General features: G+C 32.6%; 27 protein-coding genes, 2 long non-coding RNA genes and 1 other non-coding gene across 36 annotated transcripts; 3 read left to right on the plus strand and 27 right to left on the minus strand.

Annotated features, from left to right (window-relative positions):
- Positions 1–292: 292 nt before the first annotated feature.
- Positions 293–3,467, minus strand: LOC123712185 (leucine--tRNA ligase, cytoplasmic-like). 3 transcript variants are annotated; one of them, XM_045665172.1, is made up of 4 exons: positions 3,260–3,467; positions 2,416–2,625; positions 1,265–1,466; positions 293–532 (listed from the first exon to the last, which is right to left on the minus strand). In XM_045665172.1, exons 2-4 carry the CDS (start codon positions 2,554–2,556, stop codon positions 324–326), a joined length of 552 nt encoding a protein of 183 aa, XP_045521128.1. In that variant the 5' UTR covers positions 2,557–2,625; positions 3,260–3,467; the 3' UTR covers positions 293–323. The 3 variants fall into 3 exon arrangements, with proteins under 3 accessions (XP_045521128.1, XP_045521129.1, XP_045521130.1); XM_045665173.1 differs by lacking the exon at positions 3,260–3,467 and adding an exon at positions 2,866–2,937; XM_045665174.1 differs by lacking the exon at positions 3,260–3,467 and adding an exon at positions 2,721–2,849.
- Positions 3,468–11,219: 7,752 nt separating this feature from the next.
- On the minus strand, positions 11,220–21,887 carry LOC123712179 (leucine--tRNA ligase, cytoplasmic-like). 3 transcript variants are annotated; one of them, XM_045665166.1, is made up of 6 exons: positions 21,735–21,887; positions 21,071–21,194; positions 14,238–14,347; positions 13,410–13,619; positions 12,195–12,429; positions 11,220–11,459 (listed from the first exon to the last, which is right to left on the minus strand). In XM_045665166.1, exons 1-6 carry the CDS (start codon positions 21,735–21,737, stop codon positions 11,434–11,436), a joined length of 708 nt encoding a protein of 235 aa, XP_045521122.1. In that variant the 5' UTR covers positions 21,738–21,887; the 3' UTR covers positions 11,220–11,433. The 3 variants fall into 3 exon arrangements, with proteins under 3 accessions (XP_045521122.1, XP_045521121.1, XP_045521120.1); XM_045665165.1 differs by having other exon boundaries at positions 14,238–14,321; positions 21,045–21,194; XM_045665164.1 differs by lacking the exons at positions 21,071–21,194; positions 21,735–21,887 and adding an exon at positions 15,012–15,314 and having other exon boundaries at positions 14,238–14,471.
- Positions 21,888–25,068: 3,181 nt separating this feature from the next.
- On the minus strand, positions 25,069–27,760 carry LOC123712178 (leucine--tRNA ligase, cytoplasmic-like). The gene is made up of 4 exons (XM_045665163.1): positions 27,564–27,760; positions 26,724–26,933; positions 25,610–25,811; positions 25,069–25,308 (listed from the first exon to the last, which is right to left on the minus strand). Exons 1-4 carry the CDS (start codon positions 27,738–27,740, stop codon positions 25,100–25,102), a joined length of 798 nt encoding a protein of 265 aa, XP_045521119.1. The 5' UTR covers positions 27,741–27,760; the 3' UTR covers positions 25,069–25,099.
- Positions 27,761–35,628: 7,868 nt separating this feature from the next.
- Positions 35,629–36,773, minus strand: LOC123712194. Its single transcript, XR_006754056.1, has 2 exons — positions 36,604–36,773; positions 35,629–35,868 (listed from the first exon to the last, which is right to left on the minus strand). It is a non-coding gene; the product is annotated as an uncharacterized LOC123712194 (long non-coding RNA).
- Positions 36,774–41,190: 4,417 nt separating this feature from the next.
- On the minus strand, positions 41,191–43,051 carry LOC123712214 (leucine--tRNA ligase, cytoplasmic-like). Its single transcript, XM_045665216.1, has 3 exons — positions 42,839–43,051; positions 42,065–42,298; positions 41,191–41,439 (listed from the first exon to the last, which is right to left on the minus strand). Exons 1-3 carry the CDS (start codon positions 42,839–42,841, stop codon positions 41,191–41,193), a joined length of 486 nt encoding a protein of 161 aa, XP_045521172.1. The 5' UTR covers positions 42,842–43,051.
- A 2,844-nt stretch (positions 43,052–45,895) lies between these two features.
- On the minus strand, positions 45,896–49,913 carry LOC123712169 (leucine--tRNA ligase, cytoplasmic-like). The gene is made up of 5 exons (XM_045665152.1): positions 49,701–49,913; positions 48,927–49,160; positions 48,099–48,308; positions 46,884–47,118; positions 45,896–46,135 (listed from the first exon to the last, which is right to left on the minus strand). Exons 1-5 carry the CDS (start codon positions 49,701–49,703, stop codon positions 45,927–45,929), a joined length of 891 nt encoding a protein of 296 aa, XP_045521108.1. The 5' UTR covers positions 49,704–49,913; the 3' UTR covers positions 45,896–45,926.
- A 2,959-nt stretch (positions 49,914–52,872) lies between these two features.
- On the minus strand, positions 52,873–54,115 carry LOC123712190 (leucine--tRNA ligase, cytoplasmic-like). Its single transcript, XM_045665181.1, has 2 exons — positions 53,862–54,115; positions 52,873–53,112 (listed from the first exon to the last, which is right to left on the minus strand). Exons 1-2 carry the CDS (start codon positions 53,956–53,958, stop codon positions 52,904–52,906), a joined length of 306 nt encoding a protein of 101 aa, XP_045521137.1. The 5' UTR covers positions 53,959–54,115; the 3' UTR covers positions 52,873–52,903.
- A 917-nt stretch (positions 54,116–55,032) lies between these two features.
- On the minus strand, positions 55,033–56,886 carry LOC123712215 (leucine--tRNA ligase, cytoplasmic-like). The gene is made up of 3 exons (XM_045665217.1): positions 56,674–56,886; positions 55,900–56,133; positions 55,033–55,281 (listed from the first exon to the last, which is right to left on the minus strand). Exons 1-3 carry the CDS (start codon positions 56,674–56,676, stop codon positions 55,033–55,035), a joined length of 486 nt encoding a protein of 161 aa, XP_045521173.1. The 5' UTR covers positions 56,677–56,886.
- A 2,972-nt stretch (positions 56,887–59,858) lies between these two features.
- Positions 59,859–61,101, minus strand: LOC123712189 (leucine--tRNA ligase, cytoplasmic-like). Its single transcript, XM_045665180.1, has 2 exons — positions 60,848–61,101; positions 59,859–60,098 (listed from the first exon to the last, which is right to left on the minus strand). Exons 1-2 carry the CDS (start codon positions 60,942–60,944, stop codon positions 59,890–59,892), a joined length of 306 nt encoding a protein of 101 aa, XP_045521136.1. The 5' UTR covers positions 60,945–61,101; the 3' UTR covers positions 59,859–59,889.
- Positions 61,102–62,019: 918 nt separating this feature from the next.
- LOC123712216 (leucine--tRNA ligase, cytoplasmic-like) lies at positions 62,020–63,697 on the minus strand. Its single transcript, XM_045665219.1, has 3 exons — positions 63,659–63,697; positions 62,885–63,118; positions 62,020–62,268 (listed from the first exon to the last, which is right to left on the minus strand). Exons 1-3 carry the CDS (start codon positions 63,659–63,661, stop codon positions 62,020–62,022), a joined length of 486 nt encoding a protein of 161 aa, XP_045521175.1. The 5' UTR covers positions 63,662–63,697.
- A 3,194-nt stretch (positions 63,698–66,891) lies between these two features.
- Positions 66,892–68,134, minus strand: LOC123712188 (leucine--tRNA ligase, cytoplasmic-like). The gene is made up of 2 exons (XM_045665179.1): positions 67,881–68,134; positions 66,892–67,131 (listed from the first exon to the last, which is right to left on the minus strand). The coding sequence occupies exons 1-2, from the start codon at positions 67,975–67,977 to the stop codon at positions 66,923–66,925; spliced, it is 306 nt and encodes a 101-aa protein (XP_045521135.1). The 5' UTR covers positions 67,978–68,134; the 3' UTR covers positions 66,892–66,922.
- Positions 68,135–69,052: 918 nt separating this feature from the next.
- LOC123712218 (leucine--tRNA ligase, cytoplasmic-like) lies at positions 69,053–70,733 on the minus strand. The gene is made up of 3 exons (XM_045665221.1): positions 70,695–70,733; positions 69,921–70,154; positions 69,053–69,301 (listed from the first exon to the last, which is right to left on the minus strand). Exons 1-3 carry the CDS (start codon positions 70,695–70,697, stop codon positions 69,053–69,055), a joined length of 486 nt encoding a protein of 161 aa, XP_045521177.1. The 5' UTR covers positions 70,698–70,733.
- A 2,999-nt stretch (positions 70,734–73,732) lies between these two features.
- LOC123712181 (leucine--tRNA ligase, cytoplasmic-like) lies at positions 73,733–100,227 on the minus strand. Its single transcript, XM_045665167.1, has 4 exons — positions 99,995–100,227; positions 99,058–99,267; positions 74,721–74,955; positions 73,733–73,972 (listed from the first exon to the last, which is right to left on the minus strand). Exons 1-4 carry the CDS (start codon positions 100,025–100,027, stop codon positions 73,764–73,766), a joined length of 687 nt encoding a protein of 228 aa, XP_045521123.1. The 5' UTR covers positions 100,028–100,227; the 3' UTR covers positions 73,733–73,763.
- Positions 73,733–107,374, minus strand: LOC123712174 (leucine--tRNA ligase, cytoplasmic-like). The gene is made up of 5 exons (XM_045665158.1): positions 107,158–107,374; positions 106,333–106,542; positions 105,119–105,353; positions 88,860–89,044; positions 73,733–73,787 (listed from the first exon to the last, which is right to left on the minus strand). The coding sequence occupies exons 1-5, from the start codon at positions 107,353–107,355 to the stop codon at positions 73,764–73,766; spliced, it is 852 nt and encodes a 283-aa protein (XP_045521114.1). The 5' UTR covers positions 107,356–107,374; the 3' UTR covers positions 73,733–73,763.
- Positions 107,375–108,489: 1,115 nt separating this feature from the next.
- On the minus strand, positions 108,490–120,077 carry LOC123712220 (leucine--tRNA ligase, cytoplasmic-like). The gene is made up of 5 exons (XM_045665223.1): positions 119,941–120,077; positions 111,408–111,641; positions 110,578–110,787; positions 109,447–109,648; positions 108,490–108,698 (listed from the first exon to the last, which is right to left on the minus strand). Exons 1-5 carry the CDS (start codon positions 119,941–119,943, stop codon positions 108,490–108,492), a joined length of 858 nt encoding a protein of 285 aa, XP_045521179.1. The 5' UTR covers positions 119,944–120,077.
- On the minus strand, positions 115,584–119,391 carry LOC123712221 (leucine--tRNA ligase, cytoplasmic-like). The gene is made up of 5 exons (XM_045665224.1): positions 119,194–119,391; positions 118,358–118,567; positions 117,178–117,379; positions 116,741–116,878; positions 115,584–115,792 (listed from the first exon to the last, which is right to left on the minus strand). The coding sequence occupies exons 1-5, from the start codon at positions 119,389–119,391 to the stop codon at positions 115,584–115,586; spliced, it is 957 nt and encodes a 318-aa protein (XP_045521180.1).
- Positions 120,078–138,475: 18,398 nt separating the features above from the next.
- Positions 138,476–139,078, minus strand: LOC123712193 (leucine--tRNA ligase, cytoplasmic-like). Its single transcript, XM_045665184.1, has 2 exons — positions 139,016–139,078; positions 138,476–138,715 (listed from the first exon to the last, which is right to left on the minus strand). The coding sequence occupies exons 1-2, from the start codon at positions 139,065–139,067 to the stop codon at positions 138,507–138,509; spliced, it is 261 nt and encodes an 86-aa protein (XP_045521140.1). The 5' UTR covers positions 139,068–139,078; the 3' UTR covers positions 138,476–138,506.
- Positions 139,079–139,134: 56 nt separating this feature from the next.
- On the minus strand, positions 139,135–141,078 carry LOC123712196. Its single transcript, XR_006754057.1, has 3 exons — positions 141,068–141,078; positions 140,224–140,433; positions 139,135–139,252 (listed from the first exon to the last, which is right to left on the minus strand). It is a non-coding gene; the product is annotated as an uncharacterized LOC123712196 (long non-coding RNA).
- A 4,123-nt stretch (positions 141,079–145,201) lies between these two features.
- On the minus strand, positions 145,202–147,993 carry LOC123712170 (leucine--tRNA ligase, cytoplasmic-like). Its single transcript, XM_045665153.1, has 4 exons — positions 147,779–147,993; positions 146,931–147,140; positions 145,741–145,978; positions 145,202–145,441 (listed from the first exon to the last, which is right to left on the minus strand). Exons 1-4 carry the CDS (start codon positions 147,974–147,976, stop codon positions 145,233–145,235), a joined length of 855 nt encoding a protein of 284 aa, XP_045521109.1. The 5' UTR covers positions 147,977–147,993; the 3' UTR covers positions 145,202–145,232.
- Positions 147,994–151,950: 3,957 nt separating this feature from the next.
- LOC123712173 (leucine--tRNA ligase, cytoplasmic-like) lies at positions 151,951–155,187 on the minus strand. The gene is made up of 4 exons (XM_045665156.1): positions 154,973–155,187; positions 154,123–154,332; positions 152,941–153,175; positions 151,951–152,190 (listed from the first exon to the last, which is right to left on the minus strand). The coding sequence occupies exons 1-4, from the start codon at positions 155,168–155,170 to the stop codon at positions 151,982–151,984; spliced, it is 852 nt and encodes a 283-aa protein (XP_045521112.1). The 5' UTR covers positions 155,171–155,187; the 3' UTR covers positions 151,951–151,981.
- A 14,136-nt stretch (positions 155,188–169,323) lies between these two features.
- On the minus strand, positions 169,324–170,434 carry LOC123712222 (leucine--tRNA ligase, cytoplasmic-like). The gene is made up of 2 exons (XM_045665225.1): positions 170,218–170,434; positions 169,324–169,572 (listed from the first exon to the last, which is right to left on the minus strand). Exons 1-2 carry the CDS (start codon positions 170,413–170,415, stop codon positions 169,324–169,326), a joined length of 447 nt encoding a protein of 148 aa, XP_045521181.1. The 5' UTR covers positions 170,416–170,434.
- Positions 170,435–174,285: 3,851 nt separating this feature from the next.
- On the minus strand, positions 174,286–176,528 carry LOC123712183 (leucine--tRNA ligase, cytoplasmic-like). 2 transcript variants are annotated; one of them, XM_045665169.1, is made up of 4 exons: positions 176,456–176,528; positions 176,014–176,223; positions 174,825–175,062; positions 174,286–174,525 (listed from the first exon to the last, which is right to left on the minus strand). In XM_045665169.1, the coding sequence occupies exons 2-4, from the start codon at positions 176,152–176,154 to the stop codon at positions 174,317–174,319; spliced, it is 588 nt and encodes a 195-aa protein (XP_045521125.1). In that variant the 5' UTR covers positions 176,155–176,223; positions 176,456–176,528; the 3' UTR covers positions 174,286–174,316. The 2 variants fall into 2 exon arrangements, with proteins under 2 accessions (XP_045521125.1, XP_045521126.1); XM_045665170.1 differs by lacking the exon at positions 176,456–176,528 and adding an exon at positions 176,311–176,451.
- A 4,431-nt stretch (positions 176,529–180,959) lies between these two features.
- Positions 180,960–190,750, minus strand: LOC123712165 (leucine--tRNA ligase, cytoplasmic). Its single transcript, XM_045665145.1, has 13 exons — positions 190,700–190,750; positions 190,224–190,430; positions 189,764–190,135; positions 189,282–189,526; positions 188,029–188,927; positions 187,188–187,446; positions 186,056–186,420; positions 184,535–184,679; positions 184,041–184,164; positions 183,536–183,790; positions 182,688–182,897; positions 181,499–181,736; positions 180,960–181,199 (listed from the first exon to the last, which is right to left on the minus strand). Exons 1-13 carry the CDS (start codon positions 190,700–190,702, stop codon positions 180,991–180,993), a joined length of 3,531 nt encoding a protein of 1,176 aa, XP_045521101.1. The 5' UTR covers positions 190,703–190,750; the 3' UTR covers positions 180,960–180,990.
- Positions 190,751–192,920: 2,170 nt separating this feature from the next.
- On the plus strand, positions 192,921–198,636 carry LOC123711580 (recombination repair protein 1-like). The gene is made up of 6 exons (XM_045664177.1): positions 192,921–193,074; positions 193,560–194,553; positions 194,866–195,027; positions 195,937–196,500; positions 197,123–197,303; positions 198,095–198,636. Exons 1-6 carry the CDS (start codon positions 193,048–193,050, stop codon positions 198,234–198,236), a joined length of 2,070 nt encoding a protein of 689 aa, XP_045520133.1. The 5' UTR covers positions 192,921–193,047; the 3' UTR covers positions 198,237–198,636.
- Positions 197,593–197,664, minus strand: Trnap-agg. The gene has a single exon. It is a non-coding gene; the product is annotated as a tRNA-Pro (tRNA).
- A 3-nt stretch (positions 198,637–198,639) lies between the features above and the next one.
- Positions 198,640–201,260, minus strand: LOC123711581 (histone PARylation factor 1). Of its 2 annotated transcripts, XM_045664180.1 has the most exons (6): positions 201,230–201,260; positions 200,459–201,091; positions 200,078–200,226; positions 199,707–199,936; positions 199,090–199,343; positions 198,640–198,793 (listed from the first exon to the last, which is right to left on the minus strand). In XM_045664180.1, exons 2-6 carry the CDS (start codon positions 201,014–201,016, stop codon positions 198,734–198,736), a joined length of 1,251 nt encoding a protein of 416 aa, XP_045520136.1. In that variant the 5' UTR covers positions 201,017–201,091; positions 201,230–201,260; the 3' UTR covers positions 198,640–198,733. The 2 variants fall into 2 exon arrangements, with proteins under 2 accessions (XP_045520136.1, XP_045520134.1); XM_045664178.1 differs by lacking the exon at positions 201,230–201,260 and having other exon boundaries at positions 200,459–201,166.
- Positions 201,261–201,536: 276 nt separating this feature from the next.
- LOC123711582 lies at positions 201,537–207,241 on the plus strand. The gene is made up of 2 exons (XM_045664181.1): positions 201,537–201,887; positions 204,802–207,241. The coding sequence occupies exon 2, from the start codon at positions 204,824–204,826 to the stop codon at positions 205,697–205,699; it is 876 nt and encodes a 291-aa protein (XP_045520137.1). The 5' UTR covers positions 201,537–201,887; positions 204,802–204,823; the 3' UTR covers positions 205,700–207,241.
- Positions 207,242–208,710: 1,469 nt separating this feature from the next.
- On the plus strand, positions 208,711–228,762 carry LOC123711783 (rab proteins geranylgeranyltransferase component A 1). The gene is made up of 9 exons (XM_045664574.1): positions 208,711–208,866; positions 209,294–209,492; positions 209,756–209,873; positions 213,750–213,993; positions 214,398–214,620; positions 217,264–217,613; positions 218,388–218,503; positions 220,083–220,205; positions 227,308–228,762. The coding sequence occupies exons 1-9, from the start codon at positions 208,818–208,820 to the stop codon at positions 227,458–227,460; spliced, it is 1,575 nt and encodes a 524-aa protein (XP_045520530.1). The 5' UTR covers positions 208,711–208,817; the 3' UTR covers positions 227,461–228,762.
- Positions 228,763–229,510: 748 nt separating this feature from the next.
- Positions 229,511–231,603, minus strand: LOC123712318 (inosine-5'-monophosphate dehydrogenase). Its single transcript, XM_045665340.1, has one exon. The coding sequence runs from the start codon at positions 231,310–231,312 to the stop codon at positions 229,777–229,779; it is 1,536 nt and encodes a 511-aa protein (XP_045521296.1). The 5' UTR covers positions 231,313–231,603; the 3' UTR covers positions 229,511–229,776.
- Positions 231,604–238,710: 7,107 nt separating this feature from the next.
- On the minus strand, positions 238,711–239,650 carry LOC123712414 (GATA zinc finger domain-containing protein 14-like). Its single transcript, XM_045665495.1, has one exon. It carries the CDS (start codon positions 239,585–239,587, stop codon positions 238,775–238,777), a length of 813 nt encoding a protein of 270 aa, XP_045521451.1. The 5' UTR covers positions 239,588–239,650; the 3' UTR covers positions 238,711–238,774.
- Between the last annotated feature and the right edge of the window lie 6,109 nt (positions 239,651–245,759).

Genomic DNA, 245,759 nt, shown 5'->3' on the forward strand with positions numbered 1-245,759 from the left:
TGGCAATATTATATTTCGTCATGAAATACTTTATGCAGATGCATATACATTCGCAAAATGCTTACTTACACATTGATGTGCCTAAAGGCATGTTGGAAATTCACAACTGTATTCAGTGCTTACAACAAATAAACTAACCAATAAATTTCTAAACTTAACCGTAAAAACAAAGATTATTTTTTTAATAAAATTGTACAAAGAATTTTAGAAACTTTTCTTACGTTTCTTACCACTTTTCGAAGTATTAAAATCTCGAAACAAATAAAGGACTAACAAAATAAAATACTTATTATAAAAATAAATAAATATATTTCTGAAAACAATCACTTATCATAAGTATACACAAACTGTAAGCCGACGTCAATATTCGTTCCGTTCTGAACGAGTCCTATACGCGACGCTTCCACGTGTACGCGTATACCATCGCCATTGACGAGTTCCGCGCATTTTGTCACGTGATCGCCTGCTACTGGAATCTTGCGAGGACCTAACGCCGGATCAAGATATCGCCACAGCTTTAGAGCATTTATGTCTGAAAGTTAATAAAAAATATTTTCAGGGTTTTCAATTTAATTATATAAATATAATAGTTATTTAACTAAATTAAAGATTTAAGCTTGCGCCTGGTAGATATACCACACACACTACAGCGAGGAAATGCTGCCACAGGGACCAAATTTGTTTTAATTTTCTATTTATTCGTTTTGAATTATTATTATTAATACTATGCATGTTAAAAATATTGTAAATACTGTATTTGTGTGTTTAAAATAAATTGTATTTTAAATTTACATAATAATAGTTATTTCTTACTATCGTAATCAAATAATTTGAAAGTAAACTAACGTATACATAATAATTAACACACAATACATAGCAAGACAATTAAAAAATTACAGCTGACTGCTTCATACTTCCCAGCAATAGATGGCCTATATATAACCTTTATATCAAATTTATTTGACAAGTTCATGTAGCAGTCGCTGAACGCGACTGCTGTGAAGAAACGTCGAGTTGTCTAAAAAATTGCGTTTATATTTTAATAAAACGAACTTTATCAAATTTTACTTTCATTATTTCATTACACAAAAATATTATATTATTTTAATACAAACAAACACAGAAATTCTCCCATTTGCTTTTAAGCCACAAACACTCTGTCAATCCAAGTGAATCCTTAGAGAATATTTCCTAGAATAGTTAAAACACTGGACCCACTGAAAATGACATAAGCTTGGATTTATTTTAACCATTTTTTACTAACCTTTAATAGCCTTAATCTCTTTAGCGATCTTGGCTTTAATCTTCTCAACCGTATCCCCATCTACCAGGGTCACAGAAATGGTAAACAATCCACTCATCGGTGTGGGCTTGGTGAAGGTCACTGTAAGTCCAGGCGCACAGTCTTCTATCGTTTTTTCTGGAGTATCAGGACTGTCTGTATGTTTGACTTCGATTGCGTCAAGCTGTTGATTCAGAAAATTATACAATAATCCAATTATTTAAACAAATCTCCGATGACGTATAAAGTCTTGTAACAAATTGTTTTTTTTAGACGATCTGTATACAATAAACTGTCCGTTTTGGTTAACGACAAGTTCAAACGTGTTTTGGGTAGAATTGTTTTACGTACGCAGTGAATATTATTGATTTATCTTCAATTATGTTATAATTACTAGAAATTTGTAATTTTCACGTAACAAGAGAACACGAGTTTTAACTAAATATTATCAAAGACTTTTAATCGAAAATAAAAATGCTGTGATTTGGCAAAGACCTACCAGAATCAACAACAGTCTTAACTGTTATAAAAGCAAAGAAAATAGGTCTTCAGGCGGCATTCGACGACGCCTACGATAAAATAACTTCGGTTTATGTTATTTTATTCATAGTAATGTAAATTGTTTTTTATATTTTAACGTATGTATGTCAATTTATATCCTGTTTGTCCTAATTATGTGGTTCAAATAAAATAAAAACATTTTTCTTCTTAATTCTTGTTTTCTTTAGGTCCCGATTACAAACATACTAAAAATTCAAAATGGAACCCCGACATAGCAGCCTATCGCTTAAGTCCGGTATATAACTGTATGCATTAATAAAATATTCAAAACTTTAAAAATGTTACTAATGCGTTAAATGATTATTTAAATTGTCAAAGAATTATTTTGGTCCTTCGAAACAGACTAAGCTATAAAAAATTAACTTCATAATAAATACTCGAAGTAATATGAACATTAATATCGCATCGTTAGTTTTATTAATTTACCTGCTTAAATAATATAAATACAATGTAATTGTAGATTATTTAAGCTAGCCAATCTTGATATCTTTTCATATAAACATATTATATTTTCTACTGATAATATAAATAATTTATACGAAGCAGTAAATATTAAGCCTACAAATACTTACATCCAAAGTATTCAGCAGATATTGTTTGTTATCTTCAAGCAGTTGGGCCTCATCAAAGGGCAAGGCAACAGAGAGTGCTTCGGGACCAATCTTTTGTAGATTATCTCTTGTGGCTTGAACGAATGGCATCACTCTTTTCATATATTTTTTAAGATCGTTTATAGCAGAAAGTTTTGTTGATAATACTTTGTTATCGGGGAGACCTGAAGGCTGCAATCATAATGATTTGATGTTGAATATATATATATATATATATATATATAAATATGGTATAAAATAAACAGTTTTTATATAATTTTTTATACCAATAAGCGTTACGAGGTTAGAACTAATAAGTTACTATTTAAATAATTTTCACAAATATAACTTTTCGTTATTATTGCCATTAAAAAACTTAGACGAAGACGTTAATGTGTTTTCTAACTTCCCGTCAAGCTTTCGTCAACTCACTTTAACTGGATATATTTTTATATTTCCTTTTAATTGTAATTTGAATAAATTAATTCCCAACTAATTTTTGTGTGTATATAAAGTTTGACATGTTTTTTTTAATCTCATTTTTGTTAATTCTTTACAATGTTTGACAATGCCAATGGCAGTATAAACTTTGAGGTCTTAGCCACAGATTTCTATCTCTTTCGTGACCGTATGTTTTTTCTAATAGACAAGTAGTCGATCAGACTTCGGCCGGTTTTCACAATGTACGTTCACCGTACGAGCGAGTGTTAAATACGCACATAGACAAAGGGATAATCGCACGCTAATCTTAAATTGCTTTGCACAATGTTTGAGGACACAATAAATAAATCAAGCGAAACTAATTACGTTATAACAGTATAGTTACCCCATTTAACTCCTTGAGCGTACTCAAAATGATATGTTGCCACTTCGGGTCCTCGGGTCCCACTCCTTAGCGACCCATATCACCGTCTTATTCGGCTTCCGCTCCGGTTTGGGCGCTTCGCCTTTTTTAGGCTTTCGGACTGCGCAGTGATTCTTGAGGTAGATACGGAAAGAATGGGCGGCCTCCATTAAATAGTTACTGGCTTTCATTGCCAATATATCAATGTCACCCGCTTTTTTTTCTAGCTGATCGGAAGAAATGTAGGCCAATTATTCAAGAAGGAAGTGTTCATACTAAATCTACCAGCGATGAATGTACCTAAAGAGAAACCGCGTAGCGCCGTCGAATCAGCCGAAGGGGCGGGGCTTGACAAACTATTCGCCAACGGGCCCACATAACGTACGACTACGTACGTTAATTTGCGGGTAATAACCGCGTTGTGATTTAAGTTAAAGCCGCACTCGAGTTTTTTCCGCGATTTAAACTAAATGCTAGACTAATACTTATATTGAAATTAGTATAAAATAATATCGCAGAAAAAAGCCGTAGTGCGGCTGTTACAGAATGAATTGAGCTTTTACATATGTATATGTCCCTGTTAATTATGAAATGATTAGAAAATTGCAACATTATATCGTATTTTTATGTCAACAAATAAGTTCCGAGACGATTTTTATGTTAATTGATTTATTTTAACCTAATTTTATCAGAATGTTTTCATTAAAAATTGCTTAGTTTAGCTATTGTTGTCGTTTAAAGGAAATAAATCTTACCTACCATGGATATTCTAGTATGTTTTAAATCTCAGTACATTCTGTAATCAATGTCAAAATCTCGTCTTATTCATAAACCTTTGGTAAAGGATTTTTGTCAGATATTTTATATAATGACATGGGTTTATGGATAAGGTCCATTCGACAATAGATAACTATTTGGCCGCAATTATGGCAACAATGGTGTCTAGTTAAATTTGGTTTATTTTTTAACTTGTGGAGTTTATTCTCGAATATTCTAATTGTATGGAATTATTAACACCTGCACTCTGAACTTACTAAAAAACTACTACTATATACTATAGGACCATTATAGACGCTTCTTAGTAGTTCTATAAAATTCAATACTCTATCGAAAAGCTTATTTGACAGATGACAGTGAAAAATAAAGTATTGTTAAGAGTAATCTATCTAAAACATGACTTTAAAAGGCGTTAAAGAGTAAAAGCACTGGTATAATAATAATTTATCTAAAAAAAACACAGTTAAAATATAGATTTTTATATGTCAGTTACGCGACACAGAACAGATTAGTCGAATCGACAATGACGTATGCATGTTAATAATATCTTGTTTAATATTAATACTATCATGAAGTTTTATTTGCTGGTTTTTTTATAGATTCATAATACGTATTTATGTGAGTAAAAATCTCAATAATTCCTCATGTGTTTACAAGTGAGTCATGCGACGCCATCTTGGCCAGAAAAAACATTTTGGCGCGTTTATGATAATAATAATTGAATTTGTATTTTAGTGAATATTACGCTGAAATGGTTTTTAAAATCTTGTCAAATATCTCGGTGTTATTTAGAAGCAGGTGAACTCGTGCCAGCAGTCTTAACAATACTTTGGTAGATTCAGGTGTTAAAAAGTCTAGGTAAAGCAAGCTAACCAATTAATTATGAGTATTCGAGGATTTACTTAATTTTAGAGGTAAATGCGAACGCGAATATGGAAAAGTATTAGGAACTATACGGCGACAGAGCGCATTAAAATTAAATATATAAATGTTTTATTTACTTAGAACATAGATTTTACATAGATCTTCAATTTTAACGATAAATTCGTACTTTTGAATTTTTTTTAATATGAAGGCGAAGCCAATCTTGGGATTTCATTCATTTATGTATATAAGTGTGATTTGATTGATATTTTTTTTAAACTGAATGTATGTTTTAGTTTTATATATCACATGAACGTTCCTATAAAAATAATACCGTTGATTATATTACTAGACACATGATGAGATTTCTATGTAAAATGTGTGAACACGTATGTATTTTAAAAGTTGTACGCCATAGATAAATAAATTCGCAAAAAATATTCAAATTAAGAATTCCATTAATTTTTTTTTATATATATAATAATTATTTAACAAAACAGGAATATAAAAGTTATTGCTTGATTCTAATCAGATATAGTTATGTCAGTAAAGAGGCCTGATTCTCGTGACTGGAAGGACTTTTCTAAATAACATAATCATTTTTTACTTTATTGCTTTAATGTTGCATGACCATGAATGCCAAGAGCGGAGTTTTCACAGCATTTCTATTATTTATGTTATAAGAAGTGTTTTATGGCAATAAAAAGTCTTTATAGTACGCAAACCTGCGTGAATGGATGAAGGGTTTGTCTAAGTCAATATTGGTGAAATTTTTTGTGGCCATTTCTTTTAGGTTGTAGCACGTGTTTTGTGTATGTTTTTTTTTGGTTCTATTTAGTGCCTTTTTCACAATAGACATATTTATGGTATCGTGAGAAACACAAAGACTGAGTTACGACCTAAATGCTACTTTATGATCCTTATTTACGACATTCCAAAATATATTTTCTTACTTATTAAGCAAGAATTTTATTCAAAGTCAAAGGCAGTTACAATTTTTCACTCATGTTTGTCGCCTCGAAATAGTAGATTAATTTTGCATTTTAAATAAATTTAGTAATACAATGGAATCTCTATAACTCGAATGTCAAGGGAAATGCTAACGAGATTTTCAACTTAACAAGAACTTAGATACATATGATTTGACTGCTGAAATTTCGACATACGAAGCCGCGATTTCTATGTGTATTTTTCCATTTGTAGAGTCGAATTTGAATCACAATTCAAATAAGTTTTGTTGTATATATTTTTACATATTAATGAAGTAAACTGTACACTAAACAAATCCGTTATTTTGATTTAAACTATGTACAATGACAATAACAATACTCCGAACCCCGAACATTCTTTTTAATTGTTATTATTTCGGGGAATGCCAAGTAAGACGTCAATATATTTTATTAACTCCGACTTGTCCGTTTTTAGAGAGTATAAATATGTATTATCAATATTTCGTAGGGAAATAACATTTTGTTCGAGTAGCAACGTCTAAATAATTCGAGATACCGTACACTTAAAAGGTTCAGCGGAAAGGAATGGCAATTTTTTTGCGACTCACTGAGGATGTCGATTTAACGAGGTGCGAGTTATACAGATTACACTGTATTTTGTTTAATCAAATTGTTTGTGGTAAATCAAGGATCAGCCCTAAATCACAGCTATGGAAATCGTTTTTTTTATATGTGTTTGTATTATATAAGTGTGTAAATATTGGATTATTTAGGTATTTCGCGTTCGCATAGCCTGCGACCGCCGGGGATCGCCGCCATATCGTTTTCGCGATGTTAAACATTTTTATGTGAATAAACGTTTATATTGTTACGAAGACGGGTCGACTACAATGTTTCTAGATTTTTCCACTAGTTAGAGAACTTTTCAGCAGGCTGAAATATGATTTCTGACCGTTTCAGGAGAGGCTCAATCACATATTAGTTAATTGTAATTTTCATAATGTTACCCTAGTTTTCAGGAAGCTGAAACCTTTTTTCAGTCGGTTTCAGAACATGTGTAGTCGAGTGGTGCAGTTTTCAGGAGACCCGTTTTCAGGCGTTTCCAGGCCTAGTTATACCCCTTTGATGAAGGAATATTCTAGACCGAACTTTCTAGGTGTGAGACAAGGACGAAATGATACGAGAGAGAGAGAGAGAGAAGATCAGAACTTTCTCGAAACTAGACGAGCACTCTAGAACGCCGTACGACAAGGACGGAGCAACGTGCGAAAGAGACAAAGAGTGCGAACGTTCTAGAATTGTGCAATCGCTACTCAGTAGCAAGCCCGCCTAGAAAGTTCTCGAATATTGTTTAGAATTATTCCCAGGGATATATAAGCGAGCCGAAACGCGACTAGTCACTTAGTTTTGAATGCGATAACAAGAGCGAAACACCGAAGCGATAAAGTGCGAATAAAGTGAATATAAGTGATAAATTACAGTGAAAAGTGTGCATAAGTGAAGTAATTAGTGATTGTTTTGTGTGTGTAATTAGTGCATCTCTGCGGTTAATTTGTGCCCATAAATTCCTCATTGATTTACCAAGAAATAAACCCTTGAATAAATCTACGGCATTTTCTATCCGATCCCCTAGCTCGTAACATTTTGGTGTCAGAAGTGGGATAGAAACATGCCAATTACTCCAAGGGAGAATCAAGAGGAGTCTGTGGCAGAGTCTTCAGCTGCGGAGGGAGTGCAGACAAGGGCGCAATCAGCACGCGACGCCGCCCGGCGACAAAGTTTCGATGCAAACCGCGGGATGGGTGAAAGTAACGATGGCAACATCCTCCTTGCTCTGCAGCAAATGATGGAAGCACAGGCACGCCGTCAAGAAGAACAGACACGACAAATGATGGAAGAACAGGCACGCCGTCAGGAAGAACAGACACGCCAAATGATTGAAGAACAGACACGCCGGCAAGAAGAACAGGCATGCCGTCAGGAAGAACAGGCACGCCGTCAAGAAGAACAGGCACGCCGTCAAGAAGAACAGGCACGCCGTCAGGAAGAACAGACAAAACAAATGATGGAAGAACAGGCACGCCGTCAAGAAGAACAGGCACGCTGTCAAGACGAACATACACGCCAAATGATGGAAGAACAGGCTCAGACACGTCGCATGATAGAGGAGCAGGCACGACGTCAAGAGGAGCAGGCTCGCCGTATAGGAGAAAAACTTTGTGACCTGAAAATACAGGTAGATGAAAAGATCGAGAATTTGGAATCCAAGCAGGATAAACGTATCCTTGGATTAGAAAATGAAATCCAATGCCTGAAGACCTCTGGTGTTGTCACGACTGTAGCACCACCTGGAAATGTGAAAGTGCCTCCCTTTGATGGTACATCTTCTTGGGGCGCGTACAAGCTTCAATTTGAGACTGTAGCACAGTCAAACGGGTGGACTGACGATCAAGCAGTTACCGCCCTTATTCTGGGATTGCGAGACGAAGCCCTCTCCATATTAGATACCAAGAAAGGTAAGGTGACGTTGAAGCAACTGCTAGATGCCCTGGAATCACGGTATGGAGACGCACATTTAGAACACGTTTACAGGGCTCAATTGAAAGATAGAATACAGCAGACAAATGAAAGTTTGCAAAAATGGGGACTTGAAATAGAGAAGCTGGTAAGGAAGGCCTACGCATCCTCACCAGATGTTGCAGACAAGATGCTGGTTCAAGCTTTTGTCGACGGTATTCGAGACCGTGAAATTCGAATGGCTGTGAACCTCGGTCACCATAAGGAACTTAAGGATGCTCTTGCCCATGCGTTGGAGGTGGAAGCATTTTGCAAGGATCATCGACCTAACCGCATTAGGGCTGTCACGGAAAAAGCTAAGTGTCAACGAGGGCCAACCTGTTACACCTGTGGGGAAGTAGGGCACATGAGGTTTTCATGCCCTAAGAAAGACTTCCGAGGTGATGTGAAGGTTAGACGTGGGAATACCTTAGTTATCGAAGGAGAAGTCAATGGAACTAAGTGTAACCTAACACTCGATACTGGAGCTTCACGAACAGTGATCAGATATCAGCTTTTGAAGACATTTTATAAAAGCCCTTCTAGAGGAATTGTACAGCTTGTGACGGCAACAGGTCAGCGCATAACCGATCGAGGAGAAGGTATCGCAACCTTCAAGATTGGTGGAAGTTTTTACAGACATAAAGTTGTTCTTGCTGACATAGTAGATGACTGTATAATCGGTTTGGACTTTATGAAGTTCTATAAGTGTAAGATAGATCTAGAAAAAGGAATGTTCAAGTGTGGAAAACAGGAAGTTTACTTTAAAGGTAACCGTTCAAAAAGTGGTTATGACGCCTGTAGAGTAATCAATGTGGACGGACAGGCTAATAATCAACAAGAGTGGAACACAGTTCAAACAGTTCCGGATAACTATACGGAAGCCCTGTCAATACTTCTATCAAAAGCAGAGGGGCAGTTAAAGAAATTTTCTGACATGTTATCAACCCATGAAAGAGAGCTAAGAAGGAGTTCAGATGTAGTGTCTCAAAGACCGTGCGATAAAGTTAACGAACAGGATGGAAGGGATAATGACCACGTGAGGTTACTAAGAACAGATACCATAAGTCCAGATTGGTGTGGGAAATTAATTCAGGAAGAGCAACATCAAGATTCTGACATTAAACCCATTCTGGACTGGATGAAATCTTCAGCTGTCAAGCCGCAATGGAGTAAAGTTGCATCTACAAGGAACACTACTAAGAGTTACTGGGCTCAATGGGATAGTTTAGTTCTACATAATGGAGTGTTATGTCGCAAATTGAAAAATGCTCAAGGCGATCATTTGCAGTTTGTTGTGCCAAGATTCAAGGTTCGCGACATATTAGAAATGTGTCATAGTGACTTGTCTAGTGGACATTTAGGAGTAAAACGGACTCTTATGAAGGTTAAGGAAATGTTTTATTGGATACATTATCGTGAAGATGTAGAAGACTGGATCAAGAAATGTAGAGCTTGTGCAGCTGTTAAGGATCCGCAGACTCGATGGGAAAAGATAATGGCCACCTATAAAGGGAGTAATGATGCTCGGGACGAGCATGTCTAAGGAGGGGGTAGTGTTACGAAGACGGGTCGACTACAATGTTTCTAGATTTTTCCACTAGTTAGAGAACTTTTCAGCAGGCTGAAATATGATTTCTGACCGTTTCAGGAGAGGCTCAATCACATATTAGTTAATTGTAATTTTCATAATGTTACCCTAGTTTTCAGGAAGCTGAAACCTTTTTTCAGTCGGTTTCAGAACATGTGTAGTCGAGTGGTGCAGTTTTCAGGAGACCCGTTTTCAGGCGTTTCCAGGCCTAGTTATACCCCTTTGATGAAGGAATATTCTAGACCGAACTTTCTAGGTGTGAGACAAGGACGAAATGATACGAGAGAGAGAGAGAGAAGATCAGAACTTTCTCGAAACTAGACGAGCACTCTAGAACGCCGTACGACAAGGACGGAGCAACGTGCGAAAGAGACAAAGAGTGCGAACGTTCTAGAATTGTGCAATCGCTACTCAGTAGCAAGCCCGCCTAGAAAGTTCTCGAATATTGTTTAGAATTATTCCCAGGGATATATAAGCGAGCCGAAACGCGACTAGTCACTTAGTTTTGAATGCGATAACAAGAGCGAAACACCGAAGCGATAAAGTGCGAATAAAGTGAATATAAGTGATAAATTACAGTGAAAAGTGTGCATAAGTGAAGTAATTAGTGATTGTTTTGTGTGTGTAATTAGTGCATCTCTGCGGTTAATTTGTGCCCATAAATTCCTCATTGATTTACCAAGAAATAAACCCTTGAATAAATCTACGGCATTTTCTATCCGATCCCCTAGCTCGTAACAATATGTTATTTAAATATAATATAAAATTGCAGCTCTTTTATTTTTTAACCCATTATAACTCCTTGCGACTATATAATCAAATTTTAATAAAACATTTAACATGAGATACACACACATACACATAATGCGATGAGACAGAAATGAACAAAACGTAAATCTATAGCTCTTCTGATGGCAATACTATATTTCGTCATTAAATACTTTATGCAGATGCATATACATTCGCAAAATGCTTACTTACACATTGATGTGCCTAAAGGCATGTTGGAAATTCACAACTGTATTCAGTGCTCACAACAAATAAACTAACCAATAAATTTCTAAACTTGACCGTAAAAACAAAGATTATTTTTTTAATAAAATTGTTCAAAGAGTTTTAGAAACTTTTCTTACGTTTCTTACCACTTTTCGAAGCATTAAAATCTCTAAACAAATAAAGGACTAACAAAATAAAACACTTATTATAAAAATAAATAAATATATTTCTGAAAACAATCACTTATCATAAGTATACACAAACTGTAAGCCGACGTCAATATTCGTTCCGTTCTGAACGAGTTCTATACGCGACGCTTCCACGTGTACGCGTATACCATCGCCATTGACGAGTTCCGCGCATTTTGTCACGTGATCGCCTGCTACTGGAATCTTGCGAGGACCTAACGCCGGATCAAGATATCACCACAGCTTTAGAGCATTTATGTCTGAAAGTTAATAAAAAATATTTTCAGGGTTTTCAATTTAACTATATAGATATAATAGTTATTTAACTAAATTAAAGATTTAAGCTTGCGCCTGGTAGATATACCACACACACTACAGCGAGGAAATGCTGCCACAGGGACCAAATTTGTTTTAATTTTCTATTTATTCATTTTGAATTATTAATATTAATACTATGCATGTTAAAAATATTGTAAATACTGTATTTGTGTGTTTAAAATAAATTGTATTTTAAATTTACATACAAATAGTTATTTCTTACTATCGTAATCAAATAATTTGACAGTAAACTAACGTATACATAATAATTAACACACAATACATAGTGAGACAATTAAAAAATTACAGCTGACTGCTTTATACTTCCCAGCAATAGATGGCCTATATCAAATTTATTTGACAAGTTCATGTAGCAGTCGCTGACCACGACTGCTGTGAAGAAACGTCGAGTTGTGTAAAAAATTGCGTTTATATTTCAATAGAACTAACTTTATCAAATTTTACTTGCATTATTTATTTACACACAAATATTATATTATTATAATACAAACAAACACAGAAATTCTCCCATTTGCTTTTAAGCCACAAACACTCTGTCAATCCAAGTGAATCCTTAGAGAATATTTCCTAGAATAGTTAAAACACTAATCCACTGAAAATGAGTATTACTGGTGACTATAACTTTGGATTTATTTTAACCAATTTTTTTTACTAACCTTTAATAGCCTTAATCTCTTTAGCGATCTTGGCTTTAATCTTCTCAACCGTATCCCCATCTACCAGGGTCACAGAAATGGTAAACAATCCACTCATCGGTGTGGGGTTGGTGAAGGTCACTGTAAGTCCAGGTACCGCAATAAAGTTGACATGTGGACTACCAGGCGCACAGTCTTCTATCGTTTTTTCTGGAGTATCAGGACTGTATGTATGTTTGACTTCGATTGCGTCAAGCTGTTGATTCAGAAAATTATACAATAATCCAATTATTTAAACAAATCTCCGATGACAGATAAAAAGTTTTGTAATAAATTGATTTTTTTTTTAGACTATCTGTATACAATAAAGTACAGGTTTTTCGTTTACCCATTCTACTGTCCGTTTTGGTTAACGACAAGTTCAAACGTGTTTTGGGTAGAATTGTTTTACGTACGCAGTGAATATTATTGATTTATCTTTAATTATGTTATAATTACTAGAAATTTGTAATTTTCACCTAACAAGAGAACACGAGTTTTAACTAAATATTATCAAAGACTTTTAATCGAAAATAAAAATGCTGTGATTTGGCAAAGACCTACCGGAATCAACAACAGTCTTAACTGTTATAAAAGCAAAGAAAATAGGTCTTCAGGCGGCATTCGACGACGCCTACGATAAAATAACTTCGGTTTATGTTATTTTATTCATAGTAATGTAAATTGTTTTTATATTTTAACGTATGTATGTCAATTTATATCATGTGTTTGTCCTAATTATGTGGTCCAAATAAAAAAAAACATTTTTCTTTTTAATTCTTGTTTTCTTTAGGTCCCGATTACAAACATACTAAAAATTCAAAATGGAACCCCGACATAGCAGCCTATCGTTTAAGTCCGGTGTATAACTGTATGCATTAAGAAATATTCAAAACTTTAAAAATGTTACTAATGCGTTAAATGATTATTTAAATTGTCAAAGAATTATTTTGGTCCTTCGAAACAGACTAAGCTATAAAAAATTAACTTCATAATAAATACTCGAAGTAATATGAACATTAATATCGCATCGTTACTTTTATTAATTTACATGCTTAAATAATATAAATACAATGTAATTGTAGATTATTTAAGCTAGCCCATCTTGACATCTTTTCATATAAACATATTATATTTTCTACTGATAATATAAATAATTTATACGAAGCAGTAAATATTAAGCCTACAAATACTTACACCCAAAGTATTCAGCAGATATTGTTTGTTATCTTCAAGCAGTTGGGCCTCATCAAAGGGCAAGGCAACAGAGAGGGCTTCGGGACCAATCTTTTGTAGATTATCTCTTGTGGCTTGAACGAATGGCATCACTCTTTTCATATATTTTTTAAGATCGTTTATAGCAGAAAGTTTTGTTGATAATACTTTGTTATCGGGGAGACCTGAAGGCTGCAATCATAATGATTTGATGATTATATACATATATATATATGGTATAAAATAAACAGTTTTTATATAATTTTTTATACCAATAAGCGTTACGAGGTTAGAACTAATAAGTTACTATTTAAATAATTTTCACAAATATAACTTTTCGTTATTATTGCCATTAAAAACTTAGACGAAGACGTTAATGTGTTTTCTAACTTCCCGTCAAGCTTTCGTAAACTCACTTTAACTGGATATATTTTTATATTTCCTTTTAATTGTAATTTGAATAAATTAATTCCCAACTAATTTTTGTGTGTATATAAAGTTTGACATGTTTTTTTTAATCTCATTTTTGTTAATTCTTTACAATGTTTGACAATGCCAATGGCAGTATAAACTTTGAGGTCTTAGCCACAGATTTCTATCTCTTTCGTGACCGTATGTTTTTTCTAATAGACAAGTAGTCGATCAGACTTCGGCCGGTTTTCACAATGTACGTTCACCGTACGAGCGAGTGTTAAATACGCACATAGACAAAGGGATAATCGCACGCTAATCTTAAATTGCTTTGCACAATGTTTGAGGACACAATAAATAAATCAAGCGAAACTAATTACGTTATAACAGTATAGTTACCCCATTTAACTCCTTGAGAGTACTCAAAATGATATGTTGCCACTTCGGGTACTCCTTAGCGACCCATATCACCGCCTTATTCGGCTTCCGCTCCGGTTTGGGCGCTTCGCCTTTTTTAGGCTTTCGGACTGCGCAGTGATTCTTGAGGTAGATACGGAAAGAATGGGCGGCCTCCATTAAATAGTTACTGGCTTTCATTGCCACTATATCAATGTCACCCGCTTTTTTTTCTAGCTGATCGGAAGAAATGTAGGCCTATTATTCAAGAAGGAAGTGTTCATACTTAATCTACCAGCGATGAATGTACCTAAAGAGAAACCGCGTAGCGCCGTCTAATCAGCCGAAGGGGCGGGGCTTGACAAACTATTCGCCAACGGGCCCACATAACGTACGAGTACGTACGTTAATTTGCGGGTATTAATACCATAACCGCGTTCTGATTTAAGTTAACGCCGCACTCGAGTTTTTTCCGCGATTTAAACTAAATGCTAGACTAATACTTATATTGAAATTAGTATAAAATAATATCGCAGAAAAAAGCCGTAGTGCGGCTGTTACAGAATGAATTGAGCTTTTACATATGTATATGTCCCTGTTAATTATGAAATGATTAGAAAATTGCAACATTATATCGTATTTTTATGTCAACAAATAAGTTCCGAGACGATTTTTATGTTAATTGATTTATTTTAACCTAATTTTATCAGAATGTTTTCATTAAAAATTGCTTAGTTTAGCTATTGTTGTCGTTTAAAGGAAATAAATCTTACCTACCATGGATATTCTAGTATGTTTTAAATCTCAGTACATTCTGTAATCAATGTCAAAATCTCGTCTTATTCATAAACCTTTGGTAAAGGATTTTTGTCACATATTTTATATAATGTCCATTCGACAATAGATAACTATTTGGCCGCAATTATGGCAACAATGGTGTCTAGTTAAATTTGGTTTATTTTTTAACTTGTGGAGTTTATTCTCGAATATTCTAATTGTATGGAATTATTAACACCTGCACTCTGAACTTACTAAAAAGCTACTACTATAGGACCATTATAGACGCTTCTTAGTAGTTCTATAAAATTCAATACTCTATCGAAAAGCCTATTTGACAGATGACAGTGAAAAATAAAGTATTGTTAAGAGTAATCTATCTAAAACATGACTTTAAAAGGCGTTAAAGAGTCAGTAACGCGACACAGAACAGATTAGTCGAATCGACAATGACGTATACATGTTGATAATATCTTGTTTAATATTAATACTATCATGGAGTTTTATTTGCTGGTTTTTTTATAGATTCATAATACGTATTTATATGAGTAAAAATATCAATAATTCTTCATGTGTTTACAAGTGAGTCATGCGACGCCATCTTGGCCAGAAAAAACATTTTGGCGCGTTTATGATAATAAGAATTGAATTTGTATTTTAGTGAATATTACGCTGAAATGGTTTTTAAAATCTTGTCAAATATCTCGGTGTTATTTAGAAGCAAGTGAACTCGTGCCAGCAGTCTTAACAATACTTTGGTAGATTCAGGTGTTAAAAAGTCTAGGTAAAGCAAGCTAACCAATTAATTATGAGTATTCGAGGATTTACTTAATTTTAGAGGTAAATGCGAACGCGAATATGGAAAAGTATTAGGAACTATACGGCGACAGAGCGCATTAAAATTAAACATATAAATGTTTTATTTACTTAGAACATAGATTTTACATAGATCTTCAATTTTAACGATAAATTCGTACTTTTGAATTATTTTTAAAATTTTAAGGCGATTTTCATTCATTTATGTATATAAGTGTGATTTGATTGAATTCTTTTTTTTAACTGAAAGTACGTTTTAGTTTTATATATCACATGAACGTTCCTATAAAAATAATACCGTTGATTATGTTATTAGACACATGATGAGATTTCTATGTAAAATGTGTGAACACGTATGTATTTTAAAAGTTGTACGCCATAGATAAATAAATTCGCAAAAAATATTCAAATTAAGAATTCCATTAAATTTTTATATATGTATAATAATTATTTAACAAAACAGGTATATAAAAGTTATTGCTTGATTCTCATCAGATATAGTTATGTCAGTAAAGAGGCCTGATTCTCGTGACTGGAAGGGTTCTAAATAACATAATCATTTTTTACTTTATTGCTTTAATGTTGCATGACCATGAATGCCAAGAGCGGAGTTTTCACAGCATTCAAATGCATTTATATTATAAGAAGTGTTTTATGGCAATAAAAAGTCTTTATAGTACGCAAACCTGCGTGGATGGATGAAGGGTTTGTTTGTTCGGTTTTTACTAGTAACTAAGTCAATATTGGTGAAATTTTTTGTGGCCATTTCTTTTAGTTTTTTGGTTCTATTTAGTGCCTTTTTCACAATAGACATGTTTATGGTATCGTGAGAAACACAAAGACTGAGTTACGACCTAAATGCTACTTTATGATCCTTATTTACGACATTCCAAAATATATTTTCTTACTTATTAAGCAAGAATTTTATTCAAAGTCAAAGGTAGTTACAATTTTTCACTCATGTCGCCTCGAAATAGTAGATTAATTTTTTTAACAAGAACTTAGATACATATGATTTGACTGCTGAAATTTCGACATACAAAGCCGCAATTTCTATGTGTATTTTTCCATTTGTAGAGTCGAATTTGAATCACAATTCAAATAAGTTTTGTTGTATATATTTTTACATATTAATGAAGTAAACTGTACACTAAACAAATCCGTTATTTTGATTTAAACTACGTACAATGACAATAACAATACTCCGAACCCCGAACATTATTTTTAATTGTTATTATTTCGGGGAATGCCAAGTAAGACGTCAATATATTTTATTAACTCCGACTTGTCCGTTTTTAGAGAGTATAAATATGTATTATCAATATTTCGTAGGGAAATAACATTTTGTTCGAGTAGCAACGTCTAAATAATTCGAGATACCGTACACTTAAAAGGTTCAGCGGAAAGGAATGGCAATTTTTTTGCGACTCACTGAGGATGTCGATTTAACGAGGTGCGAGTTATACAGATTACACTGTATTTTGTTTAATCAAATTGTTTGTGGTAAATCAAGGATCAGCCCTAAATCACAGCTATGGAAATCGTTTTTTTATATGTGTTTGTATTATATAAGTGTGTAAATATTGGATTATTTAGGTATTTCGCGTTCGCATAGCCTGCGACCGCCGGGGATCGCCGCCATATCGTTTTCGCGATGTTAAACATTTTTATGTGAATAAACGTTTATATGTTATTTAAATATAATATAAAATTGCAGCTCTTTTATTTTTTAACCCATTATAACTCCTTGCGACTATATAATCAAATTTTAATAAAACATTTAACATGAGATACACACACATACACATAATGCGATGAGACAGAAATGAACAAAACGTAAATCTATAGCTCTTCTGATGGCAATACTATATTTCGTCATTAAATACTTTATGCAGATGCATATACATTCGCAAAATGCTTACTTACACATTGATGTGCCTAAAGGCATGTTGGAAATTCACAACTGTATTCAGTGCTCACAACAAATAAACTAACCAATAAATTTCTAAACTTGACCGTAAAAACAAAGATTATTTTTTTAATAAAATTGTTCAAAGAGTTTTAGAAACTTTTCTTACGTTTCTTACCACTTTTCGAAGCATTAAAATCTCTAAACAAATAAAGGACTAACAAAATAAAACACTTATTATAAAAATAAATAAATATATTTCTGAAAACAATCACTTATCATAAGTATACACAAACTGTAAGCCGACGTCAATATTCGTTCCGTTCTGAACGAGTTCTATACGCGACGCTTCCACGTGTACGCGTATACCATCGCCATTGACGAGTTCCGCGCATTTTGTCACGTGATCGCCTGCTACTGGAATCTTGCGAGGACCTAACGCCGGATCAAGATATCACCACAGCTTTAGAGCATTTATGTCTGAAAGTTAATAAAAAATATTTTCAGGGTTTTCAATTTAACTATATAGATATAATAGTTATTTAACTAAATTAAAGATTTAAGCTTGCGCCTGGTAGATATACCACACACACTACAGCGAGGAAATGCTGCCACAGGGACCAAATTTGTTTTAATTTTCTATTTATTCATTTTGAATTATTAATATTAATACTATGCATGTTAAAAATATTGTAAATACTGTATTTGTGTGTTTAAAATAAATTGTATTTTAAATTTACATACTAATAGTTATTTCTTACTATCGTAATCATATAATTTGACAGTAAACTAACGTATACATAATAATTAACACACAATACATAGTGAGACAATTAAAAAATTACAGCTGACTGCTTTATACTTCCCAGCAATAGGTGGCCTATATATAACCTTTATATCAAATTTATTTGACAAGTTCATGTAGCAGTCGCTGACCACGACTGCTGTGAAGAAACGTCGAGTTGTGTAAAAAATTGCGTTTATATTTCAATAGAACTAACTTTATCAAATTTTACTTGCATTATTTATTTACACACAAATATTATATTATTATAATACAAACAAACACAGAAATTCTCCCATTTGCTTTTAAGCCACAAACACTCTGTCAATCCAAGTGAATCCTTAGAGAATATTTCCTAGAACAGTTAAAACACTAATCCACTGAAAATGAGTATTACTGGTATATATAACTTTGGATTTATTTTAACCAATTTTTTTTACTGACCTTTAATAGCCTTAATCTCTTTAGCGATCTTGGCTTTAATCTTCTCAACCGTATCCCCATCTACCAGGGTCACAGAAATGGTAAACAATCCACTCATCGGTGTGGGGTTGGTGAAGGTCACTGTAAGTCCAGGTACCGCAATAAAGTTGACATGTGGACTACCAGGCGCACAGTCTTCTATCGTTTTTTCTAGAGTATCAGGACTGTATGTATGTTTGACTTCGATTGCGTCAAGCTGTTGATTCAGAAAATTATACAATAATCCAATTATTTAAACAAATCTCCGATGACAGATAAAAAGTTTTGTAATAAATTGATTTTTTTTTTAGACTATCTGTATACAATAAAGTACAGGTTTTTCGTTTACCCATTCTACTGTCCGTTTTGGTTAACGACAAGTTCAAACGTGTTTTGGGTAGAATTGTTTTACGTACGCAGTGAATATTATTGATTTATCTTTAATTATGTTATAATTACTAGAAATTTGTAATTTTCACCTAACAAGAGAACACGAGTTTTAACTAAATATTATCAAAGACTTTTAATCGAAAATAAAAATTCTGTGATTTGGCAAAGACCTACCGGAATCAATAACAGTCTTAACTGTTATAAAAGCAAAGAAAATAGGTCTTCAGGCGGCATTCGACGACGCCTACGATAAAATAACTTCGGTTTATGTTATTTTATTCATAGTAATGTAAATTGTTTTTATATTTTAACGTATGTATGTCAATTTATATCATGTGTTTGTCCTAATTATGTGGTCCAAATAAAAAAAAACATTTTTCTTTTTAATTCTTGTTTTCTTTAGGTCCCGATTACAAACATACTAAAAATTCAAAATGGAACCCCGACATAGCAGCCTATCGTTTAAGTCCGGTGTATAACTGTATGCATTAAGAAATATTCAAAACTTTAAAAATGTTACTAATGCGTTAAATGATTATTTAAATTGTCAAAGAATTATTTTGGTCCTTCGAAACAGACTAAGCTATAAAAAATTAACTTCATAATAAATACTCGAAGTAATATGAACATTAATATCGCATCGTTACTTTTATTAATTTACATGCTTAAATAATATAAATACAATGTAATTGTAGATTATTTAAGCTAGCCCATCTTGACATCTTTTCATATAAACATATTATATTTTCTACTGATAATATAAATAATTTATACGAAGCAGTAAATATTAAGCCTACAAATACTTACACCCAAAGTATTCAGCAGATATTGTTTGTTATCTTCAAGCAGTTGGGCCTCATCAAAGGGCGAGGCAACAGAGAGGGCTTCGGGACCAATCTTTTGTAGATTATCTCTTGTGGCTTGAACGAATGGCATCACACTTTTCATATATTTTTTAAGATCGTTTATAGCAGAAAGTTTTGTTGATAATACTTTGTTATCGGGGAGACCTGAAGGCTGCAATCATAATGATTTGATGATTATATACATATATATATGGTATAAAATAAACAGTTTTTATATAATTTTTTATACCAATAAGCGTTACGAGGTTAGAACTAATAAGTTACTATTTAAATAATTTTCACAAATATAACTTTTCGTTATTATTGCCATTAAAAACTTAGACGAAGACGTTAATGTGTTTTCTAACTTCCCGTCAAGCTTTCGTAAACTCACTTTAACTGAATATATTTTTATATTTCCTTTTAATTGTAATTTGAATAAATTAATTCCCAACTAATTTTTGTGTGTATATAAAGTTTGACATGTTTTTTTTAATCTCATTTTTGTTAATTCTTTACAATGTTTGACAATGCCAATGGCAGTATAAACTTTGAGGTCTTAGCCACAGATTTCTATCTCTTTCGTGACCGTGTGTTTTTTCTAATAGACAAGTAGTCGATCAGACTTCGGCCGGTTTTCACAATGTACGTTCACCGTACGAGCGAGTGTTAAATGCGCACATAGACAAAGGGATAATCGCACGCTAATCTTAAATTGCTTTGCACAATGTTTGAGGACACAATAAATAAATCAAGCGAAACTAATTACGTTATAACAGTATAGTTACCCCATTTAACTCCTTAAGAGTACTCAAAATCATATGAATCTTCCGCTCCGGTTTGGGCGCTTCGCCTTTTTTAGGCTTTCGGACTGCGCAGTGATTCTTGAGGTAGATACGGAAAGAATGGGCGGCCTCCATTAAATAGTTACTGGCTTTCATTGCCACTATATCAATGTCACCCGCTTTTTTTTCTAGCTGATCGGAAGAAATGTAGGCCAATTATTCAAGAAGGAAGTGTTCATACTTAATCTACCAGCGATGAATGTACCTAAAGAGAAACCGCGTAGCGCCGTCTAATCAGCCGAAGGGGCGGGGCTTGACAAACTATTCGCCAACGGGCCCACATAACGTACGAGTACGTACGTTAATTTGCGGGTATTAATACCATAACCGCGTTCTGATTTAAGTTAACGCCGCACTCGAGTTTTTTCCGCGATTTAAACTAAATGCTAGACTAATACTTATATTGAAATTAGTATAAAATAATATCGCAGAAAAAAGCCGTAGTGCGGCTGTTACAGAATGAATTGAGCTTTTACATATGTATATGTCCCTGTTAATTATGAAATGATTAGAAAATTGCAACATTATATCGTATTTTTATGTCAACAAATAAGTTCCGAGACGATTTTTATGTTAATTGATTTATTTTAACCTAATTTTATCAGAATGTTTTCATTAAAAATTGCTTAGTTTAGCTATTGTTGTCGTTTAAAGGAAATAAATCTTACCTACCATGGATATTCTAGTATGTTTTAAATCTCAGTACATTCTGTAATCAATGTCAAAATCTCGTCTTATTCATAAACCTTTGGTAAAGGATTTTTGTCACATATTTTATATAATGTCCATTCGACAATAGATAACTATTTGGCCGCAATTATGGCAACAATGGTGTCTAGTTCAATTTGGTTTATTTTTTAACTTGTGGAGTTTATTCTCGAATATTCTAATTGTATGGAATTATTAACACCTGCACTCTGAACTTACTAAAAAGCTACTACTATAGGACCATTATAGACGCTTCTTAGTAGTTCTATAAAATTCAATACTCTATCGAAAAGCCTATTTGACAGATGACAGTGAAAAATAAAGTATTGTTAAGAGTAATCTATCTAAAACTAGACTTTAAAAGGCGTTAAACAGTAAAATCACTGGTATAATAATAATTTATCTAAAAAAAACACAGTTAAAATATAGATTTTTATATGTCAGTTACGCGACACAGAACAGATTAGTCGAATCGACAATGACGTATACATGTTAATAATATCTTGTTTAATATTAATACTATCATGGAGTTTTATTTGCTGGTTTTTTTTATAGATTCATAATACGTATTTATATGAGTAAAAATCTCAATAATTCCTCATGTGTTTACAGTGAGTCATGCGACGCCATCTTGGCCAGAAAAAACATTTTGGCGCGTTTATGATAGTAAGAATTGAATTTGTATTTTAGTGAATATTACGCTGAAATGGTTTTTAAAATCTTGTCGGTGTTATTTAGAAGCAGGTGAACTCGTGCCAGCAGTCTTAACAATACTTTGGTAGATTCAGGTGTTAAAAAGTCTAGGTAAAGCAAGCTAACCAATTAATTATGAGTATTCGAGGATTTACTTAATTTTAGAGGTAAATGCGAACGCGAATATGGAAAAGTATTAGGAACTATACGGCGACAGAGCGCATTAAAATTAAACATATAAATGTTTTATTTACTTAGAACATAGATTTTACATAGATCTTCAATTTTAACGATAAATTCGTACTTTTGAATTTTTTTTTAATATGAAATCTTGGGATTTCATTCATTTATGTATATAAGTGTGATTTGATTGAATTCTTTTTTAAACTGAACGTATGTTTTAGTTTTATATATCACATGAACGTTCCTATAAAAATAATACCGTTGATTATATTACTAGACAGATGATGAGATTTCTATGTAAAATGTGTGAACACGTATGTATTTTAAAAGTTGTACGCCATAGATAAATAAATTCGCAAAAAATATTCAAATTAAGAATTCCATTAATTTTTTTTATATATATAATAATTATTTAACAAAACAGGAATATAAAAGTTATTGCTTGATTCTCATCAGATATAGTTATGTCAGTAAAGAGGCCTGATTCTCGTGACTGGAAGGACTTTTCTAAATAACATAATCATTTTTTACTTTATTGCTTTAATGTTGCATGACCATGAATGCCAAGAGCGGAGTTTTCACAGCATTCAAATGCATTTATATTATTTATGTTATAAGAAGTGTTTTATGGCAATAAAAAGTCTTTATAGTACGCAAACCTGCGTGGATGGATGAAGGGTTTGTCTAAGTCAATATTGGTGAAATTTTTTGTGGCCATTTCTTTTAGTTTTTTGGTTCTATTTAGTGCCTTTTTCACAATAGACATATTTATGGTATCGTGAGAAACACAAAGACTGAGTTACGACCTAAATGCTACTTTATGATCCTTATTCACGACATTCCAAAATATATTTTCTTACTTATTAAGCAAGAATTTTATTCAAAGTCAAAGGCAGTTACAATTTTTCACTCATGTTTGTCGTCTCGAAATAGTAGATTGATTTTGCATTTTAAATAAATTTAGTAATACAATGGAATCTCTATAACTCGAATGTCAAGGGAAATGCTAACGAAATTTTCAACTTAACAAGAACTTAGATACATATGATTTGTCTGTTGAAATTTCGACATACGAAGCCGCGATTTCTATGTGTATTTTTCCATTTGTAGAGTCGAATTTGAATCACAATTCAAATAAGTTTTGTTGTATATATTTTTACATATTAATGAAGTAAACTGTACACTAAACAAATCCGTTATTTTGATTTAAACTACGTACAATGACAATAACAATACTCCGAACCCCGAACATTCTTTTTAATTGTTATTACTTCGGGGAATGCCAAGTAAGACGTCAATATATTTTATTGACTCCGACTTGTCCGTTTTTAGAGAGTATAAATATGTATTATCTATATTTCGTAGGGAAATAATATTTTGTTCGAGTAGCAACGTCTAAATAATTCGAGATACCGCACACTTAAAAGGTTCAGCGGAAAGGAATGGCAATTTTTTTGCGACTCACTGAGGATGTCGATTTAACGAGGTGCGAGTTATACAGATTACACTGTATTTTGTTTAATCAAATTGTTTGTGGTAAATCAAGGATCAGCCCTAAATCACAGCTATGGAAATCGTTTTTTTTATATGTGTTTGTATTATATAAGTGTGTAAATATTGGATTATTTAGGTATTTCGCATTCGCATAGCCTGCGACCGCCGGGGATCGCCGCCATATCGTTTTCGCGATGTTAAACATTTTTATGTGAATGAACGTTTATATGTTATTTAAATATAATATAAAATTGCAACTCTTTTATTTCTTAACCCATTATAACTCCTTGCGACTATATAATCAAATTTTAATAAAACATTTAACATGAGATACACGACCAAGTCTGTCCGACTGCTGTAAAGCACTCGTAATCGATTTTTACTTTAACCTTATTTTCTACCATTACAGTTACTAACGTAAAACTAATTCGATAGAAAGTAAAAAAATATCATCACAATGCGAATCTAGTGTTATACTCAATATGTCGGTGTTTTACGCAATATGTGTGTGTGTTTAAGTGTGCGCAATTACCATATATAAATTATTTAAAGCGATTTTTTTTGGTTTATTTGAATTCTTGATTACTAATGTGATGAGACAGAAATGAACAAAACGTAAATCTATAGCTCTTCTGATGGCAATACTATATTTCGTCATTAAATACTTTATGCAGATGCATATACATTCGCAAAATGCTTACTTACACATTGATGTTCCTAAAGGCATGTTGGAAATTCACAACTGTATTCAGTGCTCACAACAAATAAACAAACCAATAAATTTCTAAACTTAACCGTAAAAACAAAGATTATTTTTTTAATAAAATTGTACAAAGAATTTTAGAAACTTTTCTTACGTTTCTTACCACTTTTCGAAGCATTAAAATCTCTAAACAAATAAAGGACTAACAAAATAAAACACTTATTATAAAAATAAATAAATATATTTCTGAAAACAATCACTTATCATAAGTATACACAAACTGTAAGCCGACGTCAATATTCGTTCCGTTCTGAACGAGTTCTATACGCGACGCTTCCACGTGTACGCGTATACCATCGCCATTGACGAGTTCCGCGCATTTTGTCACGTGATCGCCTGCTACTGGAATCTTGCGAGGACCTAACGACGGATCAAGATATCGCCACAGCTTTAGAGCATTTATGTCTGAAAGTTAATAAAAAATATTTTCAAGAGGTGTGTAAAAAATTGCGTTTATATTTCAATAGAACTAACTTTATCAAATTTTACTTGCATTATTTATTTACAAATACACAAATATTATAATTATTATAATACAAACAAACACAGAAATTGTCCTATTTGCTTTTAAGCCACAAACACTCTGTCAATCCAAGTGAATCCTTAGAGAATATTTCCTAGAATAGTTAAAACACTAATCCACTGAAAATGAGTATTACTGGTGACTATAAGCTTGGATTTATTTTAACCAATTTTTTTTACTAACCTTTAATAGCCTTAATCTCTTTAGCGATCTTGGCTTTAATCTTCTCAACCGTATCCCCATCTACCAGGGTCACAGAAATGGTAAACAATCCACTCATCGGTGTGGGGTTGGTGAAGGTCACTGTAAGTCCAGGCGCACAGTCTTCTATCGTTTTTTCTGGAGTATCAGGACTGTCTGTATGTTTGACTTCGATTGCGTCAAGCTGTTGATTCAGAAAATTATACAATAATCCAATTATTTAAACAAATCTCCGATGACGTATAAAGTCTTGTAACAAAATGTTTTTTTTAGACGATCTGTATACAATAAACTGTCCATTTTGGTTAACGACAAGTTCAAACGTGTTTTGGGTAGAATTGTTTTACGTACGCAGTGAATATTATTGATTTATCTTCAATTATGTTATAATTACTAGAAATTTGTAATTTTCACGTAACAAGAGAACACGAGTTTTAACTAAATATTATCAAAGACTTTTAATCGAAAATAAAAATGCTGTGATTTGGCAAAGACCTACCAGAATCAACAACAGTCTTAACTGTTATAAAAGAAAAGAAAATAGGTCTTCAGGCGGCATTCGACGACGCCTACGATAAAATAACTTCGGTTTATGTTATTTTATTCATAGTAATGTAAATTGTTTTTATATTTTAACGTATGTATGTCAATTAATATCCTGTTTGTCCTAATTATGTGGTTCAAATAAAATAAAAACATTTTTCTTCTTAATTCTTGTTTTCTTTAGGTCCCGATTACAAACATACTACCGACATACCGGTATATAACTGTATGCATTAATAAAATATTCAAAACTTTAAAAATGTTACTAATGCGTTAAATGATTATTTAAATTGTCAAAGAATTATTTTGGTCCTTCGAAACAGACTAAGCTATAAAAAATTAACTTCATAATAAATACTCGAAGTAATATGAACATTAATATCGCATCGTTAGTTTTATTAATTTACCTGCTTAAATAATATAAATACAATGTAATTGTAGATTATTTAAGCTAGCCAATCTTGATATCTTTTCATATAAACATATTATATTTTCTACTGATAATATAAATAATTTATACGAAGCAGTAAATATTAAGCCTACAAATACTTACATCCAAAGTATTCAGCAGATATTGTTTGTTATCTTCAAGCAGTTGGGCCTCATCAAAGGGCAAGGCAACAGAGAGTGCTTCGGGACCAATCTTTTGTAGATTATCTCTTGTGGCTTGAACGAATGGCATCACTCTTTTCATATATTTTTTAAGATCGTTTATAGCAGAAAGTTTTGTTGATAATACTTTGTTATCGGGGAGACCTGAAGGCTTCAATCATAATGATTTGATGTTGAATATATACATATAAGTATGGTATAAAATAAACAGTTTTTATATAATTTTTTATACCAATAAGCGTTACGAGGTTAGAACTAATAAGTTACTATTTAAATAATTTTCACAAATATAACTTTTCGTTGTTATTGCCATTAAAAAACTTAGACGAAGACGTTAATGTGTTTTATAACTTCCCGTCAAGCTTTCGTCAACTCACTTTAACTGGATATATTTTTATATTTCCTTTTAATTGTAATTTGAATAAATTAATTCCCAACTAATTTTTGTGTGTATATAAAGTTTGACATGTTTTTTTTAATCTCATTTTTGTTAATTCTTTACAATGTTTGACAATGCCAATGGCAGTATAAACTTTGAGGTCTTAGCCACAGATTTCTATCTCTTTCGTGACCGTATGTTTTTTATAATAGACAAGTAGTCGATCAGACTTCGGCCGGTTTTCACAATGTAACGTACATACAGTAAACCGTACGAGCGAGTGTTAAATGCGCACATAGACAAAGGGATAATCGCACGCTAATCTTAAATTGCTTTGCACAATGTTTGAGGACACAATAAATAAATCAAGCGAAACTAATTACGTTATAACAGTATAGTTACCCCATTTAACTCCTTGAGAGTACTCAAAATCATATGTTGCCACTTCGGGTACTCCTTAGCGACCCATATCACCGCCTTATTCGGCTTCCGCTCCGGTTTGGGCGCTTCGCCTTTTTTAGGCTTTCGGACTGCGCAGTGATTCTTGAGGTAGATACGGAAAGAATGGGCGGCCTCCATTAAATAGTTACTGGCTTTCATTGCCAATATATCAATGTCACCCGCTTTTTTTTCTAGCTGATCGGAATAAATGTAGGCCAATTATTCAAGAAGGAAGTGTTCATACTTAATCTACCAGCGATGAATGTACCTAAAGAGAAACCGCGTAGCGCCGTCTAATCAGCCGAAGGGGCGGGGCTTGACAAACTATTCGCCAACGGGCCCACATAACGTACGAGTACGTACGTTAATTTGCGGGTATTAATACCATAACCGCGTTCTGATTTAAGTTAACGCCGCACTCGAGTTTTTTCCGCGATTTAAACTAAATGCTAGACTAATACTTATATTGAAATTAGTATAAAATAATATCGCAGAAAAAAGCCGTAGTGCGGCTGTTACAGAATGAATTGAGCTTTTACATATGTATATGTCCCTGTTAATTATGAAATGATTAGAAAATTGCAACATTGTATCGTATTTTTATGTCAACAAATAAGTTCCGAGACGATTTTTATGTTAATTGATTTATTTTAACCTAATTTTATCAGAATGTTTTCATTAAAAATTGCTTAGTTTAGCTATTGTTGTCGTTTAAAGGAAATAAATCTTACCTACCATGGATATTCTAGTATGTTTTAAATCTCAGTACATTCTGTAATCAATGTCAAAATCTCGTCTTATTCATAAACCTTTGGTAAAGGATTTTTGTCACATATTTTATATAATGTCCATTCGACAATAGATAACTATTTGGCCGCAATTATGGCAACAATGGTGTCTAGTTAAATTTGGTTTATTTTTTAACTTGTGGAGTTTATTCTCGAATATTCTAATTGTATGGAATTATTAACACCTGCACTCTGAACTTACTAAAAAGCTACTACTATAGGACCATTATAGACGCTTCTTAGTAGTTCTATAAAATTCAATACTCTATCGAAAAGCCTATTTGACAGATGACAGTGAAAAATAAAGTATTGTTAAGAGTAATCTATCTAAAACATGACTTTAAAAGGCGTTAAAGAGTCAGTAACGCGACACAGAACAGATTAGTCGAATCGACAATGACGTATACATGTTGATAATATCTTGTTTAATATTAATACTATCATGGAGTTTTATTTGCTGGTTTTTTTATAGATTCATAATACGTATTTATATGAGTAAAAATATCAATAATTCTTCATGTGTTTACAAGTGAGTCATGCGACGCCATCTTGGCCAGAAAAAAACATTTTGGCGCGTTTATGATAATAAGAATTGAATTTGTATTTTAGTGAATATTACGCTGAAATGGTTTTTAAAATCTTGTCAAATATCTCGGTGTTATTTAGAAGCAGGTGAACTCGTGCCAGCAGTCTTAACAATACTTTGGTAGATTCAGGTGTTAAAAAGTCTAGGTAAAGCAAGCTAACCAATTAATTATGAGTATTCGAGGATTTACTTAATTTTAGAGGTAAATGCGAACGCGAATATGGAAAAGTATTAGGAACTATACGGCGACAGAGCGCATTAAAATTAAACATATAAATGTTTTATTTACTTAGAACATAGATTTTACATAGATCTTCAATTTTAACGATAAATTCGTACTTTTGAATTATTTTTAAAATTTTAAGGCGAAGCCTCCCTCTTGGGATTTCATTCATTTATGTATATAAGTGTGATTTGATTGAATTCTTTTTTTTAACTGAAAGTATGTTTTAGTTTTATATATCACATGAACGTTCCTATAAAAATAATACCGTTGATTATGTTATTAGACACATGATGAGATTTCTATGTAAAATGTGTGAACACGTATGTATTTTAAATTTTTTTTTTTTTAATAATTTTATGGCCTGGTAACGAGACCTTTAAGCCAAGTCTTATTTACGGTCACTAATTCACATGTTATTCTATCGTTTCACTTGTTTTCTTAAATCTTCCCCACGGTATTTTTGATGTATTTATATAATGCACTATAACACTTTTTGTTTTTGAGCAAATCACACAACTGGCGGCGGGAGGGATCACTAATTTCCATTATTTCACTTGCCAATATTAGTCTATTAAAAATGAATATTTGGTTTTGGCATTTAAAAAAGATATGGTTGATATCTGCGATCTCGTTATTATTACAGAAAGAGCAAATATTGTTAGTTATAATATTAAGTTTAGCGAGGTGCGCGGGTGCAGTGTTATGCCCAAAGCGCAATCTGTTGATTGTGGTAACGAACTCACGACTCACGATACAGCTAGTATTCAACTCATCATACCAGGGTCTTATATGTAAATTTTCCTGTATACTACCATACCATTTTCCTTTCAATTTTTGATCTTCTTTCCATAATGCTGTCCATAAAAATTTTATCGAGTTATTGATATAATAATAATAATCAGTCATAGGAACCTGTACCACATTTCTGACATTAAGAGTGTTAATCCCTTCATATGCAGCTTTGTCTGCTTTTTCGTTACCAGTAATACCTTTATGTGAGGGTACCCACATAAAGGCAACAGTTATATCTTTTTTATGCAACCGTAAGACAGTATCTTTAATTAAATAAATAATATAATTAGTTTTAAAATTATTAATATTAGAATGCTTAAGGCTATTTAAAAGACTCAGAGTCTGTCAAAATTAGAAAATATTTACAATTATTTATAGAAATTATAGATTTTAAAGCGGCAAAAACTGCATATGCCTCTGCTGTAAATATGGAGCACTTTTTATCGAGAGCAAAGCTTTGAGCAACATCTTTTTGAGAATCATAGACCGCACTTCTCACAAAATCATTGCCTTTACTGCCATCAGTGTAGATTGTATAATACTTGTTATTTTCTTCTATAAAAGCCAGTAAATCTGAATTATTTTCGATTAAATTGGATAAAATCGTAATAGGATGAGTGATACAACTGTATGAATGAGTGTAACACGACCAGTGTGAAAGTTTTTTGATGTTCGAATAATGAGATTGTATTTCTAAGAAGATCTGGCACAGAGTTGGAGATGTACCTCTCAGGAGATCATTTGGTGAAGTGAGTGGACCATCTATATTGATTGGGTGAGGTATTATCCTATTTATAATTTGGATATTATTTGATGATAATAGTTTCAGGCAGTATCTTTCTGCAAGCATAAGTCGTCTCAATATCAATGGCATAATATTTGTTTCGACTTCCATGGCCCTTATGGGAGTCGAACACATTGCTCCTGATATGATCCTCAAAGCTCTGTTCTGCAATATATCCAATTTATGTACATGAGTGCTATTTAAATAAGCTAAAGAACTATAATCAAAATGACTTCTTACAATAGATTTATATAATAATGAAAGTATTTTGGGATCTGCACCCCATGTAACACCTGCTAGACATCTTAAAATGTTAACACCATTTAATGCATTTCTAGATACATATTTAATATGTTCTTCAAATGACAATTTCTGGTCAATGATAATACCTAAAAATTTGTGTGAGGTGACTCTTTGAATGACATCACCATTATAGACAACATCCACTACTGGTGTGTCCTTTCCAAATAGCATTAAATTACTTTTGCCAGCATTTATTTTCAATTTTAATGTGTGTTGATAATAATTATTTAACTGTCTTAAGGCAGTGTTAACATTTTCAATGGCTACTGTTAAATTTACATCTGAACTATACAACACTAAATCATCTGCAAATTGAAGTATATTTACATTTTTAGTATTAACATATTTACATATCTCACAAGTATACAAATTATACAACAAGGGTGATAATGTGGCACCTTGTATAGTACCTTTTGATGCAGTTCTAGGTCCATATAAGATATTGTTATGCCTAACATATAGTATTCTGTTATTGAGGAAATCATAAATCCATTTACATAATTGTCCAGGTATACCAGAATTACTGAGTACCTTCACCAGTATGCCAGGATCCACACTGTCAAATGCACCTTGCACATCTAGAAATACACAAACTGTGTGTAATTTATTGTTTTTTGCATTTTTCAGATCAGATATGAGAGAAATGAAGCTATCAACACAACTTCTTCCTCTGCGAAATCCATATTGAATGTGTGGAATGACATTATTGGATTCTGCATACCAGTCAAGTCGAGATTTCACCATATTTTCAAATATTTTTCCAATACATGATGATAACGAGATTGGACGATAAGAACTGATCTGTTCAGGTGACTTATCTGGTTTTAATATAGGTATTACACATTGAGTTTGCCATGAACTTGGTATGAGTTTTTTATGCCATAGATTATTAAGAACATTCAAAAATAGCTTTTGTACAGATTCAGATAGATGTTTTATTAATAAATATGGAAAATCATCTAAACCAGGACTAGTATTTCTTCTAGATTGTATACTCATTAAAAGTTCAGACCATGAAAAAGAATCCAATAAAAAATTAGATTGAGGATTTTCATTGTTAATATTAAAATAATTGTCTAATGAATTTGGGTCAAGTAAATTGTTACTATCTGATAACTTATCTAAAAGTGGCTCTACAAATTCATCCCTATATGATTTATTACCAATTCTGATACCCTTAAACTTTTTAATGAGATTCCAAATTTTACTGATGGGTGTAGTTCTATTGAAACTATTGCAAAAACCATTCCAACTGATTCTTTTTTGCTCCTTTATAGTGCGTTTTTTTAAAGCATCTAATCTTTTATAGTTGATGTAATTATATTCTGTTGAATCATTTCTATACAATTTCAAGGCTTTGTAAGATTGTATTACGGCTTGTTCACATATACTGTTCCACCAAGGGGCTGGTGGTCTACTCCTAAAGTTAGTCCTAGTGAATCTAGGAACTGCCATGAGTTTGAGTTTATTGAGCCGGTTACAAAACTCATCATAAGATTTTATTGGACTCTCTACGCTAACCATCATGTCATGGAAGACCAAACCAGACAATTCACTATACTTTGTCCAATCTGTTTTATCATATAAAAATCTGTCAACATGTTTATTAATTGTGTATCTTTCAATGCACATTGTAATGTTTGTTATGGTTGGATAATGATAACTACCCATAGCATCATCATGTACTGACCATTCACAAAGAGGAGCCACACATGGACTAACAAAGCTTACATCTATTGCTGAGGGGTTGCGTGTAGGATAATTTACTGTAGTAAAGCTACCATTATTCAAAATACATAAATCACATTCATCAATTATATTATATAAGTTATTCCCTCGACTTTTCGTAGACATACATCCAAAAGCAATATGATGTGCATTGAAATCACCACTTACAAAAAGAGGCTTCGGTAATTCTCTTATAATATTGTGCAATCTATTCATTCTTATACTCCTACGTGACGGAGGACAGTACACACAAAGAATAGACAGTGTAGTATTTTCTGTGTATATACTTATGGCTATAGTTTGAATATCTTCATAAAAAGTAGTATTTATAACATTGTGTTTCAAATATGGTTTAATTAATATTCCTACACCATTACGAGGATTTTTTGAATTTTTATTGTAGAAATTATAACCGGAAATATAAAAAGATTGATGGTCTTTTAACCATGTCTCATTTAGTAAACAAATATCAATATTATTTTCATTTAAGAATTTTGTAAGAAGATGTTTTTTATGATTTGCACCTTGAACATTAAATTGCGCAATACGTAGAGATGATGTTGTATATGGTTGTGTATCCATTATATTGACAAATTTTTAATAAGTATATCTTTAATAAATGTTGTAGTTATAGGCTCATTATCATTCTTATTACCTATTTGAACCAGTGTTTGTACCAGGGCCATAAGTACATCACTGTTTGCAATTATTTGTGATTTTATATCATTAATACTTATAGCCTGTGAGACAGGCTTAATATTTACAGATTTATTTACATGTTTGGGTGCATTATTTACACTAATCACTTTTTTATTTACAGGGTTGGAGCGTGGTGGAAGGGGAGGGAACTCATTGTTATCTTTTGTGCTGGCAATGCTTGCATATGTTATTTTATTTTTCTTTTCTAGGATTTTATTCATTTTTATTGGACACATTTTGGATATTGCTAAATGAGGTCCACTGCAATTTACACAGCAAATCTCATTTTGTTTATTGCAGTCTTTATGAAACCATGTATTTTAAAAGTTGTACGCCATAGATAAATAAATTCGCAAAAAATATTCAAATTAAGAATTCCATTAAATTTTTATATATATATAATAATTATTTAACAAAACAGGTATATAAAAGTTATTGCTTGATTCTCATCAGATATAGTTATGTCAGTAAAGAGGCCTGATTCTCGTGACTGGAAGGACTTTTCTAAATAACATAATCATTTTTTACTTTATTGCTTTAATGTTGCATGACCATGAATGCCAAGAGCGGAGTTTTCACAGCATTCAAATGCATTTATATTATTTATGTTATAAGAAGTGTTTTATGGCAATAAAAAGTCTTTATAGTACGCAAACCTGCGTGGATGGATGAAGGGTTTGTTTGTTCGGTTTTTACTAGTAACTAAGTCAATATTGGTGAAATTTTTTGTGGCCATTTCTTTTAGTTTTTTGGTTCTATTTAGTGCCTTTTTCACAATAGACATGTTAATGGTATCGTGAGAAACACAAAGACTGAGTTACGACCTAAATACTACTTTATGATCCTTATTTACGACATTCCAAAATATATTTTCTTACTTATTAAGCAAGAATTTTATTCAAAGTCAAAGGTAGTTACAATTTTTCACTCATGTCGCCTCGAAATAGTAGATTAATTTTTTTAACAAGAACTTAGATACATATGATTTGACTGCTGAAATTTCGACATACAAAGCCGCGATTTCTATGTGTATTTTTCCATTTGTAGAGTCGAATTTGAATCACAATTCAAATAAGTTTTGTTGTATATATTTTTACATATTAATGAAGTAAACTGTACACTAAACAAATCCGTTATTTTGATTTAAACTACGTACAATGACAATAACAATACTCCGAACCCCGAACATTCTTTTTAATTGTTATTATTTCGGGGAATGCCAAGTAAGACGTCAATATATTTTATTAACTCCGACTTGTCCGTTTTTAGAGAGTATAAATATGTATTATCAATATTTCGTAGGGAAATAACATTTTGTTCGAGTAGCAACGTCTAAATAATTCGAGATACCGCACACTTAAAAGGTTCAGCGGAAAGGAATGGCAATTTTTTTGCGTCTCACTGAGGATGTCGATTTAACGAGGTGCGAGTTATACAGATTACACTGTATTTTGTTTAATCAAATTGTTTGTGGTAAATCAATCATCAGTCCTAAATCACAGCTATGGAAATCGTTTTTTTTTTATGTGTTTGTATTATATAAGTGTGTAAATATTGGATTATTTAGGTATTTCGCGTTCGCATAGCCTGCGACCGCCGGGGATCGCCGCCATATCGTTTTCGCGATGTTAAACATTTTTATGTGAATAAACGTTTATATGTTATTTAAATATAATATAAAATTGCAGCTCTTTTATTTTTTAACCCATTATAACTCCTTGCGACTATATAATCAAATTTTAATAAAACATTTAACATGAGATACACACACATACACATAATGCGATGGGACAGAAATGAACAAAACGTAAATCTATAGCTCTTCTGATGGCAATACTATATTTCGTCATTAAATACTTTATGCAGATGCATATACATTCGCAAAATGCTTACTTACACATTGATGTGCCTAAAGGCATGTTGGAAATTCACAACTGTATTCAGTGCTCACAACAAATAAACTAACCAATAAATTTCTAAACTTGACCGTAAAAACAAAGATTATTTTTTTAATAAAATTGTTCAAAGAGTTTTAGAAACTTTTCTTACGTTTCTTACCACTTTTCGAAGCATTAAAATCTCTAAACAAATAAAGGACTAACAAAATAAAACACTTATTATAAAAATAAATAAATATATTTCTGAAAACAATCACTTATCATAAGTATACACAAACTGTAAGCCGACGTCAATATTCGTTCCGTTCTGAACGAGTTCTATACGCGACGCTTCCACGTGTACGCGTATACCATCGCCATTGACGAGTTCCGCGCATTTTGTCACGTGATCGCCTGCTACTGGAATCTTGCGAGGACCTAACGCCGGATCAAGATATCACCACAGCTTTAGAGCATTTATGTCTGAAAGTTAATAAAAAATATTTTCAGGGTTTTCAATTTAACTATATAGATATAATAGTTATTTAACTAAATTAAAGATTTAAGCTTGCGCCTGGTAGATATACCACACACACTACAGCGAGGAAATGCTGCCACAGGGACCAAATTTGTTTTAATTTTCTATTTATTCATTTTGAATTATTAATATTAATACTATGCATGTTAAAAATATTGTAAATACTGTATTTGTGTGTTTAAAATAAATTGTATTTTAAATTTACATACAAATAGTTATTTCTTACTATCGTAATCAAATAATTTGACAGTAAACTAACGTATACATAATAATTAACACACAATACATAGTGAGACAATTAAAAAATTACAGCTGACTGCTTTATACTTCCCAGCAATAGATGGCCTATATCAAATTTATTTGACAAGTTCATGTAGCAGTCGCTGACCACGACTGCTGTGAAGAAACGTCGAGTTGTGTAAAAAATTGCGTTTATATTTCAATAGAACTAACTTTATCAAATTTTACTTGCATTATTTATTTACACACAAATATTATATTATTATAATACAAACAAACACAGAAATTCTCCCATTTGCTTTTAAGCCACAAACACTCTGTCAATCCAAGTGAATCCTTAGAGAATATTTCCTAGAATAGTTAAAACACTAATCCACTGAAAATGAGTATTACTGGTGACTATAACTTTGGATTTATTTTAACCAATTTTTTTTACTAACCTTTAATAGCCTTAATCTCTTTAGCGATCTTGGCTTTAATCTTCTCAACCGTATCCCCATCTACCAGGGTCACAGAAATGGTAAACAATCCACTCATCGGTGTGGGGTTGGTGAAGGTCACTGTAAGTCCAGGTACCGCAATAAAGTTGACATGTGGACTACCAGGCGCACAGTCTTACCTAGTGGGAGTGCCATGCTCCTAGTGGGAGTGCCATGCTGTTGCTTTCGGGCTTCAGCCAATCGGGCAGGCACGACCGGGGCAGTACCACTGTCTCACAGAAAACCGGCGTGAAGTGATGCAATAGGTTCATCTTATTGTACTCGCGTTTCGTGCGGTGAGTGAGACTCCCGGAGCCCATCAATTCCCCCCTCCCCCAGAATATGAAGATGCAGTTTAAACAGAGATTACCCCAGGGGGGTACCACACGTTTCCGCTGTGGAGAATCCCCCTCTGAGCGTCCATCATCGGAACAATCAGTATTCGGTGGTGGATGCACAGGCTGCCCTTCGTATTCTGGGGTGGGCAAAAACTGCTCAAAAAACTATAAGTTTCGATCTCGGGGCAAACGGAAGAATTTACCGAAGGCATCCCCTTCCACGCTCTCAGTGGACTTTACCAATGTTAGGGGGCTCAACTCTAATCTTAACGCGGTTCACTTTCACCTCGAAACTGCGAAGCCGGCCTTATTCTTCCTTACTGAGACTCAGATATCCTTCCCGGCTGATACTTCCTACCTCTCCTACCCGGGGTACAAATTGGAACATTCATTTGTGCCGCGGGCGGGAGTTTGCGTGTACGTCAGAGAGGATATCTGTTCTCGTCGCCTCGGGTCGCTTGAAGGAAGGGACCTATCTAGCCTCTGGCTGCGCGTAGACTGCGATGACCATCCGCGATTCTACGCATGCCTGTATAGGTCCCATAGCGGAAATACCGAAACTGAGCGACTCATTGAGCACATCCAAATGGCTACAGATTCCCTGCTCGAAGGGGTTCCTACCGCTGAAATCGTGATACTTGGCGATTTTAACGCTCACCATGCCGATTGGCTCGGTTCGGAAACCACCGATCACGCGGGAAGATCCTTTCACGACTTTGCTTTAGCTTACGACCTGTCACAAATGGTCCCTGCGATTACGCGAATACCAGATGTGGATGGTCATAAACCCTCTTTGTTGGACCTTCTGCTGACCTCACATCCGGAGACCTATCAAGTCTCTGTTGACCCGCCATTGGGTTCATCGGATCATTGTGTGGTCCGGAGTACTGTGCCTACTACGCGCCCTCCTCGGCCCCGTTTTTCGGGTTGTCGTCGTATTTGGCACTATCGGTCAGCAGATTGGGATGGGATGCGGTCTTTCTTTGCGTCCTACCCTTGGGGGCCTATGTGCTTTTCGTCGGAAGCTCCAGATTCCGTCGCTGCCTCTGTCGCCGAAGTGGTTCTGCAGGGCATGGAACTTTTTATTCCATTCTCTGCGGTGCCGATCGGTGGCAGGTCACAGCCCTGGTTTAAGCGTTCTTGCAAGGCGGCATCGCGTCGAAAGCGAGAATGCTTTAATGCATGGGCGGAAGCGGCGATATCTCGTGATGCCAATACCAGCGAACATAAAAAAGCATATAACTCAGCCTCCAGGTCCTTCAAACGGGAAATCGCTAAGGCAAAGTCAGAGCACATCGCCAGATTTGGCGAGAGATTGGCCCAACTCCCTTCTGGGACCCGAGCCTTCTGGTCTCTCGCCAAAGCTGTACAAGGGAATTTTTGTCAGCCATCGATACCACCGCTGCACAGAGAGGATGACTCGCTCGCCCACACTGCGAAGGAGAAGGCCGACCTCTTGGGCTGTCTCTTTGCGTCCAACTCGACTTTGGATGACCGGGGGAGATCACCACCGGCGATTTCGCGGTGTGATAACTCAATGCCGGAAATCACATTCCAGCAACGTGCTGTTCGCAGAGCACTATCTTCCTTGGACATTCATAAGTCGAGCGGGCCGGATGGTATCCCTCCAATTGTGCTGCGTACATGTGCTCCTGAGTTGGCTCCGGTCCTGACGCGCCTTTTCCGGTACCTGTACTCGCTCGGCACTGTCCCGAAGTGCTGGAAGACCGCTTCGATACATCCGATCCCTAAAAAAGGCGATCGCACTGATCCATCCAACTATCGCCCAATCGCAATAACCTCCTTGTTCTCCAAAATAATGGAATCCATTATTAATGGCCAGCTCTTGAGTTATCTAGAGGGCCACCAGCTGATTAGCGACTATCAGTACGGCTTTCGTCGTGGTCGTTCAGCTGGTGACCTTCTAGTATACCTTACTCATAGATGGGCAGAGGCAATTGAGTCCAAGGGGGAGGCACTAGCGGTTAGTTTGGACATAGCGAAAGCCTTCGATCGGGTGTGGCACAAAGCACTGCTCTCGAAGCTACCAGCCTACGGGCTTCCTGAGAAATTATGCGACTGGATCTCCAGCTTTCTAGCCGATCGGAGCATCAAGGTCGTCGTCGACGGAGCATGTTCCGACCTTAAACCCGTGAATGCTGGGGTCCCACAAGGCTGTGTTCTGTCCCCGACCCTGTTTCTTCTGCATATCAATGACATGTTGCAACTTAGCAACATTCATTGCTATGCGGACGACAGCACTGGGGATACTCTTTACACTGGCCGGGCAGGTATTTCTCGGGCAGTTGTCGATGAGTACCGGAACAAACTTGTGTCTGAAGTCGAAACTCTTTTACGTGGAGTCTCGGACTGGGGTAGACTAAACCTAGTCCAATTTAACCCCAAGAAGACACAAGTTTGCGCGTTTTCCGCGAAAAAAATACCCTTTGTCGCTACTCCTCTTTTCGAAAACACTCTTCTTGAAGCCACAGCCAGCATCGGAATACTTGGCGTTGACATATCGAACGACGTTCAGTTTCGCGGTCATTTGGAGGGAAAGGCTAAATTAGCCTCCAAAAAGCTTGGTGTGCTCAGCAAGGCGAGACGGTACTTCACTCCGGGCCACCGCTTGCAACTCTATAAAGCGCAAATACGGCCCCACATGGAATACTGTTCTCACCTCTGGGCGGGGGCTCCCCAGTACCAGCTCCTTCCACTTGACCGTATCCAACGAAGAGCGGTTCGAATCGTCGATGACCAATCCCTCTCCGAGCGGCTCGATCCTTTGGCGTTGCGTAGAGATGTGGGGTCACTCTGCATCTTCTACCGCATTTACCATGGAGAGTGTTCAGAGGAGTTGTTCGGATTAATACCTGCAGCTGAGTTTCAGCATCGGACGTCGAGGCAAAATACAAAATTCCACCCGTATCACCTCGACGTCCGACGTTCCACGACTGAGCGTTTCTCAAGGCAATTTTTGCCGCGCACCACCGCTATGTGGAACCAGCTGCCCACTGAAGTATTTCCGAACCAATTCGACTTAGGGTCCTTCAAGAAAAGAGCGTACAAATTCTTAAAAGGCCGGCAACGCACTCGCGAGCCCTCTGGCATTGAGAGTGTCCATGGGCGGCGGTATCACTTAACATCAGGTGAGCCTCCTGCCCGTTTGCCCCCTATTTTATAAAAAAAAAAAAAAAAAAAAAAAAAGTCTTCTATCGTTTTTTCTGGAGTATCAGGACTGTATGTATGTTTGACTTCGATTGCGTCAAGCTGTTGATTCAGAAAATTATACAAGAATCCAATTATTTAAACAAATCTCCGATGACAGATAAAAAGTTTTGTAATAAATTGATTTTTTTTAGACTATCTGTATACAATAAAGTACAGGTTTTTCGTTTACCCATTCTACTGTCCGTTTTGGTTAACGACAAGTTCAAACGTGTTTTGGGTAGAATTGTTTTACGTACGCAGTGAATATTATTGATTTATCTTTAATTATGTTATAATTACTAGAAATTTGTAATTTTCACCTAACAAGAGAACACGAGTTTTAACTAAATATTATCAAAGACTTTTAATCGAAAATAAAAATTCTGTGATTTGGCAAAGACCTACCGGAATCAACAACAGTCTTAACTGTTATAAAAGCAAAGAAAATAGGTCTTCAGGCGGCATTCGACGACGCCTACGATAAAATAACTTCGGTTTATGTTATTTTATTCATAGTAATGTAAATTGTTTTTATATTTTAACGTATGTATGTCAATTTATATCATGTGTTTGTCCTAATTATGTGGTCCAAATAAAAAAAAAACATTTTTCTTTTTAATTCTTGTTTTCTTTAGGTCCCGATTACAAACATACTAAAAATTCAAAATGGAACCCCGACATAGCAGCCTATCGTTTAAGTCCGGTGTATAACTGTATGCATTAAGAAATATTCAAAACTTTAAAAATGTTACTAATGCGTTAAATGATTATTTAAATTGTCAAAGAATTATTTTGGTCCTTCGAAACAAACTAAGCTATAAAAAATTAACTTCATAATAAATACTCGAAGTAATATGAACATTAATATCGCATCGTTACTTTTATTAATTTACATGCTTAAATAATATAAATACAATGTAATTGTAGATTATTTAAGCTAGCCCATCTTGACATCTTTTCATATAAACATATTATATTTTCTACTGATAATATAAATAATTTATACGAAGCAGTAAATATTAAGCCTACAAATACTTACACCCAAAGTATTCAGCAGATATTGTTTGTTATCTTCAAGCAGTTGGGCCTCATCAAAGGGCAAGGCAACAGAGAGGGCTTCGGGACCAATCTTTTGTAGATTATCTCTTGTGGCTTGAACGAATGGCATCACTCTTTTCATATATTTTTTAAGATCGTTTATAGCAGAAAGTTTTGTTGATAATACTTTGTTATCGGGGAGACCTGAAGGCTGCAATCATAATGATTTGATGATTATATACATATATATATATGGTATAAAATAAACAGTTTTTATATAATTTTTTATACCAATAAGCGTTACGAGGTTAGAACTAATAAGTTACTATTTAAATAATTTTCACAAATATAACTTTTCGTTATTATTGCCATTAAAAACTTAGACGAAGACGTTAATGTGTTTTCTAACTTCCCGTCAAGCTTTCGTCAACTCACTTTAACTGTATATATATTTTTATATTTCCTTTTAATTGTAATTTGAATAAATTAATTCCCAACTAATTTTTGTGTGTATATAAAGTTTGACATGTTTTTTTAAATCTCATTTTTGTTAATTCTTTACAATGTTTGACAATGCCAATGGCAGTATAAACTTTGAGGTCTTAGCCACAGATTTCTATCTCTTTCGTGACCGTATGTTTTTTCTAATAGACGATCAGAGTAGTCGATCAGACTTCGGCCGGTTTTCACAATGTACGTTCACCGTACGAGCGAGTGTTAAATACGCACATAGACAAAGGGATAATCGCACGCTAATCTTAAATTGCTTTGCACAATGTTTGAGGACACAATAAATAAATCAAGCGAAACTAATTACGTTATAACAGTATAGTTACCCCATTTAACTCCTTGAGAGTACTCAAAATGATATGTTGCCACTTCGGGTACTCCTTAGCGACCCATATCACCGCCTTATTCGGCTTCCGCTCCGGTTTGGGCGCTTCGCCTTTTTTAGGCTTTCGGACTGCGCAGTGATTCTTGAGGTAGATACGGAAAGAATGGGCGGCCTCCATTAAATAGTTACTGGCTTTCATTGCCACTATATCAATGTCACCCGCTTTTTTTTCTAGCTGATCGGAAGAAATGTAGGCCTATTATTCAAGAAGGAAGTGTTCATACTTAATCTACCAGCGATGAATGTACCTAAAGAGAAACCGCGTAGCGCCGTCTAATCAGCCGAAGGGGCGGGGCTTGACAAACTATTCGCCAACGGGCCCACATAACGTACGAGTACGTACGTTAATTTGCGGGTATTAATACCATAACCGCGTTCTGATTTAAGTTAACGCCGCACTCGAGTTTTTTCCGCGATTTAAACTAAATGCTAGACTAATACTTATATTGAAATTAGTATAAAATAATATCGCAGAAAAAAGCCGTAGTGCGGCTGTTACAGAATGAATTGAGCTTTTACATATGTATATGTCCCTGTTAATTATGAAATGATTAGAAAATTGCAACATTATATCGTATTTTTATGTCAACAAATAAGTTCCGAGACGATTTTTATGTTAATTGATTTATTTTAACCTAATTTTATCAGAATGTTTTCATTAAAAATTGCTTAGTTTAGCTATTGTTGTCGTTTAAAGGAAATAAATCTTACCTACCATGGATATTCTAGTATGTTTTAAATCTCAGTACATTCTGTAATCAATGTCAAAATCTCGTCTTATTCATAAACCTTTGGTAAAGGATTTTTGTCACATATTTTATATAATGTCCATTCGACAATAGATAACTATTTGGCCGCAATTATGGCAACAATGGTGTCTAGTTAAATTTGGTTTATTTTTTAACTTGTGGAGTTTATTCTCGAATATTCTAATTGTGTGGAATTATTAACACCTGCACTCTGAACTTACTAAAAAGCTACTACTATAGGACCATTATAGACGCTTCTTAGTAGTTCTATAAAATTCAATACTCTATCGAAAAGCCTATTTGACACATGACAGTGAAAAATAAAGTATTGTTAAGAGTAATCTATCTAAAACATGACTTTAAAAGGCGTTAAAGAGTCAGTAACGCGACACAGAACAGATTAGTCGAATCGACAATGACGTATACATGTTGATAATATCTTGTTTAATATTAATACTATCATGGAGTTTTATTTGCTGGTTTTTTTATAGATTCATAATACGTATTTATATGAGTAAAAATATCAATAATTCTTCATGTGTTTACAAGTGAGTCATGCGACGCCATCTTGGCCAGAAAAAACATTTTGGCGCGTTTATGATAATAAGAATTGAATTTGTATTTTAGTGAATATTACGCTGAAATGGTTTTTAAAATCTTGTCAAATATCTCGGTGTTATTTAAAAGCAATTGAACTCGTGCCAGCAGTCTTAACAATACTTTGGTAGATTCAGGTGTTAAAAAGTCTAGGTAAAGCAAGCTAACCAATTAATTATGAGTATTCGAGGATTTACTTAATTTTAGAGGTAAATGCGAACGCGAATATGGAAAAGTATTAGGAACTATACGGCGACAGAGCGCATTAAAATTAAACATATAAATGTTTTATTTACTTAGAACATAGATTTTACATAGATCTTCAATTTTATCGATAAATTCGTACTTTTGAATTATTTTTAAAATTTTAAGGCGAAGCCTCCCTCTTGGGATTTCATTCATTTATGTATATAAGTGTGATTTGATTGAATTCTTTTTTTTAACTGAAAGTATGTTTTAGTTTTATATATCACATGAACGTTCCTATAAAAATAATACCGTTGATTATGTTATTAGACACATGATGAGATTTCTATGTAAAATGTGTGTACACGTATGTATTTTAAAAGTTGTACGCCATAGATAAATAAATTCGCAAAAAATATTCAAATTAAGAATTCCATTAAATTTTTATATATATATATATATAATTGCCTTAATGTTGCATGACCATGAATGCCAAGAGCGGAGTTTTCACAGCATTCAAATGCATTTATATTATTTATGTTATAAGAAGTGTTTTATGGCAATAAAAAGTCTTTATAGTACGCAAACCTGCGTGGATGGATGAAGGGTTTGTTTGTTCGGTTTTTACTAGTAACTAAGTCAATATTGGTGAAATTTTTTGTGGCCATTTCTTTTAGTTTTTTGGTTCTATTTAGTGCCTTTTTCACAATAGACATGTTTATGGTATCGTGAGAAACACAAAGACTGAGATACGACCTAAATGCTACTTTATGATCCTTATTTACGACATTCCAAAATATATTTTCTTACTTATTAAGCAAGAATTTTATTCAAAGTCAAAGGTAGTTACAATTTTTCACTCATGTCGCCTCGAAATAGTAGATTAATTTTTTTAACAAGAACTTAGATACATATGATTTGACTGCTGAAATTTCGACATACAAAGCCGCGATTTCTATGTGTATTTTTCCATTTGTAGAGTCGAATTTGAATCACAATTCAAATAAGTTTTGTTGTATATATTTTTACATATTAATGAAGTAAACTGTACACTAAACAAATCCGTTATTTTGATTTAAACTACGTACAATGACAATAACAATACTCCGAACCCCGAACATTCTTTTTAATTGTTATTATTTCGGGGAATGACAAGTAAGACGTCAATATATTTTATTAACTCCGACTTGTCCGTTTTTAGAGAGTATAAATATGTATTATCAATATTTCGTAGGGAAATAACATTTTGTTCGAGTAGCAACGTCTAAATAATTCGAGATACCGCACACTTAAAAGGTTCAGCGGAAAGGAATGGCAATTTTTTTGCGACTCACTGAGGATGTCGATTTAACGAGGTGCGAGTTATACAGATTACACTGTATTTTGTTTAATCAAATTGTTTGTGGTAAATCAATCATCAGCCCTAAATCACAGCTATGGAAATCGTTTTTTTTATATGTTTGTATTATATAAGTGTGTAAATATTGGATTATTTAGGTATTTCGCGTTCGCATAGCCTGCGACCGCCGGGGATCGCCGCCATATCGTTTTCGCGATGTTAAACATTTTTATGTGAATAAACGTTTATATGTTATTTAAATATAATATAAAATTGCAACTCTTTTATTTCTTAACCCATTATAACTCCTTGCGACTATATAATCAAATTTTAATAAAACATTTAACATGAGATACACGACCAAGTCTGTCCGACTGCTGTAATGCACTCGTAATCGATTCGATAGAAAGTAAAAAAATATCATCACAATGCCAATCTAGTGTTATACTCAATATGTCGGTGTTTTACGCAATATGTGTGTGTGTTTAAGTGTGCGCAATTACCATATATAAATTATTTAAAGCGATTTTTTTTTTGGTTTATTTGAATTCTTGATTACTAATGCGATGAGACAGAAATGAACAAAACGTAAATCTATAGCTCTTCTGATGGCAATACTATATTTCGTCATTAAATACTTTATGCAGATGCATATACAATCGCAAAATGCTTACTTACACATTGATGTGCCTAAAGGCATGTTGGAAATTCACAACTGTATTCAGTGCTTACAACAAATAAACTAACCAATAAATTTCTAAACTTAACCGTAAAAACAAAGATTATTTTTTTAATAAAATTGTTCAAAGAGTTTTAGAAACTTTTCTTACGTTTCTTACCACTTTTCGAAGCATTAAAATCTCTAAACAAATAAAGGACTAACAAAATAAAACACTTATTATAAAAATAAATAAATATATTTCTGAAAACAATCACTTATCATAAGTATACACAAACTGTAAGCCGACGTCAATATTCGTTCCGTTCTGAACGAGTTCTATACGCGACGCTTCCACGTGTACGCGTATACCATCGCCATTGACGAGTTCCGCGCATTTTGTCACGTGATCGCCTGCTACTGGAATCTTGCGAGGACCTAACGCCGGATCAAGATATCGCCACAGCTTTAGAGCATTTATGTCTGAAAGTTAATAAAAAATATTTTCAGGGTTTTCAATTTAACTATATAAATATAATAGTTATTTAACTAAATTAAAGATTTAAGCTTGCGCCTGGTAGATATACCACACACACTACAGCGAGGAAATGCTGCCACAGGAACCAAATTTGTTTTAATTTTCTATTTATTCATTTTGAATTATTATTATTAATACTATGCATGTTAAAAATATTGTAAATACTGTATTTGTGTGTTTAAAATAAATTGTATTTTAAATTTACATACAAATAGTTATTTCTTACTATCGTAATCAAATAATTTGACAGTAAACTAACGTATACATAATAATTAACACACAATACATAGTGAGACAATTAAAAAATTACAGCTGACTGCTTTATACTTCCCAGCAATAGGTGGCCTATATATAACCTTTATATCAAATTTATTTGACAAGTTCATGTAGCAGTCGCTGACCACGACTGCTGTGAAGAAACGTCGAGTTGTGTAAAAAATTGCGTTTATATTTCAATAGAACTAACTTTATCAAATTTTACTTGCATTATTTATTTACACACAAATATTATATTATTATAATACAAACAAACACAGAAATTCTCCCATTTGCTTTTAAGCCACAAACACTCTGTCAATCCAAGTGAATCCTTAGAGAATATTTCCTAGAATAGTTAAAACACTAATCCACTGAAAATGAGTATTACTGGTGACTATAACTTTGGATTTATTTTAACCAATTTTTTTTACTAACCTTTAATAGCCTTAATCTCTTTAGCGATCTTGGCTTTAATCTTCTCAACCGTATCCCCATCTACCAGGGTCACAGAAATGGTAAACAATCCACTCATCGGTGTGGGGTTGGTGAAGGTCACTGTAAGTCCAGGTACCGCAATAAAGTTGACATGTGGACTACCAGGCGCACAGTCTTCTATCGTTTTTTCTGGAGTATCAGGACTGTATGTATGTTTGACTTCGATTGCGTCAAGCTGTTGATTCAGAAAATTATACAATAATCCAATTATTTAAACAAATCTCCGATGACAGATAAAAAGTTTTGTAATAAATTGATTTTTTTTTTAGACTATCTGTATACAATAAAGTACAGGTTTTTCGTTTACCCATTCTACTGTCCGTTTTGGTTAACGACAAGTTCAAACGTGTTTTGGGTAGAATTGTTTTACGTACGCAGTGAATATTATTGATTTATCTTTAATTATGTTATAATTACTAGAAATTTGTAATTTTCACCTAACAAGAGAACACGAGTTTTAACTAAATATTATCAAAGACTTTTAATCGAAAATAAAAATTCTGTGATTTGGCAAAGACCTACCGGAATCAACAACAGTCTTAACTGTTATACAAGCAAAGAAAATAGGTCTTCAGGCGGCATTCGACGACGCCTACGATAAAATAACTTCGGTTTATGTTATTTTATTCATAGTAATGTAAATTGTTTTTATATTTTAACGTATGTATGTCAATTTATATCATGTGTTTGTCCTAATTATGTGGTCCAAATAAAAAAAAACATTTTTCTTTTTAATTCTTGTTTTCTTTAGGTCCCGATTACAAACATACTAAAAATTCAAAATGGAACCCCGACATAGCAGCCTATCGTTTAAGTCCGGTGTATAACTGTATGCATTAAGAAATATTCAAAACTTTAAAAATGTTACTAATGCGTTAAATGATTATTTAAATTGTCAAAGAATTATTTTGGTCCTTCGAAACAGACTAAGCTATAAAAAATTAACTTCATAATAAATACTCGAAGTAATATGAACATTAATATCGCATCGTTACTTTTATTAATTTACATGCTTAAATAATATAAATACAATGTAATTGTAGATTATTTAAGCTAGCCCATCTTGACATCTTTTCATATAAACATATTATATTTTCTACTGATAATATAAATAATTTATACGAAGCAGTAAATATTAAGCCTACAAATACTTACACCCAAAGTATTCAGCAGATATTGTTTGTTATCTTCAAGCAGTTGGGCCTCATCAAAGGGCAAGGCAACAGAGAGGGCTTCGGGACCAATCTTTTGTAGATTATCTCTTGTGGCTTGAACGAATGGCATCACTCTTTTCATATATTTTTTAAGATCGTTTATAGCAGAAAGTTTTGTTGATAATACTTTGTTATCGGGGAGACCTGAAGGCTGCAATCATAATGATTTGATGATTATATACATATATATATATGGTATAAAATAAACAGTTTTTATATAATTTTTTATACCAATAAGCGTTACGAGGTTAGAACTAATAAGTTACTATTTAAATAATTTTCACAAATATAACTTTTCGTTATTATTGCCATTAAAAACTTAGACGAAGACGTTAATGTGTTTTCTAACTTCCCGTCAAGCTTTCGTAAACTCACTTTAACTGGATATATTTTTATATTTCCTTTTAATTGTAATTTGAATAAATTAATTCCCAACTAATTTTTGTGTGTATATAAAGTTTGACATGTTTTTTTTAATCTCATTTTTGTTAATTCTTTACAATGTTTGACAATGCCAATGGCAGTATAAACTTTGAGGTCTTAGCCACAGATTTCTATCTCTTTCGTGACCGTATGTTTTTTCTAATAGACAAGTAGTCGATCAGACTTCGGCCGGTTTTCACAATGTACGTTCACCGTACGAGCGAGTGTTAAATACGCACATAGACAAAGGGATAATCGCACGCTAATCTTAAATTGCTTTGCACAATGTTTGAGGACACAATAAATAAATCAAGCGAAACTAATTACGTTATAACAGTATAGTTACCCCATTTAACTCCTTGAGAATACTCAAAATGATATGTTGCCACTTCGGGTACTCCTTAGCGACCCATATCACCGCCTTATTCGGCTTCCGCTCCGGTTTGGGCGCTTCGCCTTTTTTAGGCTTTCGGACTGCGCAGTGATTCTTGAGGTAGATACGGAAAGAATGGGCGGCCTCCATTAAATAGTTACTGGCTTTCATTGCCACTATATCAATGTCACCCGCTTTTTTTTCTAGCTGATCGGAAGAAATGTAGGCCTATTATTCAAGAAGGAAGTGTTCATACTTAATCTACCAGCGATGAATGTACCTAAAGAGAAACCGCGTAGCGCCGTCTAATCAGCCGAAGGGGCGGGGCTTGACAAACTATTCGCCAACGGGCCCACATAACGTACGAGTACGTACGTTAATTTGCGGGTATTAATACCATAACCGCGTTCTGATTTAAGTTAACGCCGCACTCGAGTTTTTTCCGCGATTTAAACTAAATGCTAGACTAATACTTATATTGAAATTAGTATAAAATAATATCGCAGAAAAAAGCCGTAGTGCGGCTGTTACAGAATGAATTGAGCTTTTACATATGTATATGTCCCTGTTAATTATGAAATGATTAGAAAATTGCAACATTATATCGTATTTTTATGTCAACAAATAAGTTCCGAGACGATTTTTATGTTAATTGATTTATTTTAACCTAATTTTATCAGAATGTTTTCATTAAAAATTGCTTAGTTTAGCTATTGTTGTCGTTTAAAGGAAATAAATCTTACCTACCATGGATATTCTAGTATGTTTTAAATCTCAGTACATTCTGTAATCAATGTCAAAATCTCGTCTTATTCATAAACCTTTGGTAAAGGATTTTTGTCACATATTTTATATAATGTCCATTCGACAATAGATAACTATTTGGCCGCAATTATGGCAACAATGGTGTCTAGTTAAATTTGGTTTATTTTTTAACTTGTGGAGTTTATTCTCGAATATTCTAATTGTGTGGAATTATTAACACCTGCACTCTGAACTTACTAAAAAGCTACTACTATAGGACCATTATAGACGCTTCTTAGTAGTTCTATAAAATTCAATACTCTATCGAAAAGCCTATTTGACAGATGACAGTGAAAAATAAAGTATTGTTAAGAGTAATCTATCTAAAACATGACTTTAAAAGGCGTTAAAGAGTCAGTAACGCGACACAGAACAGATTAGTCGAATCGACAATGACGTATACATGTTGATAATATCTTGTTTAATATTAATACTATCATGGAGTTTTATTTGCTGGTTTTTTTATAGATTCATAATACGTATTTATATGAGTAAAAATATCAATAATTCTTCATGTGTTTACAAGTGAGTCATGCGACGCCATCTTGGCCAGAAAAAACATTTTGGCGCGTTTATGATAATAAGAATTGAATTTGTATTTTAGTGAATATTACGCTGAAATGGTTTTTAAAATCTTGTCAAATATCTCGGTGTTATTTAAAAGCAATTGAACTCGTGCCAGCAGTCTTAACAATACTTTGGTAGATTCAGGTGTTAAAAAGTCTAGATAAAGCAAGCTAACCAATTAATTATGAGTATTCGAGGATTTACTTAATTTTAGAGGTAAATGCGAACGCGAATATGGAAAAGTATTAGGAACTATACGGCGACAGAGCGCATTAAAATTAAACATATAAATGTTTTATTTACTTAGAACATAGATTTTACATAGATCTTCAATTTTAACGATAAATTCGTACTTTTGAATTTTTTTTTAATATGAAATCTTGGGATTTCATTCATTTATGTATATAAGTGTGATTTGATTGAATTCTTTTTTTTAACTGAAAGTATGTTTTAGTTTTATATATCACATGAACGTTCCTATAAAAATAATACCGTTGATTATGTTATTAGACACATGATGAGATTTCTATGTAAAATGTGTGAACACGTATGTATTTTAAAAGTTGTACGCCATAGATAAATAAATTCGCAAAAAATATTCAAATTAAGAATTCCATTAATTTTTTATATATATATAATAATTATTTAACAAAACAGGTATATAAAAGTTATTGCTTGATTCTCATCAGATATAGTTATGTCAGTAAAGAGGCCTGATTCTCGTGACTGGAAGGACTTTTCTAAATAACATAATCATTTTTTACTTTCTTGCTTTAATGTTGCATGACCATGAATGCCAAGAGCGGAGTTTTCACAGCATTCAAATGCATTTATATTATTTATGTTATAAGAAGTGTTTTATGGCAATAAAAAGTCTTTATAGTACGCAAACCTGCGTGGATGGATGAAGGGTTTGTTTGTTCGGTTTTTACTAGTAACTAAGTCAATATTGGTGAAATTTTTTGTGGCCATTTCTTTTAGTTTTTTGGTTCTATTTAGTGCCTTTTTCACAATAGACATGTTTATGGTATCGTGAGAAACACAAAGACTGAGTTACGACCTAAATGCTACTTTATGATCCTTATTTACGACATTCCAAAATATATTTTCTTACTTATTAAGCAAGAATTTTATTCAAAGTCAAAGGTAGTTACAATTTTTCACTCATGTCGCCTCGAAATAGTAGATTAATTTTTTTAACAAGAACTTAGATACATATGATTTGACTGCTGAAATTTCGACATACAAAGCCGCGATTTCTATGTGTATTTTTCCATTTGTAGAGTCGAATTTGAATCACAATTCAAATAAGTTTTGTTGTATATATTTTTACATATTAATGAAGTAAACTGTACACTAAACAAATCCGTTATTTTGATTTAAACTACGTACAATGACAATAACAATACTCCGAACCCCGAACATTCTTTTTAATTGTTATTATTTCGGGGAATGCCAAGTAAGACGTCAATATATTTTATTAACTCCGACTTGTCCGTTTTTAGAGAGTATAAATATGTATTATCAATATTTCGTAGGGAAATAACATTTTGTTCGAGTAGCAACGTCTAAATAATTCGAGATACCGCACACTTAAAAGGTTCAGCGGAAAGGAATGGCAATTTTTTTGCGACTCACTGAGGATGTCGATTTAACGAGGTGCGAGTTATACAGATTACACTGTATTTTGTTTAATCAAATTGTTTGTGGTAAATCAATCATCAGCCCTAAATCACACCTATGGAAATCGTTTTTTTTTATGTGTTTGTATTATATAAGTGTGTAAATATTGGATTATTTAGGTATTTCGCGTTCGCATAGCCTGCGACCGCCGGGGATCGCCGCCATATCGTTTTCGCGATGTTAAACATTTTTATGTGAATAAACGTTTATATGTTATTTAAATATAATATAAAATTGCAACTCTTTTATTTCTTAACCCATTATAACTCCTTGCGACTATATAATCAAATTTTAATAAAACATTTAACATGAGATACACGACCAAGTCTGTCCGACTGCTGTAATGCACTCGTAATCGATTCGATAAAAAGTAAAAAAATATCATCACAATGCCAATCTAGTGTTATACTCAATATGTCGGTGTTTTACGCAATATGTGTGTGTGTTTAAGTGTGCGCAATTACCATATATAAATTATTTAAAGCGATTTTTTTTTTGGTTTATTTGAATTCTTGATTACTAATGCGATGAGACAGAAATGAACAAAACGTAAATCTATAGCTCTTCTGATGGCAATACTATATTTCGTCATTAAATACTTTATGCAGATGCATATACAATCGCAAAATGCTTACTTACACATTGATGTGCCTAAAGGCATGTTGGAAATTCACAACTGTATTCAGTGCTTACAACAAATAATCCACTAACCAATAAATTTCTAAACTTAACCGTAAAAACAAAGATTATTTTTTTAATAAAATTGTTCAAAGAGTTTTAGAAACTTTTCTTACGTTTCTTACCACTTTTCGAAGCATTAAAATCTCTAAACAAATAAAGGACTAACAAAATAAAACACTTATTATAAAAATAAATAAATATATTTCTGAAAACAATCACTTATCATAAGTATACACAAACTGTAAGCCGACGTCAATATTCGTTCCGTTCTGAACGAGTTCTATACGCGACGCTTCCACGTGTACGCGTATACCATCGCCATTGACGAGTTCCGCGCATTTTGTCACGTGATCGCCTGCTACTGGAATCTTGCGAGGACCTAACGCCGGATCAAGATATCGCCACAGCTTTAGAGCATTTATGTCTGAAAGTTAATAAAAAATATTTTCAGGGGTTTCAATTTAACTATATAAATATAATAGTTATTTAACTAAATTAAAGATTTAAGCTTGCGCCTGGTAGATATACCACACACACTACAGCGAGGAAATGCTGCCACAGGAACCAAATTTGTTTTAATTTTCTATTTATTCATTTTGAATTATTATTATTAATACTATGCATGTTAAAAATATTGTAAATACTGTATTTGTGTGTTTAAAATAAATTGTATTCTGAATTTACATACTAATAGTTATTTCTTACTATCGTAATCAAATAATTTGACAGTAAACTAACGTATGCATAATAATTAACACACAATACATAGTAAGACAATTAAAAAATTACAGCTGACTGCTTTATACTTCCCAGCAATAGATGGCCTATAGATAACCTTTATATCAAATTTATTTGACAAGTTCATGTAGCAGTCGCTGAACCCGACTGCTGTGAAGAGACGTCGAGTTGTGTAAAAAATTGCGTTTATATTTCAATAGAACTAACTTTATCAAATTTTACTTGCATTATTTCATTACACAAAAATATTATATTATTATAATACAAACAAACACAGAAATTGTCCCATTTGCCTTTAAGCCACAAACACTCTGTCAATCCAAGTGACTCCTTAGAGAATATTTCCTAGAATAATTAAAACACTGGACCCACTGAAAATGAGTATTACTGGTGACTATAACCATGGATTTAGTTTAACCAATTTTTTTGACTAACCTTTAATAGCCTTAATCTCTTTAGCGATCTTGGCTTTAATCTTCTCAACCGTATCCGCATCTACCAGGGTCACAGAAATGGTAAACAATCCACTCATCGGTGTGGGGTTGGTGAAGGTCACTGTAAGTCCAGGTTCCGCAATAAAGTTGACATGTGGACTACCAGGCGCACAGTCTTCTATCGTTTTTTCTGGAGTATCAGGACTGTCTGTATGTTTGACTTCGATTGCGTCAAGCTGTTGATTCAGAAAATTATACAATAATCCAATTATTTAAACAAATCTCCGATGACGTATAAAGTCTTGTAACAAATTGTTTTTTTTAGACGATCTGTATACAATAAAGTACAGGTTTTTCGTTTACCCATTCTACTGTCCGTTTTGGTTAACGACAAGTTCAAACGTGTTTTGGGTAGAATTGTTTTACGTACGCAGTGAATATTATTGATTTATCTTTAATTATGTTATAATTACTAGAAATTTGTAATTTTCACCTAACAAGAGAACACGAGTTTTAACTAAATATTATCAAAGACTTTTAATCGAAAATAAAAATTCTGTGATTTGGCAAAGACCTACCGGAATCAACAACAGTCTTAACTGTTATACAAGCAAAGAAAATAGGTCTTCAGGCGGCATTCGACGACGCCTACGATAAAATAACTTCGGTTTATGTTATTTTATTCATAGTAATGTAAATTGTTTTTATATTTTAACGTATGTATGTCAATTTATATCATGTGTTTGTCCTAATTATGTGGTCCAAATAAAAAAAAACATTTTTCTTTTTAATTCTTGTTTTCTTTAGGTCCCGATTACAAACATACTAAAAATTCAAAATGGAACCCCGACATAGCAGCCTATCGTTTAAGTCCGGTGTATAACTGTATGCATTAAGAAATATTCAAAACTTTAAAAATGTTACTAATGCGTTAAATGATTATTTAAATTGTCAAAGAATTATTTTGGTCCTTCGAAACAGACTAAGCTATAAAAAATTAACTTCATAATAAATACTCGAAGTAATATGAACATTAATATCGCATCGTTACTTTTATTAATTTACATGCTTAAATAATATAAATACAATGTAATTGTAGATTATTTAAGCTAGCCCATCTTGACATCTTTTCATATAAACATATTATATTTTCTACTGATAATATAAATAATTTATACGAAGCAGTAAATATTAAGCCTACAAATACTTACACCCAAAGTATTTAGCAGATATTGTTTGTTATCTTCAAGCAGTTGGGCCTCATCAAAGGGCAAGGCAACAGAGAGGGCTTCGGGACCAATCTTTTGTAGATTATCTCTTGTGGCTTGAACGAATGGCATCACTCTTTTCATATATTTTTTAAGATCGTTTATAGCAGAAAGTTTTGTTGATAATACTTTGTTATCGGGGAGACCTGAAGGCTGCAATCATAATGATTTGATGATTATATACATATATATATATGGTATAAAATAAACAGTTTTTATATAATTTTTTATACCAATAAGCGTTACGAGGTTAGAACTAATAAGTTACTATTTAAATAATTTTCACAAATATAACTTTTCGTTATTATTGCCATTAAAAACTTAGACGAAGACGTTAATGTGTTTTCTAACTTCCCGTCAAGCTTTCGTAAACTCACTTTAACTGGATATATTTTTATATTTCCTTTTAATTGTAATTTGAATAAATTAATTCCCAACTAATTTTTGTGTGTATATAAAGTTTGACATGTTTTTTTTAATCTCATTTTTGTTAATTCTTTACAATGTTTGACAATGCCAATGGCAGTATAAACTTTGAGGTCTTAGCCACAGATTTCTATCTCTTTCGTGACCGTATGTTTTTTCTAATAGACAAGTAGTCGATCAGACTTCGGCCGGTTTTCACAATGTACGTTCACCGTACGAGCGAGTGTTAAATACGCACATAGACAAAGGGATAATCGCACGCTAATCTTAAATTGCTTTGCACAATGTTTGAGGACACAATAAATAAATCAAGGGAAACTAATTACGTTATAACAGTATAGTTACCCCATTTAACTCCTTGAGAGTACTCAAAATGATATGTTGCCACTTCGGGTACTCCTTAGCGACCCATATCACCGCCTTATTCGGCTTCCGCTCCGGTTTGGGCGCTTCGCCTTTTTTAGGCTTTCGGACTGCGCAGTGATTCTTGAGGTAGATACGGAAAGAATGGGCGGCCTCCATTAAATAGTTACTGGCTTTCATTGCCACTATATCAATGTCACCCGCTTTTTTTTCTAGCTGATCGGAAGAAATGTAGGCCTATTATTCAAGAAGGAAGTGTTCATACTTAATCTACCAGCGATGAATGTACCTAAAGAGAAACCGCGTAGCGCCGTCTAATCAGCCGAAGGGGCGGGGCTTGACAAACTATTCGCCAACGGGCCCACATAACGTACGAGTACGTACGTTAATTTGCGGGTATTAATACCATAACCGCGTTCTGATTTAAGTTAACGCCGCACTCGAGTTTTTTCCGCGATTTAAACTAAATGCTAGACTAATACTTATATTGAAATTAGTATAAAATAATATCGCAGAAAAAAGCCGTAGTGCGGCTGTTACAGAATGAATTGAGCTTTTACATATGTATATGTCCCTGTTAATTATGAAATGATTAGAAAATTGCAACATTATATCGTATTTTTATGTCAACAAATAAGTTCCGAGACGATTTTTATGTTAATTGATTTATTTTAACCTAATTTTATCAGAATGTTTTCATTAAAAATTGCTTAGTTTAGCTATTGTTGTCGTTTAAAGGAAATAAATCTTACCTACCATGGATATTCTAGTATGTTTTAAATCTCAGTACATTCTGTAATCAATGTCAAAATCTCGTCTTATTCATAAACCTTTGGTAAAGGATTTTTGTCACATATTTTATATAATGTCCATTCGACAATAGATAACTATTTGGCCGCAATTATGGCAACAATGGTGTCTAGTTAAATTTGGTTTATTTTTTAACTTGTGGAGTTTATTCTCGAATATTCTAATTGTGTGGAATTATTAACACCTGCACTCTGAACTTACTAAAAAGCTACTACTATAGGACCATTATAGACGCTTCTTAGTAGTTCTATAAAATTCAATACTCTATCGAAAAGCCTATTTGACAGATGACAGTGAAAAATAAAGTATTGTTAAGAGTAATCTATCTAAAACATGACTTTAAAAGGCGTTAAAGAGTCAGTAACGCGACACAGAACAGATTAGTCGAATCGACAATGACGTATACATGTTGATAATATCTTGTTTAATATTAATACTATCATGGAGTTTTATTTGCTGGTTTTTTTATAGATTCATAATACGTATTTATATGAGTAAAAATATCAATAATTCTTCATGTGTTTACAAGTGAGTCATGCGACGCCATCTTGGCCAGAAAAAACATTTTGGCGCGTTTATGATAATAAGAATTGAATTTGTATTTTAGTGAATATTACGCTGAAATGGTTTTTAAAATCTTGTCAAATATCTCGGTGTTATTTAAAAGCAATTGAACTCGTGCCAGCAGTCTTAACAATACTTTGGTAGATTCAGGTGTTAAAAAGTCTAGATAAAGCAAGCTAACCAATTAATTATGAGTATTCGAGGATTTACTTAATTTTAGAGGTAAATGCGAACGCGAATATGGAAAAGTATTAGGAACTATACGGCGACAGAGCGCATTAAAATTAAACATATAAATGTTTTATTTACTTAGAACATAGATTTTACATAGATCTTCAATTTTAACGATAAATTCGTACTTTTGAATTATTTTTAAAATTTTAAGGCGAAGCCTCCCTCTTGGGATTTCATTCATTTATGTATATATGTGTGATTTGATTGAATTCTTTTCTTTAACTGAAAGTATGTTTTAGTTTTATATATCACATGAACGTTCCTATAAAAATAATACCGTTGATTATGTTATTAGACACATGATGAGATTTCTATGTAAAATGTGTGAACACGTATGTATTTTAAAAGTTGTACGCCATAGATAAATAAATTCGCAAAAAATATTCAAATTAAGAATTCCATTAAATTTTTATATATATATAATAATTATTTAACAAAACAGGTATATAAAAGTTATTGCTTGATTCTCATCAGATATAGTTATGTCAGTAAAGAGGCCTGATTCTCGTGACTGGAAGGACTTTTCTAAATAACATAATCATTTTTTACTTTCTTGCTTTAATGTTGCATGACCATGAATGCCAAGAGCGGAGTTTTCACAGCATTCAAATGCATTTATATTATTTATGTTATAAGAAGTGTTTTATGGCAATAAAAAGTCTTTATAGTACGCAAACCTGCGTGGATGGATGAAGGGTTTGTTTGTTCGGTTTTTACTAGTAACTAAGTCAATATTGGTGAAATTTTTTGTGGCCATTTCTTTTAGTTTTTTGGTTCTATTTAGTGCCTTTTTCACAATAGACATGTTTATGGTATCGTGAGAAACACAAAGACTGAGTTACGACCTAAATGCTACTTTATGATCCTTATTTACGACATTCCAAAATATATTTTCTTACTTATTAAGCAAGAATTTTATTCAAAGTCAAAGGTAGTTACAATTTTTCACTCATGTCGCCTCGAAATAGTAGATTAATTTTTTTAACAAGAACTTAGATACATATGATTTGACTGCTGAAATTTCGACATACAAAGCCGCGATTTCTATGTGTATTTTTCCATTTGTAGAGTCGAATTTGAATCACAATTCAAATAAGTTTTGTTGTATATATTTTTACATATTAATGAAGTAAACTGTACACTAAACAAATCCGTTATTTTGATTTAAACTACGTACAATGACAATAACAATACTCCGAACCCCGAACATTCTTTTTAATTGTTATTATTTCGGGGAATGCCAAGTAAGACGTCAATATATTTTATTAACTCCGACTTGTCCGTTTTTAGAGAGTATAAATATGTATTATCAATATTTCGTAGGGAAATAACATTTTGTTCGAGTAGCAACGTCTAAATAATTCGAGATACCGCACACTTAAAAGGTTCAGCGGAAAGGAATGGCAATTTTTTTGCGACTCACTGAGGATGTCGATTTAACGAGGTGCGAGTTATACAGATTACACTGTATTTTGTTTAATCAAATTGTTTGTGGTAAATCAATCATCAGCCCTAAATCACACCTATGGAAATCGTTTTTTTTTATGTGTTTGTATTATATAAGTGTGTAAATATTGGATTATTTAGGTATTTCGCGTTCGCATAGCCTGCGACCGCCGGGGATCGCCGCCATATCGTTTTCGCGATGTTAAACATTTTTATGTGAATAAACGTTTATATGTTATTTAAATATAATATAAAATTGCAACTCTTTTATTTCTTAACCCATTATAACTCCTTGCGACTATATAATCAAATTTTAATAAAACATTTAACATGAGATACACGACCAAGTCTGTCCGACTGCTGTAATGCACTCGTAATCGATTCGATAGAAAGTAAAAAAATATCATCACAATGCCAATCTAGTGTTATACTCAATATGTCGGTGTTTTACGCAATATGTGTGTGTGTTTAAGTGTGCGCAATTACCATATATAAATTATTTAAAGCGATTTTTTTTTTGGTTTATTTGAATTCTTGATTACTAATGCGATGAGACAGAAATGAACAAAACGTAAATCTATAGCTCTTCTGATGGCAATACTATATTTCGTCATTAAATACTTTATGCAGATGCATATACAATCGCAAAATGCTTACTTACACATTGATGTGCCTAAAGGCATGTTGGAAATTCACAACTGTATTCAGTGCTTACAACAAATAATCCACTAACCAATAAATTTCTAAACTTAACCGTAAAAACAAAGATTATTTTTTTAATAAAATTGTTCAAAGAGTTTTAGAAACTTTTCTTACGTTTCTTACCACTTTTCGAAGCATTAAAATCTCTAAACAAATAAAGGACTAACAAAATAAAACACTTATTATAAAAATAAATAAATATATTTCTGAAAACAATCACTTATCATAAGTATACACAAACTGTAAGCCGACGTCAATATTCGTTCCGTTCTGAACGAGTTCTATACGCGACGCTTCCACGTGTACGCGTATACCATCGCCATTGACGAGTTCCGCGCATTTTGTCACGTGATCGCCTGCTACTGGAATCTTGCGAGGACCTAACGCCGGATCAAGATATCGCCACAGCTTTAGAGCATTTATGTCTGAAAGTTAATAAAAAATATTTTCAGGGGTTTCAATTTAACTATATAAATATAATAGTTATTTAACTAAATTAAAGATTTAAGCTTGCGCCTGGTAGATATACCACACACACTACAGCGAGGAAATGCTGCCACAGGAACCAAATTTGTTTTAATTTTCTATTTATTCATTTTGAATTATTATTATTAATACTATGCATGTTAAAAATATTGTAAATACTGTATTTGTGTGTTTAAAATAAATTGTATTCTGAATTTACATACTAATAGTTATTTCTTACTATCGTAATCAAATAATTTGACAGTAAACTAACGTATGCATAATAATTAACACACAATACATAGTAAGACAATTAAAAAATTACAGCTGACTGCTTTATACTTCCCAGCAATAGATGGCCTATAGATAACCTTTATATCAAATTTATTTGACAAGTTCATGTAGCAGTCGCTGAACCCGACTGCTGTGAAGAGACGTCGAGTTGTGTAAAAAATTGCGTTTATATTTCAATAGAACTAACTTTATCAAATTTTACTTGCATTATTTCATTACACAAAAATATTATATTATTATAATACAAACAAACACAGAAATTGTCCCATTTGCCTTTAAGCCACAAACACTCTGTCAATCCAAGTGACTCCTTAGAGAATATTTCCTAGAATAATTAAAACACTGGACCCACTGAAAATGAGTATTACTGGTGACTATAACCATGGATTTAGTTTAACCAATTTTTTTGACTAACCTTTAATAGCCTTAATCTCTTTAGCGATCTTGGCTTTAATCTTCTCAACCGTATCCGCATCTACCAGGGTCACAGAAATGGTAAACAATCCACTCATCGGTGTGGGGTTGGTGAAGGTCACTGTAAGTCCAGGTTCCGCAATAAAGTTGACATGTGGACTACCAGGCGCACAGTCTTCTATCGTTTTTTCTGGAGTATCAGGACTGTCTGTATGTTTGACTTCGATTGCGTCAAGCTGTTGATTCAGAAAATTATACAATAATCCAATTATTTAAACAAATCTCCGATGACGTATAAAGTCTTGTAACAAATTGTTTTTTTTAGACGATCTGTATACAATAAAGTACAGGTTTTTCGTTTACCCATTCTACTGTCCGTTTTGGTTAACGACAAGTTCAAACGTGTTTTGGGTAGAATTGTTTTACGTACGCAGTGAATATTATTGATTTATCTTTAATTATGTTATAATTACTAGAAATTTGTAATTTTCACCTAACAAGAGAACACGAGTTTTAACTAAATATTATCAAAGACTTTTAATCGAAAATAAAAATTCTGTGATTTGGCAAAGACCTACCGGAATCAACAACAGTCTTAACTGTTATACAAGCAAAGAAAATAGGTCTTCAGGCGGCATTCGACGACGCCTACGATAAAATAACTTCGGTTTATGTTATTTTATTCATAGTAATGTAAATTGTTTTTATATTTTAACGTATGTATGTCAATTTATATCATGTGTTTGTCCTAATTATGTGGTCCAAATAAAAAAAAAACATTTTTCTTTTTAATTCTTGTTTTCTTTAGGTCCCGATTACAAACATACTAAAAATTCAAAATGGAACCCCGACATAGCAGCCTATCGTTTAAGTCCGGTGTATAACTGTATGCATTAAGAAATATTCAAAACTTTAAAAATGTTACTAATGCGTTAAATGATTATTTAAATTGTCAAAGAATTATTTTGGTCCTTCGAAACAGACTAAGCTATAAAAAATTAACTTCATAATAAATACTCGAAGTAATATGAACATTAATATCGCATCGTTACTTTTATTAATTTACATGCTTAAATAATATAAATACAATGTAATTGTAGATTATTTAAGCTAGCCCATCTTGACATCTTTTCATATAAACATATTATATTTTCTACTGATAATATAAATAATTTATACGAAGCAGTAAATATTAAGCCTACAAATACTTACACCCAAAGTATTCAGCAGATATTGTTTGTTATCTTCAAGCAGTTGGGCCTCATCAAAGGGCAAGGCAACAGAGAGGGCTTCGGGACCAATCTTTTCTAGATTATCTCTTGTGGCTTGAACGAATGGCATCACTCTTTTCATATATTTTTTAAGATCGTTTATAGCAGAAAGTTTTGTTGATAATACTTTGTTATCGGGGAGACCTGAAGGCTGCAATCATAATGATTTGATGATTATATACATATATATATGGTATAAAATAAACAGTTTTTATATAATTTTTTATACCAATAAGCGTTACGAGGTTAGAACTAATAAGTTACTATTTAAATAATTTTCACAAATATAACTTTTCGTTATTATTGCCATTAAAAACTTAGACGAAGACGTTAATGTGTTTTCTAACTTCCCGTCAAGCTTTCGTAAACTCACTTTAACTGGATATATTTTTATATTTCCTTTTAATTGTAATTTGAATAAATTGATTCCCAACTAATTTTTGTGTGTATATAAAGTTTGACATGTTTTTTTTAATCTCATTTTTGTTAATTCTTTACAATGTTTGACAATGCCAATGGCAGTATAAACTTTGAGGTCTTAGCCACAGATTTCTATCTCTTTCGTGACCGTATGTTTTTTCTAATAGACAAGTAGTCGATCAGACTTCGGCCGGTTTTCACAATGTACGTTCACCGTACGAGCGAGTGTTAAATACGCACATAGACAAAGGGATAATCGCACGCTAATCTTAAATTGCTTTGCACAATGTTTGAGGACACAATAAATAAATCAAGCGAAACTAATTACGTTATAACAGTATAGTTACCCCATTTAACTCCTTGAGAGTACTCAAAATGATATGTTGCCACTTCGGGTACTCCTTAGCGACCCATATCACCGCCTTATTCGGCTTCCGCTCCGGTTTGGGCGCTTCGCCTTTTTTAGGCTTTCGGACTGCGCAGTGATTCTTGAGGTAGATACGGAAAGAATGGGCGGCCTCCATTAAATAGTTACTGGCTTTCATTGCCACTATATCAATGTCACCCGCTTTTTTTTCTAGCTGATCGGAAGAAATGTAGGCCTATTATTCAAGAAGGAAGTGTTCATACTTAATCTACCAGCGATGAATGTACCTAAAGAGAAACCGCGTAGCGCCGTCTAATCAGCCGAAGGGGCGGGGCTTGACAAACTATTCGCCAACGGGCCCACATAACGTACGAGTACGTACGTTAATTTGCGGGTATTAATACCATAACCGCGTTCTGATTTAAGTTAACGCCGCACTCGAGTTTTTTCCGCGATTTAAACTAAATGCTAGACTAATACTTATATTGAAATTAGTATAAAATAATATCGCAGAAAAAAGCCGTAGTGCGGCTGTTACAGAATGAATTGAGCTTTTACATATGTATATGTCCCTGTTAATTATGAAATGATTAGAAAATTGCAACATTATATCGTATTTTTATGTCAACAAATAAGTTCCGAGACGATTTTTATGTTAATTGATTTATTTTAACTTAATTTTATCAGAATGTTTTCATTAAAAATTGCTTAGTTTAGCTATTGTTGTCGTTTAAAGGAAATAAATCTTACCTACCATGGATATTCTAGTATGTTTTAAATCTCAGTACATTCTGTAATCAATGTCAAAATCTCGTCTTATTCATAAACCTTTGGTAAAGGATTTTTGTCACATATTTTATATAATGTCTATTCGACAATAGATAACTATTTGGCCGCAATTATGGCAACAATGGTGTCTAGTTAAATTTGGTTTATTTTTTAACTTGTGGAGTTTATTCTCGAATATTCTAATTGTATGGAATTATTAACACCTGCACTCTGAACTTACTAAAAAGCTACTACTATAGGACCATTATAGACGCTTCTTAGTAGTTCTATAAAATTCAATACTCTATCGAAAAGCCTATTTGACAGATGACAGTGAAAAATAAAGTATTGTTAAGAGTAATCTATCTAAAACTAGACTTTAAAACGCGTTAAACAGTAAAATCACTGGTATAATATTAATTTATCTAAAAAAAACAGTTAAAATATAGATTTTTATATGTCAGTTACGCGACACAGAACAGATTAGTCGAATCGACAATGACGTATACATGTTGATAATATCTTGTTTAATATTAATACTATCATGGAGTTTTATTTGCTGGTTTTTTTATAGATTCATAATACGTATTTATATGAGTAAAAATATCAATAATTCTTCATGTGTTTACAAGTGAGTCATGCGACGCCATCTTGGCCAGAAAAAACATTTTGGCGCGTTTATGATAATAAGAATTGAATTTGTATTTTAGTGAATATTACGCTGAAATGGTTTTTAAAATCTTGTCAAATATCTCGGTGTTATTTAGAAGCAGGTGAACTCGTGCCAGCAGTCTTAACAATACTTTGGTAGATTCAGGTGTTAAAAAGTCTAGGTAAAGCAAGCTAACCAATTAATTATGAGTATTCGAGGATTTACTTAATTTTAGAGGTAAATGCGAACGCGAATATGGAAAAGTATTAGGAACTATACGGCGACAGAGCGCATTAAAATTAAACATATAAATGTTTTATTTACTTAGAACATAGATTTTACATAGATCTTCAATTTTAACGATAAATTCGTACTTTTGAATTATTTTTAAAATTTTAAGGCGATTTTCATTCATTTATGTATATAAGTGTGATTTGATTGAATTCTTTTTTTTAACTGAAAGTACGTTTTAGTTTTATATATCACATGAACGTTCCTATAAAAATAATACCGTTGATTATGTTATTAGACACATGATGAGATTTCTATGTAAAATGTGTGAACACGTATGTATTTTAAAAGTTGTACGCCATAGATAAATAAATTCGCAAAAAATATTCAAATTAAGAATTCCATTAAATTTTTATATATATATAATAATTATTTAACAAAACAGGTATATAAAAGTTATTGCTTGATTCTCATCAGATATAGTTATGTCAGTAAAGAGGCCTGATTCTCGTGACTGGAAGGACTTTTCTAAATAACATAATCATTTTTTACTTTCTTGCTTTAATGTTGCATGACCATGAATGCCAAGAGCGGAGTTTTCACAGCATTCAAATGCATTTATATTATTTATGTTATAAGAAGTGTTTTATGGCAATAAAAAGTCTTTATAGTACGCAAACCTGCGTGGATGGATGAAGGGTTTGTTTGTTCGGTTTTTACTAGTAACTAAGTCAATATTGGTGAAATTTTTTGTGGCCATTTCTTTTAGTTTTTTGGTTCTATTTAGTGCCTTTTTCACAATAGACATGTTTATGGTATCGTGAGAAACACAAAGACTGAGTTACGACCTAAATGCTACTTTATGATCCTTATTTACGACATTCCAAAATATATTTTCTTACTTATTAAGCAAGAATTTTATTCAAAGTCAAAGGTAGTTACAATTTTTCACTCATGTCGCCTCGAAATAGTAGATTAATTTTTTTAACAAGAACTTAGATACATATGATTTGACTGCTGAAATTTCGACATACAAAGCCGCGATTTCTATGTGTATTTTTCCATTTGTAGAGTCGAATTTGAATCACAATTCAAATAAGTTTTGTTGTATATATTTTTACATATTAATGAAGTAAACTGTACACTAAACAAATCCGTTATTTTGATTTAAACTACGTACAATGACAATAACAATACTCCGAACCCCGAACATTCTTTTTAATTGTTATTATTTCGGGGAATGCCAAGTAAGACGTCAATATATTTTATTAACTCCGACTTGTCCGTTTTTAGAGAGTATAAATATGTATTATCAATATTTCGTAGGGAAATAACATTTTGTTCGAGTAGCAACGTCTAAATAATTCGAGATACCGCACACTTAAAAGGTTCAGCGGAAAGGAATGGCAATTTTTTTGCGACTCACTGAGGATGTCGATTTAACGAGGTGCGAGTTATACAGATTACACTGTATTTTGTTTAATCAAATTGTTTGTGGTAAATCAATCATCAGCCCTAAATCACACCTATGGAAATCGTTTTTTTTTATGTGTTTGTATTATATAAGTGTGTAAATATTGGATTATTTAGGTATTTCGCGTTCGCATAGCCTGCGACCGCCGGGGATCGCCGCCATATCGTTTTCGCGATGTTAAACATTTTTATGTGAATAAACGTTTATATGTTATTTAAATATAATATAAAATTGCAACTCTTTTATTTCTTAACCCATTATAACTCCTTGCGACTATATAATCAAATTTTAATAAAACATTTAACATGAGATACACGACCAAGTCTGTCCGACTGCTGTAATGCACTCGTAATCGATTCGATAGAAAGTAAAAAAATATCATCACAATGCCAATCTAGTGTTATACTCAATATGTCGGTGTTTTACGCAATATGTGTGTGTGTTTAAGTGTGCGCAATTACCATATATAAATTATTTAAAGCGATTTTTTTTTTGGTTTATTTGAATTCTTGATTACTAATGCGATGAGACAGAAATGAACAAAACGTAAATCTATAGCTCTTCTGATGGCAATACTATATTTCGTCATTAAATACTTTATGCAGATGCATATACAATCGCAAAATGCTTACTTACACATTGATGTGCCTAAAGGCATGTTGGAAATTCACAACTGTATTCAGTGCTTACAACAAATAATCCACTAACCAATAAATTTCTAAACTTAACCGTAAAAACAAAGATTATTTTTTTAATAAAATTGTTCAAAGAGTTTTAGAAACTTTTCTTACGTTTCTTACCACTTTTCGAAGCATTAAAATCTCTAAACAAATAAAGGACTAACAAAATAAAACACTTATTATAAAAATAAATAAATATATTTCTGAAAACAATCACTTATCATAAGTATACACAAACTGTAAGCCGACGTCAATATTCGTTCCGTTCTGAACGAGTTCTATACGCGACGCTTCCACGTGTACGCGTATACCATCGCCATTGACGAGTTCCGCGCATTTTGTCACGTGATCGCCTGCTACTGGAATCTTGCGAGGACCTAACGCCGGATCAAGATATCGCCACAGCTTTAGAGCATTTATGTCTGAAAGTTAATAAAAAATATTTTCAGGGGTTTCAATTTAACTATATAAATATAATAGTTATTTAACTAAATTAAAGATTTAAGCTTGCGCCTGGTAGATATACCACACACACTACAGCGAGGAAATGCTGCCACAGGAACCAAATTTGTTTTAATTTTCTATTTATTCATTTTGAATTATTATTATTAATACTATGCATGTTAAAAATATTGTAAATACTGTATTTGTGTGTTTAAAATAAATTGTATTCTGAATTTACATACTAATAGTTATTTCTTACTATCGTAATCAAATAATTTGACAGTAAACTAACGTATGCATAATAATTAACACACAATACATAGTAAGACAATTAAAAAATTACAGCTGACTGCTTTATACTTCCCAGCAATAGATGGCCTATAGATAACCTTTATATCAAATTTATTTGACAAGTTCATGTAGCAGTCGCTGAACCCGACTGCTGTGAAGAGACGTCGAGTTGTGTAAAAAATTGCGTTTATATTTCAATAGAACTAACTTTATCAAATTTTACTTGCATTATTTCATTACACAAAAATATTATATTATTATAATACAAACAAACACAGAAATTGTCCCATTTGCCTTTAAGCCACAAACACTCTGTCAATCCAAGTGACTCCTTAGAGAATATTTCCTAGAATAATTAAAACACTGGACCCACTGAAAATGAGTATTACTGGTGACTATAACCATGGATTTAGTTTAACCAATTTTTTTGACTAACCTTTAATAGCCTTAATCTCTTTAGCGATCTTGGCTTTAATCTTCTCAACCGTATCCGCATCTACCAGGGTCACAGAAATGGTAAACAATCCACTCATCGGTGTGGGGTTGGTGAAGGTCACTGTAAGTCCAGGTTCCGCAATAAAGTTGACATGTGGACTACCAGGCGCACAGTCTTCTATCGTTTTTTCTGGAGTATCAGGACTGTCTGTATGTTTGACTTCGATTGCGTCAAGCTGTTGATTCAGAAAATTATACAATAATCCAATTATTTAAACAAATCTCCGATGACGTATAAAGTCTTGTAACAAATTGTTTTTTTTAGACGATCTGTATACAATAAAGTACAGGTTTTTCGTTTACCCATTCTACTGTCCGTTTTGGTTAACGACAAGTTCAAACGTGTTTTGGGTAGAATTGTTTTACGTACGCAGTGAATATTATTGATTTATCTTTAATTATGTTATAATTACTAGAAATTTGTAATTTTCACCTAACAAGAGAACACGAGTTTTAACTAAATATTATCAAAGACTTTTAATCGAAAATAAAAATTCTGTGATTTGGCAAAGACCTACCGGAATCAACAACAGTCTTAACTGTTATACAAGCAAAGAAAATAGGTCTTCAGGCGGCATTCGACGACGCCTACGATAAAATAACTTCGGTTTATGTTATTTTATTCATAGTAATGTAAATTGTTTTTATATTTTAACGTATGTATGTCAATTTATATCATGTGTTTGTCCTAATTATGTGGTCCAAATAAAAAAAAAACATTTTTCTTTTTAATTCTTGTTTTCTTTAGGTCCCGATTACAAACATACTAAAAATTCAAAATGGAACCCCGACATAGCAGCCTATCGTTTAAGTCCGGTGTATAACTGTATGCATTAAGAAATATTCAAAACTTTAAAAATGTTACTAATGCGTTAAATGATTATTTAAATTGTCAAAGAATTATTTTGGTCCTTCGAAACAGACTAAGCTATAAAAAATTAACTTCATAATAAATACTCGAAGTAATATGAACATTAATATCGCATCGTTACTTTTATTAATTTACATGCTTAAATAATATAAATACAATGTAATTGTAGATTATTTAAGCTAGCCCATCTTGACATCTTTTCATATAAACATATTATATTTTCTACTGATAATATAAATAATTTATACGAAGCAGTAAATATTAAGCCTACAAATACTTACACCCAAAGTATTCAGCAGATATTGTTTGTTATCTTCAAGCAGTTGGGCCTCATCAAAGGGCAAGGCAACAGAGAGGGCTTCGGGACCAATCTTTTCTAGATTATCTCTTGTGGCTTGAACGAATGGCATCACTCTTTTCATATATTTTTTAAGATCGTTTATAGCAGAAAGTTTTGTTGATAATACTTTGTTATCGGGGAGACCTGAAGGCTGCAATCATAATGATTTGATGTTGAATATATACATATATATATGGTATAAAATAAACAGTTTTTATATAATTTTTTATACCAATAAGCGTTACGAGGTTAGAACTAATAAGTTACTATTTAAATAATTTTCACAAATATAACTTTTCGTTATTATTGCCATTAAAAACTTAGACGAAGACGTTAATGTGTTTTCTAACTTCCCGTCAAGCTTTCGTAAACTCACTTTAACTGGATATATTTTTATATTTCCTTTTAATTGTAATTTGAATAAATTGATTCCCAACTAATTTTTGTGTGTATATAAAGTTTGACATGTTTTTTTTAATCTCATTTTTGTTAATTCTTTACAATGTTTGACAATGCCAATGGCAGTATAAACTTTGAGGTCTTAGCCACAGATTTCTATCTCTTTCGTGACCGTATGTTTTTTCTAATAGACAAGTAGTCGATCAGACTTCGGCCGGTTTTCACAATGTACGTTCACCGTACGAGCGAGTGTTAAATACGCACATAGACAAAGGGATAATCGCACGCTAATCTTAAATTGCTTTGCACAATGTTTGAGGACACAATAAATAAATCAAGCGAAACTAATTACGTTATAACAGTATAGTTACCCCATTTAACTCCTTGAGAGTACTCAAAATGATATGTTGCCACTTCGGGTACTCCTTAGCGACCCATATCACCGCCTTATTCGGCTTCCGCTCCGGTTTGGGCGCTTCGCCTTTTTTAGGCTTTCGGACTGCGCAGTGATTCTTGAGGTAGATACGGAAAGAATGGGCGGCCTCCATTAAATAGTTACTGGCTTTCATTGCCACTATATCAATGTCACCCGCTTTTTTTTCTAGCTGATCGGAAGAAATGTAGGCCTATTATTCAAGAAGGAAGTGTTCATACTTAATCTACCAGCGATGAATGTACCTAAAGAGAAACCGCGTAGCGCCGTCTAATCAGCCGAAGGGGCGGGGCTTGACAAACTATTCGCCAACGGGCCCACATAACGTACGAGTACGTACGTTAATTTGCGGGTATTAATACCATAACCGCGTTCTGATTTAAGTTAACGCCGCACTCGAGTTTTTTCCGCGATTTAAACTAAATGCTAGACTAATACTTATATTGAAATTAGTATAAAATAATATCGCAGAAAAAAGCCGTAGTGCGGCTGTTACAGAATGAATTGAGCTTTTACATATGTATATGTCCCTGTTAATTATGAAATGATTAGAAAATTGCAACATTATATCGTATTTTTATGTCAACAAATAAGTTCCGAGACGATTTTTATGTTAATTGATTTATTTTAACTTAATTTTATCAGAATGTTTTCATTAAAAATTGCTTAGTTTAGCTATTGTTGTCGTTTAAAGGAAATAAATCTTACCTACCATGGATATTCTAGTATGTTTTAAATCTCAGTACATTCTGTAATCAATGTCAAAATCTCGTCTTATTCATAAACCTTTGGTAAAGGATTTTTGTCACATATTTTATATAATGTCTATTCGACAATAGATAACTATTTGGCCGCAATTATGGCAACAATGGTGTCTAGTTAAATTTGGTTTATTTTTTAACTTGTGGAGTTTATTCTCGAATATTCTAATTGTATGGAATTATTAACACCTGCACTCTGAACTTACTAAAAAGCTACTACTATAGGACCATTATAGACGCTTCTTAGTAGTTCTATAAAATTCAATACTCTATCGAAAAGCCTATTTGACAGATGACAGTGAAAAATAAAGTATTGTTAAGAGTAATCTATCTAAAACTAGACTTTAAAACGCGTTAAACAGTAAAATCACTGGTATAATATTAATTTATCTAAAAAAAACAGTTAAAATATAGATTTTTATATGTCAGTTACGCGACACAGAACAGATTAGTCGAATCGACAATGACGTATACATGTTGATAATATCTTGTTTAATATTAATACTATCATGGAGTTTTATTTGCTGGTTTTTTTATAGATTCATAATACGTATTTATATGAGTAAAAATATCAATAATTCTTCATGTGTTTACAAGTGAGTCATGCGACGCCATCTTGGCCAGAAAAAACATTTTGGCGCGTTTATGATAATAAGAATTGAATTTGTATTTTAGTGAATATTACGCTGAAATGGTTTTTAAAATCTTGTCAAATATCTCGGTGTTATTTAGAAGCAGGTGAACTCGTGCCAGCAGTCTTAACAATACTTTGGTAGATTCAGGTGTTAAAAAGTCTAGGTAAAGCAAGCTAACCAATTAATTATGAGTATTCGAGGATTTACTTAATTTTAGAGGTAAATGCGAACGCGAATATGGAAAAGTATTAGGAACTATACGGCGACAGAGCGCATTAAAATTAAACATATAAATGTTTTATTTACTTAGAACATAGATTTTACATAGATCTTCAATTTTAACGATAAATTCGTACTTTTGAATTATTTTTAAAATTTTAAGGCGATTTTCATTCATTTATGTATATAAGTGTGATTTGATTGAATTCTTTTTTTTAACTGAAAGTACGTTTTAGTTTTATATATCACATGAACGTTCCTATAAAAATAATACCGTTGATTATGTTATTAGACACATGATGAGATTTCTATGTAAAATGTGTGAACACGTATGTATTTTAAAAGTTGTACGCCATAGATAAATAAATTCGCAAAAAATATTCAAATTAAGAATTCCATTAAATTTTTATATATGTATAATAATTATTTAACAAAACAGGTATATAAAAGTTATTGCTTGATTCTCATCAGATATAGTTATGTCAGTAAAGAGGCCTGATTCTCGTGACTGGAAGGGTTCTAAATAACATAATCATTTTTTACTTTCTTGCTTTAATGTTGCATGACCATGAATGCCAAGAGCGGAGTTTTCACAGCATTCAAATGCATTTATATTATTTATGTTATAAGAAGTGTTTTATGGCAATAAAAAGTCTTTATAGTACGCAAACCTGCGTGGATGGATGAAGGGTTTGTTTGTTCGGTTTTTACTAGTAACTAAGTCAATATTGGTGAAATTTTTTGTGGCCATTTCTTTTAGTTTTTTGGTTCTATTTAGTGCCTTTTTCACAATAGACATATTTATGGTATCGTGAGAAACACAAAGACTGAGTTACGACCTAAATGCTACTTTATGATCCTTATTTACGACATTCCAAAATATATTTTCTTACTTATTAAGCAAGAATTTTATTCAAAGTCAAAGGTAGTTACAATTTTTCACTCATGTCGCCTCGAAATAGTAGATTAATTTTTTTAACAAGAACTTAGATACATATGATTTGACTGCTGAAATTTCGACATACGAAGCCGCGATTTCTATGTGTATTTTTCCATTTGTAGAGTCGAATTTGAATCACAATTCAAATAAGTTTTATTGTATATATTTTTACATATTAATGAAGTAAACTGTACACTAAACAAATCCGTTATTTTGATTTAAACTACGTACAATGACAATAACAATACTCCGAACCCCGAACATTATTTTTAATTGTTATTATTTCGGGGAATGCCAAGTAAGACGTCAATATATTTTATTAACTCCGACTTGTCCGTTTTTAGAGAGTATAAATATGTATTATCAATATTTCGTAGGGAAATAACATTTTGTTCGAGTAGCAACGTCTAAATAATTCGAGATACCGCACACTTAAAAGGTTCAGCGGAAAGGAATGGCAATTTTTTTGCGTCTCACTGAGGATGTCGATTTAACGAGGTGCGAGTTATACAGATTACACTGTATTTTGTTTAATCAAATTGTTTGTGGTAAATCAATCATCAGCCCTAAATCACAGCTATGGAAATCGTTTTTTTTTTATGTGTTTGTATTATATAAGTGTGTAAATATTGGATTATTTAGGTATTTCGCGTTCGCATAGCCTGCGACCGCCGGGGATCGCCGCCATATCGTTTTCGCGATGTTAAACATTTTTATGTGAATAAACGTTTATATGTTATTTAAATATAATATAAAATTGCAGCTCTTTTATTTTTTAACCCATTATAACTCCTTGCGACTATATAATCAAATTTTAATAAAACATTTAACATGAGATACACACACATACACATAATGCGATGAGACAGAAATGAACAAAACGTAAATCTATAGCTCTTCTGATGGCAATACTATATTTCGTCATTAAATACTTTATGCAGATGCATATACATTCGCAAAATGCTTACTTACACATTGATGTGCCTAAAGGCATGTTGGAAATTCACAACTGTATTCAGTGCTCACAACAAATAAACTAACCAATAAATTTCTAAACTTGACCGTAAAAACAAAGATTATTTTTTTAATAAAATTGTTCAAAGAGTTTTAGAAACTTTTCTTACGTTTCTTACCACTTTTCGAAGCATTAAAATCTCTAAACAAATAAAGGACTAACAAAATAAAACACTTATTATAAAAATAAATAAATATATTTCTGAAAACAATCACTTATCATAAGTATACACAAACTGTAAGCCGACGTCAATATTCGTTCCGTTCTGAACGAGTTCTATACGCGACGCTTCCACGTGTACGCGTATACCATCGCCATTGACGAGTTCCGCGCATTTTGTCACGTGATCGCCTGCTACTGGAATCTTGCGAGGACCTAACGCCGGATCAAGATATCGCCACAGCTTTAGAGCATTTATGTCTGAAAGTTAATAAAAAATATTTTCAGGGGTTTCAATTTAACTATATAAATATAATAGTTATTTAACTAAATTAAAGATTTAAGCTTGCGCCTGGTAGATATACCACACACACTACAGCGAGGAAATGCTGCCACAGGAACCAAATTTGTTTTAATTTTCTATTTATTCATTTTGAATTATTATTATTAATACTATGCATGTTAAAAATATTGTAAATACTGTATTTGTGTGTTTAAAATAAATTGTATTCTGAATTTACATACTAATAGTTATTTCTTACTATCGTAATCAAATAATTTGACAGTAAACTAACGTATGCATAATAATTAACACACAATACATAGTGAGACAATTAAAAAATTACAGCTGACTGCTTTATACTTCCCAGCAATAGATGGCCTATATATAACCTTTATATCAAATTTATTTGACAAGTTCATGTAGCAGTCGCTGACCACGACTGCTGTGAAGAAACGTCGAGTTGTGTAAAAAATTGCGTTTATATTTCAATAGAACTAACTTTATCAAATTTTACTTGCATTATTTATTTACACACAAATATTATATTATTATAATACAAACAAACACAGAAATTCTCCCATTTGCTTTTAAGCCACAAACACTCTGTCAATCCAAGTGAATCCTTAGAGAATATTTCCTAGAACAGTTAAAACACTAATCCACTGAAAATGAGTATTACTGGTGACTATAACTTTGGATTTATTTTAACCAATTTTTTTTACTAACCTTTAATAGCCTTAATCTCTTTAGCGATCTTGGCTTTAATCTTCTCAACCGTATCCCCATCTACCAGGGTCACAGAAATGGTAAACAATCCACTCATCGGTGTGGGGTTGGTGAAGGTCACTGTAAGTCCAGGTACCGCAATAAAGTTGACATGTGGACTACCAGGCGCACAGTCTTCTATCGTTTTTTCTGGAGTATCAGGACTGTATGTATGTTTGACTTCGATTGCGTCAAGCTGTTGATTCAGAAAATTATACAATAATCCAATTATTTAAACAAATCTCCGATGACAGACAAAAAGTTTTGTAATAAATTGGTTTTTTTTTAGACTATCTGTATACAATAAAGTACAGGTTTTTCGTTTACCCATTCTACTGTCCGTTTTGGTTAACGACAAGTTCAAACGTGTTTTGGGTAGAATTGTTTTACGTACTGTTATAACTGTTTATGAATATAGCTTTTTAAAAAAACAAAATATGAATTTGGAGCAACCGTCTTGAGTAAGGAGTAGGATACAACTAACTGGGGTTAGAGCGGATGTTGGTTTTATAGGAAGCAAAGTGTTTATGTGTTGAAAAGGAATAATGAAGTCAGCTCTAAGGCTAACAGAATAAGGGTGTAACATCTCCTGGGGTAAGACTAAACTTCGGGGTTATAATTCGAAGTTTAGGAAAAGATATACTCTATAGGTGCCTTCTGATGCTAGGTGCTGGGATATTTTTTGTTTGATTAATTTCAGGATTAGAGTGATGGGGTTGTATGGATTCTTGAGATATAGAAGAGGTAATAGGGGTAACTTGAGTTATAGGTAAGTCACCAAGTTGTGATTGAGAGGATCTAGATAGGAGACGGCTGCGTTTCTTTATTATAAAAGAAATCTTAAAAATACAGTACATTAATATAATTCCTATGATTATATAGAAAATGATTGAATACTGAGTCTCGTATTTTAAAATTGTATGTTGATTTATAATTTCATCAGCGGTAGCTGATATGACCTTTGATTTTGATTTAAGTTCGTTTGCATAAGTGTCTAAGTTAATATTTAATAGTTTTAAAGGAGCCTCATTATTCAATTTGTTTACAACCTTATCGAAATTACAACATGAATCATTAATTAGATTGAAATCTGATTGTACATGAATATCTGTGGTATTAAGAGAATATACTTTTAGCTTGGGAATTAATTTCGTACCTTTACAATGTGCTTTACAGTTAATGGGGATTTTAACAATTCCAATGCCGTGTAGATTTTTCTCGATTACATTTTGGTTTAAGCATTCTATAAACAGTTTATTGGTATGAGATTGTATATAAAGCCAATTGTTATTATAAAGAGTTTTCCAAATATCTACTGTACCATGTATGAATTCTATTTTACATTGGTTTGGGAGTTTATTAATTAAATTTAACAGGATTTCAGTTTCACAACTAGGGTTTTCAGTTGTTGAAAAGGTGTTCATGATGTCACAAATATAGTTGTTGAGATTAACAAATTTGCAGGTATTAAGACTATCTAAATGACAATATTCTGACTTGTCTTTGGTCACTCCGATATATTTAAAACTAGGAATAATAAAACTGAAAGCGGTTGGATTAACATTGCTATAGGGCGTTGGTAGTGCTATTGTTTCATATAAATTAAAACTAATTGGAGACACTAATGGAATTCTTAGAATAAAAATGATTTTGCTATTAAAGCTATAACACGTTACACCGGATACATTCATTAACGAGTACATGTTGTTTAATTCTAATTCTACTGGGAACTTATAATCTACAGGTAAATGTTTATAATAGTCAACGAGTTCTAAGTACAGTTGTTTGGGCGTTAAGATGGCCGGATGAAGGATGTTTTTATTACTGAGAATGATCGCATAGACAATGTCAGAGAGTTGAAACGACAATGTTAGCATGGAAGCTTCTAAGCTGTTTATTATAGAATTAATTTTGGATTTTACTAATATTTGATCGGAAATTACACTTAAGTTTTTTTATATGTACTGAGAATTCGTTGATAGCGTTATTAAGATTGGCTTCGTTAATTTTAATTTTATATAAGGTTTCATTAATTTTAAATAGAGTGGAACTAGTGACTAATATGTTTTCTTTTATTAAGGAGGCCAACCTTTTTTCATTATTTTCGCTATTACGTATTGCGTTATCATATCTGATAGCATCGTCCTCATTTAGGGTGCCAAAAACTATTTTAGCAAGGGGTCCGATGCCACCAAACCAGGGTGATCTTTTATGTCTGTTGCTGTCCGTTAAATGGGAAATAGAAGAAAACTCATTAACTAAGTCATGGTATCTGACTGTTAAGGGTTCTAGTATGTTTTGACATTCTAGATTGTCTATTGTTTCTAATTGTAGTTGTCGACATATGTATTTAATGGTAACTAAAATTGAATTTATATTTCCTAAGTGTGGTTCTATGTGGGATATATCGAGAGGTGATACAATATCTAAATACCCAGTGTTTATGTTTAGTTTCCCAATCGGGTCAAAATACAACCCGGGACTGTGAGTGATTGGATGTATGAATTCTCCGTAGGCCAATACGCTGTAACGAAAATATTATCTTAATAAATGTAATTTATATGGTTAATAAAATAAGATAATATAGTAAAATTAATAATAGGTTCTAACGTTATTAACATTATAATATGTTATAGTCATGTGAAACATTAGCGGGTTTCACTTCATCGAAATGATGTGTGACATGACGTCTGTTAATAAGTAAGGTAAGGTTATTTTTACCGTTTATCCTTATTATTTTATAAGGGCCTTTCCATATAGGGGAAAGTGCTTTCCGGAGTCTTAAATGATTTTTAACATAGACATAATCGCCTACTTTATACGTTATGGGTCTGGTATGAGAGTCGTAATATTGTTTTGACCTTTCTTTAGCTTTTGTGATATTTTCGAGGGCTTTTTCTCTTGAGTATTTTAATCTATGAGTTAGCATTTTGAGATACTCAGGGTATGTGGTATCAGGATTTGTATTATATATTGAATCAGGAATAGAGGGTTTTTGTCCAAACAAAAGTTCGTAAGGGGTGTAGTTAGTAGTACAATGAACGGATGTATTATAGGTCATAATAGCCGTGTATACATATCTAGGCCAATTATCTTGTTCTTGGTTAACAAATGATTTGAGGTATTCCTTTAACGTGGAATGACTACGTTCTAGGGCGCCTTGTGTTTGTGGGTGGTAAGGGCTTGACCAGAGTTGTTTTATTTTCATGAAATCACAAGTTTTCTTGAAGAGGTTTGACGTAAAATTTGTACCTTGATCCGTGAGAATACTTTTAGGTATACCGAAGAGTGTGATAAAATGTATTAAACAGTCACTTGTTTCTTCGGCGGTCGTGGAACGGATTGGATATGCAACGGAAAACTTTGTGAGATCATCTTGTAGAGTTAGTATGAATTTTACCTTTGCGGTTCCTGATTCAGGTAAGGGACCTACTATATCCATTGCGATGCGTTGGAAAGGAATAGTAGAAGTAGTAGTAATTTGCATCGGTGCTCTGTTTAATTTTCTCAAGGCTTTATTTTCTTGACATGATTTACAGGATCTTACATAGTTTTCTATATCACTGCGCATGCCCTTCCAGTGATATTTTTCCTGGATGCGTTTGACCATGCGAATAGTGCCTAAATGACCTGCGATAGGTATGTCATGATTTTCTTTTAGAATTTTCTTTATTTCAGAAAGTGAAGGGAAAATAAGACAATTTTTATGAATAGTAATGAAGATATTGGAATTATGAAATATAATTAAAATTATATTATACAGTTTTGTGTATATATAGGATTCGAAAGGATCTTTAAAATTAGTAATACTTATTTGTTGTGTTGTTGTCGAAATGGTGAACTTTTGTAAATAATAAATATATGATCTTATCGCGAATATTTAACAAGATATAAGAATATAGAGTTCTTTCTTTATTTAGGAATTCTTCTTTATTTGTTAGTTCCGAAAGTATTTCTTCGACATAGGGATTGCTATCATCTAAGTCGATTGAAGTTGGTATGATAATGACTTTGTCGGAACTTTTAAGGATAGACGAGTTTGATTCTAGAATTTTAGCGTTAGACTCAAAGGTTTTGGATTTTGTTAACTTAGAAAACTGTGAATAATTTCCATTGAATAGTTCTTGAATTAAAGGTTCAGATCGGTCTGAATCCTGTGTAATAGGAGAGTCAATATTAGGAATTTCAGGGAATTCAGGAATGGTTAATTGGTCGGTTTCGGAGTTATTTGGATTACCTGTATCTGGTTGAGATTCCAGGTTTAGGAATTCATCTAAAACCTTTTGAGGGTCGATGGGAGAATCGGATATGTTATCGATTTGGATTTCAGGGTGTGACATGGTTTCCATTGGAATGGGTGACATGAAAGCGTCATCTGGATTAAATGATGGTGGAGTGACGAGAAGATCCATTAGTCCCGAATCTAGTGTGGCGTCTTGAGGATTTGGAATGTTACTAGGATGTTCTATAGGTAATATAGGATTTACGGGATAACGGGATAAGGCGTCGGCGGCGGAATTTAGTTTTCCTTTTTTATAAATGATTTCATAATCGTATTCCTCAAGCTTGAGGCGCCACCGCTGCAGCTTACTGGAAGGATCTTTATGATTGAATAGCCATTTAAGTGGTTTATGATCTGTAATGATTTGGAATTTTTGTCCATATAAATATGGTCTCAATGTCTTACAGCCAAATATGATAGCTAACAACTCCTTTTCAGTTGTGCTATAATTGGATTCACTTTTATTGAGAGTTCGGGATGCGAAAGCAATAGGTCTTTCTTGACTTGTTGATCCTTGTGAAAGGACTACTCCGAGAGCATGGTTAGAAGCATCCGTTGTAAGAATGAAAGGTTTCGTGAAATCAGGATAGCACAGGACTGGTGCTGAAGTAAGTTTTTCTTTAAGGAGTTCAAATCCTAATTGTTGTTGATTTTCCCATGAAAAGATTTGATCCTTTTTGAGGAGAGAGGTAAGGGGTTTTGCAATGTTTGAGAAGTCTGGAATAAATCTTCGATAATATGAAACAAGGCCGAGGAAAGATTTTATATCTTTCGGATTTTTAGGAATTGGGAATTTTATTACAGCTTTGACCTTGTCTGGATTTGGCTTGACACCGTCTTCGGAAATAATATGCCCAAGATAACCGGCTTCGCGACGCAGAAACTCGCATTTGTCTGGTTGTAATTTGAGATTGAACTCGCGCATTCTCTGGAAGATGGATTCGAGATTTTTTATATGTATATAAAGATCAGGAGAGTAGCAGACTATGTCATCTAAGTAAACAAAGCACCTGTCTCCTTGGAGTCCTGACAATACAGAGTTCATCAGCCTTTGGAAGGTTGCTGGGGCATTTTTCAGTCCGAATGGCATTCGACAGAATTGAAAATGACATTCAGGTACTGTGAAGGCGGTTTTGGGTTTATCCTCATTCTTAAGTTGGATTTGGTGAAAGCCTGATGCTAGATCTAACGTGGAGAAATATTTGCTACACCCAAGTTGGTCAAGGATTTCTGCAATCTGAGGAATAGGATACGTGTCGCCTATTGAAATATCATTTAACTTACGATAATCTATAACAACACGCCATTTTTGTACGTTAGAAGCATCTAGTTTCTTGGGTACCACCCAAATTGGTGAGGACCATGGGGAATTAGAAGGTTCAATTATGTGTTGTTTTAACATCTTGTCGATTTGGTTACGGACTTCGACTTTGTGTATTTCTGGAAAACGATATGTTTTGGTATGAATTGGAACGTCGGTGGTTGTTCTAATCTCATGTCTCATGGCATTTGTATATGTGAGGTTTTCGTTTGGAAGATGAAATATATCCGAATAATAAGAGCATAGTTGGAGAAGAGCTTCTCTTTCTTCATTATTTAAGTGAGAAATTCGTAGTTGATTTAAGACTTCCTTGGTTCTTTGAACAGTACATTTGGTTGTACTAATATGATTAATAAATATTGTTGAATTATCGGGTTTATAAGTGTCTATAGGAGTTAAATTAAGATTAAAATTTGATTTCAGGTTTATAGGTTCCTCTGAAATATTTGGGACTGATACATTAATTCTTTTATTTTCTTTTACAGTTACTAAGCAGTTAGCTACCAATAGGTTAGGATAAATTTTTTGATCTAGGATTAAACCTTCTTTTAATTTAGGATTGGAAATAGAGCATTCGATTATAGCTTCGGTTCTTGGCGGAATTAAATAGATAGGTTCATTAAAAAATAGTTTGGTCGTAATTTTACCTATATAGAGTAAGTCCTTTGTGTAATCTATTTTACAGCTGAGGGCGTTAAGCATGTCGGAACCTATGATACCATCGTATGGTAAATTAATATTATTTACAATGTGAAATTTATGAGTCAATGTGGAATTTGAAATTTTTAGTTTTAACTGAAAATGACCAGCTGTATTAATAGCTTCGTCTGAAGAATCGATTCCTTTTATTTGAATAGATTCTTTAATGATTCGGGGTTGTTTCTGAATTGATATGTTTTTCAAAAGGCTTATCGATGATCCAGAGTCTACTAAAAGGGATAATGGGATATCAGATACTGATGAATCAACCAAGACATGAGGTAAGAGCGTTTTCGAAGGGTCGCTGAGTATTTCATAGGATCTGGTAGGCTTTGGCAGGTTAGTGGTACACTCCTGCGCAGATACAGAGGATTTAGTAGTTGGCAGGTCAGAGGTTTTACTCTGCTGCACGGATACAGAGGATTTAGTAATTGGCAGGTCAGAGGTTTTACTCTGCTGCACGGATACAGAGGATTTAGTAGTTGGCAGGTCAGAGGTTTTACTCTGCTGCACGGATACAGAGGATTTAGTAATTGGCAGGTCAGAGGTTTTATTCTGCTGCACGGATACAGAGGATTTAGTAATTGGCAGGTCAGAGGTTTTATTCTGCTGCACGGATACAGAGGATTTAGTAGTTGGCAGGTCAGAGGTTTTACTCTGCTGCACGGATACAGAAGATTTAGTAATTGGCGTTGAGGGTGTCGATTTTCGAATTGAAGGTCCCGCACGACACCGGGACGAGACGGTTACTCGTTTTTTGAATCAGAATCGTAATCGACCGTGTCGTAACCCTCGTTTGAGTCGGAATTTGAGTTGTCCTGTTGAATAAGGTTATGGACACGCTGAGGTGTCCTTGGATTTTGAGATTTAAATTTATTATTATATTCCCTCTTTCTGCAATTTTCTAAGGTATGCCCTGAATTTTTACAATATGTGCAGAAAGGAATTGATTTCGGGTTTGAAGAAGTAGGAGGAGGATCGGATTTGTGAATTGAGACTTTAGTAAATTTTTCTTTATGGGAATTTGTTTTGAATAGGAATTGTTGGATTTTTTCTTCGGAAATGGCGATGTTGATAGCTTCGTTGAGCGACTTTGGAGATTTACATCTAACGATGTTGGAGATTCTGGGGGACAACCCCATTTGAAAGTGATGGAGGGCTAATTCTTCCATAGCCGCGGTTCTGCCATACATTTCCCTATTCTTATGCCCGTGGCTGATTGATATTTCTGTTAATAATTGTGAAAGGTATGTTTCTATTCTAAGTCCATATTGGCTGACGGGTTCATTGGCTAACTGTTTACACTCTTGCAAGTCTGTGAGTAAATGTGTGTAATGTTTTCTTTCGCTAAACTGGGTTTTAAGAAATTCTTTGAGTTGGGGCCAATTCGAAAATTCTTTAATTGAACAGGCTGTTTCTGCTTTACCCTCTAATTGGCAAAGAATGAATTTAAATAAGATTTCTTTTTGATATTCTGAAGCTAGTTCGTAAGCATTATTACAGTTTGATAGGAATGAATTTAATTTGTTTCTAGAACCGTCGAATGGTTTAATGAATTTAAGTAGAATTGATAACTCTAATTCGGTTCTAGTTTGTAAAATTGTAGGTGAAGGTTTCTTTTTTGATCTGGTGATAGGTCCAGGAGGGGGAAGAAGAGCGTTTTCATCTTCTGTGTCAGTGATGCAGACTTCGGGTTTGGTACCACCCGGGCTTAGTGTTCGGCTTTCCATTTTAATATTACACACAAAATAAAATATACACAGAACTTACAAAAGTAAATAGAAAAAGAAAAACAATTTAAAATAATTAGACCAAAGACTTACAGAATATTTAATGTCTTGAGAATGGATAGTATAAACATCCCGTCGAGGTTGTTTCTGTAGTTGATTGTCACTCTCGATGCTGATGAGATGAGTTGATATTGATTTATGGTTGTTGCAGATTTACGGGCACTTGAATAAGGTTGAGTTGTTTGCAGTTATTTATATATATTCCTTTTTTTCTTAAGGATGGATTTTTCCGATTAACTCCTGAATATGAATTGCTCTCACGTGTAGGAAGTGGTATTGCTTTTAGATAAATGGGCACTTGCACTTTTCCACTTTTTAAACTTTTCACACGCGTAACTTAGAGACGAACCGAGGATTTATTTAAAAATCCCTTTGCGCTGCCACCAATTGTTATAACAGCACGCTAATCTTAAATTGCTTTGCACAATGTTTGAGGACACAATAAATAAATCAAGCGAAACTAATTACGTTATAACAGTATAGTTACCCCATTTAACTCCTTGAGAGTACTCAAAATGATATGTTGCCACTTCGGGTACTCCTTAGCGACCCATATCACCGCCTTATTCGGCTTCCGCTCCGGTTTGGGCGCTTCGCCTTTTTTAGGCTTTCGGACTGCGCAGTGATTCTTGAGGTAGATACGGAAAGAATGGGCGGCCTCCATTAAATAGTTACTGGCTTTCATTGCCACTATATCAATGTCAACCGCTTTTTTTTCTAGCTGATCGGAAGAAATGTAGGCCAATTATTCAAGAAGGAAGTGTTCATACTTAATCTACCAGCGATGAATGTACCTAAAGAGAAACCGCGTAGCGCCGTCGAATCAGCCGAAGGGGCGGGGCTTGACAAACTATTCGCCAACGGGCCCACATAACGTACGAGTACGTACGTTAATTTGCGGGTATTAACCGCGTTCTGATTTAAGTTAACGCCGCACTCGAGTTTTTTCCGCGATTTAAACTAAATGCTAGACTAATACTTATATTGAAATTAGTATAAAATAATATCGCAGAAAAAAGCCGTAGTGCGGCTGTTACAGAATGAATTGAGCTTTTACATATGTATATGTCCCTGTTAATTATGAAATGATTAGAAAATTGCAACATTATATCGTATTTTTATGTCAACAAATAAGTTCCGAGACGATTTTTATGTTAATTGATTTATTTTAACCTAATTTTAACCTTAGTTTAGCTATTGTTGTCGTTTAAAGGAAATAAATCTTACCTACCATGGATATTCTAGTATGTTTTAAATCTCAGTACATTCTGTAATCAATGTCAAAATCTCGTCTTATTCATAAACCTTTGGTAAAGGATTTTTGTCACATATTTTATATAATGTCCATTCGACAATAGATAACTATTTGGCCGCAATTATGGCAACAATGGTGTCTAGTTAAATTTGGTTTATTTTTTAACTTGTGGAGTTTATTCTCGAATATTCTAATTGTATGGAATTATTAACACCTGCACTCTGAACTTACTAAAAAGCTACTACTATAGGACCATTATAGACGCTTCTTAGTAGTTCTATAAAATTCAATACTCTATCGAAAAGTCTATTTGACAGATGACAGTGAAAAATAAAGTATTGTTAAGAGTAATCTATCTAAAACATGACTTTAAAAGGCGTTAAAGAGTAAAATCACTGGTAAAGTAATAATTTATCTAAAAAAAACACAGTTAAAATATAGATTTTTATATGTCAGTTACGCGACACAGAACAGATTAGTCGAATCGACAATGACGTATGCATGTTAATAATATCTTGTTTAATATTAATACTATCATTGAGTTTTATTTGCTGGTTTTTTTAATGATTCATAATACGTATTTATATGAGTAAAAATATCAATAATTCTTCATGTGTTTACAAGTGAGTCATGCGACGCCATCTTGGCCAGAAAAAACATTTTGGCGCGTTTATGATAATAAGAATTGAATTTGTATTTTAGTGAATATTACGCTGAAATGGTTTTTAAAATCTTGTCAAATATCTCGGTGTTATTTAGAAGCAGGTGAACTCGTGCCAGCAGTCTTAACAATACTTTGGTAGATTCAGGTGTTAAAAAGTCTAGGTAAAGCAAGCTAACCAATTAATTATGAGTATTCGAGGATTTACTTAATTTTAGAGGTAAATGCGAACGCGAATATGGAAAAGTATTAGGAACTATACGGCGACAGAGCGCATTAAAATTAAACATATAAATGTTTTATTTACTTAGAACATAGATTTTACATAGATCTTCAATTTTAACGATAAATTCGTACTTTTGAATTTTTTTTTAATATGAAGGCGAAGCCTCCCTCTTGGGATTTCATTCATTTATGTATATAAGTGTGATTTGATTGAATTTTTTTTTAAACTGAATGTATGTTTTAGTTTTATATATCACATGAACGTTCCTATAAAAATAATACCGTTGATTATATTACTAGACACATGATGAGATTTCTATGTAAAATGTGTGAACACGTCTGTATTTTAAAAGTTGTACGCCATAGATAAATAAATTCGCAAAAAATATTCAAATTAAGAATTCCATTAATTTTTTATATATATATATAATAATTATTTAACAAAATAGGTATATAAAAGTTATTGCTTCCTACCTCTCCTACCCGGGGTACAGATTGGAACATTCATTTGTGCCGCGGGCGGGAGTTTGCGTGTACGTCAGAGAGGATATCTGTTCTCGTCGCCTCGGGTCGCTTGAAGGAAGGGACCTATCTAGCCTCTGGCTGCGCGTAGACTGCGATGACCATCCGCGATTCTATGCATGCCTGTATAGGTCCCATAGCGGAAATACCCAAAACTGAGCGACTCATTGAGCACATCCAAATGGCTACAGATTCCCTGCTCGAAGGGGTTCCTACCGCTGAAATCGTGATACTTGGCGATTTTAACGCTCACCATGCCGATTGGCTCGGTTCGGAAACCACCGATCACGCGGGAAGATCCTTTCACGACTTTGCTTTAGCTTACGACCTGTCACAAATGGTCCCTGCGATTACGCGAATACCAGATGTGGATGGTCATAAACCCTCTTTGTTGGACCTTCTGCTGACCTCACATCCGGAGACCTATCAAGTCTCTGTTGACCCGCCATTGGGTTCATCGGATCATTGTGTGGTCCGGAGTACTGTGCCTACTACGCGCCCTCCTCGGCCCCGTTTTTCGGGTTGTCGTCGTATTTGGCACTATCGGTCAGCAGATTGGGATGGGATGCGGTCTTTCTTTGCGTCCTACCCTTGGGGGCCTATATGCTTTTCGTCGGAAGCTCCAGATTCCGTCGCTGCCTTTGTCGCCGAAGTGGTTCTGCAGGGCATGGAACTTTTTATTCCATTCTCTGCGGTGCCGATCGGTGGCAAGTCACAGCCCTGGTTTAAGCGTTCTTGCAAGGCGGCATCGCGTCGAAAGCGAGAATGCTTTAATGCATGGGCGAAAGCGGCGATATCTCGTGATGCCAATACCAGCGAACATAAAAAAGCATATAACTCAGCCTCCAGGTCCTTCAAACGGGAAATCGCTAAGGCAAAGTCAGAGCACATCGCCAGATTTGGCGAGAGATTGGCCCAACTCCCTTCTGGGACCCGAGCCTTCTGGTCTCTCGCCAAAGCTGTACAAGGGAATTTTTGTCAGCCATCGATACCACCGCTGCACAGAGAGGATGACTCGCTCGCCCACACTGCGAAGGAGAAGGCCGACCTCTTGGGCTGTCTCTTCGCGTCCAACTCGACTTTGGATGACCGGGGGAGATCACCACCGGCGATTTCGCGGTGTGATAACTCAATGCCGGAAATCACATTCCGGAAACGTGCTGTTCGCAGAGCACTATCTTCCTTGGACATTCATAAGTCGAGCGGGCCGGATGGTATCCCTCCAATTGTGCTGCGTACATGTGCTCCTGAGTTGGCTCCGGTCCTGACGCGCCTTTTCCGGTACCTGTACTCGCTCGGCACTGTCCCGAAGTGCTGGAAGACCGCTTCGATACATCCGATCCCTAAAAAAGGCAATCGCTCTGATCCATCCAACTATCGCCCAATCGCAATAACCTCCTTGTTCTCCAAAATAATGGAATCCATTATTAATGGCCAGCTCTTGAGTTATCTAGAGGGCCACCAGCTGATTAGCGATTATCAGTACGGCTTTCGTCGTGGTCGTTCGGCTGGTGACCATCTAGTATACCTTACTCATAGATGGGCAGAGGCAATTGAGTCCAAGGGGGAGGCACTAGCGGTTAGTTTGGACATAGCGAAAGCCTTCGATCGGGTGTGGCACAAAGCACTGCTCTCGAAGCTTCCAGCCTACGGGCTTCCTGAGAAATTATGCGACTGGATCTCCAGCTTTCTAGCCGATCGGAGCATCAAGGTCGTCGTCGACGGAGCATGTTCCGACCTTAAACTCGTGAATGCTGGGGTCCCACAAGGCTGTGTTCTGTCCCCGACCCTGTTTCTTCTGCATATCAATGACATGTTGCAACTTAGCAACATTCATTGCTATGCGGACGACAGCACTGGGGATACTCTTTACACTGGCCGGGCAGGTATTTCTCGGGCAGTTGTCGATGAGTACCGGAACAAACTTGTGTCTGAAGTCGAAACTCTTTTACGTGGAGTCTCGGACTGGGGTAGACTAAACCTAGTCCAATTTAACCCCAAGAAGACACAAGTTTGCGCGTTTTCCGCGAAAAAAATACCCTTTGTCGCTACTCCTCTTTTCGAAAACACTCTTCTTGAAGCCACAGCCAGCATCGGAATACTTGGCGTTGACATATCGAACGACGTTCAGTTTCGCGGTCATTTGGAGGGAAAGGCTAAATTAGCCTCCAAAAAGCTTGGTGTGCTCAGCAAGGCGAGACGGTACTTCACTCCGGGCCACCGCTTGCAACTCTATAAAGTGCAAATACGGCCCCACATGGAATACTGTTCTCACCTCTGGGCGGGGGCTCCCCAGTACCAGCTCCTTCCACTTGACCGTATCCAACGAAGAGTGGTTCGAATCGTCGATGACCAATCCCTCTCCGAGCGGCTCGATCCTTTGGCGTTGCGTAGAGATATGGGGTCACTCTGCATCTTCTACCGCATTTACCATGGAGAGTGTTCAGAGGAGTTGTTCGGATTAATACCTGCAGCTGAGTTTCAGCATCGGACGTCGAGGCAAAATACAAAATTCCACCCGTATCACCTCGACGTCCGACGTTCCACGACTGAGCGTTTCTACAGGCAATTTTTGCCGCGCACCACCGCTATGTGGAACCAGCTGCCCACTGAAGTATTTCCGAACCAATTCGACTTAGGGTCCTTCAAGAAAAGAGTGTACAAATTCTTAAAAGGCCGGCAACGCACTCGCGAGCCCTCTGGCATTGAGAGTGTCCATGGGCGGCGGTATCACTTAACATCAGGTGAGCCTCCTGCCCGTTTGCCCCTATTTTATAAAAAAAAAAATGTTATTTAAATATAATATAAAATTGCAACTCTTTTATTTCTTAACTCATTATAACTCCTTGCGACGATATAATCAAATTTTAATAAAACATTTAACATGAGATACACGACCAAGTCTGTCCGACTGCTGTAAAGCACTCGTAATCGATTTTTACTTTAACCTTAAACTTCTACTTTACTTTTACTTTAAACTTCTGTATTAAACAAAACGTAAATCTATCGCTCTTCTGATGGCAATACTATATTTCGTCATTAAATACTTTTGCAGATGCATATACATTCGCAAAATGCTTACTTCCACATTGATGTGCCTAAAGGCATGTTGGAAATTCACAACTGTATTCAGTGCTTACAACAAATAAACAAATAAACAAAGCAATAAATTTCTAAACTTAACCGTAAAAACAAAGATTATTTTTTTAATAAAATTGTACAAAGAATTTTAGAAACTTTTCTTACGTTTCTTACCACTTTTCGAAGCATTAAAATCTCTTAACAAATAAAGGACTAACAAAATAAAACACTTATTATAAAAATAAATAAATATATTTCTGAAAACTGTAAGCCGACGTCAATATTCGTTCCGTTCTGAACGAGTTCTATACGCGACGCTTCCACGTGTACGCGTATACCATCGCCATTGACGAGTTCCGCGCATTTTGTCACGTGATCGCCTGCTACTGGAATCTTGCGAGGACCTAACGCCGGATCAAGATATCGCCACAGCTTTAGAGCATTTATGTCTGCAAGTTAATAAAAATTATTTTCAGGGTTTTCCATTTAACTATATAAATATAATAGTTATTTAACTAAATTAAAGATTTAAGCTTGCGCCTGGTAGATATACCACAATACAGCGAGGAAATGCTGCCACAGGGACAAAATTTGTTTTAATTTTCTATTTATTCATTTTGAATTATTATTATTTATACTATGCATGTTAATAATATTGTAAATAATGTATTTGTGTGTTTAAAATAAATTGTATTTTAAATTTACATAATAATAGTTATTTCTTACTATCGTAATCAAATAATTTGAAAGTAAACTAACGTATACATAATAATTAACACACAATACATAGTAAGACAATTAAAAAATTACAGCTGACTGCTTTATACTTCCCAGCAATAGATGGCCTATATATAACCTTTATATCAAATTTATTTGACAAGTTCATGTAGCAGTCGCTGAACCCGACTGCTGTGAAGAAACGTCGAGTTGTGTAAAAAATTGCGTTTATATTTCAATAGAACTAACTTTATCAAATTTTACTTGCATTATTTCATTACACAAAAATATTATATTATTATAATACAAACAAACACAGAAATTCTCCCATTTGCTTTTAAGCCACAAACACTCTGTCAATTCATGTGAATCCTTAGAGAATATTTCCTAGAATAGTAAAAACACTGGACCCACTGAAAATGACATAAGCTTGGATTTATTTTAACCATTTTTTTTACTAACCTTTAATATACAGACAGACAGATAAAAAGTTTTGTAATAAATTGATTTTTTTTTAGACTATCTGTATACAATAAAGTACAGGTTTTTCGTTTACCCATTCTACTGTCCGTTTTGGTTAACGACAAGTTCAAACGTGTTTTGGGTAGAATTGTTTTACGTACTGTTATAACTGTTTATGAATATAGCTTTTAAAAAAAACAAAATATGAATTTGGAGCAACCGTCTTGAGTAAGGAGTAGGATACAACTAACTGGGGTTAGAGCGGATGTTGGTTTTATAGGAAGCAAAGTGTTTATGTGTTGAAAAGGAATAATGAAGTCAGCTCTAAGGCTAACAGAATAAGGGTGTAACATCTCCTGGGGTAAGACTAAACTTCGGGGTTATAATTCGAAGTTTAGGAAAAGATATACTCTATAGGTGCCTTCTGATGCTAGGTGCTGGGATATTTTTTGTTTGATTAATTTCAGGATTAGAGTGATGGGGTTGTATGGATTCTTGAGATATAGAAGAGGTAATAGGGGTAACTTGAGTTATAGGTAAGTCACCAAGTTGTGATTGAGAGGATCTAGATAGGAGACGGCTGCGTTTCTTTATTATAAAAGAAATCTTAAAAATACAGTACATTAATATAATTCCTATGATTATATAGAAAATGATTGAATACTGAGTCTCGTATTTTAAAATTGTATGTTGATTTATAATTTCATCAGCGGTAGCTGATATGACCTTTGATTTTGATTTAAGTTCGTTTGCATAAGTGTCTAAGTTAATATTTAATAGTTTTAAAGGAGCCTCATTATTCAATTTGTTTACAACCTTATCGAAATTACAACATGAATCATTAATTAGATTGAAATCTGATTGTACATGAATATCTGTGGTATTAAGAGAATATACTTTTAGCTTGGGAATTAATTTCGTACTTTTACAATGTGCTTTACAGTTAATGGGGATTTTAACAATTCCAATGCCGTGTAGATTTTTCTCGATTACATTTTGGTTTAAGCATTCTATAAACAGTTTATTGGTATGAGATTGTATATAAAGCCAATTGTTATTATAAAGAGTTTTCCAAATATCTACTGTACCATGTATGAATTCTATTTTACATTGGTTTGGGAGTTTATTAATTAAATTTAACAGGATTTCAGTTTCACAACTAGGGTTTTCAGTTGTTGAAAAGGTGTTCATGATGTCACAAATATAGTTGTTGAGATTAACAAATTTGCAGGTATTAAGACTATCTAAATGACAATATTCTGACTTGTCTTTGGTCACTCCGATATATTTAAAACTAGGAATAATAAAACTGAAAGCGGTTGGATTAACATTGCTATAGGGCGTTGGTAGTGCTATTGTTTCATATAAATTAAAACTAATTGGAGACACTAATGGAATTCTTAGAATAAAAATGATTTTGCTATTAAAGCTATAACACGTTACACCGGATACATTCATTAACGAGTACATGTTGTTTAATTCTAATTCTACTGGGAACTTATAATCTACAGGTAAATGTTTATAATAGTCAACGAGTTCTAAGTACAGTTGTTTGGGCGTTAAGATGGCCGGATGAAGGATGTTTTTATTACTGAGAATGATCGCATAGACAATGTCAGAGAGTTGAAACGACAATGTTAGCATGGAAGCTTCTAAGCTGTTTATTATAGAATTAATTTTGGATTTTACTAATATTTGATCGGAAATTACACTTAAGTTTTTTTATATGTACTGAGAATTCGTTGATAGCGTTATTAAGATTGGCTTCGTTAATTTTAATTTTATATAAGGTTTCATTAATTTTAAATAGAGTGGAACTAGTGACTAATATGTTTTCTTTTATTAAGGAGGCCAACCTTTTTTCATTATTTTCGCTATTACGTATTGCGTTATCATATCTGATAGCATCGTCCTCATTTAGGGTGCCAAAAACTATTTTAGCAAGGGGTCCGATGCCACCAAACCAGGGTGATCTTTTATGTCTGTTGCTGTCCGTTAAATGGGAAATAGAAGAAAACTCATTAACTAAGTCATGGTATCTGACTGTTAAGGGTTCTAGTATGTTTTGACATTCTAGATTGTCTATTGTTTCTAATTGTAGTTGTCGACATATGTATTTAATGGTAACTAAAATTGAATTTATATTTCCTAAGTGTGGTTCTATGTGGGATATATCGAGAGGTGATACAATATCTAAATACCCAGTGTTTATGTTTAGTTTCCCAATCGGGTCAAAATACAACCCGGGACTGTGAGTGATTGGATGTATGAATTCTCCGTAGGCCAATACGCTGTAACGAAAATATTATCTTAATAAATGTAATTTATATGGTTAATAAAATAAGATAATATAGTAAAATTAATAATAGGTTCTAACGTTATTAACATTATAATATGTTATAGTCATGTGAAACATTAGCGGGTTTCACTTCATCGAAATGATGTGTGACATGACGTCTGTTAATAAGTAAGGTAAGGTTATTTTTACCGTTTATCCTTATTATTTTATAAGGGCCTTTCCATATAGGGGAAAGTGCTTTCCGGAGTCTTAAATGATTTTAACATAGACATAATCGCCTACTTTATACGTTATGGGTCTGGTATGAGAGTCGTAATATTGTTTTGACCTTTCTTTAGCTTTTGTGATATTTTCGAGGGCTTTTTCTCTTGAGTATTTTAATCTATGAGTTAGCATTTTGAGATACTCAGGGTATGTGGTATCAGGATTTGTATTATATATTGAATCAGGAATAGAGGGTTTTTGTCCAAACAAAAGTTCGTAAGGGGTGTAGTTAGTAGTACAATGAACGGATGTATTATAGGTCATAATAGCCGTGTATACATATCTAGGCCAATTATCTTGTTCTTGGTTAACAAATGATTTGAGGTATTCCTTTAACGTGGAATGACTACGTTCTAGGGCGCCTTGTGTTTGTGGGTGGTAAGGGCTTGACCAGAGTTGTTTTATTTTCATGAAATCACAAGTTTTCTTGAAGAGGTTTGACGTAAAATTTGTACCTTGATCCGTGAGAATACTTTTAGGTATACCGAAGAGTGTGATAAAATGTATTAAACAGTCACTTGTTTCTTCGGCGGTCGTGGAACGGATTGGATATGCAACGGAAAACTTTGTGAGATCATCTTGTAGAGTTAGTATGAATTTTACCTTTGCGGTTCCTGATTCAGGTAAGGGACCTACTATATCCATTGCGATGCGTTGGAAAGGAATAGTAGAAGTAGTAGTAATTTGCATCGGTGCTCTGTTTAATTTTCTCAAGGCTTTATTTTCTTGACATGATTTACAGGATCTTACATAGTTTTCTATATCACTGCGCATGCCCTTCCAGTGATATTTTTCCTGGATGCGTTTGACCATGCGAATAGTGCCTAAATGACCTGCGATAGGTATGTCATGATTTTCTTTTAGAATTTTCTTTATTTCAGAAAGTGAAGGGAAAATAAGACAATTTTTATGAATAGTAATGAAGATATTGGAATTATGAAATATAATTAAAATTATATTATACAGTTTTGTGTATATATAGGATTCGAAAGGATCTTTAAAATTAGTAATACTTATTTGTTGATAAGATTTAGAGATAATTTCATCACGTAGAGTTTTTAAGCTAATATAAATATCTTCATAAGATGAATTGTCGAAATGGTGAACTTTTGTAAATAATAAATATATGATCTTATCGCGAATATTTAACAAGATATAAGAATATAGAGTTCTTTCTTTATTTAGGAATTCTTCTTTATTTGTTAGTTCCGAAAGTATTTCTTCGACATAGGGATTGCTATCATCTAAGTCGATTGAAGTTGGTATGATAATGACTTTGTCGGAACTTTTAAGGATAGACGAGTTTGATTCTAGAATTTTAGCGTTAGACTCAAAGGTTTTGGATTTTGTTAACTTAGAAAACTGTGAATAATTTCCATTGAATAGTTCTTGAATTAAAGGTTCAGATCGGTCTGAATCCTGTGTAATAGGAGAGTCAATATTAGGAATTTCAGGGAATTCAGGAATGGTTAATTGGTCGGTTTCGGAGTTATTTGGATTACCTGTATCTGGTTGAGATTCCAGGTTTAGGAATTCATCTAAAACCTTTTGAGGGTCGATGGGAGAATCGGATATGTTATCGATTTGGATTTCAGGGTGTGACATGGTTTCCATTGGAATGGGTGACATGAAAGCGTCATCTGGATTAAATGATGGTGGAGTGACGAGAAGATCCATTAGTCCCGAATCTAGTGTGGCGTCTTGAGGATTTGGAATGTTACTAGGATGTTCTATAGGTAATATAGGATTTACGGGATAACGGGATAAGGCGTCGGCGGCGGAATTTAGTTTTCCTTTTTTATAAATGATTTCATAATCGTATTCCTCAAGCTTGAGGCGCCACCGCTGCAGCTTACTGGAAGGATCTTTATGATTGAATAGCCATTTAAGTGGTTTATGATCTGTAATGATTTGGAATTTTTGTCCATATAAATATGGTCTCAATGTCTTACAGCCAAATATGATAGCTAACAACTCCTTTTCAGTTGTGCTATAATTGGATTCACTTTTATTGAGAGTTCGGGATGCGAAAGCAATAGGTCTTTCTTGACTTGTTGATCCTTGTGAAAGGACTACTCCGAGAGCATGGTTAGAAGCATCCGTTGTAAGAATGAAAGGTTTCGTGAAATCAGGATAGCACAGGACTGGTGCTGAAGTAAGTTTTTCTTTAAGGAGTTCAAATCCTAATTGTTGTTGATTTTCCCATGAAAAGATTTGATCCTTTTTGAGGAGAGAGGTAAGGGGTTTTGCAATGTTTGAGAAGTCTGGAATAAATCTTCGATAATATGAAACAAGGCCGAGGAAAGATTTTATATCTTTCGGATTTTTAGGAATTGGGAATTTTATTACAGCTTTGACCTTGTCTGGATTTGGCTTGACACCGTCTTCGGAAATAATATGCCCAAGATAACCGGCTTCGCGACGCAGAAACTCGCATTTGTCTGGTTGTAATTTGAGATTGAACTCGCGCATTCTCTGGAAGATGGATTCGAGATTTTTTATATGTATATTAAGATCAGGAGAGTAGCAGACTATGTCATCTAAGTAAACAAAGCACCTGTCTCCTTGGAGTCCTGACAATACAGAGTTCATCAGCCTTTGGAAGGTTGCTGGGGCATTTTTCAGTCCGAATGGCATTCGACAGAATTGAAAATGACCTTCAGGTACTGTGAAGGCGGTTTTGGGTTTATCCTCATTCTTAAGTTGGATTTGGTGAAAGCCTGATGCTAGATCTAACGTGGAGAAATATTTGCTACACCCAAGTTGGTCAAGGATTTCTGCAATCTGAGGAATAGGATACGTGTCGCCTATTGAAATATCATTTAACTTACGATAATCTATAACAACACGCCATTTTTGTACGTTAGAAGCATCTAGTTTCTTGGGTACCACCCAAATTGGTGAGGACCATGGGGAATTAGAAGGTTCAATTATGTGTTGTTTTAACATCTTGTCGATTTGGTTACGGACTTCGACTTTGTGTATTTCTGGAAAACGATATGTTTTGGTATGAATTGGAACGTCGGTGGTTGTTCTAATCTCATGTCTCATGGCATTTGTATATGTGAGGTTTTCGTTTGGAAGATGAAATATATCCGAATAATAAGAGCATAGTTGGAGAAGAGCTTCTCTTTCTTCATTATTTAAGTGAGAAATTCGTAGTTGATTTAAGACTTCCTTGGTTCTTTGAACAGTACATTTGGTTGTACTAATATGATTAATAAATATTGTTGAATTATCGGGTTTATAAGTGTCTATAGGAGTTAAATTAAGATTAAAATTTGATTTCAGGTTTATAGGTTCCTCTGAAATATTTGGGACTGATACATTAATTCTTTTATTTTCTTTTACAGTTACTAAGCAGTTAGCTACCAATAGGTTAGGATAAATTTTTTGATCTAGGATTAAACCTTCTTTTAATTTAGGATTGGAAATAGAGCATTCGATTATAGCTTCGGTTCTTGGCGGAATTAAATAGATAGGTTCATTAAAAAATAGTTTGGTCGTAATTTTACCTATATAGAGTAAGTCCTTTGTGTAATCTATTTTACAGCTGAGGGCGTTAAGCATGTCGGAACCTATGATACCATCGTATGGTAAATTAATATTATTTACAATGTGAAATTTATGAGTCAATGTGGAATTTGAAATTTTTAGTTTTAACTGAAAATGACCAGCTGTATTAATAGCTTCGTCTGAAGAATCGATTCCTTTTATTTGAATAGATTCTTTAATGATTCGGGGTTGTTTCTGAATTGATATGTTTTTCAAAAGGCTTATCGATGATCCAGAGTCTACTAAAAGGGATAATGGGATATCAGATACTGATGAATCAACCAAGACATGAGGTAAGAGCGTTTTCGAAGGGTCGCTGAGTATTTCATAGGATCTGGTAGGCTTTGGCAGGTTAGTGGTACACTCCTGCGCAGATACAGAGGATTTAGTAGTTGGCAGGTCAGAGGTTTTACTCTGCTGCACGGATACAGAGGATTTAGTAATTGGCAGGTCAGAGGTTTTACTCTGCTGCACGGATACAGAGGATTTAGTAGTTGGCAGGTCAGAGGTTTTACTCTGCTGCACGGATACAGAGGATTTAGTAATTGGCAGGTCAGAGGTTTTATTCTGCTGCACGGATACAGAGGATTTAGTAATTGGCAGGTCAGAGGTTTTATTCTGCTGCACGGATACAGAGGATTTAGTAGTTGGCAGGTCAGAGGTTTTACTCTGCTGCACGGATACAGAAGATTTAGTAATTGGCGTTGAGGGTGTCGATTTTCGAATTGAAGGTCCCGCACGACACCGGGACGAGACGGTTACTCGTTTTTTGAATCAGAATCGTAATCGACCGTGTCGTAACCCTCGTTTGAGTCGGAATTTGAGTTGTCCTGTTGAATAAGGTTATGGACACGCTGAGGTGTCCTTGGATTTTGAGATTTAAATTTATTATTATATTCCCTCTTTCTGCAATTTTCTAAGGTATGCCCTGAATTTTTACAATATGTGCAGAAAGGAATTGATTTCGGGTTTGAAGAAGTAGGAGGAGGATCGGATTTGTGAATTGAGACTTTAGTAAATTTTTCTTTATGGGAATTTGTTTTGAATAGGAATTGTTGGATTTTTTCTTCGGAAATGGCGATGTTGATAGCTTCGTTGAGCGACTTTGGAGATTTACATCTAACGATGTTGGAGATTCTGGGGGACAACCCCATTTGAAAGTGATGGAGGGCTAATTCTTCCATAGCCGCGGTTCTGCCATACATTTCCCTATTCTTATGCCCGTGGCTGATTGATATTTCTGTTAATAATTGTGAAAGGTATGTTTCTATTCTAAGTCCATATTGGCTGACGGGTTCATTGGCTAACTGTTTACACTCTTGCAAGTCTGTGAGTAAATGTGTGTAATGTTTTCTTTCGCTAAACTGGGTTTTAAGAAATTCTTTGAGTTGGGGCCAATTCGAAAATTCTTTAATTGAACAGGCTGTTTCTGCTTTACCCTCTAATTGGCAAAGAATGAATTTAAATAAGATTTCTTTTTGATATTCTGAAGCTAGTTCGTAAGCATTATTACAGTTTGATAGGAATGAATTTAATTTGTTTCTAGAACCGTCGAATGGTTTAATGAATTTAAGTAGAATTGATAACTCTAATTCGGTTCTAGTTTGTAAAATTGTAGGTGAAGGTTTCTTTTTTGATCTGGTGATAGGTCCAGGAGGGGGAAGAAGAGCGTTTTCATCTTCTGTGTCAGTGATGCAGACTTCGGGTTTGGTACCACCCGGGCTTAGTGTTCGGCTTTCCATTTTAATATTACACACAAAATAAAATATACACAGAACTTACAAAAGTAAATAGAAAAAGAAAAACAATTTAAAATAATTAGACCAAAGACTTACAGAATATTTAATGTCTTGAGAATGGATAGTATAAACATCCCGTCGAGGTTGTTTCTGTAGTTGATTGTCACTCTCGATGCTGATGAGATGAGTTGATATTGATTTATGGTTGTTGCAGATTTACGGGCACTTGAATAAGGTTGAGTTGTTTGCAGTTATTTATATATATTCCTTTTTTTCTTAAGGATGGATTTTTCCGATTAACTCCTGAATATGAATTGCTCTCACGTGTAGGAAGTGGTATTGCTTTTAGATAAATGGGCACTTGCACTTTTCCACTTTTTAAACTTTTCACACGCGTAACTTAGAGACGAACCGAGGATTTATTTAAAAATCCCTTTGCGCTGCCACCAATTGTTATAACTGTTTATGAATATAGCTTTTAAAAAAAACAAAATATGAATTTGGAGCAACCGTCTTGAGTAAGGAGTAGGATACAACTAACTGGGGTTAGAGCGGATGTTGGTTTTATAGGAAGCAAAGTGTTTATGTGTTGAAAAGGAATAATGAAGTCAGCTCTAAGGCTAACAGAATAAGGGTGTAACAGTACGCAGTGAATATTATTGATTTATCTTTAAATATGTTATAATTACTAGAAATTTGTAATTTTCACCTAACAAGAGAACACGAGTTTTAACTAAATATTATCAAAGACTTTTAATCGAAAATAAAAATGCTGTGATTTGGCAAAGACCTACCGGAATCAACAACAGTCTTAACTGTTATAAAAGCAAAGAAAATAGGTCTTCAGGCGGCATTCGACGACGCCTACGATAAAATAACTTCGGTTTATGTTATTTTATTCATAGTAATGTAAATTGTTTTTATATTTTAACGTATGTATGTCAATTTATATCATGTTTGTCCTAATTATGTGGTTCAAATAAAATAAAAACATTTTTCTTCTTAATTCTTGTTTTCTTTAGGTCCCGATTACATACATACTAAAAATTCAAAATGGAACCCCGACATAGCAGCCTATCGTTTAAGTCCGGTGTATAACTGTATGCATTAAGAAATATTCAAAACTTTAAAAATGTTACTAATGCGTTAAATGATTATTTAAATTGTCAAAGAATTATTTTGTTCCTTCGAAACAGACTAAGCTATAAAAAATTAACTTCATAATAAATACTCGAAGTAATATGAACATTAATATCGCATCGTTACTTTTATTAATTTACATGCTTAAATAATATGAATACAATTTAATTGTAGATTATTTAAGCTAGCCCATCTTGACATCTTTTCATATAAACATATTATATTTTCTACTGATAATATAAATAATTTATACGAAGCGGTAAATATTAAGCCTACAAATACTTACATCCAAAGTATTCAGCAGATATTGTTTGTTATCTTCAAGCAGTTGGGCCTCATCAAAGGGCAAGGCAACAGAGAGTGCTTCGGGACCAATCTTTTGTAGATTATCTCTTGTGGCTTGAACGAATGGCATCACTCTTTTCATATATTTTTTAAGATCGTTTATAGCAGAAAGTTTTGTTGATAATACTTTGTTATCGGGGAGACCTGAAGGCTGCAATCATAATGATTTGATGTTGAATATATATTACCATACCATACTTATATATATATATATATATATATATATATTCATATATATATATATTCATATATATATATATTCATATATATATATATATATATATATATAAGTATGGTATAAAATAAACAGTTTTTATATAATTTTTTATACCAATAAGCGTTACGAGGTTAGAACTAATAAGTTACTATTTAAATAATTTTCACAAATATAACTTTTCGTTATTATTGCCATTAAAAAACTTAGACGAAGACGTTAATGTGTTTTCTAACTTCCCGTCAAGCTTTCGTCAACTGGATAACTGGATTTAACTGGATATATTTTTATATTTCCTTTTAATTGTAATTTGAATAAATTAATTCCCAACTAATTTTTGTGTGTATATAAAGTTTGACATGTTTTTTTTAATCTCATTTTTGTTAATTCTTTACAATGTTTGACAATGCCAATGGCAGTATAAACTTTGATGTCTTAGCCACAGATTTCTATCTCTTTCGTGACCGTATGTTTTTTCTAATAGACAAGTAGTCGATCAGACTTCGGCCGGTTTTCACAATGTACGTTCACCGTACGAGCGAGTGTTAAATACGCACATAGACAAAGGGATAATCGCACGCTAATCTTAAATTGCTTTGCACAATGTTTCAGGACACAATAAATAAATCAAGCGAAACTAATTACGTTATAACAGTATAGTTACCCCATTTAACTCCTTGAGAGTACTCAAAATCATATGTTGCCACTTCGGGTACTCCTTAGCGACCCATATCACCGCCTTATTCGGCTTCCGCTCCGGTTTGGGCGCTTCGCCTTTTTAGGCTTTCGGACTGCGCAGTGATTCTTGAGGTAGATACGGAAAGAATGGGCGGCCTCCATTAAATAGTTACTGGCTTTCATTGCCACTATATCAATGTCACCCGCTTTTTTTTCTAGCTGATCGGAAGAAATGTAGGCCAATTATTCAAGAAGGAAATGTTCATACTTAATCTACCAGCGATGAATGTACCTAAATAGAAACCGCGTAGCGCCGTCGAATCAGCCGAAGGGGCGGGGCTTGACAAACTATTCGCCAACGGGCCCACATAACGTACGAGTACGTACGTTAATTTGCGGGTATTAACTGCGTTCTGATTTAAGTTAACGCCGCACTCGAGTTTCTTCCGCGATTTAAACTAAATGCTAGACTAATACTTATATTGAAATTAGTATAAAATAATATCGCAGAAAAAAGCCGTAGTGCGGCTGTTACAGAATGAATTGAGCTTTTACATATGTTTATGTCCCTGTTAATTATGAAATGATTAGAAAATTGCAACATTATATCGTATTTTTATGTCAACAAATAAGTTCCGAGACGATTTTTATGTTAATTGATTTATTTTAACCTAATTTTAACCTTAGTTTAGCTATTGTTGTCGTTTAAAGGAAATAAATCTTACCTACCATGGATATTCTAGTATGTTTTAAATCTCAGTACATTCTGTAATCAATGTCAAAATCTCGTCTTATTCATAAACCTTTGGTAAAGGATTTTTGTCATATATTTTATATAATGTCCATTCGACAATAGATAACTATTTGGCCGCAATTATGGCAACAATGGTGTCTAGTTAAATTTGGTTTATTTTTTAACTTGTGGAGTTTATTCTCGAATATTCTAATTGTATGGAATTATTAACACCTGCACTCTGAACTTACTAAAAAACTACTACTATATACTATAGAACCATTATAGACGCTTCTTAGTAGTTCTATAAAATTCAATACTCTATCGAAAAGCCTATTTGACAGATGACAGTGAAAAATAAAGTATTGTTAAGAGTAATCTATCTAAAACTAGACTTTAAAAGGCGTTAAACAGTAAAATCACTGGTATAATAATAATTTATCTAAAAAAACACAGTTAAAATATAGATTTTTATATGTCAGTTACGCGACACAGAACAGATTAGTCGAATCGACAATGACGTATACATGTTGATAATGTCTTGTTTAATATTAATACTATGATGGAGTTTTATTTGCTGGTTTTTTTTATAGATTCATAATACGTATTTATATGAGTAAAAATCTCAATAATTCCTCATGTCATGCGACGCCATCTTGGCCAGAAAAAACATTTTGACGCGTTTATGATAATAATAATTGAATTTGTATTTTAGTGAATATTACGCTGAAATGGTTTTTAAAATCTTGTCAAATATCTCGGTGTTATTTAGAAGCAAGTGAACTCGTGCCAGCAGTCTTAACAATACTTTGGTAGATTCAGGTGTTAAAAAGTCTAGGTAAAGCAAGCTAACCAATTAATTATGAGTATTCGAGGATTTACTTAATTTTAGAGGTAAATGCGAACGCGAATATGGAAAAGTATTAGGAACTATACGGCGACAGAGCGCATTAAAATTAAACATATAAATGTTTTATTTACTTAGAACATAGATTTTACATAGATCTTCAATTTTAACGATAAATTCGTACTTTTGAATTTTTTTTTAAATTGGAAGGCGAAGCCTCCCTCTTGGGATTTCATTCATTTATGTATATAAGTGTGATTTGATTGAATTTTTTTTTAAACTGAATGTATGTTTTAGTTTTATATATCACATGAACGTTCCTATAAAAATAATACCGTTGATTATATTACTAGACACATGATGAGATTTCTATGTAAAATGTGTGAACACGTCTGTATTTTAAAAGTTGTACGCCATAGATAAATAAATTCGCAAAAAATATTCAAATTAAGAATTCCATTAATTTTTTTTATATATATAATAATTATTTAACAAAACAGGTATATAAAAGTTATTGCTTGATTCTCATCAGATATAGTTATGTCAGTAAAGAGGCCTGATTCTCGTGACTGGAAGGACTTTTCTAAATAACATAATCATTTTTTACTTTATTGCTTTAATGTTGCATGACCATGAATGCCAAGAGCGGAGTTTTCACAGAATTCAAATGCATTTATATTATTTATGTTATAAGAAGTGTTTTATGGCAATAAAAAGTCTTTATAGTACGCAAACCTGCGTGGATGGATGAAGGGTTTGTTTGTTCGGTTTTTACTAGTAACTAAGTCAATATTGGTGAAATTTTTTGTGGCCATTTCTTTTAGGTTGTAGCACGTGTTTTGTGTATGTTTTTTTTTGGTTCTATTTAGTGCCTTTTTCACAATAGACATATTTATGGTATCGTGAGAAACACAAAGACTGAGTTACGACCTAAATGCTACTTTATGATCCTTATTTACGACATTCCAAAATATATTTTCTTACTTATTAAGCAAGAATTTTATTCAAAGTCAAAGGCAGTTACAATTTTTCACTCATGTCGCCTCGAAATAGTAGATTAATTTTGCATTTTAAATAAATTTAGTAATACAATGGAATCTCTATAACTCGAATGTCAAGGGAAATGCTAACGAGATTTTTAACTTAACAAGAACTTAGATACATATGATTTGACTGCTGAAATTTCGACATACGAAGCCGCGATTTCTATGTGTATTTTTCCATTTGTAGAGTCGAATTTGAATCACAATTCAAATAAGTTTTGTTGTATATATTTTTACATATTAATGAAGTAAACTGTACACTAAACAAATCCGTTATTTTGATTTAAACTATGTACAATGACAATAACAATACTCCGAACCCCGAACATTCTTTTTAATTGTTATTATTTCGGGGAATGCCAAGTAAGACGTCAATATATTTTATTAACTCCGACTTGTCCGTTTTTAGAGAGTATAAATATGTATTATCAATATTTCGGAGGGAAATAACATTTTGTTCGAGTAGCAACGTCTAAATAATTCGAGATACCGCACACTTAAAAGGTTCAGCGGAAAGGAATGGCATTTTTTTTGCGACCCACTGAGGATGTCGATTTAACGAGGTGCGAGTTATACAGATTACACTGTATTTTGGTTAATCAAATTGTTTGTGGTAAATCAAGGATCAGCCCTAAATCACAGCTATGGATATCGTTTTTTTATATGTGTTTGTATTATATAAGTGTGTAAATATTGGATTATTTAGGTATTTCGCGTTCGCATAGCCTGCGACCGCCGGGGATCGCCGCCATATCGTTTTCGCGATGTTAAACATTTTTATGTGAATAAACGTTTATATGTTATTTAAATATAATATAAAATTGCAACTCTTTTATTTCTTAACCCATTATAACTCCTTGCGACTATATAATCAAATTTTAATAAAACATTTAACATGAGATACACGACCAAGTCTGTCCGACTGCTGTAAAGCACTCGTAATCGATTTTTACTTTAACCTTATTTTCTACCATTACAGTTACTAACGTAAAACTAATTCGATAGAAAGTAAAAAAATATCATCACAATGCCAATCTAGTGTTATACTCAATATGTCGGTGTTTAACGCAATATGTGTGTGTGTATGTTTAAGTGTGCGCAATTACCATACATAAATTAGTTAAAGCGATTTTTTTTGGTTTATTTGAATTCTTTATTACTGAACTTCTGTATTAAACAAAACGTAAATCTATAGCTCTTCTGATGGCAATACTATATTTCGTCATTAAATACTTTTGCAGATGCATATACATTCGCAAAATGCTTACTTACACATTGATGTGCCTAAAGGCATGTTGGAAATTCACAACTGTATTCAGTGCTTACAGCAAATAAACAAATAAACAAAGCAATAAATTTCTAAACTTAACCGTAACAACAAAGATTATTTTTTTTATAAATAAAAGAATTTTAGAAACTTTTTTTACGTTTCTTACCACTTTTCGAAGCATTAAAATCTCTAAACAAATAAAGGACTAACAAAATAAAACACTTATTATAAAAATAAATAAATATATTTCTAAAAACAATCACTTATCATAAGTATACACAAACTGTAAGCCGACGTCAATATTCGTTCCGTTCTGAACGAGTTCTATACGCGACGCTTCCACGTGTACGCGTATACCATCGCCATTGATGAGTTCCGCGCATTTTGTCACGTGATCGCCTTGTACTGGAATCTTGCGAGGACCTAACGCCGGATCAAGATATTGCCACAGCTTTAGAGCATTTATGTCTGAAAGTTAATAAAAAATATTTTCAGGGTTTTCAATTTAACTATATATATATAATAGTTATTTAACTAAATTAAAGATTTAAGCTTGCGCCTGGTAGATATACCACACACACTACAGCGAGGAAATGCTGCCACAGGGACCAAATTTGTTTTAATTTTCTATTTATTCATTTTGAATTATTATTATTAATACTATGCATGTTAAAAATATTGTAAATACTGTATTTGTGTGTTTAAAATAAATTGTATTTTGAATTTACATACTAATAGTTATTTCTTACTATCGTAATCAAATAATTTGACAGTAAACTAACGTATGCATAATAATTAACACACAATACATAGTAAGACAATTAAAAATTACAGCTGACTGCTTTATACTTCCCAGCAATAGATGGCCTATATATAACATTTATATCAAATTTATTTGACAAGTTCATGTAGCAGTCGCTGACCACGACTGCTGTGAAGAAACGTCGAGTTGTGTAAAGAATTGCGTTTATATTTCAATAGAACTAACTTTATCAAATTTTACTTGCATTATTTCATTACACAAAAATATTATATTATTATAATACAAACAAACACAGAAATTGTCCCATTTGCCTTTAAGCCACAAACACTCTGTCAATCCAAGTGACTCCTTAGAGAATATTTCCTAGAATAGTTAAAACACTGGACCCACTGAAAATGAGTATTACTGGTGACTATAACCATGGATTTATTTTCACCATTTTTTTTTTACTTACCTTTAATAGCCTTAATCTCTTTAGCGATCTTGGCTTTAATCTTCTCAACCGTATCCCCATCTACCAGGGTCACAGAAATGGTGAACAATCCACTCATCGGTGTGGGGTTGGTGAAGGTCACTGTAAGTCCAGGTTCCGCAATAAAGTTGACATGTGGACTACCAGGCGCACAGTCTTCTATCGTTTTTTCTGGAGTATCAGGACTGTCTGTATGTTTGACTTCGATTGCGTCAAGCTGTTGATTCAGAAAATTATACAATAATCCAATTATTTAAACAAATCTCCGATGACGTAAAACGTAAAGTCTTGTAACAAATTGTTTTTTTTAGACGATCTGTATACAATAAAGTACAGGTTTTTCGTTTACCCATTCTACTGTCCGTTTTGGTTAACGACAAGTTCAAACGTGTTTTGGGTAGAATTGTTTTACGTACGCAGTGAATATTATTGATTTATCGTCAATTATGTTATAATTACTAGAAATTTGTAATTTTCACCTAACAAGAGAACACGAGTTTGAACTAAATATTATCAAAGACTTTTAATCGAAAATAAAAATGCTGTGATTTGGCAAAGACCTACCGGAATCAACAACAGTCTTAACTGTTACAAAAGCAAAGAAAATAGGTCTTCAGGCGGCATTCGACGACGCCTACGATAAAATAACTTCGGTTTATGTTATTTTATTCATAGTAATGTAAATTGTTTTTATATTTTAACGTATGTATGTCAATTTATATCATGTTTGTCCTAATTATGTGGTTCAAATAAAATAAAAACATTTTTCTTCTTAATTCTTGTTTTCTTTAGGTCCCGATTACAAACATACTAAAAATTCAAAATGGAACCCCGACATAGCAGCCTATCGCTGAAGTCCGGTGTATAACTGTATGCATTAAGAAATATTCAAAACTTTAAAAATGTTACTAATGCGTTAAATGATTATTTAAATTGTCAAAGAATTATTTTGGTCCTTCGAAACAGACTAAGCTATAAAAAATTAACTTCATAATAAATACTCGAAGTAATATGAACATTAATATCGCATCGTTAGTTTTATTAATTTACATGCTTAAATAATATAAATACAATTTCATTGTAGATTATTTAAGCTAGCCCATCTCGACATCTTTTCATATAAACATATTATATTTTCTACTGATAATATAAATAATTTATACGAAGCAGTAAATATTAAGCCTACAAATACTTACATCCAAAGTATTCAGCAGATATTGTTTGTTATCTTCAAGCAGTTGGGCCTCATCAAAGGGCAAGGCAACAGAGAGTGCTTCGGGACCAATCCTTTGTAGATTATCTCTTGTGGCTTGAACGAATGGCATCACTCTTTTCATATATTTTTTAAGATCGTTTATAGCAGAAAGTTTTGTTGATAATACTTTGTTATCGGGGAGACCTGAAGGCTGCAATCATAATGATTTGATGTTGAATATATACATATAAATATGGTATAAAATAAACAGTTTTTATATAATTTTTTATACCAATAAGCGTTACGAGGTTAGAACTAATAAGTTACTATTTAAATAATTTTCACAAATATAACTTTTCGTTATTATTGCCATTAAAAAACTTAGACGAAGACGTTAATGTGTTTTATAAGTTCCCGTCAAGCTTTCGTCAACTCACTTTAACTGGATATATTTTTATATTTCCTTTTAATTGTAATTTGAATAAATTAATTCCCAACTAATTTTTGAGTGTATATAAAGTTTGACATGTTTTTTTTTAATCTCATTTTTGTTAATTCTTTACAATGTTTGACAATGCCAATGGCAGTATAAACTTTGAGGTCTTAGCCACAGATTTCTATCTCTTTCGTGACCCTATATTTTTTCTAATAGACGATCAGAGTAGTCGATCAGACTTCGGCCGGTTTTCACAATGTACGTTCACCGTACGAGCGAGTGTTAAATGCGCACATAGACAAAGGGATAATCTTAAATTGCTTTGCACAATGTTTGAGGACACAATAAATAAATCAAGCGAAACTAATTACGTTATAACAGTATAGTTACCCCATTTAACTCCTTGAGAGTACTCAAAATGATATGTTGCCACTTCGGGTACTCCTTAGCGACCCATATCACCGCCTTATTCGGCTTCCGCTCCGGTTTGGGCGCTTCGCCTTTTTTAGGCTTTCGGACTGCGCTGTGATTCTTGAGGTAGATACGGAAAGAATGGGCGGCCTCCATTAAATAGTTACTGGCTTTCATTGCCACTATATCAATGTCACCCGCTTTTTCTTTTTCTAGCTGATCGGAAGAAATGTAGGCCAATTATTCAAGAAGGAAGTGTTCATACTTAATCTACCAGCGATGAATGTACCTAAAGAGAAACCGCGTAGCGCCGTCGAATCAGCCGAAGGGGCGGGGCTTGACAAACTATTCGCCAACGGGCCCACATAACGTACGAGTACGTACGTTAATTTGCGGGTATTAACCGCGTTCTGATTTAAGTTACGGCGTTAACTCGAGTTTTTTCCGCGATTTAAACTAAATGCTAGACTAATACTTATATTGAAGTTAGTATAACATAATATCGCAGAAAAAAGCCGTAGTGCGGCTGTTACAGAATGAATTGAGCTTTTACATATGTATATGTCCCTGTTAATTATGAAATGATTAGAAAATTGCAACATTATATCGTATTTTTATGTCAACAAATAAGTTCCGAGACGGTTTTTATGTTAATTGATTTATTTTAACCTAATTTTATCAGAATGTTTTCATTAAAAATTGCTTAGTTTAGCTATTGTTGTCGTTTAAAGGAAATAAATCTTACCTACCATGGATATTCTAGTATGTTTTAAAACTCAGTACATTCTGTAATCAATGTCAAAATCTCGTCTTTTTCATAAACCTTTGGTAAAGGATTTTTGTCACATATTTTATATAATGACATGGGTTTATGGATAAGGTCCATTCGACAATAGATAACTATTTGGCCGCAATTATGGCAACAATGGTGTCTAGTTAAATTTGGTTTATTTTTTAACTTGTGGAGGTTATTCTCTAACTTACTACAAAACTATTACTATATACTATAGGACCATTATAGACGCTTCTTAGTAGTTCTATAAAAGTAGTTCTTTTATTGATGTGCCTAAAGGCATGTTGGAAATTCACAACTGTATTCAGTGCTTACAGCAAATAAACAAATAAACAAAGCAATAAATTTCTAAACTTAACCGTAACAACAAAGATTATTTTTTTTATAAATAAAAGAATTTTAGAAACTTTTTTTACGTTTCTTACCACTTTTCGAAGCATTAAAATCTCTAAACAAATAAAGGACTAACAAAATAAAACACTTATTATAAAAATAAATAAATATATTTCTAAAAACAATCACTTATCATAAGTATACACAAACTGTAAGCCGACGTCAATATTCGTTCCGTTCTGAACGAGTTCTATACGCGACGCTTCCACGTGTACGCGTATACCATCGCCATTGATGAGTTCCGCGCATTTTGTCACGTGATCGCCTTGTACTGGAATCTTGCGAGGACCTAACGCCGGATCAAGATATTGCCACAGCTTTAGAGCATTTATGTCTGAAAGTTAATAAAAAATATTTTCAGGGTTTTCAATTTAACTATATAAATATAATAGTTATTTAACTAAATTAAAGATTTAAGCTTGCGCCTGGTAGATATACCACACACACTACAGCGAGGAAATGCTGCCACAGGGACCAAATTTGTTTTAATTTTCTATTTATTCATTTTGAATTATTATTATTAATACTATGCATGTTAAAAATATTGTAAATACTGTATTTGTGTGTTTAAAATAAATTGTATTTTGAATTTACATACTAATAGTTATTTCTTACTATCGTAATCAAATAATTTGACAGTAAACTAACGTATGCATAATAATTAACACACAATACATAGTAAGACAATTAAAAATTACAGCTGACTGCTTTATACTTCCCAGCAATAGATGGCCTATATATAACATTTATATCAAATTTATTTGACAAGTTCATGTAGCAGTCGCTGACCACGACTGCTGTGAAGAAACGTCGAGTTGTGTAAAGAATTGCGTTTATATTTCAATAGAACTAACTTTATCAAATTTTACTTGCATTATTTCATTACACAAAAATATTATATTATTATAATACAAACAAACACAGAAATTGTCCCATTTGCCTTTAAGCCACAAACACTCTGTCAATCCAAGTGACTCCTTAGAGAATATTTCCTAGAATAGTTAAAACACTGGACCCACTGAAAATGAGTATTACTGGTGACTATAACCATGGATTTAGTTTAACCAATTTTTTTGACTAACCTTTAATAGCCTTAATCTCTTTAGCGATCTTGGCTTTAATCTTCTCAACCGTATCCCCATCTACAAGGGTCACAGAAATGGTAAACAATCCACTCATCGGTGTGGGGTTGGTGAAGGTCACTGTAAGTCCAGGCGCACAGTCTTCTATCGTTTTTTCTGGAGTATCAGGACTGTCTGTATGTTTGACTTCGATTGCGTCAAGCTGTTGATTCAGAAAATTATACAATAATCCAATTATTTAAACAAATCTCCGATGACGTATAAAGTCTTGTAACAAATTGTTTTTTTAGACGATCTGTATACCATAAAGTACAGGTTTTTCGTTTACCCATTCTACTATCCGTTTTGGTTAACGACAAGTTCAAACGTGTTTTGGGTAGAATTGTTTTACGTACGCAGTGAATATTATTGATTTATCATCAATTATGCTATAATTACTAGAAATTTGTAATTTTCACCTTACAAGAGAACACGAGTTTTAACTACATATTATCAAAGACTTTTAATAGAAAATAAAAATGCTGTGATTTGGCAAAGACCTACCGGAATCAACAACAGTCTTAACTGTTAAAAAAGCAAAGAAAATAGGTCTTCAGGCGGCATTCGACGACGCCTACGATAAAATAACTTCGGTTTATGTTATTTTATTCATAGTAATGTAAATTGTTTTTATCTTTTAACGTATGTATGTCAATTTATATCATGTTTGTCCTAATTATGTGGTTCAAATAAAAAAAAACATTTTTCTTCTTAATTCTTGTTTTCCCCCCTTTTCTTGTTGGAACCCCGACATAGCAGCCTATCGCTTAAGTCTGGTGTATAAAAAACTTAAAAATGTTACTAATGCGTTAAATGATTATTTAAATTGTCAAAGAATTATTTTGGTCCTTCGAAACAGACTAAGCTAAAAAAAATTAACTTCATAATAAATACTCGAAGTAATATGAACATTAATATCGCATCGTTAGTTTTATTAATTTACATGCTTAAATAATATAAATACAATTTAATTGTAGATTATTTAAGCTATCCAGACATCTTGGCATCTTTTCATATAAACATATTATATTTTCTAATGATAATATAAATAATTTTTATGAAGCAGTAAATATTAAGCCTACAAATACTTACATCCAAAGTATTCAGCAGATATTGTTTGTTATCTTCAAGCAGTTGGGCCTCATCAAAGGGCAAGGCAACAGAGAGTGCTTCGGGACCAATCTTTTGTAGATTATCTCTTGTGGCTTGAACGAATGGCATCACTGTTTTCATATATTTTTTAAGATCGTTTATAGCGGAAAGTTTTGTTGATAATACTTTGTTATCGGGGAGACCTGAAGGCTGCAATCATAATGATTTGATGTTGAATATATACATATAAATATGGTATAAAATAAACAGTTGCTATATAATTTTTTATACCAATAAGCGTTACGAGGTTAGAACTAATAAGTTACTATTTAAATAATTTTCACAAATATAACTTTTCGTTATTATTGCCATTAAAAAACTTAGACGAAGACATTAATGTGTTTTTTAACTTCCCGTCAAGCTTTCGTCAACTCACTTTAACTGGATATATTTTTATATTTCCATTAAATTGTAATTTGAATAAATTAATTCCCAACTAATTTTTGTGTGCATATAAAGTTTGAAATGTTTTTTTTAATCTCATTTTTGTTAATTCTTTACAATGTTTGACAATGCCAATGGCAGTATAAACTTTGAGGTCTTAGCCACAGATTTCTATCTCTTTCGTGACCGTATGTTTTTTCTAATAGACAAGTAGTCGATCAGACTTCGGCCGGTTTTCACAATGTACGTTCACCGTACGAGCGAGTGTTAAATGCGCACATAGACAAAGGGATAATCGCACGCTAATCTTAAATTGCTTTGCACAATGTTTGAGGACACAATAAATAAATCAAGCGAAACTAATTACGTTATAACAGTATAGTTACCCCATTTAACTCCTTGAGAGTACTCAAAATCATATGTTGCCACTTCGGGTACTCCTTAGCGACCCATATCACCGCCTTATTCGGCTTCCGCTCCGGTTTGGGCGCTTCGCCTTTTTTAGGCTTTCGGACTGCGCAGTGATTCTTGAGGTAGATACGGAAAGAATGGGCGGCCTCCATTAAATAGTTACTGGCTTTCATTGCCACTATATCAATGTCACCCGCTTTTTTTTCTAGCTGATCGGAAGAAATGTAGGCCAATTATTCAAGAAGGAAGTGTTCATACTTAATCTACCAGCGATGAATGTACCTTAAGAGAAACCGCGTAGCGCCGTCGAAACAGCCGAAGGGGCGGGGCTTGACAAACAATTCGCTAACGGGCCCACATAACGTACGAGTACGTACGTTAATTTGCGGGTATTAACCGCGTTCTGATTTAAGTTAACGCCGCATTCGAGTTTTTTCCGCGATTTAAACTAAATGCTAGACTAATACTTATATTGAAATTAGTATAAAATAATATCGCAGAAAAAAGCCGTGGTGCGGCTGTTACAGAATGAATGAGCTTTTACATATGTATATGTCCCTGTTAATTATGAAATGATTAGAAAATTGCAACATTATATCGTATTTTTATGTCAACAAATAAGTTCCGAGACGGTTTTTATGTTAATTGATTTATTTTAACCTAATTTTATCAGAATGTTTTCATTAAAAATTGCTTAGTTTAGCTATTGTTGTCGTTTAAAGGAAATAAATCTTACCTACCATGGATATTCTAGTATGTTTTAAATCTCAGTACATTCTGTAATCAATGTCAAAATCTCGTCTTATTCATAAACCTTTGGTAAAGGATTTTTGTCACATATTTTATATAATGACATGGGTTTATGGATAAGGTCCATTCGACAATAGATAACTATTTGGCCGCAATTATGGCAACAATGGTGTCTAGTTAAATTTGGTTTATTTTTTAACTTGTGGAGTTTATTCTCGAATATTCTAATTGTATGGAATTATTAACACCTGCACTCTGAACTTACTAAAAAACTACTACTATATACTATAGGACCATTATAGACGCTTCTTAGTAGTTCTATAAAATTCAATACTCTATCGAAAAGCCTATTTGACAGATGACAGTGAAAAATAAAGTATTGTTAAGAGTAATCTATCTAAAACTAGACTTTAAAAGGCGTTAAACAGTAAAATCACTGGTAAAGTAATAATTTATCTAAAAAAAACACAGTTAAAATATAGATTTTTATATGTCAGTTACGCGACACAGAACAGATTAGTCGAATCGACAATGACGTATGCATGTTAATAATATCTTGTTTAATATTAATACTATCATGGAGTTTTATTTGCTGGTTTTTTTATAGATTCATAATACGTATTTATATGAGTAAAAATATCAATAATTCCTCATGTGATTACAAGTGAGTCATGCGACGCCATCTTGGCCAGAAAAAACATTTTGGCGCGTTTATGATAATAATAATTGAATTTGTATTTTAGTGAATATTACGCTGAAATGGTTTTTAAAATCTTGTCAAATATCTCGGTGTTATTTAGAAGCAAGTGAACTCGTGCCAGCAGTCTTAACAATACTTTGGTAGATTCAGGTGTTAAAAAGTCTAGGTAAAGCAAGCTAACCAATTAATTATGAGTATTCGAGGATTTACTTAATTTTAGAGGTAAATGCGAACGCGAATATGGAAAAGTATTAGGAACTATACGGCGACAGAGCGCATTAAAATTAAACATATAAATGTTTTATTTACTTAGAACATAGATTTTACATAGATCTTCAATTTTAACGATAAATTCGTACTTTTGAATTTTTTTTTAAATTGGAAGGCGAAGCCTTCCTCTTGGGATTTCATTCATTTATGTATATAAGTGTGATTTGATTGAATTCTTTTTAAAACTGAACGTATGTTTTAGTTTTATATATCACATGAACGTTCCTATAAAAATAATACCGTTGATTATATTACTAGACAGATGATGAGATTTCTATGTAAAATGTGTGAACACGTATGTATTTTAAAAGTTGTACGCCATAGATAAATAAATTCGCAAAAAATATTCAAATTAAGAATTCCATTAATTTTTTTTATATATATAATAATTATTTAACAAAACAGGTATATAAAAGTTATTGCTTGATTCTCATCAGATATAGTTATGTCAGTAAAGAGGCCTGATTCTCGTGACTGGAAGGACTTTTCTAAATAACATAATCATTTTTTACTTTATTGCTTTAATGTTGCATGACCATGAATGCCAAGAGCGGAGTTTTCACAGCATTCAAATGCATTTATATTATTTATGTTATAAGTGAGAAGTGTTTTATGGCAATAAAAAGTCTTTATAGTACGCAAACCTGCGTGGATGGATGAAGGGTTTGTCTAAGTCAATATTGGTGAAATTTTTTGTGGCCATTTCTTTTAGTTTTTTGGTTCTATTTAGTGCCTTTTTCACAATAGACATATTTATGGTATCGTGAGAAACACAAAGACTGAGTTACGACCTAAATGCTACTTTATAATCCTTATTTACGACATTCAAAATATATTTTCTTACTTACTAAGCAAGAATTTTATTCAAAGTCAAAGGCAGTTACAATTTTTCACTCATGTTTGTCGTCTCGAAATAGTAGATTAATTTTGCATTTTAAATAAATTTAGTAATACAATGGAATCTCTATAACTCGAATGTCAAGGGAAATGCTAACGAGATTTTCAACTTAACAAGAACTTAGATACATATGATTTGACTGCTGAAATTTCGACATACGAAGCCGCGATTTCTATGTGTATTTTTCCATTTGTAGAGTCGAATTTGAATCACAATTCAAATAAGTTTTGTTGTATATATTTTTACATATTAATGAAGTATACTGTACACTAAACAAATCCGTTATTTTGATTTAAACTACGTACAATGACAATAACAATACTCCGAACCCCGAACATTCTTTTTAATTGTTATTATTTCGGGGTATGCCAAGTAAGACGTCAATATATTTTATTAACTCCGACTTGTCCGTTTTTAGAGAGTATAAATATGTATTATCAATATTTCGTAGGGAAATAACATTTTGTTCGAGTAGCAACGTCTAAATAATTCAATATACCGCACACTTAAAAGGTTCAGCGGAAAGGAATGGCAATTTTTTTGCGACTCACTGAGGATGTCGATTTAACGAGGTGCGAGTTACACAGATTACACTGTATTTTGTTTAATCAAATTGTTTGTGGTAAATCAAGGATCGGCCCTAAATCACAGCTATGGAAATCGTTTTTTTATATGTGTTTGTATTATATAAGTGTGTAAATATTGGATTAGGTATTTCGCGTTCGCATAGCCTGCGACCGCCGGGGATCGCCGCCATATCGTTTTCGCGATGTTAAACATTTTTATGTGAATAAACGTTTATATGTTATTTAAATATAATATAAAATTGCAACTCTTTTATTTCTTAAATCATTATAACTCCTTGCGACTATATAATCAAATTTTAATAAAACATTTAACACGAGATACACGACCATGTCTGTCCGACTGCTGTAAAGCACTCGTAATCGATTTTTACTTTAACCTTATTTTCTACCATTACAGTTACTAACGTAAAACTAATTCGATAGAAAGTAAAAAAATATCATCACAATGCCAATCTAGTGTTATACTCAATATGTCGGTGTTTTACGCAATATGTGTGTGTGTTTAAGTGTGCGCAATTACCATATATAAATTATTTAAAGCGATTTTTTTTGGTTTATTTGAATTCTTGACTACGAATGTGATGAGACAGAAATGAACAAAACGTAAATCTATAGCTCTTCTGATGGTAATACTATATTTCGTCATTAAATACTTTTGCAGATGCATATACATTCGCAAAATGCTTACTTACACATTGATGTGCCTAAAGGCATGTTGGAAATTCACAACTGTATTCAGTGCTTACAACAAATAAACTAACCAATAAATTTCTAAACTTAACCGTAAAAACAAAGATTATTTTTTTAATAAAATTGTACAAAGAATTTTAGAAACTTTTCTTACGTTTCTTACCACTTTTCGAAGCATTAAAATCTATAAACAAATAAAGGACTAACAAAATAAAACACTTATTATAAAAATAAATAAATATATTTCTGAAAACAATCACTTATCATAAGTATACACAAACTGTAAGCCGACGTCAATATTCGTTCCGTTCTGAACGAGTTCTATACGCGACGCTTCCACGTGTACGCGTATACCATCGCCATTGACGAGTTCCGCGCATTTTGTCACGTGATCGCCTGCTACTGGAATCTTGCGAGGACCTAACGCCGGATCAAGATATCGCCACAGCTTTAGAGCATTTATGTCTGAAAGTTAATAAAAAATATTTTCAAGAGTTGTATAAAAAATTGCGTTTATATTTCAATAGAACTAACTTTATCAAATTTTACTTGCATTATTTATTTACAAATACACAAATATTATATTATTATAATACAAACAAACACAGAAATTGTCCTATTTGCTTTTAAGCCACAAACACTCTGTCAATCCAAGTGAATCCTTAGAGAATATTTCCTAGAATAGTTAAAACACTAATCCACTGAAAATGAGTATTACTGGTGACTATAACCTTGGATTTATTTTAACCAATTTTTTTACTAACCTTTAATAGCCTTTATTTCCTTAGCTAAAACTAATTCGATAGAAAGTAAAAAAATATCATCACAATGCCAATCTAGTGTTATACTCAATATGTCGGTGTTTTACGCAATATGTGTGTGTGTTTAAGTGTGCGCAATTACCATATATAAATTATTTAAAGCGATTTTTTTTGGTTTATTTGAATTCTTGATTACTAATGTGATGAGACAGATATGAACTTCTGTATTAAACAAAACGTAAATCTATAGCTCTTCTGATGGCAATACTATATTTCGTCATTAAATACTTTTGCAGATGCATATACATTCGCAAAATGCTTACTTACACATTGATGTGCCTAAAGGCATGTTGGAAATTCACAACTGTATTCAGTGCTTACAACAAATAAACTAACCAATAAATTTCTAAACTTAACCGTAAAAACAAAGATTATTTTTTTAATAAAATTGTACAAAGAATTTTAGAAACTTTTCTTACGTTTCTTACCACTTTTCGAAGCATTAAAATCTCTAAACAAATAAAGGACTAACAAAATAAAACACTTATTATAAAAATAAATAAATATATTTCTGAAAACAATCACTTATCATAAGTATACACAAACTGTAAGCCGACGTCAATATTCGTTCCGTTCTGAACGAGTTCTATACGCGACGCTTCCACGTGTACGCGTATACCATCGCCATTGACGAGTTCCGCGCATTTTGTCACGTGATCGCCTGCTACTGGAATCTTGCGAGGACCTAACGCCGGATCAAGATATCGCCACAGCTTTAGAGCATTTATGTCTGAAAGTTAATAAAAAATATTTTCAAGAGTTCTGTAAAAAATTGCGTTTATATTTCAATAGAACTAACTTTATCAAATTTTACTTGCATTATTTATTTACAAATACACAAATATTATATTATTATAATACAAACAAACACAGAAATTGTCCTATTTGCTTTTAAGCCACAAACACTCTGTCAATCCAAGTGAATCCTTAGAGAATATTTCCTAGAATAGTTAAAACACTAATCCACTGAAAATGAGTATTACTGGTGACTATAACCTTGGATTTATTTTAACCAATTTTTTTACTAACCTTTAATAGCCTTTATTTCCTTAGCGATCTTGGCTTTAATCTTATCAACCGTATCCCCATCTACCAGGGTCACAGAAATGGTAAACAATCCACTCATCGGTGTGGGGTTGGTGAAGGTCACTGTAAGTCCAGGCGCACAGTCTTCTATCGTTTTTTCTGGAGTATCAGGACTGTCTGTATGTTTGACTTCGATTGCGTCAAGCTGTTGATTCAGAAAATTATACAATAATCCAATTATTTAAACAAATCTCCGATGACAGATAAAAAGTTTTGTAATAAATTGTTTTTTTTTTAGACTATCTGTATACAATAAAGTACAGGTTTTTCGTTTACCCATTCTACTGTCCGTTTTGGTTAACGACAAGTTCAAACGTGTTTTGGGTAGAATTGTTTTACGTGCGCAGTGAATATTATTGATTTATCTTTAATTATGTTATAATTACTAGAAATTTGTAATTTTCACCTAACAAGAGAATACGAGTTTTAACTAAATATTATCAAAGACTTTTAATCGAAAATAAAAATGCTGTGATTTGGCAAAGACCTACCGGAATCAACAACAGTCTTAACTGTTATAAAAGCAAAGAAAATAGGTCTTCAGGCGGCATTCGACGACGCCTACGATAAAATAACTTCGGTTTATGTTATTTTATTCATAGTAATGTAAATTGTTTTTATATTTTAACGTATGTATGTCAATTTATATAATATTTGTCCTAATTATGTGGTTCAAATAAAATAAAAACATTTTTCTTTTTAATTCTTGTTTTCTTTAGGTCCCGATTACAAACATACTAAAAATTCAAAATAGAACCCCGACATAGCAGCCTATCGCTTAAGTCCGGTGTATAACTGTATGCATTAAAAAATATTCAAAACTTTAAAAATGTTACTAATGCGTTAAGTGATTATTTAAATTGTCAAAGAATTATTTTGGTCCTTCGAAACAGACTAAGCTATAAAAAATTAACTTCATAATAAATACTCGAAGTAATATAAACATTAATATCGCATCGTTAGTTTTATTAATTTACATGCTTAAACAATATAAATACAATGTAATTGTAGATTATTTAAGCTAGCCCATCTTGACATCCTTTCATATAAACATATTATATTTTCTACTGATAATATAAATAATTTATACGAAGCAGTAAATATTAAGCCTACAAATACTTACATCCAAAGTATTCAGCAGATATTGTTTGTTATCTTCAAGCAGTTGGGCCTCATCAAAGGGCAAGGCAACAGAGAGTGCTTCGGGACCAATCTTTTGTAGATTATCTCTTGTGGCTTGAACGAATGGCATCACTCTTTTCATATATTTTTTAAGATCGTTTATAGCAGAAAGTTTTGTTGATAATACTTTGTTATCGGAGAGACCTGAAGGCTGCAATCATAATGATTTGATGTTGAATATATATATATATATATATATATATATATGGTATAAAATAAACAGTTATTATATAATTTTTTATACCAATAAGCGTTACGAGGTTAGAACTAATAAGTTACTATTTAAATAATTTTCACAAATATAACTTTTCGTTATTATTGCCATTAAAAAACTTAGACGAAGACGTTAATGTGTTTTATAACTTCCCGTCAAGCTTTCGTCAACTCACTTTAACTGGATATATTTTTATATTTCCTTTTAATTGTAATTTGAATAAATTAATTCCCAACTAATTTTTGTGTGTATATAAAGTTTGACATGTTTTTTTTAATCTCATTTTTGTTAGTTCTTTACAATGTTTGACAATGCCAATGGCAGTATAAACTTTGAGGTCTTAGCCACAGATTTCTATCTCTTTCGTGACCGTATGTTTTTTCTAATAGAATCGATCAGACTTCGGCCAGTTTTCACAATGTACGTTCACCGTACGAGCGAGTGTTAAATGCGCACATAGACAAAGGGATAATCGCACGCTAATCTTAAATTGCTTTGCACAATGTTTGAGGACACAATAAATAAATCAAGCGAAACTAATTACGTTATAACAGTATAGTTACCCCATTTAACTCCTTGAGAGTACGCAAAATGATATGTTGCCACTTCGGGTACTCCTTAGCGACCCATATCACCGCCTTATTCGGCTTCCGCTCCGGTTTGGGCGCTTCGCCTTTTTTAGGCTTTCGGACTGCGCAGTGATTCTTGAGGTAGATACGGAAAGAATGGGCGGCCTCCATTAAATAGTTACTGGCTTTCATTGCCACTATATCAATGTCACCCGCTTTTTCTTTTTCTAGCTGATCGGAAGAAATGTAGGCCAATTATTCAAGAAGGAAGTGTTCATACTTAATCTACCAGCGATGAATGTACCTAAAGAGAAACCGCGTAGCGCCGTCTAATCAGCCGAAGGGGCGGGGCTTGACAAACTATTAGCCAACGAGCCCACATAACGTACGAGTACGTACGTTAATTTGCGGGTATTAACCGCGTTCTGATTTAAGTTAACGCCGCACTCGAGTTTTTTCCGCGATTTAAACTAAATGCTAGACTAATACTTATATTGAAATTAGTATAAAATAATATCGCAGAAAAAAGCCGTAGTGCGGCTGTTACAGAATGAATTGAGCTTTTACATATGTATATGTCCCTGTTAATTATGAAATGATTAGAAAATTGCAACATTATATCGTATTTTTATGTCAACAAATAAGTTCCGAGACGATTTTTATGTTAATTGATTTATTTTAACCTAATTTTAACCTTAGTTTAGCTATTGTTGTCGTTTAAAGGAAATAAATCTTACCTACCATGGATATTCTAGTATGTTTTAAAGCTCAGTACATTCTGTAATCAATGTCAAAATCTCGTCTTATTCATAAACCTTTGGTAAAGGATTTTTGTCACATATTTTATATAATGTCCATTCGACAATAGATAACTATTTGGCCGCAATTATGCCAACAATGGTGTCTAGTTAAATTTGGTTTATTTTTTAACTTGTGGAGTTTATTCTCGAATATTCTAATTGTATGGAATTATTAACACCTGCACTCTGAACTTACTAAAAAGCTACTACTATAGGACCATTATAGACGCTTCTTAGTAGTTCTATAAAATTCAATACTCTATCGAAAAGTCTATTTGACAGATGACAGTGAAAAATAAAGTATTGTTAAGAGTAATCTATCTAAAACATGACTTTAAAAGGCGTAAAAGAGTAAAATCACTGGTATAGTAATAATTTATCTAAAAAAAAACATAGTTAAAATATAGATTTTTTATATGTCAGTTCCGGGACACAGAACAGATTAGTCGAATCGACAATGACGTATGCATGTTAATAATATCTTGTTTAATATTAATACTATCATGGAGTTTTATTTGCTGTTTTTTTTATAGATTCATAATACGTATTTATATGAGTAAAAATCTCAATAATTCCTCATGTGTTTACAAGTGAGTCATGCGACGCCATCTTGGCCAGAAAAAACATTTTGGCGCGTTTATGATAATAATAATTGAATTTGTATTTTAGTGAATATTACGCTGAAATGGTTTTTAAAATCTTGTCAAATATCTCGGTGTTATTTAGAAGCAAGTGAACTCGTGCCAGCAGTCTTAACAATACTTTGGTAGATTCAGGTGTTAAAAAGTCTAGGTAAAGCAAGCTAACCAATTAATTATGAGTATTCGAGGATTTACTTAATTTTAGAGGTAAATGCGAACGCGAATATGGAAAAGTATTAGGAACTATACGGCGACAGAGCGCATTAAAATTAAACATATAAATGTTTTATTTACTTAGAACATAGATTTTACATAGATCTTCAATTTTAACGATAAATTCGTACTTTTGAATTTTTTTTTAATATGAAATCTTGGGATTTCATTCATTTATGTATATAAGTGTGATTTGATTGAATTCTTTTTTTTAACTGAAAGTATGTTTTAGTTTTATATATCACATGAACGTTCCTATAAAAATAATACCGTTGATTATGTTATTAGACACATGATGAGATTTCTATGTAAAATGTGTGAACACGTATGTATTTTAAAAGTTGTACGCCATAGATAAATAAATTCGCAAAAAATATTCAAATTAAGAATTCCATTAATTTTTTATATATATATAATAATTATTTAACAAAACAGGTATATAAAAGTTATTGCTTGATTCTCATCAGATATAGTTATGTCAGTAAAGAGGCCTGATTCTCGTGACTGGAAGGACTTTTCTAAATAACATAATCATTTTTTACTTTATTGCTTTAATGTTGCATGACCATGAATGCCAAGAGCGGAGTTTTCACAGCATTCAAATGCATTTATATTATTTATGTTATAAGTGAGAAGTGTTTTATGGCAATAAAAAGTCTTTATAGTACGCAAACCTGCGTGGATGGATGAAGGGTTTGTCTAAGTCAATATTGGTGAAATTTTTTGTGGCCATTTCTTTTAGTTTTTTGGTTCTATTTAGTGCCTTTTTCACAATAGACATATTTATGGTATCGTGAGAAACACAAAGACTGAGTTACGACCTAAATGCTACTTTATAATCCTTATTTACGACATTCAAAATATATTTTCTTACTTACTAAGCAAGAATTTTATTCAAAGTCAAAGGCAGTTACAATTTTTCACTCATGTTTGTCGTCTCGAAATAGTAGATTAATTTTGCATTTTAAATAAATTTAGTAATACAATGGAATCTCTATAACTCGAATGTCAAGGGAAATGCTAACGAGATTTTCAACTTAACAAGAACTTAGATACATATGATTTGACTGCTGAAATTTCGACATACGAAGCCGCGATTTCTATGTGTATTTTTCCATTTGTAGAGTCGAATTTGAATCACAATTCAAATAAGTTTTGTTGTATATATTTTTACATATTAATGAAGTATACTGTACACTAAACAAATCCGTTATTTTGATTTAAACTACGTACAATGACAATAACAATACTCCGAACCCCGAACATTCTTTTTAATTGTTATTATTTCGGGGTATGCCAAGTAAGACGTCAATATATTTTATTAACTCCGACTTGTCCGTTTTTAGAGAGTATAAATATGTATTATCAATATTTCGTAGGGAAATAACATTTTGTTCGAGTAGCAACGTCTAAATAATTCAATATACCGCACACTTAAAAGGTTCAGCGGAAAGGAATGGCAATTTTTTTGCGACTCACTGAGGATGTCGATTTAACGAGGTGCGAGTTACACAGATTACACTGTATTTTGTTTAATCAAATTGTTTGTGGTAAATCAAGGATCGGCCCTAAATCACAGCTATGGAAATCGTTTTTTTATATGTGTTTGTATTATATAAGTGTGTAAATATTGGATTAGGTATTTCGCGTTCGCATAGCCTGCGACCGCCGGGGATCGCCGCCATATCGTTTTCGCGATGTTAAACATTTTTATGTGAATAAACGTTTATATGTTATTTAAATATAATATAAAATTGCAACTCTTTTATTTCTTAAATCATTATAACTCCTTGCGACTATATAATCAAATTTTAATAAAACATTTAACACGAGATACACGACCATGTCTGTCCGACTGCTGTAAAGCACTCGTAATCGATTTTTACTTTAACCTTATTTTCTACCATTACAGTTACTAACGTAAAACTAATTCGATAGAAAGTAAAAAAATATCATCACAATGCCAATCTAGTGTTATACTCAATATGTCGGTGTTTTACGCAATATGTGTGTGTGTTTAAGTGTGCGCAATTACCATATATAAATTATTTAAAGCGATTTTTTTTGGTTTATTTGAATTCTTGACTACGAATGTGATGAGACAGAAATGAACAAAACGTAAATCTATAGCTCTTCTGATGGTAATACTATATTTCGTCATTAAATACTTTTGCAGATGCATATACATTCGCAAAATGCTTACTTACACATTGATGTGCCTAAAGGCATGTTGGAAATTCACAACTGTATTCAGTGCTTACAACAAATAAACTACCAATAAATTTCTAAACTTAACCGTAAAAACAAAGATTATTTTTTTAATAAAATTGTACAAAGAATTTTAGAAACTTTTCTTACGTTTCTTACCACTTTTCGAAGCATTAAAATCTCTAAACAAATAAAGGACTAACAAAATAAAACACTTATTATAAAAATAAATAAATATATTTCTGAAAACAATCACTTATCATAAGTATACACAAACTGTAAGCCGACGTCAATATTCGTTCCGTTCTGAACGAGTTCTATACGCGACGCTTCCACGTGTACGCGTATACCATCGCCATTGACGAGTTCCGCGCATTTTGTCACGTGATCGCCTGCTACTGGAATCTTGCGAGGACCTAACGCCGGATCAAGATATCGCCACAGCTTTAGAGCATTTATGTCTGAAAGTTAATAAAAAATATTTTCAAGAGTTGTGTAAAAAATTGCGTTTATATTTCAATAGAACTAACTTTATCAAATTTTACTTGCATTATTTATTTACAAATACACAAATATTATATTATTATAATACAAACAAACACAGAAATTGTCCTATTTGCTTTTAAGCCACAAACACTCTGTCAATCCAAGTGAATCCTTAGAGAATATTTCCTAGAATAGTTAAAACACTAATCCACTGAAAATGAGTATTACTGGTGACTATAACCTTGGATTTATTTTAACCAATTTTTTTACTAACCTTTAATAGCCTTTATTTCCTTAGCTAAAACTAATTCGATAGAAAGTAAAAAAATATCATCACAATGCCAATCTAGTGTTATACTCAATATGTCGGTGTTTTACGCAATATGTGTGTGTGTTTAAGTGTGCGCAATTACCATATATAAATTATTTAAAGCGATTTTTTTTGGTTTATTTGAATTCTTGATTACTAATGTGATGAGACAGATATGAACTTCTGTATTAAACAAAACGTAAATCTATAGCTCTTCTGATGGCAATACTATATTTCGTCATTAAATACTTTTGCAGATGCATATACATTCGCAAAAAGCTTACTTACACATTGATGTGCCTAAAGGCATGTTGGAAATTCACAACTGTATTCAGTGCTTACAACAAATAAACTAACCAATAAATTTCTAAACTTAACCGTAAAAACAAAGATTATTTTTTTAATAAAATTGTACAAAGAATTTTAGAAACTTTTCTTACGTTTCTTACCACTTTTCGAAGCATTAAAATCTCTAAACAAATAAAGGACTAACAAAATAAAACACTTATTATAAAAATAAATAAATATATTTCTGAAAACAATCACTTATCATAAGTATACACAAACTGTAAGCCGACGTCAATATTCGTTCCGTTCTGAACGAGTTCTATACGCGACGCTTCCACGTGTACGCGTATACCATCGCCATTGACGAGTTCCGCGCATTTTGTCACGTGATCGCCTGCTACTGGAATCTTGCGAGGACCTAACGCCGGATCAAGATATCGCCACAGCTTTAGAGCATTTATGTCTGAAAGTTAATAAAAAATATTTTCAAGAGTTCTGTAAAAAATTGCGTTTATATTTCAATAGAACTAACTTTATCAAATTTTACTTGCATTATTTATTTACAAATACACAAATATTATATTATTATAATACAAACAAACACAGAAATTGTCCTATTTGCTTTTAAGCCACAAACACTCTGTCAATCCAAGTGAATCCTTAGAGAATATTTCCTAGAATAGTTAAAACACTAATCCACTGAAAATGAGTATTACTGGTGACTATAACCTTGGATTTATTTTAACCAATTTTTTTACTAACCTTTAATAGCCTTTATTTCCTTAGCGATCTTGGCTTTAATCTTATCAACCGTATCCCCATCTACCAGGGTCACAGAAATGGTAAACAATCCACTCATCGGTGTGGGGTTGGTGAAGGTCACTGTAAGTCCAGGCGCACAGTCTTCTATCGTTTTTTCTGGAGTATCAGGACTGTCTGTATGTTTGACTTCGATTGCGTCAAGCTGTTGATTCAGAAAATTATACAATAATCCAATTATTTAAACAAATCTCCGATGACAGATAAAAAGTTTTGTAATAAATTGTTTTTTTTTTAGACTATCTGTATACAATAAAGTACAGGTTTTTCGTTTACCCATTCTACTGTCCGTTTTGGTTAACGACAAGTTCAAACGTGTTTTGGGTAGAATTGTTTTACGTGCGCAGTGAATATTATTGATTTATCTTTAATTATGTTATAATTACTAGAAATTTGTAATTTTCACCTAACAAGAGAATACGAGTTTTAACTAAATATTATCAAAGACTTTTAATCGAAAATAAAAATGCTGTGATTTGGCAAAGACCTACCGGAATCAACAACAGTCTTAACTGTTATAAAAGCAAAGAAAATAGGTCTTCAGGCGGCATTCGACGACGCCTACGATAAAATAACTTCGGTTTATGTTATTTTATTCATAGTAATGTAAATTGTTTTTATATTTTAACGTATGTATGTCAATTTATATAATATTTGTCCTAATTATGTGGTTCAAATAAAATAAAAACATTTTTCTTTTTAATTCTTGTTTTCTTTAGGTCCCGATTACAAACATACTAAAAATTCAAAATAGAACCCCGACATAGCAGCCTATCGCTTAAGTCCGGTGTATAACTGTATGCATTAAAAAATATTCAAAACTTTAAAAATGTTACTAATGCGTTAAGTGATTATTTAAATTGTCAAAGAATTATTTTGGTCCTTCGAAACAGACTAAGCTATAAAAAATTAACTTCATAATAAATACTCGAAGTAATATAAACATTAATATCGCATCGTTAGTTTTATTAATTTACATGCTTAAACAATATAAATACAATGTAATTGTAGATTATTTAAGCTAGCCCATCTTGACATCCTTTCATATAAACATATTATATTTTCTACTGATAATATAAATAATTTATACGAAGCAGTAAATATTAAGCCTACAAATACTTACATCCAAAGTATTCAGCAGATATTGTTTGTTATCTTCAAGCAGTTGGGCCTCATCAAAGGGCAAGGCAACAGAGAGTGCTTCGGGACCAATCTTTTGTAGATTATCTCTTGTGGCTTGAACGAATGGCATCACTCTTTTCATATATTTTTTAAGATCGTTTATAGCAGAAAGTTTTGTTGATAATACTTTGTTATCGGAGAGACCTGAAGGCTGCAATCATAATGATTTGATGTTGAATATATATATATATATATATATATATATATATATATATATATGGTATAAAATAAACAGTTATTATATAATTTTTTATACCAATAAGCGTTACGAGGTTAGAACTAATAAGTTACTATTTAAATAATTTTCACAAATATAACTTTTCGTTATTATTGCCATTAAAAAACTTAGACGAAGACGTTAATGTGTTTTATAACTTCCCGTCAAGCTTTCGTCAACTCACTTTAACTGGATATATTTTTATATTTCCTTTTAATTGTAATTTGAATAAATTAATTCCCAACTAATTTTTGTGTGTATATAAAGTTTGACATGTTTTTTTAAATCTCATTTTTGTTAATTCTTTACAATGTTTGACAATGCCAATGGCAGTATAAACTTTGAGGTCTTAGCCACAGATTTCTATCTCTTTCGTGACCGTATGTTTTTTCTAATAGAATCGATCAGACTTCGGCCAGTTTTCACAATGTACGTTCACCGTACGAGCGAGTGTTAAATGCGCACATAGACAAAGGGATAATCGCACGCTAATCTTAAATTGCTTTGCACAATGTTTGAGGACACAATAAATAAATCAAGCGAAACTAATTACGTTATAACAGTATAGTTACCCCATTTAACTCCTTGAGAGTACTCAAAATGATATGTTGCCACTTCGGGTACTCCTTAGCGACCCATATCACCGCCTTATTCGGCTTCCGCTCCGGTTTGGGCGCTTCGCCTTTTTTAGGCTTTCGGACTGCGCAGTGATTCTTGAGGTAGATACGGAAAGAATGGGCGGCCTCCATTAAATAGTTACTGGCTTTCATTGCCACTATATCAATGTCACCCGCTTTTTCTTTTTCTAGCTGATCGGAAGAAATGTAGGCCAATTATTCAAGAAGGAAGTGTTCATACTTAATCTACCAGCGATGAATGTACCTAAAGAGAAACCGCGTAGCGCCGTCTAATCAGCCGAAGGGGCGGGGCTTGACAAACTATTAGCCAACGAGCCCACATAACGTACGAGTACGTACGTTAATTTGCGGGTATTAACCGCGTTCTGATTTAAGTTAACGCCGCACTCGAGTTTTTTCCGCGATTTAAACTAAATGCTAGACTAATACTTATATTGAAATTAGTATAAAATAATATCGCAGAAAAAAGCCGTAGTGCGGCTGTTACAGAATGAATTGAGCTTTTACATATGTATATGTCCCTGTTAATTATGAAATGATTAGAAAATTGCAACATTATATCGTATTTTTATGTCAACAAATAAGTTCCGAGACGATTTTTATGTTAATTGATTTATTTTAACCTAATTTTAACCTTAGTTTAGCTATTGTTGTCGTTTAAAGGAAATAAATCTTACCTACCATGGATATTCTACTATGTTTTAAAGCTCAGTACATTCTGTAATCAATGTCAAAATCTCGTCTTATTCATAAACCTTTGGTAAAGGATTTTTGTCACATATTTTATATAATGTCCATTCGACAATAGATAACTATTTGGCCGCAATTATGCCAACAATGGTGTCTAGTTAAATTTGGTTTATTTTTTAACTTGTGGAGTTTATTCTCGAATATTCTAATTGTATGGAATTATTAACACCTGCACTCTGAACTTACTAAAAAGCTACTACTATAGGACCATTATAGACGCTTCTTAGTAGTTCTATAAAATTCAATACTCTATCGAAAAGTCTATTTGACAGATGACAGTGAAAAATAAAGTATTGTTAAGAGTAATCTATCTAAAACATGACTTTAAAAGGCGTAAAAGAGTAAAATCACTGGTATAGTAATAATTTATCTAAAAAAAAACATAGTTAAAATATAGATTTTTTATATGTCAGTTCCGGGACACAGAACAGATTAGTCGAATCGACAATGACGTATGCATGTTAATAATATCTTGTTTAATATTAATACTATCATGGAGTTTTATTTGCTGTTTTTTTTATAGATTCATAATACGTATTTATATGAGTAAAAATCTCAATAATTCCTCATGTGTTTACAAGTGAGTCATGCGACGCCATCTTGGCCAGAAAAAACATTTTGGCGCGTTTATGATAATAATAATTGAATTTGTATTTTAGTGAATATTACGCTGAAATGGTTTTTAAAATCTTGTCAAATATCTCGGTGTTATTTAGAAGCAAGTGAACTCGTGCCAGCAGTCTTAACAATACTTTGGTAGATTCAGGTGTTAAAAAGTCTAGGTAAAGCAAGCTAACCAATTAATTATGAGTATTCGAGGATTTACTTAATTTTAGAGGTAAATGCGAACGCGAATATGGAAAAGTATTAGGAACTATACGGCGACAGAGCGCATTAAAATTAAACATATAAATGTTTTATTTACTTAGAACATAGATTTTACATAGATCTTCAATTTTAACGATAAATTCGTACTTTTGATTTTTTTTTTAATATGAAGGCGAAGCCTCCCTCTTGGGATTTCATTCATTTATGTATATAAGTGTGATTTGATTGAATTCTTTTTTTTAACTGAAAGTATGTTTTAGTTTTATATATCACATGAACGTTCCTATAAAAATAATACCGTTGATTATGTTATTAGACACATGATGAGATTTCTATGTAAAATGTGTGAACACGTATGTATTTTAAAAGTTGTACGCCATAGATAAATAAATTCGCAAAAAATATTCAAATTAAGAATTCCATTAATTTTTTTTATATATATAATAATTATTTAACAAAACAGGTATATAAAAGTTATTGCTTGATTCTCATCAGATATAGTTATGTCAGTAAAGAGGCCTGATTCTCGTGACTGGAAGGACTTTTCTAAATAACATAATCATTTTTTACTTTATTGCTTTAATGTTGCATGACCATGAATGCCAAGAGCGGAGTTTTCACAGCATTCAAATGCATTTATATTATTTATGTTGTAAGAAGTGTTTTATGGCAATAAAAAGTCTTTATAGTACGCAAACCTGCGTGGATGGATGAAGGGTTTGTTTGTTCGGTTTTTACTAGTAACTAAGTCAATATTGGTGAAATTTTTTGTGGCCATTTCTTTTAGTTTTTTGGTTCTATTTAGTGCCTTTTTCACAATAGACATATTTATGGTATCGTGAGAAACACAAAGACTGAGTTACGACCTAAATGCTACTTTATAATCCTTATTTACGACATTCAAAATATATTTTCTTACTTACTAAGCAAGAATTTTATTCAAAGTCAAAGGTAGTTACAATTTTTCACTCATGTTTGTCGTCTCGAAATAGTAGATTAATTTTGCATTTTAAATAAATTTAGTAATACAATGGAATCTCTATAACTCGAATGTCAAGGGAAATGCTAACGAGATTTTCAACTTAACAAGAACTTAGATACATATGATTTGACTGCTGAAATTTCGACATACGAAGCCGCGATTTCTATGTGTATTTTTCCATTTGTAGAGTCGAATTTGAATCACAATTCAAATAAGTTTTGTTGTATATATTTTTACATATTAATGAAGTATACTGTACACTAAACAAATCCGTTATTTTGATTTAAACTACGTACAATGACAATAACAATACTCCGAACCCCGAACATTCTTTTTAATTGTTATTATTTCGGGGTATGCCAAGTAAGACGTCAATATATTTTATTAACTCCGACTTGTCTGTTTTTAGAGAGTATAAATATGTATTATCAATATTTCGTAGGGAAATAACATTTTGTTCGAGTAGCAACGTCTAAATAATTCAATATACCGCACACTTAAAAGGTTCAGCGGAAACGAATGGCAATTTTTTTGCGACTCACTGAGGATGTCGATTTAACGAGGTGCGAGTTACACAGATTACACTGTATTTTGTTTAATCAAATTGTTTGTGGTAAATCAAGGATCGGCCCTAAATCACAGCTATGGAAATCGTTTTTTTATATGTGTTTGTATTATATAAGTGTGTAAATATTGGATTAGGTATTTCGCGTTCGCATAGCCTGCGACCGCCGGGGATCGCCGCCATATCGTTTTCGCGATGTTAAACATTTTTATGTGAATAAACGTTTATATGTTATTTAAATATAATACAAAATTGCAACTCTTTTATTTCTTAAATCATTATAACTCCTTGCGACTATATAATCAAATTTTAATAAAACATTTAACATGAGATACACGACCAAGTCTGTCCGACTGCTGTAAAGCACTCGTAATCGATTTTTACTTTAACCTTATTTTCTACCATTACAGTTACTAACGTAAAACTAATTCGATAGAAAGTAAAAAAATATCATCACAATGCCAATCTAGTGTTATACTCAATATGTCGGTGTTTTACGCAATATGTGTGTGTGTTTAAGTGTGCGCAATTACCATATATAAATTATTTAAAGCGATTTTTTTTGGTTTATTTGAATTCTTGATTACTAATGTGATGAGACAGATATGAACTTCTGTATTAAACAAAACGTAAATCTATAGCTCTTCTGATGGCAATACTATATTTCGTCATTAAATACTTTTGCAGATGCATATACATTCGCAAAATGCTTACTTACACATTGATGTGCCTAAAGGCATGTTGGAAATTCACAACTGTATTCAGTGCTTACAACAAATAAACTAACCAATAAATTTCTAAACTTAACCGTAAAAACAAAGATTATTTTTTTAATAAAATTGTACAAAGAATTTTAGAAACTTTTCTTACGTTTCTTACCACTTTTCGAAGCATTAAAATCTCTAAACAAATAAAGGACTAACAAAATAAAACACTTATTATAAAAATAAATAAATATATTTCTGAAAACAATCACTTATCATAAGTATACACAAACTGTAAGCCGACGTCAATATTCGTTCCGTTCTGAACGAGTTCTATACGCGACGCTTCCACGTGTACGCGTATACCATCGCCATTGACGAGTTCCGCGCATTTTGTCACGTGATCGCCTGCTACTGGAATCTTGCGAGGACCTAACGCCGGATCAAGATATCGCCACAGCTTTAGAGCATTTATGTCTGAAAGTTAATAAAAAATATTTTCAAGAGTTGTGTAAAAAATTGCGTTTATATTTCAATAGAACTAACTTTATCAAATTTTACTTGCATTATTTATTTACAAATACACAAATATTATATTATTATAATACAAACAAACACAGAAATTGTCCTATTTGCTTTTAAGCCACAAACACTCTGTCAATCCAAGTGAATCCTTAGAGAATATTTCCTAGAATAGTTAAAACACTAATCCACTGAAAATGAGTATTACTGGTGACTATAACCTTGGATTTATTTTAACCAATTTTTTTACTAACCTTTAATAGCCTTTATTTCCTTAGCTAAAACTAATTCGATAGAAAGTAAAAAAATATCATCACAATGCCAATCTAGTGTTATACTCAATATGTCGGTGTTTTACGCAATATGTGTGTGTGTTTAAGTGTGCGCAATTACCATATATAAATTATTTAAAGCGATTTTTTTTGGTTTATTTGAATTCTTGATTACTAATGTGATGAGACAGATATGAACTTCTGTATTAAACAAAACGTAAATCTATAGCTCTTCTGATGGCAATACTATATTTCGTCATTAAATACTTTTGCAGATGCATATACATTCGCAAAATGCTTACTTACACATTGATGTGCCTAAAGGCATGTTGGAAATTCACAACTGTATTCAGTGCTTACAACAAATAAACTAACCAATAAATTTCTAAACTTAACCGTAAAAACAAAGATTATTTTTTTAATAAAATTGTACAAAGAATTTTAGAAACTTTTCTTACGTTTCTTACCACTTTTCGAAGCATTAAAATCTCTAAACAAATAAAGGACTAACAAAATAAAACACTTATTATAAAAATAAATAAATATATTTCTGAAAACAATCACTTATCATAAGTATACACAAACTGTAAGCCGATGTCAATATTCGTTCCGTTCTGAACGAGTTCTATACGCGACGCTTCCACGTGTACGCGTATACCATCGCCATTGACGAGTTCCGCGCATTTTGTCACGTGATCGCCTGCTACTGGAATCTTGCGAGGACCTAACGCCGGATCAAGATATCGCCACAGCTTTAGAGCATTTATGTCTGAAAGTTAATAAAAAATATTTTCAAGAGTTGTGTAAAAAATTGCGTTTATATTTCAATAGAACTAACTTTATCAAATTTTACTCGCATTATTTATTTACACACAAATATTATATTATTATAATACAAACAAACACAGAAATTCTCCCATTTGCTTTTAAGCCACAAACACTCTGTCAATCCAAGTGAATCCTTAGAGAATATTTCCTAGAATAGTTAAAACACTAATCCACTGAAAATGAGTATTACTGTTGACTATAACCTTGGATTTATTTTAACCAATTTTTTTACTAACCTTTAATAGCCTTTATTTCCTTAGCGATCTTGGCTTTAATCTTATCAACCGTATCCCCATCTACCAGGGTCACAGAAATGGTAAACAATCCACTCATCGGTGTGGGGTTGGTGAAGGTCACTGTAAGTCCAGGCGCACAGTCTTCTATCGTTTTTTCTGGAGTATCAGGACTGTCTGTATGTTTGACTTCGATTGCGTCAAGCTGTTGATTCAGAAAATTATACAATAATCCAACTATTTAAACAAATCTCCGATGACGTATAAAGTCTTGTAACAAATTGTTTTTTTTAGACGATCTGTATACAATAAAGTACAGGTTTTTCGTTTACCCATTCTACTGTCCGTTTTGGTTAACGACAAGTTCAAACGTGTTTTGGGTAGAATTGTTTTACGTGCGCAGTGAATATTATTGATTTATCTTTAATTATGTTATAATTACTAGAAATTTGTAATTTTCACCTAACAAGAGAATACGAGTTTTAACTAAATATTATCAAAGACTTTTAATCGAAAATAAAAATGCTGTGATTTGGCAAAGACCTACCGGAATCAACAACAGTCTTAACTGTTATAAAAGCAAAGAAAATAGGTCTTCAGGCGGCATTCGACGACGCCTACGATAAAATAACTTCGGTTTATGTTATTTTATTCATAGTAATGTAAATTGTTTTTATATTTTAACGTATGTATGTCAATTTATATAATGTTTGTCCTAATTATGTGGTTCAAATAAAATAAAAACATTTTTCTTTTTAATTCTTGTTTTCTTTAGGTCCCGATTACAAACATACTAAAAATTCAAAATAGAACCCCGACATAGCAGCCTATCGCTTAAGTCCGGTGTATAACTGTATGCATTAAAAAATATTCAAAACTTTAAAAATGTTACTAATGCGTTAAGTGATTATTTAAATTGTCAAAGAATTATTTTGGTCCTTCGAAACAGACTAAGCTATAAAAAATTAACTTCATAATAAATACTCGAAGTAATATAAACATTAATATCGCATCGTTAGTTTTATTAATTTACATGCTTAAACAATATAAATACAATGTAATTGTAGATTATTTAAGCTAGCCCATCTTGACATCCTTTCATATAAACATATTATATTTTCTACTGATAATATAAATAATTTATACGAAGCAGTAAATATTAAGCCTACAAATACTTACACCCAAAGTATTCAGCAGATATTGTTTGTTATCTTCAAGCAGTTGGGCCTCATCAAAGGGCAAGGCAACAGAGAGTGCTTCGGGACCAATCTTTTGTAGATTATCTCTTGTGGCTTGAACGAATGGCATCACTCTTTTCATATATTTTTTAAGATCGTTTATAGCAGAAAGTTTTGTTGATAATACTTTGTTATCGGGGAGACCTGAAGGCTGCAATCATAATGATTTGATGTTGAATATATATATATATATATATATATATATGGTATAAAATAAACAGTTTTTATATAATTTTTATACCAATAAGCGTTACGAGGTTTGAACTAATAAGTTACTATTCAAATAATTTTCACAAATATAACTTTTCGTTATTATTGCCATTAAAAAACTTAGACGAAGACGTTAATGTGTTTTCTAACTTCCCGTCAAGCTTTCGTAAACTCACTTTAACTGGATATATTTTTATATTTCCTTTTAATTGTAATTTGAATAAATTAATTCCCAACTAATTTTTGTGTGTATATAAAGTTTGACATGTTTTTTTTAATCTCATTTTTGTTAATTCTTTACAATGTTTGACAATGCCAATGGCAGTATAAACTTTGAGGTCTTAGCCACAGATTTCTATCTCTTTCGTGACCGTATGTTTTTTCTAATAGAATCGATCAGACTTCGGCCAGTTTTCACAATGTACGTTCACCGTACGAGCGAGTGTTAAATGCGCACATAGACAAAGGGATAATCGCACGCTAATCTTAAATTGCTTTGCACAATGTTTGAGGACACAATAAATAAATATAGTTACACCATTTAACTCCTTGAGAGTACTCAAAATGATATGTTGCCACTTCGGGTACTCCTTAGCGACCCATATCACCGCCTTATTCGGCTTCCGCTCCGGTTTGGGCGCTTCGCCTTTTTTAGGCTTTCGGACTGCGCAGTGATTCTTGAGGTAGATACGGAAAGAATGGGCGGCCTCCATTAAATAGTTACTGGCTTTCATTGCCACTATATCAATGTCACCCGCTTTTTCTTTTTCTAGCTGATCGGAAGAAATGTAGGCCAATTATTCAAGAAGGAAGTGTTCATACTTAATCTACCAGCGATGAATGTACCTAAAGAGAAACCGCGTAGCGCCGTCTAATCAGCCGAAGGGGCGGGGCTTGACAAACTATTAGCCAACGAGCCCACATAACGTACGAGTACGTACGTTAATTTGCGGGTATTAATACCATAACCGCGTTCTGATTTAAGTTAACGCCGCACTCGAGTTTTTTCCGCGATTTAAACTAAATGCTAGACTAATACTTATATTGAAATTAGTATAAAATAATATCGCAGAAAAAAGCCGTAGTGCGGCTGTTACAGAATGAATTGAGCTTTTACATATGTATATGTCCCTGTTAATTATGAAATGATTAGAAAATTGCAACATTATATCGTATTTTTATGTCAACAAATAAGTTCCGAGACGGTTTTTATGTTAATTGATTTATTTTAACCTAATTTTATCAGAATGTTTTCATTAAAAATTGCTTAGTTTAGCTATTGTTGTCGTTTAAAGGAAATAAATCTTACCTACCATGGATATTCTAGTATGTTTTAAATCTCAGTACATTCTGTAATCAATGTCAAAATCTCGTCTTATTCATAAACCTTTGGTAAAGGATTTTTGTCACATATTTTATATAATGTCCATTCGACAATAGATAACTATTTGGCCGCAATTATGCCAACAATGGTGTCTAGTTAAATTTGGTTTATTTTTTAACTTGTGGAGTTTATTCTCGAATATTCTAATTGTATGGAATTATTAACACCTGCACTCTGAACTTACTAAAAAGCTACTACTATAGGACCATTATAGACGCTTCTTAGTAGTTCTATAAAATTCAATACTCTATCGAAAAGCCTATTTGACAGATGACAGTGAAAAATAAAGTATTGTTAAGAGTAATCTATCTAAAACATGACTTTAAAAGGCGTTAAAGAGTCAGTTACGCGACACAGAACAGATTAGTCGAATCGACAATGACGTATGCATGTTAATAATATCTTGTTTAATATTAATACTATCATGGAGTTTTATTTGCTGGTTTTTTTTATAGATTCATAATACGTATTTATATGAGTAAAAATCTCCATAATTCCTCATGTGTTTACAAGTGAGTCATGCGACGCCATCTTGGCCAGAAAAAACATTTTGGCGCGTTTATGATATGATATATAATATTACGCTGAAATGGTTTTTAAAATCTTGTCAAATATCTCGGTGTTATTTAGAAGCAGGTGAACTCGTGCCATCAGTATTAACAATACTTTGGTAGATTCAGGTGTTAAAAAGTCTAGGTAAAGCAAGCTAACCAATTAATTATGAGTATTCGAGGATTTACTTAATTTTAGAGGTAAATGCGAACGCGAATATGGAAAAGTATTAGGAACTATACGGCGACAGAGCGCATTAAAATTAAACATATAAATGTTTTATTTACTTAGAACATAGATTTTACATAGATCTTCAATTTTAACGATAAATTCGTACTTTTGAATTTTTTTTTAATATGAAATCTTGGGATTTCATTCATTTATGTATATAAGTGTGATTTGATTGAATTCTTTTTTTTAACTGAAAGTATGTTTTAGTTTTATATATCACATGAACGTTCCTATAAAAATAATACCGTTGATTATGTTATTAGACACATGATGAGATTTCTATGTAAAATGTGTGAACACGTATGTATTTTAAAAGTTGTACGCCATAGATAAATAAATTCGCAAAAAATATTCAAATTAAGAATTCCATTAATTTTTTTTATATATATAATAATTATTTAACAAAACAGGAATATAAAAGTTATTGCTTGATTCTAATCAGATATAGTTATGTCAGTAAAGAGGCCTGATTCTCGTGACTGGAAGGACTTTTCTAAATAACATAATCATTTTTTACTTTATTGCTTTAATGTTGCATGACCATGAATGCCAAGAGCGGAGTTTTCACAGCATTCAAATGCATTTATATTATTTATGTTATAAGTGAGAAGTGTTTTATGGCAATAAAAAGTCTTTATAGTACGCAAACCTGCGTGGATGGATGAAGGGTTTGTCTAAGTCAATATTGGTGAAATTTTTTGTGGCCATTTCTTTTAGTTTTTTGGTTCTATTTAGTGCCTTTTTCACAATAGACATATTTATGGTATCGTGAGAAACACAAAGACTGAGTTACGTCCTAAATGCTACTTTATCATCCTTATTTACGACATTCCAAAATATATTTTCTTACTTATTAAGCAAGAATTTTATTCAAAGTCAAAGGCAGTTACAATTTTTCACTCATGTTTGTCGTCTCGAAATAGTAGATTAATTTTGCATTTTAAATAAATTTAGTAATACAATGGAATCTCTATAACTCGAATGTCAAGGGAAATGCTAACGAGATTTTCAACTTAACAAGAACTTAGATACATATGATTTGACTGCTGAAATTTCGACATACGAAGCCGCGATTTCTATGTGTATTTTTCCATTTGTAGAGTCGAATTTGAATCACAATTCAAATAAGTTTTGTTGTATATATTTTTACATATTAATGAAGTAAACTGTACACTAAACAAATCCGTTATTTTGATTTAAACTACGTACAATGACAATAACAATACTCCGAACCCCGAACATTCTTTTTAATTGTTATTATTTCGGGGAATGCCAAGTAAGACGTCAATATATTTTATTAACTCCGACTTGTCCGTTTTTAGAGAGTATAAATATGTATTATCAATATTTCGTAGGGAAATAACATTTTGTTCGAGTAGCAACGTCTAAATAATTCGAGATACCTTACACTTAAAAGGTTCAGCGGAAAGGAATGGCAATTTTTTTGCGTCTCACTGAGGATGTCGATTTAACGAGGTGCGAGTTATACAGATTACACTGTATTTTGTTTAATCAAATTGTTTGTGGTAAATCAATCATCAGCCCTAAATCACAGCTATGGAAATCGTTTCGTTTTTTTATGTGTTTGTATTATATAACTGTGTAAATATTGGATTATTTAGGTATTTCGCGTTCGCATAGCCTGCGACCGCCGGGGATCGCCGCCATATCGTTTTCGCGATGTTAAACATTTTTATGTGAATAAACGTTTATATGTTATTTAAATATAATATAAAATTGCAGCTCTTTTATTTTTTAACCCATTATAACTCCTTGCGACTATATAATCAAATTTTAATAAAACATTTAACATGAGATACACACACATACACATAATGCGATGATACAGAAATGAACAAAACGTAAATCTATAGCTCTTCTGATGGCAATACTATATTTCGTCATTAAATACTTTATGCAGATGCATATACATTCGCAAAATGCTTACTTACACATTGATGTGCCTAAAGGCATGTTGGAAATTCACAACTGTATTCAGTGCTCACAACAAATAAACTAACCAATAAATTTCTAAACTTGACCGTAAAAACAAAGATTATTTTTTTAATAAAATTGTTCAAAGAGTTTTAGAAACTTTTCTTACGTTTCTTACCACTTTTCGAAGCATTAAAATCTCTAAACAAATAAAGGACTAACAAAATAAAACACTTATTATAAAAATAAATAAATATATTTCTGAAAACAATCACTTATCATAAGTATACACAAACTGTAAGCCGACGTCAATATTCGTTCCGTTCTGAACGAGTTCTATACGCGACGCTTCCACGTGTACGCGTATACCATCGCCATTGACGAGTTCCGCGCATTTTGTCACGTGATCGCCTGCTACTGGAATCTTGCGAGGACCTAACGCCGGATCAAGATATCGCCACAGCTTTAGAGCATTTATGTCTGAAAGTTAATAAAAAATATTTTCAAGAGTTCTGTAAAAAATTGCGTTTATATTTCAATAGAACTAACTTTATCAAATTTTACTTGCATTATTTATTTACAAATACACAAATATTATATTATTATAATACAAACAAACACAGAAATTGTCCTATTTGCTTTTAAGCCGCAAACACTCTGTCAATCCAAGTGAATCCTTAGAGAATATTTCCTAGAATAGTTAAAACACTAATCCACTGAAAATGAGAATTACTGGTGACTATAACCTTGGATTTATTTTAACCAATTTTTTTTACTAACCTTTAATAGCCTTAATCTCTTTAGCGATCTTGGCTTTAATCTTCTCAACCATATCCCCATCTACCAGGGTCACAGAAATGGTAAACAATCCACTCATCGGTGTGGGGTTGGTGAAGGTCTCACTGTAAGTCCAGGTACCGCAATAAAGTTGACATGTGGACTACCAGGCGCACAGTCTTCTATCGTTTTTTCTGGAGTATCAGGACTGTATGTATGTTTGACTTCGATTGCGTCAAGCTGTTGATTCAGAAAATTATACAATAATCCAATTATTTAAACAAATCTCCGATGACAGATAAAAAGTTTTGTAATAAATTGTTTTTTTTTTAGACTATCTGTATACAATAAAGTACAGGTTTTTCGTTTACCCATTCTACTGTCCGTTTTGGTTAACGACAAGTTCAAACGTGTTTTGGGTAGAATTGTTTTACGTACGCAGTGAATATTATTGATTTATCTTTAATTATGTTATAATTACTAGAAATTTGTAATTTTCACCTAACAAGAAAACACGAGTTTTAACTAAATATTATCAAAGACTTTTAATCGAAAATAAAAATTCTGTGATTTGGAAAAGACCTACCGGAATCAACAATAGTCTTAACTGTTATAAAAGCAAAGAAAATAGGTCTTCAGGCGGCATTCGACGACGCCTACGATAAAATAACTTCGGTTTATGTTATTTTATTCATAGTAATGTAAATTGTTTTTATATTTTAACGTATGTATGTCAATTTATATCATGTTTGTCCTAATTATGTGGTTCAAATAAAATAAAAACATTTTTCTTCTTAATTCTTGTTTTCTTTAGGTCCCGATTACAAACATACTAAAAATTCAAAATGGAACCCCGACATAGCAGCCTATCGTTTAAGTCCGGTGTATAACTGTATGCATTAAGAAATATTCAAAACTTTAAAAATGTTACTAATGCGTTAAATGATTATTTAAATTGTCAAAGAATTATTTTGGTCCTTCGAAACAGACTAAGCTATAAAAAATTAACTTCATAATAAATACTCGAAGTAATATGAACATTAATATCGCATCGTTACTTTTATTAATTTACATGCTTAAATAATATGAATACAATTTAATTGTAGATTTGCGCCCATCTTGACATCTTTTCATATAAACATATTATATTTTCTACTGATAATATAAATAATTTATACGAAGCGGTAAATATTAAGCCTACAAATACTTACATCCAAAGTATTCAGCAGATATTGTTTGTTATCTTCAAGCAGTTGGGCCTCATCAAAGGCCAAGGCAACAGAGAGTGCTTCGGGACCAATCTTTTGTAGATTATCTCTTGTGGCTTGAACGAATGGCATCACTCTTTTCATATATTTTTTAAGATCGTTTATAGCAGAAAGTTTTGTTGATAATACTTTGTTATCGGGGAGACCTGAAGTCTGCAATCATAATGATTTGATGTTGAATATATATATATATATAAGTATGGTATAAAATAAACAGTTATTATATAATTTTTTATACCAATAAGCGTTACGAGGTTAGAACTAATAAGTTACTATTTAAATAATTTTCACAAATATAACTTTTCGTTATTATTGCCATTAAAAAACTTAGACGAAGACGTTAATGTGTTTTATAACTTCCCGTCAAGCTTTCGTCAACTCACTTTAACTGGATATATTTTTATATTTCCTTTTAATTGTAATTTGAATAAATTAATTCCCAACTAATTTTTGTGTGTATATAAAGTTTGACATGTTTTTTTTAATCTCATTTTTGTTAATTCTTTACAATGTTTGACAATGCCAATGGCAGTATAAACTTTGAGGTCTTAGCCACAGATTTCTATCTCTTTCGTGACCGTATGTTTTTTCTAATAGACAGATAGTCGATCAGACTTCGGCCGGTTTTCACAATGTAACGTACATACAGTAAACCGTACGAGCGAGTGTTAAATGCGCACATAGACAAAGGGATAATCGCACGCTAATCTTAAATTGCTTTGCACAATGTTTGAGGACACAATAAATAAATCAAGCGAAACTAATTACGTTATAACAGTATAGTTACCCCATTTAACTCCTTGAGAGTACTCAAAATCATATGTTGCCACTTCGAGTACTCCTTAGCGACCCATATCACCGCCTTATTCGGCTTCCGCTCCGGTTTGGGCGCTTCGCCTTTTTTAGGCTTTCGGACTGCGCAGTGATTCTTGAGGTAGATACGGAAAGAATGGGCGGCCTCCATTAAATAGTTACTGGCTTTCATTGCCACTATATCAATGTCACCCGCTTTTTCTTTTTCTAGCTGATCGGAAGAAATGTAGGCCAATTATTCAAGAAGGAAGTGTTCATACTTAATCTACCAGCGATGAATGTACCTAAAGAGAAACCGCGTAGCGCCGTCTAATCAGCCGAAGGGGCGGGGCTTGACAAACTATTAGCCAACGAGCCCACATAACGTACGAGTACGTACGTTAATTTGCGGGTATTAATACCATAACCGCGTTCTGATTTAAGTTAACGCCGCACTCGAGTTTTTTCCGCGATTTAAACTAAATGCTAGACTAATACTTATATTGAAATTAGTATAAAATAATATCGCAGAAAAAAGCCGTAGTGCGGCTGTTACAGAATGAATTGAGCTTTTACATATGTATATGTCCCTGTTAATTATGAAATGATTAGAAAATTGCAACATTATATCGTATTTTTATGTCAACAAATAAGTTCCGAGACGGTTTTTATGTTAATTGATTTATTTTAACCTAATTTTATCAGAATGTTTTCATTAAAAATTGCTTAGTTTAGCTATTGTTGTCGTTTAAAGGAAATAAATCTTACCTACCATGGATATTCTAGTATGTTTTAAATCTCAGTACATTCTGTAATCAATGTCAAAATCTCGTCTTATTCATAAACCTTTGGTAAAGGATTTTTGTCACATATTTTATATAATGTCCATTCGACAATAGATAACTATTTGGCCGCAATTATGGCAACAATGGTGTCTAGTTAAAATTGGTTTATTTTTTAACTTGTGGAGTTTATTCTCGAATATTCTAATTGTATGGAATTATTAACACCTGCACTCTGAACTTACTAAAAAACTACTACTATATACTATAGGACCATTATAGACGCTTCTTAGTAGTTCTATAAAATTCAATACTCTATCGAAAAGCTTATTTGACAGATGACAGTGAAAAATAAAGTATTGTTAAGAGTAATCTATCTAAAACATGACTTTAAAAGGCGTTAAAGAGTAAAAGCACTGGTATAATAATAATTTATCTAAAAAAAACACAGTTAAAATATAGATTTTTATATGTCAGTTACGCGACACAGAACAGATTAGTCGAATCGACAATGACGTATGCATGTTAATAATATCTTGTTTAATATTAATACTATCATGGAGTTTTATTTGCTGGTTTTTTTTATAGATTCATAATACGTATTTATATGAGTAAAAATATCAATAATTCCTCATGTGTTTACAAGTGAGTCATGCGACGCCATCTTGGCCAGAAAAAACATTTTGACGCGTTTATGATAATAATAATTGAATTTGTATTTTAGTGAATATTACGCTGAAATGGTTTTTAAAATCTTGTCAAATATCTCGGTGTTATTTAGAAGCAAGTGAACTCGTGCCAGCAGTCTTAACAATACTTTGGTAGATTCAGGTGTTAAAAAGTCTAGGTAAAGCAAGCTAACCAATTAATTATGAGTATTCGAGGATTTACTTAATTTTAGAGGTAAATGCGAACGCGAATATGGAAAAGTATTAGGAACTATACGGCGACAGAGCGCATTAAAATTAAACATATAAATGTTTTATTTACTTAGAACATAGATTTTACATAGATCTTCAATTTTAACGATAAATTCGTACTTTTGAATTTTTTTTAATATGAAATCTTGGGATTTCATTCATTTATGTATATAAGTGTGATTTGATTGAATTCTTTTTTTTAACTGAAAGTATGTTTTAGTTTTATATATCACATGAACGTTCCTATAAAAATAATACCGTTGATTACATTACACACATGATGAGATTTCTATGTAAAATGTGTGAACACGTTTGTATTTTAAAAGTTGTACGCCATAGATAAATAAATTCGCAAAAAATATTCAAATTAAGAATTCCATTAAATTTTTATATATATATAATAATTATTTAACAAAACAGGTATATAAAAGTTATTGCTTGATTCTAATCAGATATAGTTATGTCAGTAAAGAGGCCTGATTCTCGTGACTGGAAGGACTAAATAACATAATCATTTTTTACTTTATTGCTTTAATGTTGCATGACCATGAATGCCAAGAGCGGAGTTTTCACAGCATTCAAATGCATTTATATTATTTATGTTGTAAGAAGTGTTTTATGGCAATAAAAAGTCTTTATAGTACGCAAACCTGCGTGGATGGATGAAGGGTTTGTTTGTTCGGTTTTTACTAGTAACTAAGTCAATATTGGTGAAATTTTTTGTGGCCATTTCTTTTAGGTTGTAGCACGTGTTTTGTGTATGTTTTTTTTCTATTTAGTGCCTTTTTCACAATAGACATATTTATGGTATCGTGAGAAACACAAAGACTGAGTTACGACCTAAATGCTACTTTATGATCCTTATTTACGACATTCCAATATATTTTCTTACTTATTAAGCAAGAATTTTATTCAAAGTCAAAGGTAGTTACAATTTTTCACTCATGTCGCCTCGAAATAGTAGATTAATTTTGCATTTTAAATAAATTTAGTAATACAATGGAATCTCTATAACTCGAATGTCAAGGGAAATGCTAACGAGATTTTCAACTTAACAAGAACTTAGATACATATGATTTGACTGCTGAAATTTCGACGTACGAAGCCGCGATTTCTATGTGTATTTTTCCATTTGTAGAGTCGAATTTGAATCACAATTCAAATAAGTTTTGTTGTATATATTTGAACTAAACAAATCCGTTATTTTGATTTAAACTACGTACAATGACTATAACAATACTCCGAACCCCGAACATTCTTTTTAATTGTTATTATTTCGGGGAATGCCAAGTAAGACGTCAATATATTTTATTGACTCCGACTTGTCCGTTTTTAGAGAGTATAAATATGTATTATCTATATATCGTAGGGAAATAACATTTTGTTCGAGTAGCAACGTCTAAATAATTCGAGATACCGCACACTTAAAAGGTTCAGCGGAAAGGAATGGCAATTTTTTTGCGACTCACTGAGGATGTCGATTTAACGAGGTGCGAGTTATACAGATTACACTGTATTTTATTTAATCAAATTGTTTGTGGTAAATCAAGGATCAGCCCTAAATCACAGCTATGGAAATCGTTTTTTTTTATATGTGTATGTATTATATAAGTGTGTAAATATTGGATTATTTAGGTATTTCGCGTTCGCATAGCCTGCGACCGCCGGGGATCGCCGCCATATCGTTTTCGCGATGTTAAACATTTTTATGTGAATAAACGTTTATATGTTATTTAAATATAATATAAAATTGCAACTCTTTTATTTCTTAACCCATTATAACTCCTTGCGACTATATAATCAAATTCTAATAAAACATTTAACATGAGATACACGACCAAGTCTGTCCGACTGCTGTAAAGCACTCGTAATCGATTTTTACTTTAACCTTATTTTCTACCATTACAGTTACTAACGTAAAACTAATTCGATAGAAAGTAAAAAAATATCATCACAATGCCAATCTAGTGTTATACTCAATATGTCGGTGTTTTACGCAATATGTGTGTGTGTTTAAGTGTGCGCAATTACCATATATAAATTATTTAAAGCGATTTTTTTTGGTTTATTTGAATTCTTGATTACTAATGTGATGAGACAGAAATGAACAAAACGTAAATCTATAGCTCTTCTGATGGCAATACTATATTTCGTCATTAAATACTTTATGCAGATGCATATACATTCGCAAAATGCTTACTTACACATTGATGTGCCTAAAGGCATGTTGGAAATTCACAACTGTATTCAGTGCTCACAACAAATAAACTAACCAATAAATTTCTAAACTTGACCGTAAAAACAAAGATTATTTTTTTAATAAAATTGTTCAAAGAGTTTTAGAAACTTTTCTTACGTTTCTTACCACTTTTCGAAGCATTAAAATCTCTAAACAAATAAAGGACTAACAAAATAAAACACTTATTATAAAAATAAATAAATATATTTCTGAAAACAATCACTTATCATAAGTATACACAAACTGTAAGCCGACGTCAATATTCGTTCCGTTCTGAACGAGTTCTATACGCGACGCTTCCACGTGTACGCGTATACCATCGCCATTGACGAGTTCCGCGCATTTTGTCACGTGATCGCCTGCTACTGGAATCTTGCGAGGACCTAACGCCGGATCAAGATATCGCCACAGCTTTAGAGCATTTATGTCTGAAAGTTAATAAAAAATATTTTCAAGAGTTGTGTAAAAAATTGCGTTTATATTTCAATAGAACTAACTTTATCAAATTTTACTTGCATTATTTATTTACAAATACACAAATATTATATTATTATAATACAAACAAACACAGAAATTGTCCTATTTGCTTTTAAGCCACAAACACTCTGTCAATCCAAGTGAATCCTTAGAGAATATTTCCTAGAATAGTTAAAACACTAATCCACTGAAAATGAGAATTACTGGTGACTATAACCTTGGATTTATTTTAACCAATTTTTTTACTAACCTTTAATAATAGCCTTAATCTCTTTAGCGATCTTGGCTTTAATCTTCTCAACCGTATCCCCATCTACCAGGGTCACAGAAATGGTAAACAATCCACTCATCGGTGTGGGGTTGGTGAAGGTCACTGTAAGTCCAGGTACCGCAATAAAGTTGACATGTGGACTACCAGGCGCACAGTCTTCTATCGTTTTTTCTGGAGTATCAGGACTGTATGTATGTTTGACTTCGATTGCGTCAAGCTGTTGATTCAGAAAATTATACAATAATCCAATTATTTAAACAAATCTCCGATGACAGATAAAAAGTTTTGTAATAAATTGTTTTTTTTTTAGACTATCTGTATACAATAAAGTACAGGTTTTTCGTTTACCCATTCTACTGTCCGTTTTGGTTAACGACAAGTGTAACGACAAACGTGTTTTGGGTAGAATTGTTTTACGTACGCAGTGAATATTATTGATTTATCTTTAATTATGTTATAATTACTAGAAATTTGTAATTTTCACCTAACAAGAAAACACGAGTTTTAACTAAATATTATCAAAGACTTTTAATCGAAAATAAAAATTCTGTGATTTGGAAAAGACCTACCGGAATCAACAACAGTCTTAACTGTTATAAAAGCAAAGAAAATAGGTCTTCAGGCGGCATTCGACGACGCCTACGATAAAATAACTTCGGTTTATGTTATTTTATTCATAGTAATGTAAATTGTTTTTATATTTTAACGTATGTATGTCAATTTATATCATGTTTGTCCTAATTATGTGGTTCAAATAAAATAAAAACATTTTTCTTCTTAATTCTTGTTTTCTTTAGGTCCCGATTACAAACATACTAAAAATTCAAAATGGAACCCCGACATAGCAGCCTATCGTTTAAGTCCGGTGTATAACTGTATGCATTAAGAAATATTCAAAACTTTAAAAATGTTACTAATGCGTTAAATGATTATTTAAATTGTCAAAGAATTATTTTGGTCCTTCGAAACAGACTAAGCTATAAAAAATTAACTTCATAATAAATACGCATCGTTACTTTTATTAATTTACATGCTTAAATAATATGAATACAATTTAATTGTAGATTTGCGCCCATCTTGACATCTTTTCATATAAACATATTATATTTTCTACTGATAATATAAATAATTTATACGAAGCGGTAAATATTAAGCCTACAAATACTTACATCCAAAGTATTCAGCAGATATTGTTTGTTATCTTCAAGCAGTTGGGCCTCATCAAAGGGCAAGGCAACAGAGAGTGCTTCGGGACCAATCTTTTGTAGATTATCTCTTGTGGCTTGAACGAATGGCATCACTCTTTTCATATATTTTTTAAGATCGTTTATAGCAGAAAGTTTTGTTGATAATACTTTGTTATCGGGGAGACCTGAAGGCTGCAATCATAATGATTTGATGTTGAATATATATATATATATATATAAGTATGGTATAAAATAAACAGTTTTTATATAATTTTTTATACCAATAAGCGTTACGAGGTTAGAACTAATAAGTTACTATTTAAATAATTTTCACAAATATAACTTTTCGTTATTATTGCCATTAAAAAACTTAGACGAAGACGTTAATGTGTTTTATAACTTCCCGTCAAGCTTTCGTCAACTCACTTTAACTGGATATATTTTTATATTTCCTTTTAATTGTAATTTGAATAAATTAATTCCCAACTAATTTTTGTGTGTATATAAAGTTTGACATGTTTTTTTTAATCTCATTTTTGTTAATTCTTTACAATGTTTGACAATGCCAATGGCAGTATAAACTTTGAGGTCTTAGCCACAGATTTCTATCTCTTTCGTGACCGTATGTTTTTTCTAATAGACAGATAGTCGATCAGACTTCGGCCGGTTTTCACAATGTAACGTACATACAGTAAACCGTACGAGCGAGTGTTAAATGCGCACATAGACAAAGGGATAATCGCACGCTAATCTTAAATTGCTTTGCACAATGTTTGAGGACACAATAAATAAATCAAGCGAAACTAATTACGTTATAACAGTATCGTTACCCCATTTAACTCCTTGAGAGTACTCAAAATCATATGTTGCCACTTCGGGTACTCCTTAGCGACCCATATCACCGCCTTATTCGGCTTCCGCTCCGGTTTGGGCGCTTCGCCTTTTTTAGGCTTTCGGACTGCGCAGTGATTCTTGAGGTAGATACGGAAAGAATGGGCGGCCTCCATTAAATAGTTACTGGCTTTCATTGCCACTATATCAATGTCACCCGTTTTTTTTTCTAGCTGATCGGAAGAAATGTAGGCCAATTATTCAAGAAGGAAGTGTTCATACTTAATCTACCAGCGATGAATGTACCTAAAGAGAAACCGCGTGTCGCCGTCGAATCAGCCGAAGGGGCGGGGCTTGACAAACTATTCGCCAACGGGCCCACATAACGTTCGAGTACGTACGTTAATTTGCGGGTATTAATACCATAACCGCGTTCTGATTTAAGTTTACGCCGCACTCGAGTTTCTTCCGCGATTTAAACTAAATGCTAGACTAATACTTATATTGTAATTAGTATAAAATAATATCGCAGAAAAAAGCCGTAGTGCGGCTGTTACAGAATGAATTGAGCTTTTACATATGTATATATCCCTGTTAATTATGAAATGATTAGAAAATTGCAACATTATATCGTATTTTTATGTCAACAAATAAGTTCCGAGACGGTTTTTATGTTAATTGATTTATTTTAACCTTATTTTATCAGAATGTTTTCATTAAAAATTGCTTAGTTTAGCTATTGTTGTCGTTTAAAGGAAATAAATCTTACCTACCATGGATATTCTAGTATGTTTTAAATCTCAGTACATTCTGTAATCAATATCAAAATCTCGTCTTATTCATAAACCTTTGGTAAAGGATTTTTGTCATATATTTTATATAATGTCCATTCGACAATAGATAACTATTTGGCCGCAATTATGGCAACAATGGTGTCTAGTTAAAATTGGTTTATTTTTTAACTTGTGGAGTTTATTCTCGAATATTCTAATTGTATGGAAATATTAACACCTGCACTCTGAACTTACTAAAAAACTACTACTATATACTATAGGACCATTATAGACGCTTCTTAGTAGTTCTATAAAATTCAATACTCTATCGAAAAGCCTATTTGACAGATGACAGTGAAAAATAAAGTATTGTTAAGAGTAATCTATCTAAAACTAGACTTTAAAAGGCGTTAAACAGTAAAATCACTGGTATAATAATAATTTATCTAAAAAAACACAGTTAAAATATAGATTTTTATATGTCAGTTACGCGACACAGAACAGATTAGTCGAATCGACAATGACGTATACATGTTGATAATATCTTGTTTAATATTAATACTATGATGGAGTTTTATTTGCTGGTTTTTTTTATAGATTCATAATACGTATTTATATGAGTAAAAATCTCAATAATTCCTCATGTCATGCGACGCCATCTTGGCCAGAAAAAACATTTTGACGCGTTTATGATAATAATAATTGAATTTGTATTTTAGTGAATATTACGCTGAAATGGTTTTTAAAATCTTGTCAAATATCTCGGTGTTATTTAGAAGCAAGTGAACTCGTGCCAGCAGTCTTAACAATACTTTGGTAGATTCAGGTGTTAAAAAGTCTAGGTAAAGCAAGCTAACCAATTAATTATGAGTATTCGAGGATTTACTTAATTTTAGAGGTAAATGCGAACGCGAATATGGAAAAGTATTAGGAACTATACGGCGACAGAGCGCATTAAAATTAAACATATAAATGTTTTATTTACTTAGAACATAGATTTTACATAGATCTTCAATTTTAACGATAAATTCGTACTTTTGAATTTTTTTTTAAATTGGAAGGCGAAGCCTCCCTCTTGGGATTTCATTCATTTATGTATATAAGTGTGATTTGATTGAATTCTTTTTTTTAACTGAAAGTATGTTTTAGTTTTATATATCACATGAACGTTCCTATAAAAATAATACCGTTGATTATATTACTAGACAGATGATGAGATTTCTATGTAAAATGTGTGAACACGTATGTATTTTAAAAGTTGTACGCCATAGATAAATAAATTCGCAAAAAATATTCAAATTAAGAATTCCATTAATTTTTTTTATATATATAATAATTATTTAACAAAACAGGTATATAAAAGTTATTGCTTGATTCTCATCAGATATAGTTATGTCAGTAAAGAGGCCTGATTCTCGTGACTGGAAGGACTTTTCTAAATAACATAATCATTTTTTACTTTATTGCTTTAATGTTGCATGACCATGAATGCCAAGAGCGGAGTTTTCACAGAATTCAAATGCATTTATATTATTTATGTTATAAGAAGTGTTTTATGGCAATAAAAAGTCTTTATAGTACGCAAACCTGCGTGGATGGATGAAGGGTTTGTTTGTTCGGTTTTTACTAGTAACTAAGTCAATATTGGTGAAATTTTTTGTGGCCATTTCTTTTAGGTTGTAGCACGTGTTTTGTGTATGTTTTTTTTTGGTTCTATTTAGTGCCTTTTTCACAATAGACATATTTATGGTATCGTGAGAAACACAAAGACTGAGTTACGACCTAAATGCTACTTTATGATCCTTATTTACGACATTCCAAAATATATTTTCTTACTTATTAAGCAAGAATTTTATTCAAAGTCAAAGGCAGTTACAATTTTTCACTCATGTCGCCTCGAAATAGTAGATTAATTTTGCATTTTAAATAAATTTAGTAATACAATGGAATCTCTATAACTCGAATGTCAAGGGAAATGCTAACGAGATTTTTAACTTAACAAGAACTTAGATACATATGATTTGACTGCTGAAATTTCGACATACGAAGCCGCGATTTCTATGTGTATTTTTCCATTTGTAGAGTCGAATTTGAATCACAATTCAAATAAGTTTTGTTGTATATATTTTTACATATTAATGAAGTAAACTGTACACTAAACAAATCCGTTATTTTGATTTAAACTATGTACAATGACAATAACAATACTCCGAACCCCGAACATTCTTTTTAATTGTTATTATTTCGGGGAATGCCAAGTAAGACGTCAATATATTTTATTAACTCCGACTTGTCCGTTTTTAGAGAGTATAAATATGTATTATCAATATTTCGGAGGGAAATAACATTTTGTTCGAGTAGCAACGTCTAAATAATTCGAGATACCGCACACTTAAAAGGTTCAGCGGAAAGGAATGGCATTTTTTTTGCGACCCACTGAGGATGTCGATTTAACGAGGTGCGAGTTATACAGATTACACTGTATTTTGTTTAATCAAATTGTTTGTGGTAAATCAAGGATCAGCCCTAAATCACAGCTATGGATATCGTTTTTTTATATGTGTTTGTATTATATAAGTGTGTAAATATTGGATTATTTAGGTATTTCGCGTTCGCATAGCCTGCGACCGCCGGGGATCGCCGCCATATCGTTTTCGCGATGTTAAACATTTTTATGTGAATAAACGTTTATATGTTATTTAAATATAATATAAAATTGCAACTCTTTTATTTCTTAACCCATTATAACTCCTTGCGACTATATAATCAAATTTTAATAAAACATTTAACATGAGATACACGACCAAGTCTGTCCGACTGCTGTAAAGCACTCGTAATCGATTTTTACTTTAACCTTATTTTCTACCATTACAGTTACTAACGTAAAACTAATTCGATAGAAAGTAAAAAAATATCATCACAATGCCAATCTAGTGTTATACTCAATATGTCGGTGTTTAACGCAATATGTGTGTGTGTATGTTTAAGTGTGCGCAATTACCATACATAAATTAGTTAAAGCGATTTTATTTGGTTTATTTGAATTCTTTATTACTGAACTTCTGTATTAAACAAAACGTAAATCTATAGCTCTTCTGATGGCAATACTATATTTCGTCATTAAATACTTTTGCAGATGCATATACATTCGCAAAATGCTTACTTACACATTGATGTGCCTAAAGGCATGTTGGAAATTCACAACTGTATTCAGTGCTTACAGCAAATAAACAAATAAACAAAGCAATCAATTTCTAAACTTAACCGTAAAAACAAATATTATTTTTTTAATAAAATTGTACAAAGAATTTTAGAAACTTTTCTTACGTTTCTTACCACTTTTCGAAGCATTAAAATCTCTAAACAAATAAAGGACTAACAAAATAAAACACTTATTATAAAAATAAATAAATATATTTCTGAAAACAATCACTTATCATAAGTATACACAAACTGTAAGCCGACGTCAATATTCGTTCCGTTCTGAACGAGTTCTATACGCGACGCTTCCACGTGTACGCGTATACCATCGCCATTGACGAGTTCCGCGCATTTTGTCACGTGATCGCCTGCTACTGGAATCTTGCGAGGACCTAACGCCGGATCAAGATATCGCCACAGCTTTAGAGCATTTATGTCTGAAAGTTAATAAAAAATATTTTCAGGGTTTTCAATTTAACTATATAAATATAATAGCTATTTAACTAAATTAAAGATTTAAGCTTGCGCCTGGTAGATATACCACACACACTACAGCGAGGAAATGCTGCCACAGGAACCAAATTTGTTTTAATTTTCTATTTATTCATTTTGAATTATTATTATTAATACTATGCATGTTAAAAATATTGTAAATACTGTATTTGTGTGTTTAAAATAAATTGTATTTTGAATTTACATACTAATAGTTATTTCTTACTATCGTAATCAAATAATTTGACAGTAAACTAACGTATGCATAATAATTAACACACAATACATAGTAAGACAATTAAAAAATTACAGCTGACTGCTTTATACTTCCCAGCAATAGATGGCCTATAGATAACCTTTATATCAAATTTATTTGACAAGTTCATGTAGCAGTCGCTGAACCCGACTGCTGTGAAGAAACGTCGAGTTGTGTAAAAAATTGCGTTTATATTTCAATAGAACTAACTTTATCAAATTTTACTTGCATTATTTCATTACACAAAAATATTATATTATTATAATACAAACAAACACAGAAATTGTCCCATTTGCCTTTAAGCCACAAACACTCTGTCAATCCAAGTGACTCCTTAGAGAATATTTCCTAGAATAGTTAAAACACTGGACCCACTGAAAATGAGTATTACTGGTGACTATAACCATGGATTTATTTTCACCATTTTTTTTTTACTTACCTTTAATAGCCTTAATCTCTTTAGCGATCTTGGCTTTAATCTTCTCAACCGTATCCCCATCTACCAGGGTCACAGAAATGGTGAACAATCCACTCATCGGTGTGGGGTTGGTGAAGGTCACTGTAAGTCCAGGTTCCGCAATAAAGTTGACATGTGGACTACCAGGCGCACAGTCTTCTATCGTTTTTTCTGGAGTATCAGGACTGTCTGTATGTTTGACTTCGATTGCGTCAAGCTGTTGATTCAGAAAATTATACAATAATCCAATTATTTAAACAAATCTCCGATGACGTAAAACGTAAAGTCTTGTAACAAATTGTTTTTTTTAGACGATCTGTATACAATAAAGTACAGGTTTTTCGTTTACCCATTCTACTGTCCGTTTTGGTTAACGACAAGTTCAAACGTGTTTTGGGTAGAATTGTTTTACGTACGCAGTGAATATTATTGATTTATCATCAATTATGCTATAATTACTAGAAATTTGTAATTTTCACCTAACAAGAAAACACGAGTTTTAACTAAATATTATCAAAGACTTTTAATCGAAAATAAAAATTCTGTGATTTGGAAAAGACCTACCGGAATCAACAACAGTCTTAACTGTTATAAAAGCAAAGAAAATAGGTCTTCAGGCGGCATTCGACGACGCCTACGATAAAATAACTTCGGTTTATGTTATTTTATTCATAGTAATGTAAATTGTTTTTATATTTTAACGTATGTATGTCAATTTATATCATGTTTGTCCTAATTATGTGGTTCAAATAAAATAAAAACATTTTTCTTCTTAATTCTTGTTTTCTTTAGGTCCCGATTACAAACATACTAAAAATTCAAAATGGAACCCCGACATAGCAGCCTATCGTTTAAGTCCGGTGTATAACTGTATGCATTAAGAAATATTCAAAACTTTAAAAATGTTACTAATGCGTTAAATGATTATTTAAATTGTCAAAGAATTATTTTGGTCCTTCGAAACAGACTAAGCTATAAAAAATTAACTTCATAATAAATACGCATCGTTACTTTTATTAATTTACATGCTTAAATAATATGAATACAATTTAATTGTAGATTTGCGCCCATCTTGACATCTTTTCATATAAACATATTATATTTTCTACTGATAATATAAATAATTTATACGAAGCGGTAAATATTAAGCCTACAAATACTTACATCCAAAGTATTCAGCAGATATTGTTTGTTATCTTCAAGCAGTTGGGCCTCATCAAAGGGCAAGGCAACAGAGAGTGCTTCGGGACCAATCTTTTGTAGATTATCTCTTGTGGCTTGAACGAATGGCATCACTCTTTTCATATATTTTTTAAGATCGTTTATAGCAGAAAGTTTTGTTGATAATACTTTGTTATCGGGGAGACCTGAAGGCTGCAATCATAATGATTTGATGTTGAATATATATATATATATATATATAAGTATGGTATAAAATAAACAGTTTTTATATAATTTTTTATACCAATAAGCGTTACGAGGTTAGAACTAATAAGTTACTATTTAAATAATTTTCACAAATATAACTTTTCGTTATTATTGCCATTAAAAAACTTAGACGAAGACGTTAATGTGTTTTATAACTTCCCGTCAAGCTTTCGTCAACTCACTTTAACTGGATATATTTTTATATTTCCTTTTAATTGTAATTTGAATAAATTAATTCCCAACTAATTTTTGTGTGTATATAAAGTTTGACATGTTTTTTTTAATCTCATTTTTGTTAATTCTTTACAATGTTTGACAATGCCAATGGCAGTATAAACTTTGAGGTCTTAGCCACAGATTTCTATCTCTTTCGTGACCGTATGTTTTTTCTAATAGACAGATAGTCGATCAGACTTCGGCCGGTTTTCACAATGTAACGTACATACAGTAAACCGTACGAGCGAGTGTTAAATGCGCACATAGACAAAGGGATAATCGCACGCTAATCTTAAATTGCTTTGCACAATGTTTGAGGACACAATAAATAAATCAAGCGAAACTAATTACGTTATAACAGTATCGTTACCCCATTTAACTCCTTGAGAGTACTCAAAATCATATGTTGCCACTTCGGGTACTCCTTAGCGACCCATATCACCGCCTTATTCGGCTTCCGCTCCGGTTTGGGCGCTTCGCCTTTTTTAGGCTTTCGGACTGCGCAGTGATTCTTGAGGTAGATACGGAAAGAATGGGCGGCCTCCATTAAATAGTTACTGGCTTTCATTGCCACTATATCAATGTCACCCGTTTTTTTTTCTAGCTGATCGGAAGAAATGTAGGCCAATTATTCAAGAAGGAAGTGTTCATACTTAATCTACCAGCGATGAATGTACCTAAAGAGAAACCGCGTGTCGCCGTCGAATCAACCGAAGGGGCGGGGCTTGACAAACTATTCGCCAACGGGCCCACATAACGTTCGAGTACGTACGTTAATTTGCGGGTATTAATACCATAACCGCGTTCTGATTTAAGTTAACGCCGCACTCGAGTTTCTTCCGCGATTTAAACTAAATGCTAGACTAATACTTATATTGTAATTAGTATAAAATAATATCGCAGAAAAAAGCCGTAGTGCGGCTGTTACAGAATGAATTGAGCTTTTACATATGTATATATCCCTGTTAATTATGAAATGATTAGAAAATTGCAACATTATATCGTATTTTTATGTCAACAAATAAGTTCCGAGACGGTTTTTATGTTAATTGATTTATTTTAACCTTATTTTATCAGAATGTTTTCATTAAAAATTGCTTAGTTTAGCTATTGTTGTCGTTTAAAGGAAATAAATCTTACCTACCATGGATATTCTAGTATGTTTTAAATCTCAGTACATTCTGTAATCAATATCAAAATCTCGTCTTATTCATAAACCTTTGGTAAAGGATTTTTGTCATATATTTTATATAATGTCCATTCGACAATAGATAACTATTTGGCCGCAATTATGGCAACAATGGTGTCTAGTTAAAATTGGTTTATTTTTTAACTTGTGGAGTTTATTCTCGAATATTCTAATTGTATGGAAATATTAACACCTGCACTCTGAACTTACTAAAAAACTACTACTATATACTATAGGACCATTATAGACGCTTCTTAGTAGTTCTATAAAATTCAATACTCTATCGAAAAGCTTATTTGACAGATGACAGTGAAAAATAAAGTATTGTTAAGAGTAATCTATCTAAAACATGACTTTAAAAGGCGTTAAAGAGTAAAAGCACTGGTATAATAATAATTTATCTAAAAAAAACACAGTTAAAATATAGATTTTTATATGTCAGTTACGCGACACAGAACAGATTAGTCGAATCGACAATGACGTATGCATGTTAATAATATCTTGTTTAATATTAATACTATCATGGAGTTTTATTTGCTGGTTTTTTTATAGATTCATAATACGTATTTATATGAGTAAAAATATCAATAATTCCTCATGTGTTTACAAGTGAGTCATGCGACGCCATCTTGGCCAGAAAAAACATTTTGGCGCGTTTATGATAATAATAATTGAATTTGTATTTTAGTGAATATTACGCTGAAATGGTTTTTAAAATCTTGTCAAATATCTCGGTGTTATTTAGAAGCAAGTGAACTCGTGCCAGCAGTCTTAACAATACTTTGGTAGATTCAGGTGTTAAAAAGTCTAGGTAAAGCAAGCTAACCAATTAATTATGAGTATTCGAGGATTTACTTAATTTTAGAGGTAAATGCGAACGCGAATATGGAAAAGTATTAGGAACTATACGGCGACAGAGCGCATTAAAATTAAACATATAAATGTTTTATTTACTTAGAACATAGATTTTACATAGATCTTCAATTTTAACGATAAATTCGTACTTTTGAATTTTTTTTTAATATGAAATCTTGGGATTTCATTCATTTATGTATATAAGTGTGATTTGATTGAATTCTTTTTTTTAACTGAAAGTATGTTTTAGTTTTATATATCACATGAACGTTCCTATAAAAATAATACCGTTGATTATGTTATTAGACACATGATGAGATTTCTATGTAAAATGTGTGAACACGTATGTATTTTAAAAGTTGTACGCCATAGATAAATAAATTCGCAAAAAATATTCAAATTAAGAATTCCATTAATTTTTTATATATATATAATAATTATTTAACAAAACAGGTATATAAAAGTTATTGCTTGATTCTCATCAGATATAGTTATGTCAGTAAAGAGGCCTGATTCTCGTGACTGGAAGGACTTTTCTAAATAACATAATCATTTTTTACTTTATTGCTTTAATGTTGCATGACCATGAATGCCAAGAGCGGAGTTTTCACAGCATTCAAATGCATTTATATTATTTATGTTATAAGTGAGAAGTGTTTTATGGCAATAAAAAGTCTTTATAGTACGCAAACCTGCGTGGATGGATGAAGGGTTTGTCTAAGTCAATATTGGTGAAATTTTTTGTGGCCATTTCTTTTAGTTTTTTGGTTCTATTTAGTGCCTTTTTCACAATAGACATATTTATGGTATCGTGAGAAACACAAAGACTGAGTTACGACCTAAATGCTACTTTATAATCCTTATTTACGACATTCAAAATATATTTTCTTACTTACTAAGCAAGAATTTTATTCAAAGTCAAAGGCAGTTACAATTTTTCACTCATGTTTGTCGTCTCGAAATAGTAGATTAATTTTGCATTTTAAATAAATTTAGTAATACAATGGAATCTCTATAACTCGAATGTCAAGGGAAATGCTAACGAGATTTTCAACTTAACAAGAACTTAGATACATATGATTTGACTGCTGAAATTTCGACATACGAAGCCGCGATTTCTATGTGTATTTTTCCATTTGTAGAGTCGAATTTGAATCACAATTCAAATAAGTTTTGTTGTATATATTTTTACATATTAATGAAGTATACTGTACACTAAACAAATCCGTTATTTTGATTTAAACTACGTACAATGACAATAACAATACTCCGAACCCCGAACATTCTTTTTAATTGTTATTATTTCGGGGTATGCCAAGTAAGACGTCAATATATTTTATTAACTCCGACTTGTCCGTTTTTAGAGAGTATAAATATGTATTATCAATATTTCGTAGGGAAATAACATTTTGTTCGAGTAGCAACGTCTAAATAATTCAATATACCGCACACTTAAAAGGTTCAGCGGAAAGGAATGGCAATTTTTTTGCGACTCACTGAGGATGTCGATTTAACGAGGTGCGAGTTACACAGATTACACTGTATTTTGTTTAATCAAATTGTTTGTGGTAAATCAAGGATCGGCCCTAAATCACAGCTATGGAAATCGTTTTTTTATATGTGTTTGTATTATATAAGTGTGTAAATATTGGATTAGGTATTTCGCGTTCGCATAGCCTGCGACCGCCGGGGATCGCCGCCATATCGTTTTCGCGATGTTAAACATTTTTATGTGAATAAACGTTTATATGTTATTTAAATATAATATAAAATTGCAACTCTTTTATTTCTTAAATCATTATAACTCCTTGCGACTATATAATCAAATTTTAATAAAACATTTAACACGAGATACACGACCATGTCTGTCCGACTGCTGTAAAGCACTCGTAATCGATTTTTACTTTAACCTTATTTTCTACCATTACAGTTACTAACGTAAAACTAATTCGATAGAAAGTAAAAAAATATCATCACAATGCCAATCTAGTGTTATACTCAATATGTCGGTGTTTTACGCAATATGTGTGTGTGTTTAAGTGTGCGCAATTACCATATATAAATTATTTAAAGCGATTTTTTTTGGTTTATTTGAATTCTTGACTACGAATGTGATGAGACAGAAATGAACAAAACGTAAATCTATAGCTCTTCTGATGGTAATACTATATTTCGTCATTAAATACTTTTGCAGATGCATATACATTCGCAAAATGCTTACTTACACATTGATGTGCCTAAAGGCATGTTGGAAATTCACAACTGTATTCAGTGCTTACAACAAATAAACTAACCAATAAATTTCTAAACTTAACCGTAAAAACAAAGATTATTTTTTTAATAAAATTGTACAAAGAATTTTAGAAACTTTTCTTACGTTTCTTACCACTTTTCGAAGCATTAAAATCTATAAACAAATAAAGGACTAACAAAATAAAACACTTATTATAAAAATAAATAAATATATTTCTGAAAACAATCACTTATCATAAGTATACACAAACTGTAAGCCGACGTCAATATTCGTTCCGTTCTGAACGAGTTCTATACGCGACGCTTCCACGTGTACGCGTATACCATCGCCATTGACGAGTTCCGCGCATTTTGTCACGTGATCGCCTGCTACTGGAATCTTGCGAGGACCTAACGCCGGATCAAGATATCGCCACAGCTTTAGAGCATTTATGTCTGAAAGTTAATAAAAAATATTTTCAAGAGTTGTATAAAAAATTGCGTTTATATTTCAATAGAACTAACTTTATCAAATTTTACTTGCATTATTTATTTACAAATACACAAATATTATATTATTATAATACAAACAAACACAGAAATTGTCCTATTTGCTTTTAAGCCACAAACACTCTGTCAATCCAAGTGAATCCTTAGAGAATATTTCCTAGAATAGTTAAAACACTAATCCACTGAAAATGAGTATTACTGGTGACTATAACCTTGGATTTATTTTAACCAATTTTTTTACTAACCTTTAATAGCCTTTATTTCCTTAGCTAAAACTAATTCGATAGAAAGTAAAAAAATATCATCACAATGCCAATCTAGTGTTATACTCAATATGTCGGTGTTTTACGCAATATGTGTGTGTGTTTAAGTGTGCGCAATTACCATATATAAATTATTTAAAGCGATTTTTTTTGGTTTATTTGAATTCTTGATTACTAATGTGATGAGACAGATATGAACTTCTGTATTAAACAAAACGTAAATCTATAGCTCTTCTGATGGCAATACTATATTTCGTCATTAAATACTTTTGCAGATGCATATACATTCGCAAAATGCTTACTTACACATTGATGTGCCTAAAGGCATGTTGGAAATTCACAACTGTATTCAGTGCTTACAACAAATAAACTAACCAATAAATTTCTAAACTTAACCGTAAAAACAAAGATTATTTTTTTAATAAAATTGTACAAAGAATTTTAGAAACTTTTCTTACGTTTCTTACCACTTTTCGAAGCATTAAAATCTCTAAACAAATAAAGGACTAACAAAATAAAACACTTATTATAAAAATAAATAAATATATTTCTGAAAACAATCACTTATCATAAGTATACACAAACTGTAAGCCGACGTCAATATTCGTTCCGTTCTGAACGAGTTCTATACGCGACGCTTCCACGTGTACGCGTATACCATCGCCATTGACGAGTTCCGCGCATTTTGTCACGTGATCGCCTGCTACTGGAATCTTGCGAGGACCTAACGCCGGATCAAGATATCGCCACAGCTTTAGAGCATTTATGTCTGAAAGTTAATAAAAAATATTTTCAAGAGTTCTGTAAAAAATTGCGTTTATATTTCAATAGAACTAACTTTATCAAATTTTACTTGCATTATTTATTTACAAATACACAAATATTATATTATTATAATACAAACAAACACAGAAATTGTCCTATTTGCTTTTAAGCCACAAACACTCTGTCAATCCAAGTGAATCCTTAGAGAATATTTCCTAGAATAGTTAAAACACTAATCCACTGAAAATGAGTATTACTGGTGACTATAACCTTGGATTTATTTTAACCAATTTTTTTACTAACCTTTAATAGCCTTTATTTCCTTAGCGATCTTGGCTTTAATCTTATCAACCGTATCCCCATCTACCAGGGTCACAGAAATGGTAAACAATCCACTCATCGGTGTGGGGTTGGTGAAGGTCACTGTAAGTCCAGGCGCACAGTCTTCTATCGTTTTTTCTGGAGTATCAGGACTGTCTGTATGTTTGACTTCGATTGCGTCAAGCTGTTGATTCAGAAAATTATACAATAATCCAATTATTTAAACAAATCTCCGATGACAGATAAAAAGTTTTGTAATAAATTGTTTTTTTTTTAGACTATCTGTATACAATAAAGTACAGGTTTTTCGTTTACCCATTCTACTGTCCGTTTTGGTTAACGACAAGTTCAAACGTGTTTTGGGTAGAATTGTTTTACGTGCGCAGTGAATATTATTGATTTATCTTTAATTATGTTATAATTACTAGAAATTTGTAATTTTCACCTAACAAGAGAATACGAGTTTTAACTAAATATTATCAAAGACTTTTAATCGAAAATAAAAATGCTGTGATTTGGCAAAGACCTACCGGAATCAACAACAGTCTTAACTGTTATAAAAGCAAAGAAAATAGGTCTTCAGGCGGCATTCGACGACGCCTACGATAAAATAACTTCGGTTTATGTTATTTTATTCATAGTAATGTAAATTGTTTTTATATTTTAACGTATGTATGTCAATTTATATAATGTTTGTCCTAATTATGTGGTTCAAATAAAATAAAAACATTTTTCTTTTTAATTCTTGTTTTCTTTAGGTCCCGATTACAAACATACTAAAAATTCAAAATAGAACCCCGACATAGCAGCCTATCGCTTAAGTCCGGTGTATAACTGTATGCATTAAAAAATATTCAAAACTTTAAAAATGTTACTAATGCGTTAAGTGATTATTTAAATTGTCAAAGAATTATTTTGGTCCTTCGAAACAGACTAAGCTATAAAAAATTAACTTCATAATAAATACTCGAAGTAATATAAACATTAATATCGCATCGTTAGTTTTATTAATTTACATGCTTAAACAATATAAATACAATGTAATTGTAGATTATTTAAGCTAGCCCATCTTGACATCCTTTCATATAAACATATTATATTTTCTACTGATAATATAAATAATTTATACGAAGCAGTAAATATTAAGCCTACAAATACTTACATCCAAAGTATTCAGCAGATATTGTTTGTTATCTTCAAGCAGTTGGGCCTCATCAAAGGGCAAGGCAACAGAGAGTGCTTCGGGACCAATCTTTTGTAGATTATCTCTTGTGGCTTGAACGAATGGCATCACTCTTTTCATATATTTTTTAAGATCGTTTATAGCAGAAAGTTTTGTTGATAATACTTTGTTATCGGAGAGACCTGAAGGCTGCAATCATAATGATTTGATGTTGAATATATATATATATATATATATATATATATATATATATATGGTATAAAATAAACAGTTATTATATAATTTTTTATACCAATAAGCGTTACGAGGTTAGAACTAATAAGTTACTATTTAAATAATTTTCACAAATATAACTTTTCGTTATTATTGCCATTAAAAAACTTAGACGAAGACGTTAATGTGTTTTATAACTTCCCGTCAAGCTTTCGTCAACTCACTTTAACTGGATATATTTTTATATTTCCTTTTAATTGTAATTTGAATAAATTAATTCCCAACTAATTTTTGTGTGTATATAAAGTTTGACATGTTTTTTTTAATCTCATTTTTGTTAATTCTTGCATGCATTGTCAAACATTGTATGTTTGACAATGCCAATGGCAGTATAAACTTTGAGGTCTTAGCCACAGATTTCTATCTCTTTCGTGACCGTATGTTTTTTCTAATAGAATCGATCAGACTTCGGCCAGTTTTCACAATGTACGTTCACCGTACGAGCGAGTGTTAAATGCGCACATAGACAAAGGGATAATCGCACGCTAATCTTAAATTGCTTTGCACAATGTTTGAGGACACAATAAATAAATCAAGCGAAACTAATTACGTTATAACAGTATAGTTACCCCATTTAACTCCTTGAGAGTACTCAAAATGATATGTTGCCACTTCGGGTACTCCTTAGCGACCCATATCACCGCCTTATTCGGCTTCCGCTCCGGTTTGGGCGCTTCGCCTTTTTTAGGCTTTCGGACTGCGCAGTGATTCTTGAGGTAGATACGGAAAGAATGGGCGGCCTCCATTAAATAGTTACTGGCTTTCATTGCCACTATATCAATGTCACCCGCTTTTTCTTTTTCTAGCTGATCGGAAGAAATGTAGGCCAATTATTCAAGAAGGAAGTGTTCATACTTAATCTACCAGCGATGAATGTACCTAAAGAGAAACCGCGTAGCGCCGTCTAATCAGCCGAAGGGGCGGGGCTTGACAAATTATTAGCCAACGAGCCCACATAACGTACGAGTACGTACGTTAATTTGCGGGTATTAACCGCGTTCTGATTTAAGTTAACGCCGCACTCGAGTTTTTTCCGCGATTTAAACTAAATGCTAGACTAATACTTATATTGAAATTAGTATAAAATAATATCGCAGAAAAAAGCCGTAGTGCGGCTGTTACAGAATGAATTGAGCTTTTACATATGTATATGTCCCTGTTAATTATGAAATGATTAGAAAATTGCAACATTATATCGTATTTTTATGTCAACAAATAAGTTCCGAGACGATTTTTATGTTAATTGATTTATTTTAACCTAATTTTAACCTTAGTTTAGCTATTGTTGTCGTTTAAAGGAAATAAATCTTACCTACCATGGATATTCTAGTATGTTTTAAAGCTCAGTACATTCTGTAATCAATGTCAAAATCTCGTCTTATTCATAAACCTTTGGTAAAGGATTTTTGTCACATATTTTATATAATGTCCATTCGACAATAGATAACTATTTGGCCGCAATTATGCCAACAATGGTGTCTAGTTAAATTTGGTTTATTTTTTAACTTGTGGAGTTTATTCTCGAATATTCTAATTGTATGGAATTATTAACACCTGCACTCTGAACTTACTAAAAAGCTACTACTATAGGACCATTATAGACGCTTCTTAGTAGTTCTATAAAATTCAATACTCTATCGAAAAGTCTATTTGACAGATGACAGTGAAAAATAAAGTATTGTTAAGAGTAATCTATCTAAAACATGACTTTAAAAGGCGTAAAAGAGTAAAATCACTGGTATAGTAATAATTTATCTAAAAAAAAACATAGTTAAAATATAGATTTTTTATATGTCAGTTCCGGGACACAGAACAGATTAGTCGAATCGACAATGACGTATGCATGTTAATAATATCTTGTTTAATATTAATACTATCATGGAGTTTTATTTGCTGTTTTTTTTATAGATTCATAATACGTATTTATATGAGTAAAAATCTCAATAATTCCTCATGTGTTTACAAGTGAGTCATGCGACGCCATCTTGGCCAGAAAAAACATTTTGGCGCGTTTATGATAATAATAATTGAATTTGTATTTTAGTGAATATTACGCTGAAATGGTTTTTAAAATCTTGTCAAATATCTCGGTGTTATTTAGAAGCAAGTGAACTCGTGCCAGCAGTCTTAACAATACTTTGGTAGATTCAGGTGTTAAAAAGTCTAGGTAAAGCAAGCTAACCAATTAATTATGAGTATTCGAGGATTTACTTAATTTTAGAGGTAAATGCGAACGCGAATATGGAAAAGTATTAGGAACTATACGGCGACAGAGCGCATTAAAATTAAACATATAAATGTTTTATTTACTTAGAACATAGATTTTACATAGATCTTCAATTTTAACGATAAATTCGTACTTTTGAATTTTTTTTTAATATGAAATCTTGGGATTTCATTCATTTATGTATATAAGTGTGATTTGATTGAATTCTTTTTTTTAACTGAAAGTATGTTTTAGTTTTATATATCACATGAACGTTCCTATAAAAATAATACCGTTGATTATGTTATTAGACACATGATGAGATTTCTATGTAAAATGTGTGAACACGTATGTATTTTAAAAGTTGTACGCCATAGATAAATAAATTCGCAAAAAATATTCAAATTAAGAATTCCATTAATTTTTTATATATATATAATAATTATTTAACAAAACAGGTATATAAAAGTTATTGCTTGATTCTCATCAGATATAGTTATGTCAGTAAAGAGGCCTGATTCTCGTGACTGGAAGGACTTTTCTAAATAACATAATCATTTTTTACTTTATTGCTTTAATGTTGCATGACCATGAATGCCAAGAGCGGAGTTTTCACAGCATTCAAATGCATTTATATTATTTATGTTATAAGTGAGAAGTGTTTTATGGCAATAAAAAGTCTTTATAGTACGCAAACCTGCGTGGATGGATGAAGGGTTTGTCTAAGTCAATATTGGTGAAATTTTTTGTGGCCATTTCTTTTAGTTTTTTGGTTCTATTTAGTGCCTTTTTCACAATAGACATATTTATGGTATCGTGAGAAACACAAAGACTGAGTTACGACCTAAATGCTACTTTATAATCCTTATTTACGACATTCAAAATATATTTTCTTACTTACTAAGCAAGAATTTTATTCAAAGTCAAAGGCAGTTACAATTTTTCACTCATGTTTGTCGTCTCGAAATAGTAGATTAATTTTGCATTTTAAATAAATTTAGTAATACAATGGAATCTCTATAACTCGAATGTCAAGGGAAATGCTAACGAGATTTTCAACTTAACAAGAACTTAGATACATATGATTTGACTGCTGAAATTTCGACATACGAAGCCGCGATTTCTATGTGTATTTTTCCATTTGTAGAGTCGAATTTGAATCACAATTCAAATAAGTTTTGTTGTATATATTTTTACATATTAATGAAGTATACTGTACACTAAACAAATCCGTTATTTTGATTTAAACTACGTACAATGACAATAACAATACTCCGAACCCCGAACATTCTTTTTAATTGTTATTATTTCGGGGTATGCCAAGTAAGACGTCAATATATTTTATTAACTCCGACTTGTCCGTTTTTAGAGAGTATAAATATGTATTATCTATATATCGTAGGAAAATAACATTTTGTTCGAGTAGCAACGTCTAAATAATTCGAGATACCGCACACTTAAAAGGTTCAGCGGAAAGGAATGGCAATTTTTTTGCGACTCACTGAGGATGTCGATTTAACGAGGTGCGAGTTACACAGATTACACTGTATTTTGTTTAATCAAATTGTTTGTGGTAAATCAAGGATCGGCCCTAAATCACAGCTATGGAAATCGTTTTTTTATATGTGTTTGTATTATATAAGTGTGTAAATATTGGATTAGGTATTTCGCGTTCGCATAGCCTGCGACCGCCGGGGATCGCCGCCATATCGTTTTCGCGATGTTAAACATTTTTATGTGAATAAACGTTTATATGTTATTTAAATATAATATAAAATTGCAACTCTTTTATTTCTTAAATCATTATAACTCCTTGCGACTATATAATCAAATTTTAATAAAACATTTAACACGAGATACACGACCATGTCTGTCCGACTGCTGTAAAGCACTCGTAATCGATTTTTACTTTAACCTTATTTTCTACCATTACAGTTACTAACGTAAAACTAATTCGATAGAAAGTAAAAAAATATCATCACAATGCCAATCTAGTGTTATACTCAATATGTCGGTGTTTTACGCAATATGTGTGTGTGTTTAAGTGTGCGCAATTACCATATATAAATTATTTAAAGCGATTTTTTTTGGTTTATTTGAATTCTTGACTACGAATGTGATGAGACAGAAATGAACAAAACGTAAATCTATAGCTCTTCTGATGGTAATACTATATTTCGTCATTAAATACTTTTGCAGATGCATATACATTCGCAAAATGCTTACTTACACATTGATGTGCCTAAAGGCATGTTGGAAATTCACAACTGTATTCAGTGCTTACAACAAATAAACTAACCAATAAATTTCTAAACTTAACCGTAAAAACAAAGATTATTTTTTTAATAAAATTGTACAAAGAATTTTAGAAACTTTTCTTACGTTTCTTACCACTTTTCGAAGCATTAAAATCTCTAAACAAATAAAGGACTAACAAAATAAAACACTTATTATAAAAATAAATAAATATATTTCTGAAAACAATCACTTATCATAAGTATACACAAACTGTAAGCCGACGTCAATATTCGTTCCGTTCTGAACGAGTTCTATACGCGACGCTTCCACGTGTACGCGTATACCATCGCCATTGACGAGTTCCGCGCATTTTGTCACGTGATCGCCTGCTACTGGAATCTTGCGAGGACCTAACGCCGGATCAAGATATCGCCACAGCTTTAGAGCATTTATGTCTGAAAGTTAATAAAAAATATTTTCAAGAGTTGTGTAAAAAATTGCGTTTATATTTCAATAGAACTAACTTTATCAAATTTTACTTGCATTATTTATTTACAAATACACAAATATTATATTATTATAATACAAACAAACACAGAAATTGTCCTATTTGCTTTTAAGCCACAAACACTCTGTCAATCCAAGTGAATCCTTAGAGAATATTTCCTAGAATAGTTAAAACACTAATCCACTGAAAATGAGTATTACTGGTGACTATAACCTTGGATTTATTTTAACCAATTTTTTTACTAACCTTTAATAGCCTTTATTTCCTTAGCTAAAACTAATTCGATAGAAAGTAAAAAAATATCATCACAATGCCAATCTAGTGTTATACTCAATATGTCGGTGTTTTACGCAATATGTGTGTGTGTTTAAGTGTGCGCAATTACCATATATAAATTATTTAAAGCGATTTTTTTTGGTTTATTTGAATTCTTGATTACTAATGTGATGAGACAGATATGAACTTCTGTATTAAACAAAACGTAAATCTATAGCTCTTCTGATGGCAATACTATATTTCGTCATTAAATACTTTTGCAGATGCATATACATTCGCAAAATGCTTACTTACACATTGATGTGCCTAAAGGCATGTTGGAAATTCACAACTGTATTCAGTGCTTACAACAAATAAACTAACCAATAAATTTCTAAACTTAACCGTAAAAACAAAGATTATTTTTTTAATAAAATTGTACAAAGAATTTTAGAAACTTTTCTTACGTTTCTTACCACTTTTCGAAGCATTAAAATCTCTAAACAAATAAAGGACTAACAAAATAAAACACTTATTATAAAAATAAATAAATATATTTCTGAAAACAATCACTTATCATAAGTATACACAAACTGTAAGCCGACGTCAATATTCGTTCCGTTCTGAACGAGTTCTATACGCGACGCTTCCACGTGTACGCGTATACCATCGCCATTGACGAGTTCCGCGCATTTTGTCACGTGATCGCCTGCTACTGGAATCTTGCGAGGACCTAACGCCGGATCAAGATATCGCCACAGCTTTAGAGCATTTATGTCTGAAAGTTAATAAAAAATATTTTCAAGAGTTGTGTAAAAAATTGCGTTTATATTTCAATAGAACTAACTTTATCAAATTTTACTTGCATTATTTATTTACAAATACACAAATATTATATTATTATAATACAAACAAACACAGAAATTGTCCTATTTGCTTTTAAGCCACAAACACTCTGTCAATCCAAGTGAATCCTTAGAGAATATTTCCTAGAATAGTTAAAACACTAATCCACTGAAAATGAGTATTACTGGTGACTATAACCTTGGATTTATTTTAACCAATTTTTTTACTAACCTTTAATAGCCTTTATTTCCTTAGCGATCTTGGCTTTAATCTTATCAACCGTATCCCCATCTACCAGGGTCACAGAAATGGTAAACAATCCACTCATCGGTGTGGGGTTGGTGAAGGTCACTGTAAGTCCAGGTTATGTTATAATTACTAGAAATTTGTAATTTTCACCTAACAAGAGAATACGAGTTTTAACTAAATATTATCAAAGACTTTTAATCGAAAATAAAAATGCTGTGATTTGGCAAAGACCTACCGGAATCAACAACAGTCTTAACTGTTATAAAAGCAAAGAAAATAGGTCTTCAGGCGGCATTCGACGACGCCTACGATAAAATAACTTCGGTTTATGTTATTTTATTCATAGTAATGTAAATTGTTTTTATATTTTAACGTATGTATGTCAATTTATATAATGTTTGTCCTAATTATGTGGTTCAAATAAAATAAAAACATTTTTCTTTTTAATTCTTGTTTTCTTTAGGTCCCGATTACAAACATACTAAAAATTCAAAATAGAACCCCGACATAGCAGCCTATCGCTTAAGTCCGGTGTATAACTGTATGCATTAAAAAATATTCAAAACTTTAAAAATGTTACTAATGCGTTAAGTGATTATTTAAATTGTCAAAGAATTATTTTGGTCCTTCGAAACAGACTAAGCTATAAAAAATTAACTTCATAATAAATACTCGAAGTAATATAAACATTAATATCGCATCGTTAGTTTTATTAATTTACATGCTTAAACAATATAAATACAATGTAATTGTAGATTATTTAAGCTAGCCCATCTTGACATCCTTTCATATAAACATATTATATTTTCTACTGATAATATAAATAATTTATACGAAGCAGTAAATATTAAGCCTACAAATACTTACATCCAAAGTATTCAGCAGATATTGTTTGTTATCTTCAAGCAGTTGGGCCTCATCAAAGGGCAAGGCAACAGAGAGTGCTTCGGGACCAATCTTTTGTAGATTATCTCTTGTGGCTTGAACGAATGGCATCACTCTTTTCATATATTTTTTAAGATCGTTTATAGCAGAAAGTTTTGTTGATAATACTTTGTTATCGGAGAGACCTGAAGGCTGCAATCATAATGATTTGATGTTGAATATATATATATATATATATATATATATATATGGTATAAAATAAACAGTTATTATATAATTTTTTATACCAATAAGCGTTACGAGGTTAGAACTAATAAGTTACTATTTAAATAATTTTCACAAATATAACTTTTCGTTATTATTGCCATTAAAAAACTTAGACGAAGACGTTAATGTGTTTTATAACTTCCCGTCAAGCTTTCGTCAACTCACTTTAACTGGATATATTTTTATATTTCCTTTTAATTGTAATTTGAATAAATTAATTCCCAACTAATTTTTGTGTGTATATAAAGTTTGACATGTTTTTTTTAATCTCATTTTTGTTAATTCTTGCATGCATTGTCAAACATTGTATGTTTGACAATGCCAATGGCAGTATAAACTTTGAGGTCTTAGCCACAGATTTCTATCTCTTTCGTGACCGTATGTTTTTTCTAATAGAATCGATCAGACTTCGGCCAGTTTTCACAATGTACGTTCACCGTACGAGCGAGTGTTAAATGCGCACATAGACAAAGGGATAATCGCACGCTAATCTTAAATTGCTTTGCACAATGTTTGAGGACACAATAAATAAATCAAGCGAAACTAATTACGTTATAACAGTATAGTTACCCCATTTAACTCCTTGAGAGTACTCAAAATGATATGTTGCCACTTCGGGTACTCCTTAGCGACCCATATCACCGCCTTATTCGGCTTCCGCTCCGGTTTGGGCGCTTCGCCTTTTTTAGGCTTTCGGACTGCGCAGTGATTCTTGAGGTAGATACGGAAAGAATGGGCGGCCTCCATTAAATAGTTACTGGCTTTCATTGCCACTATATCAATGTCACCCGCTTTTTCTTTTTCTAGCTGATCGGAAGAAATGTAGGCCAATTATTCAAGAAGGAAGTGTTCATACTTAATCTACCAGCGATGAATGTACCTAAAGAGAAACCGCGTAGCGCCGTCTAATCAGCCGAAGGGGCGGGGCTTGACAAACTATTAGCCAACGAGCCCACATAACGTACGAGTACGTACGTTAATTTGCGGGTATTAACCGCGTTCTGATTTAAGTTAACGCCGCACTCGAGTTTTTTCCGCGATTTAAACTAAATGCTAGACTAATACTTATATTGAAATTAGTATAAAATAATATCGCAGAAAAAAGCCGTAGTGCGGCTGTTACAGAATGAATTGAGCTTTTACATATGTATATGTCCCTGTTAATTATGAAATGATTAGAAAATTGCAACATTATATCGTATTTTTATGTCAACAAATAAGTTCCGAGACGATTTTTATGTTAATTGATTTATTTTAACCTAATTTTAACCTTAGTTTAGCTATTGTTGTCGTTTAAAGGAAATAAATCTTACCTACCATGGATATTCTAGTATGTTTTAAAGCTCAGTACATTCTGTAATCAATGTCAAAATCTCGTCTTATTCATAAACCTTTGGTAAAGGATTTTTGTCACATATTTTATATAATGTCCATTCGACAATAGATAACTATTTGGCCGCAATTATGCCAACAATGGTGTCTAGTTAAATTTGGTTTATTTTTTAACTTGTGGAGTTTATTCTCGAATATTCTAATTGTATGGAATTATTAACACCTGCACTCTGAACTTACTAAAAAGCTACTACTATAGGACCATTATAGACGCTTCTTAGTAGTTCTATAAAATTCAATACTCTATCGAAAAGTCTATTTGACAGATGACAGTGAAAAATAAAGTATTGTTAAGAGTAATCTATCTAAAACATGACTTTAAAAGGCGTAAAAGAGTAAAATCACTGGTATAGTAATAATTTATCTAAAAAAAAACATAGTTAAAATATAGATTTTTTATATGTCAGTTCCGGGACACAGAACAGATTAGTCGAATCGACAATGACGTATGCATGTTAATAATATCTTGTTTAATATTAATACTATCATGGAGTTTTATTTGCTGTTTTTTTTATAGATTCATAATACGTATTTATATGAGTAAAAATCTCAATAATTCCTCATGTGTTTACAAGTGAGTCATGCGACGCCATCTTGGCCAGAAAAAACATTTTGGCGCGTTTATGATAATAATAATTGAATTTGTATTTTAGTGAATATTACGCTGAAATGGTTTTTAAAATCTTGTCAAATATCTCGGTGTTATTTAGAAGCAAGTGAACTCGTGCCAGCAGTCTTAACAATACTTTGGTAGATTCAGGTGTTAAAAAGTCTAGGTAAAGCAAGCTAACCAATTAATTATGAGTATTCGAGGATTTACTTAATTTTAGAGGTAAATGCGAACGCGAATATGGAAAAGTATTAGGAACTATACGGCGACAGAGCGCATTAAAATTAAACATATAAATGTTTTATTTACTTAGAACATAGATTTTACATAGATCTTCAATTTTAACGATAAATTCGTACTTTTGAATTTTTTTTTAATATGAAATCTTGGGATTTCATTCATTTATGTATATAAGTGTGATTTGATTGAATTCTTTTTTTTAACTGAAAGTATGTTTTAGTTTTATATATCACATGAACGTTCCTATAAAAATAATACCGTTGATTATGTTATTAGACACATGATGAGATTTCTATGTAAAATGTGTGAACACGTATGTATTTTAAAAGTTGTACGCCATAGATAAATAAATTCGCAAAAAATATTCAAATTAAGAATTCCATTAATTTTTTTTATATATATAATAATTATTTAACAAAACAGGTATATAAAAGTTATTGCTTGATTCTCATCAGATATAGTTATGTCAGTAAAGAGGCCTGATTCTCGTGACTGGAAGGACTTTTCTAAATAACATAATCATTTTTTACTTTATTGCTTTAATGTTGCATGACCATGAATGTCAAGAGCGGAGTTTTCACAGCATTCAAATGCATTTATATTATTTATGTTATAAGTGAGAAGTGTTTTATGGCAATAAAAAGTCTTTATAGTACGCAAACCTGCGTGGATGGATGAAGGGTTTGTCTAAGTCAATATTGGTGAAATTTTTTGTGGCCATTTCTTTTAGTTTTTTGGTTCTATTTAGTGCCTTTTTCACAATAGACATATTTATGGTATCGTGAGAAACACAAAGACTGAGTTACGACCTAAATGCTACTTTATGATCCTTATTTACGACATTCCAATATATTTTCTTACTTATTAAGCAAGAATTTTATTCAAAGTCAAAGGTAGTTACAATTTTTCACTCATGTCGCCTCGAAATAGTAGATTAATTTTGCATTTTAAATAAATTTAGTAATACAATGGAATCTCTATAACTCGAATGTCAAGGGAAATGCTAACGAGATTTTCAACTTAACAAGAACTTAGATACATATGATTTGACTGCTGAAATTTCGACGTACGAAGCCGCGATTTCTATGTGTATTTTTCCATTTGTAGAGTCGAATTTGAATCACAATTCAAATAAGTTTTGTTGTATATATTTGAACTAAACAAATCCGTTATTTTGATTTAAACTACGTACAATGACTATAACAATACTCCGAACCCCGAACATTCTTTTTAATTGTTATTATTTCGGGGAATGCCAAGTAAGACGTCAATATATTTTATTGACTCCGACTTGTCCGTTTTTAGAGAGTATAAATATGTATTATCTATATATCGTAGGGAAATAACATTTTGTTCGAGTAGCAACGTCTAAATAATTCGAGATACCGCACACTTAAAAGGTTCAGCGGAAAGGAATGGCAATTTTTTTGCGACTCACTGAGGATGTCGATTTAACGAGGTGCGAGTTATACAGATTACACTGTATTTTATTTAATCAAATTGTTTGTGGTAAATCAAGGATCAGCCCTAAATCACAGCTATGGAAATCGTTTTTTTTTATATGTGTATGTATTATATAAGTGTGTAAATATTGGATTATTTAGGTATTTCGCGTTCGCATAGCCTGCGACCGCCGGGGATCGCCGCCATATCGTTTTCGCGATGTTAAACATTTTTATGTGAATAAACGTTTATATGTTATTTAAATATAATATAAAATTGCAACTCTTTTATTTCTTAACCCATTATAACTCCTTGCGACTATATAATCAAATTCTAATAAAACATTTAACATGAGATACACGACCAAGTCTGTCCGACTGCTGTAAAGCACTCGTAATCGATTTTTACTTTAACCTTATTTACTACCATTACAGTTACTAACGTAAAACTAATTCGATAGAAAGTAAAAAAATATCATCACAATGCCAATCTAGTGTTATACTCAATATGTCGGTGTTTTACGCAATATGTGTGTGTGTTTAAGTGTGCGCAATTACCATATATAAATTATTTAAAGCGATTTTTTTTGGTTTATTTGAATTCTTGATTACTAATGTGATGAGACAGAAATGAACAAAACGTAAATCTATAGCTCTTCTGATGGCAATACTATATTTCGTCATTAAATACTTTATGCAGATGCATATACATTCGCAAAATGCTTACTTACACATTGATGTGCCTAAAGGCATGTTGGAAATTCACAACTGTATTCAGTGCTCACAACAAATAAACTAACCAATAAATTTCTAAACTTGACCGTAAAAACAAAGATTATTTTTTTAATAAAATTGTTCAAAGAGTTTTAGAAACTTTTCTTACGTTTCTTACCACTTTTCGAAGCATTAAAATCTCTAAACAAATAAAGGACTAACAAAATAAAACACTTATTATAAAAATAAATAAATATATTTCTGAAAACAATCACTTATCATAAGTATACACAAACTGTAAGCCGACGTCAATATTCGTTCCGTTCTGAACGAGTTCTATACGCGACGCTTCCACGTGTACGCGTATACCATCGCCATTGACGAGTTCCGCGCATTTTGTCACGTGATCGCCTGCTACTGGAATCTTGCGAGGACCTAACGCCGGATCAAGATATCGCCACAGCTTTAGAGCATTTATGTCTGAAAGTTAATAAAAAATATTTTCAAGAGTTGTGTAAAAAATTGCGTTTATATTTCAATAGAACTAACTTTATCAAATTTTACTTGCATTATTTATTTACAAATACACAAATATTATATTATTATAATACAAACAAACACAGAAATTGTCCTATTTGCTTTTAAGCCACAAACACTCTGTCAATCCAAGTGAATCCTTAGAGAATATTTCCTAGAATAGTTAAAACACTAATCCACTGAAAATGAGAATTACTGGTGACTATAACCTTGGATTTATTTTAACCAATTTTTTTACTAACCTTTAATAATAGCCTTAATCTCTTTAGCGATCTTGGCTTTAATCTTCTCAACCGTATCCCCATCTACCAGGGTCACAGAAATGGTAAACAATCCACTCATCGGTGTGGGGTTGGTGAAGGTCACTGTAAGTCCAGGTACCGCAATAAAGTTGACATGTGGACTACCAGGCGCACAGTCTTCTATCGTTTTTTCTGGAGTATCAGGACTGTATGTATGTTTGACTTCGATTGCGTCAAGCTGTTGATTCAGAAAATTATACAATAATCCAATTATTTAAACAAATCTCCGATGACAGATAAAAAGTTTTGTAATAAATTGTTTTTTTTTAGACTATCTGTATACAATAAAGTACAGGTTTTTCGTTTACCCATTCTACTGTCCGTTTTGGTTAACGACAAGTGTAACGACAAACGTGTTTTGGGTAGAATTGTTTTACGTACGCAGTGAATATTATTGATTTATCTTTAATTATGTTATAATTACTAGAAATTTGTAATTTTCACCTAACAAGAAAACACGAGTTTTAACTAAATATTATCAAAGACTTTTAATCGAAAATAAAAATTCTGTGATTTGGAAAAGACCTACCGGAATCAACAACAGTCTTAACTGTTATAAAAGCAAAGAAAATAGGTCTTCAGGCGGCATTCGACGACGCCTACGATAAAATAACTTCGGTTTATGTTATTTTATTCATAGTAATGTAAATTGTTTTTATATTTTAACGTATGTATGTCAATTTATATCATGTTTGTCCTAATTATGTGGTTCAAATAAAATAAAAACATTTTTCTTCTTAATTCTTGTTTTCTTTAGGTCCCGATTACAAACATACTAAAAATTCAAAATGGAACCCCGACATAGCAGCCTATCGTTTAAGTCCGGTGTATAACTGTATGCATTAAGAAATATTCAAAACTTTAAAAATGTTACTAATGCGTTAAATGATTATTTAAATTGTCAAAGAATTATTTTGGTCCTTCGAAACAGACTAAGCTATAAAAAATTAACTTCATAATAAATACGCATCGTTACTTTTATTAATTTACATGCTTAAATAATATGAATACAATTTAATTGTAGATTTGCGCCCATCTTGACATCTTTTCATATAAACATATTATATTTTCTACTGATAATATAAATAATTTATACGAAGCGGTAAATATTAAGCCTACAAATACTTACATCCAAAGTATTCAGCAGATATTGTTTGTTATCTTCAAGCAGTTGGGCCTCATCAAAGGGCAAGGCAACAGAGAGTGCTTCGGGACCAATCTTTTGTAGATTATCTCTTGTGGCTTGAACGAATGGCATCACTCTTTTCATATATTTTTTAAGATCGTTTATAGCAGAAAGTTTTGTTGATAATACTTTGTTATCGGGGAGACCTGAAGGCTGCAATCATAATGATTTGATGTTGAATATATATATATATATATAAGTATGGTATAAAATAAACAGTTTTTATATAATTTTTTATACCAATAAGCGTTACGAGGTTAGAACTAATAAGTTACTATTTAAATAATTTTCACAAATATAACTTTTCGTTATTATTGCCATTAAAAAACTTAGACGAAGACGTTAATGTGTTTTATAACTTCCCGTCAAGCTTTCGTCAACTCACTTTAACTGGATATATTTTTATATTTCCTTTTAATTGTAATTTGAATAAATTAATTCCCAACTAATTTTTGTGTGTATATAAAGTTTGACATGTTTTTTTTAATCTCATTTTTGTTAATTCTTTACAATGTTTGACAATGCCAATGGCAGTATAAACTTTGAGGTCTTAGCCACAGATTTCTATCTCTTTCGTGACCGTATGTTTTTTCTAATAGACAGATAGTCGATCAGACTTCGGCCGGTTTTCACAATGTAACGTACATACAGTAAACCGTACGAGCGAGTGTTAAATGCGCACATAGACAAAGGGATAATCGCACGCTAATCTTAAATTGCTTTGCACAATGTTTGAGGACACAATAAATAAATCAAGCGAAACTAATTACGTTATAACAGTATCGTTACCCCATTTAACTCCTTGAGAGTACTCAAAATCATATGTTGCCACTTCGGGTACTCCTTAGCGACCCATATCACCGCCTTATTCGGCTTCCGCTCCGGTTTGGGCGCTTCGCCTTTTTTAGGCTTTCGGACTGCGCAGTGATTCTTGAGGTAGATACGGAAAGAATGGGCGGCCTCCATTAAATAGTTACTGGCTTTCATTGCCACTATATCAATGTCACCCGTTTTTTTTTCTAGCTGATCGGAAGAAATGTAGGCCAATTATTCAAGAAGGAAGTGTTCATACTTAATCTACCAGCGATGAATGTACCTAAAGAGAAACCGCGTGTCGCCGTCGAATCAGCCGAAGGGGCGGGGCTTGACAAACTATTCGCCAACGGGCCCACATAACGTTCGAGTACGTACGTTAATTTGCGGGTATTAATACCATAACCGCGTTCTGATTTAAGTTAACGCCGCACTCGAGTTTCTTCCGCGATTTAAACTAAATGCTAGACTAATACTTATATTGTAATTAGTATAAAATAATATCGCAGAAAAAAGCCGTAGTGCGGCTGTTACAGAATGAATTGAGCTTTTACATATGTATATATCCCTGTTAATTATGAAATGATTAGAAAATTGCAACATTATATCGTATTTTTATGTCAACAAATAAGTTCCGAGACGGTTTTTATGTTAATTGATTTATTTTAACCTTATTTTATCAGAATGTTTTCATTAAAAATTGCTTAGTTTAGCTATTGTTGTCGTTTAAAGGAAATAAATCTTACCTACCATGGATATTCTAGTATGTTTTAAATCTCAGTACATTCTGTAATCAATATCAAAATCTCGTCTTATTCATAAACCTTTGGTAAAGGATTTTTGTCATATATTTTATATAATGTCCATTCGACAATAGATAACTATTTGGCCGCAATTATGGCAACAATGGTGTCTAGTTAAAATTGGTTTATTTTTTAACTTGTGGAGTTTATTCTCGAATATTCTAATTGTATGGAAATATTAACACCTGCACTCTGAACTTACTAAAAAACTACTACTATATACTATAGGACCATTATAGACGCTTCTTAGTAGTTCTATAAAATTCAATACTCTATCGAAAAGCTTATTTGACAGATGACAGTGAAAAATAAAGTATTGTTAAGAGTAATCTATCTAAAACATGACTTTAAAAGGCGTTAAAGAGTAAAAGCACTGGTATAATAATAATTTATCTAAAAAAAACACAGTTAAAATATAGATTTTTATATGTCAGTTACGCGACACAGAACAGATTAGTCGAATCGACAATGACGTATGCATGTTAATAATATCTTGTTTAATATTAATACTATCATGGAGTTTTATTTGCTGGTTTTTTTATAGATTCATAATACGTATTTATATGAGTAAAAATATCAATAATTCCTCATGTGTTTACAAGTGAGTCATGCGACGCCATCTTGGCCAGAAAAAACATTTTGGCGCGTTTATGATAATAATAATTGAATTTGTATTTTAGTGAATATTACGCTGAAATGGTTTTTAAAATCTTGTCAAATATCTCGGTGTTATTTAGAAGCAAGTGAACTCGTGCCAGCAGTCTTAACAATACTTTGGTAGATTCAGGTGTTAAAAAGTCTAGGTAAAGCAAGCTAACCAATTAATTATGAGTATTCGAGGATTTACTTAATTTTAGAGGTAAATGCGAACGCGAATATGGAAAAGTATTAGGAACTATACGGCGACAGAGCGCATTAAAATTAAACATATAAATGTTTTATTTACTTAGAACATAGATTTTACATAGATCTTCAATTTTAACGATAAATTCGTACTTTTGAATTTTTTTTTAATATGAAATCTTGGGATTTCATTCATTTATGTATATAAGTGTGATTTGATTGAATTCTTTTTTTTAACTGAAAGTATGTTTTAGTTTTATATATCACATGAACGTTCCTATAAAAATAATACCGTTGATTATGTTATTAGACACATGATGAGATTTCTATGTAAAATGTGTGAACACGTATGTATTTTAAAAGTTGTACGCCATAGATAAATAAATTCGCAAAAAATATTCAAATTAAGAATTCCATTAATTTTTTTTATATATATAATAATTATTTAACAAAACAGGTATATAAAAGTTATTGCTTGATTCTCATCAGATATAGTTATGTCAGTAAAGAGGCCTGATTCTCGTGACTGGAAGGACTTTTCTAAATAACATAATCATTTTTTACTTTATTGCTTTAATGTTGCATGACCATGAATGTCAAGAGCGGAGTTTTCACAGCATTCAAATGCATTTATATTATTTATGTTATAAGTGAGAAGTGTTTTATGGCAATAAAAAGTCTTTATAGTACGCAAACCTGCGTGGATGGATGAAGGGTTTGTCTAAGTCAATATTGGTGAAATTTTTTGTGGCCATTTCTTTTAGTTTTTTGGTTCTATTTAGTGCCTTTTTCACAATAGACATATTTATGGTATCGTGAGAAACACAAAGACTGAGTTACGACCTAAATGCTACTTTATGATCCTTATTTACGACATTCCAATATATTTTCTTACTTATTAAGCAAGAATTTTATTCAAAGTCAAAGGTAGTTACAATTTTTCACTCATGTCGCCTCGAAATAGTAGATTAATTTTGCATTTTAAATAAATTTAGTAATACAATGGAATCTCTATAACTCGAATGTCAAGGGAAATGCTAACGAGATTTTCAACTTAACAAGAACTTAGATACATATGATTTGACTGCTGAAATTTCGACGTACGAAGCCGCGATTTCTATGTGTATTTTTCCATTTGTAGAGTCGAATTTGAATCACAATTCAAATAAGTTTTGTTGTATATATTTGAACTAAACAAATCCGTTATTTTGATTTAAACTACGTACAATGACTATAACAATACTCCGAACCCCGAACATTCTTTTTAATTGTTATTATTTCGGGGAATGCCAAGTAAGACGTCAATATATTTTATTGACTCCGACTTGTCCGTTTTTAGAGAGTATAAATATGTATTATCTATATATCGTAGGGAAATAACATTTTGTTCGAGTAGCAACGTCTAAATAATTCGAGATACCGCACACTTAAAAGGTTCAGCGGAAAGGAATGGCAATTTTTTTGCGACTCACTGAGGATGTCGATTTAACGAGGTGCGAGTTATACAGATTACACTGTATTTTATTTAATCAAATTGTTTGTGGTAAATCAAGGATCAGCCCTAAATCACAGCTATGGAAATCGTTTTTTTTTATATGTGTATGTATTATATAAGTGTGTAAATATTGGATTATTTAGGTATTTCGCGTTCGCATAGCCTGCGACCGCCGGGGATCGCCGCCATATCGTTTTCGCGATGTTAAACATTTTTATGTGAATAAACGTTTATATGTTATTTAAATATAATATAAAATTGCAACTCTTTTATTTCTTAACCCATTATAACTCCTTGCGACTATATAATCAAATTCTAATAAAACATTTAACATGAGATACACGACCAAGTCTGTCCGACTGCTGTAAAGCACTCGTAATCGATTTTTACTTTAACCTTATTTTCTACCATTACAGTTACTAACGTAAAACTAATTCGATAGAAAGTAAAAAAATATCATCACAATGCCAATCTAGTGTTATACTCAATATGTCGGTGTTTTACGCAATATGTGTGTGTGTTTAAGTGTGCGCAATTACCATATATAAATTATTTAAAGCGATTTTTTTTGGTTTATTTGAATTCTTGATTACTAATGTGATGAGACAGAAATGAACAAAACGTAAATCTATAGCTCTTCTGATGGCAATACTATATTTCGTCATTAAATACTTTATGCAGATGCATATACATTCGCAAAATGCTTACTTACACATTGATGTGCCTAAAGGCATGTTGGAAATTCACAACTGTATTCAGTGCTCACAACAAATAAACTAACCAATAAATTTCTAAACTTGACCGTAAAAACAAAAATTATTTTTTTAATAAAATTGTTCAAAGAGTTTTAGAAACTTTTCTTACGTTTCTTACCACTTTTCGAAGCATTAAAATCTCTAAACAAATAAAGGACTAACAAAATAAAACACTTATTATAAAAATAAATAAATATATTTCTGAAAACAATCACTTATCATAAGTATACACAAACTGTAAGCCGACGTCAATATTCGTTCCGTTCTGAACGAGTTCTATACGCGACGCTTCCACGTGTACGCGTATACCATCGCCATTGACGAGTTCCGCGCATTTTGTCACGTGATCGCCTGCTACTGGAATCTTGCGAGGACCTAACGCCGGATCAAGATATCGCCACAGCTTTAGAGCATTTATGTCTGAAAGTTAATAAAAAATATTTTCAAGAGTTGTGTAAAAAATTGCGTTTATATTTCAATAGAACTAACTTTATCAAATTTTACTTGCATTATTTATTTACAAATACACAAATATTATATTATTATAATACAAACAAACACAGAAATTGTCCTATTTGCTTTTAAGCCACAAACACTCTGTCAATCCAAGTGAATCCTTAGAGAATATTTCCTAGAATAGTTAAAACACTAATCCACTGAAAATGAGAATTACTGGTGACTATAACCTTGGATTTATTTTAACCAATTTTTTTACTAACCTTTAATAATAGCCTTAATCTCTTTAGCGATCTTGGCTTTAATCTTCTCAACCGTATCCCCATCTACCAGGGTCACAGAAATGGTAAACAATCCACTCATCGGTGTGGGGTTGGTGAAGGTCACTGTAAGTCCAGGTACCGCAATAAAGTTGACATGTGGACTACCAGGCGCACAGTCTTCTATCGTTTTTTCTGGAGTATCAGGACTGTATGTATGTTTGACTTCGATTGCGTCAAGCTGTTGATTCAGAAAATTATACAATAATCCAATTATTTAAACAAATCTCCGATGACAGATAAAAAGTTTTGTAATAAATTGTTTTTTTTTAGACTATCTGTATACAATAAAGTACAGGTTTTTCGTTTACCCATTCTACTGTCCGTTTTGGTTAACGACAAGTGTAACGACAAACGTGTTTTGGGTAGAATTGTTTTACGTACGCAGTGAATATTATTGATTTATCTTTAATTATGTTATAATTACTAGAAATTTGTAATTTTCACCTAACAAGAAAACACGAGTTTTAACTAAATATTATCAAAGACTTTTAATCGAAAATAAAAATTCTGTGATTTGGAAAAGACCTACCGGAATCAACAACAGTCTTAACTGTTATAAAAGCAAAGAAAATAGGTCTTCAGGCGGCATTCGACGACGCCTACGATAAAATAACTTCGGTTTATGTTATTTTATTCATAGTAATGTAAATTGTTTTTATATTTTAACGTATGTATGTCAATTTATATCATGTTTGTCCTAATTATGTGGTTCAAATAAAATAAAAACATTTTTCTTCTTAATTCTTGTTTTCTTTAGGTCCCGATTACAAACATACTAAAAATTCAAAATGGAACCCCGACATAGCAGCCTATCGTTTAAGTCCGGTGTATAACTGTATGCATTAAGAAATATTCAAAACTTTAAAAATGTTACTAATGCGTTAAATGATTATTTAAATTGTCAAAGAATTATTTTGGTCCTTCGAAACAGACTAAGCTATAAAAAATTAACTTCATAATAAATACGCATCGTTACTTTTATTAATTTACATGCTTAAATAATATGAATACAATTTAATTGTAGATTTGCGCCCATCTTGACATCTTTTCATATAAACATATTATATTTTCTACTGATAATATAAATAATTTATACGAAGCGGTAAATATTAAGCCTACAAATACTTACATCCAAAGTATTCAGCAGATATTGTTTGTTATCTTCAAGCAGTTGGGCCTCATCAAAGGGCAAGGCAACAGAGAGTGCTTCGGGACCAATCTTTTGTAGATTATCTCTTGTGGCTTGAACGAATGGCATCACTCTTTTCATATATTTTTTAAGATCGTTTATAGCAGAAAGTTTTGTTGATAATACTTTGTTATCGGGGAGACCTGAAGGCTGCAATCATAATGATTTGATGTTGAATATATATATATATATATATATATAAGTATGGTATAAAATAAACAGTTTTTATATAATTTTTTATACCAATAAGCGTTACGAGGTTAGAACTAATAAGTTACTATTTAAATAATTTTCACAAATATAACTTTTCGTTATTATTGCCATTAAAAAACTTAGACGAAGACGTTAATGTGTTTTATAAGTTCCCGTCAAGCTTTCGTCAACTCACTTTAACTGGATATATTTTTATATTTCCTTTTAATTGTAATTTGAATAAATTAATTCCCAACTAATTTTTGAGTGTATATAAAGTTTGACATGTTTTTTTTTTAATCTCATTTTTGTTAATTCTTTACAATGTTTGACAATGCCAATGGCAGTATAAACTTTGAGGTCTTAGCCACAGATTTCTATCTCTTTCGTGACCCTATATTTTTTCTAATAGACGATCAGAGTAGTCGATCAGACTTCGGCCGGTTTTCACAATGTAACGTACATACAGTAAACCGTACGAGCGAGTGTTAAATGCGCACATAGACAAAGGGATAATCTTAAATTGCTTTGCACAATGTTTGAGGACACAATAAATAAATCAAGCGAAACTAATTACGTTATAACAGTATAGTTACCCCATTTAACTCCTTGAGAGTACTCAAAATGATATGTTGCCACTTCGGGTACTCCTTAGCGACCCATATCACCGCCTTATTCGGCTTCCGCTCCGGTTTGGGCGCTTCGCCTTTTTTAGGCTTTCGGACTGCGCAGTGATTCTTGAGGTAGATACGGAAAGAATGGGCGGCCTCCATTAAATAGTTACTGGCTTTCATTGCCACTATATCAATGTCACCCGCTACGGGCCATCGAGCGTGGAGAATACTTGTTTTCTGTAAGAAAAAAAATGTTTATTATATGGTGTTTAGTGTAAAATGGCGCTGGAGCGTTCCCATCCATTTCCATTTATTTTTAGTAATTAACTAGTGTACGAGCCAAGGCTGTACATTTTGCTCACTCAGGCTTTCTTAGTTTTATAAGCGTGATGATCCCTATGTACGTCCCAGTATAATTACGTACGCGTAGGTACAAGGTATTTATGGAGCAAATAATGGTAAATGGTACAAGATTTATGACACTTACATGTTCAAGCAACTCCCAGACGTGTTCAGCCACGTGAGGACATACGGGAGACATCAGAAGTGCTTGGGTCTCTATATAACGGGTCACTAACTCCGCGTGCATACCGCCTTCGGAACATAGCTCCCTGGTAACATGAAAAACTAATTATTGTAATCTGTGACATTTTTTTTTAAAATTCGCGTTTTAATTATGATTGCGGACCGGCTCTTTATAGACCTCCCAAAGAACAATACAAAAACAGTACAAATATAAAGATAAATGAAAATGAAAATAAAAAAATTGTATAAAAACAGTAACTTGATTAAATATTAGGTGGGCTGAAAAAATCGTAGGCAATATATAAATAATATTTTTTTTACGTCATACAAATTTTCGATACGATTTGTCTTTAGTCTCAAATTTATTATGTATAAAAGATTATAGAATAATTACAAATAAAAGTCGTAAAACGTATAAAGAATATAACAATCGCTTGATACTAAAACTAAACTCACCTGTATTTATCTCTAGCAGCCTGTAACTCAAAGAATCCTGTCTTCAGAGCTTCCTTGAAGAGGACTTTGCTATAATTCTCGTCAGTCTGTTGAATGAGAGTGTTCATTTCACTTGTGAACACCTTGTCATGGAAGTTGTATTCACCTAGGAATTTCCAACGCCTTTAATTTTTATAGATACTATATGATAGATATTTATTGTCATAATAAGATTTTAATAACTACGATGGAAAAATCAAACACACATTTGTCTTGTCATTGGATAGCTCTATGGTAGAAGTTTGTGTCGTTCACATTTAAAGTAGTCTGTGCATAAGCACGATTACCATGTAGCTAGAGCAGCGAGGCAGGGATGCCACTTGGGGATTTTTCCCCCAAATTTAGGGGCAAGATGTCCTGGGGTTGTATAGGGAACTTCATAAAAAAATCTTAAAAATCGCATGATTCTATACAATTTATATAAAGCCTATGACACAAACTAAACCAAATATGAACAGCGTTTCAAAATTCTGAAATTTCAAATATCTATAATACTCAAGATCCAAATTTTATACTACTTGGATGTATTGTTGATGTTTATTTGAACTTCCCTCTTAGATCGTATAACAAAAACATTAAGCATTTTAAAATCTTTTAAATCACAGCGAATGGAAACGTCAAACTGACAGAAACACGGTTATCAGAGACAAGTTTGTTTTTTTCTTAAGTTTATCAATAAAATGCGACGTTGCCGTCTTGTGTCTATGATGCCAACGGGAGAATATGAATACCAACGTAGTAACGAGTTTATAAGTGTGATATTATGATCTCCTTATTTTTATTCTTAGCTTATTCTAAGGATAACTATTCCTAGTATAAGGTTCGAATAAGTTTTTATTAGTACCACTGTAGTTTTAATAGTTTTAATTGTATTTAATGTAATGTATTTGAAGTTGGTCGTAGGGGAAACATTCTGTTGGAATTGGCTTTTGGCATCACTGCCCTGAGTATCATTTTATCTTATTTATAACGATGCAATATACCCCTGGATGTGTTTATCCTTAATCCTATCAACACATTCTATGATATATATATATTATATAATTTTCTATCTAAAATGTACACTTACACCAATTATTTAACAAAACAGTTTGATTTAAAATAAGCTAATACAATTGTCTTTGGTTAACATAGCCTTTACATATTGAAAGAAAACAATTTTTTAACCGGATTAAAGCTATTTGTATTATTATAAATTTATAATTATTTTACCTAATTTTAAATTTAAATTTTTCCGACGTTTCGCGTGCTTCATCGTGACCACGCACGCTGTAAAGCACGAATTTTTCAGCCCACCTAATTAATATTTTTTAATCAAGTTACTGTTTCTATACAAAAATTATGTAAAATAATTATAAGTTTATAATAACACAAATAGCTTTAATCCGGTTAAAAAATTGTTTTCTTTCAAGCTAATACAATTCAAAATTTTGAATAATATTTGAACAAATGAGTCGAAACCTAAAGGCGTATTTAACTTACCAGTTCTCAAACTAGTTTTAATAGTCACCATCTCCTTCACCCATTCAATGAAAGTGTACAGCCTCAAGATGGCCGCATCAGCCGTACTTTCAACAAAATTGGCGTCTTCAATCGAATCTCCAGCATCAGCTAACGTTAGCCTCATACCATCAGCACTGAATTTCTCAAGAGATTCAGATAATGTCAGGAAATTTCCATCTGATTTTGACATTTTCGCTGAGTTGAGTAAGAGGTGGCCATTGGCTCTTATCCCCTTAGGCCATTTATCCTCTTCTTTGTCCCAGATCGCGGAATGTACAAATATATAGTATGATAAATGGTTTTGAATTAGATCTTTACCGGATGTTCGCATATCGACCGGGTACCTAAGTAAATTTCACACATTTGTAGAATCTTTAGCCAGTATCATGTTTAATAAAATAAATAAAACCGAGTCTCAAGATGAAATATTAGCGAAACTTTGTGATTTCATAAACAACAATCACTATTAATTTGAATGATGAAAAATCAGTATTAAAAGAAAACAAAAAACTCAAACACAAAATGTAGGAAAAAAGTACACACATGAACGTCAACACAAAATGTGTTAAATTGATTCTAAATTTACATTTATTAACAGTTCGCAAGTCAAGGGCGTAGAGCGGACAAGAAGTGGTGGAGAGTCACTGTTTTTTTTTTTCGCCAAATTTTGAGTCATAAAATTGTTATCCTCGTGAACGGTTGCTAGTTGTGGTGACTGATATTGACTATATATGATGTCATTTTGACTATATATTTGTGTGTTGTTCCCACAAAATGTAAGTGCGTGCTCCTATTTCACCATGCCTCCTGCTGATGTCATGTGGAACATGGTGTGATGGTAGCAGCTCCTTACAAACGTTGTGTAATACAATAAAAAACTTGGCCATTCAAAATAGAGGCGGAGAGTTCATTTCCAGTTCTTCTCTTCCGCTCTACGGCCTTGATTTGGGTACTGGCAGTAAATGTAAAATTAGAAGCATTTAATGTATATTTCCCTTTTTTTTGACGTTCATAAGTGTACATTGTGTTACCTATATGAATAACTTTAACTTTGTTTTTAACCGGAGCAAATCTATCCCAAAGGTTAGGATCATTTATATAATCGTGTTACCAGTAATTGAAAGACTTCTTCATAAGATCCAGAGAGCTCTTTGGAATCTTTGTGTCCTTGGGAGCAGGTGCACCTTTGAAGAAGATATAATCCCATACTTCCATCGTCATCTGATCCGGTTTGATTTTGAGTGAATTCTCGACATTCCCTTTAAATGTGTTGCCTTGCAAGAAGTGTGCTATTGTGTAGTATGCGTTGTATATAGTGGAGTCAGATAGCGATTCTATGACCCATTGCGTATCCCACGGGAGCTTGGTACCTGTCAAAAAAAAACAGTCACACAGTCCGGAGCAGAATGGTATATTTTCAATATAAAGTATAATTTATTTACAAATTTTTAATTGTTTTATGTTAATATTTGAACTACCAAATAGGTTAGAGTAAGGAGAACTTAATGCAACATAATATGACTTTACATAAAATTCAAAAATTCATGAGATATCGCTATCGCCGTCCAATACTTAATAGTATATAAAAATAATTGGAATAGTAGTCTTTTGTTAAAATAGCTGTTACACATTAAGAAAAACACTTTTTGAAAGGATTAAAGCTATGTATTATTTTTAAAACTTATAGTTATTTACATAATTCTAAATTTTAAATTTTTTCCCACGTTTCGCGTACTTTTCAGTGGGCGTGGTCACGGTGACTGAAGACGAAAGGTGTTAAATGTCAAAAGTATCACTGCTGTTATCAATTTAAAATTTAGAATTATGTAAATAACTATAAGTTTTAAAAATAATACATAGCTTTAATCCGTTCAAAAAGTGTTTTTCTTAATAATTGGATTGACAACTTAACAATAAAGGAAATATTGTTGAAATAAATACAAGGCACTCACCAAGTCCATAAGTTCTAGAGCATGCATACTCATGAAGCCACTTAATAGTCCCGGATAAGTTCTTTCGAACTTCATCATGAAATGTATTCATAGCAGCTAATGCTTTCTCAGCTTGAGCCTTCCAATCTTGATCACCATAATCAAGATACCATTGATCACATAAAGCGACCACACATTCATCACCTGACCTTGAAATAATTGTCTTTTCTGGCTCGTAATAGATCACAGCACCTCCTTCTTTCACCAGCTGATTCTGAATATTTTTCTTAACATCTTGTATCTTCTTTCCCTTAAATTCACCAACAAGTAGTACACCATCATAAAATCCTTTCAAGTAAACCATGTCCTTTGCCTGATTCAGCTTTTCTCTATCATTTTGACTTTGTATCTTGAGCTGATCGTAAACATAAACAGCGGACATGTTGCCATATTCAGGAATTTCTAAAACTGGTACAGGCTTGAATGGAAGAACCATTTCATCTTGAATATTGTATTTTTCCCGGAATGCTGCTTTTTTCTGTAAGTCAACTAGGGCAGCATAGTCATCTGGGGAGTCAGATGGTACACTTGATACAATTCCAGTTCCCTTATCAGCCTTTATGGTTAACATTGGTAGAGAATAAATCTTTGAATAGGTGGTAAAAGGTGCTTTTAGGGCCACGCCTAATAGATCGATCCCTGCTATTTCTTTAAGAACATTGACAACACCATCTTCTTTTGTAAAACCTTGGTATGACATATTTCTCGCAGCCCTTTGTGTGCAAATAAAAATACCATTCTTGACGGTCTCAAAAGCAATGTACTTGTGATCTGGATGGATCCAGCAATTAGTTTGTCCATACATTGTTTCAGGCCTTAAGGTGGCAGTTACAAATTTAGTTTTCTTCCCCTTAAAACTCCTAAAAAATAAAGATATAAGACAAAAAAAATAATAATAACTTGTGTTCAAAATATAAGTTTACTACTGGTATGCTTATTAACCTGCTACCTTAAAAGTATTTAAGAGGTGTGATGAAACCATCCAATAATTAATAAAAATTGTAGCTTTTTAGCATAATAGTTTTTAAGTATTTATCTTAAGTGCTTCCCAATAATCTTTTCAAGGAGAAAAGAAATCGAAATATAGACTAAATATGGTAATTCTAAAATGACAAAGTTGCTGATTGCAAGCTAGTCAATCTGAATTATAAAATAATAAACCATAGAACTATCAGCAATACATATGATACATATATCAAGATAAAACAACTTACTTTAAAACCTCTGGTAAAGGTTCTAAGACTTCCATCATTATAAGAGTGTACTCTTGTGGCCCTGCACCTTCTCCCGAGCTCCTGTCATGGTCCATACAGGGTTGTTTGTCCAATGGTGAGTAAATTGTATACCGTTTACCAAACATGATTTTGTTTCTATTTTTAAGGTGATAGAACTGCCATCTAACAAATGAGTCATAGAATGGATTTACATCAGTTGTAATAAACTTTCTCCTCCAGTCAACCTATTAACAAAAAAAATGTTGACATTCACTTTAAATAAGCTTAAGAATATGCTTTACAAGTAATCATGCAATTTAAAAAAACACAAGCAGGTTCTTACATAGGAATTACCTCTTTCACAGAAAATCATAATGCATAAATTGTTTCACCTTACTGATAACAAAAGGTATTAATTGCATGCCACATTTAATTTTTAAATTTATGTTATTTAGATCATACAACATTCCAAGAACACTTACATGAAGACCCATTCTTTTCAAGTCGGCAACTGCCCTTGGTGGAAAATATTCCAGCCAGTATTGTTCATTGGCAAACTGCTTGATCTCATCTTCAGGAATGCCAAGGCTTTGCATGATCTGCCATTGATATTTCGCTGACCCTGTCTTTGCCACTGCTTTACTTTTTTTTCCTTTGCTTTTATCTTTAGGCACTGCATCCTCCTCAACAACAGGTGTATCATCTTCATCATCAGGAAATTGTGGGGGACAACCATAGACACTCATTTCTCTTTTGAGTTTATCTGCACAAGCTTTTATTGGCATACCAGTGCAATGAAAGCCAAATGGGAATAATACTGCTTTGCCTTTCAGACGATAATACCTTGCTGCAAACTAATGAAAATGGGAGAAAATAATAATAAACAATCCTCAATAATTGACGGCAAAAATTTATTAGTATTTCTAAAAACTTATATCCTACCTCGCACTTTGAAAGTGAAAATGTGTGACCAAGATGTAAACGCCCATTCATATAAGGATAAGGAAATGTACAGAGGAATTTTTCTTGCTTTTCATCTTGAGGAACCTCCGTATCAAAAATTTTCTCATCCTCCCAACGCTTTTGAATTTTCTTTTCGATTTCTTGTAAATATTCAACCTTGAAAGTACCCTTCCTATCGAGGGTCGTCTGAAAAAAATATATATCTGTGATCCATATGGTTGATGAGACCTTATAAATACTCATTGTTTTAATGATTTTATAATCACAAATATATCTTGAGCAAAAATATATTTATTCAAGTACAACTTTGAAACGCGAGTTTTAATTCAGAGGGTTTTAAGTTTAATTTCACAGCAAATTTACATACTCGAAAAAACCGCTTAACCTCCTAAAAATAAATTTCTTTATATAAGAAACACACAGTGTTCGTGACCAATAGCTATAAAATTTCTTACCATTTTCGATTAGAAAAATACTTCGATAGTATTAATAAGTCTTAAATTTAAGTGGAATTTTAACTTTTAGTGGACGACGTGAATAAACACATCGAGTTTTTTAATTGATGTCTGTCACGTAATACGTATTATCTGTCGCCAGTCGCAGTCACCACTCACCACTGTTACAACAGACAATAACAATTCGATAAGCCTTGCCAAAGCAACATATTGAAGTGGTGAAATATAATTAAAAAGAGATATATATATATATATATATATATGTCTGTTTATATAATGGAATAAATGATAGGTATCGCTTATTCCACGTCATTACATTTTTATCGCAGACATCTCTACTCATCGCCAAAGAAGTTAAAAGACAGAGGGTGTAGTCCGAAAGAAAAAGAGCGCGTAAAAGCTCTCGGTACTCTTTTAAAATCATCAAACAAACATGAAGGTCCGTGAGTGTTCCGACCTTAAACCCGTGAACGCTAGGGTTCCACAAGGCTGTGTTCTATCCCCGACCCTATTTCTTCTGCATATCAATGCGATGTTGCAACTTAGCAACACTTGCACAACTTGCTATGCCTATTAGCCTGCAACTGTCATCCACAGCACTGGGGATACTCTTTACACTGAGACCGGGCAGATATTTCTAGGGCAGTTGTCAATGAGTACCAGAACATACTTATGTCCCAAGAAGATACAAGTTTACGCGCTTTGTCGCTACTTCTCTTTTCGAAGACACTCTTCTTAAAGCTACAGCCTGCATCGGAATACTTGGCGCTGACATATCGAACGACGTTCAGTTTCGCGGTCATTTGGAGGGAAAGGCTAAATAAGCCTCCAAAAAGCTTGGTGTGCTCAGCAAGGCGAGACGGTACTTCATTCCGGGCCACTGCATGCAACTCTATAAAGCGCAAATTCGGCCCCACGTGGAATACTGTTCTCACCTCTGGGTGGGAGCTACCCAGTACCAGCTCCTTCCACTTGACCGCATTCAACAAATTTCAGCGATTCGAATTGTCGATGACCAATCCCTGTCCAAGAGGCTTGATCCTTTGGCGTTGCGTAGATATGTGGGGTCACTCTGCAACTTCTACCACATTTACCATGGAGAGTATTCAGAGGAGTTGTTCGGATTAATACTGAGCTGCTGAGTTTCTTCATCGGACGTCGAGGCAGAATACGAAATTCCACCCGTATCACCTCGACGTCCGCCGTTCCACGACTGAGCGTTTTTTAAGGCAATTTTTGCCGCGCACCACCGATATGTGGAAATAGCTGCCCACTGAAGTATTTCCGAACCAATTCGACTTAGGTCTTTCAAGAAAAGAGCGTACCCATTCTTAAAAGGCTGGCAACGTACTCGCGAGCCTCCGACTCTGGCATTGAGAGTGTCCAGTATCACTTAACATCAGGTGAGCGACCTGCCCATTTGGTCTATAAAAAAATAAAAAAAGCTTTTCTTTCATTTCCTAAATTTATTATAAGGCAGAGACAAAAGAGCCTTTGCGATTTTATTAAAGAAAAGTATTCCTTTTCTCAAAAATAATTACTAATTTTTGATATTAGAAATTACAGCCTGCGTTTGTATTAACATAGTGCGTTCTATTATAGGTAACTTATCACTATTTTTATAACTATATTGCGAGGTAAGTATACTAATTACCTTGAATTTATCTCTCAGAGATTCCCTACATTTTAAATTATAGATTGGACGAATACGTCTTCTGCATGTTGAAAATAGTTTCAACATCAGTAGCATGACCCCATAATAATAAGTCGTTAAGCTGTGAAAGTAACTAAAATAAAACACTCTAGCCGTATCGACATCAGTAAGTGGTCGAATCTTTTTAACCGCTTAAGCTGCAGAACTAAGTCTTTCCGCCAATCCGTTAATATGAGGGAACTTCTAAAGTTTTGAATCCATGGTGATTCCAAGAAATACAATTGTATCATCCAGATTCCACATCATTTATAATTGGTCTAGAATTTAATGAATTTCGTTTTTTTTGCATTAAGCAGAAGGTTGTTTATACTAAACCAATGGACAATCGAAATCCGAGAACTAGGCATGTATTCATCGATATCATGCTGGACTTTTGGTCGATGCACTGAGTTGCTTGTTTGGTTCCACAGCTTGGTTGGAAGCAGTGACGTTGTGCATGTAAAGTTGTCGTTATCTGTAATGTTTTATATTATAAAATTGGCGCCAGCAACCGTGGTTGTTGTCAACGTCAATTTGAATATTATCTAAAACTTAGCTCGTTTCCGCCTTGCTCGACGCATAAGCCGGGATCGCCGGTTGCTATATTTATTAAAATTTGTGTGATTAGGCATTATTTTCATTATATTTAGCTATTATGGCTCCACGAACAGCAAAAGCAAAGGTAAGTTCAAGTATTTATTGAGTATTTTAAGTTTTAAATTTATAGTATAGCACGTTGTTTGTTTGCTGCCATGAACTGGTTTTGCTTTGTTAACGACGAGTATCTATTCAAAAGCGTATAAAAAATGCTGGAATTTGATGAAAATCTATTTTAGTGGGCAAACTAGTTGTTTATACGTTTCAACAAATGTTTAAAATACCGATTGAGGATATAAGCCTTTCTGCAAAAAGCCCGCGTGTTAAGTAACAACCGTTCGTTGAAAACTGTTTGGCGCCTTAATTATTCTCGTTTATATACAGCATAAATACTACTCTTATACGTTATTCCTTACTAGAGAAAAGTGAAATCAGTGTAAATTCATATGTAGCATTCATGTTTACATGTATGTAACCATTTGCGTCGTATAAAATGTGATATCGTAATCTTATTAAAATAACAGCACAAAACATAAGATGTCGCTAATACAATATTTTGGTATATTACAGAAAGTAGCAGAGGTCAAAGCTTCTGTTAGTGATGCACCAAAAAACAGAAGAGGAAAAGCTAAAAATGAACCTCAAGAAGATGAAAAAACTGAAGTAGTAGAAAAAAAGACTAATAGACGTGGAAAAAAAATTGAAAGCTATGATGAAGAATTGAATGGAGCTGATGAGATATCTGAACCACCAGCAAAAAAAGGTAGAGGTAAAAAAACCGCAGCTAGTATAGAAGACAAACCTGATCAAATTGATGACAAATCAGCTAAAGAGTCTGGAACTCCAGATGAAGAAAATGATGGTAATGGGGATGCTAATGGTCATTCTGAAGATGAAATAACTGCTCCTGCCAAGGGTAGAAAAAAGGCAACTAAGAAAGAAACTGTTACAAAACCTATTGAAACTTCCAAACCAAAAGCAAAACAAGGAAGTGTGGAACCAGAAGAAAAGGATGAGGAGGAAAAACCAAGAGGAAGGGGTAGGGGGCGAAGAGCTGACCCGAAACCAGAATCTGATGAAGCTGAATCTGAATCAGTAGAACAGCCAGCGAAAGGTCGTAAAAAAGCACCTTCAAAGAATGAAAAAGATGCAGCTAAAGCAGCTAAAGATGAAGAAAAAGCTGCAAAAGCTGCAGCAAAAGAGGCAGAAAAGGCTGCCAAAGATGCAGATAAAGCGGCTAAAGCTGCTGCAAAGGAAGCCGAGAAGGCAACAAAACTAGCTGCAAAAGAAGCTGAAAAAGTTGCAAAAATAGCAGCAAAGGAAGCTGAAAAGGCTGCCAAACTTCTTGTGGCTAAAGAGACAGAAAAAGAAAAAGGTGCAGACAAGGAGACTAAAGACAATGAAAGCAGTGAAGAGACTGCTGAACCTGATGCAGACAACAGTAATGACAAAGACAGTGAAGCTAAAGCCAATGCTGAGCCAAAAAAAGGCAGAAAAGGTAAAGGTAAACTCAAAGAAGAAAACAATGATTTAAAGGAAGAAAAGGAGTCAGAAAGTGAAAAAGGTTGGTATGATGCATAAGCAACATATATAGAAAACATTACAAAATTTCTTATGTATGTTCTATTTTAGGAAAAAAAAATCAAATTGCATTTTAAAGTGATGGATCTAATTTTTTTAAACAAAACAAGCCAACATTTAGTTTAAGATTACTGAACTTCAATGTAGATTTAATGAATAGAATGTATTGTTGCTTGAATTTTTAAATATATAGTATTTATGTCAAAATTGTTTCATAAAATACTTGATATTTATATGTACTTCACATAGATATCAATAATAATAATGATAAAAGATACATTTCTTACACTTTAAGGAGACTCAAAAGAAGATCAGGAAATGGAAGTAGATGATACAAAGCCAGCAAAATCCAAACGTGGACAAAAGAAAGTCGTAGAAAAGGCCGAAGTAGAGGAGGAATCTCCAGACACTGGAGAACCCAATACTAAACGCAGACGCAAGACGCCTGAAGACAAGGGTAATTAGCTTTATTTAAATATGTTATCATTTAGGGTTCTCCTTTCTTTATAATTTAGTAATTGCTGACTTGCACAATGTTTTAAAACTAAGTAGGATTATTATTAAGCTGTTAATTTTTTATTCAGTTATGTGAGGGATGTCATAGACTTTCCATCGGCAAAGGATTGTAGACTTACACTGTTGTATCATATAACTGACATTAATTTTGTTTTGTATTATGATGATTAAGTGGATTCATTTATTTTTAAATAAACATTTTTCCAAAATTATTATTTTATTTATTTTTTACCTTCGGCTTAATTATTGGGTTTTTTGGGTATAATTGGCTGATTTGGGGATGGGTAATTATTAAGTTATGCTAGTTATCAGTCATCATGTCGCATGTTTTTAATATGTTAATACTGAAACATAACCTTGACTATTTAAACTCTGTCTTAGAGATAATAAGTAAAACTTTAAAAAGCAATTGCCATTCTTATTTTATGTACATTTATAGTATCTGATTATATTGTTTAACATTGCTTAAATTAGTTCTTTTTGAGGTAGGTTCAAACTAAGTGCTTAAATACTTAAACGAGGCTAGTCAAATAATATAGTGTCTATTAAATTGGCAATAAATTTGTATAGCTTCTAATTACAATTTACAAAGTGGATGAAAGGAATAAGTTACAGGTAAGGTACATTCATAAAAAAGGTACATTTATGTATCATAGTTTTAAGTGGTCTTAAAAATTGTATATAAATTATCTACTCTTATCTACTAGTATTTATATAAGTGTTAACTGCAAACATGTCTTTCTTAAGAACCAACATTAACAAGAAAACAACTATTTAAGAGTCATGTGGAACTAACAACTGATGCATGTAAATAATTCACTCTAAAAATAAAGAAAGATTTCTTTTCCAGGCGGAGACACTAAAAAGAAAGTCAACAAATCGTCAACACAGTATGAGGATATAGATTTTTCTAGCTTATCCAAAAATACTCTGGGTAAAGAATGGAATTTCAAAATATCCTGTTGGAATGTGGACGGAATCCGGGCTTGGCTAGGCAAAGGCGGTCTTGAATATATTAACTACGAAAAGCCAGATATTCTTTGTCTGCAAGAAATTAAATGTTCTCGTGACAAGCTTCCAGAAGAAGTGGCAAATGTTCCGGGCTATCACGCCTACTGGTTATGCAGTGATAAAGAGGGCTACGCTGGCGTAGGTATTTACACAACAAAGTTAGCGATGAACGTACAATATGGCCTTGAGAATGAGGAATTCGATGACGAAGGCCGAATTATAACGGCTGAATACGAACAATTCTATTTAATTTGCACGTATGTACCGAACGCCGGACGAAAACTCGTAACATTAGATAAAAGACTTAAATGGAATGAAGCATTTAGGAAACATGTAAAATCATTAGATGAAAAGAAACCAGTTATTATATGCGGGGATATGAATGTGTCACACAAGGAAATAGGTAACTTTTTATTTAATTATATTTAACGGTTAAAACGCCTTATTACTAAACCTACTTAAAAAAACATGAATTTAACTATGGGCCAGCGGCTTGGGCGTACTTTTTATATAGTTTCCTTATTATAAACATATATTGTCTTAAGAAAAACTAATTTAAATTATTTCAAGCTTATCTTTGAATATGGCTCCAGTGAACGTAAATTATCAAATGGGTATAATTTAAATAGTGCTGAAATTAACTCTACGTTGACGACCTTGGATAAGGCTGAGCTATCCATATGATTTCCAACTACATGTGTATTTGCAATTTATGTATATTTTTGGCTTGATTTAGCCTGTCTGGAAATTTTGTTTTTTTTTTTAAGTAATCAATGGGTGCAGTTTTACTAATAACACTAAAATCTATGAAAAGTTTACACATTTACATTTTAAAATCATGTAACTAATGAGTATATGCTTGTATTTAACGCCTTTTGTCTAAACCGCTGGATTGATTTAAATGTAGTTTCAAGTTTCGTTTTATAGATATTTCTCTAAGAATTTTGTTCATAATAATTTATGTCGTTTGAAACTGTCTGTCCCACAAAAAAGGAGGTTTTACGAATAATGTGTTAAAATCACAGATCTGACGAACCCCAAGAACAACAAAAGAAACGCGGGTTTCACGGACGAAGAACGCGCGGGTATGACTGAGCTCCTGTCTGATGGTTTTGTTGACACCTACCGCCATCTATACCCGGATAAAGCGAGTTCATACACTTTCTGGAGTTACATGTTTAATAGTCGGGCCAAGAATGTTGGATGGTAAGCATGAAACGATACCTATTTATTATAATACTGATAAACAATTAGTGTGGATAACTTTTGCGTAAATAACATTATATATTGGGGATATCCTCAATAAACGAAAACGTATAAGTCCCGTCATACGTTTTGAAAACGTAACAGGAATGTTGAACAATTCAAATACGTAACTCGCTGTAATGTTTTTCTAAAAAAATAGCTCAAAATTTACAATTATTTGCGTACATTAAGCTAATATACTTCATGTAATGTAACAATGCTGGTTAACCAAGAAAAAAAAACAATTTGCGGGCTTGTCCGGGATTTGAACCCGGGACCTCTCGCACCCTAAGCGAAAATCATACCCCTAGACCAACGAGCCGCTTGAAAGATTTCCTAAATTAACACACGTGTTGTGAGTCGAGACTTTCTAAATATAACGTCATCAAAGAGAGTGAAGAATGTTGTCAAAGTTACGAAATCGTTATAAAACTTTTATTGCCTGGAGGTTCTGGTTTTGATATTCGGTAGTGTAGGTTGGCTTTAAAAACTTCTATGAAACAGATTCAGACATATTTCCGCATACAATCTCTACTGGGAGGTTATTGACCTGTCAAAGATAACAAAACAAAATAAGCAATTAAGAAATTATCTTGTAACCTTTTTTAAACTGTACCTTCTGCTGCTTTAAATCTGATTTGACATTTGTTTTTATTGATGTTTTGTTACAAGTCCTTGTCATCTGATTATGAGTAACTATGAAATAAACAATTTCCTAGGGATCCTAATACACAAATTATTTCTTTTTTCAGGCGTTTGGACTACTTCATAATGTCAGAAAGGCTAGCCTCAGCCCTTTGCGACAGCGTCATCAGGGACAAAGTGTATGGTAGTGATCATTGTCCAATAACACTCTTTCTACACCTCAGTAGCGCCGACAAACCTAAGGAATAACTGTTTACTCTTCAAAATCCAGAACTATTTTTCTATGACTGATTATATTTCGATTGTAAGACTGGTTTCTTATTTTCCGTTTAGTAGTAGAGACCTTTAAAGATTTGTTTGTGATGACTGTATATAACTAAAATCTTTCAATAACTGTTGTTTGAAAATGCTAAAAAACTAATTCATTAAAGGTCTTGTCCTTACATCAGTTATTGGTTTTCTTTGTAATCATTTCATATATTATGTAAGAAAATTTAGTGTGAGTGAAAAAACATGATAATTAAAGTGATGTTGCCCTTGATAAGGTTTCCTTTAGGCATTAGCATTCTTTAAACAATATAATTGACTGAATTCAAACACAATTGTATTTGTTATGTGTAAAAGGTCTAATAAAATTGGCAGTTCTTTATAATTTATTTTATTTTATCTAATAATTTTATCATACACACAACACATTTTGAAAGTTGAGAATTAAATTCTCATACTTTAAATAACTAAATAATATATCACATTTTGTTTCCCCATAGTGCCATATATGGCCCTTTGCGACGGTATTTCATGTGAACCTGAAAATGGAATGCAAAGACTAGACATTCAAAACTGTTGTTTTATCAGCCAAATTTGCGGCAAATTATGATATACATGTTACAGTATCTTACTAAGGATATTCAATCTTATTTTCATTATAACTATCAATTTAACACTAGAAGTTTAGGAAATGGTTTTATCTGTTAAAAGGATTCCCATAAAAATATAGGGTATGTGTTGTGTTTGTTATCCTCAAGAAGAGAGCTATCATAAAGGGTTTTCTAAAAATTGATTATATGTGTGCATGAAACTATATAGATTAATCAGAAATTACCTGAATTATTTTAGCAAACTCCTCACGCTGTAACAATGAATATGATGATGTTAATAGGCTCAAGGCACTGCTTTGCAGTTCCTTTATTCCTGAACAAAACAATGCTACACCTGCCTCTAACCCCGTTCCAAAATCACATTCATCTATTGCTATGCTTGAATATGTTATTAGTGGTTGTATTTCTGATAAAATTTTATTTTTCGCCACAACTTCAGTTGCCTCTTCTAATTTTTTAAACATTTTCTTTATATTTGCTGAAATGTTGTATGTGTTATAATTTTAAAATATAGAAAAATATTTATCTTGTAATCAACATAATTGTTTATACACTTTATAGAACTGAAGGAGGAATGCAATTTGTATATATATACAGAAGTGGTCCAGACACAAGGTCCATGACCATTTAGACATATCTCAAAAACTACTGAACCAATTTAAATATTAATATTTGACTAGACATTCTCTAACATTACAAGAAATTTTTGGACGATTTTCAAACAAAAATTCGAACAATATCAATTACAGTTACAGATACAACTCCTTTTTTAAAGTTTGTAGGAAACTGATTAAGATGGATTTATATAATGTACTGGCTAAAAAATAAAAACAAAACATACCATCTGTTTCCACTAACTTTCTGTAACCAAGCTGAGTCTTCTTATTATAAGGCACAACAATGCCAGCCCCATGAAATGTCTTGCAAGTCATATTCTTGATTCTAGGTTTTTTATCCCATTCTTCAATTGAGTAGCCATTGCTTTCAGCCCATTTCTTAACTTTCTCTGATAATTTCTGACATGCAATAGACATAAAGGGTGATGATGATTTCTCATTTTGCAAAAACCAACTGTAATTAAAATAAATATCTTTTACTGTTCTTAAGTCTGAAGATTTACTAAAGCTAATAAATTAAGTGATATTCTCATTTAATTTATATATTTCGTCTACATCAATATCTAGGTCTAAAAATATATGTTTTTTTACTTACTAAACTGCACCAAATATATTATCCGAGACTGGAGTTATCATATAATCTTTAGCACTATCATTTTTCGCCAAGAATGTGGGTTTTTCCTTAGGATTATCTCTATAGTATCCTATATGTAATTCACTCTTCCCTTTTTTCTTTAAAATAGCCTTAAAACAAAATATAGAATATTCAAATATACTTTGTTTGCAGGCATTATGATAAGTCTAATAATATTAAGGACTGTGGAAACACCAACCCTTAATTAATTAGTAAAGATAGGTAGCCTTCCGCATCATAAACATCATGTTGATTTTTAGAATATGAGACTCTGATTTCTTTATTATGTTCCTTTAAATTTAAAGGTACTGTGAAAAGCTAAGTGAAAAATGATATCTTTACCTGATATTCTGGTACATCATAGAAAAACCTCCAATGAACTAAATACAAATCTTTATCTTCCACTTTGGGTAGTTTACCTAATAATAAATCAAAAGGTCCAATCATTTCCAAATTTACACTAGCCATTAAATGTTCAACTGACGATGATTCTTCATTCAAACACTCAAAAAATTTAAAGAAATCATCAGGCATTTCAACCTGAAAACACTCTTTGTATATATTATTATCAAATTCTTTATTGTAGTAAGTTAGATTGTCTAATTTTATTATACTCATAATGTCCATCTGAGTTGCAGTGTTTACTGTCATGGTACCAGGAACTATTTCATCTGATTTGTCTTCTTGAATATTACTACAATTAGCAATAACCTTCACATCAGTATTTTTCTTATCATATGGTTTGAAACGCTTGTTCATCTTTTCATCTTTATTCTTAGCTTTTAATTGTGGTGGGTGCTTGTATGTTTGGTGATGATCTGTATTTTTCTGATAGCATTTTGCACCATATTTGCAAATAATTCTAGGATCTTGTTTATAATCCTTCCATTCGGATGACATTGTATGTACGGTTGAGAGATATTAATGTATACAATTAATCACAGGTACTAATTATAACAAAATACTTAACAATTTCTGGAAAAAATGTAATTAGGTGACATTCCCGCGCAACTTTATAAAAATTTGTAATAGTTAGTAAAATCTTAACAAATTTTTATGAATATGATTTTAATAAAAAGTAAACCAAATATGCATTAAACAATAAATAAATACCCAATAACAAATAGTAAATATTTCGTAATATAGTAAATTTCCATGACAATAGTTTGTACCACAGATATCTTATAATGTATCTATTATAGATTTACTACTTGCTAGTCTCCTTCCTACAATCAAAAAGTAACCAACTGTTACTAACAAGATGTTTAAAAATTGCATTTTTTATTTATATTTATTATTGTTGAGATTGTTTTATTAAATTAATGTCTGTGGTCAACCAGGTTAATCAAGACAATTGACACTAACCAACCGATAATGTCACTACAGTGTCAATTAATCAATTTGTCAATGGAGGCGAGGTGGTCCGTGGACTAGTGGGTCATCGGGACGCGAAAATGATAATATTTGTGATATATTTTTTAATTTCCTGACAATATGATTTTTGTTCATTAGTAATTGAAAGTACAGTGCAGTGACAATCAAAATTATGATACCATAATTTAAATTTAAATGCAACGAAAAAAATAAAAAAGTCATGTCTATGTAATTGTGGGTATACCTAAGAAAATTAATGCTATGTCAAATACGGTTTCTACCAAAATCGTTCAAAATAAAATTTAAAATATCAAGGACATGAACACAATATTAATAAGTCGTCGTCACTCAAAGTATTTGTCAATTGTTGCGGTGTTCGGATTACGTTTTTCAAGTGGTAAATATCTTTTAGATATGTGCTAAGTCTGCTTATTGTAGCTATATAGTTTTCTTCCCTTGTAATGTACCTGTATGCTTTCAATCAGTTGTTCTGCTTTGCTTATCTTCGCTTCTAACAGCTAGCTATATTCTCGGCTGCTGCTGTTACTGTAGTGAAACTGATATACCTTCCCGGAGACCGTGCTAAAACATATTTTTTGTTTAGGCCTGAAAAATATGAATGTCTATTTAAAACGTTGGCCAATTAAAAATCAAACTGAATCGTTTGAGTTTCAATAATTATATTTTTTCTAACTTCACTATAATGCCGTTAATGTCCTGTGTTTTTAATCTCTAATCTATATTTAGTTGCATTGTGTTGAGTTCATACTGTTTGTGCCCAGTGCATGTTGTTTATGGCTACAGTTATTATATACAAGGCAACATTTTACGCAACACGATAAGCCGAAATTTAGCAAAGGGAATTATAATTTAAGACTGTAGAAGGATCATTAATAATTATCTGTCTAGCGAACATTTTTGTTTAAGTCATACATTAAATTGGGTTATTAATTTAATTAAAATAGATAAAAAGGAACTTCCCCAAAAAAAAAAAAAACAACTATCAGGGTATTCAGAGTTGATACTAAGCGCTGAGAATGAAACTGGTGGGTCTAATACGTATTGGATTTGACATACGGGAGTCATACTTAGCGCTCAGTCTTGACTCGGAATCGTACCCCGTATATATGACATATTGAGTGTTACGGCGAGATATATTATGTGTAGTAATAGGTGTAGCATTGTTAAAAACATTACAACTTGTTATTTTACCTCACGTAGGTTTTTTCATAGAGAAGGATGAATGATATTCGCCATGGACAACTAGATAGTACTATGCATATTTGCTATTAATAAATACCACATATTTTTGTATCATATTGAGTATCGAGATAATTACTGTAACTGTCGAACTATAATGACGTAGCAGTGTTGTCAATATAAATATTAAAAAAAAAACCACAACTGTGTTTTCAAATCCCACAATAGTTCCGGACAGACTCTAAAAAGTTGCTTCTTAAATTAAGTAAAAATATAGTTACAGAAAATGATTAGTCTATAAGGTCATATTGAACAAATCGAAATTGCATCAAATTTTCGAAAATCTCTTTCTTGACCTTCAACTTGCCTTTTAGATTAAGTTGAGTATAGATGACTGAATAGCTTAAGTTAATTAAATATCTGGTATTACTCTATATTATTATATTTTGTATATATAATAATTGCCCGTAACGGATTTACGAGCTTTGTTACAATGTGAGTGTCCATGGGCGGCCGTATCATTTAACAGGTGAGACTCGTGCCCGTTTGCCTCCTATAAGTTAAAAAAAAATTAAGGAACGTAAGATTAATAGAAATGCAAATAATAACCAATTTTTAAAGCACGAATAACAATTCCAAATTCTTGTCTTCACAATAGGACGTTTTAAGCTAATTGAAGCTTTGTCTTTTAGGAACACTGCTTCAAAGTCAGTAGTACGGATTGTTTCAAATATATTTTTGATCAAATTGAAACTTAATATAGGTATTGTGTATGCAATAAACTCAAGGTTTTGCAGATTATTCTAAGATCTAAGCGTCAAAGTCGTTAGAGACATCCGTTACCTTTACAAACCAAACTATGCCAATAATCATGCACTACTTCAGTGTGGATTATATTGTAGATTTGTAGTATTTTACAAAAAAATGTAGTATTCTAATATATTGCTTAATAAAATAATTTGACACAGGTAATTAAAAACAAATCTGACATGTTAATAGTCTAGACTCTAAAATATTTCACGATACTGTTACTGTTATAATACTTCATGTCACTAACGACGACGTGATGACCAATAAGATATTTAGCAGACGCTCTATCAATCTATTTACGGTGAGCAAGGGTCGTTTAAATGTCTTTAACGTTCAGAAGTCGAAAATGTATTATTTTTACACATAGCTAATCATCTATATGTATTTGTATCTAATCACCTGTGTCACGATATTTGGAGTTATCCATACAAATAATATTTAATCGAAGACATTTAGGAAATCAAAAATAGCACCAGCGCATTAATGTTCGATTATTATGATTGTAGCAATAAAATGATAATCTGATGAACTGAGCCAAAACGTTTCCATTCTCTGTGCACTATAAAACTGTGGGATTTGTCCTTGTAATGTATTTGTAAAATTTCTAACCATTTTCACGGAACTCTCTGAAGTGTAAATGACTCTGTCTCTTTAGTTATTTATAAGTTTCCACGAAAGATGAATGTTAATGTCAACTGCTATGTAATTTGAATAATATCTTTATTTCACAATTTTATCATGTCATTATAATATAATAATATAACTGTAGAAAATTTACCACTGGTGTGATTGAGTGTATAACTTTATTCTTAAAAATGGTACGTACAGACAAAATATTATTTGATAATCGTGAGGACGCAGGCATTACTTTTATTTTACACATTAATTTCATAAAAAGTTGGTTGTCCTCTTTATATGTATACGACATTTCATTGAACGTTTTTTTTTATTTGTGTGTATCAATACACACAAAGAGAAACATAATATTAAGGTGATATTACGCGTCCCAGTTACGTCGTTGGTCGGTTAGTCGGAGCTTTGCGGTAACTAGTAAACGGAAATCGTCTAGAGACGACATTGTATTACAGTCTTCAGACCCAACTACATTAAATATAATATCTATTTTTAAAAATACAGTAAAGCTTTTTGAGACCCTTAATAGTATTGGCTGTTATATTTTGTATAAGCTTTTTTAGTTGAGTGCTTAAATTTCGTTATCGAAAAAGCACTTTATCTGTCATATCTCATTGGATGGAGTGGTTTGGTGATATTACCATTATCAATGACTGTTTATTTTGCAGGAAATGAACATTTGACCACGCGATGGAGAATCGAGATGGATGGGCTGATGCAGAATCAAGCACAACGGAAAATTCCACAGATAGTTCACAAGCTGAGCGAGATCGAGTCCGGATCGAGTTTTATGCCACATACGACGTCATGACGGGTGTCCGAATAGCCGCCACTTTGGGCGGTTTTTTCGCACTTATGGTTTTTTTAATTGTTTATAAAAGCCGTAGTAAATCAGTCAAGGCATTGAACGATCCGAAGCTGGTTGAATTTGCTGAGGCTGTTGTGGCCGAGGAAGAAGCGGTGGAAGAAGAAAGGCAGCTAAATTTAGCCATAGAAGAGGCTCTATCAGAACGTGCACGATCCCGACCCTCGTTAAGCGAGGAGCCCCCATGGCCGCGTAATTCACGATTTTCATCATATGGTGGTTATGGTAGTTTACTGGCCCCTCCAAGACGGCTTTCGGGGCATCGTGGAGACTCTTTACCCGGATCGGCTTTAAAGTTTAATGAAAGACGATTTTCGGGTGGTCCACGTGACCGTCGATTGAGTTCGGCAACTTGTTCTAGTTCCGGGAGTTCCTATTTAGAAAGGCGCGGCTCTTCAGTAGTGTGTGCCCTTCCGGAGCGACGTCTCTCGCCCTGTCCAAGCGAAAGACTAGCTCCACTAGCTTCTGTTGGTAGTGTAGGTGCATCATTTGCTGTAGAAAGTGATCTTGTATCAGTAGGAGCAGACTCGGTATTTGCGGAAGATGATGCGGATTCCACTGATGGTGAAGTTGAGCAATTCTCAACGGACAGTGGAGGTGGAACTGAAGTGGGTGCACTGGATTGCACAGAACTTACAAGTAGACCAGTATGTCCCACCAGTTTCAATCGCGCCTCACATTCGCGTGAAACGTTATTCTAGTCCCCAAAATCCTATGTTGAATGTTACCTAAATGTTATTTAGCATAAATAATTAAAATATCCACATATCAGAATTAATTATTTATTGTAATTTTTTTATCTTATCAATTTACGAGCCCTAACATATCATTTAATATTTATTATTAAATATGATCATTTGTACTTTCCTATAATTACTTAGATTATTAAAGTAAAAAAATATATTATTAATTTGACTAATAAATGTGATGTGAGTTAAAAATCTTTAAAATCTGATATGTTGATATTTTAAACAAAAATTATTTTAGATTGTACATAATTTGTTTTTGTTATTGAATTGATGTATTGCGATGTTGATGTCCTTATAGGCGATGAAAAATGTGTGGAATCTTTGTATAGGCCGTTTCAGTTCAATTTAAAAGATCAAATTACCGTAAACTAATATTTTAATTATCTTATTACACTGTAGCCAACATTGAAGAGTTTAAAATAATTCGTAAAATACAGCACCATCAAATGGACTTATTTCTTGAAGCACATAAATTTTACGTGTTGAAACAAATCTCAGACTAGACTGAAAGACTAGATAACTTTGTTTTCTGCAAATTCTTTAATGTTGTAATAAATTATTGTTGTGCCATTAGTTATGGAAAAATTACATTGCATAGTTATTTGGTGTTGCTGGTTACACCACGTAGTGTTCTATGTAAGTTGAAAATGAAGAATTTACCGAATTAATCTTTTGTAGTTATATTATATCATTTACATAATGTAAATAGTTAAGATTTCCCAACATTTGTACTTTTGATTATTTTATATGAAGTTACACGCACAATGGCCTCGTAAACTTAGTACCTTCCAATCGCTTATAAATTCTTATTACTACTAATGATAGTTAATCAATAGCTAATAGAAATATAAAATTGATACAGTATTTAATTTCGTCAAGTTCATTATGGCTTCCTGTTAACAGACTCCATGTTTAGTAAATTTTTAGAAAAATCGTTTCTGTACGTGTATTTAGTATGTTGTCTTAAAAAACAGCTCTCCTAAACGAAATATTTCTGACTGGCTTATAAACTTATCATACTGATGTTTGAGCTTGAGCTATGTAGAATATAAATTATAGATAAATTTCCATAAAGGGTAAACATGTATAATTTCTAAGTTGTTACGTAGTTTATTTATATAGTTAAAATGTTTGACACCTTTTTATTTTTATCTGTTGCAAAGGGCAGGTAAAATCGATGCGGCCCTTGACCAAAACAGAATAAAGAAGCGGCCTAAAATGTTGCTTTGACCTATCTGCGAATATTATCGTTTCAAAAATACTGCCACCATTTTTCTTCGTAGATGATGTTGTGGACACGAGAATTTTATTGATTCTAGTGTACCATCCCGTATAGAGCGGGTCCAGTAGATTAACTAACACAAATCGTTATTACGATTTAGATTTACGTGTTAGTTTATGTAACTGTTCGTTGCTCGAATAAAAAAGAGCTCCCTGTAGTCTGTAAAATGTTGAAATGTATGTAAAAATATTGTAAATATATAACACGAGTCATTTGCTGTTTTATTTTTATGTTCGCATTTTCGGTTTACTCTGTAAACAAATCGCGAGCATTAAACTATAATAAAGATAAATATGACTCTATAAATTTTCTTTATCGAGAGAAAATAGGGAATGACGCCGATCACGTCCGTTGTTTTGTGGCTTGTGGTTCTTTTATGAGCGTGAAAGAATTTTATATATCGTCATCAGCTGTATAAATTACTATTTTTGTTCTTACTACCTAATTGATATTATAAACAACATTAACAACGTGTCTGAGTCCAGCATTTCAAAAACATCTTCAATATAAAATACTCCTTTTTTGTGGCCAGAATTTTTATGGCAAATAGTGCATAGTGCATATTTATAAATAAAAATTTAAACCGAAACATAAAACGGTTATTTTAATACTAGTCGAACTGTCCAATGTCGAATTAACCCTTTAATCGGGCAAAAATTTATTTTTTGTATCTTAAGCCAGAATATTTCTACACGGGACTATCTACATACTTGTAAAACACACGTATATACATGCAGGTCGTCGCTCAACTCTGGGAAATCAAGGAAAAGTACCTTAAATATCGTAGTTATGTTATATTATTAACTATTATGAGCCGAAGCTTCCATCTTGTTGAAAAATTAAGTTTTCTTGCTCTGCCACCGAAACATTTGAAGTATTTATAAATACTTTTCTGTATTTAAGGTTCCTTAGTTAAAAATGGATAGAAAACCATAATTCTGCGTCAACAGTTGAGTGAAAGACGCACTTGGTTATTCGTGTCAGTGACTGTAGGGGATTTTCTTTGGTCCAAACATGATTATTGCAATTTGGCACAAACATTTTACGTTATTTCTTTTCTTTTAAAATACAATCTTACTTAAATAGAATTATTATTTTTTGTCCATTCTCCCGATTGGCATCAAAAAAATAAGGAGTGTTTTTTTTCATATTTGAGTCGGTTCGATTCCCAGACGAGTTAAGTAATTATTAGAAAATCATTGAATGCAGTAATTCTTACAATTAAAAATAAAATAAAGTCTTCTTTCAGCAAAATATCTTATCTACGATATTTAAGATACTTTACCTTGTTGTCCCATAGTCTTGGGACGCCCATACATATACAAATTCGGTAAATAGATGTATACATCGTATAGTTTATTTTGAGATCAATTTATTTTCGAAAAATATTTTATTTATTTATGCTTTTTTCGTATTTAGTCCGTTTTGATTCTCGGGCTCTACTTTGAAAATACTAATGATATTAGTTAGGAGTCGTCGGCGTTATTTTTTAAGAAAAGAATATCAAACACGCTTTTTACACGAAAAATCTATTAAGCGTTACTATTATTATATCTGATCTATTGCCTTTTTTTGCTATATTGTCTGTAACGAAAGAAAGCATTTTATCTTTTATTTATTACCTGTAGATTGTTATCTTCTCTCTTATGACAGCACAGCACTGCCAATTGTCAGATGTCAGTTTAAGAAAACTATAAGCCTTTGTAGAGCTATCAAAGGACGTACATTTTTAGAAATTTATAAAATATTGTTTTTTTATAATAACTGTGAGCTAAACAAGAAATTAAAATGGACGACGATTTACCGACCGATTTCCAAGTCATTGTCGTAGGGACAGGTATGCCTTTTTTCTTGAAATAACTCATGCCGGCTGTAATGGCGAAAGCTAGCCTACTTATGTATCGATCCTATTTTTTTTTGTTCTTACATCTTGTTATTTAGTACTCACGGTTTACCACAAATAAAATTTAGCAATTATGAGATAATTGTATTCATAGGGGATTTGCGACTTAGCTTTATATAAAAAAATATAGAACAAAAGTATAAAAATGTTTAGAACATATGCAAAAAACGCCCTAGTTATCAGAGATTACTCATTCCGTAATTTTTTTCAGTTACAGTCGTTGACCCCTTGTAGTAAGAATATAGATTATAATATTCATTTTAGTTTTATTATAGTATAATATATCAGTAAATGTAAGTAAAGTCACCTATACTAATACTCCATCTGCTTCGCAAAAAAATACAAGTTTACTTTTCTAAAGGTATGGTGGAGTCAATTGTAGCAGCAGCATGCAGTAGGATTGGTAAAAATGTCCTTCATTTAGACTCAAGTGATCATTATGGAGGTCTCTGGGCTTCATACAATTTTGATGGTCTACAAAAATTTATTAAAGAAGTTTCTGAGGATCCGAAGAGGCAAGAGCAAGTTTATAATCTCAGTGAGAAATGGTACATAGAAAAGTAAGTAAATACTTATTCAAAAAAGTAACAGTAGGAAATAAATCAATAACCAGACTATCAAAATTAAGAAAATACAATATACAGTGTAAGCTCTGTCCAACATCCCTTAATTTAACGGCAAACCCTCTAAAGCATTGAGATCACTCATTTTTTTGTTAAAAAAATAGAGTTGTTAATTAAGTGTATCCAAATGTATATTTGTATGAATTTAGCTTTTGATAAAATTAAAACAACTGTCTAACACAGTATGTTTTTGTGCTTAGAGATGTGTCAGAGGAAGCAGAAGAGAACAAGACTGATGCAGACCCGGCAAAGAAAATTTGGAGTCAAACTAAATTTGCTGCTGAATATAGGAAATTTAATATTGATATGACACCAAAGGTACCATTTTTTTTACTTATTAATATTATAACTTAATTTAAAATGAATTATATCCATTCTAATTTATAGAATGTAATTTCAGTCATCCTATAGAATATTAGGAAGATCTTCCATTTCTGGCTTTGTCAAAACAGGATTTAATAAATTGATTCCATAATTTCCTAGCTCTTGTATAGTTAGGATGTTTCATATCTAAGTAGAGTACAATAGTTTTGGCTAGAGTACCTTCTAACAATTTTAAGTTTCTCTAGAACCTTTAAATAATGTATGTTTAACCAAGCACTAAAGTGAAATGCAGCAACACAGCAAATTTGGTTTATTAATTTTATTTTGCTCATTATGTTCTAGTAAAACTATATGGTTTCAGTGTCATATATTTTTATACTGTAATTAATTTACACAATATGTGCCATCATTATCAATGTGGCTTGGGTAGAGAATATTCTGTCTTTTTAGTTTATTTTATATTCATAATGTTTAATAAGAAAGCAGCCTTTCCCTATATACCTGAAAATGTTTTTTTAAATGTACTGTGAGTGATCAAAGGGATAAATTTAAAATCCTAAAATCTTGTCATAAATTTAAACTGAGCTACTTTAGCTAAGTGAGATGAATAGATGATTCACTCCGGCATTATCCAATCGTTGGTCACGCTTTTTGTGTGCTTAAGATTACAGTAAAAATTTTATGTACACGTCGCACGAATACACGCGGCTGGCTGTTGAAAGATTGTTTATGTTGATTAAGCCAGATTTTTTATGAACAACGAATTATATTGTTTTATTAATTGAATATTTCTATAAAGTATGACATTTAGGTCTCGGCGCGACTATAATTATTTTTATTTATGAGTATGGGTCTTTTCTAGAAAAATGTAAGCCCCGGTAGTCGGCACGTAGTGATGGCACGGCGCGATGATTTACTTATCAGATAAATCGAGCAGGCTCTGCCCAATTTGTTTTTCGGCGACAATATTAGTGAAACAGATGCATAGATATTCTGTACCTACGATACATTTCAGTTCGGTGTTATAAAAATGATGTTCTCTGTCACTTGTATAAATGGATACCGCATTTAAATATCAAATACCAAATGTTGAAATATTAGCAAAGGCCACAGTGTTTTCTAATTAGAAACTTAGCTCACTATTTAGGGAAGTCTTTGTTCGAAGATAAAGAAGTTACATTGGAATTTTTGAATTAACCTTGAGACTCGGGTTTGGCGTAGAGTATATATAAAAAGCAAAAAGTTTCCACTTCCATTAAACATAACGGTCTCTCCACCGCCTCCTGCTCCAAATATTTTAATGACTTCCACAACTGATGCCAAATAAAACGGTTTACAAAACGATTGTACTGCTTCATTAGGAGAAATTATATTTTTATTAAACACAACTGATATAATAGCTTTTATTCTGAGCGAATAAGTATAAAATCTTCAACGATGTTTTTTACTGAATTTGCGGTGTACGAAAGGGCATTGACCTTTTGTCAACGTGGTATATTAGTATAACGATAATTTATCCTTAAATATCTAACACTATGTTTATTACTTTGTATTTGGATAATAAAGGTTTTGAGCCATAGTAGTGTGAGTTTTCTATTCAACAGAAAACACTGGAAGAACCAATGTGTGATTAATGTTGATTAATAAATAAGTTTATTTATGATAAGAGCAGTGTTGGCCTAGGGGCTTTAGGGTGTGATTCACATCTCTGAGGTAGGTTTGAACCCCGCTTGTGTACCAATGGACTTTCTCTCCATGTACAAATTAGCTGGAACGGTGAAGGGAAACATACTCATGAAACCCGCTTCCTTCCACCGCCTTCCACCCAAAAAGTTGACACCTAGCACCTAGTTGACTCTATTAGATTGACAAATGATCATATAACATACAGAAATCTGAAGCCTAGACCTAAAGAGCCACAGATTTATGTATTATGGCCAAATATTAAAGTATTATATGGTTTCATATTTTACGATTTCGATGTTGTATAAAGTTTGCCTGTTCGTTTTATCATCATCCATGGCTATAACAGCCCCTTGTGGGCCTTAGCCTCCTCAAGTACACTTCGCCATCGCAATCTATCCAGAGCATCCCGTTTCCAATTGCGTACCCCTATTGTTTCGAGGTCCTTCACAACTCCATCCCACCAACTTAGCCTCGGTCTACCGGGTTTTCTCTTGCTACCGGGTTGTGAGTTTAGTAAGGACCTTGGGGTTCTGTCGTTCGCCATTCGGTGCACATGTCCCAGCCACATGAGCCTGTTGCATTTTATGAATTGGACGATGTTGGCGTCGTCAAGGATGTTATAAAGTTCCTCATTGTAGCAAATACGCCAAACACCATCGTCGCAAACAGGACCAAAGATTCTTCGAAGAATCTTCCGCTCGAAAATTAGGAGAGAAATGTCGTCTTTCTTGCTAAGGTGCCAGGTTTCAGAACCATAAGTGAGCACTGGTCGCAGAAGAGTTTTGTACAGAACAAGCTGTTCTTTTTATACGATATCTAAAAATTCATTATTTTGTATTTTCGCAATAAAGAAATATAATTGTGAATTTTCATATAAAAATCATAAAACAATAAATTCGTTATACTCTATGATAATAATTAGCGTATCTAACGTTCTTTCATGAAATTAGATACACAGCGATTGTCAAGTGTATATTAAATAAAAATATGGCGAACAATTGAGACGCAATGACTTGTCATAAATGTCAAACATTTAACATGTGTCACTGAGCGTTACTGCCGTGTGTCAAAAACGTATTCGATTTTTGCATACCGGAGTCATAGTATGCGCTATGTATTTTAGTCTTTAAAACACTTACTTAATTTAAAAGTCTTAGCTTAAAACAGAGCCTAAACTTTTGACATAAAATAATCAAAGATGGGATTTTCCTAAACATACTTTACAAACGTGTATAGTTAGTTTAATATAAAATAGAGTCTAGAATATTTCTGCCCGTAGTCTTTATAACGGATATTACAATGTATATTTAGTTCCTATTATTGATAATATCTACGAATTAGCGGGCAACAGTGAGTACGACGACGACATACGGGTAAAGTTCGCGTAAAGCTTGATTCTAAACCAATCTTCTTGTTATGCAGCATACAAGTATTTGTACGAGTGCGTCTCAAATGTGAATTCGGGCGGATCACAAGTCTCGCTAGTGATATGCGTGATATTTTCGTATATTCACGCCTCCGTTAGAATTGAATTAGGCGCCTGAGAGACTGTCTACAAAAAGCTTGATTAAATTTATAAATATTTACTGATTTCTTTGATAAATTTTATTAGAATGTTAACGATATTTTTAATGATCAATAACATGAAAGAAATGATTAATTGTACGAAAATTCTAATTAGTTTACGACCTCCATAAAGCGTTTTTAACGTATAATGTAGATGCAATATAATAGAGGAAGTTGTTTATTATTAATGAACTTAACAACTTATTAATAGTAAAAATAACTAAATCTTTAGATAAATGAAAAATTTCATCACATACATAAGTTGTTCTCCTATTACCATATAGCATGGTACACACTACTTTAGGGCGTTTCCCAATGCTAAAAAATATTTTAAATCTTATAAAGTTATTATTAAATATTTTTACAACAAAACAATTTCAAAACCAACACGTCAAATCGAACAATTTTTTCATATTTGTAAGAGGTCATTTTCGTTAGGTTGACAAGTTCAGTACTATATTTCACTACCGCTTAAATAATTTGTAGTTCTTTAATGATAATGACTATTAGACGTGACTGTATAAAGAAGTTTGTCTATGTTCAGATCGTTCTCTTGATGTAAGGTACTTCAGCGATGACCATACTTTATAAATAAATAAATTTGAATGAAATTTCCAGTTGTTATTTTCCCGAGGGCCTCTCGTAGAATTATTGATATCCTCAAACATCGCCCGCTATGCTGAATTTCGATGTGTTACACGCGTTCTTACGTGGTTGGACGATCGCCTGATGCCGGTGCCTTGCTCTCGAGCCGATGTCTTCGCCACTGACTCTGTCAGCATCCTTGAGAAGCGGCAGCTCATGAAAATGCTGACGGCCATCGTTGGTAACACTGAGGAGGAGATGGAACAAGAGTTTAAAGGTACTTAAAATGTAAATTATGCTTTTTTCGTATCTTCTTCTAGTGCAAATTTATTGCTAAATGTTGGCTGTTAACAACTTGAATCCGCGGGTATCTTGTGCTAGTCTAAAAACCTCCTCGGCGGATGTGATCCAGTCACGTTCTGCGACCACATCTTCTGTTTCTTCCTTGCCCATCTTTTTATTCAATCAATTTCACCCGTCATAATAAGCTGCAACAAGTCGTATCGATGATGGCGTAAGACTTGTCCGGGATATGATGTATTACGCATAAAATTTCGTTTTTTCGTTCAGTTATTCAGCAGACATTATTCTGAGTAATTTATTTTTACGCAGGTTAAATCAATAAATCAGCAGTAATCAATTGACCTTGACATATTTAGTGAATTTAATTTAAATTTACAGATTGGAATGATAAACCATTCAAGGATTACCTCACTCACAAAGGACTAACACCTAACCTGATCCACTATGTGCTGTTCGCGATCGCTGGTGGCACTGATAAGATGAATTGCCGTGACGGAGTTAAGGAATCCAAGAAGTTTTTAATGAGCCTCGGTCGCTATGGCAACACACCTTTCCTCTGGCCTATGTACGGAAGCGGGGAGCTGCCTCAGTGCTTCTGCAGGTAATTTTTAAATAAAAAAAACTTCAATAGACGAGACTTCAACAAACGAAACTTAGTATAATACAATAAAAAACTTAGAACTAAAATTAAGAACATAATATAAACCAAAACAAGAAAATATTAAACCTTAACCTTTTTATAACTCATTAAAAATAATGCAATTCTTGTGAATTCAGCCAGTCTCAGAAGCAATGCTTAGAGTTTGATTACGCATTCGCAGCCCCAGTCTCTCCAACATTTCCGCGTTATATATTGTACTTCTAAGGACCTTTAAAATTATAATGTGATAGTTAGGTCCTTCCTTAACTATAATTTGTTGTACCCTACCATACCCAAGACAAACAAAATTGAATATTGGTTAAAACCTCATCTAAATGTAATATAGAATTCATCACAATACTTTTTAGCTTATTTTCTTATCTGACAAAAATAACAGAAAAATGTATTTTTTCTTTATATTTTGTATGATTGACATATGAAAGCTTATTGCAATATAATGAAAGCTTATTTCGAACTTTTCCTTGGCAACGAATACGCCATGTGGATAATCCGTAAAAGTTTGGTCATTTTGTCATGTATGAACATGGTTGACATTAATAAAAATTAAAAACAATTTCCCCGTGATAGGTTTTTGATAATTTAATTAGTTGATAAATAAAATGATACTGGAAAAGCCTTGACTAGAAAAAAAAATCATTAGTGCCATTTATTTAATTCGGCTCTCAGTGGAGGCCTAGAAGATACTTCAGCTATGTAAAAAGAGAGCTTCTTTCTCCATGAATGGCCAACGCGCCGATTAAAATGGTGTTTTTTTTTAAATGTAATCTCGCTATTGGCTCGGCTCAGCTCTAGCTGTTTTGACGAGTGTATCTCGGCCTTCATGGGAGTTTTCCCGTGTCTTGGGCCGTCGCGAGGTGGTAGTGTCTATTCTGTCTAGTGTCTACGCTGTCGTGACTGCGTTTTATAGGTTGTACCGTGGGTTTCGTAGCTTATATAAAAAAAAAACTGTGTGTCACATCATACGTCCTACTTTATAATTTTTCTAGTACACAACTAGAATGAAGTATCCCGTCCTCGTCATTCTATATTAAATTCAAAAACATACATATAAGTAAGTTTGTAAGTATAACGAGCGTTTTTAAAGAGGTATCTTCTATGCACAAGCCTGATTAAATATAGTTTATATAAAGAAGTTACATTTAGAAAGTTACAATTGTTTAAGAAATATTTAAATATGATATATACCTATTTTATTTCGTGCAATGTTAGAAAGTGATAAATATTTTTGTGTTCACTCAGTGCATATCTAGGTCGTTGTACTTTCCTATATTTATACTTTCATGGTAAATCTTTCTACGCCAGTTGATACAGTATTTTCATATTTAAACTGTATAAATGCGAAATTATACGTTGCGTTTGAACTAATAGTGTATTTTTCGAGGCCAACAATCGTTACAGTTTGTCAAATTTTTGTAATGGAATTTATTGAAATTTACTTGCAATAAAACAAAGATGCAATTGCGTTAGTTTATTTTGATAGATTCAAAATATCACAATACAGTAAATACAGTAATGATGTATGCGTTTAGGTACAAATACAGCTACTACATACTTAATAAATATACTTTTATACTTGACTGCAATGTTCTATGCGCTTGGCAGACAGAGCTTACAGTGAGCCTCTATCTTTATCGGTCTTGAGATTCGCCTCGTTCCAAGTCCTCCCGGCTCTTTTAGTCTTATCTGCATCTGTACGTCACCAGCGTCGCTGGATCTGAGGCTATTGTGTGAGATCTACAGCCAGTAGACATTCAGAATACGGCGGAGACCGTGGTTGGCGAAGATTTGAGTCATTAGTGATCTTCCGCGTTTAACATCTATATAGCAGCACAGATTTCACACGTCGAAACTATTTTCATCCTGTAGAAGAGAACTATTCGTGCAATGTATAATTTAAAATGTAGGGAATCTCTGAGAGATAAATTCACGGAAATTAATACACTTACCTTTGCATCGCAATATATTTATGAAAATATTTTGTTCACTAGAATAAAACATACACATTATGTTAATACTCGGAACAAACACAGGCTGTAATTTCCGCGTTCTAGACTATCTAAAGTTAGTAATTCTTTATTGGGAGAAGGGAAACTTTTTAATAAAATCCCAGAGGCTCTTTTGTCTCTGACTTTTAATAAATTTTAGAAATGTATTAAAGTAAAGCTATGTAAAAAGGCTTACTATAAAGTTAACGATTAACTAGTCGATAAAAGGGCGCCTGGGACTAGACAGGCTAATTTTAATTAATTTGCGATATTTGTTTTAGAAACAACACTTGTTCTTAGATGATTTGCAATTTTAAAAGTGTATCGAGAGTTTTTTTACGCCGGCTTTTTAAGTGATACTTGTATCCATAGTAAACATATATATATATATATATAAATTTATTTGACCTTGGCTCTGGAAAAATACTTCATTCACACATTGTAAATGAAATTTAGCGTCCAGGCTTTAAACAGTGGCATGGTCCATTTGATTGATATGATATGTCACCAATTTGTTACATCTATATGTGCCATATAACCAGAAATTCCACATGTGTCACGAAATAAATATATATTATTTTGATGATTTTGTTTACAGATTATGCGCAGTATTCGGAGGCGTATACTGCCTAAACCGCCCAATAGACAAAGTCGAACACAAAGTGGTCGACGAGGGCAAATCTATAGTGGTCATTGAAAGTAAATCTAAGACGTTGAATTGTGACCACCTCGTCATAGGGATTAACGAATGTCCCAAAGAGATGATCTCCCCTGAACCGACAGAAAGTACTGACATTTCTAAAGCCGTGTTCGTCACAAATGCTTCGATTATGCCGAGTGAGAAGGAGCCCCTGACGTTGTTACGGTTCCCGTCGCTAGATGGCACTGATCACGCTGTTACGGTGTTAGAAGTCGGACCTGCTACGGGATCTTGTCCTAAGGGATTGTGTAAGTATTTAATATACATTTAATTTAAGTTTGTTTATCGAGCAGAACATGTGCTTTTACTAGAATGTTTTTGCTAGTAGGTGGTCACGGAAAAAACGTTCTAAATGTTATGACTATGAATCTTAAGACTTGTGAAACAGAGTGTCTTTTCCTTAATAAAGACAAATTTACACATTCTTAATAGTAAATAAAGGGTAGTGTTGGCTTCAGCGTGCGACTCTCATCCCTGAGGTCGTAAGTTCGATCCCCGGCTGTGCACCAATGGATTTTCTTTCCATGTGCGCATTTAACATTCGCTCGAATGGTGAAGGAAAACATCGCGAGGTTTGCCTTAGGCCCAAAAAGTTGACGGCGTGCGTCAGGCACAGAAGGCTGATCACCTACTTGCGTATTCGATTAACAAATTATCATGAAACAGATACAAACATCCGAGGTCCAGACCTAAAAAGGTTGTAGCGCCATTTATTTTTCAATAGTGAATAAGGTTGTTCTAAACCAAATTTATTGAAAAAGGATTTTCGGTAACTTAGAGAGTGTATCGCGTAATCGTGTTTATAAGTTGTTTAAGTTTTATTGAACTAAAGAATTTGATAATTAAATGTATATATTAAATATCACATTAAAATTCTAGAAAGTTCTTAAGTCTGCCCTATGTAGGGGCATAGGGCAGCCTATTTCTACCAGAAGTTTCGAAATCCGTACATATAAAAAAAATCTTTCCTAACTAAAGGGCAATATGAAATATGTAAATGTATAATTCATGTACATGTGCAGTCGTGGTATACCTGATCACCAGCAAAGTGACGGACGCAGAGAATGACCTGATGCCCTACGCGCAAAGGATTTTCGATATGAATGCTGACCAAAGCGAAACCACTGAAAAACCTAAGGTAAACGATGTTCTTAAATCTTATATGTTTTAGTAATGTAGGCAGTGATGGCAACAACGAGAAAAAACTTCAGTTTTTGTTGTTCACTCTGAAAGGTAATTTTAAATATGCATTAAAATACATTCAAGTTGTATAAAATTGCTGTTATTTCGATCTTGGTGTATAACAGTTTTTTCATATATCACCATGTTTTAGCCACCATTGGATTTGATTGTTTGTTGGTTGGGTTAGAAGCCTAATATAAATTGTACGTTAGCGGGCGTTTTTAAGAAAAAAAAACTTGAATAAAGTACGTCCAAAAGCACCTTTATTCAAAATTTGGCGATTAAAAAGTGTGGGGGAGAGTTTCTTTACAGTTCTTACCCGCTCTACGCCCTTGACTTGGACCCTGGTAGTAAATGTAAATTTTGAATGAATTTAACATCTTTTCTGTTGACGTTCATAAGTGTACTTGTTTAGTTTATTTTGTTTGTTTGGGGGGGGGGGGTGATACCACCTAGTTGGCATCACTGCTGCTTATGTTATATACATTGCAAATTACTATCGTGTAATGTGTAATCTCCTAGGAGTCAGATGAGAGTACTATAAATCATATCATCAAATAGTATTGATATCGCGACGATTGGTCCGGCAGCGCCATCTCCCAGCAGAATAAGTAACAAACGCCATGGGAACGATCTTTTCATGTAAAAAAATGGAGTTGAAAAAATGGAGTAGACCAGACACAGTGTTTGTTACAACTCCATTTTTTTAGCCCGTTCAGCCCAGTAACAGCCCGTTATTCTAATTTACTTCCATCCGCTTAAAAACTATTTTAGCACAATTTCTTCTGATTCCTATTCTCGATTATACGGACTAATGCGTCTCTGATTTGAATAAGCTGCTTGACAAGATTAAACGCCTGTCTGATTAAATTTCTGCATACGTTTTATATTTGGTGTTAAGAAATATGACCGTATGTCTAAATTCCGCAGGCAGCTCGGATGACTACCTATTCGACTTAGACGTGACGCTCATCTCCTTCAACTTCTGCACTGAAATCTTTTCAAATCCAAAACTACTTCTCATCTTAAAAATGTATTGAAGTTCTCAGGTCCTTAGATACACGCTCCTCCAATAGACGCTTATTGGAAATTCCATCTCACAGCTCATCCTTCTTAGGCAATTCTTTGAGGATCTCCGCTATTTTGTTGTGGTATAGGCTGCCCGACTCCATACGATTAGTTACCTGACATCTTTTGAAACTCTCCTGCATAAACATTTGTTCACCATATCCTTTCCTGCTCAATCTTGACTTTTGTAATTCTTATTCATTTGTATTGCAGACCAATTCATAATAATATAATAGATTAGCTTTTTAGTTTGTTTTATTATTATTTTTGTATTGTTTTAGATTAAGGTTTTTTTTAATAAGATTTGGTCATGTACTACTTGCAGTTTACCCACCATAAATACCTACTGAAAGAGGTCGCTTGTTAGCGATAATAAATATAGCTCATAATTTTTATGTATTATGTTATTTGTTTTTGTATAAAATTTCTAAAATTAATGTTTGAATAAATAAAATAATTTGTTTTAGTGTCTGTGGTCGGTATTCTACAACGTGCGAGACACGAGCGCGCCCGTCGCAAGTCTGGTTGACAACGTACACGTTTGCTCCGGACCTGACTCGGGACTCGACTTTGATAGGGCCGTTGAACAGGTAATGCTTAATTTGTTTAGAACCGTTTAAAGCACATTAGCTGTCAGTAGTCGTATATTGACTAATGAACAATGCGATAAGTAAAAAAAGATTTTTTGACGTGACAACGTCTAATAAATCGGTGAACGCCGAATGCACGCACGCAAGAGCTTTGTCCTATTACTTGCATTGTCACCACTTTACAGATAACCATTTTTTTTTTAATTATTACCGATTTTTAATGATATGTTTCTGTTTCATGTTTAGGTTTCCATAACAAACTTAATAGTTATTTCCAAAGCCTTTTATTTTGTTATTTTAATTTTTTTTTATACTTTTTATAACACGCTTGAGTGCATGGGTGATTGTGGATGCATGTGAGTGAATGAGTGTAGGGAAATTTAAGTCAATTATTGAATGTTCGCAGAGCCACTGTTATTTGTTTATTTCTTAGTGGCTGTGCTCTGCGGTTTCACCCGTGTTATTTGCGTCGAGCGTGTTAATATATAGGCATTCGTAATATATTTCAAAGTCTTCGAGAGACTTTTCAAATTATTGGATTTTTACAAATGGAGTTATGTTTCAGTTTATGTATCAAATACAACAAATATACAATTTGATGTAGTCATTTGAAATCTATGATTTTATGTAGATTTGTGTCTTTTTGCCTATTGTGTAACTCGAAAGCTAAAATATTAAAGAAGAAAATTTTTGCGCCCATTTTGACAAGCATCTTCTTCTGATCTCATAGTTTACAGTATTTTAGTGTTGTAATAGTGTATAAAGAAAAGTTGACTGCACTGAAGTAGGTATATATTTCTTAATATTATGTGTTACGTATGACGTCCGAGGTCCATTATGGGAGTACAATGTTTCCGTTTCCGCCCAAATCGCTAGTATCCGATCCTTTTCCATCACGTGACACCGTCGCCAGCGCCCCACGTATGAAACTGGAACTAACTTTTTGCCGCGCTAAAGGAAAAATTCTTGTTCATTGTTTATTGTTGCGTCGTTTTTCGTCTAGCACAGTCGCTGGTGCAGCACTTATGGTGCAAAACTTAAACGAAGCAGTAAATTTAAAATTATATCGAGCTAAAATTTATTTTCAAGTGGAAATAATTATTACGTAAATTGGTGAACTCGGTTTTCACGTTAAATGTACAAAATGGCTAATAATACTGCACACGTGTTGAGTGAACAGTCAAAATAGTTTTTGTTGCAAAGTCAAAGTGCAGAAATTGGTGAAAATGTGTTGGCCACGCGGTCAAACGTGCCTAACCCGCAAACCCAAGGTATCTCAATTTTGCGACCTTCATCACCCAACGGGGTAGGTTTTATTGCCGAACGCTGCAACAACACAGCCATGCATTAAGGAGATCTCCTCTTTGCCCGAGGCCTGGTGGTGGATCGTGAGATCGTGGAGATGAATCGACACATGGTATAGTGGTTGCACAACTGCAGTCACAAGATGCCGTTACACTTCGAAACAAAGCATGCGAATTACATTGTTACCTCGATGCCTTGGATCTACAATGGGGAGCGCTTGTCAACAACAAACCCCTCAAAGGTTCTTGGAGTTAAAGTCAAAAGGCGTGGCATTGCAATCTAAAGGAGATGCAGGCCATGGCAGCAGCTTACATCCCAAATCCTAAAGATCTCAACGGTAATTCTGCAATGCCACAGCAAAACTGTTTTAACGTTAAAATTGACAAAAGATCATCTGGCATTGACGGACAGTTGGAATATTGTACTTATCCCTCACCACTTGCCGGGAATGTACTTCATGGAAGGGGCGCCAAATGGTGTCTCTTGGATGAGACAACCACAGACATATTCAGACGATGAGGAACCCCCCAAATTGATATTCACGAAAGGCTCATGTGGCAAGTTATGTGTCACTAGACTTATGAGACTCGAACGCTTGCTTTCACGACGCCTTCAGCAGATGCTGGCGATACGATCAAGCGTGGATATATCCACCGCCAGCGCTTCATCTCGAGTGCGGCACCAACTTATTCCAAGGGAAGTTCATAATAATAGCACCCAGGTGGGGGAAGCCTTTTTGTCGCCCGGATTTCAAAGGCCAAGCTCTTGCACCCTTGCTATCAAGACGGAATCTAAACAAAACCTTGATAATTACCGTAACGGGTCAATCTCCTCCTCAAAGGCAGAAATTAAAGTTGCAAGCGTGGCTGATTTTGGCTGGGAATCTTTAACAGACAAATAGACACGAGACGAAAATCAACTTCTTTCGGCGTATTGGGTTGCTTCAATAAGGAAAACATATGGTATAAATGTGTAAATTTGTGTCAACAAAATACTATGAACTGTCGATTTCCGGAACCTCCTTATGTGGCAAACCTATTTATAAATGATCATCTGGCATATAGATCTATTTTAGTTCACAGATCTGTCGTCTTATGAATTAGTAAAACTTATCCGTAAAACGATATCTATAGATAGAACAATCGCGCAGACACGGCCCGTATGGGACGCGATGATAGTTATAAATTAATTGAAAAGCCTAAAACTGGAAGCAAAATTTATTACATATCTCGAAACGCACAGCCACATTAATTTTATTGGCTTCTGGGCGCAGAGTTCATGCATTGCGACCCTCAGCATTTTATCGATGATAATGAAATTTCATACACAGTATTTACGTTATATGTATTTGCTATACATAAAGCGGCAAAATTACTTCGTCATAAAGTGCATATAAAAATATTTCATTAAAAGCATCATGTTACGGTGGCAATATGGGTCCAAAAAGGTAGGATTGCCGTTAATAAAAGCATTAATACTATATTTTATTTAATGTTTCTCGACATTATCGTATTAGCATAGTCTGTAAGGATGATGTATGTATTTATGTAATAAATAAAATACAAATTAGTTATTTTTGAGTAGTCCTTTAGATAGGATTGCGACGAATAACACTAGTATGTAGAAATTTTAATATTTAAATATGTGACAGTTTTAGGCTTTCTTAGGTGTCATAAGAAACCTTATCCTTTTGTAGTGAACGCAATAATATTGAGTGTTAAGGGAGAATTGCAGGCATTCTGCAAAATGTTAATTACTTTGTATGTTATTAAAGCTGATTTGCTATTAAGATTGAAAAGATATATATTTAAAGGCATCGTTTTACTGACTGCATATAAATACAATTAAAAAAGTTCTCCTGGCCATTCATTATTTTTCTTTAAATATTTATATTATTCCAATATAGCTATTTTTATCTATCAAAGCCCAACAGACTGTATGTGTAACCGAGGCGGTCTTGCCTCACCAGATCTTTGAAATTTTTCTTTGCGCGTATTTTTATGACCTCATGTGGAATTTGAACCCGAGACTATATCAGTGAGACAGTCAAATATCAGTCGTAATTGCTACGACTAGTTTTTCTACACTCATTTTGCTCTTTCTATAAAACAGCACTTCATTGTAATAAAGTCTTAACTAAACGTTGAATTATTAAAATGACAATTATCCATAAAAATATTACCTCATATTTCGTAATAATTGTGTATGTTATATCAGGTTTTTAATAATTATAAAAGGGAGCAGAATACAAAACATCGGTTACGTATTAACCTTTAACATTGACATTGAATAGAAAACCGATAATAGATAATAATTAAAATACGTTTTTTTTATTAAGCTTTATTGCGTAATAATATGAAACTATACTTAAGCCTGTACTATATTTTGTATTCACACAACATTTTACTTTTTGTTTTTCATGTATCCAGTATCAGTTTAGTTTATTCTTTATAACTATATGTTATATGTATTTTTGCATTACTTGCCTACCGTAAGTAATTTAAAAAAAAATTTTTCTTTACTCACAGTGGTTGCCTGGAAGAGATCGCTCGAAAGCGATAAGGCCAGTTGTTTCATTTAATTATGTCCAATTTTTGTATAGTAATGTAACGAAGTGTTAAAAAATAAATGAAAAGTACAATTATTTCTGGTTTATATAGAAAAGAGAGTGTTGTTGGCCTTTATGCCAGGAGATTCCATCTCTGACGTAGGGTTCGATCCCCGCCTGCGCACCAATAAACTGGGTGCGATTGCGGAAAACATAATGACGAAACAGCGTGTCTCAAAATCCAAAAATGTCATGTGTAAGACGGAAGGCTGAGATACTTGTCTATGTCTTTAAAAAAAATATCAAAGACACGGATGCGATCGGGAGGGAGGCAAAGGCGTATAGGGTTGTATAGCCTCTGGATTATTACTATATAGGAAAAGTAGTCGTTGGTAATTGTAGTGTGGGGTTCAAAAATTTAGTCTAAGCGCTTAACTACTATTATTAATCCATACGCAATTATACAAATATCTTAATCTACTTAAGTCGGTTTAAATACAGTCGTTCGTCTTTTTCAGTCAAATTTATAGTTAAATTGTTAGGAATTCCAGCGTTCTTATTACTAATCATTTTTAAGTAACTTAAGTAAATAAAAATTACAAATAAATCAATGGCGCTACAGCCTTTTTAGGTCTGGGTCTCAGATATCTGTTTCATGATCATTTGTTAATCGGATAGGCAGGTAGGTGAACAGCCTTCTGTGCCTGACGCACGCCGTTGACTATTTGGGTCTAAGGCAAGCCGGTTTCCTCACGATGTATCCCTTCACCGTTCGAGCTAATGTCAAATGCGCACATAGAAAGAAAGCCCATTGGCACACAGCTGGGGATCGAAACTACGACCTCAGGGATGAGATTCGCACGCTGAAGTCACTAGACCAACACTGCTTTTAATTATAAGAATAATAATAGTAAAAATAGATTCACTTAGGGAATCATAGATGAAATATTTTAAAAGTAGTGTCGGCTGTAAATGGCCCATGATGGAGATAATTTCAAGGTTAGGAATAAGATTTTGAATTTGAAATGAGTTTTTATTCTAAAACCTGTATAATAAACCAGTTAGCGTAATATGCGTAAAGTGGAATCACACATTTTAAATAATTAACGAATTTTACCCAAAATACTTTCTTTATGTAAGACATAAGTAAAAAAAGGAAACTTCGTTCCTATAGCCATTGCAATGTACCTTATTCTTGTAAAATCTTTTGTTAATGTCTGTTAATTTTATTTATATCTATGCGAAACACACTAAAAATATTACATAAATTCAAAAGAAATATATATCCTTCTTTTCAATAAAAACAGAACATTACAAATACGTATATTGTATTTAAATTAATGTTTATTACTCAAATTAAAATCAATTCAAATAAATTATTACTGTGCGTGCGAAGTCGTGAATCTTCTGTATATTTAGGACGGCTCGTCTACATTTTAATTGAAACCATTTCAGGTTTTTAATTTATGTTATCATTACTATATGTTTTTGTAATAAATAAATGGACTTAGTATATCAATAGTAATATAGTTTCGTTTATAATCGTTTACAAAGTATTAATGTTTATCGTATCAGAGCCAATATAATCAGGACATAGACAATTTTGTGTCAGTCATAACATTTTCATTGCTGTAATAATGGTAATATAGATATTTTGACTAATTTACTTTTAAGTGTTGTTTAATTGTAAAGGCATTCTAGTAATATGTGTTTCTAATCAAAATTAATATCAATAAAATATCAAATCTTTATAAAATGGTAAATTATATAATAATTAAATTAAACATAGTTATTTACGCAAGTGATCGACATCTATATATGACAACCGTTAATGAAGTCCTATTTTAATACAATTTAATGAGAAAATATATTTTTCGAAAATCACTTAAGAGATCTTTCTTGTAACCAACTCCAGATACCGGAAGGAGGTTTCTAATTATACCTGTTTTTTTTTTATAAATTTAAATTACCGATGTCTCGTAGGTTGTTAGAGTAATCCCATCTTTATTAACTTTTTCATCTAAAACATTATCAGTTATTAAAATCAAATCAAAATATAATTGATATGTATAGGTAATGTACACGTGTGAACATCAAGTAGAAAATTATTAAATGCTTCAATATACATTTGCTGCCAGTTTACAAAGGGACTAGGCAATATTGCTTATGCAATATTTATTTATTTACACTTCGTTGCAGGAAATACAGTACAGTTATATATAATTAAAAAGGAGGACAACTGGCCTTATCGCATTCAAGCGATCTCGTCCAGGCCACCAGAGTTAGAAAAAAATATATTTAAGAAATACATAGAGATTGGAACAAAACAAAACAATTAAAACATGTAGACGACAAAATGTATAATAAAAAAACAGATGAGTAGATTAAAATTCAAATTCCATATGTATTGTAAATTATTGCAAGGGATATAAACAATTATTACGACACTGCTTAACAGTTTTTTTTTTCTAGAATCTAGAGCATCGGTCACGCTTGGTCTAACTGAATATAAAACTTGTATCGATTTCAGGACGCGTTTTTGTCGTATTGCACTGTGGCAACCTCCTTGCTGCATTTTCTACGCATTCAAAAAATAAATCAAGATGGTCGCCATTCTAAACTATATTTATTTATAAGTAATCTTATAAAATACTTGACAATATACGAAGCCAAAACAGATTACATTGTTAAACAAATTATACGAAACAGAAAAAATAAGTCAGTTAAGTACTTTAATTAATAGATAAAAAATCGAAATTTACATTAAACATTGAACTAAAACTTTTTATTTTAAAGAAAACGCAATTATTACTACTGCTAAATAAAGTCAAAGTCATCCCGCTTCCTAATATTTTTCATAACACCCTCTTTGGTAAGATGGAAAATGTCTACATCTTAATTACAACCCCAAAACTTGGGCGAATTACGCAGTCATTGTCGCATAGGAGGGATTGTTAAGGAAATGAATAATTAATTAAAAACATTAAGATTTTTTAAACAAGTTTAACAACTTTATTAGATTCAATGCTCTTGATGTTGATAATATATAGGTTTTTATTGCGTGTAGTCTTTGTAACGTATGTTAAAAAACCATTAAATGTAATTTAATTTCGTTTAAGTAAATTTTGCTATTTACACTACCACGAGCCAACTGTACTGTAAATTATTATTCCAAGGAAACATTTATCATACGATTTTTTTATCGTTTACATCTAACCCTGTTTATATATTCCACGCTTTCTTGTTTAGGCTGAACAAATCTTCAAGAAGATCTGCCCTGGCGAAGAGTTCTTGCCACGTGCCCCCGATCCCGAGGAAATTGTGTTTGAAGACGATGCGGCACCCGGACCCGACTTCGAAAGGACCCTGGAGGATGAAGAGGAACAGAAGCCAGAGGAGTAACATCTTACTCATTTCGCACATTTTCGCGTGTGAACCACTGCTTCCAGATCACAAAATAGCTGCTGTAGTATATACAGTAGATTTGTCATAATTTTCTTGATTTGATGGAAGAATGTTTTTACAGATATTTTGAGGAAAACATCTACACGTTTAAAACAATTACCGTGTTTTAGGGTTTAAATTTATAGTAAATCTACTGTCATTACAGCACTCTGGAAGCATTGGCACCAAACTATGACGTATCAAGTCTCTTTTCGCCGTTCTAGTTATTTCATAGATTAAAAGAATTCTAATTATGACGTATGTGTCGTTGAGAATCGTACGACAATTTTCAATTATCGAATATTTAGACCGGTTACAGTAGTTCAGCATTTTAAATTTAGAATAAGCAGCCACTTTTATCGTTAGATTGTAGTTTTGATATAATCTGTAGCGCGTTAGCGTTTAGTTTGGCAAAACACGCGGGAAAGTGCAACTTTTATACCTAGGATAATCTAGCAACATTTAATACGCTTTGGTCGCTTGACTTGTGCATTCCGACTGGTGCGTGTGGAAGTGAAGCAAGGAACACTTTTTCAACTGTTTTACGCTCGAATTGTTTGTTGCGATAATACTTTGACATGTTTTGCAGGCATACCGTTATTTTTATATGTCGTATGTATTTCAGAAATGTGTTTAAAGTTTTATTTTATTGTCGAATACTGCCTAAACTCTCATATTTATTAACAGAGGCAGATTTGGTTTAGTATTCGAAATTTTGTTTTGATATTTTTAAATTATGGCTAAGTTGTCTTGATAATCGCAAGATATACTATTAGCTACTTAACGATCGTTGTGTTTTATTTATTTTATATATTGTTTTTTATATAAGTAGTTAAGTATGCTCTCTATGAGGCTCGATCAGACTGATTATATTTCTCAATGCTCCAGTGATTATTATCGTATTTCCGATTATTCAAATGTGTACGTAGGCTTCGAACCTGCTATTTATTGGACTGAACCATGAAACTGTTCCACTGCTAAATGACGAAGGCCGGTCAGAATTATTGACAGTTTAATTGGTAGATAGTGATTGAAATAGCACAATCGAGGCCATTTTAAAGGACTGATCGATGTGTGCAATTATTATTAGGAATGTAAGAAAAGCGGACGCACCAGTCTTAAAACATAGTTTTTAGCACATTTAATATTTTTTGTACTCTTTAAGTTATTTAGCACTCAATATTGATTGTAATATCATATGCATGGGCGATTGCTGCTTAATTATGCATAATTCCATTAAAATGTGATTATATTAGAATACAATTTGGTTTTATTTTTACCTAGTTATCCTACTCGAAGCGCAAACTTATTTACCTTAGAAATTATGGCCATGTGCCGAGTATACACATTTATATAATATATCAATTCTATTGAATGACAATTATTGAAACAAATGAAGCCATAAATGTAAATATCATTATAAAGGTATCTGAGGCTGATATCCCGAGCGGCGATATCTAGGTTTGACTTGTGATTGATACAATTTATTCAAAAAACGCTTAATGTGGCTGTACCACTAATTTCGATAAGTGTCAATGGGTCATATGACCTCGATTTATCACTTATATATATAGCGTTTGTTAAGAAAATGAAGAGATATATGGTATTAGATAAAGATAGTGTGTCAAAAGTTTTAAGTAATATTTTTAAGGACAAATTATATTCATAACTATCAATAATTAATTCATGTTTTACAAAGATATGCGACCTAAATGTCTTGAAACCTAACAAATGCCAATACTCACATTATATGAAGCCAATTAGGGGACATTTCACCTTATGAAAGTATGTCAATGATCTTCCAGATACCTTTTAGCCGTTGTTCTATTTTTAGGTTTTTCTACCTACACACTAATTATTCTAGAAGTGGCAAATTTGACAATAGCTATGTATTAGCAATGACTAATATAAACTTAAATTTGAATTCTATAAACACTCATTGAAATAACTGCAGACAACTAAAAAATCTTTGGCTTTTGATATTGTTTGGGTTGATATTAAAATAAAATTAAAGTTCACTCTTTATTTATGAAAGTTATTTTACAATTCATATAACATTGTGATAATTATAAAAGTGACAATATGAAATACATCTGTTTACCAAAAAATATACATGTTAACTCATTAGCTTCTCAATATACAAATACTAGAAAACAAAAATTATGCTCTTAATATTTTGCTTATTTCATAAAGAATATACTTCTCAAACACATATAATTTGTTGATATCACAATCTTAAGAAATGTTTAAAGCAAATAATTAAAGATTCTATTTTTAAAATAACCTTTTCTCATAGGAAAATAAACCATGAACATTTCCTTCTAACTGAGCTGAATAGGTTCTTTTCATAAATCTCAAATCTCCTGAGTAGCTCATTTCTCGAATTTTACCAACTGACTTGGCACCTAGATCTTGGCAGCTATGCTGCATACCAGTTTGCAGGTATGGCAGGAATCTCAAAACTGATCCTTTGTCTACAATGCTTCCACTAACCCCTTGAGCTACCCTGTGCTTGTCTGATTCTTTATGGAAGTATCTGCTCATAGCAGCGCCTTTGCCATCTTTGTTCTCCATAGCTTCCAGGCTGCCCATGCCTCTGTACTTCTTCAATCTCACACCATCAGAGAAAAAGTATTCTCCTGGGGCTTCTGATGTTCCTGCAAGAAGGGATCCCATCATCACAGTCGAAGCTCCCAAGGCCAGTGACTTCACAATGTGGCCAACAGACTGAATCCCTCCATCTGCAATGACTGGGACATTAAACTGCCGGGCATATGATGATACTTGGTACACAGCTGTGGCTTGAGGGCAGCCACATGCCATTACCTCTTGAGTGATACAAATTGATCCACTGCCCATACCAACCCTTAAAGCATCTGCGCCTGCCTCAATGAGATTCTTGGCCTGCATTCTAGTTACTACATTGCCTCCAATGACTTGTATATCAGGGTATGTTTTTTTAATAAACTTGATCATGTCAATCTGATAAATTGAGTTGCCTTGAGAGGAGTCTAGTACAATAACATCTACACCATTATTGACAAGAAGTTTGAGGCGCTCTCTGTCTGCCTCACGAGTACCAATTGCTGCTCCAACTAACAACTGCTTGTTGGAATCTTTAGATGCATTAGGATAACTGCGAGCCTTTTTCAAGTCAGTGCGGGCAATCAAAGCCACAAGTTCTCCAGCACCATTTATTATTGGCAGTTTTCCCTTCTTGCTCTTTTCAAGAATATAATTGGCATCTTGGAGAGTTACACCAGATTGTGCAGTGATCATTTCACTAATAGGGGTCATTACTTCTTTTAAACTTAGTTGGGGATCACCCTCTCTGAAATCAATATCACGAGATGTCACTATTCCAATCAATTTACCTCCTAATTTTCCATTTTCTGTGATTGGATATCCAGTAAATCCATTTTTTTTCTTGGCTTCTAGTACATCTGCTACAGTATTTTCAGGGCCCATGCAGACAGGATCTCTGATAAAGCCATGTTTGTATTTTTTCACTTTGTGAACCTCATTAGCTTGATAATCAGCAGTGCAGTTGTGATGAATAATACCAATTCCTCCACAGAGAGCCATAGCAATAGCCATGTCTGCTTCTGTGACTGTGTCCATGGGAGTAGACACTAAAGGTGCTTTCAGGTTAATTTTCTTGGTTAGTGGTGAGGTGAGATCAACTTCTTCAGCGGTAAAGTCTATGTAACCCGGAAGCAGAAGGAAATCATTATAGGTAAGTCCTTCACTATTCGCGAAGATTTCCCGTGCAGATAAGCCATCTCGAAGGTCGCCCTCAGCATGTGCCATTTCCACTTGAACACAATTGAGCACTGAGTCAAGGAATTACTAAAGGGTATATTACTTCAATGCAAATATACGAGTTCTAATGTGGTGTCACCTAAAACAGGTACACGTGGTGTTGAAAATGGCAGGATGTGTAACTTTGTAGGTACGAAATGTAGGATTTTTTTTCAGAATAACGTTAGATAAAATTTATAACGAACTTTTATATTACGAGGGTAATAAATTATTTTCTTCCGAAAACACGTTTTCAACATAAAAGTTTAAACCCGGTGTTGCGGCTTCTCTGTTTGACAGAGAAACTGCAAGTGAAAACTGAAAATTAAAAATGTAACAGGTAACTGTCACACATCACTTCAGTCAAGTTTCTCAACTGACAACCACATTTCACAGAGGCAAAATTTACATATTCACATAGTTTTAGAGTAAAGACGGTGAAATGATGCTCTGTTATATAGGCATTATTTGTCTGTAAGATTTCTTTTTTTCATTTACTACAATTACTTTAAATTAAATTGGTTATTGAATTTAGAATAAAACTACAAAACAAAAGCAATGACGTAGGCATTGCTTTTACGTTTTGTGTGGGCTAATAGCTAGGGCTAGCGAAATTGGATAAAACGATCTTGATAATGTTTAATTTTTATTTATGTCATTACTATGAACGTACATTACTTATTTGTATGAAGAATGTTGTTATACATCTGGTTCTTGACACCTTCAATGAGTTACGGAAGTATTTATTCGTATTTAAGTTTGTGGAACTGTGCGGCAGTCAGTAGTCTTGTTTTGCATCATGTGTATTAAATTTTGCAAGATAAAATGTCATATGGAAATATCTTGTAACACACAGAAATTAAATGATTTTCGTCTGTTGCGGAATTTGGGATTTATTTGGTCGTATTTGCGATGTAATGCGATTAATTTTTTTAGAAAAGAAAGTTCCTATACTTTAAACATTTATGTGAAATAGGAAAAATACAAATATTTCATTTTAATATTATTTTTCTTAAAGAAAAAGATATATTAACTTTGTTTATTTACACTTCGTTACCTTATACAAAAACATACATATAAAAAGCAGGTTACATAAGTTACTAGGCAATTTTTTTGTTGTCTTTTGTTGGTTTGCATGATTTAATTAAATATTTGTCGAATCTTATAAACTCGATACAAGTATTATTACGAGTATAATCATCACTAGCATAACATCAGTTCTGTGAGGCACGAGAAGTATTTTCCAGTAAAAGCAGCAATTTTAAAAATATAGATTACTTCTGGAATATTAAATGGGACCTCGGTCAAGTGAAAAACCTTGTATAAATGCGATGAGTTTTCATGTCTTTAAGAATTTTTAAGTCAGGATCTGATACGGGAACATTTTTTATTTTTTTTTATTTTAATGAGATGCCAGAAGCTTTGAAAGTGCGTTTCTGGCTTTTCAAGAATTGGTATGCGCTTTTCTTGCAGGACCTTAAATCGAATTCGTTCGAAAATGCTTCAGTGGACAGCTACATAGTGACGCGCACCACGCGCGGCAAAAACTGCCTTAGAAAACGCTCGGTTCTCGATCGATGGACGTCGCGGTGATACAGATGGTATTTTGTATTTTGCCTTGACGTTAATACCTTCAGCTGAAGGTATTAGACCGAACAACTCCTCCGATCACTCTCCATGGTAAATGCAGTAGAAGATGCAGAGAGACCTCTCATCTCTACGCAACGCCAAGGGATCAAGCCGCACGGAGAGTGATTGCTCGTCGACGATTAGAATCGCTCTTCGTTGAACCGTAGTCAAGTGGAAGGAAGTTTCCGCCAAGAGGTGAGAACAGTATTCCATGTAGGGCCGAATTTGCGTTTTATAGAGTTGCAAAAGGTGGCCCGGAGTGAAGTACCGTCTTGCCTTGCTGAGCACACCAAGCTTTTAGAGGCTAATTCCCTTCCAGGTGACCGCAAAACTAAACATAATTCAATATGTCAAAATAGGGGTCGTAACGCATATCATTGATATGGGTATGACTCGTATATGACTGACAGTAAGACTTGTTCTAACACCAACGCCAACGAGGGTGTTAAGATAAAAAATATGTTGTGAAAAATAAATCAATTGTAAATTACTTTATGTACTAATTTATTATATATCATTTCAATCATACATGTAACTTATTATTTATCTAACGTCAAAGATTCTTTTCCTCCTATGAAATCGATATCCTGTCAAATAATTTGGAACAGTTTTATTATTGTTGGTGTATAGAATTCCTTTACATTATTCCCAATCAACTGTAAATTGCAACTGACCAAGTTGATTTTCTTCTTCCTCCCTTTCCTCATTTTACTAGGCATGGAATACGAACCATCATTCAATGTGTCCTCAACTACGATTCACCGTATAGTACTATTGGAAACTCCTATAAAGATGTCACATTTAACTACCGAATAAATAAACTAAAAAGAAAATATAAACGAAAAGTATCAAAATTACTCAGTCCAACTTACCGGTCAACTCTACCACGTGTGACCGCGTGAAATGAAAGATTGAGTTTGATTTATATCTTCCTCTTCCTTTATTTTACGATAAACATTGAAAATAATATTTCTTGCTTGAGATCTAAGTGGCTTTTTCCACATTTTCCCAAAAAGAACAAGAAAATAATCACAATATCTCAGTGGCGGTTGTTAGATAGTTTGTTTTATGCCATGAGATTGGCGGAGAAGACCTGAAGAGTTTGTTTGTTTCATTGAATGCGCTAATTCAATAATTGAATAGAAAAAATATTTTTGTGTTGGATAATCCTAATGAAGGTTGGCTCACTATAAGCTTTTTTAATAATATTAAATTTATTTTACGTAGGTTTTCATATGAACGTGATATTAATATTTATTCTAATAAAAACAATGTTCATCACAACTACTTGGATCTCTTTTGACTTCACTAAATATCTTAAGTGATATTATATTTTTGTAATAGTTCCGCAACAAAGTAATCAATAATTAATATGAGCGCCTTTATGACGTCAACCGGTTTATTAAAGCGGGTGAATCAGCGGAAAATAAATACTCATGAATAAAAAGTATTTATGCCAAAATTTAACATTATTATTATTCTAATATTGTTATTATTATTACAACAGAATATTATTATTATTAAAATATTTGTTGCATCACAAATTTATTTTAAGGACATGAGTGTTGTGGCTATTTATAATCCAATTTAAAAATAATGAACCACCTCAGTTTTCGTTGCACACATTTCAAATTTGAATTAAAATACATTCAAGTTGTATAAAATAACTGTAATTTCGATGTTGGAATATATGTATTAAAGCTTTTCGATAATTCAGTTTTAGCCACGATATATGTAACCTGACATTAGTTGAGATATGTATATATATTTTAGTTAATAATTAGAAGCGTAAACAAAATGTAAAATGTCATCGCACACTTGAAGCCAATCTGAGCCCTTTAGTTGTTACCACACTCATAAATTGTAATTTAACATTCTCGATAATGTCCAATAACATAAATGTCACTTAGATTCGAACCCTTCAAAATGTCAAGTTAGTTTTTTGTTAATCCAGCGTCGCAAGCCTACTACCCCTGATGTATAAGCTCATGTTTTTAAACAATTAAAGCCGGTCGTTACCTAGCTTCACACAAAATGTTTTATTTAACATATTTGAGCATATCCATACAACAACCGCCACAGAACTCACTCACGCTTGGACTTTATTTTAAGTGTATTTTTCTTAATATAATTTCTATAGAATTGTAGGGTTTTTAAGATATGTTTTTCTTGATTAAAGTACCTCTGGTCATGTTCATTTGTCTTAAATTTGGGGGCAAAACCGCCAAGCCATCGCTGATCTACTGATAAAATCAAAGACCAATCAAAGCAAAAACGTTTGGTAACAGGCGTTATAAATTCGCATAAAATCCCATAGATCATTAGATATACGGGTGTTCAATCTTGGACTAGATTAATATTAATAATATAAAATATTAACCATGTTTTCCACCCATTGAGGAAAAACACGTAGGTATAAGTTTTTACCGCAAAACTTTAAACATTTTTATATCGTGACATTTTCTAAGAAATATTACATGATTTTCCTTTAACTACTGCCAGGTTACATGAAGATGTACTCCGAAATTTATAAATAATGCGAGGCGCATAGTTCTATCTTTAAGTACGTTTATCCTTAATGCAGAATTATTTCCATATTTGTGTCAAGATGTTGTATGAAGTCAATTGTGGTAGTCTGTGTTTTGATAAGAACTCTACTAGAATTGCTCGGTTCAAAATTATGCATGTATACTCTTTTGTGTTCGATTTTTTTTTAAATAAGTTTTGTAATGCAGAACATTATTATCGATTGACCCCACATTTACCCTTTGGATTCAGAATTAAGACATGGCGCTTAAGATATGACTCATCTATATTAAAAAAGTATTGGATTTGACATACGAAGTCATAGCGCCAAGTCTCTAAAAATCTCCCTTATTTAGTTTTGAGTTTAGTTGAGAGATAGATGGATTAATCTATCTATCTCTCAACTAAACTCAATAACACTATATTTTTTTAAATTTTATCTTTTAGTAAAATATAAATACTTAAAATTTAATAATATTCACGAATAAGACATATTAGTACTGATTTTTATATGAAAATAAAAATATCTTACACTGATAAATATATAACAACATAGTATAACAATTATTGTATTTTCACACACTTTTCGTTCACCTTAACATAGCCAGTGGGGCAAGTATCACCATTAATCGAATCTCTATTTTCAAAAGTTATATTGTTAAGAGCTATATTGTGCGGTTGTAGAGTAGAGTTATTTTTGGGATCTTCCATATTCTTCGTGCTGTCTTCTTCAGTGCTATTGGGCGTTTTAGTATCATCTGGTTCCCCAATTTCATTATCTTTAACGCTTGTCAAATTTTTCGTGGGCTGTTTCGAATCTGACATTTTTGTGTCGATGTTGCAAATTGCGATCTCTCGTGATGTATTTGAATAAGGTAGATTTTCCGAGTTCACTGTCGCGTTTACGAGAGGTTCATTCGATCCGTCATGCAACACTGGCGCGTCACTCGATCTAGCTGATAGTTGCAATGGTGGAGATGTTATAAGCTGTGATATCACTTCCTGATTGCTACAGTTCACTGATGACAGCCACAGGAAAACCACAAAGTGTAACATGACCGATTTTCCTTCCTTTTCACAAATCGCGCAGCATGACGTTCAAGATTTTCAAATCCTTCAGTGTATGTGCATTCCGTGGCACTGACAATCACGTAATAAGCTATTACGTATTGTACTTAACTTGAATTCCACTATTAACAATAAGGCCGTGAGCGCAAACCATTAGCTTAGAGGTAATAAAAGGAAGTATAGTTACAATAAGATCGACCTTGGACATCCTAACATTTAAAGTTATATCATTGTTCTCGACAACGTAGGTATGATGTAACTTGTATAATCTGTTTCTTAATTATATTCTTGAATACATTTGACCTGGAATAACTAAGTTGCATCCGAAATACTTGGGTTATGAAGAAATTTTATTGATGAAAAAATGTTTTCTTGTTATTTTTCTAAAGTAGAGTTATGTTAGCTAAATGGAAAAAAATCAAGAATCCTATTAACCCAATATTTTTTTTTAAACTTCTACATTGAAATGATGACGGAAATCAATGGCTGCATAATGTGTAATTAAAGTCCTGGTTCTACACCTAAAATTCGTTGCGTTTTACGGCCTTATATTTTCAAGATTTAGCTTTCGGCTTTTACCTTTCTCACATCTCATATATACAACTTTAATAAAAATATTTATATAATAAAAATATGATTATATCCTGTTATAAAAAAAATATTTGGCCGAACCTATTTTATAATCCAATGAAACAAAGGCTTGAGGCACCTTATTGTATATGATAATACAATTGATATGTATATGTCTGAGGTATTACAGGATGGTGTATGGTCATAATATACTAAGAACTTCTATTACTCATAATGACATCGTTACAACGTAGAAATGTTATAAGATTTCCACTTCTTCAAGTGATTATTATGCGTGTATTTGTAATAATAGAAAAAAGTAGTTTAACTATAAGTTTTCATTTTTAAAGTAAGGAATTGGATATTAAAAAAAAAAAACAAACACGATTTTTGATTGTCATAAAGAATCTCACGAAAACACTAAGTTGCAGTTTTTAGAAATTCAAATGAAGGCCAATTACCATACTTTACGGCTAAAAATGAAAACAGACAAAACTCAAGAATAATAATAAACGTAAAGAACGTCGCACTAGGTCTTTGTAAATACTTAGTTTAACAATAAATGTAACAGGAATGTAATAAATGAATATATTCTTTATTGGTCTGGCCTTCATATAATATATCAAAGATTTGTAGCACAATATATAATATATATTTATGTTTTATGCCAATGCCAACAATATCAGTAAAAAGAAATTTATATAATATGTGTAGAATCACTCACTTATACTCGTAATTACCAAATCTGGACTACCAATAACAAAAACAATCAGAAACTAACAATTTGTCAACAGGACATGGAACGGAGCCGTGACACATGGAAGGCAAAAATAAGGAAAAATAAAGATATGGTAAGACTATCTGCCGGAAGGATGGATCAGCTCGAGAAAGAAACGAGTGGAAACAACAAGGGGAGGCCTATGTCGGAAGAGAACCTGATCGACTAGCTTCTATGTTATCGCTTAGGTTAAAATTGTGTAAATGTATGTATTTGTTAAGTGAATGATTATATATATTTTATTTTCTTAAATTGTTTATCAGAGGTGAGTGAACTTATTGGTAATAAATTAAAATATTTCTGGTTTAACTCAAGTAACAGGCTTGGACAACACTTTCTAGTAAAGTTTAAATTTCTAAATATGTATATACTTACCTTACTTCGTTATGTCTGTGTATGTGTATGTTTGAAATTTAGTAAAATATGTATAAAATGTAACTGCAATCGTAGCCGTTTGTTGAGCTCCAACCACAGACACGATGGTGTTCATATCTGTAACTTGTTCTGTATTTTACAGCTTTAAAACATGAGAAATGTGGTTTCTACATGAGCAGTCTTTTTTAACTATGTTATTCTGGTTTTTGCCGTTATATCTGAACGAATTAGTAGCTTAATGAACCGAGCTACGAAAGCATTTAATGATAACAATAATTATTTGTATTAACAAAATCAAATGAAGTTCGCAACTCGCCCAAAAAACACGCAGAAAAACGTATCACACAAAACACAAATATAACGTTCAAATTGGTTCAGTACTAAAAAACAAGATTTTAACCTATAGATTAGCACTGGCGGAAGAAGATTCTGACGACACAGGCAATAAATAATATAAGATGAAACATTATATTTTTATTATCATAAATATATTAAAAGTGAAAAATCTTCGTATAAAACTACTTATTAATTATCGTTAAATCTTATATCAAGGTTCCCCACTCCGTCCTGAATTTGTTTCTGTATGTCTTTATTCGTTTCGCGCTTTGGTTCTGTGATGTTAATTTTCTGTCCGCCATAGTTGTACTCATCCGGACTTAGTGGGACGAAAAATGGTTCATCATTATTTAGCTTTTTCGTTGTAGTTTCAACCGGAGGATAATAAGGTTGCTTTGTGGTGACCTTTTCTGGTGTATTAATTGTTCCGTAGTGATTTTGATTGTCATTGTTATTGTTAGGGATATTATTGGGTCTCTCGTAATTATTTTGGTTGTAATTATTACCGTTCGGTCGTCCATAATTACCTTGATTATCATTTCCTTGGTAGTTATTATTTGGGTTTCCATAATTTGATTGTCCGTTATTGTAATTCCCCTGTCCATTTGAATTATCATAATTTGGGCGTTGGTTATTTGGTCTGTATTCATTGTACGGAGGCCTATTTGGTTGATCAGGTCTTCTATTATAATTATCTTCTTCTTTAATAATAACAATAACTTTATCTACGTTCTGAGAACCTGGTGGAACTGGATTGTATCCATTTTGATGAGGGTTCTGATGGAATCCTGGATCGGGTCGTCGTTGTTCATTAACGCCAACATGGCCTTCTATGTTGAGATTAATACCATGGGACAGTCCCCCCAGTACTGAACCAGCTATATCATGAACAGTAGAATGTATTTTCTCATGAGTGCTCGAAAGTATATCACCGAAAAGTCGCAAATGTCCGCTACACGTAAGCACAATTGTAAGAAAAATAATTACTTTAAATTTAATCATTATAAATTCTAGAACTGCGACGCGTCCTTTGTAAATCACCCAGACGACTGACTTCGTGTTATTCGCTTGATGCTATATTCTCTTTAAATAAACCTGTTTGAAACTTTATTCAACGAAATACATATGAAGAGGATATGTAAAAGCTAATCACCAGTAAACATAATTGGTCAGCGTAACAGGTTTTTAAGACGGACGTCTTGTCAATGGTAATAGTGTCATTTAGCTTCTAGCTTAAAAAGTTTACCTAAGGTTCTTGCATCAATAAGTTCCATTGCAAAGGTCAAAGGTCGTCCAACTCCACCTTGAATCGGCTTCAAGGTATAACGGGAAATTTTAAAAAGGTTATCTAAGACCAGTTAGTTTATCAGAAAATAAAATATATTTTATTATCAAATATAACTCATGTATTATTGTTAAATTTCGCTTGTTAGAGGAAGAAATGATTAATTCAAAATCATTAGTAGGTAATTGTTTCTCATGACTAATCGATTAGAATTAGAATTAGTACTGTGGTCCATTATATCTTAGTACTATTATTATTAGCTAAGGTTTCTTTAGCTAAGTTACCACAAATTCAGGAATCTAGAAAGTTATTTCTACTTCCCCAATGCTAACTAGTTTATCAAACATTTTTTTTCATTACAATAAGAGACAATGGCTTTAATTATAATTAAATTTTTAATTAATGCGGCTATAATACTGCCCATAACTATGTTTTAGTACGTTAATATTAAAAAAAATATAAACACAACATGCACTTAACACAAATTTAATTATACTTTTGTAAATTCAAAGTTTACATAAATACAATGACTCACGAAAAATAACTATTCGAATCTTCTGGGTTTTTTGAGATGAATTGCCAACATTAAATATGTTTTGTTTACGTGGAAGACATTAATGGTGACCATCAAATTGGCAACAAAAAATTTAAAAAATATACATTTTTTGCTTGTATAGAACGTAAACAAAATTCAAGTATTTCGTATTAACTCAATGTTTAATCATTTATATTAGACAATTAAATGAGCGTACCAAAGTATATTGATTAATAATCTTAATAAAAGCCTCCTTTGGCAAAAGATCAGATCCGTACTGTTGTAATACAGCACTTCATAATATACTCACATATGAATAAAATAATGCAACTAACATTATTTTATCTAAAGTTCTAAAGTTCTTATCAGTCTACTTCATTAACAGCGAAGAAATTAATGGTTTTTATGCATAATTTGATAAGGATCTTGATATTCAGCTCCAGCAGTACTTCGATCACCATAACAGTATATCCATACAAAACTTGTATTAACACAGGCTTTTTCCATTTCCGATCCGGTAACTGACGTCAGCCACAGACCTCGATTATAAAATTGGCGGGGATTTCTAAAATGTTCTGTTGAATGACGTTCATAAAAATACATCATAACTAACAGACGAAACAAAAGAATATCGCAATGGCCTTGCCTAGTATTGATTAATGTTCCATGCACATTCCAAAATAGGATTATTTTTAATTTAAGTCAGTTCTTGTGAAAGCACGAATCACAGGATTAAGGGTGATAGGAAAAGGACTTTGGCGAAAGCAATTAGCCAACATTGTGAATTGAAATGTATATTCTTCTCTTCATAACTGCAGGCAGTTATTGCTTGACATGCATTTCACATGCAAACTCCTCAGATTAATCTTTGGTATCCACTTTTACACATCGATCACTTATTTTGGTAAATCCAGATGGGCATTCATCTCCTTTAAAAATATTTAACTCTAATGGCATCGGGTCTTTTTCATAATTTTCTTCAGACTTATTACATAATTTGGAAAAATAATTTTCACTATTACGATTTTCAATTATAGGTTGATTAAAAGAATCATTTGTGTCTCCGGAGTTATTTTGCAGGGTTGTTCTTTTGTATGGTTCAATTTTACTTCTATCATGAGTACTTCCATTGGTATCTTTCCCAGCTGCTTGAATAAAAGACACATTATCCATATGAGGAATGAGCGTAAAATTACGAGACACGCTCTGTTGATTTTCTTTACTAATCGAATTAAGTATAATAAAATGATTGAACTTCTCTAAGGTATGATTTTCCTTCGGATTTAAATGTTCAGTTTTATTATGATCTATAAAAGTCACTTTAACTATGTCATTTCTGTACTGGCTTTCTGTTTTGTTAGTTGTTACACTTGGATACGCAATGCACTCGAACACTAGAAATAACACAAACACAGGAAATATCATAATTTTAAAGGACCGCCTATAACGTTGGAACACAAGTGGTCGATTGACGCTACCAGTTTGCTATTCATATTTCACTAAACCTGTTCTTAAAACATAATTTCACAGAAATTGGAGGACGACAACGGATACAAACAATTATGTACCGTAAGGAAAACGTGACGTTACACCTACAAGTTTTCAAAATTGTCTAATGCATATGGCGTATATTAAAAATAGTAAACAAATTCTTATATTTCAACAATCTTATTCGAAAATCTCTGGTTAATTAATAGGTTTTTTCGTTGGCGCCAGGCTAAGGTAAGAAAAATAAAATAAAAATTTGCCAACACTCCATAACAATATGGAATTTAAATTTCGAGTTTGAAATGTTAAAATTACTTAAGTACTTTAGTTTATTATTCGAAAATCCTTTATGAGCCGGATGTTAATGAATCATAATCATGGACAATATGACCATGGAAGGCAGACCAATGCAAAAAAGTGGATCGTGTTTTTCCTAAAGTCGCACGAGTGACTAAAGTGATATATTAACTCATTCATCATACAGCTTCCTATGCAAGTATCATTCGCTGTCTCGTGGTGTCAAATTCTTCCCACCAACGCAGCCTCGGTCTTCCGGGTTTTCCTTTGCCTGGTTGCGACTTCAGGACCCATGTCCCAAGCAGGCTCTTGCATTTATTAATTGGACAATACCTTAACCAATTGGTGTTATTGAGTTCCTTATTAAAGGGAAAACGCTAATTTGGAGAACACGCTCATCCTGTTTCGCTTTCAAAAGCATAAGCACTGGTCACAGCAGATTTATATATAAACGTTAGTCTATTAAAAAAGTGTATGTTAACAATCAATTATTATAAGCATTGAGTATTACATGAATTATTCAGAATGGATAAATTACCTATATGATGTCAGACATATAAATTATAGTATAGAAAATTATTTTCTACCTAACAATAGACATTCGTTTCTTACCTGACAGTATAGTAACACTTATATTACAAATCTATAAGTAAAATGTTGGTGGTCTATAAGAGTTAGAGAAGGTTGCAAGAATCTTAGAATGGAGTGAATATAAATGGAATGGCTAAGGGTTGACTTTTAAAAATATTAGTTAAATGTAAATTTTAATAAATAGCCTTTTTTATTCATTTATAAGTCTCGTGATATAACTCAATCCCTTTTTAACGTTGAAATATATTTTCTGTTTAAAATATATGGTCCACTAGAGGACCCCCCACACAAACGATTAGGATATTAAACAAAGTATGAAAGTACTGACTGCAGCGCCATCTGCCGGGCTGATCTGTGAATCTACGCCATCCAGAGCGCTACCCAAACGCATACAAAAAAATCATTCAAATCGGTCCAGCCGTTTTAGAGAAGTTCAGGGACATCCACACGTACAGTACAATTATATATATAAAGATATACTGTGTTGTCTTTTGTATACATAGCTTTTACACTTTAAGAAAACACTTTTTATACGGATTGAAGCTATGTATTATTATTAAAAAGCCACCGTGACCACGCACGCTGAAAAGCACGCGAAACGTCGGAAAAAAGTTTTTAATAATAATACATAGCTTCAATCCGTTTAAAAAGTGTTTTCTTAATATACAGTGTTGATGTATCTACTGACAGAGTATACCAACTTAATAGGAAAGGAAAAAAGATTGAAATCATTTTTTTATCAAATTATTTTTATTTTAACCAACAAACAACATGTATAACTGAGATAAATTTTACAATATATTAAAAATTAGTTTTTAAAATAAGTACATTACCCGTAAAACTAAAACATTTGGTTTTTATTGCAAAACATCTGAATATATGCATACATAATTTTATTGTGACACAAATTAATACACAGATCTCTTTAACATTACAGATATCTATTTACATTAATAAACAATTTATTCTTAATTTAATAAGGCACGTTAACTTTGGTTACAAAATGTCTAGCTCTAGCAAATAAGTTTTATCTATGACCACAGATCCTGAATTTTTTAGAACCATATGTCGTAACCCAATTGAAGAAATGGCGATGCTAGATTCTATATTCAAAATATTGTTTATTCATTTAGTCAGTAAAAAAAAATAATGGTTCTAAATTTAAATTTTCAAAGAGTCTAGAGCGGACGAGATGGTTCCTCTTTTAAATTACATATTAAAATTCGATTCTTACATTCTGCAACGTTATAGTTTTGTATTGAGCACTATGCATTAATTTAAAAAAGCATACATAGTCAGTAGGAGTATTAGAGTTTCACATTATTAAACAAAATAAGACTTTTATGTACGTGAAAAGTACAGCAAAAAACTCAAGTTTATGGAAACTTACAGATGCTAGTATACTGGATATTTTTATGAATTGGTTGGGCCACGACGTATTATGATAATCTTAAATACTTTAAACTGCGTTAATACAAATAAGAAAACATTATGTTCAAAGTATGGTTATAGATTTTATTTTTGTATTAATTTTCCTCTATCATTTAATTGATCATAAAAGTCATAGTTTATGGAATGGCGTATTTCCCATGATCATTTTAAAGACTGTTTCATAGACTGGTGAGTAACTTATGAGTAGGCAAATATAAAATTACCGTAAATTCAAATAACGAACACTGCCATTTGGAGTAAATGTATCTTTAGAACAGGCTTCATAATAATTAAAAAAAAATTAAAGAAAAGTTGGTGCATTTGGAAATCGAAAGCACGATTCAAAGAAGCGTCCATTTTATAACGTAATATATCTCAATAGATTTTTGGGTTCCTAAAAATATTATCGAAACTCGCAGCGTCTAGAAAATAAACGAGCGTCATTTGTTTGCCTTATAGATATTCAACTGTTTATGATTCATATTGCTAACGGAGCTGCCGTAGCGAGATTGTGACATTATTAAAATCTTATCCATTTACGTTTCTATTTAGGTATATTTTAATACACAAACTTCTCTTACATCTCAGTAAAGAGCTAAGATAATATGAACATTTCAGTTGTATGAAACTTATGATACAACATAACTTAATAAATTAGTAAAAAAATATTTAATTATTTTTACACGTGCTCAAGTATTCTAAAATACATTGATACGTTTTTGCAGGCGTATAAAAGACTATAGACACGTAATAGATTAAGGGTCTGTTTCACAATGTATGGATAATGTACCGAATAGCTATGCAACACTTAATTTATTCGGAAGATAAAAGTTCCGAATAAGAAACATCGCGTTTCATAAGACTCGTAACTTATGATGGACTTTCTATGACGAATAGCGCTATTTGACAGTCGTGAAACGCAACAATAATAAATAAATAACTTATTTGGAACTTATCCGTACATTATGAAACAGACCCTAAGAATCTAAATATAATTCAATTATAATACAAATGTTCTTTTAAATCACATAATAGTAATGTTACTTTAAGATTCAGCTTCAGTTAGCGCTATTCCTAAATCTTATCCAGAGTTGTCAAGCTGACAGCTGTCAAGTAATTTTTTGTACGAAGCTTGACAAGTGACAGTGCAAGACGTCAGTCTTGACTATATATTAGATCTTTTTGGTATATATATTAGACTGGTATTTTTCGTCTGTCAGGTGAATGGTCTAGAAAGTACTCCATCGAGATTATATAAAACATTTTACAGTAATTACGTGTTCTGGAGCGAATTCATATATGAACGGTACTAGTCCGTATGGAGTTTTGAGTAATATTTAATATGAACAATAATAATATAAAATATCTACATTATTCACCAAAGCCTTTAAATCTACTAAGTACTATTGATAACAATATAGCACCTTTTCATCTTAATATTATCTCATACAAACGTGATGTCTATTACATATTTTTTTATTGCGGGTAGAAACAAAACTGTCAGTTTTTATTTACGATGCTTTACAGTAACATAAGCATACTATAAG

The sequence above is a fragment of the Pieris brassicae genome, chromosome 7, assembly GCF_905147105.1.
Source record: "Pieris brassicae chromosome 7, ilPieBrab1.1, whole genome shotgun sequence".
Taxonomy (NCBI): domain Eukaryota; kingdom Metazoa; phylum Arthropoda; class Insecta; order Lepidoptera; family Pieridae; genus Pieris; species Pieris brassicae.

What these genes read in the sequence shown, in the direction of transcription:
- LOC123712185 (XM_045665172.1), bottom strand. Translation starts at nt 2,556, where the DNA reads ATGAAAAGAGTGATGCCATTCGTTCAAGCCACAAGAGATAATCTACAA. An exon ending in ATCTGCTGAATACTTTGGAT is followed by an intron (nt 1,467 to 2,415) that starts GTAAGTATTTGT and finishes CTGAATCAACAG; the next exon opens with CTTGACGCAATCGAAGTCAA. An exon ending in AGAGATTAAGGCTATTAAAG is followed by an intron (nt 533 to 1,264) that starts GTTAGTAAAAAA and finishes ATTAACTTTCAG; the next exon opens with ACATAAATGCTCTAAAGCTG.
- LOC123712179 (XM_045665166.1), bottom strand. An exon ending in AGTCCGAAAGCCTAAAAAAG is followed by an intron (nt 14,348 to 21,070) that starts GCGAAGCGCCCA and finishes AGCCTAAAAAAG; the next exon opens with GCGAAGCGCCCAAACCGGAG. An exon ending in AGAGATTAAGGCTATTAAAG is followed by an intron (nt 11,460 to 12,194) that starts GTTAGTAAAAAA and finishes ATTAACTTTCAG; the next exon opens with ACATAAATGCTCTAAAGCTG.
- LOC123712178 (XM_045665163.1), bottom strand. Translation starts at nt 27,740, where the DNA reads ATGGAGGCCGCCCATTCTTTCCGTATCTACCTCAAGAATCACTGCGCA. An exon ending in CTCTCAAGGAGTTAAATGGG is followed by an intron (nt 26,934 to 27,563) that starts GTAACTATACTG and finishes TTATGATTGAAG; the next exon opens with CCTTCAGGTCTCCCCGATAA. An exon ending in ATCTGCTGAATACTTTGGAT is followed by an intron (nt 25,812 to 26,723) that starts GTAAGTATTTGT and finishes CTGAATCAACAG; the next exon opens with CTTGACGCAATCGAAGTCAA.
- LOC123712214 (XM_045665216.1), bottom strand. An exon ending in CTCTCAAGGAGTTAAATGGG is followed by an intron (nt 41,440 to 42,064) that starts GTAACTATACTG and finishes TTATGATTGCAG; the next exon opens with CCTTCAGGTCTCCCCGATAA.
- LOC123712169 (XM_045665152.1), bottom strand. An exon ending in TTCTCAAGGAGTTAAATGGG is followed by an intron (nt 48,309 to 48,926) that starts GTAACTATACTG and finishes TTATGATTGCAG; the next exon opens with CCTTCAGGTCTCCCCGATAA. An exon ending in AGAGATTAAGGCTATTAAAG is followed by an intron (nt 46,136 to 46,883) that starts GTTAGTAAAAAA and finishes ATTAACTTTCAG; the next exon opens with ACATAAATGCTCTAAAGCTG.
- LOC123712190 (XM_045665181.1), bottom strand. Translation starts at nt 53,958, where the DNA reads ATGAGTGGATTGTTTACCATTTCTGTGACCCTGGTAGATGCGGATACG. An exon ending in AGAGATTAAGGCTATTAAAG is followed by an intron (nt 53,113 to 53,861) that starts GTTAGTCAAAAA and finishes ATTAACTTTCAG; the next exon opens with ACATAAATGCTCTAAAGCTG.
- LOC123712215 (XM_045665217.1), bottom strand. An exon ending in CTCTCAAGGAGTTAAATGGG is followed by an intron (nt 55,282 to 55,899) that starts GTAACTATACTG and finishes TTATGATTGCAG; the next exon opens with CCTTCAGGTCTCCCCGATAA.
- LOC123712189 (XM_045665180.1), bottom strand. Translation starts at nt 60,944, where the DNA reads ATGAGTGGATTGTTTACCATTTCTGTGACCCTGGTAGATGCGGATACG. An exon ending in AGAGATTAAGGCTATTAAAG is followed by an intron (nt 60,099 to 60,847) that starts GTTAGTCAAAAA and finishes ATTAACTTTCAG; the next exon opens with ACATAAATGCTCTAAAGCTG.
- LOC123712216 (XM_045665219.1), bottom strand. An exon ending in CTCTCAAGGAGTTAAATGGG is followed by an intron (nt 62,269 to 62,884) that starts GTAACTATACTG and finishes TTATGATTGCAG; the next exon opens with CCTTCAGGTCTCCCCGATAA.
- LOC123712188 (XM_045665179.1), bottom strand. Translation starts at nt 67,977, where the DNA reads ATGAGTGGATTGTTTACCATTTCTGTGACCCTGGTAGATGCGGATACG. An exon ending in AGAGATTAAGGCTATTAAAG is followed by an intron (nt 67,132 to 67,880) that starts GTTAGTCAAAAA and finishes ATTAACTTTCAG; the next exon opens with ACATAAATGCTCTAAAGCTG.
- LOC123712218 (XM_045665221.1), bottom strand. An exon ending in CTCTCAAGGAGTTAAATGGG is followed by an intron (nt 69,302 to 69,920) that starts GTAACTATACTG and finishes TTATGATTGCAG; the next exon opens with CCTTCAGGTCTCCCCGATAA.
- LOC123712181 (XM_045665167.1), bottom strand. Translation starts at nt 100,027, where the DNA reads ATGATTTTGAGTACTCTCAAGGAGTTAAATGGG. An exon ending in CTCTCAAGGAGTTAAATGGG is followed by an intron (nt 99,268 to 99,994) that starts GTAACTATACTG and finishes TTATGATTGCAG; the next exon opens with CCTTCAGGTCTCCCCGATAA. An exon ending in AGAGATTAAGGCTATTAAAG is followed by an intron (nt 73,973 to 74,720) that starts GTTAGTAAAAAA and finishes ATTAACTTTCAG; the next exon opens with ACATAAATGCTCTAAAGCTG.
- LOC123712174 (XM_045665158.1), bottom strand. Translation starts at nt 107,355, where the DNA reads ATGAAAGCCAGTAACTATTTAATGGAGGCCGCCCATTCTTTCCGTATC. An exon ending in AGAGATTAAGGCTATTAAAG is followed by an intron (nt 89,045 to 105,118) that starts GTAAGTAAAAAA and finishes ATTAACTTGCAG; the next exon opens with ACATAAATGCTCTAAAGCTG. An exon ending in ATATTGACGTCGGCTTACAG is followed by an intron (nt 73,788 to 88,859) that starts TTTTCAGAAATA and finishes GTCGGCTTACAG; the next exon opens with TTTGTGTATACTTATGATAA.
- LOC123712221 (XM_045665224.1), bottom strand. Translation starts at nt 119,391, where the DNA reads ATGAAAGCCAGTAACTATTTAATGGAGGCCGCCCATTCTTTCCGTATC. An exon ending in GGAAATAAAGGCTATTAAAG is followed by an intron (nt 116,879 to 117,177) that starts GTTAGTAAAAAA and finishes ATTAACTTTCAG; the next exon opens with ACATAAATGCTCTAAAGCTG. An exon ending in CGTACACGTGGAAGCGTCGC is followed by an intron (nt 115,793 to 116,740) that starts GTATAGAACTCG and finishes ATTAACTTTCAG; the next exon opens with ACATAAATGCTCTAAAGCTG.
- LOC123712220 (XM_045665223.1), bottom strand. An exon ending in ATCTGCTGAATACTTTGGAT is followed by an intron (nt 109,649 to 110,577) that starts GTAAGTATTTGT and finishes CTGAATCAACAG; the next exon opens with CTTGACGCAATCGAAGTCAA. An exon ending in AGAGATTAAGGCTATTAAAG is followed by an intron (nt 108,699 to 109,446) that starts GTTAGTCAAAAA and finishes ATTAACTTTCAG; the next exon opens with ACATAAATGCTCTAAAGCTG.
- LOC123712193 (XM_045665184.1), bottom strand. Translation starts at nt 139,067, where the DNA reads ATGGTTGAGAAGATTAAAGCCAAGATCGCTAAAGAGATTAAGGCTATT. An exon ending in AGAGATTAAGGCTATTAAAG is followed by an intron (nt 138,716 to 139,015) that starts GTTAGTAAAAAA and finishes ATTAACTTTCAG; the next exon opens with ACATAAATGCTCTAAAGCTG.
- LOC123712170 (XM_045665153.1), bottom strand. Translation starts at nt 147,976, where the DNA reads ATGAAAGCCAGTAACTATTTAATGGAGGCCGCCCATTCTTTCCGTATC. An exon ending in CTCTCAAGGAGTTAAATGGG is followed by an intron (nt 147,141 to 147,778) that starts GTAACGATACTG and finishes TTATGATTGCAG; the next exon opens with CCTTCAGGTCTCCCCGATAA. An exon ending in ATCTGCTGAATACTTTGGAT is followed by an intron (nt 145,979 to 146,930) that starts GTAAGTATTTGT and finishes CTGAATCAACAG; the next exon opens with CTTGACGCAATCGAAGTCAA.
- LOC123712173 (XM_045665156.1), bottom strand. Translation starts at nt 155,170, where the DNA reads ATGAAAGCCAGTAACTATTTAATGGAGGCCGCCCATTCTTTCCGTATC. An exon ending in CTCTCAAGGAGTTAAATGGG is followed by an intron (nt 154,333 to 154,972) that starts GTAACGATACTG and finishes TTATGATTGCAG; the next exon opens with CCTTCAGGTCTCCCCGATAA. An exon ending in ATCTGCTGAATACTTTGGAT is followed by an intron (nt 153,176 to 154,122) that starts GTAAGTATTTGT and finishes CTGAATCAACAG; the next exon opens with CTTGACGCAATCGAAGTCAA.
- LOC123712222 (XM_045665225.1), bottom strand. Translation starts at nt 170,415, where the DNA reads ATGAAAGCCAGTAACTATTTAATGGAGGCCGCCCATTCTTTCCGTATC. An exon ending in CTCTCAAGGAGTTAAATGGG is followed by an intron (nt 169,573 to 170,217) that starts GTAACTATACTG and finishes TTATGATTGCAG; the next exon opens with CCTTCAGGTCTCTCCGATAA.
- LOC123712183 (XM_045665169.1), bottom strand. Translation starts at nt 176,154, where the DNA reads ATGAAAAGAGTGATGCCATTCGTTCAAGCCACAAGAGATAATCTACAA. An exon ending in ATCTGCTGAATACTTTGGAT is followed by an intron (nt 175,063 to 176,013) that starts GTAAGTATTTGT and finishes CTGAATCAACAG; the next exon opens with CTTGACGCAATCGAAGTCAA. An exon ending in GATTAAGGCTATTATTAAAG is followed by an intron (nt 174,526 to 174,824) that starts GTTAGTAAAAAA and finishes ATTAACTTTCAG; the next exon opens with ACATAAATGCTCTAAAGCTG.
- LOC123712165 (XM_045665145.1), bottom strand. An exon ending in GCTGCTAGAGATAAATACAG is followed by an intron (nt 184,165 to 184,534) that starts GTGAGTTTAGTT and finishes TCATGTTACCAG; the next exon opens with GGAGCTATGTTCCGAAGGCG. An exon ending in GATTAAGGCTATTATTAAAG is followed by an intron (nt 181,200 to 181,498) that starts GTTAGTAAAAAA and finishes ATTAACTTTCAG; the next exon opens with ACATAAATGCTCTAAAGCTG.
- LOC123711580 (XM_045664177.1), top strand. Translation starts at nt 193,048, where the DNA reads ATGGCTCCACGAACAGCAAAAGCAAAG. An exon ending in TGTGTCACACAAGGAAATAG is followed by an intron (nt 196,501 to 197,122) that starts GTAACTTTTTAT and finishes TTAAAATCACAG; the next exon opens with ATCTGACGAACCCCAAGAAC. An exon ending in CGGGCCAAGAATGTTGGATG is followed by an intron (nt 197,304 to 198,094) that starts GTAAGCATGAAA and finishes TTCTTTTTTCAG; the next exon opens with GCGTTTGGACTACTTCATAA.
- LOC123711581 (XM_045664180.1), bottom strand. Translation starts at nt 201,016, where the DNA reads ATGTCATCCGAATGGAAGGATTATAAACAAGATCCTAGAATTATTTGC. An exon ending in ATGATGTACCAGAATATCAG is followed by an intron (nt 200,227 to 200,458) that starts GTAAAGATATCA and finishes TTTTGTTTTAAG; the next exon opens with GCTATTTTAAAGAAAAAAGG. An exon ending in AATATATTTGGTGCAGTTTA is followed by an intron (nt 199,937 to 200,077) that starts GTAAGTAAAAAA and finishes TTTTAATTACAG; the next exon opens with TTGGTTTTTGCAAAATGAGA.
- LOC123711582 (XM_045664181.1), top strand. Translation starts at nt 204,824, where the DNA reads ATGGAGAATCGAGATGGATGGGCTGATGCAGAATCAAGCACAACGGAA.
- LOC123711783 (XM_045664574.1), top strand. Translation starts at nt 208,818, where the DNA reads ATGGACGACGATTTACCGACCGATTTCCAAGTCATTGTCGTAGGGACA. An exon ending in GATGGAACAAGAGTTTAAAG is followed by an intron (nt 213,994 to 214,397) that starts GTACTTAAAATG and finishes TTAAATTTACAG; the next exon opens with ATTGGAATGATAAACCATTC. An exon ending in ATCTTGTCCTAAGGGATTGT is followed by an intron (nt 217,614 to 218,387) that starts GTAAGTATTTAA and finishes GTACATGTGCAG; the next exon opens with TCGTGGTATACCTGATCACC.
- LOC123712318 (XM_045665340.1), bottom strand. Translation starts at nt 231,312, where the DNA reads ATGGCACATGCTGAGGGCGACCTTCGAGATGGCTTATCTGCACGGGAA.
- LOC123712414 (XM_045665495.1), bottom strand. Translation starts at nt 239,587, where the DNA reads ATGATTAAATTTAAAGTAATTATTTTTCTTACAATTGTGCTTACGTGT.